Source organism: Oncorhynchus masou, chromosome 1 (assembly GCF_036934945.1).
Source record: "Oncorhynchus masou masou isolate Uvic2021 chromosome 1, UVic_Omas_1.1, whole genome shotgun sequence".
In the NCBI taxonomy this organism is placed as follows: Eukaryota; Metazoa; Chordata; class Actinopteri; order Salmoniformes; family Salmonidae; genus Oncorhynchus; species Oncorhynchus masou.
This window is the reverse complement of record NC_088212.1, coordinates 33,131,882-33,420,239: the sequence shown is the minus strand read 5'-3', so window position 1 is coordinate 33,420,239 and position 288,358 is coordinate 33,131,882. Positions and strand designations below refer to the sequence as shown.

General features: G+C 42.4%; 11 protein-coding genes and 2 pseudogenes across 24 annotated transcripts in view; 7 read left to right on the top strand and 6 right to left on the bottom strand.

Moving 5' to 3' along the window:
• LOC135542472 (pleckstrin homology domain-containing family A member 2-like) overlaps positions 1 to 2,373 on the top strand; it is a 28,842-nt gene extending 26,469 nt beyond the window's left edge. For all 4 annotated transcript variants that reach the window (XM_064969463.1, XM_064969454.1, XM_064969434.1 and 1 more), the window contains one exon: positions 64 to 2,373. In XM_064969463.1, coding sequence (XP_064825535.1) covers positions 64 to 540 — 477 coding nt within the window. In that variant the 3' untranslated portion in view covers positions 541 to 2,373. The remainder of the gene's footprint in view (positions 1 to 63) is intronic.
• A 6,211-nt stretch (positions 2,374 to 8,584) lies between these two features.
• Positions 8,585 to 29,768, top strand: LOC135542464 (T-box transcription factor TBX5-like; annotated as a pseudogene).
• A 45,025-nt stretch (positions 29,769 to 74,793) lies between these two features.
• LOC135542442 (two pore channel protein 1-like) lies at positions 74,794 to 95,034 on the top strand. 2 transcript variants are annotated; one of them, XM_064969390.1, is made up of 27 exons: positions 74,794 to 76,513; positions 76,741 to 76,877; positions 78,798 to 78,974; positions 79,097 to 79,210; positions 81,136 to 81,266; positions 81,380 to 81,468; positions 81,682 to 81,716; positions 81,834 to 81,892; positions 83,887 to 83,986; positions 84,065 to 84,181; positions 84,275 to 84,399; positions 84,486 to 84,534; positions 86,898 to 86,961; positions 87,068 to 87,112; positions 87,244 to 87,300; positions 87,478 to 87,531; positions 87,650 to 87,722; positions 87,836 to 87,943; positions 88,204 to 88,275; positions 89,398 to 89,487; positions 89,690 to 89,805; positions 89,922 to 89,968; positions 90,097 to 90,165; positions 90,242 to 90,338; positions 91,375 to 91,514; positions 91,645 to 91,725; positions 92,089 to 95,034. In XM_064969390.1, exons 1-27 carry the CDS (start codon positions 76,390 to 76,392, stop codon positions 92,224 to 92,226), a joined length of 2,508 nt encoding a protein of 835 aa, XP_064825462.1. In that variant the 5' UTR covers positions 74,794 to 76,389; the 3' UTR covers positions 92,227 to 95,034. The 2 variants fall into 2 exon arrangements, with proteins under 2 accessions (XP_064825462.1, XP_064825472.1); XM_064969400.1 differs by having other exon boundaries at positions 76,451 to 76,509; positions 92,089 to 95,033.
• Positions 95,035 to 95,274: 240 nt separating this feature from the next.
• On the bottom strand, positions 95,275 to 104,300 carry LOC135542451 (mitochondrial sodium/calcium exchanger protein-like). Of its 2 annotated transcripts, XM_064969418.1 has the most exons (15): positions 104,106 to 104,300; positions 103,387 to 103,539; positions 102,822 to 102,874; positions 102,199 to 102,256; positions 101,804 to 101,909; positions 101,547 to 101,714; positions 101,198 to 101,332; positions 100,785 to 100,850; positions 100,555 to 100,685; positions 100,213 to 100,354; positions 99,991 to 100,112; positions 99,743 to 99,896; positions 99,543 to 99,623; positions 99,223 to 99,287; positions 95,275 to 96,360 (listed from the first exon to the last, which is right to left on the bottom strand). In XM_064969418.1, the coding sequence occupies exons 1-15, from the start codon at positions 104,298 to 104,300 to the stop codon at positions 96,172 to 96,174; spliced, it is 1,818 nt and encodes a 605-aa protein (XP_064825490.1). In that variant the 3' UTR covers positions 95,275 to 96,171. The 2 variants fall into 2 exon arrangements, with proteins under 2 accessions (XP_064825490.1, XP_064825483.1); XM_064969411.1 differs by having other exon boundaries at positions 100,555 to 100,850.
• Positions 104,301 to 117,895: 13,595 nt separating this feature from the next.
• LOC135542412 (ATPase MORC2A-like) lies at positions 117,896 to 144,028 on the bottom strand. Its single transcript, XM_064969341.1, is given in 28 exon segments — positions 117,896 to 119,125; positions 119,234 to 119,422; positions 124,648 to 124,741; positions 124,853 to 125,026; positions 125,603 to 125,741; positions 125,851 to 125,908; positions 126,986 to 127,129; positions 127,452 to 127,679; positions 127,982 to 128,248; positions 128,400 to 128,619; positions 128,691 to 128,796; positions 128,906 to 129,034; positions 134,479 to 134,633; positions 134,743 to 134,883; positions 134,974 to 135,059; positions 135,156 to 135,238; positions 135,351 to 135,380; positions 135,383 to 135,429; positions 135,550 to 135,675; positions 135,818 to 135,929; positions 136,009 to 136,168; positions 136,403 to 136,511; positions 136,700 to 136,790; positions 136,909 to 136,977; positions 137,348 to 137,382; positions 137,673 to 137,726; positions 141,153 to 141,301; positions 143,742 to 144,028. Coding segments are annotated over 27 exon segments (3,183 nt in total). The 5' UTR covers positions 141,221 to 141,301; positions 143,742 to 144,028; the 3' UTR covers positions 117,896 to 119,056.
• Positions 144,029 to 144,431: 403 nt separating this feature from the next.
• On the bottom strand, positions 144,432 to 154,276 carry zgc:158398 (uncharacterized protein LOC568894 homolog). 4 transcript variants are annotated; one of them, XM_064969359.1, is made up of 7 exons: positions 153,811 to 154,276; positions 153,533 to 153,695; positions 151,055 to 151,319; positions 150,785 to 150,893; positions 150,449 to 150,599; positions 146,877 to 147,017; positions 144,432 to 146,735 (listed from the first exon to the last, which is right to left on the bottom strand). In XM_064969359.1, the coding sequence occupies exons 2-7, from the start codon at positions 153,686 to 153,688 to the stop codon at positions 146,715 to 146,717; spliced, it is 843 nt and encodes a 280-aa protein (XP_064825431.1). In that variant the 5' UTR covers positions 153,689 to 153,695; positions 153,811 to 154,276; the 3' UTR covers positions 144,432 to 146,714. The 4 variants fall into 4 exon arrangements, with proteins under 4 accessions (XP_064825431.1, XP_064825421.1, XP_064825441.1 ...); XM_064969349.1 differs by having other exon boundaries at positions 153,816 to 154,276; XM_064969369.1 differs by having other exon boundaries at positions 146,982 to 147,017; positions 153,816 to 154,276.
• Positions 154,277 to 159,017: 4,741 nt separating this feature from the next.
• LOC135514952 (putative phospholipase B-like 2) lies at positions 159,018 to 167,828 on the bottom strand (annotated as a pseudogene).
• A 53-nt stretch (positions 167,829 to 167,881) lies between these two features.
• LOC135514231 (probable RNA-binding protein 19) lies at positions 167,882 to 172,001 on the bottom strand. The gene is made up of 6 exons (XM_064937948.1): positions 171,984 to 172,001; positions 168,967 to 169,154; positions 168,628 to 168,802; positions 168,348 to 168,395; positions 168,107 to 168,257; positions 167,882 to 167,916 (listed from the first exon to the last, which is right to left on the bottom strand). The coding sequence occupies exons 1-6, from the start codon at positions 171,999 to 172,001 to the stop codon at positions 167,882 to 167,884; spliced, it is 615 nt and encodes a 204-aa protein (XP_064794020.1).
• A 77-nt stretch (positions 172,002 to 172,078) lies between these two features.
• Positions 172,079 to 176,588, top strand: gatc (glutamyl-tRNA amidotransferase subunit C). Of its 2 annotated transcripts, none has more exons than XM_064969338.1 (6): positions 172,079 to 172,474; positions 172,579 to 172,629; positions 172,751 to 172,920; positions 173,175 to 173,278; positions 173,398 to 173,464; positions 176,223 to 176,588. In XM_064969338.1, the coding sequence occupies exons 1-6, from the start codon at positions 172,277 to 172,279 to the stop codon at positions 176,254 to 176,256; spliced, it is 624 nt and encodes a 207-aa protein (XP_064825410.1). In that variant the 5' UTR covers positions 172,079 to 172,276; the 3' UTR covers positions 176,257 to 176,588. The 2 variants fall into 2 exon arrangements, with proteins under 2 accessions (XP_064825410.1, XP_064825402.1); XM_064969330.1 differs by lacking the exon at positions 176,223 to 176,588 and adding an exon at positions 173,602 to 173,937.
• On the bottom strand, positions 173,926 to 189,614 carry LOC135542375 (serine/arginine-rich splicing factor 9-like). 3 transcript variants are annotated; one of them, XM_064969310.1, is made up of 6 exons: positions 189,431 to 189,614; positions 188,593 to 188,714; positions 185,368 to 185,544; positions 175,012 to 175,217; positions 174,696 to 174,868; positions 173,926 to 174,613 (listed from the first exon to the last, which is right to left on the bottom strand). In XM_064969310.1, the coding sequence occupies exons 3-6, from the start codon at positions 185,523 to 185,525 to the stop codon at positions 174,374 to 174,376; spliced, it is 777 nt and encodes a 258-aa protein (XP_064825382.1). In that variant the 5' UTR covers positions 185,526 to 185,544; positions 188,593 to 188,714; positions 189,431 to 189,614; the 3' UTR covers positions 173,926 to 174,373. The 3 variants fall into 3 exon arrangements, with proteins under 3 accessions (XP_064825382.1, XP_064825390.1, XP_064825375.1); XM_064969318.1 differs by lacking the exon at positions 188,593 to 188,714 and having other exon boundaries at positions 189,427 to 189,614; XM_064969303.1 differs by lacking the exon at positions 188,593 to 188,714.
• A 2,492-nt stretch (positions 189,615 to 192,106) lies between these two features.
• Positions 192,107 to 193,408, top strand: LOC135542366 (polyubiquitin-like). The gene is made up of 2 exons (XM_064969293.1): positions 192,107 to 192,243; positions 192,705 to 193,408. The coding sequence occupies exon 2, from the start codon at positions 192,714 to 192,716 to the stop codon at positions 193,182 to 193,184; it is 471 nt and encodes a 156-aa protein (XP_064825365.1). The 5' UTR covers positions 192,107 to 192,243; positions 192,705 to 192,713; the 3' UTR covers positions 193,185 to 193,408.
• A 2,337-nt stretch (positions 193,409 to 195,745) lies between these two features.
• On the top strand, positions 195,746 to 215,849 carry LOC135551826 (synaptic vesicle 2-related protein-like). The gene is made up of 16 exons (XM_064983099.1): positions 195,746 to 195,925; positions 197,571 to 197,731; positions 198,268 to 198,353; positions 198,525 to 198,623; positions 198,978 to 199,049; positions 208,887 to 209,011; positions 209,844 to 209,907; positions 210,251 to 210,376; positions 211,033 to 211,161; positions 211,280 to 211,353; positions 211,567 to 211,643; positions 211,912 to 212,016; positions 212,184 to 212,295; positions 212,427 to 212,508; positions 212,865 to 212,954; positions 213,099 to 215,849. The coding sequence occupies exons 1-16, from the start codon at positions 195,891 to 195,893 to the stop codon at positions 213,333 to 213,335; spliced, it is 1,674 nt and encodes a 557-aa protein (XP_064839171.1). The 5' UTR covers positions 195,746 to 195,890; the 3' UTR covers positions 213,336 to 215,849.
• Positions 215,850 to 222,397: 6,548 nt separating this feature from the next.
• Positions 222,398 to 287,816, top strand: LOC135542353 (protein phosphatase Slingshot homolog 1-like). 3 transcript variants are annotated; one of them, XM_064969272.1, is made up of 15 exons: positions 222,398 to 222,815; positions 229,795 to 229,832; positions 262,371 to 262,471; positions 274,819 to 274,883; positions 275,713 to 275,834; positions 276,043 to 276,105; positions 276,441 to 276,506; positions 277,079 to 277,273; positions 277,459 to 277,552; positions 277,866 to 277,994; positions 278,387 to 278,433; positions 278,664 to 278,810; positions 279,264 to 279,464; positions 279,654 to 280,371; positions 280,527 to 287,816. In XM_064969272.1, the coding sequence occupies exons 1-15, from the start codon at positions 222,735 to 222,737 to the stop codon at positions 281,637 to 281,639; spliced, it is 3,180 nt and encodes a 1,059-aa protein (XP_064825344.1). In that variant the 5' UTR covers positions 222,398 to 222,734; the 3' UTR covers positions 281,640 to 287,816. The 3 variants fall into 3 exon arrangements, with proteins under 3 accessions (XP_064825344.1, XP_064825337.1, XP_064825352.1); XM_064969265.1 differs by having other exon boundaries at positions 276,037 to 276,105; XM_064969280.1 differs by having other exon boundaries at positions 222,498 to 222,515; positions 276,037 to 276,105.
• The last annotated feature ends 542 nt before the right edge of the window (positions 287,817 to 288,358 follow it).

Below are 288,358 nucleotides of genomic sequence, written 5' to 3'. Positions count from 1 at the left end.
CCAAATGCAAGTGTGATTCAGTGGGGGAATTGGAAAAATGGATTCTCTCTCTCTCTCTCTCAGGGTTCTGCATTTACGTTTGCCTCCTCACTGTATCGCCATGGTAACTCCTCCCACCCACCCTCTGTGTTCCGTGGTCGCCAGGGAGATGACAGGAGACCCCCACTAGTGAAGTCGTGTTCCGTGGCCCCAGGGTGGCAGCCCTGGACCCCCGTACCCCAAAGAGAGGCTCCCGCTCTGGGCACACTGGACAAGGACAGTCACTTTAGCAATCTGCCCTCCAGTCTTTCCTCTCGCTCCACCTCTTCCTCCACCTCCACCTCCTCATCTTCATCCTCCCCCTCCACTCCCACTCTCATCCCACAGGGGGTCCCAGCTCCAGCCCTAGCCAGTGGTGTGGGGGTCCCAGCCTGCCCTGGCCCCATAGCTCCAGACCCCTCCAGCAGCCGGAGGAGACACCGCTCTCAGCCTCAGCCCCCCAAAGACCGCAGCTTCCCTTTCAGCCTGGACGATGATGGCATCCGCACCACCGACGTCTAGAACCAACCACTTCTAGAATCAACAAAACTCTGGATCCAACAATATATAGAACCACCATCGAGAACCAATGTGTAGACAGACAAGCAATGACACTCGTTTGAGTGCTTTCTACCATTGAAAGACAACCTCCCTCCCCCACCCCCTTCTCCTCTGCTCTAAGAGTTTCACAGGCCTGCTGCTGAAGCTACGTCTGCTGTGGGTCTGTTTGCTGAGGTAGCCCTGGTGGGGGAGGGTAGTGATGTAAACTGGGGTTCCTGGATGCGTTCTCTCACTGAGGGGTGTGTCAGTAGTGGCTGTGGGCTTTTGGTATAGAGGGTGACTCAGAGAGAGCAGTCTTGGGCAGACTGGGAGGGGTTATCAGTATTAGAGTGTCTGGTGGAATGTGAAGGATATGTTATTTTATTGTACGATTTCCTCTTTAAACTTGAATGTAGTCCACCCAGGTACTGAGATGAAGGAAGGTGGATGCTGTGGTGGAGCCTGGTCTGTCTACCGAACACTCTCCACTAGTCTAAGTCAGCTGGTCTTTTGCTTGTATTAACCAAGGCTACATCCCAATTGGTACCCATTATGCGTCCTGGTCAAAAGTAGTACACTATATAATGAATATGGTGCCACTGCCAATTGGGACCAAACCCAAGGGTCCCATTCAATCAATACCCTGGTCATGGAACATGTTAGTGTCCGTGGCTCTGCCTGTAGACAGTCCTGTTCCCTTGTTAGATTGCATCCAATTGCGTCAAATCGCTGCATCAGCAGCACATTTTGTATATACGCTTTTAGCGTATTTCTGCACGTTGTTCCACAAGCCTGGATTCTCTTGCTCAAATGCAAATTATCTACTATGGTATTGTGTCATGTCACATGTTGTGTTTTGCCTGCCTGCACCTCACCGACCCAGGTCCATGTGTGCTTTTCCCTTCTCTTGAAACTTAACCTGTCATGTTTCTGATTCTTTACATAGACTCCTGTCACAAACATGAATATCTACTGTGTGTGTGTGTGTGTGTGTGTGTGTGTGTGTGTGTGTGTGTGTGTGTGTGTGTGTGTGTGTGTGTGTGTGTGTGTGTGTGTGTGTGTGTGTGTGTCAGACATCGGTTCAAATACTATTTAATGTATTTGAATTAATTTTCAATACATTTGAAACATGTATTCAGATAACCTTTATTTGAAAATATTCATGTAGTTGAATATTGGAATATTCAAGTAGTTGAATATTGGAATGTATTTGGACTTACACTTGGAAAATATTTGAAAATACTCAAATACACTCCCATACATTTAACCCAGTTATTTGAAATAAGTATTTGAATATACTTTTAAAATACAATTTGGTCGACTATTTGTTTTTTGTTTTGACAAATAACTCAAATAAAAGTACCTGTTTTGGGCTGTGTATTTGAAAACACTGAAAAAAGTATTTAAATAACAAATGCTCAAATACACATGTATTTGAACCCAGAGTGTGTGTGTATCTGTGTGTTGAGTTTATCATGGTTGACTGGCTGGTCAAACATATTAGAGAGAGGATAATGTTTGTTTTTAAGTTAAGGCATCTTTGATTTCTGTATATGCTCTTTTAGCATTTTGCAGTACTGTAATTCCGGAAAGAGAAAGGTTAAATGCTCATGTCTGCTATTTCTAATGCAATTTCATTTATTTTGCTCTTCTGGTTACTGTTTTTTCTGATTAATTCCTGTGGTACAGTATTTCAGATGTAATGGACTGCCTTCTACCTCGTACCTGGTGTCCACTCACCTACCTGATCATAATGGTGTTGTTGTTTTTTTACTTATAAGCAAGTGCATTAAATAATAAGACAAAAGCTTTTTAGTTCTGTTGTGAAGTTGTCTGATTTGAAACCAATCTAGTTTTGGCCAGTACTTTTGATGTGAAGTATGACCCACTCAGTCCTGCTATAATAGTAACTGTTTGTCATCCTGTGATCTGACAGTGTCACTGGTGTGCTGGATACAACCAACACAAAGAACTTAACAGATGGTGTGAGAAAAAGACAGACAGAAATACAAATTCTCTCTCCTATTGTATCTCCTCTTCTCTCTCCTCTTCTCTTATTCCTACCTCTCTCCTAGAGGTGAGATGAAGTGACCCTGGACCGTCCACCCTGGCCGGCCCCGCCAGAGGCTGTGTTAAGTGAAGTCTTTCACACGTCCAGTGCTGAAACCTGTGACCCAACGCTAACCCAGACCACCCCGCCTGGGGACATGCCTCCTGAGCTCTGTACCATGGTGGGGGAAGGTGTGAGCCACAGTAAAGGCCACATTAACACAGTAAAGGGCCTTAGAGCATCACAAATGTCAGCTGTGTTGACATGAGTTTTCAGCCTTTAAAGACTGACATCCCAGAAGTGATAAAGTATCCAACTGGAAGGAAGAGGCTTTTTAAAGGTAGCAGTTAAACAGGACTGACTGATGGAGGACGAGGAAGGTTGATGAGGAGATAATGATGTCTAGGAGAGGAGGGGGATAATAATGTCTAGGAGAGGAGGAGCTAATGATGTCTAGGAGAGGAGGAGGATAATGATATCTAGGAGAGGAGGAGGAGATAATGATGTCTAGGAGAGGAGGGGGATAATGTCTGGGAGAGGAGGAGATAATGATTTCTAGGAGAGGAGGAGGATAATTATCTAAGTGGGGAGGAGGATAATGATATCTAGGAGAGGAGGGGGAGATAATGTCTAGGAGAGGAGGAAATAATGATGTCTCGGAGAGGAGATAATGATGTCTAGGAGAGGAGGAGGATAATAATGTCTAGGAGAGGAGGAAATAATGATGTCTCGGAGAGGAGGAGATAATGATGTCTAGGAGAGGAGGGGGATAATGTCTAGGAGAGGAGGAAATAAGGATGTCTCGGAGAGGAGGAGATAATGATGTCTAGGAGAGGAGGATGATAATGATGTCTAAGTGGGAGGGAGGATAATGATGTCTAGGAGAGGAGGGGGATAATGATGTCTAGGTGGGGAGGAGGGTAATGATATCTAGGAGAGGAGGAAGATAATGTCTAGGAGAGGAGGAAGATAATGATATGTGAGGATGAGGATTATGGTGTCTAGGTGAGGAGGATAATGTCTAGGCCAGCAAGCAGTATATGGAAAATATGAGGTCTTAATGCATAAAGTAGTTAATCCTGTAGTAGTTCATTTCTGATGAAGCTCTAAGCCATTCTCTGTTGCTTGCTCTCTTTCTCTCCATCTCTCTCGTGTGGCCAATGGTCATCAGTGCGTAAAGAAGGTCACTTGTGTTTAGTAACACTTCAGAGTGACGCCTGTGAGTGAAATGTTCCTCACTGGACATACACGCAGGCACAGAGGCTGGTATCCTAAATGTTAATGTTACCACATGGACACCTCTGTGCCCCCCTCTCACCCTAACCCCAGGCCCTTTCTGTCCCCTCAAACTCGGCACCTGCGACTTTATTGGTGAAATGCCAGCGGATAAAATAATGGCCATTTTTCTGCAGAGAAACTCTGCCGTCTGTGTGTGTGAGACGCTGCCGTCTGTGTGTGTGAGCGTGTTTAGAAGAGTTTAGGAGTGTGTGACCTGATGGTTTGGAACTCAGAATTTGAGCGCCGTGTTTCTGTGTACTATTGTGATGTTAGTCCCTATTCTGCTGTGTCTGTCAGAGCAGAGGGCCAACACTAGAGGGCGATGGAGGGCCAGACACATCTCTAATCAGGACAGTGACCCTAGAAGAGACTAGCCCTGTCTGAGGAACACACTGCACACACAGACTAATAATACGAGTCATTTACAGTAGTGATGTTGTTTTATTGAACAATCGTGTAGTGTGGGCTAATAGACAGTAGAGTGTGCTAACAAAGTGTGTTTTGTAGCCTGGGATCTGGTGCCAGAAAACTATGTTCTGCATTCCAACCCCAATATAAAGTAATATCACAGTGAAACAACACTTCCTTGAGTCTCTGTGCCATTCGGCATCTCTCATTGGAATCCAATCAGGACAGCGTGTAGTTTATCATGTGAGGGTCCCTCTCTTTTCCACAAAATAGGACATGAGAGAGACCACCTGACCGAAGGGGGTGGGGGAGAGAGGGGGGCAGGAATGTGACTTACCCTGTGTGATGTGATTGTTTGCAGAGAAATGGGTTGACCTTGTCCATTGCTACCACACAGACATACACACAGTCACACACACGCTCATTCCCTTTGGTCTGGCTGTAGGTGTGTGGGACAAAGCTGGAAGTGCTGGAACACTTGGAACCACTTCCTCCATACAGACCTAGCGGTTAGGAGCGTTGGACCAGTTACTGGCGTAACCGAAAGGTAGCTGGTTCGAATCCCAGAGCAGACTACTTGAAAAATCGGTTGATGTGCCCTTGAGCAAGCCACTTAACCCCAATTGCTCCTTTAAGTCGCTCTGGATAGATAAGAGTGTCTGCAAAATGACTAAAACGTTTTTTTTTTTAATGACTTAGAGGAAATGTAGAAGTAAGGATGGGACAGTGGCCACAAAAAGGCGTGTATTTTACCTCTGTCTATGTCTCTCAGCTTCTTAGTTCTATAATGTTAGTTCTAACATGGAGAAGTTTGTTTGGTTACTCAGCTTCTATACTCTCACTGTTGGAGAGTTGAAAACATGCCTACTGGAGTGAAATGACAGGCCTTATCACATAGGCCTGACCTAACCTTCTATTTATCGACTGAGATGATGTTCTAGAAGTCTTAAGTAAAAGATCAATATGGCAAGTTCAAAACAACCAAATTCTGTTTGAGACAAATATTTGTGATAAAGTCAATAAATAATTTGAATTGATTCATTTGCCTTTTTTTTCAAACAATGTAGCCTTCAACTATTAGTGTACTTTATTCGATTTCTACACACAGAGACGAAATATAGGTTATATTATATGCAATTATAAATTCCTAAAATCTCATTAAAATCATAGTATTTTAGATGTTGCTTAAGACAATTAAATTGTACAAAACAGCACTTGATGAGTATTAGAAAAGTTTTTTCAAAAATGTTAAGTGGTATTCAAGTTAATAGGCTTTCTACATTTATGATTTGGTTATGGGATGTTTCACTCCCTGCCAGTCAGTTTAAGATTAAATAAATACATTGCATTAATATATACCTAAATCTAAAAATATAGCCTACCATTGAAAAAAAAAATAAGTTTAGGCTTAATTCCTAATCTGATTTTATTTAAGATACCTCTTTGAATTTAGTGATAGGCCCCTACATTCGTTTATAACAATCGGATATATTTGGTACATTGAAATTACAAAGAACAACAGTTTTCGAATTATGCCATTTATTTGTTTTATAAAACACAAATTATTAAAAAGATGAATTGGAAATGCGCGTCCCTCAAACCAACACGCATGTCAAACTACAGCCTACCAAAAAATATTCTCACAAACAGTTGCTGTTCGTAATGAATGTTTTTGTTCGAAATTAGATCAGAATGTGATTACACATGGAGGCCTACAATTATAGCTATGAAAGTAAATCATCGGTCTAGAAAGTACTGAGAAAGAATCAGACTGTATTTCATCTGAATCATACAAATCATACCCGTTCACAACTGCACATGCAACCGCAGCCAGAAAAGACGACGGACCATCACTTGACCCAACATGAAAAAGGCCTATTCTATAAATATACTTTGAGTGTAGGCCAACTATCTCGAAACGATTGTTTAACGGAATTCTAAATATTATACACAAAATATAAAATAAAAAAAATGTATATCACACTGAGGCTGATGTTTCTGATTCGCAGCGCAGGATTAGGATTGTAGATGTTAGTGGGTCTCTATCTTTTTCTCTCTTTCTCAGGGCCCAAGGCCCCAAATATAAAAGAAAACACGTACAAGTCAGAGGGCATGAGGGGCGAGACAGAGGCCTGAGTTCCACTGCACATTACGTTTAGAAACAGTTGTCGTCTGATATTCGCAGAACACTCTCACATCACCCGGTTATCAATAGAATGTTGATCTTTGTCCATCAGTCATTTCCATTCATTTCTCTGGCAGTTGAAATGCCACATACTGGTGGCAGTATAGTGTAGGCCTAATGTTGACTTTATATCTTTGTGATTATTCACAGTGGGGTCAGTTATGTGAGCAGTGACGTGTTTGGTGCACGCAGCGACGGAAATCAATGCCAACTCCACAAGAGCCACAATCTCAATGCCACTACACGACAGCACATGCTCTAGGCATATGTGCAAGCCCCGAAGCACATACGCATGGATTGCTTCATATGAGACCATTGAGGACTGTTGACACACTAGACCTCCGCTACTGACCGAATAGACAGTAAATGTCCCAGCGCGGAACTGCCACCTGAACACGGTAAAATACAACAATTGTTGAAATAACCTACTACTGATCTGTTTTGGAGACCATGCATCGACAGGCTATAGGTGTTTGTCTTTTTATTTAAAAAAAAAATAGTGTCAAGCCTTTTACGAATATGCCTAATATTGGCCTAAATCATATGCTAGGCTATCACTTTAGGAAATAATTGTTGGATTGAAGAAAACCTTGCGCTTTAGAGCACTCGGGACACTGCATGCGTAAAAGCCTAAATTCTGGTGACAATTCTGTAATAACGAGTTTATTGCTGTGACAAATGACCGTTTTGAGGAACAAGAGCATTATCGAAGCAGAATGTCAAGGCTACAGAGTCATCGTCGGTAACCTATGAGCCGTAGCCAAGAACATGTGTGAAAAGCAAATCATAATTAGTTATAATTAGGCTATGTTTACGCGATGTTGGCCTATTTTCTTACACCAACGAGTACAGGCTATAATTTCACACTAAAGTAATAGGCTGTATTGCTGCAAGCCTATCCTATTTCAGAGTGTGTGTGTGTGTGTGTGTGTGTGTGTGTGTGTGTGTGTGTGTGTGTGTGTGTGTGTGTGTGTGTGTGTGTGTGTGTGTGTGTGTGTGTGTGCTCGTGGATTGATTATTTTATTAAAATCAGAGTCAAGTATATTCCACCTAACGGAGAGAGCAGAGCTCAAACGAGCGCCTGTTTACCTCATGCTGACCCCTTCAACTCCGGTTGACTCTGCTCAAGAGCTGCACTGTAATGGATGCGACCGGTTGATTATCTCGATTCTTAATACAGACGCAGCGCCCTACAGTGAAATGCTGTGTGGAGGATGGTAGCCTTTGAGATAATATACATGTAGGTTATCCTAGCTATTATATAAGAATAGGGAAAGAGTATAATTAAGCAACAAGGCCCGAGGGGGTGTGGTATATGGCCATTATACCACGTTTAAGGGCTGTTCTTAACACACGACGCAAAGCGGAGTGCCTGGACACCGTGCTATATTGGCCATATACCATAATCTCCCGAGGTGCCTTATTGCTATTATAAACTGGTTACCAACGTAATTAGAGCAGGAAAACACATATTTTGTTATCTCAGTGGTATAGGTCTGATACCACAGCTGCCAGTCAATTAGTATTCAGGGTTCAAACCACACAGTTTATTATAGTATTTATATCCGGAGATCATGCATGCATGTATTTACAGAAATTGCTCCCCTCTTAAATAGGGATAATAGTACCTTCATGCTCTTTACATCAAACCAAATCCTCACAAACCGACCTCCATTTTCTTAAAATAATCCCTGACCATGCAGGAAATAAATTAATCTCTGTCCTCTCTCTCTCCGTCTCTCGGTCTGTCTCTCAGATTCATAGCATCTTTATTAGCATGAATGACAAGGCCACTGTTGCTAAAGCTCTCTGTCTCTCTCTCTCTCTCTCTCTCTCTCTCTCTCTCTCTCTCTCTCTCTCTCTGTCTCTCTCTCTGTCTCTCTCTATGTCTCTCTCTCTGTCTCTCTCTATCTTTCTTTCAGATTCAGATACCATAGCATCTTTATTAGCATGAATGACAAGGCCACTGCGCTCTCTGTGTCTGAGCGAAAGGGGAGTGGGGTGTGGGAGGGAGGGAGAGCAATCTTATAGGCCTACATTATTTCAGTAACTGGCTATGACGCGAGGGTATGATGGGGGGTGGGGGCTGAAAAACGTAGGGGGTGCCTTGAAATGGGTAATTCCTGATTTGAGGGTCAAACCGAGCTCCAGCTCCGCACACGATAGACAGCTGCACGGAGATAGAGGCAGAGGAGTCGGGAATGCGGGAAAAGACTGGGGGTCTCTGGTGGACCAGGCTGGCTTCGGCAACCGTTAACGGTTACAGTCAGACATAGGGCAATTCATTCAGACGCATGGTACAATCCAGTTTTAAAATACTAAACGTATACAGCCTAACCTTCGTCCAGTGTGATTATCCCCCATAATAATGCTTTACTGACGGAGGTCTGATGGAGTGTTCTATTTAATTCGGTGAACTCTGTGGGTCTGCGTGTTTGGAGAATTTCGGATAAGGTGACACAGCGACTCTGGACCCTGATCTAACAAACACACACACACCAGGATGACCGTGGAACTCTGGTCTCCAGGACCGAAACAGAACAGCGCATGAGGTACACAGACCCGAAGAGTGTGTGAGGAGTGTTTAAGTGAATGTGTGCGGCTGGATGAGGTGTTGTTTAGATTCAGCGGCTTGGCTGTAGACGGCTGTCTCTATGTCTTCAATATCCGGGTCCAGAGTTAATGTAGAGTGCAGACCTGTGTTCAAATTCTTTGAAAGTAATTGAAATAGCCTAAATACATTTCGAAGTAAGGATTTGGATCATTTTTATTTGAAAATATAAGTAGGCTAGTTGAATATTGGAATGTTTTTGGAAACACTTGGTAAGTTTTTGAAAATACACAAATACACAGACAAGTGTATTTTCAAATACAAATATTTAAATAACATTTTAACCAAGGTCCGTTTGGTCCAAGGGGTATTTGAAATAATGGAAACAAGTATCCTATTTCAAAATAGTGTAGTTTCGGCTATTTACATGAATTTACTTGCAAATACTTTCAAATAATTCCAATATAAGTAGCTAATTTGGCCACATTATTTGAAAATACTCAAATACAGGGAAAATAAGTATTTCAATGACAAATAGGCCTAGTAAATACGCATGTATTTGAGGCCAGGTCTGGTACAGTGAGGTGCAGTCCGGGATTTTACCAACAATAAGCCAAACTGGACCCCTCTTCGCTCGTCTCGAAACACTGTTTGGATTTAGTGTCACTGCAAATTTTATTGTCAATAATTTATAGAAAACAAAACAATGTTTTACCAGTGGGCCCTGATCATTCACAGCTTATAATAATAGCATCTTTATATAACCGTCTATCTATTAGCTTACTAATAGCACATTTAATCACTATTGTTACGCGTTATTAGTAACGATATGCTACATACATTATTATGATCACTAAGCCTATTCCTATTATTGTTATCTTATTATTAATTATGACTGTTATTCTATTATTATGATGATGATAATGATTATTACTATTGTTATTATTACACGTTGTTAAATATGCCCACGCTGTGATTTAGCCAAAACACATTTTAAATAATAGATGAATAATAGATACAGCCTTAGCCTACTGATATTTAACAAGACTACATGTTGCAGATGACTATCTAAATCAGAATTATATACATTTCATTGACTATCTAAATAGACATTTAAATGTTTGTTTCATTTGATTATCTAGACCATTTATGTATGAGCTTATTTCTTTAGGCCCAATATGTTTTCAAATGCACAACACAGCTTATTTTGTAATATAGTTTTAGTTTGAATTTTGTCATATTTTCTGTGAAATTAGACTGAGGATTATATTGAATTCAAATCATTATTATCATCTCTGTTATCCCAGGCCTGATAGGCCTAAATTACAGTATGTTAATACTTTATTATTAACCTATCAGATAATTGTGTGTGCGTTGTGTTGTGTTGTGTTGTGTCGTGTCTATCCCGTCAGTGTGTCCCTTGGTGTCAGGTACTGTAGAGAGTGTGATGGCTAACGGCGGGGACCCGTTCGCCATCCCAGAGCGCATGGACACAGACACCGAATCACCGAAAGAGAACAAACCCGAGAATCACACTAGCTCCAGCTCTCCACCGTCACCGGAGACCTCGTGCACACAGCAGGTAACTTCCCGTTTGTGAGTGTGTAAATGTAACATTTTTCAAAACATGAAAACGATGCACTTGTATCTTTTTTTAAATTGTGGGTGATCACGATTTATGCATGATTTTCTCTTCTAAAGCGAAGTGAAAGTAATTGTTGAAAATAATGTAATTAAGTTAATAGTCTATAGTAGGCCCATAGCCTATTGAAGAGAACAAATGAAAATACTCTGAATAATATAGGCCACTAATTTAAACGATTATTCCCCCCAATTTAAAAACTAAAGTCGACGAAGTAGCGCATTTCATTTCAAAGTAGAAACAAATAGCCAATTTTAGATACGCGGGGCTGAATATGACCTAGATTTGGTTTCTAAACAGTGGGTTGGTTACCTAGAACATGCCCAGAGCAACACTGACTGACTGACTCTCTGGTTAAATCTGTGTCAAACTCAGTTAGTGAAAATATCGGGCTTTTCTTATAAATGTGAAACCTTCAGTAGCCTATTTAACAGTGTAGGCCTATGCAGCGTCTAATAAATAGGCTTACAATAGTTATTGTTATTAATATTAATATGTGGCCAAACGTATTGTCATTATAATCAAACCGTTCCAACAGTTCAACAGTCTCATTAAGATAAAATACATTGTTATTGGTCAGTCTGTAAAGGCTTACGTGTGTTTGTTTTTTAAACTGTTTTTACAATGTTCAATTAAGTTTATGTAGGCCTATTGGTAGGATCGTCCTTCAAGGAGGGATCGGGACTTTGGTTGAAATATTTAGTATATATATCTCTTATCTTATCTGTTCTCTGTTCTCAGGGGATGGAGGGAATAAAAGTCTACTTGCACGAGCGCGAGCTGTGGGAGAAGTTCCATGAGGTCGGAACAGAGATGATTATCACTAAAGCGGGAAGGTAAATGAGTGCTATATGTGTTCTTGCATTATAGGAGAATGAACATTCGTGTCCATTATAGGCTACAATTAAGCCTATAAACTAGTACATATGGTTTTCTCTCTTCTATAGCTTAGGCTATAGGTTTTTTGAGCTTCCTTTAATTAACACTGAACATTTAGAGAAAATAAAAATGTGTCCACTAGGCCTAGAACTGTTAAACATGTAACATTTGTGTGATTAGGCCTACTGTTTGTAACGTTTTGTATTTATAATTAGGCCCATAACAAATAGGCTATTGGCCGGGTACACATTATCAAGTAATACAATTTTCTCATTAGCCTAATAAATGATTGGGGAAACCTCTTTCTCAAAGCTACGCCTCCAAATCACCTCCTGTACGTGTTATTCTACGCACACATTTTTTCTTGCTGCTCACACTTCACCCCCTTCACGTTTCTCTCTTTACTCACCTTCTTCTGATCGAACCATGATGATGTATCTTCCCACTGGACACAAACTGGTTGGTTGAATCAACGTAGCTAGTAACTTGTCAATGTTATTGTGACGTGGAATCTACGTGAAAATACATAGGATTTGAAAAAAAAGTAATCAACTGTTGTTTGGAAGGTGACATTTCAACCACAGGATTATGTCATCATTGTAACCAGTTTTCAACATAGACAAACTTGTATGAAATATGTTGAATTTGTACCTTTGAAACAACGTTATATCTTCAACACATAGACAAACCCTGTTTAAAATATGTTGAATATGTACCTTTGAAACAGCTTTGGAGCTTCAAGTTACAGTGAGCTCCAAAAGTATACAGCAATATAAATGGAATACATTTAACTCTGAAAGTGTTAAATGTACACTAATTTCAGTGAACATATGAGTCCCACTGAACTAGTGTTAAAATAACACCTTTGAAAGCGTTAAAGATTTTAACTCTTTTACAGTGTTCCCAATTTAACTCTTAAAGTGTTCAAATGAACTTGGTTGTGGTGTTTGCATAGCTCTACTGTAGAGTAATATGCAACACCTACAGCGTAAAACACTTCATTTAGAGTAAACTGGACTCACTTTGCTTAGCGCTGATGCTGTTAAACATTCTCAGTGTAAGAAATGAACACCTCTAGTGTTACAGTAGATACTTTTTAGGTGTTGTTTTAACACTACGGTGTAAAGCCTAATTTGCATATTTCTCAGGTGCCTTTTCTTTTCGAGTGAATTGTAGAGTTTCCACCCATGACTGTATGTGTTAGTGACAAAGACATGGTTATTTCATTATTTCATTTTAAAGGCCTGTGGCATTCACCAAGTGAGTACCTAGTCATATGTGACCATTAAAATTAAACTCTATGACAATGCAATACATATATCATAAGGCCTTACTTTGATGGCTTACCCGTACACAGTGGTGTTAGGATACTCCTGGTTTACAGGCCACATCAGGCCTGCAAGTCACATTATGCTGGCTTGCAAAGTGATGTGTAATTCCTATTGGAATCCAGTCAGAGTTAGGATATTCAACAGCTGGAATCTTTTTAATCACCTGCAACCTGCATTCAGAATGACTTTCAGGTTTAGGAAAGTTGATAAGAAGACTACCTAAACCATTTAAACTGGAACAACCATTTCAGTAACAGGTACAATAAATCTAACTAATTGATTGTATGTTATTTATTGTTGTGTAGCATAAGATTAATAAATCAATCAAAACCAAAACCAAAAACACAGATATGAAAAATCATCTTTAAAAATCTACCTGCAGTAGAGCATGCTTGGAGATATGATAATGATAAGCGGGGTTTTGGTGGGTTACTCTTCACACTGTACAAAATAACTCTGGTTATTAACACCAACGCTGGGGGTTCTATTACAACACTTAGGGTTCATTTCACTCCTACATAGTGAGTTTAAATCCTGAATCAACAGGAACATGTTTACACTGAAAAATCATAGTTGGTCAATATGCTATGTATTAGGACTGTGACAAATATTTGTTGTTTTGGCTCTGTGCTCTAACACTTTGGATTTGAAATGATATGATGACGATGAGGTTAAAGTGTAGACTGTCAGCTTTAATCTGAGGAAATGTTCATCCATATCGGGTGAACCATTCAGAAAGTACAGCACTTTTTGTACATAGTCACCCAATTTTAGGGGACCAAATGTTTGGGACAAATTCACTTATGTGTATTAAGGTAGTCAAAAGTTTAATATTTAGTCCCATATTCCTAGCACGCAATGATTCCATCAAGCCTGTCACTCTACAAACTTGTTTGATACATTTGCTGTTTGCTTTGGTTGTGTTTCAGATTATTTTGTGCCCAATAGAAATTAACAGTAAATAATGTATTGTCATTTTTTACTCACTTTTATTGTTAATAAGAATATGATTCAAAATACTTCTACATTAATGTGGATGCTACCATGATGACTGATCATCCTGAATGAATTGTGAATATTGATGAGTGAGAAAGTTACAGAGGCATGACTACTTTAATACACATACATATAAGTTCATTTGTCCCAGTACTTTTTGTCCCTTCTGGAGCTCACTGTATATCTGCCATCAGAAAAAAACAATAGGCTGAGCAGCACTTCCTACTGGAGAGTTGTTCTATCTAGAGCTATTCATTTGTTCTCCCATCCAGAGTTTTAACCAAGCCCTGCTTAGCTTTGATATTTATCACTGACTAATACCAATGTACTATCGTGAGAATGGTTATTGAGAGGTCTCTAAATAACAAAATTCACTATAGCTATCAAAGTCATTCCAAAGGTTTAACAGAGAAAATTAAATTTAACTGTATTTTAGGAGATCATCAATGATACTATTTAGGCCTATATCGCATTTGCAAAGTCATCTAGAGCTATGTTTCAATTCAACCCAGGGTTCAACAGAAAATTGACAATACATACAGTGCCCTCAAAGTATTAATTCCCCTCAACTTTTTCCTTATACAAAGTGTGATTAAATTGTCTTTTTTTTGTCAACGATCTACACAAAATAATCTAATGTCAAAGTGGACGTTTAAAAAAAAAACCACTAATATATTTTGATTAGATAAGTATTCAACCCCCTGAGTCAATACATGTTAGAATCACCTTTGGCAGCAATTACAGCTTGAAGTCTTTCTGGGTAAGTCTCTTAAGAGCTTTGCAAACCTGGATTGTACAATATTTGCCCATTATTTTTTTATTTATTCTTCAAGCTCTGTCAAGTTGGTTGTTGATTGTTCCTGGACAGCCATTTTCAAGTCTTGCCATATATCTTTCAGCCAATTTAAGTAAAAAATGTAACTAGGCTACTCGGGAACATTCAAAGCCATCTTGGTAAGTAACTCCAGTGTATATTTGGCCTTGTATTTTAGGTTATTTTCCTGCTAAAAAGTGGATTTGTCTCCCAGTGTCTGTTGGAAAGCAGACTAAACCTTTAGGACTTTGCCTGTGCTTAGCTCTGTTCCTTTTCTTTTTATCCTAAAAAACTCCCTAGTCCTTGCCGATGACAAGCATACCCATAACATGGTGCAGCCACCACTATGTTTGAAAATATAAAGAGTGGTTCTCAGTGATGTGTTGTATTTGCCCCAAACATAATGATTTGTATTTAGGACAAAGAGTGTATTTATTTTCCACATTTTGTGCAGTATTACTTTAGTGCCTTATTGCAAACAAGATGCATGATTGTAATATTTTTATATTCTAAAATACATGTAGGTTAATATTGTGGAGTAACTACGCTATCGGTGATCCATAGGAGTTTTCTCCTATCACAGCCATTTTACTCTGGCCTCATGGTGAAATCCTTGAGTGGTTTCATTCCTCTCCGTTAACTGAGTTAGGAAGGACACCTGTATTTTTGTAGTAGCTGGGTGTATTAATACACCATCCAAAGTGTGAAAAAAATTATATTAAACAACATTATTGCACACAGAGTTAGTTCATGCAACTTATCTGACTTAAGCATTTTTTTTCTCCTGAAGTTATTTTTGCTTGCCATAACAAAGGGGTTGAATACGTGTAACCGATGTAAAATGGCTTGGAAGTTAGCGTTGTGCGCGCTAATAGCATTTCAATTGGTGACGTCACTCGCTCTGAGACCTTGAAGTAGTTGTTTTTGTGGAGTGATGGGTAACGATGCTTCGTGGTAGGCAGCTGTTGATGTGTGCAAAGGGTTCCTGGTTCGAACCCAGGTAGGGGCGAGGAGAGGGACGGAAGCTATGCTGTTACATACGTATTGACTCAAGACATTTCAGCTGTTCATTTTATTTATTTGTAAAAATGTCTAAAAACGTAATTCCACTATGACCTTATGGGGTATTGTGTGTAGATCAGTGACATAACATCTAAAGAAAGGTTAATTCATTTTAAATACAGGCTGTAACACAACCAAATGTGGAAAAAGTAAAGGGGCGTGAATAAGGCACTGTATAGGCACTGTATAGGCACGGTATAGGCACTGTATAGGCACGGTATAGGCACAGTATAGGCACAGTATAGGCACAGTATAGGCACAGTATAGGCACGGTATAGGCACAGTATAGGCACAGTATAGGCACAGTATAGGCACGGTATAGGCACTGTATAGGCACGGTATAGGCACTGTATAGGCACTGTATAGGCACGGTATAGGCACGGTATAGGCACGGTATAGGCACTGTATAGGCACTGTATAGGCACGGTATAGGCACTGTATAGGCACAGTATAGGCACTGTATAGGCACTGTATAGGCACGGTATAGGCACTGTATAGGCACTGTATAGGCACAGTATAGGCACGGTATAGGCACTGTATAGGCACTGTATAGGCACTGTATAGGCACTGTATAGGCACGGTATAGGCACTGTATAGGCACTGTATAGGCACGGTATAGGCACTGTATAGGCACTGTATAGGCACGGTATAGGCACTGTATAGGCACAGTATAGGCACGGTATAGGCACGGTATAGGCACGGTATAGGCACAGTATAGGCACGGTATAGGCACAGTATAGGCACAGTATAGGCACAGTATAGGCACGGTATAGGCACAGTATAGGCACGGTATAGGCACGGTATAGGCCTAGGGTTTCAAGCTTTGGTTGATTTCAAATGTAATCTTCAAATGAATCATTGGATTCAAGTCTCCATCTTAACCAAAAATCAAGGCAAAAGAATAGGACTAAATCAAACTTTATTTAAAGTGTGTTTAAAGTTTGATTAGATTTAGTCCTATTATTTAACTTAGATTTTTGGTTGAGGTGAAGACGTCTATATCAATTATTCATTTGTAGACTATCTGGATATTGAATTGTGCCAACGTAACCAAATATCAACATTTGAAGGAGATGTATCGTCTGCTTGGATAGTTCCATCTGTGCCACTGACTAATTCCAGTTTGTCTACAAATTATTAATTGATATGTTGGATCGACTTCTGCATCTCAAACAAAAATCTAAGTTAAACAATAGTACTAAATCCAATCAAATTTGAAATACACTTTAAATAAAGTTAGATTTGATTTAGTCATGTTCTTTAACTTTGATTCTTTGTTGAGATGGAGACGTGAATCCAATTGATCAATTAATAATTTGTAGACAATACTGGAATTAAAACCAGTCTAAATCAGTGGCACAAAAGATTCAAATGTTGATATTTAGTTGCATTGACAACAAAACACAATTCAATATCACTTTTGTAATGCAATAAATAGCCTATTAACTTGTTGACAAGTTAACAAATGATCTTGAAGTTTGGATTCACATCTCCAACTAAACCAAAAATAAACTTCAAAGAATATAATTAAGGCTGTGGCTCAGATGAAACTATTCAATCATTCAATATCCTTTAAATATTGATATTTGGTTGCGTTGTCAATAGCCTAAAGCTAAAACTATTTTAGAAACTAAAGTAACAGTATTTTTTCTATCTTAAAATGGCCACATTTTGAGTTTAGCCTAACGTAACTATACATTTGTTTTTATGTAATCTTAGAAAGCGTGCATGATCAAGTTACATGCAAAGGTTTTAGGTCTGTGGAGATCTTTACAATTGCTATAATAGCCTGCGCAGAATCTCGGAACAGCATTGATCACTTGCACTATGTACTTTTAATCTAATCTCAACTACAATCCAGGTAATTTGGTTGTGCTATGAGATCCAAATACAAAATATCTGACATTGCATTCCCATTTGAACTTTGTTGTGTTTTAAATGGTTGAAAGTGCAGCGATAACACATGTAGATGATCACTAAACCAAAAATCTGACATTGTTTTTCCATTATAATTTGGCTGTGATTTCAGAAGTGTTGAAAGCATAGTGATGACACGTTGGCAATTCAACAAACTTCTGTCTGTCTTTTTGAGTGGGTGAATAAAGGTTGAAATCTCATTGATCAACACCTCAACCAAATATTATCCACATTTCCACATTGAAGTGACATGGTGTGCCCAGTGGGCTATGTATCTGCCTCATACTTCTGAACAGTTTAAAGAAAAACTCTACAGTGATTTATGAAGGCTGCCTACAACCATATCTGTCTGTTGTATTGGATATTGCACTTGCACAAGAGGGACGCAATCCCTACACATTGAATTGGAGAAAAAACAATCTGCATGTTGCGTGATGATGGAGGCTAATCTTTGTAGTTGTCATACGGAAGCCACTAGCCAGAGTTGCTGAAAAAAACACTGCTACTTTGACTGCCTGTCTGCTTCTTGCTTGGCCAAAGTTTACAATGATGATTGAAAATAACTTTAAATCGCTAATTGGACTGTGACTGTGTCTTGCTTGTGTTTGATATGCTGCCTAGATAGCTGCATGCAACTCCCCACTTGAGTTTGTACGAGCATGTTGATCATGTCTTTTGTGTTCAACATGTAAATAGCTGCATGTAGCTTAACTCCTCTCCGGAAAAAAGAACATGAAATCATGCTTATGCTTAATATCCTACTGAGGCATGGAATTCAATAGCGAGAACATGTCGACCATATCCTTTGTGTACAACATGAAGTTTGTAGGCTACACCAGACAGTCGTTCATTGCCGATTTAAGGAGGGGGAAGCGGCAGCAGCTACACATTTTTTTAGGAGGACAGAAATCTCATTATCTTTAGCCAGAACAAATTGGGCCTCCAGAAAATCTGGAACCGCAGCCACTCCGTAAATTGTTTCGATGTTTCTCGTTTAGTTTCGGGTTTTGCTCACAACTGCAGCAATGGCTGCTATGCCTCAGTGATAGGCTACTGATATTGCTATGATCACGACTGTCTGTGGTGTTGCTGTCTCGCCAGGCGGATGTTCCCCTGCTACAAGGTGAAGGTTACGGGCCTCAACCCTAAAGCCAAGTACATCCTCCTCATGGATATCGTGCCAGCGGATGACCACCGCTACAAGTTTGCAGATAATAAATGGTAAGCTAGCTATATATCAAAACTTTGTATATTTAAATAGCCTACGTTATGTGTTTTGAGCTGCTAAAAAGAAATAGTAAAACAATATATATTTTAACAGCATTATAGAGAGAGAAACATAACACAGAGCAGGGACGTGGATGTTTAGGCCTGCTTACCCACTGCCGTGACGTCACGGTCCCTCTCAGTGCCCTGTGCTCTGTGGCCTAGTTTCCTGTGTCAGCCTGCTGCCTGTGCATCACACCTCCTGCCCCTGACTGCCGGGCTCAGTCTCAGTACCATGGGTTCATGTGGCGGGCAGATTATAGGCTAGGTTTCACTGAGGTCAGCACCAGGCTGCAAGGGAGATGTGGGATACTCATAAACTCAGACATTTCCAACTTGCTTACTCGTTGTAGAAAGATCTTACCCGAGTTTCCCTCCTGGAAAGTATCGATAACAACCAATATTAAGCTTTATGCAAATAACTTACGCTCATTTCAACTAGGAGGTCCCAGATTTCCAACATGACTTGAATGCGGCATAAACCCTCTCGTGCTGCGTATGTCTCCTCTCCCTGGTCACACGATGGAGCCCCGTGGCACCCTTAAGGACATGTCATTCATCTGATACAATAGAAGATGGGCGCTCCATTTTCAGTCATATGTTTAGACAAGGGACTATGTTAATGCCTAATGTGAATGTTGTTATGCATGGGTAGATTATTTGTTTGTAAATATCAGCGGTGCTCTGTCATTTCCCTGCCATATTTGACAGAAGTGGAATAACTTCAGCGAACATGTTTGCCAGCTCGGTCCAGTTGTTGCCAGTTGGAGGGCATTCTTCTCTGACAGATTCCAACTTAAGGAGTCATACACACAACAACAACACGCACACAAGTCATAGGCTATTGTCATTAAAGTGGCAAGCTTGGGATCAATTAAATTAAACTCCAGTCAATTCAGGAAGTACACTGAAATTCCAATTGTCGTCAACGCTTTTCAATAAGGAAAATGTGGAATTGGAATTTGGTTTACTTTCTGATAAGCCCACCCACTGGGGAGCCAGGTTCAGCCAATCAGAATATGTTTTTCCCCACAAAAGGGCTGGTCTCAGACAATCCCGCAGGTGAAGAAGCCGAATGTGGAGGGCCTGGGGTGGAGTGGTTACACATGATATGCGGTTGTGAGGCTGTTATGGTAGAGAAATTAACATTAAATTCTCTGGCAACAGCTCTGGTGGACATTCCTGCAGTCAGCATGCCAATTACACGCTTCCTCAAAAATATGTGGCATTGTGTTGTATGACAAAACTTCACATTTTATAGTGTCATTTTATTGTCCCCAGCACAAGGTGCACCTGTGTAAGGATTATACTGTTTTATCAGCTTCTTGATATGCCACAACTGTCAGGTGGATGGTTTATCTTGGCAAAGGAGAAATACTCACTAACAGGGATGTAAACAAATTTCTGCACAAAATATGAGAGAAATAAGCTTTTTGTGCTTATGGAACATTTCTGGAATCTTTCAGCTCATGAAACATGGGACCAACACTTTACATGTTGCGTTTATATTTTTCCTACATGGACAATAGTTTTTGGAAATTTGCTTGTACCTCATTGCTCTGATTAACACCTGTATTGGTATTAACATATCCTGATGTAACAGACAGGGGCCAGCGGTGTCTCTGATGTTGGTCTAGTAATAATAATAGATACAGCCAGCGGCGCACCATGGCATGTCAGATCTATGTCTCTCCTGTGACAGCACGACAAACACAGTAAATAGCATGGCCACGTTAGTGTGTGTGTGTGTGTGTGTGTGTGTGTGTGTGTGTGTGTGTGTGTGTGTGTGTGTGTGTGTGTGTGTGTGTGTGTGTGTGTGTGTGTGTGTGTGTGTGTGTGTGTGTGTGTGTGTGTGTGTGTGTGTGTGTGTGTGTGTGAGAGAGAGAGAGCGAGACACACAGTACGAGGGCCAGGTAAAAGGGCAGGGCTGGGTCAGACTAGGGCCAACTGACTCTCACATTAGCATCCAATTGTGATTGATATTTGGTTGAGTTGTCAATGTGTGAATTTTGTGTGTATGTGTGTGTCAGGTCTGTGACGGGGAAGGCGGAGCCGGCCATGCCAGGGAGGTTGTACGTCCATCCTGACTCTCCGGCCACCGGAAGCCACTGGACACGTCAGCTTGTCTCCTTCCAGAAACTCAAACTCACCAACAACCATCTGGACCCCTTCGGACACGTTAGTCCTCAACCTCTCTACCCTGTGTGTGTGTGTGTGTGTGTGTGTGTGTGTGTGTGTGTGTGTGTGTGTGTGTGTGTGTGTGTGTGTGTGTGTGTGTGTGTGTGTGTGTGTGTGTGTGTGTGTGTGTGTGTGTGTGTGTGTGTGTGTGTGTGTGTGTGTGTGTGTGTGTGTGTGTGAAGGGATAGTGCTGCTGTCTGCTGTGGTTCTGTTAGAACAGTGGTAACCTCAATAATGATGTTAGGTACGTTAAGGGTCATTAGCTCATCCATGCCTGGTGGGACCGTCACAACAATTAGGATTAGGCCTCTCGATGAACGCACACGCACGCACACACACACACTATTATCTGCTTTCTGCTAGGCCTATTATCTGTTAATACTTTACTATTACACACGGAGCATGGCTACCAGAGAGGGAACAAAATCACTGACACGACAAACATATGCACAGTGCATTGGTACATAAAGACACACATTTGGAAATAAACTATTTAGCTTCAGCATAGCATGTGCCCAGACACAAGGGCACATTTATGGATAGGCCTATTGAATATATCCTTCTACAAGTGGGATGGAGTTAGAGCATTGGTTTAATGTATTAGTTTTTGTTGTATTGCAGATCATATTAAACTCCATGCATAAATACCAGCCCCGCCTCCATATCGTCAAAGCAGACGAATACAACAGGTTTGGTTCCAAGAACACTGCCTTCTGCACGCACGTGTTCTCAGAGACCGCCTTCATCGCCGTGACATCATACCAGAACCACAAGGTACCGAAACACTGAACACACAAAATAATTTATGATTAAAAAAATAATAATTTAAAGTCACATTTTTGTTCATCTTATTTGATCAGATATTTCTGGATTCTTTTGGCATAGATACAGTTAAATTGTCCAGGTCCTGTTGTACAGGCCAGAGTTATCTTATGGGTATATATAGATTTGTGTTAGCCATGTGAATCAGTGCATTTTCCCCTGCGATCACTGTTCTCAACTCAACATGTCCAGTTTGATTACATCCCAGTGTTTACGCATCACAGGGCAGCTCTGACCTGTTCCTTTCCTTTGATCATATATGTTATTGTTCCAGCGCCATAGTGAAATCACTCTCACACACATACAGGTAACTGCCAAAATAAAGGAAACACTTGAGTAAATGAGAGATACGAAGTATATTGAAAGCAGATGCTTTCACACAGGTGTGGTTCCTGAGTGAATTATGCAATTAACATCCCATTATGCTTAGAGTCATGTACCAAAATGCCCAGTTGCCCGTTATTTTGGCTACCCTGGCTAGAAGAAGAGATCTCAGTGACTATGAAAGAGGGGTCTCAAAGGAGCATAGGGGGTTTAAATGGTGTGTGTGTGTGTGTCTCAGTCACCAGATCTCAACCAAATTCAACACTTATGGCTGTTTATGGAGACAGCGTTTTCCACCACCATCAACAAAACACCAAATGATAGAATTGCTCATTAAAGAAAGGTGTTGCATCCTTCCAATAGAATTCCAGACACTTGTAGAATCTTCACCAAGATGCATTGAAGCTGTTCTGGCGGCTCGTGGTGGCCCAACGCCCTATTGAGACAGTTTATGTTGGTGTTTCCTTCACAGTGCATTCGGAAAGTATTTAGACCCCTTCACTTTTATTCACATTTTGTTACGTTACAACCTTATTCTAAAAATGAATTTATTCTAAAATGAAAAAATATATCATTAATCTACACACAATATCCCAAAATGACAAAGCAAAAAGAGGTTTTATATTTTTGGGGCAAATTTATTACAAATAAAAAAATGGAAATATCACATTTACATAAGTATTCAGACCCTTTACTTAGTACTTTGTTGAAGCACCTTTGGCAATGATTACAGACTAACGTCTTCTTGGGTATGACGTTACAAGCTTGGCACACCTGTATTTTGGGAGTTTCTCCCATTCTTCTCTGCAGATCCTCTCAAGCTCTGTCAAGTTGGATGGGGAGCGTCGCTGCACAGATATTTTCAGGTCTTTCTAGAGATGTTCGATTAGGTTCAAGTCTGGACTCTGGCTGGGCCACTCAAGGACATTCAGAGACTTGTCCCGAAGCCACTCCTGCGTTGTCTTGGCTGTGTGCTTAGGGTTGTTGTCCTGTTAGAAGGTGAACCTTCGCCCCAATCTGAGGTCCTGAGCACTCTGGAGCAGGTTTTCATCAAGGATCTCTCTGTACTTTGCTCTGTTCATCTTTCCCTCGATCCTGACTAGTTTCCTAGTCCCTGCCGCAGAAAAACATCTCCACAGCATGATGCTGCCACCACCATGCTTCACCGTAGGGATGGTGCCAGGTTTCCTCCAGACGTGACACTTGGCATTCAAGCCAAAGAGTTCAATCTTGGTTTCATCAGACCAGAGAATCTTGTTCTTTAGGTGCCTTTAGGCAAACTCCAAGTGGGCTGTCATGTGCCTTTTACTGAGGAGTGGCTTCAATGCTGCAGAAATGTTTTGGTACCCTTACCCAGATCTGTGCCTCGAGACAATCCTGTCTCTGAGTTCTACGGACAATTCCTTCAAACTCATAGCTTGGATTTTGCTCTGAAATGCACTATCAACTGTGTGACCTTATATAGACAGGCATGTGCCTTTCCAAATCCTGTCCAGTCAATTGAATTTACCACAGGTGGACTCCAATCAAGTTGTAGAAATATCTCAAGGAAACAGGATGCACCTGAGCTCAATTTCGAGTATCATAGCAAAGGGTCTGAATACTTGTATAAATACTTGTGTAAATAAGGTACTTCTGTTTTTTATTTTTTTTAAACGTGTTTTTTCTTTGTCCTTATGGGGTATTGTGTGTTGGTTAATGGGGACATTGTTTTACTTCATCCATTTTAGAATAAGGCTGTAATGTAACAGAATGTGGATAAAGAGAAGGGGTCCAAATACTTTCCGAATGCACACACACACGCACGCACGCACGCACGCACGCACGCACGCACGCACGCACGCACGCACGCACGCACGCACGCACGCACGCACGCACGCACGCACGCACGCACGCACGCACGCACGCACGCACGCACGCACGCACGCACACACACACACACACACACACACACACACACACACACACACACACACACACACACACACACACACACACACACACACACACACACACACACACACACACACACACACACACACACACACACACACACACACACACACACAGAATCACACACACACACACACACACACAGAATCACACACTGAAACACACACTGAAACACATGAAATACAAGTTCAAATTATGTGCAAGACAAAATTCTAAACTATTGAATGCAAATTGAATTCCTGACCACAAATTTAAAATTGTTTAATTCAGTTGCTGTTGGCATTTATATCGCTCCATAGTGAAAGCCCACGTGCGCTGTGATAAACACATCACCACGCCTAACAAGAAAAACACAAACCAACGGCAAGTTTCCCACCGTGTCATTGTCAATGAAAATACCTATTTTTCACCCCAAATGTCCCTAGGACAACTATATTGCACATAAGGACTTTAAAGCTGGAGTCCTTGGTGAAACTGCTACGTTCATTTGGGATATTACAACAACAAAGGAATTACAGCAAACAACTAACTTTGTTTAGTTCTTTTCCCCTCACCTCTGTTTTGTCCATAAAACAATAACAAAGGTGTTGGGGGTCAACAGCGGCGCTGTTTCTCCTAATGCGGATTCCATCTTTAAACCTGCCAACTGTTTAGGGAAACAGTTTACACTGCTATTCTGCTGGTTCAAAATGAATACTTTCAGAACATGGTCAGTGTCTGTGGAATTTCCATGTTGTGTTCCAGAATCCCAGATTCCAGCAACTGTTCAGGTCTAGATTCAACATTTAGTGTCTCATGGATCAGCACAGTGACACAAAGGGCTGGGCAGTGTTTGGTGATCTAAGGCAGTGTGTTGTGTCCCTGTCAGATCACCCAGCTGAAGATAGAGAACAACCCGTTCGCTAAGGGCTTCAGAGGCAGTGATGACATGGAGCTGCACCGCATGGCTAAGATACAGGGGTGAGTACAGATTCTCTCTCTCTCTCTCTCTCTCTCTCTCTCTCTCTCTCTCCTTCTCGCTCTCTCTCTCTGAAAAGGACAGTCTATTTTGTGCATATTGTGTGAGGCGGTTTGAGTAAGTGTCCTCTCAGAAATTGACTGTAAACTTAGGAGAAGGGAAGAGGGGGGGAGGAGAGGGGATGAGGAGGGAGGACTGGGGAGTCACTGTACTGCTCTAGGTGAAGACTGAGGGAGGTGAAAAGAAGAGAGGGAATGGACTGGGGTGTTAGAGAGACTGAGAGAGACGATGAGAGCAGAGAGAGAGATGAGGGAGAGTATCTGGAGTGGCATGCGGATGAGAGTTTATTTTTAGAGTAGCATTTTATCTTTCAGCACTGTGTGTGTGTGTGTGTCCCCTACATACCACTGAGGTCACAGAGAGGCCAGTGTTCAAGAGAGGGAGAGAGTAAAATTACATCATAACATGCAAATCTATAATAGAAAAATAATGATCAAACTGGGAGGGAGACTACAAAAAGAAAGGAATACTGAGTGTGTAAACTGGGAGGGAGACTACAAAAAGAAAGGAATACTGAGTGTGTAAACTGGGAGGGAGACTACAAAAAGAAAGGAATACTGAGTGTGTAAACTGGGAGGGAGACTACAAAAAGAAAGGAATACTGAGTGTGTAAACTGGGGGGGAGACTACAAAAAGAAAGGAATACTGAGTGTGTAAACTGGGAGGGAGACTACAAAAAAAAGAAAGGAATACTGAGTGTGTAAACTGGGACTGGGGGAGACTACAAAAAGAAAGGAATACTGAGTGTGTAAACTGGGAGGGAGACTACAAAAAGAAAGGAATACTGAGTGTGTAAACTGGGAGGGAGACTACAAAAAGAAAGGAATACTGAGTGTGTAAACTGGGAGGGAGACTACAAAAAGAAAGGAATACTGAGTGTGTAATTGAGGCTTTTGAATCACAAATATGGAAATATACAGTATATTGAAGAACGGGTGGAAGTAAATTATTGTGTAATATTTTAGCAAGCAGCTTAGACAATATTTTCAAATCTACGTTAATTAGACTGTTTCCCTAAAATATATTCATATATCTGCTCACTGGGCACACACTGGTTGAATCAACGTAGTTCCAACGTAATTTGTCAACGTATTGTGACGTGGAATCAATGTGGAAAATACATTGGATTTGAAAAAGTAATCAACCAGCACTGTTTTCATCTAATTTCAACCAGCATTATAAACATTGAAATTAGGGTAAAACTTCAACTTAAATACATTGACTTAACCTGACTAACAGACATCAATAAAAGTGTATTATTAATATTATGAATTTGGCATCCATGTGGGCTAATGATAACTACTTCTAAACTTTCAAAGATGTATCCGACATAAACGCAACCTCACTCAAATTTACTTTCACATACAGATTGAGTAAGAAAGGTTAGAGGTTAACTATTCAATGTTATTTAGGTAGTCTACGGAAATGACTATGGAAGCTGATTAATGTCGAAATGTGTTGAAATGATAGCTCATCTGAAACAAGCCCAGCTTGTTTCCAAAGCTAAGCAGGGTACATAGAGGTAGGCATCTGGATGGTAGACTTGTTATCAAGTGCATTTACCCCTCATATACCATTTAAAGAGTCACTGTTCAGACAGAAATCATTGGACTGTGACTTCACATTTTATTTCAATATACCTCTTTATTTAGGTTGATAGCTTAACCGTTGAAACAATGATGTTTATTGAAACATACCATTTTACTATCATTGAAACGAGATCAAAGGCAATTTAAATGTATACATATTTCTGATGATTATGTTGAAATTAGATTGATGTAACAACCTGTTAGTCAGGTTATGTCAATATATTTAAGTTGAAGTTTTACCCTAATTTCAATGTTTATAATGCTGGTTGAAATGAGATAAAGACAATACTGGTTGATGACTTCTTTCAAATCCAATGTATTTTCCACATTGATTCCACGTCATAATACATTGATAAATTACATTGAAGGTTAATTTAACCAGTGTGTGCCCAGTGGGTGGTGGTTTAGTTTTCTTAATACTGGAGGCCTGTCTCATTACTGTGCTTGGACTAAAAGATGATTTGAAAATATGTTGCAAATAGTATATATCTCTGCCTTTCTCCCCCCCCCTCTCTCTCTGTCTCTCTCTCGCCCTCTCTCTTTTCCTCTCTCTCTCAGTAAGGAGTATCCTGTGGTTCCTCGTAGCTCAGTGCGTCAGAGGGTGTGTCCTAGTGGGAGTCCGTTTGGGGGGGAGGCGAGGGGGTTGGGTTTGCACCCCTATTCCTGTGAGAATGGGGTGAGCAGCACCACCCAGGACCTCCTCATCCCCCTCCAGCCCCCTACACCCTCCCCCAACCAGACACACACGAACACATGCAGGTGTACCACTGCAACAAGAGAAAAGGTACGCTACGCTGCATTTGTACGATTACTGTCACTGTAAACACTGGAGCAGTTTGTATTGCCACTTAGTCTCTGGCGTGATTTGTTTCTATGATCGTCGTTGTTAGTGGAAGACCAGTCCCCTTTATAGTGTGTTACTCAATCTTACACCCCCCCCCCCCCTCTCTCCCCACAGCGGATGATAGCTGTCCTACAGCAGAGAATCACCAGTACAGGAAGCCCTACATCGTCAGTTCTCCCAGCAACGACGAGTCTTACTATCAGCCGTCTGCTTACCCTCATCCCCCTCTCCCTCCCTCCGTCCACCCCCCTCCCCCTGGTCTCTCTGACTCCCCATACAGGTCAGAGGCGGGGCAGCGGCAGGCGTGTATGTTTGCTGGCTCAGAGCCCAGACTGGACAACCTCAGCTGTACATCCTGGTCCTACAGCTGCCCATTGACTCCACCCATAGCCCCCATGACCCCTACTGACCCCTACACAACCTTCCCCCACCAGCCCTACTCCTCCAGTCCCCGGAACGCTCAGCTGAGCTCCATAGCCCACCAAGGCTCTCATCCTCTGGGGGACTCTCTCTCGCATGGCCAGACCCAGAGCTCCAGACCACACCAGACACCCCAACACCCCAGCCCACCCCTCACAGAGTACCACCGCTACCCCTCCTCCCCATCTCCTCCTCAGTACCACACCCTTCACACACATGTCAGGGGAGGGGTCTCCGAATGGAGCGAGGCCACCTGATTGGACCACAGGTGTAGGGGAAAGACTCTGATTGGTGGCTTGGGGTTATGTTTATGTGAGGTGTTCTCATTTTATGTGTGAAGAGATTTAATTGGCCAGTTGTGTGTTTCCCTGTGCCATGGGTGGAACGTTAGATTGTCTGTGTGTTACGTTTAAGTCCATCCTCCTCTGACTGGGACCTCTCTGGAAGGAACTGATGTTAGAGTAACTTGGTGGATATGCATTCAAACTAGAGGGACAGGAAGAAAGATGATGCCATCAACTAAAACGTTCCAAGCTTCATTCCTGAGACTGTTTTTAATACAGTATGTGACCTGTCTGTCACCCTGTCACCCTGTCCCCTGAAGATGTGAGACTGTCTCTCTATGGCCGTGGTTCCCAGTTGGTTTGTGACCCACCGAAATCCCTGTGATCCAACAGACGAAACCATATTTCTAATCTGTGTGTCAGCTCAGCTCAGGGCTGCTGTGAGTTAATGTCGGCTGAGAGGGGCAGCGGCGGCCACAGGCAGAGCAGAAGAGAGATAAACTGTTAGTTTACACCAGGCTGCAGGGAGGAAGACCTGCACACACACTGACAAACACAGAGAACTTGTTTAGAGGCTGCCGCATGGCAGAAGACCTGTACACACTCCCATTGCATTTTGGGTATATGCACATCTCATCATCATGCAGCTGTCACTGCTGGCCTCTCCTTTACCCCTGAACTGACCAAACAAAACTCTCGGTTTCTCTGAACTGACCAATCAACACTTTCCGTTTCTCTAAACTGACCTATCAATCAACACTGTCCTTTACCCCGAACTGACCAATAAACACTCGATCAACACTACATTTCTGTCTCTCTCTGCCCCTCTCTCTCTGTCTGTGTTTCTACCCCCCCCCCTTTCAAGCCAGTAGAAGGGAGTCATATAGTCACAGAAGGTTGTGTATAGTCACATTTTAAAACATATTTAGACATCATATGATTATTGTTCTTGTCTAGATATTGTTTTATTTTCCTTGAGAGTCAGTGGGTGCATTAGTTGGAACCAGGTGATGGCCTGGTGTTTTACACTAACACAGGAAGAGTTCGTATTGGTTCACAGAGGATCAGTACGTAAGCACTGTATGTGCAGAGTGAGAGTTGTGTGTGTGTGTGTGTGCGTGTGCGTGTGTGTGAAAGCAATACTTTAAAAAGAGACGTCCTGTGATCATTTGAGAAGTGTTTGTACTTTATTGTATTGTTGTTGTTTATAGTATTTATTGGCCTTGAGTTTTTGGCTGGTTTTGTTGTAAGATGGTGAAATTACAGTGTTGGTTGAATTGTTCAAGTTGTTTGTTTCCCATTGAAGTTTTTATTTTTTTGCTTTTCTCCCTCCCATCTCCTGTCATTTCCTTTTGAATACAATATTTAACATGGTTGTAATAAATGGCTTGTTACTTTTTCTGTTCTGATGTGTGTGTATATATACAAATGTATTTACAGAACTTAAAAACATTTGAAGACAATTTCAAATTACTCAATCTGATTACATGTTTATGTTCCTTCTGAAGAGACATGCATCACACACACACACACACACACACACACACACACACACACACACACACACACACACACACACACACACACACACACACACACACACACACACACACACACACACACACACACACACACACACACACACACACACACTAAGGCTGAGTAGGGAGTAACTCCTACATTGCAGGTTAAAGAACATTGAGCTGAGCTGTGTTGATAAAGGAAGTTAAACAGAGTAGTCTAGTTCGAGTGCAGCTGTGTGTGTGTGTTTTCTCTTATCTGACAGTTTGTTTGGCCTCTCCAGTCTCCTCCAGCTGTACCCCCTCACACAGATGACCTGCTGCCCAGAGAGGAGTGGGGTTGACTGGGCAGGAGTGGGCATCACCATGAGGACTGTTGGTGGTCCTCCATCTCACTCTCTGTCCCTCTCTCTTGCCTCCTGAAGTGATTCTCGTTAAGGTGTCGTGTTTCTGCTCCTCAGTGGGGTTAAGGACTCCTCACACCTGTCCACAGCTCATGGAAAGGATGAGACCGTTAGAGCACACACAAAGACACTCAGACACACACAGTGCATGGAAAGGATGAGACCGTTACAGCACACACAAAGACACTCAGACACACACAGTGCATGGGAGAGAAACGTGTATGTACGTGCGTGCATGCGCACTTGCGTGTGTGTCAGCTTGACTTTCCCCAGCTTTCTCTGCAAGACTTTGCCACAGCCAAAATGTAAACACACTCTTACTCTCTATGTCTCTCTCTCCCTCTTTCTCCCTCTCTCTCTTTCTCTCTCTGGGGTCGGGGTTAAGCACACAGCTCCTTTGAAGGTCCGTACCTCCTTAACCCTTCCTCTCCTGTGTTAGATGTTAGAGAGTGCTGAAAGGAGGAGCGGGGGAGTGGAGAGGCCCCTGATCCATCTGTTAAACAAACACAGTGGAGATGAATCACCCTACCACAAGCTCCTAGAGGAATGTTCAGTACACTACCGTAATAATACAACAGGGCTCTCCAGACAGAGATAAGAAACAACCAGATTATGAATGAGAAATGTCTCTCTGTAACTGTTGAGATCATCAAAGATTGTGTTGTGTGTGTGTGTGTGTGTGTGTGTGTGTGTGTGTGTGTGTGTGTGTGTGTGTGTGTGTGTGTGTGTGTGTGTGTGTGTGTGTGTGTGTATGCTTGTGTGCATGTGTATTTTATTAAAGCTGAATATTCAGTCTGGAGACTGTCTTATGATCAAAGAGCCTAAGTGGTGCTTATCGGTATCTCCAGCCAGGTCACCCATGATACAAATCAGTATTTGATGTTCATCCATGTCTGAGGATGTCGGGAGATGATGTGGAAACCAGCCACTAGGGGCAACAGTGAGCACTGTTACCTTCAAAAATATGTTCTATTGTGGATGGGGATGGTGGATGGGTGTAAGCATTTGCCTCTGATTCTGAAGGTTGCAAGTTGGAATCCAGCGATAGAAAGTTGGTTTTTAGATTTTGTTTTAAGCCTATCCCAAACCTTAACCCTTACCTTAAACATTCAGAGTTAATGACTAACCTTAAGATTTAGAAGTTAATGCCTAAACTTAACCCTAACCTTAAAAAATCTGAGTTAATGCCTAATCTGAACCTTAAACACTTCAAAATTTGACGTTTCCAACATCAAAATTTGACGTTTGAGAAGCATGGATGAAAGTCTAATTCTAACATGAGACTGAGAGCTAGTTGGTTATCTCTCCCTGCCTCTTCCCTCCCTTCCTCGCTCCCTCTTTATTCCCCTCTCCCTCTATACTCCCTTACTTCTTCCCTCTCTTTCTTCCCCTTTCCCCCTCTCCATTCCCCCTTCATCCCTCTCTCTCTTCCCCCTCTTCCCCTCTCTCCAGCCCTCTCTGTCTTCCCCTCTCCTCCTTCCTTCTCTTTCTTCCCCTCTACTTCCCCCTTTCCCTCCTTCCTTGGTTTTGGTTTTGCACAAGTATTAGATCTAATTATAATCTGACATCAATATCTTCAGTTTTACCCATCCTCTTTAAGAACACAGGCATTTGTGCGATGTTCAGCCCTTAATTAATGACATCATTTGGGGGAAATAAGTCATTAGAAATGGAGTGTAATTGAAAAAGCTGATTATGTTCCACTTACAGCAGTAGGTCCTAGGAGTCAGTCACTTACAGAAGTAGAGTGGTCTGGTGGTCATCTGGCTTTGTCGTCTAACTCAGGCTCTGTGTGTTAAAAACATAGAATTAGCATGGATAGAGCTTAAGAGAAACAGGTGTGCTACAGTAAGGCTGGAACAAAAGTGACTGCTCGTAAGTAAATTGTATCTGCCAACAGTTACCCAGGCTACATTAGCTAGCTAGTAGCTATACACATATTATACAGTTAGTCACTACAGCTGCTGCATGCAACAATGATATCCTACTTACAGTACCATGACCATGTCAGTTCCACATCATTCGACCCAACATTCCAAACGGTATGTATCAAATATGGTACACCCACCAGGCAAAGTTGATTAGAAGGATAATGTCTGTTCTATAAATTCTAATTCCATGGTTTAAAAGCCCTGAGAGTGGTAATGTCATTAAGCTGTTCATAGTAACGAGCCCCAGACTCAGGCTAATAACCCCAAATGAGACTTTATGGCTGAAATAGTCTTGGTTGTTCTGGAGTAGATCTTCATATGGATACAAAGCTGTCAGGGATAAGAGAGGGCAAAGAGCACAGGGGTGGGTGTACACAAAAGCAGTTGTCATTGGGCAAGCAGGCGTGCATGTGTATTGTAGCTGTACTGAGATATGACACAGGTGGACTGATGCACTGCGCCCTGGCAGGGAGACGGGACTTCATTTTCAGACTTTTAGCTCCATTACAAGATGCTCATACAGAAGCTCTCGTCTATTTGTGTTTCTGTGAGTAGGGTTAATGGGATTGTTCTGGATTTTGAAAATAAGGAAATCTACTTCCTTAGAGTCAGATAACTCGTGGATACCATTTTGCATCCAGTATGAAGGAAATTAGAGGTTGTTTTGCAAGGGAATGCTAACTAGTGTTAGCACAATGACTGGAAGTCTACAGGAACAGCTAGCATGCTAACTGTTCCCATAGACTTCCAGTTCCAATCATTGCGCTAACAGTAATTAGCAATTGCACTAACGCTATTTAGCAACTTCCTTTAAACTGAACACAGATACATAAAAATGTTATCCATGAGTTCATCTGACTCTGGGGAAGTAGAAGGGGCTTCATTGCCAAAATCCCAAACTACCCCTATAAGGATAAAGACGCACACAAACAGACAAAAACACAAAACATAGTGGGGGTGAGATCTGGTAAATTGTGCACAGCATAGATAAATACTGATCATCATTACGCTGAACTCATCATTAGTCCTCCCCCTCTCTCTCTCTCGCTCTCTCTCTCTCACACACACACACACACACACACTCTCTTTCTCTCTCACACACACAGACACATTGGCTCAGTCTGGCACACAAACACAACTCTGGAACTATGGCGGTGCTATATAAACTTGTAATCAATTTCTCTCTCTCTCTCTCTCTCACACACACACACACACACACACACACACACACACACACACACACACACACACACACACACACACACACACACACACACACACACACACACACACACACACACACACACACACACACACACTGTGTGAGCTGCAGCATGAAGACAATAGGAGGGGTTGCAGGTCAATCAGACAGGTCAGGGAGGTCAGACTAACTTCATTAGAGAATCTAGAAAGGCTGTTGTAATACCTCACCACTGGTCTAGTGCAGTGGTGGTCACTAAATACCCGGGCTGTGACGTGGTTGGAGTTGTCAAAAAAGCAGCATGACAGAAATCTGATGCCAAGTTTTAGAACTACCGGTAGTTTCTTTGGGAAGATATACACTGAGTGTACAAAACATTAGGTACACCTGCTCTTTCCATGACATAGACTGACCAGGTCAATCCAGGTGAAAGCCATGATCCTTTCTTGATATCACCTGTAAAATCCACTTCAATCAGTGTAGATGAAGGGGAGGAGACAGGTTAAATAATGATTTTTAAGCCTTGAGGCAATTGAGAAATTAATTGTGTATGTGTGCCATTCAGAAGGTGAATTGGCAAGAAAAAAAAGATTTAAGTGCCTTTGAACAGGATATGGTAGTAGGCGCACCGGTTTGCCAGGCGCACCGGTTTGAGTGTGTCATGAACTGGAACGCTGCTGGGTTTTTCACGCTCAACAGTTTCCTGCATGTATCAAGAATGGTCCACCACCCAAAGGACATCCAGCCAATTTAACATAACTGTGGGAAGCATTGGAGTCAACATGGGCCAGCATCCCTGTAGAGTCCAGGCCCCGACGAATTGAGGCTGTTCTGAAGGCAAAAGGGGGCGCAACTCCTAAAGTGTTCTTAACGTTTTATACACTCAGTGTATAATGCGATCTGGGCATTTGAACAACAGCATATTTCACTTTTGCATGTCAAAACCCGAATGACTACTGCGGCATATGCTGACACTGTTTTGAACAGATTAGATTATTCTATTTAGAATGAGCAGCCAGCTCACGAACAAACGAGTGCACGAAGGAGAACGCAACAAACATGCAGATACAATAATTGAAAACACATTATCTAACTGGGGATAGCTAGCTAACAAAATGTCACAAATCATGATGACCAAGCCAGCTAACTTTCCTTCTGAAATAACTTCATATGGCATAAGTTATTCAGATATTAGTTTAGAAAGACTTGAAATTGGCATGTGAGCTAACTAGCTAGCAAGCTGCCAGATAGCTATAGCTAGCTAGCTGCTTATCAAAAGGTAGATAACTGGTTCTAACATTTTGCAAACAATTTCTCAATGTTTCTCAAAATTACCGTAGCTGGCTAATTAATTGATCATGCTTTGTGATACACCTGGTTTTATGCTGTTTTAGTCCACACTATGTTTCCCTGTCACCTACAGTAGAACCTGATAAACAACATGGGGAGACACAATATAATTGGCCAGCCACCGTCATGTTTTTCTGTCCTACCAGATCCACAAAGGTTCCAGCTTTTGTATCCCTCTGTCTTTCAACTCTTGTTGGATGTAATGTCTGGTTTATCTAGATGTCTAGTTTATCAAGACCCAGGCTCCCATGACTGTTGTGATGATTAATTTACAAGTAAATTACAATTATCTTTTTGCTTTAGCGCCATCTGTACCTGATAGAGCAGATCTAGTCTCGTGTGCGGAAGGAAGTAAACCATCTGGCATGAGAGACTCATTTGGAGGGAGACTAGAGCAGACCCAAAAGTTCTGACTGAAAGCACATTTGAGCGTCCCAGGATGATCCATTTACTTTGTACTGCTATAATTTATGCTGTGAAATCCTGCGATTTCCTTGGGGCAGTTCCCACTCAGAGCAAATAGTTGGCAAAACAATCCAAGTAATGTTCTCACGGCCTATGCACCCCGGAGGCGGAGCTGCTGCAGCCAGTCACTGAAGAGCAGAATAGTTAGTAACTGAACAGCTTGTATTGAACAATATAGTTTTGAAAGAGGAAAAAGTAAACATTTACTGCACTTTTATGAGCATTTAAAACATAATCCATCAATTATATAATATTTCTTTTTTAAATATATGTGTACTTATTTTTACCAATCACAAGTGGGGCGCCACCCCTAAGGCCCTAATGGAGCAGGCCGCCACTGGTCAAGTGCTCTATATAGTCCATACAGTCTGCAGTATAAATGCATGTACGTATGTGTTAAACAACCCTAATCCTGCAGGTTTAGAGGGTCAAAGGCTGTTCAAGTGGTGGACTGAGATCCATCCTAATTTCCCATTTGTTTGCAGCATGGAGCTCTGTGAGGAGGCCCAGTGACCAGCCTGTATGTCTCCAGCGCAGCGCTCCATGAGGAGGCCCAGTGACCAGCCTGCATGTCTCTAGTATGGCGCTCCATGAGGAGGCCCAGTGACCAGCCTGCATGTCTCTAGTATGGCGCTCCATGAGGAGGCCCAGTGACCAGCCTGCATGTCTCCAGCGCGGCGCTCCATGAGGAGGCCCAGTGATCAGCCTGCATGTCTCCAGTGCGGCGCACCATGAGGAGATCCCCAAATGCACAAAAAGACAAACCACCTCTAATAGAGTCATGCTCTGTTCACCAGCCCAGAAACTCAAACAAACTACTATTAGACCCTAGAAACGTTCCTCGCATAAACACATTAATAGGCACAGACAGACAGACTGGCAGGCACACACACACACACACACACACACACACACACACACACACACACACACACACACACACACACACACACACACACACACACACACACACACACACACACACACACACACACACACACACAATACACACACACACACATATGAAAGCGAGGAAAGGGGAGTGGAGACGCACCCCCCAGTGAGTAGTTGGAGGGTTGGGGGTCGACGTGGAGCCAGTGTCCAGTCTCATTACAGAGAGGGGAGTTGAGAGGCATGCTAATCCACCCATCCCCCTCCACCCATACACCCATATACACACACATACACACAACCCTCTTTCACCATCTAGAAAACCAGCAAGTGCGACTTCAAATAATTGTATTTAATTATATTATTTATTATATTATAACGTCTCTTGTCAATCAACTTTAAAGCAACTGCAGATGAGACTGTAACGTCCAGGCCTCAGGCCCTACGTCAGCAGCCAGGCAGCACATGCCGCCAGCAGGCTACTTCCCCAGCATTCCCCCAGTGTTCCCTGGAGGTTTGTTGTTACCCATGTTCCATGATGTTGGCAAACAGCCCGACAAGACCCCTGCAGAGACACTAACACACAACAAAAACATCAATAAACAAACAAACGCATAAACACACCCCTACACACATCCCCCAATGCACACACACGCCTTCCCTATTTACCATCCCATTGTTGGCCATATTTTCCCCTACTCCCCCCTCCCCTCCCCAAACATACACACACATACACTCCATGCGTCCCTTAAATATGGTCTCTCATCACTAATCGATGAGCCCAAAGAGCATCATTACCATAAACACAGACTTCCTCTCAGGGACATACACGCTTTGTTTGGGCTGTCCTGTTGACCTTTAATAATGGATATCCAAAATGTTTATCACCTCCGCTCAGTGGGGGAGAGAGAGAGGAGGAGAGAGGGAAGCATCTTTAAGGAAGATCCACTTTGGTTTTTTAACATTTGTTGTCTTCACTTCTTGTTAGTTACTGCAGATTTAGGCTTTGTGTTCGTGCATCCATCAAAGTAGCTGGAGCTGAGATGTGTGATGAGGTGGAGAGGGACAAGCTTTGATAGGAAAAAGGGAAGGAAGGATATCTCTATCCTGCAATGTAATTGAATTTATTTTTGAGACTTGCAAACCTGCTTAAAATGAATAAGAGTTCTGGCCAAATTAGGAGAGGAGGTAAAGTCATTATTATTCCTTGTTTGCCATTATAGTTAAGATCCAATTATGGTTATTGGCAAGAGTGGAGATGGGTTCAATCTGAAGGATCAGGACAGGGCAGCTGTGAGGGCATCAAAAATTTCCCTGAAGTATGTGTGGTGCCTCCACTCATCTCACTTCGGTCTCTTGGTGGACCCACTCTCCACAAGTAGAGCCCCACCAGCCACTATACTTTAATTCAATTCACAAGGTATTACAAACTGACCACAGTATTTAAGTGGCAGTCTTTCTCCAATGTATTTACAATGACATCATCCACAGACATTGGTACATTAGGGAAGGAGTGGGAGCTTATTAAAAGCCCTAAAAGGGCATTGCGCCCTAAAGTACAAAGAAGTACTTGCATTTTGTTTTGTGTGTGTTCTCTGTTAAATGTTTGCTTAGCCTACATGTTCACATGTTTTATAAATGTAATGTACACAATAACTATGTATTCATACTTCAACTCTTCCATATCCATGCGATGTCCACCGCCCTCATATGACATGTCTGATCAAATGTTTTATCTGGTTCTTCAATGACAGACGAAACAGACAAGGTTTGATTCTAGACTTGGATTCTATACAAGTGAAGGCCAACAAAATCCAATTTATTATATTGAATGTGCACAGGCTTCATGATGCCAAAAAAAGGTTATTGAACATTTAAAGGGATTGTCAGCAGATGTGATTTTCCCGCAAGAGCTACACTTCAAACAATGAGAAATGTAATACTTAAAGAGGAGCTTGTTTGGAGGGGCCTTTGCAGCCACCTACTGTAGTAACAGAAGATGTTTAGGCATCCTGATAAATAAGAATACACCCTTTTCCCTTATATCCCAGCACATGGACCAAGGCCATTTTCAAATTTTGAATTGTACCTTACAAAAATGCAATTGATTTAATTGTATATCCCCCATGGGGCAAATCTGGTGTTTTAGATAGAATTTAAGCTATATTAGATCAGACCCACACTGGAACTATTAGTTTAGCAGGTGACCTAAATCAAGCATTCAGCAAGTTAGACAGAGCAATGAAAAAGGGAAATTCAAGAAGCCTCCAAAGAGGCTGACCAATTCCATCAATATACAATATGTTACATGACACCCGGAGATGATTATTCCCAACTACAAAAGGCTACTCCTTTTTTTCTCAAAGTAAGAAAAGCTATTCAAGAATCGACTACAATGTACTGGGTTACAAAATCCATTTCCCACTGTGACTATTACCCACTGTGATTATTAAAGCCTACCCTAACCAGAAACAGTGGATGGATGTCGGCATTCGCGCAAAACTGAAAGCGCGAACCACCGCATTTAACCATGAAAAGAGGTCTGGGAATATGGCTGAATATAAACCGTGTAGTTATTCCCTCCGGAAGGCAATCAAACAAGTGAACATGCCGGTACAGGGACAAAGTGGAGTCGCAATTCAATGGCTCAGACAGGAGACGTATGTGGCAGGGTCTACACAAAATCACGGATTGCAAAAAGAAAACCAGCCACGTCACGCTTCCAGACAAACGACACCGACGCCAAGCTTCCAGACAAACGACACCGACGTTACAAATCCAGACAAACGACACCGACGTCACGCTTCCAGACAAACGACACCGACGCCACGCTTCCAGACAAACGACACCGACGTCACGCTTCCAGAGAAAGGAAACACCTTCTTTGCCCGCTTTGAGGATAATACAGTGCCACCTTCGTGGCCCACTAACAAGGACTGCCCCCCTCCCCACCCCTTCTCTGTGTCTAAATGACACAAAAACGATTTTCTCTGTCACACACTCAGTCACAACACGTGCCTGGCTTCAAAAGTGCGTTGTGAGTGACTTCAGCAGCAGGCGCTCAGCTCGTGCACAGGCCAGCAGCAATTTCCTGCGCGCAGCACTCACTTCTGTCATTATGAAGTGCTTCGAGACCCACTTCAGTTTGCATACCGCCCCAACAGGTCCACAAACGATGCAATCGCCATCACACTGCACACTGCCCTATCCCATCTGAACAAGAGGAATACCTATGTGCTGTGAATGCTGTTCATTGACTACAGCTCAGCATTCAACACCACAGTACCCTCAAGCTCATCATCAAGCTGGAGGCCCTGGGTCTCAACCCCGCCCTGTGCAATTGGGTCCTGGACTTTCTGACGGGCAGTCCCCAGGTGGTGAAGGTAGGAAACAACATCCCCACTTCGCTGACCCTCAACTACAATGGTGAGTGCTCAGCCCCCTCCTGTACTCCCTGTTCACCCACGACTGCATGGCCATCAAATCAAATCATATCAAATGTATTTATAAATCCCTTCTTACATCAGCTGATGTCACAAAGTGCTGTACAGAAACCCAGCCTAAAACCCCAAACAGCAAGCATTGAAGGTGTAGAAGCACGGTGGCTAGAGAGAAACCAGGCTATGAGGGGTGGTCAGTCCTCTTCTGGCTGTGCCGGGTGGAGATTATAACAGAACATGGCCAAGATGTTCAAATGTTCATAGATGACCAGCAGGGTCAAATAATAATAATCACAGTGGTTGTCGAGGGTGCAACAAGTCAGCACCTCAGGAGTAAATGTCAGTTGGCTTTTCATAGCCGATCATTCAGAGTATCTCTACTGCTCCTGCTGTCTCTAGAGAGTTGAAAACAGCAGGTCTGGGACAGGTAGAATGCCTGTGAATGCCTCCAACTCAACCATCAAGTTTACAGACGACACAACAGTGGTAGGCTTGATTACCAACAACGGCGAGGCAGCCTACAGGGAGGAGGTGAGGGCCCTCGTAGTGTGGTGTCAGGAAAACAACCTCTCATTCAACGTCAACAAAACAAAGGAGATGATTGTGGACTTCAAGCAACAGCAGAGGGAGCACCCCCTATCCACATCGAAGGGACAGCAGTGGAGAAGGTGGAAAGTTTTAAGTTCCTCAGCGTACACATCACAGACACACTGAAATGGTCCACCCACACAGGCAGTGTGGTGAATAAGCCGCAACAACGCATCTTCAACCTCAGGAGGCTTAAGAAATTTGGCTTGTCACCCAAAACCCTGATAAACTTCTACAGATGCACAATCAAGAGCATCCTGTCCGGCTGTATCACAGCCTGGTACGGCAACTATACCACCTTCAACCGCATGGCTCTCCAGAGGGTTGTGTGGTCTGCACAACACATCGCCGGGGGCAAACTACCTGCCCTCCATGACACCTAGAGGGCCTGATGTCACAGGAAGGCCAAAAAGATCATCAAGGACAACAAACACCCAAGCCCCTGCCTGTTCACACCGGTACCATCCAGAAGGAGAGGTCAGTACAGGTGCATCAAAGCTGGGACCGATTGACTGAAAAACAGCTTCTCTCTCAAGGCAATCAGACTGTTAAACAGCCATCACTAACTCAGAGAGTCTGCTGCCTACATTGAGACCCAACCACTGGCCACTTTATTAAATTGATCACTAGTCACTTTCAACAATGCCTCTCTAAATAATGCCAGTTTAATAGTGTTTACATATCTTGCATTACTCATATCATATGTATATACTGTATTTTATACCATCTATTGCACCTTGCCTATGGCGCTCGGCCATCGCTCATCCATATATTTATGTACATATTCTCATTAGGTGGCTTTTACTAGCAAAATATATTAAAATGCACTAAAGACAAACAAAGGGTACAAATGGAAGATTTGCATGTTCATCCCCAGAATCTTTTCACTTGTCTGTTTTCAAAAGATGGAGCAAAGAACATGAACAACTTCATAGTAAAGAACACTATAACAACATGGAAGGAAATTAAACGCATTCTACAATAACTAATATCACTCCCTAAAAACACACCGCTTTGGAACAATCCTTGGATAGCTTTACAGAAATCACAGAAAAATTGGCCCACAGTACATCTTCAGAGTCACATCACGTGTAGAACTAACAATGAGTCAATGATTCCTGCTTTCTGGGAGTGCTATAAAGTCCAAAAGTTATGGACAGTTAGAAAGCTGGCTGTCAGAAGTTGAATAATGTAAATCTACTTTGAATCTGTCTATCTGCATATTTAAAGACATGTCATATGGGGATACAGTGAGATACCCAATGAGTCTAACAATATTATTTTTGTCACTTGTATTGAAGAAGCTATTATTTAAACACTGGAAGTCAAACGATACTCCAACGTTAAGTGAATGGAAGAATCACATTCTTTATTATTTCAATATCATTTGTAAATAATCTGGCTACAGACAGAAGCAACATAAAACAATTTGAAGTCATATGGGCCACAGTCCTACAAGCATTAGAAACAACATTGGGTGTGGTTACTGTGGGAACATGTGGGTCTGAGCAAGTGTGATGGCTTTAATGTTTGTGGAAATGTATGTATGTAAATGTTAAGTTGTCTATTATTTTTGACCATGTATTGTTAAAAAAAATATATAATAAGTTAAATAAAATATCATTTTTTAAAGGGATGTGTGATGTGTGTCTCTGAAGTGTGTGTATATTCATGGCTGGAGGTTGATGTGTGTGTGCTGGTGTCTGCCCCTCCTCTCCTCTCCCAAGGGACAGCAGAGTGACAGAGGGAGACCCAGGGATGAATGGAGCAGAAAACGGCAAACAATAACAGATGATCAGCCTGAGAGTCAGGAGGATGCCTTCAAATATTAATCAGCTGTTAAAAGGTCTGGTGGCGTTTACATGGGTGTAAGGTCCCCATCTCCTCAACCTCACACTGTCATCCCTGACAACACACTTTTATTTTAATAGCATCGCTACATTAGCATTAACAACTTTGTATGTATCATGTGTGTGTGTGTCCGTATGAGTGTGTGTGTGGCATCTCCATGCATGAGTGCCATGTGAGTGTGTATTTCATCAAAAATACATACAGCTGCGTCTCCCTATTCCCTCCATCGCTATATTGTTATTTTTTCCCTCCAATGGCTCTAGGTCACGAGAATATGCGCGCGTATGTGTGTGTGTGTGTGTGTGTCACGTTTGCGTTTGTAGATGCATTTTCCTGGTCCTGCTGCTCTCCTCTCATCTGTCTCACCATCTTTAACACAATATGATCAGTAGAGTTACAGTCAACTGGTAGGCATAACATCACACTGTATTTCCATTAGCTACATTAGATGATTGTTAGTCCCATCTGATACATTAGTCCCATCTGTCTCCTGTTATGTTGTAATGTAGTCTAACAAAGGTGACGACTGAGCTGTTTACTGTCTTCAGTCTGAAGATGACAATGCTCTTTGGATCACAGGTAGCAACTAGTCAGTGAAGATCAGTTATAGTCACTAAAAACGACTGGATGTATTAGCTGTGGCACAGTCCACAGAGAAATGTGTGATATCAGGTGTGAGACAGCTTGAAATCACGAGATTACACTTCTCTCGCTTTGTCAGCAGCCTTTGGTCAGATGGGGAAAATGCACACGCACACACACGCACGTCTGTGGCGATCTGAAAAGATTCTGTGTAGTGAGAAATAAACTCAGCAAAAAAGGAAATGTCCCCTTTCAGGACCCTGTCCTCCAAAGATAATTCGTAAACATCCAAATAACTTCACAGATCTTAATTATAAAGGGTTTAAACACTGTTTCCCATGCTTGTTCAATGAACCATAAACAGTTAATGTATATGCACATGTAGCACGGTCATTAAGACACTAACAGCTTACAGACGGTAGGCAATTAAGGTCACAGTTATGGAAACTTTGGACACTAAAGAGGCCTTTCTGAAAACACCAAAAGAAAGATGCTCAGGGTCCCTGCTCATCTGCGTGAACGTGCCTTAGGCATGCTGCAAGGACGCATGAGTACTGCAGATGTGGCCAGGGCAATGAATTGCAATGTCCGTACTGTGAGACGGCTAAGACAGCGCTACAGAGAGACAGGACGGATAGCTGATCATCCTCGCAGTGGCAGACCACGTGTAACAACACCTGCACAGGATCGGTACATCCGAACATCACACTTGCAGGACAGGTACAGGATGGCAACAACAACTGCCCGAGTTACACCAGGAACGCACAATCCCTCCATCAGTGCTCAGACTGTCAGCAATAGGCTGAGAGAGGCTGGACTGAGGGCTTGTAGGCCTATTGTAAGGCAGGTCCTCACCAGACATCACCGGCAACAACGTTGCCTATGGGCACAAACCCACCAATGCTGGACCAGACAGGACTAGCAAAAAGTGCTCTTCACTGACGAGTGGCGGTTTTGTCTCACCAGGGGTAATGGTCGAATTTGCATTTATCGTCAAAGGAATGAGCGTTACACGAAGCCTGTACTCTGGAGCGTGATCAATTTGGAGTTGGAGGGTCCGTCATGGTCTGGGGCGATGTGTCACAGCATCATCGGACTGAGCTTGTTGTCATTGCAGGCAATCTCAACGCTGTGCGTTACAGAGAAGACATCTTCCTCCTTCATGTGGTACCCTTTCTGCAGGCTCATCCTGACATGACCCTCCAGCATGACAATGCCACCAGCCATACTGCTCGTTCTGTGCGTGATTTCCTGCAAGACAGGAATGTCAGTGTTCTGCCATGGCCAGCGAAGAGCCCGGATCTCAATCCCACTGAGCACTTCTGGAACCTGTTGGATCTGAGGGTGAGGGCTAGGGCCATTCCCCCCAGAAATGTCTGGGAACTTGTAGGTGCCTTGGTGGAAGAGTGGGGTAACATCTCACAACAAGAACTGTCAAATCTGGTGCAGTCTATGAGGAGGAGATGCACTGCAGTACTTAATGCAGCTGGTGGCCACACCAGATACTGACTGTTACTTTTGATTTTGACCCCCCTTTGTTCAATGACACATTATACCATTTCTGTTAGTCACATGTCTGTGTAACTTGTTCAGTGTATGTCGGAGTTGTTGAATCTTGTCATGTTCATCCAAGTATTTACACATATTAAGTTTGCTGAAAATAAACCCAGTTGACAGTGAGAGGACGTTTCATTTTCTGCTGAGTTTATATAGGCTAAATATAGACCTTATAGATATGTAGGTAGGCTATAAATAGAAGTAGAGAGAGACACAGAGATACAGAATGGAAAACAGACCACATGCCTTATCAGACACACACACACACACACACACACACACACACACACACACACACACACACAGTAGTGGAGCTTCTATGTCAGTAGTTTGCCATTGGGGGCAACAGAGGCTTTGTCCATGTATTGCCATAGAGACAGGATAGTACAGCAGGGTAGAGGGCAGTCCGAAGGGAACGTTTCTCAAGTTTCTAACTACTGATCAGAAACTCCCACCAGATAAAATTACCTTGGATCAAGAGGATTATTTTCAGACTGTTGAGGAACAACTCTTAATGTGCATTTGTATGTGTTTGTATGTGTGTGTATGTGTTTGTATGTGTTTGTCTTTGTTTATCAAATAAATCAAAAATGTATTGGTCACATACACATGGTTTGCAGATGTTAATGTGTGTGCAGTGAAATGTTTGTGCCTCTAGTTCTGACAGTGCAGTAATATCTAACAAGTAATCTAACAATTCCACAACAACTACTTAATACACACAAATCTAAAGGGATGGAATAAGAGTATGTGCATATAAATATATGGATGAGCGATGACTAAGTGGCATAGGCAAGATGACATAGATGGTATAAAATATAGTATACACATATGAGATGAATATGTAAGATGTGTAAACATTATTAAAGTGGCATTATTAAAGTGGCCAATGATTTCAAGTCTGTATGTTGGCAGTAGCCTCTCAATGTTAGTGATGGCTGTTTAACAGTCTATGGCATTGAGATTGAAAAATAGCTTCTGTCGCTCAGTCCCAGTTTTGATGCACCTGTACTGACCTCCTGCCTTCTGGATAATGGCGAGGTGAACAGGCAGTGGCTTGGGTGGTTGTTGTCATTGATGATTTTTTTGGCTTTCCTGTGACATGCTGTAGGTGTCCTGGAGAGCAGGTAGTTTGCCCCCAGTGATGTGTTGTGCAGACCGCACCACCCTCTGGAGAGTCTTGGGGTTGTGGGTGGTGCAGTTGCCATACCCGACGGTGATACAGCCTGACAAGATGCTCTCAATTGTGCATCTGTAAAAGTTTGTGAGGGTTTAAATGTGACAAGCCAAATTTCTTCAGCTTCCTGAGGTTGAAGAGGCGCTGTTGCTGTTGTGCCTTCTTCACCGCACGGTCTGTGTGGATGGACCATTTCAGTTCGTCCGTGATGTGTACACCGAGGAACTTAAAACTTTCCACCGTCTCCACTGCTGTCCCGTTGATGTGAATAGGGGGGGTGCTCCCTCTGCTGTTTCCTGAAGCCCATGTTTATATTGGAAGTGTGTGTGTGTGTGTGTGTGTGTGTGTGTGTGTGTGTGTGTGTGTGTGTGTGTGTGTGTGTGTGTGTGTGTGAGACAAAGATCTGATGAGTGTATCACACAGATGATTGAGAAACAGACATAGATCAGAGAGGTGGATCAACAGCTCCAGATAATAATCATAGCATTCATAAAAACAAAGTGACAAAAATGTGACTATCGGAGTTAACATTTAAGATGGAGAGTTTGAAGAAAGGCAGAGAGATAAGGAGGAGAAACTGAAGGAGTCTGCTCAAATTTGACAAATTCCTCACATTGGGTGGCTAACACACACACAGACACTGGAAAACCCATCATAGTCACATTTGCCATCTTGCAGGAGAACAAGGGAAAGCGAGGCCATGTTGAGAAGAAGTCGGAAAGAGAGAGGGATGCTGTGCGTCAGAAAGAGGGAGGGAGAGACAGAGTGCGCTCCTGGAGGCTTGCAAACTGAGCAGTGCATGGTGGAGAAGATTGCCCTCTACTGGACCTTCATGGAACAGGTCCTCAGACTGATCAAGGTACCCAAGACTGGCACTCACTACGGCCTTTTCACACTTCTACTCTGACCAACTAAGCTGAGGATGCAGCGTCTGTGAGATTTTCGGGAAAGTTACCTGGGAAAATTACCTGGGAAATTACCTGTGTGTGAAAATGGATAATATCAGGATGTTCATTTGTGCCAATTTGAAGTTTGAAGTTTCTGGGAAAGTTACAGTTAATGACCTGAAAAGTTATAATGGCTAAACCTTCACAATTCACCCCTCCTGAGAAAAGTGTTTATCTATTAAACTTTTAGGTCTCTGGACATGCCGCTAACAATCTTAACTTTAAAAAAACACCCATATTTCTTGTGGGATTAGCGCACTTGCTTTCTCTTGGAAATGTGGGCTGATTAATCTACCAGCTCATGTTTGTTGAGAATGGAATTTCCACATTCTGGTTCAACCCAGATCCCAGCTTCAACCACAACCCTAACTTCATATCCACATCCTGGTTCAAACCTAATCCTCAACCACAACCCTAAACCTAGCTTCATGTTCAAATGTATAACGTGTGCATGTGTACAGTTGAAGGCGGAAGTTTACGTACACCTTAACCAAATACATTTAAACTCAGTTTTTCACAATTCCTGACAATTAATCCTAGTAAAAAGTCGCTGTCTTAGGTCAGTTAGGATCACCACTTTATTTTAAGAATGTGAAATGTCAGAATAATAGTAGAAATAATGATTTATTTCAGCTTTTATTTCTTTCATCACGTTCCCAGTGGGTCAGAAGTTTACATACACTCAATTAGTATTTGGTAGCATTGCCTTTAAATTGTTTAACTTTTGTCAAACATTTCGGCTAGCCTTCCACAAGCTTCCCACAGTAAATTGGGTGAATTTTGGCCCATTCCTCCTGACAGAGCTGGTGTAACTGAGTCAGATTTGTAGGCCTCTTGCTCGCGCATGCTTTTTCAGTTCTGCCCACAAATCTTCTATGGGATTGAGGTCAGGGCTTTGTGTTGGCAACACCTTGACTTTGTTGTCCTTAAGCCATTTTGCCACAACTTTGGAAGTATGCTTGGGGTCATGTGGAAGACCCATTTGTGACCAAGCTTTAACTTCCTGACTGATGTTTTGAGATGTTGCTTCAATATATCCACTAATTTTCCTGCCTCATGATGCCATATATTTTGTGAAGTGCACCAGTCCCCCCTGCAGCAAACCACCCCCACAACATGATGCTGCCACCCCCATGCTTCATGGTTGGGATGGTGTTCTTCGGCTTGCAAGCCTCCCCCTTTTACCTCCAAACATAACGATGGTCATTATGGCCAAACAGTTCTATTTTTGTTTCATCAGACCAGAGGACATTTCTCCAAAAATGTCACCATGTGCAGATGCAAACCGTAGTCTGTCTTTTTTATGGCTGTTTTGGAGCAGTGGTTTCTTCCTTGCTGGAGCGGCCTTTCAGGTTATGTCGATATAGGACTTGTTTTACTGTGGATAGAAATACTTTGGTACCTGTTTCCTCCAGCATCTTCACAAGGTCCTTTGCTGTTGTTCTGGGATTGATTTACACTTTTCGCACCAAAGTACGTTAATCTCCAGGAAACAGAACACCTCTCCTTCCTGAGCGGTATGACGGCTACGTGGTCCCAGGGTGTTTATACTTGCATACTGTTGTTTGTATAGATGAACGTGGTACCTTCAGGTGTTTGGAAATTGCTCCCAAGGATGAACCAGACTTGTGGAGGTCTAAAATTATTTTTCTGAGGTCTTGGCTGATTTCTTTTGATTTTCCCATGATGTCAATCAAAGAGGCACTGAGTTTGAAGGTAGTCCTTGAAATACATCCACAGGTACACCTCCAATTTACACAAATTATGTCAATTAGCCTATCAGAAGCTTCTAAAGCCATGACATAATTTTCTGAAATTTTCCAAGCTGTTTAAAGGCACAGTCAACTTATAGTATGTAAACTTCTGACCCACTGGAATTGTGATACAGTGAATGATGTGAAATGATCTGTCTGTAAAAAAATACTTGTAGATGTCCTAACCGACTTGCCAAAATGATAGTTTGTTAACAAGACATTTGTGGAGAGGTTGAAAAACTAGTTTTAATGACTCCAACCTAAGTGTATGTAAACTTCCGACTTCAACTGTATATTTAGTATGAAGAGATATGGCTGCTGCTGGGGAGGTTTGCCACGCTGCTATCCACCAGAGAGCAGTTGCAGCAGAGGGAAAGAAGCGAGGTGCGGGTGCAGGTGAGCACATGGTACCACATCCAAATCAAAGCAGCGAAGGAGACACTTCTATTGGGCCAAACCAAAGTGGTAACCTTTAATCTTTACCACATGATGGGTGGGACCGCAGGGTAGGAAGAGGGAGTAGCCATCGATGACACAGTGACACAGCTGGGGACAATTTGACAACAGCTGGAAAAGGTCAGTGATGTCACAGTGATGTTACAGATAGAGAAGGTTAGTGATGACAGCTAAAGGTCAGCTATTGCCACGTTAACTTGCTAGTCGGAACTAGGAAACTCTGGCATTTCTGACTTGCTAACTGGTTGTAGTTATACAAGTGCCACGGTCAACGAATCAGCAAATTGGAAATTTTAGAGTTTCTTAGCATATGAACATGGCATATGTCACGGTGATGTCAGAGCTGGAGAAGGTTAGTGATGTCACATTGATGTTACAGTTAGAGAAGGTTAGTGATGTCACAGTGATGTAGAGTAGAGGGCAAAATAATTTGCTTACAGTAAAATCTGAATGTATTTTGCTCTCCAGACCCAGCTCTTCATTCAGGATCAGTCTGCCATAGTTACAGTTCCTTGCGAAAGTATTCGGCCCCCTTGAACTTTGCGACCTTTTGCCACATTTCAGGCTTCAAACATAAAGATATAAAACTGTGTTTTTTTGTGAAGAATCAACAACAAGTGGGACACAATCATGAAGTGGAACGACATTTATTGGAAATTTCAAACTTTTTTAACAAATCAAAAACTGAAAAATTGGGCATGCAAAATTATTCAGCCCCTTTACTTTCAGTGCAGAAAACTCTCTCCAGAATTTCAGTGAGGATCTCTGAATGATCCAATGTTGACCTAAATGACTAATGATGATAAATACAATCCACCTGTGTGTAATCAAGTCTCCGTATAAATGCACCTGCACTGTGATAGTCTCAGAGGTCCGTTAAAAGCGCAGAGAGCATCATGAAGAACAAGGAACACACCAGGCAGGTCCGAGATACTGTTGTGAAGAAGTTTAAAGCTGGATTTGGATACAAAAAGATTTCCCAAGCTTTAAACATCCCAAGGAGCACTGTGCAAGCGATAATATTGAAATGGAAGGAGTATCAGACCACTGCAAATCTACCAAGACCTGGCCGTCCCTCTAAACTTTCAGCTCATACAAGGAGAAGACTGATCAGAGATGCAGCCAAGAGGCCCATGATCACTCTGGATGAACTGCAGAGATCTACAGCTGAGGTGGGAGACTCTGTCCATAGGACAACAATCAGTCGTATATTGCACAAATCTGGCCTTTATGGAAGAGTGGCAAGAAGAAAGCAATTTCTTAAAGATGTCCATAAAAAGTGTCGTTTAAAGTTTGCCACAAGCCACCTGGGAGACACACCAAACATGTGGAAGAAGGTGCTCTGGTCAGATGAAACCAAAATTGAACTTTTTGGCAACAATGCAAAACGTTATGTTTGGCGTAAAAGCAACACAGCTCATCACCCTGAACACACCATCCCCACTGTCAAACATGGTGGTGGCAGCATCATGGTTTGGGCCTGCTTTTCTTCAGCAGGGACAGGGAAGATGGTTAAAATTGATGGGAAGATGGATGGAGCCAAATACAGGACCATTCTGGAAGAAAACCTGATGGAGTCTGCAAAAGACCTGAGACGGGGTTGGAGATTTGTCTTCCAACAAGACAATGATCCAAAACATAAAGCAAAATCTACAATGGAATGGTCAAAAATAAACATATCCAGGTGTTAGAATGGCCAAGTCAAAGTCCAGACCTGAATCCAATCGTGAATCTGTGGAAAGAACTGAAAACTGCTGTTCACAAATGCTCTCCATCCAACCTCACTGAGCTCGAGCTGTTTTGCAAGGAGGAATGGGAAAAAATTTCAGTCTCTCGATGTGCAAAACTGATAGAGACATACCCCAAGCGACTTACAGCTGTAATCGCAGCAAAAGGTGGCGCTACAAAGTATTAACTTAAGGGGGCTTAAGTTTTTGATTTGTTAAAAAAGTTTGAAATATCCAATAAATGTCGTTCCACTTCATGATTGTGTCCCACTTGTTGTTGATTCTTCACAAAAAAATACAGTTTTATATCTTTATGTTTGAAGCCTGAAATGTGGCAAAAGGTTGCAAAGTTCAAGGGGGCCGAATACTTTCGCAAGGCACTGTATGTGCTATTTCATACTGTTCATGTCTTCACTATTATTCTACAATGTATAAAATAGTAAAAAATAAAGACAAATCCTTGAATGAGTAGGTGTGTCCAAACTTTTGACTGGTACTGTATATACGGTGCATTCTGAAAGTATTTAGCACCCTTGACTTTTTCCACATTTTGTTACGTTACCGCCTTATTCTAAATTGATAAAAATAAAAATAAAATAGTATTCCGATTTACAGCCATTAAACTCTGTAAGTGGTGAAATCCCTGGGTGGTTTCTTTCCTCTCCGGCAACTGAGTTAGAAAGGACGCCTGTATCTTTGTAGTGACTGGGTTTATTGATACACCATCCAAAGTGTAATTAATAACTTCACTTCACGATAACTGCTTTTTTGTTTTGTTTTTTAACATCTACCAACAGGTGCCCTTTGCGATGCATTGGAAAACCTCCCTGGTCTTTGTAGTTGAATCTGTGTTTGAAATTCACTGCTCGACTGAGGGACCTTACAGATAATTGTATGTGTAGGGTACAGAGATAAGGCAGTCATTCAAAAATCATGTTAAACACTATTATTGCACCCAGAGTGAGTCCATGCAACGTATTATCTTGTTAAAGCACATTTTTACTTCTGAATGTATTCAGACTTGCCATGACAAAGGGGTTGAGTACTCATTGACTCAAGACATTTCAACTTTTCATTTTAAATGTATGTAAAAAAAATCTGAATAACTAATTCCATTTTCACATTATGGGGTATTGTTTGTAGGCCATTGACAAAACATCTCAATTGAATCCATTTTAAATAACACGACAAAATGTGGAAAAAGTCAAGAGGGAGTTAATACTTTCTGAAGGCTCTGTACATATGAAGTGGGGTAAAACAGTATGCAAACATAATTAAAGTGACCAGTGTTCAATGACGATGGGACCAGCTCCGCCACCCTGCAGGGAGCCACTATTGGGAGGCATGAGGAGCTACTGCAGGACCTTTTGAATGGCTTCGTTCCCTGACGGAACTCCACAACCAAGGGTTCATGGCTATTATGGAGAAAATCAGTGAGTTAGCTCATAGACAGGCCGCCACCTCTGAGACCTCCAAACCACCCATTAACCTGTCTATTATTAGTGGTGGGTTTGTACAGCCGACCCTGGTTCCCCGATATTCTGGTTATACTGGAACCTGCCAGGGTTTTCTTTCTCAGTGCTCCCTTATTTTTGAGCTACAGCCATCTTCAGTCCCTTTGGACAGATCGAAGATAGCGTGTATTATTACGCTACTGTCGGGAGTTTGGGAGCAACAATCAGCCATTTGTCGTCATCTGGAGAGAATCATGGCAGAGGTAAGGAAGGTGTTCAATTCTCCGGTATCCGGAAGAGAGCCGGTCTGAAAATTACTTGAATTACGTCAAGACTCCCAAGTGTCAAGTTGGCAGCCTACACAGTAGATTTTCACACGTTGGCCACTGAGAGTGCCTGGAATTAATCTGCGGATATCTGGTAACCACATTGAGTCAATACAGCTTCTCCTCATTGAGTACCCTCATATCCCTGTTGTTTGGGATTTTCTTGGCTCCAGAAGCACAACCCCAATATTGACTGGACCATGGGTTCAATCCTGGGTTGGAGTCCGTTCTGCCATTCACACTGCCTTCCCCGGAACGTCTGCCTCCAGGATTAAGTACGGCCTCGGATCTCTCTGCCATTCCCGCAGAGTATCATGACCTCCTGGAGATTTCAGCAAGGCTCGTGCTACCTCCCTTCCACCACATCGTCCTTATGATTGTGCTATTGACCTCCTCCCAGGCACCACACCGCCTCGAGGCCAGCTATATTCCCTGTCTTGCCCTGAGACCAAGGTCATGGAGGAGTACATTGAGGACTCTCTGGCTGCTGGGAGCATTCACCCTTCTGCCTCTCATGCCGGCGCAGGGTTCTTCTTTGTGGGAAAGAAGGACAAGACCCTGCGTCCATGTATTGATTACCGGGGCCTCCATGACATCACGATCAAGAATCGGTACCCGCTACCACTCCTCTCCTTTCAAACCTCTCCAGGGGGCTACCATCTTTTCAGAGCTGGACCTCCGGAATACCTACCACCTTGTTCAGATATGCAAAGGAGATGAGTGGAAGACGGCTTTCAACACAGCCAGTGTTGAAAACTGGTCATGCCGTTTGGACTCACCAACGCACCTGCTGTCTTACAGGCCCTGGTCAACGATCTTGCCCGGGACATGTTGAATCGTTTTGCTTTTGTCTATCTCGATGACATCCTGATTTTCTCCCGTTCTGCCCAAGAACATGTTATTCATGTTCGACAAGTCCTTCAGCGCCTCCTGGAGAATCAGTTGTTTGTAAAAGCGGAGAAGTGCAAGTTCCAACGCTCCACTGTCTATTTTCTGGGATACATCATCACTGAAGGGAATGTTCAGATGGATCTGGAAAAAGTGAGAGCGTTGGTGGATTGGCCCATTTTTACCGCAGTTTCTTTCGGGGCTACAGCAACCTGGCAGCTCCCCTCTCTGCGCTCACACTCCCAAGGTATTGTTCACATGGTACCCAGCAGCGGACAAGGCTTTTGTGGATCTGGAGCAATGATTCACTATTGCCCCCATCCTCATCCATCCGGATCCGACCCATCAGTTTGTGGTGGAAGTTGACGCTTCCGACATGGGAGTAGGGGCCATCCTTTCCCAGCAAACCGTCCAGGACCAATAAGCTTCATCCCTGTGCCTTCATATCCCATTGTCTCAACTCAATGGAGAAGAACTATGACGTTGAGAACCGGGAACTCCTAGCAGTTAAGATGGCTCTGGAGGAGGGGAGGTAAATCAAATCAAATGTATTTATATAGTCCTTCGTACATCAGCTGATATCTCAAAGTGCTGTACAGAAACCCAGCCTAAAACCCCAAACATCAAGCAATGCAGGTGTAGAAGCACGGCCAAAACCTAGGAAGAAACCTAGAGAGGAACCAGGCTATGTGGGGTGGCCAGTCCTCTTCTGGCTGTGCCGGGTGGAGATTATAACAGAACATGGCCAAGATGTTCAAATGTTCATAAATGACCAGCATGGTCGAATAATAATAAGGCAGAACAGTTGAAACTGGAGCAGCAGCATGGCCAGGTGGACTGGGGAAAGCAAAGAGTCATCATGTCAGGTAGTCCTGGGGCATGGTCCTAGGGCTCAGGTCCTCAGAGCGAGAGAAAGAAAGAGAGAATTAGAGAGAGCACATGTGGGGTGGCCAGTCCTCTTCTGGCTGTGCCGGGTGGAGATTATAACAGAACAGGTACTGGCTGGATGGGGCGGAACATCCATTTTTGGTGTGCACTGGCCATAAGAATTTAGAATACCTCCGCACTGCCAATCGCCTTAACTCAAGGCAAGCCCGTGGGGCCCTGTTATTTACCAGTTTCAATTTCACCATCTCCTACTGCCCAGGGTCCAAAAAGCACGTCTTCCGGATCCATGGACTGCCCGTGGACATGGTCTCCGACCGGGGTCCACAGTTCTCGTCCAGGTTCTGGAAGGTATTCTGCACCCTCATTGGATCGTCGGCCAGCCTGTCCTCTGGATTCCACCCCCAGTCCAATGTCCAGTCGGAGCGAGCCAACCAGGACCTTGAGACTACTCCTGCCTGGTCTCAATGTATGGAGTAAAACGTACATGATTTTTTTATTTAGGAATGTAGTGAAGTAAAAGTAAAATTTGGCAAAAATATAATTTGTAAAGTAAAGTACAGATACCCCAAAACACTACTTAAGTAGTACTTTAAAGTATTTTTACTTAAGTACTCTACACCACTGAACCTCGAACACTTTGGAACTCTCCATCTTATCTCTATCAACCCACCTTACCTTCACCCATTTTCCCTATGCTACTTCCTTCACTTGTTCTTCTCCCAATTTGATCAAATGTGGACTCAATAACACATTTAAAGTGTTGTGGTGTCCTGTTTTTTTAAAACTATTTTTCACCTGTGTAATGCTGACCTGCTTATTCTGGTAATTAGTCTGAATGCAGTGTTAAATGTCCTTCTCACAATTGACGGCAGCAACATCGAATTATCTGTGTTTAGGCAGGGCTCCCTAGTTTTGAGTCTTTTGTGTGTTTAGTGTGTTGACCTAGTATTTTATATTTAACCTACTTTACACATCCAGTTGTTTCTCCGTTTGTAACTCACACATCAAAAATCTAAATATGCTGTTTTACATTGTGTTATTTGTGCTGGTCTAATTCCTAAAATGGAAAAGCAGAAGAATTGGGGCTCTCTCAGATAGTAATAACAGTTCATATGGTTCTCTTCAACGTCTCAAGTTTGTGGCATTGATTAATAAATCTCTTAACATATAAACATCTGACTTGAAGAAAAAGATTATGTATGAAAGGCATACAGTGGGGCAAAAAAGTATTTAGTCAGCCACCAATTGTGCAAGTTCTCCCACTTAAAAAGATGAGAGAGGACTGTAATTTTCATCATAGGTACACTTCAACTATGACAGACAAAATGAGAAGAAAAAAAATCTGCAAATGATGGTGGAAAATAAGTATTTGCTTAATAACAAAAGTTTATCTCAATACTTTGTTATATACCCTTTGTTGGCAATGACAGAGGTCAAACGTTTTCTGTAAGTCATCACAAGGTTTTCACACACTGTTGCTGGTATTTTGGCTCATTCCTCCATGCAGCTCTCCTCTAGAGCAGTGATGTTTTGGGGCTGTTGCTGGGCAACACGGACTTCCAACTCCTTCCAAAGATTTTCTATGGGGTGGAGATCTGGAGACTGGCTAGGCCACTCCAGGACCTTGAAATGCTTCTTACGAAGCCACTCCTTCGTTGCCCGGGCAGTGTGTTTGGGATCATTGTCATGCTGAAAGACCCAGCCACGTTTCATCTTCAATGCCCTTGCTGATGGAAGGAGGTTTTCACTCAAAATCTCACGATACATGGCCCCATTCATTCTTTCCTTTACACGGATCAGTCGTCCTGGTCCCTTTGCAGAAAAACAGCCCCAAAGCATGATGTTTCCACCCCCATGCTTTACAGTAGGTATGGTGTTCTTTGGATGCAACTCAGCATTCTTTGTCCTCCAAACTCGACGAGTTGAGTTTTTACCAAAAGTTCTATTTTGGTTTCATCTGACCATATGACATTCTCCCAATCTTCTTCTGGATCATCCAAATGCTCTCTAGCAAACTTCAGACGGGCCTGGACATGTACTGGCTTAAGCAGGGGGACACATCTGGCACTGCAGGATTTGAGTCTCTGGCGGCGTAGTGTGTTAACGATGGTAGGCTTTGTTACTTTGGTCCCAGCTCTCTGCAGGTCATTCACTAAGTCCCCCCGTGTGGTTCTGGGATTTTTGCTCAACGTTCTTGTGATCATTTTGACCCCACGGGGTGAGATCTTACGTGGAGCCCCAGATCGAGGGAGATTATCAGTGGTCTTGTATGTCTTCCATTTCCTAATAATTGCTCCCACAGTTGATTTCTTCAAACCAAGCTGCTTACCTATTGCAGATTCAGTCTTCCCAGCCTGGTGCAGGTCTACAATTTTGTTTCTGGTGTCCTTTGACAGCTCTTTGGTCTTGGCCATAGTGGAGTTTGGAGTGTAACTGTTTGAGGTTGTGGACAGATGTCTTTTATACTGATAACAAGTTCAAACAGGTGCCATTAATACAGGTAACGAGTGGAGGACAGAGGAGCCTCTTAAAGAATAAGTTACAGGTCTGTGAGAGACAGAAATCTTGATTGTTTGTAGGTGACCAAATACTTATTTTCCACCATAATTTGCAAATAAATTCATTAAAAGTCCTACAATGTGATTTTCTGGATTTTTTTCTCATTTTGTCTGTCATAGTTGAAGTGTACCTATGATGAAAATTACAGGCCTCTCTCATCTTTTTAAGTGGGAGAACTTGCACAATTTGCGGCTGACTAAATATTTTTTTGCCCCACTGTATGTATGCATTGTTTACATTGTTGGAGTTCAGGTGTTGATGTGATTGATGGGTGACTAGGTGCATTCTTGTCAAATATATATGCTAATTCATTTATGATTATGGATACATTCTGCAGAGTTCAGCTGGCTTTGAATCTGCAGTAGATAAGTTTGCTCTGAATTGATTTACACAGCAGTGAAAAATTGTTAAAATAGTTAATAAAAATGTTAAATTTATCTTTAGTTTTGGATCAAAGTAGCTAGTAGCTAGCTAGCTGACGAGATGAAGAGCAGGAGCTTGCAGGGATTTTTTGCCTTGCATGATATCTACTTTGATTCTAATTAGCATTTTCAAATCTGAGAGTAAATAGAGACAAATATATTGATAAAAGTCATCTTGTCCAAGAGAGGTTTACTCAGTTATCAAAATGTTATGCCAGGGAAAGCCTACAGGAAACACAGACCTTGTTTGAAGTAGTTCTACAATCCACTATGGGAAAAGTTAACGATTAAAAAAACGATTGGAACCATTTCCGTGTTTGACTGCTAGGTTTTATGGGTATTAAAACACATCCTCGAGCTCTCTCAGCTCCTCCTCTTCACAGAACCCTGTCATGTCCTCCAGGGGGACCAGACAACAGAGAGAGAGAGAGAGAGAGACAGAGAGAGAGACAGAGAGAGAGAGAGACAGAGAGAGACAGAGAGAGAGAGACACAGAGAGAGAGAGACAGAGAGAGAGAGGATTTACTGAGCATCACTCAAATCGTATTATTCACTGCCACTCAGCGCAAATGAAAGATATCTTGTGATTTTTTTAGGTTTAAGGCTGGCGCCTGTTTCTCTCCCATGTCAGCATCATGCTTCTGAATACACTCCTCTATTTCTGTCTCCACTTTGTTATTTTTCTGCCAGAAGGGGAGGAGAACAACAACATTGACTAAAGTTACATTTTCACAGTGCAGGATCTACTTCATGTATAGAGAACACCTACAAAAGTTTTAGATAAGGGGCAGGGGCTAAGTGTCTCCAACCTTGGTTCTCAGCAATCAGGGCCTGGTTTCCCAAAAGCATCTCAAGGCTAAATTCATCCTTAGAACCTTCATAGGAGCAATCTAGTGCCTTCCACAGACAACTCGCATAACAGCTTATATACTGAGGTCTCCGCTAAACATAGAATCACATGATTCATCCGTCTCTCTGTGACCGCCCATAACATCAGGATAAAGTTGACTACAAATCCAAAGTTGCCAATGTCTTTGCAATTGATACAAACAAGTGACATATAAAAAGTCGCTTTGAATGAAAACCAAGAGGACTGCATTAAAATGTAAACAGTAAGCTATAGGCCTATTTCAAACATTTAAATACATTTCATGTTCAATCAATTGACTTCTACTTTGCTACTTCTAGGCTACTGTTTGTAATTTTGTAAGCAGCCTAAAACTCACTCACTCTAAGCATATCCCAACATCATCACATACAGCCAACTAGTAACCGGAAGGTTGCAAGTTCCCCAGCTGACAATTGAACAGGCAGTTAACCCACTGTTCCCAGGCCGTCATTGAAAATAAGAAGCTTAACTGACTTGCCTGGTTAAATAAAGGTAAAATTAAAAATAATAATAATAATAATAATTTGCATAATATTGTGTGACAGGCTGAGAGACATTAAAATGTGTAAACACATTACATTATCCCCTTCTTAGACTGAAACACATCCTGTGTTTAATAACATGGATACATTTTTTTTGTTACAATTACTCATGGAATCTGTACAGTAACCATATACATTCAGAATGCATTGACAATACATTCATTACAGAATTCACAACACATTAAGTGTGTGCCCTCAGGGCCATACTCCACTACCACATATCTATAACACAAAATCCATGTGTTAGTGTGTGTATAGTGCGTATGTTATCATGAGTGTATATGCATGTGTCTGTGCCTATGTTTGTGTTGCCTCACAGTCCCCGCTGTTCCATAAGGTGATCCAAAGACTGTGGGCTCTCCTTCAACGTGACCGACGTGAGTAAAAGTGCTTTGAGAGACTAGTCAAGGATCCTATCACCTCCACCCTACCTGATAATCTAGACCCACTCCAATTTGCTTACCACCCCAATAGGTCCTGAGACGATGCAATTGCCACCACACTGCACACTGCCCTATCCCATCTGGACAAGAGGAATACCTATGTAAGAATGCTGTTCATTGACTACAGCTCAGCATTCAACACCACAGTACCCTCCAAACTCATCATTAAGCTTGAGACCCTGGGTCTTGACCCCGCCCTGTGCAACTGGGTCCTGGACTTTCTGATGGGCCACCCCCAGGTGGTGAAGGTAGGAAACCACATCTCCACCCTGCTGATCCTCAATACTGGGGCCCCACAAGGGTGCGTTCTCAGACCTCTGCTGTACTCCCTGTCCACACATGACTGCGTGGTCATGCATGACTCCAACTCAATCATCAAGTTTGCAGACGACACTACAGTGGTAGGCTTGTTTACCAACAATGACGAGACAGCCTACAGGGAGGAGGTGAGGGCCCTTGGAGTGTGGTGTCAGGAAAACAACCTCTTACTCAATATCAGCAAAACAAAGGAGATGATCGTGGACTTCAGGAAACAGCTAGGGAGCACCCCCTATCCACATTGACAGGACAGTAGTGGAGAAAGTGGAAAGTTTTAAGTTCCATGGCATACACATCACAGACAAACTGAAATGGTCCACCCACACAGACAGTGTGGTGAAGAAGGCGCAACAGCACCTCTTCAACCTCAGGAGGCTGAAGAAACTTGGCTTGTCACCTAAAACCCTCACAAACTTCTACAGTTGCACAATTGAGAGCATCCTGTCGGGCTGTATCACCGTCGGGTATGGCAACTGCACCGCCCACAACGGCAAGGCTCTCCAGAGGGTGGTGTGGTCTGCAGAGTACATCACCGGGGGCAAACTACCTGCTCTCCAGGACACCTACAGCACCCGATGTCACAGGAAAGCCAAAAAGATCATCAAGGACAACAACTACTCAAGCCACTGTCTGTCCACCCCGCTATCATCCAGAAGGCAGGAGGTCAGTGCATCAAAGCTGGGACCGAGAGACTGAAAAACAGCTTATATCTCAAGGCCATCAGACTGTTAAACAGCCATCACTAACATAGAGAGGCTGCTGCCAACATACCAACTCAAATCACTGGCCACTTTAATGAATGGATTTATTAATGGTATCACTAGTCCCTTTAAATAATGCCACTTTAATAATGTTTACTTATCCTACGTTACTCAACTCACATGACATGTGTATAGTGTATTTTATACTATTTATTGCATCTTGCATATGCCACACAGCCATCGCACATCCATATATTTATCTGGAGATATTCTTTTTCCATCCCCTTACATTTTGTGTATAACGTAGTCGTTGTTAATTTGTTAGATTACTTGTTAGATATTACTGCACTGTTGGAAATAGAAGCACAAGCATTTCGCTACACTCACATTAACATCTGCTGTGTATGTGACAATTAAAATTTGATTTGTATTTTTAACTGTCTTTTAAATCTGATTCTACTGCTTGCATCAGATACCTGATGTGAAATATAGTTCCATGTAGTCATGGCTCTATGTAGTACTGTGCACCTTCCATAGTCTGTTCTGGACTTAGGGTTTGTGAAGAGACCTCTGGTAGCATGTCTTGTGGGGTATGCATGGGTGTCTGAGCTGTGTACTAGTTGTTTAAACAGACAGCTCGGTGCTTTCAACATGTCAATAACTCTCATAAATACAAGTAGTGATGAAGTGGAGCGAACAGCACGTGCACACGTTGTGACAACTTTTTACAAGCTGTAGGTAGGCTATTTTGATTGCCATTATGCAGACACTTATTTCCAAACCATTTTCCATAAAAACATATTAATACTCTAGAAGTGATGCACATCAAGAAATAATGGAGACAAAGCACTGGAAAACAACTTGGCGCGCAGTAGAGCACATTACCCTTCTAACGTGACTAGCCCCAATACTCCTCCTCCCTCTTTTTCCCTGCCCCGCTACAAAGTTTCTCCTACAGGCTGTCACTGAGTCCAAGGTGCTAAAGAAGCTCCTTAAACTTGACCCCCAAAAAACAGCTCAGTCAGATGCTTTAGAGAAGACCCTTTTCTTCTTTAAGGTTGCTGCCCCTATCACCGCAAACCCTATCTCTGACCTTTTTAACCTGTCTCTCCTCTCTGGGGAGGTTCCCATTGCTTGGAAGGCAGCAACGGTGCATCCTTTATTTAAAGGGGAGATAAAGCTTATCCTAACTGTTATAGACCAATTTCTATTTTGCCCTGTTTATCAAAAGTGTTTTGAAAAACGTGTCAATAATCAACTGACTCGCTTTCTTGATGTCTATAGTATTCTCGCTGGTTTGCAATCTGGTTTCCGCTCAGGTTATGGATGTGCAACTACTGCAACCTTAAAGGTCTTAAATGATGTCACCATTGCTCTTGATTCTAAGCAATGTTGTGCTGCTATTTCTTTTGACTTGGCCAAAGCTTTTGATATGGTAGATAATTCCATTCTTGTGGGCCATCTAAGGAGTCTCTGAGGGGTCTTTAGCCTGATTTGCTAACTACCACTCTCAAAGAGTAAAATGTATAAAGTGCTTTACGCATGCTCAATTCTTGGGTCTCGGGGGCTGCCCAAGTGGAAATTTTAAGTGGACATTATGGAACTCCCTCGTCTGGTTCTTTTTATGGGGAAAAGTCCTCAATGAAACTGACATTAGGCTAAATGTGGAAAATTATACATTTGCCTCTGTTGGCCATCAATTAGCCTGTATATGCTATTGTAGGCCAACATTTGATACAATAAATATGTTGAAATTATGATATCAGTGGAGACAGGCAAACCAATTTAATAAATAGCATATAACTTCAGTTTATTGTTGTTGTAACCTTGTGTTATTGTGAACGCATTAGATTGGCCGTAACAGTAGTCAGATTAGGCTACTGGTAAAACAAATGCAATAAAATAAACACTGGCTGTTGTTGACAAGCATATTCAGTTGTTATACATATTATTAATATTTAATTTAGTGATTGAAATTATGACCCCATCCTCTGTAGTTCATTCCAGTGGGCTATTGGGAAAACAAGTACTTCTTGTTGCGAAATTGCCTTGCTATTCATGTTGAATAAATTAGTATGTTAATTTTTAACTAAGCAAACTGCTAAACCTTGCCTACATCTTGTCTAGGCTACTGTAGACAATCTGAAATAAGATGTAGGCCTACCAGGGTCTATAGGCTACCTATATTTATCTAAGAAACTATGGCAAAATGTAATTCTAATCATAAACCCTGTAGCCTATGCCTATTGAAATGACAAGTTAATCTCGCAAATGGGCCATTTATAACGGTTTGTAGTCTTAACATCTGGCACGTAACAGCACAATTGCTAGAAAATAGGATAGCATTTGTTTTTTTTATGTCCTTCCAATTGTTTCTTGCTCAGAGATTTCGAGATCCTCTGTCCAACTTCAGTCAAACTCTCCTGTCGGATTTATCTATAGTTATGCACATGCGCAAAGGGGATTTATTTACAATTATAAACCTGGTTCGAGCCCTGAATGCTGGTTGTCTGAAAGCTGTGGTATATCAGACCATATATGTTATGTACACCTCTAGGAAGAGGGAACGCAACACCCTGCTACAACTCAACTCCCCGTGGAGTGAAAGAGGTATGGGACTGTAGGTAACACCTTTGCTGATATTCGGGAGTTGATGCTGTTGGAGGATTTTAAAAGCAACCTCCCTGATAGAATTGTAGTTCATTTAAATTAACAGAAAGTGGCGACATTGGCCCAGAAATAGTCCCTGTCACCGTCCCCTAAAATGAAAAGTGTGGGTTTAGTCAAGTCTTTGGCTCCCTTTGGACCGAGTTATTGATTCAGCATTTGAGAAACCGGATCCTGTCTATGCTCTGTTTATCTCTGCTGGTTGTGTTTCCTTAACTGGAGATCAAGAGGATCAAAAGCCCATTCAAATATTACGAGACACCGGGGCGGCACAGTCAGTAATTGTTACTGATTCTTTACCCTAGTCTCCTGAAACGTATTGTGGCTCGCATGTCATATTACAGAGGATAGAGACAAAACAGTACCTGTACCATTACACTGGGTCCACTTAGTGTCAGACTTGGTATCAGGACGTTTCCATGTTAGTGTAGTGTCTACACTGCCAGTAAAAGGAGTCACATTGCTACTAGGGAATGGTAACCTCACTCCTGTGTTAGAGGTAGTAGACAACCCAGAAATCAAAACTACAGATGAGAAATTGGTTCAAGCATTTCCCCATGTTTTTCCTGCTTGTGTGTTAACGAGGGCACAATCTCGCAAGCTAGGAGATGTGGTGGATTTGTCTAATTCCATTTTTGAGAATGTTGAGGTAGAACACAGTGCACTGAGTATTCCTTCTGCAAGGCTGACAGTTTTTACCCCTGTAAAAACTAAGGCAGGGGAAAGCGAAATCGCGACCACATTACATGACATTCTTTTGTCTGTCACCCCCGAGAAGGTGATTGAATGTCAAAAAAGAGAAGGCGATTGAATGTCAAAAAAGGAGACAACAGTCTTCGCAAGTGTTTTGCTTCGGGAATTGTCATTGAGGAAGCTAAAACTAGAGAAACCGCTTACTTTATGGAAGCAGGAGTTTTGATGCGGAAATGGGCAGCTCATGACACCGTTAGTGACTGGTGAAGTGTGTCAAGTGGTTGTTCCTACACCGTTCTGACAGCAGGTGCTGTCACTCGCCCATGACCAGGCGTGGTCCGGACATTTGGGGATCTCAAAGACTCATAACCGAGTCCTTCAACATTTGTTTCTGGCCAGGTCTGAAGTCGGACGTGGTCCAATTCTGTAAAACATGTCATGTATGTCAACTCATTGGGAAAGTGACAAACAGTTCTTCTGCCCGATTCCTGTGGTGGGGGAACTGTTTGAAGGACTGATAATCGATTGGGTAGGTATGTTGCCGAAAACCAGGTCAGGTAACCAGTTCTTACGAACAATAAATGTGCAGTGCTACTCGATTCCCAGAGGCTATTCCTCTCCGTACTATAACGGCTAAGACTGTGGTGAAGGCACCTAGTGAAGTTCTTCTCTACGTTTGGACTCCCTAAAGTAATCGAAACTGATCAGGGATCCAACTTTATGTCAACTGTTCTCAAATGTGTTAAAGACACTGTGTATTTCCCATCAGGTCTCCAGTCCGTATCATCCAGAGAGTCAAGGGGCTCTCGAACGCTGGTATCAGATGCTGAAGGCGATGCTACGCAAGTATTGCATGGATACCAGTACCGATTGGGATGAGGGGGTGCCCTCTGTCCTATTTGCTATTAGGGAAACAATACAAGAGTCCTTAGGGTTCAGCCCTGCTGACCTTGTGTTTGGACACACCCCACAGGGTCCGCTAAAAGTTTTGAAGGAGCATATCTTATCTCCTACACCCAGTAGTGTCCATACAAATGTGTTGGATTATGGCAGTAAGATGCGGGAGAGACTGCACGCCGCATGTGTGTTCCCCAAAAGTCTCTCTCCTCGTCTCAAAAACGCATGAAGTTTCATTATGACAAAAAGGCTGTTGGCTGTTCTTTTGCACCAGGGGATCAAGTTTTAGTTTTGTTGCCAATCCCTGGCTCATCTCTGTCGGCACGTTTTTCTGGGCCATATCTTGTGGAAAAGAAACTCAGTGACACCAATTATGTGATAAAGACCCCAGATCGAAGGCATTCTTCCCGTGTGTGTCATGTTAACATGCTAAAAGCATATTATGTGCGTGATTCTCCCAACAGTTCCTCAGGTAAGCCGGTCCAGCCCACCGTCTCGTGTGGCTGCGGTGGTGCTAAAGCCTGGCTGGGACCTAGAGGAGGATAAGGAGGACGGTTTGGAGTTACGCTATATGTTACAGCAGTATGAACGCTTATGTAATTCAGAGATGCTGAAAAAGTTATCCTCTCAAATGGAACATTTGGACAACGATCAAACTAATGATCTTATCCTATTGATTGTTTTCTCAATGTGTTTCAGGACGCACTTCCAAGTCGCACGTCCATCTTGGAACATGACGTGGATGTGGGGAACGCTGCTCCTATATGTCAGCATCCGTACCGGGTTAATGCAAAGAAAAGAGGTAATGAAAACTGAGGTAGCTTATTTATTACAGAATGACATGGCAAAACCCAGTAACAGCTCCTAGAGTACTCCGTGTATTCTTGTTCCTAAGCCTGATGGTCCCGCTTATGTACAGACTATCGTTGCGTAAATGCCGTTACAAAGTCTGATTCTTTTCCTCTACCTCGCTTAGATGACTGCATTGATAGAATTGGCTCTGCTGCTTAAGTTAGTAAGTTAGATTTGCTAAACGGTTATTGGCAGGTGCCTCTGACCTCTCGAGCTTCAGAAATCTTGGCTTTCGTTATGCCAGATAACTTTGTACAATACACTGTGATGCCATTGTGTTCGTGGATGTGCCAAATTGTACTGCTTACCTTGATGATGTGGTGATTCATTCGTCTACTTGGTCAGGTCATCTCGCCACTTTGAAAAGTGTGTTTCAGCGGTTGGAGAATGAGTTAAATATTTCAAGGACTAAACTCGGGTGTAATAACAACAGTAGTATAATGATAACTGTATATATCGGCACCTTTGCATCTGTCTTCGATGGCGGCAGCGACCTCCGTCTCCAGTGTTGCAACCAGCTCCATTGTCACGTTCTGACCTTAGTTCTTTTGTAATGTCTTTGTTTTAGTATGGTCAGGGCGTGAGTTGGGTAAGTTGTCTATATTAGTTTTTCTATGATTAGCTATTTCTGTGTTTGGCCTGGTATGGTATGGTTCTCAATCAGAGGCAGCTGTCAATCGTTGTCCCTGATTGAGAACCATATTTAGGTAGCCTGTTTTCTATTGTGTTTCATGGGTGATTATTTTCTGTCTTTGAGTATGTCACCAGACAAGACTGTTTCGTTTCGTGTCATTCTCGTTTATCATTTTTGTTGTTATGTTCAAGTATTCATTTCATTAAAAGACATAATGAATACTTACCACGCTGCACCTTGGTCCTCCTCTCTTTCTCCCAACGACGAACGTTACATCCATGTTGGTGTCATGGCGAGGCTACACCTGCATGTAGCATGTTCTTTCACATTCCTCAGCCGGGCTGGTCATCAGTTTCTCTAACAATACCCCCTGCAACTCCAGCAGCCTCAATGCCAGCCCCTCATCAATCCTTTTTGGATTCAAGCTGTAAAACTACAACATTTGGAATAAGTCAAATGGTATGAATACTTACTGAAGGGACAAGGTTTTACAACACAGTTACGAAGAGGTGTGTGTGTGGGGGGGGGGGGTTAAATAATGGTCACGATCATGTTATTTAGGCTCATTAGATAGTTGTATTACATGACAAATAAAAAGGAAAATGCTGCACACTGCTGCTCATGCTCCCAGGTGATTTTATTATACGATTTCAACCCTTAGGTCTTCATCAGGCATCCATACCCCAGGTGGGGGTGAAAGGTTCTATAAATGGGGGGTACTAAGTGACATCACTTCCTGAGACAGGGGGTAAAAAAAAAAAAATAGGTTCACAATATCAACATGTAAATGCATAATTTTGCACGCCCAATTTTTCAGTTTTTGATTTGTTAAAAAAGTTTGAAATATCCAATAAATGTCGTTCCACTTCATGATTGTGTCCCACTTGTTGTTGATTCTTCACAAAAAAATACAGTTTTATATCTTTATGTTTGAAGCCTGAAATGTGGCAAAAGGTCGCAAAGTTCAAGGGGGCCGAATACTTTCGCAAGGCACCGTAGATACTTTTGTACCTGTTATCTCCAGCATCTTCACAAGGTCCTTTGCTGTTGTTCTGGGATTGATTTGCACTTTTCGCACCAAAGTACGTTCATCTCTCGGAGACAGAACACGTCTCCTTCCTGAGCGGTATGGCGGCTGCGTGGTCCCATGGTGTTTATCCTTGCGTGTTTGTACAGATGAACATGGTACCTTCAAGCGTTTGAACCAGACTTGTGGAGGTCTACAATCTTGGCTGATTTCTTTAGATCTTCCCATGATGTTAATAAACGAGGCACTGAGTTTGACAATAGGCCTTGAAATACATCCACAGGTACACCTCCAATTGACAATTATGTCAATTAGTCTCTAAAAAACTTTGAAGCTCTGACATCATTTTCTGGAATCTTCCAAGCTGTTTAAAGGCACAGTCAACTTTGTGTATTTAAACTTCTGACCCACTGGAATTGTGATACAGTGAATTATAAGTGAAATAATCTGTCTGTAAACAGTTGTTTGAAAAATTACTTGTGTCATGCACAACGTAGATGTCCTCACCGACTTGCCAAAACGATAGTTTGTTATCAAGAAATTTGTGAAGTGATTGAAAAACGTTTTAATGACTCCAACCTAAGTGTATGTAAACTTCGACTTCAACTATATATATACAGTGGGGCAAAAAAGTATTTAGTCAGCCAACAATTGTGTAAGTTCTCCCACTTAAAGATGAGAGAGGCCTGTAATTTTCATCATAGGTACACTTCAACTATGACAGACAAAATGAGAAGAAAAATCCAGAAAATCACATTGTAGGATTTTTAATGAATTTATTTGCAAATTATGGTGGAAAATAAGTATTTGGTCACCTACAAACAAAATTGTAGACCTGCACCAGGCTGGGAAGACTGAATTTGCAATAGGTAAGCAGCTTGGTTTGAAGAAATCAACTGTGGGAGCAAATTATTAGGAAATGGAAGACATATAAGACCACTGATAATCTCCATCGATCTGGTGCTCCACGCAAGATCTCACCCAGAGGGGTCAAAATGATCACAAGAATGGTGAGCAAAAATCCCAGAACCACACGGGGGGACCTAGTGAATGACCTGCAGAGAGCTTGGACCAAAGTAACAAAGCCTACCATCAGTAACACACTACGCCGCCAGGGACTCTAATCCTGCAGTGCCAGACGTGTCCCCCTGCTTAAGCCAGTACATGTCCAGGCCCGTCTGAAGTTTGCTAGAGAGCATTTGGATGATCCTGAAGAAGATTGGGAGAATGTCATATGGTCAGATGAAACCATGGCCCCATTCATTCTTTCCTTTACACGGATCAGTCGTCCTGGTCCCTTTGCAGAAAAACAGCCCCAAAGCATGATGTTTCCACCCCCATGCTTCACAGTCGGTATGGGGTTCTTTGGATGCAACTCAGCATTCTTTGTCCTCCAAACACGACGAGTTGAGTTTTTACCAAAAAGTTATATTTTGGTTTCATCTGACCATATGACATTCTCCCAATCTAATAAATGCTCCCACAGTTGATTTCTTCAAACCAAGCTGCTTACCTATTGCAGATTCAGTCTTCCCAGCCTGGTGCAGTTCTAAAATTTTGTTTCTGGTGTCCTTTGACAGCTGTTTGGTCTTGGCCATAGTGGAGTTGGAGTGTGACTGTTTGAGGTTGTGGATAGGTGTTTATACAGATAACAAGTTCAAACAGGTGCCATTAATACAGGTAACGAGTGGAATACAGAGGAGCTCTTAAAGAAGAAGTTACAGGTCTCTGAGAGCCAGACATCTTGCTTGTTTGTAGGTGACCAAATACTTATTTTCCACCATAATTTGCAAATACATTCATTAAAAATCCTTTTTTTTTTCTAATTTCGTCTGTCATAGTTGAAGTGTACCTATGATGAAAATTACAGGCCTCTCTCATCTTTTTAAGTGGGAGAACTTGCACAATTGGTGGCTGACTAAATACTTTTTGTCCCACTGTATATATTCAATTAGGGTAACAAACAAAAAAACATTATTATTAAAGTCAGGCTTATGGCAGCCAGTCTGATGGATAAACTTTAGAATTTCAAGCCACAACTCTCATTTTGAAAAACAAGGACTGCTGGTCGTCAGTGGCGTTGTAGTAAAATGTAAAGTGAATTGTACAGCCTACTGTGCAAGCTATTGAGTGCCACAGTATGAGTCATAATACCCATAAAACATAGCGGTCAAACACAGAAATGGTTCCAATCATTTTTCCACCATTAAATTTTCCCATAGAGGATTTTAGAAATACTTCAAATAAGGGCTGTGTTTCATGTAGGTTTACCCTGGCATGATGTTTTGATAACTGTGTAAATCTCTCAAGGACAAGGTGAATTTTATCAATATAATTGTCTGTATTTACCCCCCAAAAATGAAACGCTGATTAGCTGCTAATGTAGCTATCATAAAGAACTATAAATGCCATTATGATCTGGACGAGACTGTTGAATCGAGGCAAATGTAAGAATCTCTGGATTAACTATCTAATGTTAGCTAAATTTAGTAATGAATACATTTGGTAAATGTATTTAAATTGACAATTCTTTGAACCGACTTGTGCACGTTTTATATTTACACAATATCTGTTAGCAAAGGTGTAACTATAGATGACATGCAGGAACTTGCAGGGATTTGTAGTCTTACATGATGTCTACTTTGATGCTAATTAGCATTTTCGAATAGGAGAACTGAATATATTGATAAAAGTCACCTTGTTCGAGAGAGATTTATAAGGTAATCAGAACGTCCCGCCAGGGTAATTCTTCACGAAACACTGCCCTTATTTTAAGGGTTTGTAAAATTCCCTATGGAAAAAAATGAATGGGTGAAAAACGATTGGAACCATTTCCCTGTTTGACCGCTAGGTTGTATGGGTATTATGACACCTTCACTGTGGGGCTCTATTTGGATGGAGATACCGTTATTTGAAAATATCTCATTTATTTCGACTTTGGATACAAACCTTAGTTGATGGTGGTACCAACAAAATGCTTATGAGTCATGTTTTACAAAACTATTCTCAGTTTTTCCGCTAGCAAATATTTTTGTAGGCAGTTAATGCTGATGGACTGGACATCGAGGAGTTAGAATAGCATAGTTTACTGGTCAATGACAGATGTCAACTCGGGATAAATCAAGCAGCAGTATCTAGCCATTTGACTAATAGACGACTGTTAATGAAGATAAGCTCGTTTATCGGGTGCTTTTCGAGCACTCTTAGTTTAGTGGAGTCACGTGGAAAGTTAGCTAGTTATCCAGGTAGCAAGAGGTAGCTAATGTCATCTAGCTAGCACGATGCGTCGTTATGCTAGCTATGTCGTTTATGTTTTGACCATAGCATTAGCCAGTAGCTAAGGGCTAGTCTAGCTAGCAGGAATTATCAGCTAAAAACGCTAGCTTGCTTGTTTGGGGGGTACTACGTTGCTTTTACCTGTGGATTTCATCTTGCCAGTCCGGGAGAATGGAGGGTACCGTGACGACGTGCCCCTCATCCTGACCTGGGATGATGCTACCAGCGGTCTGTTGAGCGAGGAGACAGAGAGGGGAGACGAGAGTAAGTTTTTGTTGACATCCACATTTTACTGCGTTGCTAGCTGACTCAGCTAGCAAACGTTATATATCAAAGGTGGCTGCAACCCGTGACAAATCAAATTGCATTTAGCACAGCATATTCATAATGGCTTTCGTAATTTTTAGGACTTGTCTTTTGTAATCTGTTTGAACTTTTCTTGTCTCGTAATAATGATCATTAGCTTACTTGCTAGACGCTTAGCTTCAGTCTACTAATTCTATTATATTATTTATAATGTTCTTTAAGATTGGGCAGCAGGTAGCCTAGTGGTTAGATCGAATCCCCGAGCTGACAAGGTATATATCTGTCATTCTGCCCCTGAACAAGGCAGTTAACCCACTGTTCCTAGTCCGTCATTGTAAATAAGAATTTGTTCTTAACTGATTTGCCTAGTTACATTTTGTTTTTTTTCAATCGGATTATATGGAACAACTATGAACTGTTCAGAGCCTTATTGTTTTGGTGACCTGTCCTGTTTGGGGGTTGTTGGTTGATGATCAATTCAAATTTGTATTAGTCACATGCGCCGAATACAACAGCTGTAGGAGACCTTACAGTGAAATGCTTATTTACGAGCCCCTAACCAACAATGCAGTTAACAAAAAAACGGACAAGAAATAAAAGTAACAAGTACATAAAGAACAGCAGTAAAATAACAATAGCGAGACTATATACAGGTGGGTACCAGTACAGAGTCATGTAGGTAGAGTTGTTATAGTGACTATGCATAGATGATGACAACAGAGTATTCACCAATTTGTAAGTCGCTCTGGATAAGAGCGTCTGCTAAATGACTTAAATGTAAATGAGTAGCAGCTGTGTAAAAGAGGGGGGGGGGGGGGCAGGCAATGCAAATAGTCTGGGGAGCCATTTGATTAGATGTTCAGGAGTCTTATGGCTAGTAGAAGCTGTTTAGAAACCTCTTGGACCTAGACTTGGCGCTCTGGTACAGCTTGCCGAGAACAGTCTATGATTAGGGTGGCTGGAGTCTTTGACAATTTTTAGGGCCTTCCTCTGACACCGCCTGGTATAGAGGTCCTGGATGGCAGGAAGCTTGGCCCCAGTGATGTACTGGGCCGTTCGCACTACCCTCTGCAGTGCCTTGTGGTTGGAGGCCGAGCAGTTGCCATACCAGGCAGGGATGCAACCAGTCAGGATGTCTTTATCACGGAATAAGATAAATGGTTGAATTTGATGTAATTTGAAATCTTACAAACAAGGTTGTCAAACTAATAATATAATTTCTAGAATTTTTTTTTTTTTAACCTTTAATGTCTTTTATCGAAATGGGTAAACTCAGATTTTTTTCGTATTCATATATGTTGGCGTATAGATCCTATTTTACATAATCAAAGCTGTTTGTGTTGTGCCAACAATCAGTGAGACACAGCATGCTATTGAATACAGGGTGGGTGTCTTGTTTTTGCTGATGAATGTACTAAAGTTTTAATGTTCAAATGGTACCATAAAGATGGTTAGAGGTCCATGCATCAGAGAATGTTGGGAATATCCATTGTTTTAAATTGAATGGTGAATCTTCCATCGGAAACCTATTGAAATCATATGTGTTCTGAGTTCACAAGTACTACAGTTGCCATGGCACCCTAGTAGCAGCCTAAGCAGAGAGCTCCTGTAAATATGAACATATTTAATTATTTGTAAGTCTTTTTAATAGTGTGTTTTTTTATCAGCTGTTTTGTTTTTGACTGGCAGGTCAACTCTTTTTGGCTTGGCTTATCTTTATTTTTTTTCCAAATGATCAGGCTGGTTCCCAGAGTAGCCCTCTACAAGATCAACACCAGACTCCATCTTCATTAACCATCGCCCTGAGCACCTTCCTCTGATCAAGCCATGAACTGTCCCTCCATCTTTGGAGGATGCATGCACTCAACAACTTGGCATCTATTATTGGTTGACCTAACTATACAGTAGCTAGGCTACTCATGATTATGTATTGGTTGACCTAACTATACAGTAGCTAGGCTACTCATGATTATGTATTGGTTGACCTAACTATACAGTAGCTAGGCTACTCATGATTATGTATTGGTTGACCTAACTATACAGTAGCTAGGCTACTCATGATTATGTATTGGTTGACCTAACTATACAGTAGCTAGGCTACTCATGATTATGTATTGGTTGACCTAACAATTTTTAAAAAACCTTTATTTAACTAGGCAAGTCAGTTAAGAACAAATTCTTATTTACAATGATGGCCTAGGAACAGTGGGTTCCTAGGCCATTTGCCTTGTCAGCTCAGGGTTTCAATCTAGCAACCTTCTGATTACTAGTCCAATGCTCTAACCACTAGGCTACCTGCCACTGCTATACAGTAGCTAGGCTACTCATGATGATGCTTGTTTGTTTTTTGCTTTTGAATCGCTTTGATATTATGAAAAGCACGATTGAAATGTAATTTATTTTTATTATAGAAATACAGTGCATTCGGAAAGTATTCAGACCCCTTCCCCTTTTCCAAATTAAGCTACGTTATAGCATTATTCTAAAATAGATTTTAAAAGATTATAATAATGTCCTCATCAATCTACACACAGTACCCCATAATGACAAAGTGAAAACAGGTTTTTAGAAATGTTTGCGAATGTATTAAAAATAAAAAACAGAAACCTTATTTACCTAAGTATTCATATCCTTTGCCATGAGACTCGAAATTGAGCTCAAGTGCATCCTGTTTCCATTGATTATCCTTGATATGTTTCTACAACTTCATTGGTGTCCACCTGTGGTAAATTCAATTGATTGGGCATGATTTGGAAAGGCACACAACTGTCAGTAAAAGACACATGACAGCCCACTTGGAGTTTGCCAAAAGGCACCTAAAGGACTCTCAGACCATGACAAACAAGATTTTCTGGTCTGATTAAACTAAGATTGAACTATTTGGCCTGAATGCCAAGCGTCACATCTGTAGGAAACCTGGCACCATCCATCCCTACGGTGAAGCGTGGTGGCAGCATCATGCTGTGGGGCTGTTTTTCAGCGGCAGGGACTGGGAAACTAGTCAGGGTTGAGGCAAAAATGAACGGACCAGAGTACAGAGAGATCCTTGATGAAAACCTGCTCCAGAGCACTCAGGACCTCAGACTGGGGTGAAGGTTCACCATCCAACAGTACAATGACCCTAAGCACACAGCCAAGACAATGCAGGAGTTGCTTTGGGACAAGTCTCTGAATGTCCCCGAGTAGCCCAGCCAGAGCCCGGACTTGAACCCGACCGAACATCTCTGGAGAGGCCTGAAAAATAGCTGTGCAGCGACGCTCTCCATACAACCTGATCGATCCAACAAAATGTGGAAAAAGTCAAGGGGTCTGAATAATTTCCGAATGCACTGTATAGGTAATAGAATAGGCATTCCCATTCAATTTGTCATTCGACGGTGGGTTGACCGATCGGCCATCTTTCTAGTAGTAAATGGAAATTAAAATGTCAATTAATTTTCAATGGTGTACCAGCTAAATTGCAGTGGTCTGAAGGGATGGCAGGTAGCCCAGCAGTTAAGAGCATTGGGCCAGTAACTGAAAGGTCGCTGGTTTGAATCCCCAAGCCGACTGAAAAATCTGTTTGCCCTTGAGCAAGGCACTTAACCCTAATTGCTCCTGTAAGTTGCTGTGGATGAGAGCGTCTGCAAAATTACTCAAATGGGATAGGTCCATTTTATGAATTCTGTTTCTATGATTAAATTGACACCCACCCTGTATTTAAGAATATGCTGTGTCTCAACCGATAAGGGCACAAGAAAAACACCTCAGATGATCTAACATGTGAAAATAAGAACAATCTGAGTTTACGTGTTTTTAGGTAATTGCCATTAAAATGGCTATAAAATAAAAACATTTTGAAGAAATTATCAAATTGTTTGACAACCCTGTTTGTAAGCTTTCAAATGAATTCAAACTCAAACGTTTATCTTTTTCAGTGATGAAGACATGGATGTCTCATGGTAGGGTGGGGTATGCAAAATGGGTGTACTTTGAGCAAAATCTCTTTCTGACCACTATTACCATGGGCAAATATGTATGAAAGGATTCATTCATATATAAAGGTGTGCAGTAAGGAAGTGATTGAAATCATATGCAACAACCATGAACCAAAGAGTACATCCAAAGGCATCTACTTGAACAGCGACTGTAAATTATTTGAAGATAAAATATCATAACCCCTTCTAGGACACTCACCAGAGAGGCAGCTCCTCTGCAAGCTGAGGTTAGGTTTTGGCTGACGGCGGTACAGTTTGAGGGTACAGTAGTTTGGGAGGTTCTGCTGATTGTCATCAGAGCAGATAAACGCAGAGCTGGCTTGCTCCTCTGTCGCTTTAAATTAGAAGAGAGATGTGTCCCCCTGACCCAGAGATCGTGTTTGTGTGTGTCTCCACTTCAGTAATCCTGTAGCCTTTGTACCTCACACACACACACACACACACACACACACACACACACACACACACACACACACACACACACACACACACATACACATTGCAGACTGCCTCTCACATACACACTGGAAACAGCAGCATCAGCAAAGGCAGATACTTCTATGTGTGCCCCGCGCCCCCCCCACTCCACCCACCCACCCACCCACAGCGCACGCAGGGCAGTGTGTGTGTCTCCCTCTCTAGGGCCCCCCGGGCCTGTGTGTGTGTGTGTGTGTGTGTGTGTGTGTGTGTGTGTGTGAGCTCCTCTGGAAGTGGACAGGAAAAGGACTGGTGTTTTTCCAGGATATCTGGAGTGGGAGGAGGACTGACTACCCTGAGGCCTGGGAGGAGCAGATTGTTCCACAGGCAGTAGAGAGCAGGACACAGCAAAAAGAGGCCTGCTCTAAAACACACAGCCTTGAGCAGACCGTCACTCAGGCTCCGGCTCACGACAGGACATGATCCAGCTGCTGGCTTTGTTCTTGTGATTTAGCATAGTTAGAAAAGCCACTGTGGAGGAAAGAGTGGATTTCTGTACTATTTTCCTCTTAGCCCAGAGGACTGATCAGGACTGCCCTGTGTGTGTTTGTATGGGCCTGTAGAGCCACAGGCAGGCACGGGGCCTGACCTCAGTACGTTGTTGACGGGAGCTCTGAATGTTTTATTGTTCTGAAAAACAAACGAGTGGCTGGGACTTTACCCACAGACACAGTGCTACAGCAGATACTAGGCCACTTCATTATCACCACGTAGCCAGAGGCCTGAGAGAACAGGAGCCTCACCAGGATTATGATCACTCAACTGGAGTTTGATCCCTACACAGCAGCAGACTGAGCTCAGAACACGCTACTGTCACAGTACCTGAATTGGCTTCGGTGTGCAGGATCCGACTGGCTGACAGCTGGCTGGCATAATATCGATGACTCCTGCCTACTTGGCACTCAGATCCAGTGATCACAGATGTCTGTCTGTAATTCCTAAAGAGAGGAGGAGACATTACTGCTTGGTTTTATGAAGATTTGAAAATACAAATACAGATTTTTTTAGAGTCAATGGTTAGCTGGTTGTATATTATCTTTAGTAAGCATGACTTAAAGTTGGATTCAAATATGGGTTGGGTTGATTTGAAGGATTATTTATATCGTTGTGTCAGAGACTGAAGTCATATTGTAAGTACTTAGGGTAAGTTTAAGATGGTAGTTTAGATTCTCCTCAGCCTGCTCCAGACAGCCAAACCAGACATCGCACGGATCTAATCAGGACCTTCTTCATTCTCAGTCTGGTGTCTCTCACCATCAGGAGGTGACCCCACTTCCTGCCTATAACTTGAAGGACACTCCTCAATCTAACATCAGTGAAGAGCGGCGTTGTCGGTTATAAAAGTGAGCCATGTGCACAGAGAGCAGAACTGAGTTCAAAGGTGAAACTGCACTGAGCGGAGAGAGGGAGGAGCCCAGAGAGGGAGAGAGGAAGGGAAAGCGAGGTTAAGAGAAGTTGTAACTCCAGAGAGTGTGACTGCATTCTGGACTCCCCAGTCTCCCAGGCTGAGGTCGGCTGCTGACAGAGGCTGTGGGATCCTACCCTAGCCCTTTGACTGAAGACAGACACTCTGGATGGTTCATCTGTCCACCAGTTGTCATCGGACGCTCCAGCAACGTTTGTTTTTCATTTAATGGTTTGTTTGTTCCTGGGACAGAGGACATACCTGTCTCTAAGAACACAGGGTGAACCACCTGCTCTGCGCGTGTCTGGAACTCTGAGCTGTGGTGAACCTCTGTCTGGGGATCCCTGTGGGGGATCTGTTTTTACATTGTCTCTCTGACGTGTGTCCATGTGCAGTGGAATGTTAGCCCGTGCGTGTCCCTGGAGGCGCGAGGACGCTGGACCTGTGAACTGTGAATGACACACACAATGCTTTAGTGGACCACGTCCCCACACCCAAACACACTCAAACTCCTGGACCACTGGTAGCTAGCAGAGCCATGGAGTGTTCGGCAGTGCAGACGGAGACTCCTGGTATCCATGACAACAGTGTAGAGTTGACCCTGGAGGAGAGTCCGGTCCTCATCTCCTCATTCTGCACCGAGCTACAGCTAGATAGCGTGGGTATGTGTGGGTATGTGTGGGTGTGTTGTGTGTGCTTGCGTGTAGGATATGTTGTGAATATGCAGGATACAGTGCTGTTGAAGCTGTCCCACCAGTTTGTCTACTCTAGTGTGTATTAGCTCCGTAATAGTATAGGAAATGACTAAATATATCTGTCAGGTTTTGGAGGCTCTTTAATTATTTTGTATTAATGAATTTATAATGTTGTGGTTGTTTCTTCTGTGTAGATGGAGGAGGGGGGTATGACATAGTGAATAACCAGGTGATACCAACACCGGGGCCACCACCAAACTACAGTTCACACAATGCCTCACTTCAACAAAGCTGGGAGATTAACTACCAGGAAGCAGCCATCTATCTACAGGTACACACACACACACACACACACAGCCATTTTGGCATGTGGGCTAGCTAGACTATATTACTGTCTGCTTGGTATTTACTTTAAAAGTTAGATGGTAATGAGCTACATTGTAATGTTATGAGTTGTAAGCTGACTGTAAGAAAGCCTAGCTATGGTGGGACACATCAGCATCTTGTAACAGGTAGATCATGTGAGTTTGTGTGCTAAACTTTTTGTGTACTGTCATGTCTATGACTACCATTAAATGTGAAGACTATTTTATCAAATCAATTCTCTATGTGTAATTATTATTATGTGATTAAGCTAATCAGGTCATCTTTAATTAACTAGGAAGTCGGGGCACCACAGGAAATTGTTTAGAGTCTCCATTTCCCGAATCGACTCTTCAGATATTTGCGTATCTTATCAAAACAGTCGCTTATTAATTAATTATTATTACCTCATCAGTTCTCATTACTGAACATCGCAAACCCTTGGATATCTGCACGAACCCTAGCCTAAATGATGAATCAGTGATATACAAATTTGCTTAATTATTTATTTACTAACAAACTAAATAATTACAGAAATATATAACAAACAAAGAGTAGATATTTGGGTTACTACATGACACAAATAAAAAGTCCCTAGCGGACGAAGCTGATATGACAGCTTGTTAGACAAAGGGGTGGCGACTGAGAAAGAGCGGGAAAGACTAAATGGATTCACTCCACACAGTTGATAATTATAATATACATTGAAATGCTAATCCTTTGCACATGAACGGCCGCTCATTCGAGAATAATTGCAATGTATATATTTACACCCGTATGTTGTTGTGGTCTTCTCTGTTGTAATCACCGGTCCATCTGCTGGAGAGTCAGTTCATCAGAGTCTGGTTAACTTCTCCAGAAGTCACAATGTCCTTTGTGGTTGTAGCTTTCTCCGCGGCTCTGGATAGTGTCTGTTGTAATGGATACGTCAGGCCTACAGATGGTCGTTGCATAGTAAAGATGTTTCTGCGGTTGTCGGTATTCTCATACTAGACTTACGTCATTTCCAACTGCAGACTAGTAATTATACGTCTAGGATTTACTCTTATTCTGTAGTGATTGATAGTGTCAGAGCTTAACCATTTCCAGCCGTGTAGGCAAAACTACATCTGTATGGTCTCCGTGGCCTATAGCGTTGTAGTTCTTAACCATTTCAACATGTAGCGTCAGCTCCATATTTTCTGGTCAAATGTACATTTAGTCAGGAGTGGGTTTTATAAACTTCTGAGAAAAAGGCAGTCCATGATGCTGACGTAATGTCTATGCTCACATGGGCGTGGCCATTGATTTAATTAACTTTATATAAAAACCCATGTTTTCTCATTTAGAAGGTTAACATCACATTACATCTCTTCACAAATAGTTTCATGTTTAATCACATACGTTTCACAATATTTAGATGTAAACCTGATAGCTGGGAAATGTACACTAAGAGATACAGTTATGTGTGTTTCCTGTCTTCATGAGATCACCAAATGAAACACTCTTGTCATGACTCTCTTTTAAATGTCCACGGACCACTCCCACCTTCTCTCAAATATAAATATTATTTAATTACTCAAACTTTCGATGTCCAAGTGTCTCTGTGTTCCACAGTTTACATTCCAATCTCGAACACTACAGAGCATGGGGGCAGCGTATTTTATGACCGACCATAAAACAGCCAACTTCCCGCTCTCCCCCTCTACGAGAGAGTGCACGCTGTAGAGCGGACCCACTGTAATCTGATTCTTCAGATGGTCACAGGAGAGTTATGACAGTACATTTTATTTGTAGCTATAGGTATAGCTCAGGTGAATGGTAGAGAGCTGTAGAACAAATGTATTATTTTCACACTTGTATCATTGAGCAAAATTCAGATGCAAGTGTGTGTGTGGTCGGTCCATAGGAAGGAGAGAACAATGATAAGTTCTTCACACATCCTCGGAATCCAAAGGCGCTGGCAGCATACTTGTTTGCTCACAACCACCTGTTCTACATGATGGAGCTGCTAACAGGACTCCTACTGATGGTGCTCTCTCTCTCTGAGGCTCCCGCTGTACCATCACTACGCCTGGATGTTTATGTACGTACACTGCCACTGCCACACACACTTTCACGGGTCCACACCACTCTGGACCTGCTGGGTTAGGGTTAGAGGTCAGAGATTAGGGGTGAAAGGCTAAAGGATGTGTTCTGTCTCTGTAGGTCCACGCCACTCTGGAGTTATTGGCTCTGGTTATGGTGGCGTTTGAACTCTGCATGAAGCTGCGCTGGCTCGGCTTCCACACATTCATCAGACACAAGAGGACCATGGTGAAGGTACATACTAGAGGTCGACTGATTCATCGGAATGGCCGATTAATTAGGGCCGATTTCAAGTTTTCATAACAATCGGTAATCTGTATTTTTGGACACCAAATGTGGGCAACTTAAATATATATATATTTATTTATATATTTATTTGTACACCTTTTATTTAACTAGGCAAGTCAGTTAAAGAACACATTCTTATTTTCAATGACGGCCTCGGAACGGTGGGTTAACTGCCTTGTTCAGGGGCAGAACGACATATTTTTACCTTGTCAGCTCGGGGATTCGTTTTTGCAACCTTCCGGTTACTAGCCCAACGCTCTAACCACCTGCCTTACATTACACTCCACGAGGTGCCTGCGTTTTCAGGCTGACTACCTGTTACGTGAGGGCAGCAAGAAGCCAAAGTAAGTTGCTAGCTAGCATTAAACTTATCTTATAAAAAAACAATCAATCTTAACATAATCACTTGTTATGATGATATTACTAGTTTATCTAGCGTGTCCTGTGTTGCATATAATCGATGTGGTGCCTGTTAATTTCTCATCGAATCACAGCCTACTTCGCAAATGGGTGATGATTTAACAAGCGCTTTCGTGAAAAAAGCACTGTCGTTGCATCAATGTGTACCTAACCATAAACATCAATGCCTTTCTTTAAAATCAATACACAAGTATATATTTTTAAACCTGCATATTTAGTTAATATTGCCTGTTAACATGAATTTATTATAGCTAGGGAAATTGTGTCACTTCTCCTGCATTTCAGAATTTTACATAATTATGACATAACATTGAAGGTTGTACAACAACAGCAATATTTAGACTTAGGGATGCCATCCATTAGATAAAATACGAAACGGTTCCGAATTTCACGTTGCTTCGAGGGTGGCTGTTGTCGATGTGTTCCTGGTTCGAGCCCAGGTAGGGGCAAGGAGAGGGACAGAAGCTATACTGTTCCACTGGCAATACCAAAGTGCCTATAAGAACATCCAATAGTCAAAGCTATATGAAAATACAATTGGAATAGAGAGAAATAGTCCTATAATTCCTATAATAACTACAACCTAAAACTTCTTTCCTGGGAATATTGAAGACTCATGTTAAAAGGAACCACCAGCTTTCATATGTTCTCATGTTCTGAGCAAGGAACTTAAACGTTAGCTTTTTTACATGGCAGATATTGCACTTTTACTTTCTTCTCCAACACTTTGTTTTTGCATTGTTGAAACCTGTTCAAATTGGTTTAATCATTTATTTGAGGCTAAAATGATTTTATTGAGGTATTATATTAAGTTGAAATAAGTGTTCATTCAGTATTGTTGTAATTGTCATTATTACAAATACATTTTAAAAATCGGCCGATTTAATCGGTATAAGTTCCTTTTTTGGTCCTCCAATAATCGTTATCGGTTTCGGCGTTGAAAAATCAGAATCGGTCAACCTCTAGTACAGTGCCTTGCGAAAGTATTCGGCCCCCTTGAACTTTGCGACCTTTTGCCACATTTCAGGCTTCAAACATAAATCATTTTGCATGCCCAATTTTTCAGTTTTTGATTTGTTAAAAAAGTTTGAAATATCCAATAAATGTCATTCCACTTTATGATTGTGTCCCACTTGTTGTTGATTCTTCACAAAAAAAATACAGTTTTATATCTTTATGTTAGAAGCCTGAAATGTGGCAAAAGGTCGCAAAGTTCAAGGGGGCCGAATACTTTCGCAAGGCACTGTACATACACACAACTGTATAGGAGCATCCAAAGCAGTGCATATAGATTGCAAACAATAGTGGTCCCAGAATAGATCCCAGAGGGACCCCGTGAGACCCTATATACTCACAAGAGTGACACATTATTGCCTGTCAGTTAGATGGTTTACAAACAGTTATAGTTTCACCATTTTGTATGACTGACAGCTGGTCTCTCCTGTGTGTAGACGTGTGTGTTGCTGCTCCAGTTTGTGGAGGCCATAGTGGTTCTGATCCGGCAGACGTCACACTTGCGTGTGACCAGAGCTCTCAGACCCATTTTCCTGGTGGACTGCAGATACTGTGGTGCCGTTCGCAGGTACACACACACCGCAGATACATCACATACACACCTTTACCTGTATTACCTCGCACTGCTTTGTTGTTTCCAAAGTATGAATAACTGTTGATGTCACCCTCTTGTCCAATCAGAAACCTGCGTCAAATCTTCCAGTCCCTTCCCCCTTTTATAGATATCCTGCTGCTGCTGCTCTTCTTCATGGTCATCTTCGCCATCCTGGGTGAGACACACAAACACACACATCTTGGCTGTTCATCAAAGTTAATAATGACATTGATCCTAAATGACAATCCTCGAAGAGCCTCCAAAAACATTGGACAACAGTGTAAATTCTATGATCTTACAAACAACTACCTTGAAATCTAAGACAAAATCTAAATTCAATTATGTGCTATTATGCCTGTCTGAGTATGGATCTGTTCTCTCTTTACAGGCTTCTGTCTGTTCTCCCCTAACACTTCTGATCCAGTAAGTGAAACAGTTTGACTGACATTTTCAGTATGTTGTGCCTCTGAAGACTGCTAGTTGTGGTGCTAACTGAAGGGGACTGTCTCATACTGTTTTGTCTGGCTTTTCTCTTCTCAGTACTTCAACACTCTGGAGAACAGCATCGTTAGTCTTTTTGTACTACTGACCACCGCAAAGTAAGACTTGCTCATCTACCACACACCATAACTCCTACTTTATACACCTGTGTCTCTAATAGTCTGAAATGTTTCATGCTCTTTGACTGTTGTGATTGTAATGCTCTCTCAAGACAGAATAGTGACTGTTGTGATTGTAATGCTCTCTCAAGACAGCATAGTGACTGTTGTGATTGTGATGCTCTCTCAAGACAGCATAGTGACTGTTGTGATTGTAATGCTCTCTCAAGACATAATAGTGACTGTTGTGATTGTAATGCTCTCTCAAGACAGCATAGTGGCTGTTGTGATTGTAATGCTCTCTCAAGACAGCATAGTGACTGTTGAGATTGTAATACTCTCTCAAGACAGCATCAGTGGTGGAAAGAGTACCCAGTTGTCATACTTGAGTAAAAGTTAAGATACCTTAAAAGAAAATAAGTCACCCAGTAAAATACTACTTTAGTAGAAGTCTCAAAGTATTTGCTTTGAAATAAACGTCCTATATAGTATATAAATTTTCAAATTCCTTATTCCTCTTATTTTCTTAAGGGTTGGCCAGGGGCACACTCCAACACTCAGACATAATTTACAAACGAAGCATGTGTGCTTGTCTTTTTCTTGTGGTCAAATCCCTGCCCAAAGTCAGGTGACCTAAGCGCTTCCAGATATGGAGTAGCAGGTCTGCCATATCTGCCATGTTTGTGCATATCTCTCCTATATGCAAATCTTTATGGCAGTCATTTCACTGAAGGCCCTTGGAAATTACCTGACATAACATTGAAGTTTGTGCAATGCAACAGCAATATTTAGACTTAGGGATGCCACCCGTTAGATAATATACGGAACGGTTCCGTATTTCACTGAAATAAATAACGTTTTGTTTTCGAAATTATGGTTTCCGGATTCGACCAGATTAATGACCTAAGGCTCATATTTCTGTGTGTTGTTATGTTATAATTAAGTCTATGATTTGATATTTTATAGAGCAGTCTGACTAAGCGCTGGTAGGCAGCAGCAGGCTCATAAGCATTCATTCAAACAGCACTTTCGTGCTTTTTGCCAGCAGTTCTTCGCTGTGCTTCAAGCATTGCACTGTTTATGACTTCAAGCCTATCAACTCCCGAGATTAGGCTGATGTAACCGATGTGAAATACCCAGCTAGTTTAGCGAGGTGTGCGCTGATTGCGTTTCAAACGTCACTCGCTCTGAGACTTGGCGTAGTTGTTCCCCTTGCTCTGCAAGGACCGCAGCTTTTGTGGAGTGATGGGTAACGATGCTTCGAGGGTGGCTGTTGTCGATGTGTTCCTGGTTCGAGCCTAGGTTTGGAGCGAGGAGAGGGATGGAAGCTATACTTTCGAGGAAAATAGCCACGTTTCTCAACATATAGACTAACTTTTAGAAGGGATTGTGTGACGATGAGCTTAGCAACCGCGTGGCACAGCATGACAACGTGAGTGCGATTGGTCGACAGTCTACTGGTTGGGGCGTTATACGTTCCTTCAGCCATTCGATTCCTATCTTCTTTCTATAATATCTTTGGCAACGGCATCATGCAATGCATCCTGGACTTATGAGGCAGACAATTAGGAGAAATGTGCTAGACCCTCCATTAAATGACACATTTCTCGAGGTAGGAATATCACAAAAAATATGATCAATGGCTCATTCGAGAAAAGACATCCGAGTTATGACATCAGTCAGTATTGAAATCTGACATGTATGATAGACGTTTTTGCAATCTAAAAGTCATATTCCTATTAACTTCCAGTGTAGTGAGACTTAATCACGGTTCTACCTCATACCAGCCGGATTTCTGCCTGTTTGAACGCCAATAACTCAGATACTCATGAAAACATGAAATGACCCAGGGAATCGATAGAACATCACTCAAAATGGGTGAACCTTTCCTTTAAGTACTTTACACCACTGAACAGCATAGTGCTTGCTGAGATTGTATTACTCTCAAGACAGTATAGTACCTAATGAGATTGCTGGTGTCCTGTTTCCTCTAGCTTCCCAGATGTTATGATGCCAGCATACTCGAGGAACCGCTGGTCCTGTGTCTTCTTCATCGTCTACCTTTCCATTGAACTCTATTTCATCATGAACCTGGTACACATACACACACATGCTGTTGTTTCCTCCCTGTGTACCCTTTGGCCATGGTTTGATAGTGTGTTTGTGTTGCAGCTTCTGGCAGTGGTGTTCGATACGTTTAACGGTGTTGAGAAGATGAAGTTTAAATCTCTGATGCTCCACAAACGCTCCGCAATCGACCATGCCTTCCAACTGCTGGTCAGCAGACAGGTACACATACACACACCCACCCAGGTTGTGTCGGTAAGCTGTTGTAACTTATGTGTAACTGTTGCATTTCGTGCATGTGTGTTTGCTCCTTAGAGGCCAATGGGTCTGTCTCTGAAGCAGTTTGATGGTCTAATGCGTTTCTACAGACCCCGTATGTCTGCCAGGGATCGCTTCCTCACATACAAGGCCCTAAACACTGCAGGAGCACCCATGCTCAGGTAACACACACACACATAGTGTATGAGCACACACATACTAGTAAGTGTTGTTTTTTTAAAGAGGTGTGTGTGATGTTCTGTTGCAGCCTAGATGACTTCTATAAATTCTATGAAGTAATTGGCCTCAAATGGAAGGTAAGCCTAACACACACACACAAATACACAGTTCGCATATGTCTCTGTGTGGATTTACCTATATCTATTCTCCCCTATTTATTTGGACAGTGAAGTAAACATTTTTACATTTGACTTTATACTCCAGCATTTTGGATTTGAGATCAAATGTTTCAAATGAATTTCTCCTTTTATTCTGGGGTATTTTCATACATGCACTACATGACCAAAGGTACGTGGACACCTGCTCGTCAAATCTCATTCCAAAATCTTTGGCATTAATATGGAGTTGGTCCCCCCTTTGCTGCTATAACAGCCTCCACTCTTCTGGGAAGGCTTTCCACTAGATGTTGGAACATTGCTGCAGGGACTTGCGTCCGTTCAGCCATGAACATTAGTGAGGTCGGCACTGATTTTGGGTGATTTTGCCTGGCTCGCAGTCGGTGTTCCAATTCATCCTAAAGGTGTTCGATGGGGTTGAGGTCAGGGCTCAAACTCGTTTTTCAACCACTCCACAAATCTCTTGTTAACAAGCTATAGTTTTGTCAAGTTGGTTAGGACATCTACTTTGTGCTTGACACAAGTAATTTTTCCAAAAATTGTTTACAGACTGATTACGGGTACAAAAATATCTATATCCACAGTAAAATGTCCTATATCGACAACCTGAAAGGCCACTCAGCAAGGAAGAAGCCACTGCTCCAAAACCGCCATAAAAAAGCCAGACTACGGTTTGCAACTGCATATGGGGACAAAGATCATACTTTTTGGAGAAATGTCTTGTGGTCTGATGAAACAAAAATAGAACTGTTTGGCCATAATGACCATTGTTATATTTGGAGGAAAAAGGGGGAGGCTAGCAAGCCGAAGAACACCATGCCAACCATGAAGCACGGTGATGGCAGCATCATGTTGTGGGGGTGCTTTACTGCAGGAGGGACCGGTGCACTTCACAAAATAGATGGCATCATGAAGGAGGAAAGTTATGTGGATATATTGTAGCAACATCTCAAGACATCAGTCAGGAAGTTAAAGCTTGGTCACAAATGGGTCTTCCAAATGAACAATGACCCCAAGCATACTTCCAAAGTTGTGAGAAAATGGCTTAAGGACAACAAAGTAAAGGTGGAGTGGTCATCACAAAGCCCTGACCTCAATCCCATAGAAAATGTGTGGGCAGAACTGAAAAAGCTTGTGCGAGCAAGGAGGCCTCCTAACCTGACTCAGTTACACCAGCTCTGTCAGGTGGAATGGGCCAAAATTCACCCAACTTATTGTGGGAAGCTTGTGGAAGGCTCCCCGACACGTTTGACCCAAGTTAAACCATTTTAAAGTCAATGCTACCGACACTCATTGAGTGTATGTAAACTTCTGACCCACTGGGAATGTGATGAAAGAAATCAAAGCTGAAATAAATCATTCTCTCTACTATTATTCTGACATTTCACATTCTTAAAATAAAGTGGTGATCCTAACTCACCAAAGACAGGGAATTTTTACCAGGATTAAATGTCAGGAATTGTGAAAAACTGAGTTTAAATGTATTTGGCTAAGGTGTATGTAAACTTCCACCTCCAACTGTATGTACGAAACATTTGGTCTCCAATCCAAAATGCTGGAATATAGAGCCAAATGAAAAGTTTTTGCTCCATTGTCCAAATAAATAAATATATATATGTATATGTGTATATGTATACAGTGCCTTGCGAAAGTATTCGGCCCCCTTGAACTTTGCAACCTTTTGCCACATTTCAGGCTTCAAACAAAGATATAAAACTGTATTGTTTTGTGAAGAATCAACAACAAGTGCTCCTTGGGATGTTTAAAGCTTGGGAAATCTTTTTGTATCCAAATCCGGCTTTAAACTTCTTCACAACAGTATCTCGGACCTGCCTGGTGTGTTCCTTGTTCTTCATGATGCACTCTGCGCTTTTAACGGACCTCTGAGACTATCACAGTGCAGGTGCATTTATACAGAGACTTGATTACACACAGGTGGATTGTATTTGTCATCATTAGTCATTTAGGTCAACATTGGATCATTCAGAGATCCTCACTGAACTTCTGGAGAGAGTTTTCTGCACTGAAAGTAAAGGGGCTGAATAATTTTGCACGCCCAGTTTTTGATTTGTTAAAAAAGTTTGAAATATCCAATAAATGTCGTTCCACTTCATGATTGTGTCCCACTTGTTGTTGATTCTTCACAAAAAAATACAGTTTTATATCTTTATGTTTGAAGCCTGAAATGTGGCAAAAGGTCGCAAAGTTCAAGGGAGCGGAATACTTTCGCAAGGCACTGTATGTATATATGTATGTGTATGTATATGTATGTAAATATAGACCTCACTGATATGTGCCTGCGTGCGTGTGATTGTACTCTGTAGGCACGGCGGAGCGGGGAACACTGGTTTGATGATCTTCCACACACTACTTTTCTTATCTTCAAAGGTGACTTGTATTTTTCCCTTCTTTCTTCCATCGCATCCACTGCTGTGGTCCTCTTATCTGAGGTGACTCAGACTGACTGACATCCTTCTGTTAATGTCTCTACCAGGCATCAACCTGCTGGTCAAGTCTAAAGCCTTCCAGTACACCATGTGTAAGTGGACATCCATTATTAGTAGTATTAGCTATAGTACTATCATCTGGGTTGTAAACCTAGGACCAAATTTAACTCTTGGACAGGACTAACCCTAGGACACATTTAACTATCATCTCTTTCCTCTGTAGATGTGGTGGTGGCCGTCAACGGAGTGTGGATCCTTGTAGAAACCTACATGTTGAATAGTAACTAAACCTATTCCCAGACTATTAAGTACTTTTAATGCAGATTCCCTATTTTGCATGATTTTTAATTCAGGACTAGGCTTAATCTGGGTCCAGGAAATCGTCCCTAAGTGTCAAGTAGAGGCCAACAAGTTGAACAGTAAGGTTGTTTCTGATCTCTGTCCCCTCCCTCTGCAGGTGGATTCTCCTCGTCCAGAATAGTCCCCTGGAGCTACATTGTCTTCCTCACCAGTAAGATCACGCACATACAGATACACCGAGAGCCACATCCTTTTCGTCACTAGTGAGAACACACATTTTTACTCCGCTCGCTCTCTTTTTCTCTGTCTCGCTCTTTTTCAATCTCTAGTCTATGGGGTGGAGGTGTTGTTGAAGGTAACAGGCATGGGACCGTTGGCCTACTTCAGCTCCGGCTGGAACCTGTGAGTACTGACCATTAAACCCTTAATAAAGCCTTAACCCTAACCCTCAACTTGTCCAATGTGTTTATTCAGTAGCATAACAGCCATCAGTGTCTCTGTGTTCGCCTCACCAGGTTTGACTTCTTTGTGACGGTGTTTGCCTTTCTGGGCTTGATTGCTCTGGCCTTCGACATGGAGCCCTTCTACTTCATTGTGGTGCTCAGACCACTGCAGCTACTCAGGTGGGTTACCACGACAACACATACGTATGTTGTCAGCAGGGCAATTAGTTTGCGTGGGTATTTTGTTTAGGTGCATATATGTGTGTTACCGGTATGTAGATTCATAAATATTGTGTTGATCATCACGTGTGTGTGTGTGTGTGTGTGTGTGAGTGTGTGTGTGTGTGTGTGTGTGTGTGTGTGTGTGTGTGTGTGTGTGTGTGTGTGTGTGTGTGTGTGTGTGTGTGTGTGTGTGTGTGTGTGTGTGTACTCTCTCTTAGGTTGTTTAAGATAAAGCAGAGGTATCGTAACGTGTTGGACACCATGTTTGAACTCTTCCCGAGGATGGCAAGGTAACAACTTTTCCCCCTGAACCATAACCCACCATATTTACATACAACACATGTACAGTTGAAGTCGGAAGTTTACATACATTTAGGTTGGAGTCATTAAAACTCATTTTTCAACCACTCCATACATTTCTTGTTAACAAACTATAGTTTTGTCAAGTCGGTTAGGACATCTACTTTGTGCCTGACACAAGTAATATTTCCAACAATTGTTTACAAACAGATTATTTCACTTATAATTCACTGTATCACAATTCCAGTGGGTCAGAAGTTTACATACACTAAGTTGACTGTGCCTTTAAACAGCTTGGAAAATTCCAGAAAAGAATGTCATGGCTTTAGAAGCTTCTGATAGGCTAATTGACAACATTTGAGTCAATTGGAGGTGTACCTGTGGATGTATTTCAAGGCCTACCTTCAAACTCAGTGTCTCTTTGATTGACATCATGGGAAAATCAAAAGAAATCAGCCAAGACCTCAGGAAAAAAATTGTAGACCTCCACAAGTCTGGTTCAATTTCCAAACGCCTGAAGGTATGTTCATCTCTACAAACAATAGTATGCAAGTCTAAACACCATGGGACCACGCAGCCGTCATACCGCTCAGGAAGGAAGTTCCAAAGTTGTGGCAAAATGGCTTAAGTACAACAAAGTCAAGGTATTGGAGTGGCCATTACAAAGCCCTGACCTCCATCCTATAGAGAATGTGTGGGCAGAACTGAAAAAGCGTGTGCGAGCAAGGATGCCTAGAAACCTGACTAGGTTACACCAGCTCTGTCAGGAGGAATGGGCCAAAATTCACCCAACTTATTGTGGGAAGCTTGTGGAAGGCTACCCGAAACGTTTGACCCAAGTTAAACAATTTAAAGGCAATGCTTCCAAATACTAATTGAGTGTATGTAAACTTCTGACCCACTGATAATGTGATGAAATAAATAAAAGCTGAAATAAATCTTTCTCTCTACTAGTATTCTGACATTTCACATTCTTAAAATAAAGTGGTGATCCTAAAACAGGGAATTTTTACAAGGATTAAATGTCAGGAATTGTGTATGTGAACTTCCACCTTCAACTCTATGAACCTTGTGTAAGAACCTACTTAATAAGAACTTGTATGTGTTCTCAGCCTGGGGCTGACATTGATCATCTTCTACTACTCCTTTGCCATTGTGGGGATGGAGTTCTTTGCCGATGTAGTTTACCCTAACTGCTGCAAGTGAGTCACGCATATACTCTTACACCCAGTTCACTCACATACTAACCTGTCAGTCTAACCTGACACTTTGTTTGAAGCAGAGCCTACCACAGACTAAGAATACTAGAAAAGATATTTGTGCTCCAGTAATATGACGGCCACCTTGGTCAGGGTGGTTCACCTGGGTTTCAGTTTGTCTCTCTTCTATCTCTCGTACTCACAGTACCAGTACAGTTGCAGATTCATACAGGCAGATCAATGTAACCATAGGCAATAGGACGGTGCTGGATGAAGGTTACTACTATCTCAACAACTTCGACAACATTCTCAGCAGCTTTGGTAAAACACACACACAGTCGTCAATACTAGGCAGTTCCCTATATACTATTTTGTTATATAATAAACGGATAGATTTTGATGTGGGATTCAGCATCTCTCTCTCTCTCTCTCTGCAGTGACTCTGTTTGAGCTGACTGTGGTAAACAACTGGTACATCACCATGGTAAGACTCTTCCTTCTCACACTGTATGCTGCCTGTCACCTGTCTGATTAAACCGCTGCTGCTGCCTGACTGTCAAGCTTGTCCAAGTTACTGAGGTTGATTCACAGCTGCTGTCCCCTACCCAACAGGAAGGAGTGACCTCCATGACAACTCACTGGAGCCGCCTCTACTTCATGACCTTCTACATTGTCACCATGGTGAGAGTTGTGTGTGTGTGTGTGTGTGCGTGCGTGCGTGTGTGCGTGCCTGTGTGTAATTTTCTCTGTCCTCTAGGTGGTGATGACCATCATCGTTGCCTTCATCCTGGATGCGTTTGTGTTCCGTATGAACTACAGCCGGAAGAACAAAGAACCACTGTTAGATCCTGAGGGTAAGTGTGTGCATGCGTGCAATGAAAAATGTTAGTAAGATGAGAACGGTAGTGTTTGAGATTAACGATGGTGTTTGTGTGGTGTAGATGAGAACGGTAGTGTTTGAGATGTGTGTAACGATGTTGTGTTTGTGTGTTGTAGATGAGAACGGTAGTGTTTGAGATTAACGATGGTGTTTGTGTGTTGTACATGAGAACGGTAGTGTTTGAGATGTGTGTAACGATAGTGTTTGTGTGTTGTAGATGAGAGCGGTAGTGTTTGAGATGTGTGTAACGATGGTGTGTTTGTGTGTTGTAGATGAGAACGGTATAGTGTTTGAGATGTGTGTAATGATGGTGTGTTTTTGTGTTGTAGATGAGAACGGTATAGTGTTTGAGATGTGTGTAATGATGGTGTGTTTGTGTGTTGTAGATGAGAACGGTATAGTGTTTGAGATGTGTGTAATGGTGTGTTTGTGTGTTGTAGATGAGAACGGTATAGTGTTTGTGTGTTGTAGATGAGAACGGTATAGTGTTTGAGATGTGTGTAACAATGGTGTGTGTTTGTGTTGTAGATGAGAACAGTATAGTGTTTGAGATGTGTGTAACTATGTTGTGTTTGTGTGTTGTAGATGAGAACAGTATAGTGTTTGAGATGTGTGTTTATGTGTTGTAGATGAGAACGGTATAGTGTTTGAGATGTGTGTAATGGTGTGTTTGTGTGTTGTAGATGAGAACGGTATAGTGTTTGAGATGTGTGTAATGATGGTGTGTTTGTGTGTTGTAGATGAGAACGGTATAGTGTTTGAGATGTGTGTAACAATGGTGTGTGTTTGTGTTGTAGATGAGAACAGTATAGTGTTTGAGATGTGTGTCACAATGTTGTGTTTGTGTGTTGTAGATGAGAACGGTATGGTGTTTGAGATGTGTGTTTGTGTGTTGTAGATGAGAACGGTATAATGTTTGAGATGTGTGTAACTATGTTGTGTTTGTGTGTTGTAGATGAGAACGGTATAATGTTTGAGATGTGTGTAACTGTTGTGTTTGTGTGTTGTAGATGAGAACGGTATAGTGTTTGAGGCAGAGGTGAGTCGTGACGAGGCGTTGGCTACTCTGGAGCTTTATAAGCAGACCTGCCCTGGACTCTCCTCACTCAACTCTCTACAGGGAGTACTGGTGGCCATGGACCGCAGCGGGGTGAGAACACACACACAGACATACACTCACAAATAGACAGACACACACACTCGCTCACACAGCTTCACAAACCTTCCCCGTCCTACACTCTCAAAAATATAGACGTGTGTGTGTGTGTGTGTGTGTGTAGAGCTCGTTTCTGGTGTACCTGGGTCGGAGGTCGCGGACCAAGAGTGACCTCAGCATGAAGATGTATGAGGAAGAGATCCAGGTGAGCCTCATGCTGCCATGACAACCAGAATCCTGCTGACTGCTCAATGCTAGATTTGTCACTTTAAATAAGACTTTAGCTAACGTGACCTAGCTACAAAGGTGATGTTAATATTGCCTTTTCTATCAGAGGAGGTTGGTGGAACGATTACTAGGAAGACAGGCTCAGTGTAAAGACTGGAATGGAATGAATGGACCAGTATCAAACATATGCTTTGTTCCATTACAATGAGCAGGTCCACCTATAGCGCCTCCTACCAGCTTCTTCTGCTGTCTAGCCAATTGGATTACACATTTGTATATTTCTGATGTCAGCTGTGACAAGAAAAATTATATGATTAATGTGTTATTGGTGTGTGTACAGGAGTGGTATGCTGAGTACTCCAGAGAGAACCTACCCCAGTCAGACCGAAGCCTCGTAGAAAGAGAGCTGGAAATCCCTCCTCCCTGCCCTGACCCTGAACCTCAACCCAACTCACAAGGACCACTTAGTATTAACTAACACTCACTCACTGTTTCGCTCTCTCTCTCTTACACACACACACCTCTTTAACTTCAGTCATCATGTCACAGAGCACTCTGTGAACTTAATGATGATTGTCTTCCACAATGACAAGACCGAGAACCCCTCAAGTCTCTATGTCTGTCTCCTTCCCTTCTTCCCCCTCCTCCCATCCTGAGGAAGTGTACTCTAGCAGCTTGGTCGGACAGTTGTGATGTGGACAGATGTGATGGTGTCACTGAACTAGAGCCTGGATCCTGGACCTGTTGAGATGCAGCAGGGATTTATGTTGATATGAATCATGTTATCTATCTGAATGGATCTGTGTTCAAACAGGTTTAACAGCTTTATCTAACCCCAACCCTGACAGGACCTTAGTCTGCTGATGCATTGACAGTCGAAGCAGAGCATCGATTTAGGGGTTAACGGGCAGGGTTTTAAGGGTCAGAGTTAGGCCCTCTAGCTGTGAGACAGAGCTAATGTTCAAGGCCAACGCCGGAGTACGAGGAGCCACTAGAATTTGGAATTTCACACGGCTCTTCTTCACTGCTCTGACCACAGAGAGGACACACGTCTGGACAGTGAAAGGACACATGCCTGTAGGTGAATACCAGGTTGCCTGTAGATGCGTACAAACTCACACGATCCCGCTCCGTCTGCCAGCACTAGGCTAAGCCCCCTCAACAGCCACTATGCCCACCCCCCCCACCCAACACACACCTGCACATGTCCAGTAACCTACAGCTATATCTCCTAGCCAGCATTTGAACAAACCTAAGAGAAGACTTTACTTTTATAACTTGTTATTCTGTAAGTGTATTATAATGTATTTGGTGTATTAAATGAGGAATCATTTAAATACATTGTTCACTTAGCCAAGTGTATTTGTGTAGCAACCTTTGCTTTAAAGTGGCAGGGCTCAGACTAGCCCTGAGACATGGCTATAGACACCTATGGTATTTTAACCATCTTCTCTGTGTGGATGTTACAGGAAGGATTTTGGATGTTTTTATTTATATCTTAAACGGGTACAATACACAATAATTATAATCTCAGAACCTAGACATGAGTCTATGCATAAGTGCTTTTTACCCTGATATCACCTTCTTTAACGCATACGCACACAGCCCAGACAGCTTCAACAAGAGAATCCTTTACCAAAGGTGCTTTTTATATGCAACAATTTCACCTGCAAATATCTATCAGGGACGATAATGTACTACCTCTATAGCTATCGTACATCTGTAGTAGTAAAATAATACAATTCCTTGATAAAAATGTATAACATTGTTTGATGCAACTGCATAAAGTAGCTTGTTTAGGGCCATCTTCAAATTATTTAAATAGCTGTGCCTTGCTGTTTCACGATTGGTTCCCCTTCTCAGAAGTTGGAACTATATACAGTGGGGCAAAAAAGTTTTTAGTCAACCACTAATTGTGCAAGTTCTCCCACTTAAAAAGATGAGAGGTCTGTAATTTTCATCATAGGTAAGCTTCAACTATGACAGACAAAATGAGAGAAAAAAATCCAGAAAATGACATTGTAGGATTTTTAATTTATTTATTTGCAAATGATGGTGGAAAATAAGTATTTGGTTAATAACAAAAGTTTATCTCAATACTTTGTTATATACCCTTTGTTGGCAATGACAGAGGTCAAACGTTTTCTGTAAGTCTTCACAAGGTTTTCACACACTTGCTGGTATTTTGGCCCATTCCTCCATGCAGATCTCCTCTCGATCAGTGATGTTTTGGGGCTGTTGCTGGGCAACACGGACTTTCAACTCCCTCTAAAGATTTTCTATGGGGTTGAGATCTGGAGACTGGCTAGGCCACTCCAGGACCTTGAAATGCTTCTTACGAAGCCACTCCTTCGTTGCCCGGGCGGTGTGTTTGGGATCATTGTCATGCTGAAAGACCCAGCCACGTTTCATCTTCAATGCCCTTGCTGATGGAAGGTTTTCACTCAAATCTTACGATACATGGCCTCATTCATTCTTTCCTTTACACGGATCAGTCGTTCTGGTCCCTTTGCAGAAAAACAGCCCCAAAGCATGATGTTTCCACCCCCATGCTTTACAGTAGGTATGGTGTTCTTTGGATGCAACTCAGCATTCTTTGTCCTCCAAACACGACAGGTTGAGTTTTTACCAAAATGTTATATTTTGGTTTCATCTGACCATATGACATTCTCCCAATCTTCTTCTGGATCATCCAAATGCTCTCTAGCAAACTTCAGACGGGCCTGGACATGTACTGGCTTAAGCAGGGGGACATGTCTGGCACTGCAGGATTTGAGTCTCTGGCGGTGTAGTGTGTTACTGATGGTAGGCTTTGTTACTTTGGTCCCAGCTCTCTGCAGGTCATTCACTAGGTCCCGTATGGTTCTGGAATTTTTGCTCACCGGTCTTGTGATCATTTTGACCCCACGGGGTGAGATCTTGCGTGGAGCCCCAGATCGAGGGAGATTATCAGTGGTCTTATATGTCTTCCATTTCCTAATAATTGCTCCCACAGTTGATTTCTTCAAACCATGCTGCTTACCTATTGCAGAATCAGTCTTCCCAACCTGGTGCTGGTCTACAATTTTGTTTCTGATGTCCTTTGACAGCTCTTTGGTCTTGGCCAAAGTGGAGTTTGGAGTGTGACTGTTTGAGGTTGTAGACAGGTGTCTTTTATACTGATAACAAGTTCAAACAGGTGCCATTAATACAGGTAACGAGTGGAGGACAGAGGAACCTCTTAAAGAAGAAGTTACAGGTCTGTGAGAGCCAGAAATCTTGCTTGTTTGTAGGTGACCAAATACTTATTTTCCACCATAATTTGCAAATAAATTCATAAAAAATCCTACAATGTGATTTTCTGGAATTTTTTTTCTCTCATTTTTGTCATAGTTGAAGTGTACCTATGATGAAAATTACAGGCCTCTCATATTTTTAAGTGGGAGAACTTGCACAATTGGTGGCTGACTAAATATTTTTTTGCCCCACTGTATGTGTTTCTAAGCCATATTATTTAAATTCAGTAGGAAATCAAAATGATCGCTAATGTGTTGCAAATAGCATTTTATTAACAAATTTTAAAAAAAGTATATTTTCCCAACTGGTAGTTTAGTCTTGTCTCATCGCTGTAACTCCCGTACGGACTCAGGAGAGGCGAAGGTCGAGAACAGTGCGTCCCCCGAAACAATCCAACCAAACTGCACTGTTTCTTGACACAATGCCCACTTAACCCGGAAGCCAGCCACACCAATGTGCCAGAGGAAACACTGTACACCTGGGGACCTTCTCCGTGTGCACTGAGCCCGTCCTGCCACAGGAGTCACTGGTGCGCGGTGGGACAAGGACATCCCTGCCAATTGTGCGCCGCCCCATGGGTCTCTCGGGTTGTGGCCGACTGCGAAAGAAACTGGACTCGAACCCAGAATCGCTAGTGGCACAGGTAGCACTGCGATGCACCACTGTGTCACTCGGGAGGCCCACAAAAGAGCACATTTTATACAATTGACTCACATCAACCATTCCAGACAACAGTTTTTCTCACTACGAGACACTACATTCACATTGATTTAAAGGAGAAAATTCCCTTAAAGTGCTACTGCATCTTTTTTTCATTTTTTTCCCTCCTTGTCAGTACATGGGTTACTTTAAAACTGTGTGTTACTGTTATTTCTGTATATGTGTGTAATTGTTTTGTGTGGACCCCAGTAAGAGAAGCTGGTCCTTATGTAACAGCTAATGGCGATCTAAATATAAAAAATATAGTCAGTGTATACAGACAAAAGTTAAATCACAGTCTGATTGGTTCCAACTCCGTTAAGGCACAGTGTGATTGGCTGTGACTCCATCTCTCCCAGGAAGAGGAAAGTCTCTCAGGTCTCGAACCCGTCTGGTCAGTATTCACAGGTGGCTCTATCAGACTGGTCCAAACCATCTCGTACAAGCTTCAGGTGTGGATAAAGCCGAACTCTGTGAGCAGCGCAACCAGGAGGAAGACTGCATAGAAGAGCAGGAGGAAGATTCCATAGGCCCGGCCCAGGTGGAAACAACGCAGAGGAACTAGGATGAAGGAGAAGACCAGAGAGAGACCCAGAGAACCTGCTAGAACCCAGGTCAACAAACCCTCAGGTTCCAACTGGGTGGTGTAAAGGGGTGGGGGTTAGAGCGAGAGGGAGGGTGGAGAAAATTAAATTAGAAACTAACATTTGGCACATTTTAACACACAAATAAAATCAAGCTGTTGCAAGAGGGGAGTACCAGTCCAATTCAATTCTCTGGTCACTACCTCTACAAAATGCTTATTTCAGACAGTTACAAACAGCTTATATACAGTACCAGTCAAAAGTTTGGACACACCTACTCATTCAAGGGTTTTTCTTTGTTTGTATTTTCTACATCGTAGAATAATAGTGAATACATCAAAACTATGAAATAACACATGGAATTATGTAGTAACCAAAAAAAGTGTAAAACAAATCAAAATATATTTTATATTTGAGATTCTTCAAAGTAGACACCCTTTGCCTTGATGACAGCTTTGCACACTCTTGGCATTCTCTCAACCAGCTGCATGAGGTAGTCACCTGAAATGCATTTCAATTATCAGGTGTGCCTTGTTAAGAGTTAGTGGAATTTCTTACTTTCCTTAAGGCACTTGAGCCAAACAGTTGTGTTGTGACAAGGTAGAGGTGGTATACAGAAGATAGCACTATTTGGTAACACATTATTGCAAGAAAAAATCAAATAAGCAAAGAGAAACGACAGTCGATCATTACTTTAAGACATGAAGGTCAGACAATCTGGAAAATTTGAGGACAGCCACAGGAAAGGAAGACCCAGAGTTACCTCTGCTGCAGAGGACAAGTTCATTAGTTACCAGCCTCAGAAATTGCAGCCCAAATAAATGCTTCATAGTTCAAGTAACAGACACATCTCAACATCAACTGTTCAGAGGAGACTAGACAGGTGGAAATCTGTAATTTGGTCTGATGAGTACATATTTTAGATTTTAGGTTCGAAAGACTGTGTCTTTGAGAGACACAGTAGGTGAACGGATGATCTACGAATGTGTGGTTCCCACCGTGAAGCATGGAGGAGGTGTGAAGGTGTGGGGGTGCTTTGCTGGTGACACTGTCAGTGATTTATTTAGAATTCAAGGCACACTTAACCAGCATGGCTACCACAGCACTCTGCAGCGATACGCCATCCCATCTGGTTTGCGCTTAGTGGGACTATCATTTGTTTTTTAACAGGACAATGACCCAACACACCTACAGGCTTTGTTAGGGTTATTTGACCAAGGAGAATGATGGAGTGCTGCATCAGATGACCTGGCCTCCACAATCACCCTACCTCAACCCAAATTAAATGGTTTGGGATGAGTTGGACCGAAGAGTGAATGAAAAGCAGCCAACAACTGCTCAGCATATGTGGAAAATCCTTCTAGACTGTTGAAAAAGCATTCCAGGTGAAGCTGGTCGAGAAAATTCCAAGAGTGTGCAAAACTGTCATCAATGCAAAGGGTGGCTACTTTAAAGAATCTAAAATATATTTTGATTAGTTTAACACTTTTTTGGTTACAACATGATTCCATGTGTTATTTCATAGTTCTACAATATAGTAAATTGAAAGAAGACCCCTTAAATGGGTAGGTGTGTCCAAACCTTTGACTGGTACTGTGTATATATACACTGAACAAGAATATAACAAAAATAAAAGCAATATGTAATGTTTGTTCAATGTTTCATGAGCTGAACTAAAAGATCCCAACATTTTTTCATACGTACTAATTTTGCTCACATTTTTTTGCACAAATTTGTTTACATCCCTGTTACTGAACATTTCTTCTTTGCCAAGATAATCCATCCACCTGACAGGTGTGGTATATCATGAATCTGATTTAAACAGCATGATCATTACACAGTGCACCTTGTGCTGGGAACAATAAAAGGCCACTAAAATGTGCAGTTTTGTCACAAACCACAATGCCACAGATATTTCAAGTTTTGAGTGAGTGTGCAATTGGCATGCTGACTGCAGGAATGCCCACCAGAGCTGTTGCCAGAGACTTTAATGTTAATTTCTCTACTATAAGCTGCCTCTGACGTTGTTTTAGGGAATTTGGCCAACCGGCCTCAACCGCAGACCACGTGTATGGCGGCGTGTGGGCGAGCGGTTTGCTGATGTATACATTGTGAACAGGGTGCTCGATGGTGGGGTTATGGTATGGGCAGACAACGAACATAATTGCATTTTATTGATGGTCATTTGAATGCACAGAGATACTGTGACGAGATCCTGAGGCCCATTGCCATGCCATTCATCCGCCGCCATCACCTCATGTTCACAGGAGGTTCGTGGCACCTTAATTGGGGAATGGGCTCGTGGTAATGACTGGTGCGGAATCAGTGGAATGGTATCCATTTGCTCCCTTCTGGCCATTATTATGTGCCGTTCTCCCCTCAGCAGCCTCCACTGCTCATGTTTCAGCATGATAATACATGGCTCCATGTCACAAGGATCTGTACACAATTCCTAGAAGCTGAAAATGTCCCAGTTCTTCCATGGCTTGCATACTCAGACATGTCAGCCATTGAGCATGTTTGGGATGCTCTGGGTCGGCGTGTACGACAGCGTGTTCCAGTTCCTGCCAATATCCAGCAACTTCGCACAGCCATTGAATAGGAGTTGGACAACATTCCACAATCAACAGCCTGATCAACTCTACACGAATGAGATGTGTCGTGCTGCATGAGGCAAATGGTGATCACACCAGATACTGACTTTTTTTTTAAAGGTATCTGTGACCAACAGATGCATATCTGTATTCCCAGTCATGTGAAATCCATAGATTAGGGCCTAATTAATTTATTTCAATTTACTGATTTCCTTATATGAACTGTAAGAACTCAGTCAAATATTAGAAATTGTTGCATGTTGCATTTATATTTTTGTTCATATATGAGGTGAATGGTACTGAAGCGAAGAGCAGACGTACCGTCACCACTGGCTCATTGTTAAACATCTGTATCAGACAGCCAATGCCCACTCCAATCAGCATGTCTGAAGGGAACATGATCAAGGGCAGAAACATGATGCACAAATGACTGCATAGACCTACAAGTAGCAGACACACACGCACTCGCTTTTAACTTGCACAAACACACATCCAGCAGACACCCACACACTCGCTTTTAACTTGCACAAACACACATCCAGCAGACACCCACACACTCGCTTTTAACTTGCACAAACACACATCCAACAGACACACACACACTCGCTTTTAACTTGCACAGCAGACACACAAAAGGATACTAAAGATGATTCCCCCAAAGCAGGCTGATAATGCCATCCGTGGGTAGCCCTGGCGAGCGATGGTGATGTCAGAAAAACAATCTAGGAACCGAAACAAACAGATTCAACACCACAATAAGTAAGCAGTCTGTTTGTCTTTTGTATATCTTTTCTATATTTAGTAGGTGAGGGCAGCGGTAACCGCAGTGTGTGTGTCTCACCCCCAATGCTATTTCCCCAGGCCAGCAGTGTGAGACCCAGTAAATTGTTGGAAAGACTAAGGACCACACCGAGCATGTGCAGGATACTGACCACCTCCGAGGCCGCAGCACTGATCCACATCGCACTCACCACAAAGCCCAGCAGAGAGAACACCTATTGAAAAAAACACACACATTATACAAACACCACAACACCTAGCAGTAACAAAAACAGCGACAGAGTGAACGAATGAGTCTGTGTGTCTTACTAAGTGGTATGCCGGTGGCTGGTCGTTAGAAGTGGTGAGGAAGACTATGGCGGAGAGGAAGAGGCCAAAGAGCAACGTCAACGCCCAGACAGGAAACTGACCCTCGATCAGATACAAACCGTCTATAGAGAGAGAGAAGACCAGTCCAGTCAGTTAACACACTTCCTCTGGAGAGGAATAGAGATGAAGGTTCTTTGACCCCACACAGGCATGCAGACTCACACTCTCCGGAGCTGAAGGTGAGCACACAAACCAGCGGCGCAGTGACAAGGTGGAGGCAGTTTAATGGTCTTCTCCAGTTCCTGTCTTCTTTGTCAGGATCCACCACTGGAACAGTCAGCAGCAGCAGCAACTCCAGTGGCATCTATGGGGGAAACTGCAGCTCAGCAACCACTCGCACTCAAACACACAATGATGCTCCAGTCAAGCTCTAGCTCTGTTCCCAACCCTTGTCCATTCTCCTTACCCTTAACCTTAATTCCTACAGGTCTGCAAATGAAAAGTGCAAAGACACATTCAGACCTGCAACCAGCAAATCGCACACATACATTCATGCACACACACCTTCAGTATTTTCACAGTCCTCCAGCGCCAGGTCTTCCTCCTCCAGGTCCTGCTGTCCACCGGGTTTAGAGAATTCAGCAGGATGGAACTGGTCGACTCACAGTAGGGGAGCAGGGGACGGTACTCACTGTCTATACACGCACACACACACACACTCGACTGAATTGGTTCTCGTAGCACACCCCAGAGGTATAACTTAGTGGAATGTGCACAGTGACTGTGGTTGTTACCATAGCCCTCCTGGATGCTGCCATTAGATAACAGAGGAGCCTGGTCTGACTCAGACGTCTGGAGCTCTGCAGAGAGAATCAACTGTCAGACACACAGGGTGTAGGTGTGTGCATGTGTGTGTTAGTTCTGCTATACTTGTGGGGACCTAAAAATCCCCCAAAGTCCCCACAAGGTTAGTAAAACAAGGAAATTATCCCTCTGGGGAACATTTCCCATGTCCCCATGAGTACAAAGGCTATTTTAAGCTTATGGGATAGGTTAGGGTTAGGGCTACAGGTTAGGGTTAGCATTTGGGTTAGGGCTACAGTTATAAGGGTTAGGCTTAAGGGTTAGGGTAAATAGGATGTTGAATGGATAAGACAGTTTAGGTCCCCACGTGGACATAAGAACATAATATGTGTGTGTGTGTCACCTGGTACGTGTGTGTCAGCTGGTGCGTGTGTTGAGCTCTGGATGGAACTTCTAGTTGCTGAGTGTTTCTGATGACTATAGATGTAGGCACTCACAATGACTGTTACCACATACACCACATACAGCCCAAGGTACCCTGCAGAGAGAAACACAGACAAACACTTATTCCACCCCAACCATCAGCGTGACTAGTCCTCCTACCTTCGGAAGTACACGGAACACAGTGTCTATGAATCAAGAAACGTCTGGTGTTGTTTAGCTCCCAGGGTAATGTTGAATGTGGACTGTCTGTCTGTCTGTCTGTCTGTCTCTGTCTGTCTGTGTCTGTCTGTCTGTCTGTCTGTCTGTACCTAGTGTCTCTCCCAGTGATATAGTTCCTCTGTAGAGGATGATGAAGGTCCAGAAAACTGCAGCCATGTAGAAGATGACATCCCGCAGGAAGGGGCGGGACGCTACAGTGAAGGGTTTGACCAATGACACAGACCCGGCGACCACCGTGGTTACAAAGATACCCGCTCCTATGAATGAAGGGAGAGAGGGATTAAACTCTGTGTGTGTTTACGGAACAGTGCACCTATAGCCAGGCAGTGTGTGTGTGTGCATGTACCAAACAGTGCTCCTATAGCCAGGCCAGCGGTGTGTGGACGGGAGAAGGCCACAGTGGCACTGAAGACATCTGGAGCTCCATTTCCTAGCGCCAGGAACGTCACACCCTGACACACACATTTAGGGAAAACACTTATGGTACTGGAGTAGAGTTTGTCCATGAGTATGTGTGTCTGTGTGTAACAATGGTGATTATTTAAGCACATTTAAAGCAAACTGCATGGAAATATGTTGTGTGTGTGTGTGTGTGTGTGTGTGTGTGTGTGTGTGTGTGTGTGTGTGTGTGTGTGTGTGTGTGTGTGTGTGTGTGTGTGTGTGTGTGTGTGTGTGTGTGTGTGTGTGTGTGTGTGTGTGATAGAGAGTGAGAGTGAGAGAGAGAGGCCTGTAGAAGGATACAGCCACGTTGTGTGTGAGTCGAAGGCTGGAGGAGATGGCTGAGAGGTTGGGACAGAAGCTGCAGAGAGAATAAACACAAAGATACACCATCAACCAATCAATAGCTAACATAGAACACACCCTGACAGAGTCCAAACACTGTCCAAATATTTCTGTGCCGTTTACTTTCAATCAAACACTGCTCTGTTCATTGGTTGATACCACTGCTTCTGCTTTCACTGTTCAAACACAAAGAGCAGCTGCTTTGTCTGTGATACATGTGATGAATCACATGACCTGATCACAAATGTTAGAGGTGAACAGAAACACTGCAACTCTTATCTCCCTGAGAGGAAAACAAAAGACACACACACACCTTAACCATGACACACTTATCTCCAGTGGTCAAGTGACTACTGGGTGAACTGCTGGAGATACCACTGTTGTAACTGCAGTCAGCGGAACATACCACTGTTGTAACTGCAGTCAGCGGAACATAACACTGTTGTAACTGCAGTCAGCGGAACACAATTACAAACAATACCTATCTCTTTACAGCCAGTGTACAGGTAGCGAGAGAGAGTGTTACAAAACTCATGTCCAGTAAAGATATGTTGGAAACAGAACATGTGAGAGAAACTTACAACTTTGACGCAGTCAGTCCGAGAACTATGAACAAGATTAACAACCAGATAATCTGTAGAGAGGTGGGGAAAGAGATTAGTTAGATTAGTTTTCTGACATGGCTGAAATATCAGTGTTTATAAAATAACTTGCATATCGACAAGCAGGTACTGAGTCTCTTTCTCCCCCCAAAAATCACTAGTATATACGACTAGGTTTATGGGGTAAAAACAGTGTAAAGTGTGCAGTATTGAGCCTATGAGGTGAATACAGTATGGGCCTATGGGGAATAAGTAACCCAGACTAACTCAGCTCTGTGAGAAGAAGTCCTCAATTAAACCCTGACTCATGAGTTTTACTGCATGGCTCAGTTTGAGGAAGCTCTACTCAGAACAAGGGGAAGTGGCTGCTTTTATTTGTGTTCATGATACTAGCCCCGATTGAGGTTGCTTTAGATTCCTTTTTGAATACATGTAGGTAATTCTGATTAAGAACACTTGCTAATGACAAATTTGTGTATAATGCCTGTAATAACGCATGTAATAATGGTCTGCACGTGCGCACACATACACACAGTGTGCTTACGCAGAGTGTGATAGTGAGGGGTGTTAGGTTGGGTGGTAGTAGACAGAAGGCCATCTTGAGGTAGTTGATGAAGCTGTCTTCCATACTGCAGTCTGGAGTGGCCTTCACAAACGCACAGCGATCAGCAGCACTCAGGTTCATCACAATGTCACACTGAAAGACACACACACAAATACTTCATTACTACATCACACTGGAAGAGAGGGGAAGCTTTCAAATAAATACATCGTCATCAATGATCTACTGCACTGAGCGGAACACACTTGTACGGAGAAGAAAATAAAAAGTATAAAAAGACTGCACTCACTACTTACTGTAAATCGCTTTGGGTAAGCGCGTCTGCTAAATGACTAAAATATAAAATGTTAACGTAAAATATAACAATATGGTGGATGTCATGTGTTATTTCATTGCAGTGCAGATGAAGGAAATGAGAGAACGATTTAAAACACTCGAAAAATAATATCAAATTGAACTTAAAGCAATAAGGTTGCCCTCACAAACAACGGTCACGAGACCAGATACAACATGCGCATGCATGCCTACTTGAATAGTTGGCCAGTTGTGCAGCTATTGCTCAACACCACTAAACGTGGCAAATCAGATCAACAATATTTTTTTCTGACGAAAAAATAGCAATTTCAGGGTGCATCTGTCGGGAAAATTGAGTTACAAAGCTTGAGATTCAAGGTTGAAATCTAATTCGTTACCAGACTAACCTCGTCTGTGTTTCCCTGACGTAACATCGCGGAGTGTGTGTCCACCATGGTCCCTACAGAGAGCAGATCAGCACCGTCGGCGGATCGGTCTGGAGACGGAACTATCCCGGTCCCAGAATCACCGGAGCCCAAAACATGGCGACAGTGACACCACAACAGCAGCAACACGGATATAAATACAACCCGAGATGTCATATTTTACTCCGTCCAGGAAATACATCCATTCCGATTCCTTGCCACATCAGACTGGTGTGAGGTGGGTTTGGTGGTTTGGATTAGACCTGAGAATAGAATACTGGAGAATTGAAAGTGTTCCTTGTTGCTGTAAACTAAATGTTGCAATGACAGATTGAAGGCACCCTGATCAGCAATAATTAATAACAGAGCTTGCTTGACCAACCCTTTGTGACAGCCAACTCTTTATGTTGTAGGCTACTCGCTACAAATAAGCGCGAAAAGCTCGTTGTTTTCTAGTTGTTGACATTATATCAGTTCTAGTTTTCAGAAACGTCAGTGAACAATATGTACCAAAACGTCTGACTCGCGGTCACTCCTCCAAGGGTACGTCATCAGTTCGACTAAACTCTGACGTCCAAACATAAACACATCCCACTATTTTAATGAGGAGCCGTCCAGACAGACTCCTTCGTGTGTGTGTCTGTGTGTGTGTGAATGGGCGGACTTGGTGATTTGGAGGCCCCAGGTAGAGGCCAGTGAGACAACCACCCATGTAAAGCAATCATAGCTACTGAATGAAGAGCTGTTCGGAGCCAGGTCTTTTCTTTGATGAACAAAGAAGAATGAAAATGCTAACTGAAATGATCGCACTTGTAAAGGTATTTGCATTGGGGTGAGTCCCCTGTGGATCAGTTGGTAGAGCATGGCAATTGTAATGTCAGGGTTGTGGGTTTAGTTCCCACAAGGGACCAGTATGGGAAAAAGTACAAAAAGGCACTCACTCACTACTGAAAATTGCCCTAGGTAAGTGCATCTGCTAAAGTGTAAAAATACATAAATACAGTATATATATGTAATTTCGTCTTGAGGGCAACATTGGGATTTTAAAACTAAATGAAGAACTACACAGATTTCTTAGTCAAAAGTAATTTGCGAGCCAGAAAAGTTCAGTTGTTTTAAAATATATAGCCTTGTCCTAGGTTCATTATCATTTCTAGCCTGCATCTTTTCTATCCAATTTTACACTTTCAATGTAGGGATTCTGGGCCAATACAGGCCTTTATCTGATATTGTCTTTGCAATATCGACCAATACTAATATATTATTTCATTTTATGAACTTTTCAACCATTCTAGCACAGATACAAACTGCAACCAAGTTTCTATGTTCATAAGGCTAATAAAATATTTCAAATGACTTGAATATGGGAAAGGTGTAATTATTTTTTATTTGCATCAGAAAGGTATTGGAAAGTTTGGGAAAACATCAGGGAGAGAATTGTGTGCAGAAAAAAGATCTGCATCGTTTTCTATTGCAGTTTTGTCATAGCTTTCCGGCATGGGGTAATAACTAATAGACCCAACTGTTCAAAAACTAGAGACAAATTAGATTGGTTTGTCATCGGTGATGACTCACGAGTGGAGGAGGGCCTCAAGCAGAGGAGGTAGATAACAAAAACAATGAATTATTAAACAAAATGATGCCCAGTTCACAAGACACCCTTGTGTTATGAGGTCCCAGGCAATTGCATTAGTTGCCTAATGGTACTGTAAGTCCGACACCGTGTGTGTGTGTTTGCATGTGTGCTCTCACTGTCTGATAACCCACTGACAGCTACAGGTCAAACAGAAATGAGTCTGGGTGGTGATTCATCTCTTCATCAGAAAGTCTTTATTCTTCAACAGGTCAGGACATAGCATGCACTCATACATAATGACTAATTACAAGGTACAAATGCATAAAGACACTCGTATAAAAAAAACATTCACATACCACATTCTGAAATTGGCACAAAGACCCTGGCTGCATGGCAGACTTCCTTATTGAATTTTCGTAGGCTCAGTGTCCAGGGGCAAAGTCTCAGTGTTGTAATATCCTATGGCCCCCTTTACTGACCACAAGTCCTGCTCACAGCACACACAGTCACAGATATACACAGATTACAAATATGAAGTAACTGTAATCAGCCAGGATTGTAATTAGATTAAAGTTACATTCTTAAACAGTTGATTACATTTGGGATCAAATGAATCTAATATAAAGAGGAAGAACTGATATATCTTTGTCAGCATTGCTGTCATTTAGCTCACCCTCAAGTCCTCTCACATGCTCTCTAAGATGCTATTGTTCTGCTGATAGCCCATTAAGTGTGGATGGCTTCTTTTGTATTCAAACTGGTTGAACAAAAAGGTACAGCTTCCAAAACATTTACCCTTGGCCTTTTGGTATTCCACAGAGTTCCTGCTTGCTGCTTTGTAGCAGTACACTTTCACTCTCTTCTTTGTGTGCTCCATAGTAAAAAAAGAAGAAGAAGAAATGCTTTCTGATTGCACAATAAAAAACAAAATGCAACCAGGGGAAAAACACAGTCACATTATGTTAAAGGTTCCCAAAGCACACACATCCCTGGGTTGCTCGTATTTTCAGTTCGCTGCAACTAGCAACTGGAACAAGCTGCAACAAACACTCTAACTGAACAGTTTTATCTCAATCTCTTCATTGAAAGACTCAGTCATGGACACTTACTGACAGTTGTGGCTGCTTTGCGTGATGTATTGTTGTCTCTACCATCTTGCCCTTTGTGCTGTTGTCTGTGCCCAATAATGTTTGTATCATGTTTTGTGCTGCCGCCATGTTGTGCTGCTGCCATGTTGTGCTGCTGCCATGTTGTGTTGCTACACTGTTATTGTCATGTTGCTACCATGCTGTGTTGTCATGTGTTGCTGCCTTGCTATGTTGTTGTCATAGGTCTCTCTTTATGTAGTGCTGTGTTGTCTCTTTTGTCGTGATGTGTGTTTTGTCCTATATTTTTGTATTTTATTTATTTTTTAAATCCCAGTCCCCATAGGAGGCCTTTTGCCTTTTGGTAGGCCATCAGGCCATCATTGTGAATAAGAATTTGTTCTTAACTGACTTGCCTAGTTAAATAAAGGTTAAATCAAAATAAAAAAACACTGTCTTAAAACAACCACTATTTTACTGTAGTAGAGAAGAGGGTCTTTCTGTAGGTCTGAATTTGATTTATCAACAAATATTGAACAAAGGGCACTCACGTCAGGATTTCAATTCAAGGTGGGTGCATAGGACTTTAAATGTACTAATATTAATTACACGGCAAACTATCAGTAGCCTAAATATTAGAAATTAAAATAATCCAATAGTAATCAGATTATGTTACTTTTTTTCAGTAAATTATTACTTTACAGATGATTTTTCATGTAACTATAACAATCGGTAAAGGATTACATTTTTCAAGTAATCCGCCAAACACTGCACACACACAGTTACTGCTAGAACTATTAGCCTACAAGAAGTAAGGACGAGGGACTAGTGAGGACAGGTGTGTTTACATTTACATTTTAGTAATTTAGCAGATGCTTTTATCCAGGGTGACTTACGGTTAGTGCATTAATCTTGAGATAGTTAGGTGGAACAAGCGCATATCACTGTCCCAGTAAGTACACTTTTCCTCAATGAAGTAGCTATCAGCAAAGTCAGAGCTAGAAGGTGGTGGGGGGGGGTCAAGTGCAAGTGTTGGCCCAGGAAAGTTTTTGTTTTGTTTACCGGAGAGCAGCATAGATGTCAGAGTGAGAAGCTCCCTCCCATGAGGCATGGTCAATAAGCAGAGCCTATGAAACACACGCAGCAGGAGTCACAATAGATCCTCAGGGCAAGCTAACTGTGACAATGTTGTTGTTTTTTTACATTTATTTAACTAGGCAAGTCAGTTAAGAACAAATTCTTATTTTCAATGACGGCCTAGGAACAGTGGGTTAACTGCCTGTTCAGTGGCAGAACGACAGATTTGTACCTTGTCAGCTCGGGGGTTTGAACTTGCAACCTTCCGGTTACTAGTCCAACGCTCTAACCACTAGGCTACTTTTCCAGGTGATGGACTATAAGTGCTACTCCTGTTATGCCAATGCTCAGAAATGATCATGAATTGCTCTGCTGTGTGTATAGTACCCATTTAGATGTGTGCCAGGCTGTGTGGCCAGTCTCGTGATGCCAGCTCCAGGTAGCCAGGTGGTTTGAGAGCTGAGGCCTGCACAAACTTTCTCAGACCAGAGAAGGTGCGGTCTACTGATCTCACAGACAGGAAGGCTGCTGCCAAGAAGGTCTGGGGGGGCAGTTAGATGGAGAATGTCAGAATTTGTTTCGCAATTATATCAACAGAGGTTGTAATGGCATTTATAATTGTATTACTAGTAACAGTCTTTCCTGGCTACCATTCATTGTTGGTTCAAGGAAGACGATACTAGACAAAGGCTGCGGAAACTAACTTAATTATCCAAAATCTGATCTCAATGGTCATAGTCAGTTAACAACTAAACTCAGTAAACATGTATTTTAGATTGCTCTGAATGACTCTTTATCCCTTTAAGGGCCCCTAACCTGGATGTGTGTGACGTAGGCCTGCAGTACGAGGCCTGAGCTCAGAGAGACGCACATCCAAAGACAGAATATTAGTGGTCCCCTCCCAGATACTCAACACCTTGAGAGAGAGAGAAGGTACTCTTACACTAAAATTAACTATTGCCACTCTGTTGTTGTTGAGTAACAAAGAGTGAGAGGGGAAACAACTTCATCCATTAAGAGCAACATATTTACTCCATAACGTAAAACAGTAAGTCTGCCTTCAGACAGACAGATGTGTGTCATGTGATCACCTACCTGAGCACCTCTGAGAATTGCAGGTAGTCCGGTGTCCTCGATGTAGCCCTGCCCCACACACAGACAAGCTTATGAATCCCAATATCACAACCAAATCAATCGCATCACCTATTCCAACATGAGCAGTAATAATCAGTTCCATGAAAGTAAATTCAGACAGACAGACAAAAAGATACAGACACACACACACCTGTATAACCTTGGCAGCTCCATCAGTCATAGCCAGAGGACAGGCGTAGAGACCAGAGGAGGGAGAGTACAGGTACAGCTTACACATCTGGTATACACGACTGGAACAACATCATCATTAGTGTATGAATATGTAACTCTCTGCATGGAATTTTCATAATGCCATGTCACAAAATTCCAATGAGTAGCTTCTGAGATTACAGTTACTGTTTTTATATTCTCTGTGTTGGTGACCGTCAAGTGAGGGCAGCATTTCTTAATCCTTGTCCTGAGGACCCAAAGGGGTACGCATGTTTGTTTTTGTCCTAGCATTGCACACCTGATTCCATAAAGGTTTGATGATGAGTTGATAAGTGGAATCAGGTGTGTAACCTAAACCTAAATGTTCACCCCTTGGGGTCCGCAGGACAGGTTTGGGAAAAGATGGGTTAATAGGTGAGGTTTCAGGGTGTGTCAGGGTCAGGTGTCTCCCAACACCACTCCACGTATGTCCTCTCGTTTCTGATGGCGACCAGCCCCTCCTGTGCTGATAGGTCCTTCATGTGTAGCCAGGCGGGGGAGGTGACGATGCGTTCGACATGGCAACCCCAGGGATCATTGGTCCCCAACAGACCTCACTCCCGACCCAACCCAAGCACCAACTGCTCCCCAAACACACACAGGTCTGAACACACCACCATCACATTAGTGACTAACAGATAAAGCATCATCATAATGTTTTATCCATTCTGAGACATTAGTATGGGATACCCACACACCTCACTGGGCAGGTGTCTCCTCAGGTATCCCTGTAGCAGAGCGTCCTCCAGGAAGGGGTTCAAGTCTCTCCTGGAAGAACCCTCCTATCCAGGCCCAGGAGAACTCTGGCTGCCCCTTTGCTCAGTGACATCTTGGGGTGACCAAGCCAGGCCCTGCTGAACCAGCTTGCAGAATTGCTGCTTGACAGCAGCGAAACATTCTAATACACAGCCGGTAACAGCGTCTGGTGACCTGTCGGTGCAGCAGTGGGGTCGAAGCCATGGTCCAGGAGCTCAGACGTCACTGGCCTAAATATGACAAGTAAATGGATATTTTTTCAAAATCAGCAGCTGCATTTCTTTAGTTAAATTTAAAGGCCTACTCCTTGATTTGAAAAATAACAAAACGGCAGCCCTTCCACTTTATTTGCTATAAAGCTAGGTAGAGAAACGACACTCAAGTTTAAGGATCGACATTTATAAGAATCAATGAATATACACATGATTGTTTAAATGATAAAAAACGTCTGTAAGTATCACAGTGGGCCGTTAATAAGAAATCTTATGGATGTGCAGTAGTAGGAAACCTTAAGGATTTGCAGTAGGAAATCTTAATGCAAAAAAAATGAATTTATGTAACAGTCAACGCCTTTCATTTGTGTGGTCAAACAACTTCAACATTGGGTTTAGTAATGGTCCTAATATGCAAAGAATTGTTTAAATAAAACATTATGCAATGCCAACATTTGTGATCCAAACGTGTGTTAAAGTTCAGGCACTGTAGCAACAGAGCAATCTCTATGCTTCACGTTAGTCTGGCACTGGTTGTCAAAGAGTAACGTTTACAAATATCTGGTTTGGAAAGCGTAAAGGAAAACGTAGGTGTCTTAATCAACAATAACTTCTAGAATGTTGTTTTGTTTACTCAGCTAGTTCCGACTTCCAAATCCCCATACTTCGTCTTCAAAATAAAAGTCAGGAGTAAACACTGGCGTTAACATAAAAATCTAGATCGACCTTCAAAGTAAACGACTGGAACATCAGACTAGACACCAGCTTTGTCCTGACTACTTTTGGTCATAAAATACACAAAGCTTATGAAATAAAATAACAGTGACGGTCTACCCTAGTAAAGGGCCAGATCTCTCAGATGAAAATCAACATGTGGCACAGAATACCTATGACTTCTAGACTTTGTGTGGCTTGATGAATAACCATGCAGGTGGTGCACAGGGCCGGTTTCATGCAGGGGCTTACCGGGGCTGAAGCCCCTGGGTGACCCAAGAGGCAGCAAAAAAAAAACATATACAGTACCAGTCAAAAGCAGTAGTGGAAAAAGTACTCAATTGTCATACTTGAGTAAAAGTAAAGATATCTTAATAGAAAATGATAAGTAAAAGTGAAAGTCACCCAGTAAAATACTACTTGAGTAAAAGTCTAAACGTATTTGGTTTTAAATATACTTAAGTATCTAAAGTTAAGTACATTTTAGCAATTTTATTAAGTTGAAAAGTAAAAGTACAGGTATAAACCATTTAAAATTCCTTATATTAAGCAAACCAGACAGCCCAATTTTATTTTTCAATTTATTGGCAGATAGCCTGGGGCACACTCCAACACGGAGACATCATTTACAAACTAAGCATTTGTGTTTAGTGAGTCCACCAGATCAGGGATGTTCTCTTGATAAGTGTGTGAATTGGACCATTTTCCTGTCAAAATGTAACAAAAAAAAGTATGGAGTAAAAATAACATTTTTTTTCTTTAAGAATGTAGTGAAGTAAAAGTAAAAGTAATCAAAAATATAAATAGGAAAGGAAATTACAGATACCACAAAAAGCAACTTAAGGAGTACTTTAAATTATTTTTTCTTAAGTACTTTACACCACTGATCAAAAGTTTGGACACCTAATAATTCAAGGATTTTTCTTTATTTTTACTGTTTTCTACATTGTAGAATAATAGTGTCACGCCTTGGTCTTAGTATTTTGTGTTTTTAGTTAATTAGTTGGTCAGGCCAGGGTGTGACATGGGTTTTTGTTATTGTGTTGTCGTGTTGTTGTTTTTTTGTAGGCATTGGGATTGTGGTTGATTAGGGGTGTGTTTAGTTTAGGTTTGGCTGCCTGAGGCGGTTCTCAATCAGAGTCAGGTGATTCTTGTTGTCTCTGATGGGGAACCGTATTTAGGTAGCCTGGGTTTCACTGTGTATTTCGTGGGTGATTGTTCCTGTCTCTGTGTAGTGTTCACCAGATAGGTTTCACGTTCCTTTTGTTTTTTTGTATTTAGAAGTTATTTCATGTACCGCGATTCATTCATTAAAAAACATGAGTAACCAACACGCTGCATTTCGGTCCGACTCTCTTTCGACAAACGAAGAACATCGTTACAAATAGTGAATACATCAAACATATGAAATAACACATATGGAATCATGTAGTAACCAAAGTGATAAAAAAAAAAAAATCGGAATATTTTTTCTATTTGTGATTCTTCAAAGTAGCCACCCTTTACCTTGATGACAGCTTTGCAACACTCTTGGCAATCTCTCAACCAGCTTCATGAGGTAATCATCTGGAATGCATTTCAATTAACAGGTGTGCCTTGTTAAAAGTTAATTTGTGGAATTTCTTAACTTCAGTTGTGTTGTGACAAGTTATGGGCATTATACTGAATATAGCCCTATTTGGTAAAAGACCAAGTCCATATTATGGCAAGAACAGCTCAAATAAGCGAAGAAAACGACAGTCCATCATTATTTTAAGACATGGTCAGTCAAAGCGGAAAATGTCAATAACTTTGAAAGTGTTTTCAAATGCAGTCGCAGAAACCAAGCGCTGATGAAAATGGCTCTCATGAGGAGCGCCACAGGAAAGAGTTCTCTGCTGCAGAGGATAAGTTCATTAGAGTTACCAAACTCAGAAGTTGCAGCCCAAATAAATGCTTGACAAAGTTCAAGTAACAGATACATCTCGACATCAACTGTTCAGAGGAGACTGCGTGAATCAGGCATTCATGGTTGAATTGCTGCAAAGAAACCACTACTAAAAGGACACCAATAATAAGAAGACTTGTTTGGTACCTTCAGCCGTTTCCAGCTACAATAGACATTTACAACATTAACAATATCTACACTGTATTTCTGATCAATTTGTTATTATAAATGGACAAAAAAGTTATTTTCTTTCAAAAACAAGGACATTTAAGTGACCTCAAACTTCTGAACAGTATATATATATATCAATTACAATAAACTGTATAATAAATAAATGTGACTGGTCAATTGAGTCAAGGTATTTCCAAAACGTAGCAATGTTTAAGACATGGACTTCCTGTTTAAAAAAAATATATTTTACCTTTAACCAGGTAGGCCAGTTGAGAACAAGTTATCATTTACAATGTTAACAAATTGTAATGTTAACAAGGCATCCAAAAGTAGTTCAAATTAACATTTTCATTTTATTAGCTAAACAAAACTTGTTTAAACAGCAAAAGCAGAAATAAGCCTTGTTTGCATAGCGATGGTGAAAATAACGTAATTTAGGCTGTAATGATCTCAAATTCTAATCATTTGGTCATCACACCGTTGATATAGCAACGGATGCCAGTAGTTTAAATCCCATGACGACGTAGAAGGGCACACTATTTGGCTGGGGGACATTATTTGGCATGACAGTCCCAGGAGGCAAAAAAATATATATATAATTTATCCAAACCACAGGAGCCCGCTCTCAATGTTCAATAGTTTATAAAAAAATAACTGTGGATTAAGTTATCACAAGCACATACAGGTATCTGCCAAAATAAAATCAACACCAACATAAACTGTCTTAAAAGGGTGTTGCGCCACTACGAGTTGCAAGCACAGCATCAATGCACCTTATATTTTATATTATATATATTTTACAAGGATACCTAAACATGCCAGGAAAATGCACCCCACACCATAATATACAGTGCATTCGGAAAGTATTCAGACCCCTTGACTTTCCACACTTTTTACGTTACAGCCTTATTCTAAAATGGATTATCAAAAAAGTATCAATCTACACACAATACCCCATAATGACAATTTTTATATTTAAATAAATTCAGACCCTGTGCTATGAGATTCAAAATTGAGCTCAGGTGCATCTTGTTTCCATTCATCATCCTTGAGATGTTTCTACAACTTGATTGGATTCCACCTGTGGTAAATTCAATTGAAAGGACATGATTTAGAAAGGCACACACCTGTGTACACCATATAAAGTTCCCACAGCTTACAGTGCATGTCAGAGCATAAACCAAGCCATGAAGTCGAAGGAATTGTCTGTAGAGCCCCGAAACAGGATTGTGACGATGCACAGATCAGGGTAAGGGAACCACTTTTTTAGCATTGAAGGTCCCCAAGAACACAGTGGCCTCCATCATTCTTAAATGGAAGAAGTGTGTAACCACCAAGACTCTTCCTAGAGCTGGCCATCTGGCCAAACTGAGCAATCGGGGGAGAAGGGCCTTGGTCAGGGAGGTGACAAAGAACCCGATAGTCACTCTGACAAGAGCTCCTCTGTGGAGATGGGATAACCTTCCAGAGGGACAACCATCTCTGGAACACTCCACCAATCAGATCTTTATGGTAGAGTCTAGACGGAAGCTACTTCTCAGTAAAAGACACATAACAGGCCGCTTGGAATTGCCATACGGCACCTAAAGGACTCTGGTCTGATGAAACCAAGATTGAACTCGTTGGCCTGAATGCCAACCTTCACGTCTGGAGGAAACTTTGCACAGTGAAGCATGGTGGTGGTAGCATCATGCTGTGGGGATCATTTTCAGCAGCAGGGACTAGTCAAGATCAAGGGAAAGATGAACAGAGCAAAGTACAGAGATCCTCCATGAAAACCTACTCCAGTGCGCTCAGGATAGCTGTGCAGCAACGCTCCCCATCCAACCTGACAGAGCTGAAGAGGAGCTGCAGAGAAAGATTGGAGAAACTTACCAAATACAGGTTTGCCAAGCTTGTAGCATCATACCAAAAAAAACCTTGAGGCTGTAATTGCCACCAAATGTCCTTCAAAGTACTGCGTAAAGGGTCTGAATAGTTATATAAATGTGATATTTTACTCTTTTTTTATACATATACAAACATTTCTAAAATCATGTTTAAGTGTTATGGGGTAGTGTGTAGATTGATTAGGGGATTTAAAAAAATAATCCAGATTTAGAATAAGGCTGTAACGTAACAATGTGGAAAAAGTGTAGGGGTCTGAATACCTTCCAAATAAACTGTATACTTTGTATCCCTTGTTTCCTTTAATTTGCCAGTAACAGGTATGCCTAGAGTCAGGAAGGCCGCCATTTGGGCAGTATGCCTGCCAAATATAGCCTTCAGCTTATTGCATTGTGGCCAGGAAAAAGGCAGTTTGGAAAGCAAATGCCTACTGCTGAAAAAAGACTAATATGCTTGTAGCACCAATAGAAAAAAATCAAAAGTCCCCAGGGCCTATGATATCTTAATCCAGCTGTGCAGTTGTCTGGGAACCCAATTTGTTTCTCCATATAGACAGACAAAAAATGAGTACACACACCAGACAATAACATACACCATTTAATAAAACGTTTCCTTGACATGTTAAAAATACCCATTAGAAGAAACATGACCACTGAACTTTAGATAACTATAAACTCAATCACCTTTGAGACCAAAATGAAAACATTGAACTATCATGTCACAATGGCAAGAAGAAACAATAGGGACATAGTTGTATTGAGGAGACGTAACAGATAATCGTACTGATAAAACCCAGTAAGTACTTCAGTCTCCAGGGCGTTGGGAGGACCAAACACCCTCAATAGTCTGGCTGGTAAACCCCATGGCTATACTGTCAGAACAGGATGCATGTTGACGTTTACTGTCATGAAACTTGCCCTTGAGGCATAACTGAAAGATTTCTGCTTGATGGGCCAGCTGCAAAGTCAAAATGATCTAGATTGTAAAAATTCATGAAAACAAATTTGCTTTTTGGCTTTAATTTAAGGTTAGGAGTAAAATCAGATTTCATGACTTGGTGGCGGCTGTGCCAGCTAGTGACCACTCTACAGAGCTGCCTCTAGAACAAGATTCATGGTCAAACACGCTGAGGAGGCTAGGGTGAGAGAGAGAGAGAGCACGCTGAGGAGGCTAGGGTGAGAGAGAGAGAGAGAGAGAGAGAGAGAGAGAGAGAGAGAGAGAGAGAGAGAGAGAGAGAGAGAGAGAGAGAGAGAGAGGAGGCTAGGGGGGTGGGAGAGAGAGAGAGAGAGAGGAGGCTAGGGGTGAGAGAGAGAGAGAGAGAGAGGAGGCTGGGGGGTGGGAGAGAGAGAGAGAGAGAGAGAGGAGGAGGGTGGAGAGAGAGAGAGAGAGAGAGAGAGAGAGAGGAGGCTAGGGTGGGGAGAGAGAGAGAGAGAGAGGAGGCTAGGGTGAGGGGAGAGAGAGAGAGAGAGAGAGGAGGCTAGGGTGGAGGAGAGAGAGAGAGAGAGAGGAGGCTAGGGGTGGGGAGAGAGAGAGAGAGAGAGAGAGGCTAGGGTAGGCTAGGGTGGGGGGAGAGAGAGAGAGAGAGGAGGCTAGGGTGGGAGAGAGAGAGAGAGGGTGGGAGAGAGAGAGAGAGGAGGCTAGGGTGGAGAGAGAGGAGGAGGGTGGAGAGAGAGAGGAGGCTAGGGTGGGGGAGAGAGAGAGAGAGGAGGCTAGGGTGGGAGAGCTAGGGTGGGAGAGAGAGAGAGAGAGGAGGCTAGGGTGGGAGAGAGAGAGAGAGGAGGCTAGGGTGGGAGAGAGAGAGAGGAGGCTAGGGTGGGAGAGAGAGAGAGAGGGGCTAGGGTGGGAGAGAGAGAGAGGGGGCTAGGGTGGGAGAGAGAGAGAGAGAGAGGAGGCTAGGGTGGGAGAGAGAGGGTGGGAGAGAGAGAGAGAGGAGGGGCTAGGGTGGGAGGGAGAGAGAGAGAGAGAGAGAGGAGGCTAGGGTGAGGAGAGAGAGAGGGGGTGGGGAGAGAGAGAGAGAGGCTAGGGTGGGAGAGAGAGAGAGAGAGAGAGGAGGCTAGGGTGGGAGAGAGAGAGAGAGAGAGAGGAGGCTAGGGTGGGAGAGAGAGAGAGAGAGAGGAGGCTAGGGTGGAGAGAGAGAGAGAGAGGAGGCTAGGGTGGGAGGGGGCTAGGGTGGGAGAGGAGAGAGAGAGAGAGAGAGGAGGCTAGGGTGGGAGAGAGAGGGTGGGAGAGAGAGGAGGCTAGGGTGGGAGAGAGAGAGAGAGAGAGGAGGCTAGGGTGGGAGAGAGAGAGAGAGAGGAGGCTAGGGTGGGAGAGAGAGAGAGGGGGAGAGAGAGAGCTAGGGGCTAGGGTGGAGAGAGAGAGAGAGGGGGCTAGGGTGGGAGAGAGAGAGAGAGAGAGGAGGCTAGGGGGCTAGGGGGGAGAGAGAGAGAGAGGAGGCTAGGGGGGGAGGGAGAGAGAGAGAGAGAGAGGAGGCTGGGAGGGTGGGAGAGAGAGAGAGGAGGCTAGGGTGGGGAGGGTGGGAGAGAGAGAGAGAGGAGGCTAGGGTGGGAGAGAGAGAGAGAGAGAGAGGGGCTAGGGGGGAGAGAGAGAGAGAGGAGGCTAGGGTGGGGAGAGAGAGAGAGAGAGGAGGCTAGGGTGGGGAGAGAGAGAGAGAGGAGGCTAGGGTGGGAGGGTGGGAGCTAGGGTGGGAGAGAGAGAGAGAGGAGGCTAGGGGGGGAGAGAGAGAGAGAGGAGGCTAGGGGGCTGGGGAGAGGAGAGAGAGAGGGAGGCTGGGAGAGAGGGTGGGAGAGAGAGAGAGAGAGAGAGAGAGGAGGGGCTAGGGTGGGGAGAGAGAGAGAGAGAGAGAGGAGGCTAGGGTGGGAGAGAGAGAGAGGAGGCTAGGGTGGGAGGGGAGAGAGAGAGAGAGGAGGCTAGGGTGGGGAGAGAGAGAGAGAGAGGAGGCTAGGGTGGGAGAGAGAGAGGAGGCTAGGGTGGGAGGAGGGAGAGAGAGAGGGAGGGGGCTAGGGTGGGGAGAGAGAGAGAGAGGAGGCTAGGGTGGGAGAGAGAGAGGAGGCTAGGGTGGGAGAGAGAGAGAGGAGGCTAGGGTGGGAGAGAGAGAGAGAGGAGGCTAGGGTGGGAGAGAGAGAGAGAGGAGGCTAGGGTGGGAGAGAGAGAGAGGAGGCTAGGGTGGGAGAGAGAGAGAGAGGAGGCTAGGGTGGGAGAGAGAGGAGGCTAGGGTGGGAGAGAGAGGAGGCTAGGGTGGGAGAGAGAGGAGGCTAGGGTGGGGGGGAGAGAGGAGGCTAGGGTGGAGGGGAGAGAGAGGTTGGGGGTAGAGGTGGTTGAAAGCAGCTAAGCAACACTGATTCGTTTTTTTCAACACTGGGTTAAACATAACGCTTTAACACAAGGTAGAAAAGGCTTGACCATCTGATGGCAACTAAGATCAAATCTGGCACTCAACGGGACTGGATTTGCATCGGACTGTGACTGGTGGTAAAGGGGTTATGGGTCAGGACGCCATTATGGGTTTATGATTCATGTCATTTCTCTCCACCTGATCACAGATCAATATGGAGAATACATATGAATCTTAACAGTTCCATAGTTTTGTTACCATCAGACCCTCTTCTGAAATCACAGAATCGCCTGTCATCTACATCACAGGAACTTTGATCGGAGACGCTTGGTGCCGTACTTGGGACTGGCGTGCGTATGTATGCGTGTACACGGCACATGATCAGAACATAGCAACAAGAGCAGAATCTGATCCTCACCTACAGATTGAGAAGAGTTCAGTTCTGCAGTCAATCAGGACTGGTTGGTGTAACCTACAGTAGCTTAACAGAGCTTGTAAATAACATAATAGATTGTTGATATAAAAGGACTAAAAAGAGATGTCCGTTACGTGCTAATCTCAGAATGGACCATCCAAAACCAGAGCATGCTAATGTTAAATAAACAAGAACAGACAGAGAAACAGAAAACCATACTGCAGTTTTATAAAAACAAACTTGGGGACCAAACGGCAACAGCAGTAGGTCAGGCAGCAGCTGCCTCTCCTCTCCATCTGCAGAGCGGGGCGGGCAGGAGGGAGGGTTGTGGGTAAAGGGCGTCTGTAGAGGAGCTACAGAGCTACAGTACTTTGGGAAGTACAGACGGACCAATGTTCTGAGAGCAAGACAAGGTTCAGAGAGCCTGTCTCCTCACTAGTCCCCCTTGGTCAGCAGGTCTTCTATGTAGGCATCCAGTTCGTCATCGGTGTTTATGTCAATGTCCTGCAGGAGGAAAGGAGCGACATTCCTTTTCAGTTTGTCCGTGTGTGTGAGTGCATGTGGGTTATTGCATCTTCTCCGTAGCTAAGCTTAGATTTTGGTGCGTCTTACCTCCTGTACTTTCTGCAGCAGTTGTACGATGTTGGTTCGTAGTTTCTGTAGCTTCTCGTCTGCCTCCCTGAGTTTGGTCTCAGCGCTGGTACTCTTCTCCTCCACAGCTTTGGCTCTTGCGTCAGCTCTGCTCTGGTAAGAGTTACACAGAGACTGGAGACCCAGCTCATACTGCTGGAAATACTCCTTCTGCAGACACATGCATAGATATAGATCAGATTGATATATACACTACCGTTCAAAAGTTTGGGGTCACTTAAAAAAAAAAAAAAAAAACATTTCTAATGCAAAAAGACAGTCCATTAAAACAACATAAAATTGATTAGAAATGCAGTGTAGACATTGTTAATGTTGTAAATGCCTATTGTAGCTGGAAACGGCAGGTTGTTTATGGCCCATTATCAGCAACCATCACTCCTGTGTTCCAATGGCACGTTGTGTTAACTAATCCAAGTTTATCATTTTAAAAGGCCAATTGATCATTAGAAAACCCTTTTGCAATTATGTTAGCGCAGCTGAAAACGGTTGTTCTGATTAAAGAAGCAATAAAAATGCCCTTCTGTAGACTAGTTGAGTATCTGGAACATCAGCATTTGTGGGTTCAATTACAGGCTCAAAATGGCCAGAAACAAAGAACTTTCTTCTGAAACTCATGTCTATTCTTGTTCTGAGAAATGAAGGCTATTCCATGCGAGAAATTGCCAAGAAACTGAAGATCTCATACAACGCTGTGTACTACTCCCTTCAAAGTACAGTGCAAACTGGCACTAACCAGAATATAAAGAGGAATGGGAGGCCCCGGTGCACAACTGAGCAAGAGGACAAGTACATTAGAGTGCCTAGTTTGAGAAACAGACGCCTCACAAGTCCTCAACTGACAGCTTCATTAAATAGTACCCACAAAATACCAGTCTCAACGCCAACAGTGAAGAGGCGACTTTGGTATGCTGGCCTTCTAGGCAGCATGGGAAAGAAAAGGCCATATCTCAGACTGGCCAACAAAAATAAACAATTAAGATGGGAAAAAGAACAGACACTGGACAGAGAAACTCTGCCAAGAAGGCCAACCTCTTCACTGTTGACTTTGAGACTGGTGTTTTGTTGGTACTATTTAATGAAGCTGTCAGTTGAGGACTTGTGAGGCGTCTGCTTCTCAAACTAGACACTCTAATGTACTTGTCCTCATGCTCAGTTGTGCACCGGGGCCTCAAACTCTTTGTATTCTGGCTAGAGCCAGTTTGTGCTGTTCTGTGAAGGAATCAAATAAAATTTTATTTGTCACATACACATGGTTAACAGATGTTACAAATGAATTCACCTTCTGACATCCAGTGGAACAGCCACTTTACAATAGTGCATCTAAATCATTTAGGGGGGGGGGGGGGGTGAGAAGGAATGCTTAATATTCCTTGACAGATGTAAATGCGAGTGTAGCGAAATGCTTGTGCTTCTAGTTCCGACAATGCAGTAATAACCAACAAGTAATCTAGCTAACAATTCCAAAACTACTACCTTATAGACACAAGTGTAAGGGGATAAAGAATATGTACATAAAGATATGAATGAGTGATGGTACAGAGCGGCATAGGCAAGATACAGTAGATGGTATTGAGTACAGTATATACATATGAGATGAGTATGTAAACAAAGTGGCATAGTTAGTGGCTAGTGATACATGTATTACATAAAGATGCAGTAGATGATAGAGTACAGTATATACGTATACATATGAGATGAATAATGTAGGGTATGTAAACATATTAGGTAGCATTGTTTAAAGTGGCTAGTGATATATTTTACATCATTTCCCATCAATTCCCATTATTAAAGTGGCTGGAGTTGAGTCAGTGTGTTGGCAGCAGCCACTCAATGTTAGTGGTGGCTGTTTAACAGTCTGATGACCTTGAGATAGAAGCTGTTTTTCAGTCTCTCGGTCCCAGCTTTGATGCACCTGTACTGACCTCGCCTTCTGGATGATAGCAGGGTGAACAGGCAGTGGCTCGGGTGGTTGTTGTCCTTGATGATCTTTATGGCCTTCCTGTGACGTCGGGTGGTGTAGGTGTCCTGGAGGGCAGGTAGTTTGCCCCCGGTGATGCGTTGTGCAGACCTCACTACCCTCTGGAGAGCCTTACGGTTGTGGGCGGAGCAGTTGCCGTACCAGGCGGTGATACAGCCCGACAGGATGCTCTCGATTGTGCATCTGTAGAAGTTTGAGTGCTTTCGGTGACAAGCCAAATTTCTTCAGCCTCCTGAGGTTGAAGAGGTGCTGCTCCGCCTTCTTCACGATGCTGTGTGGGTGGACTAATTCAGTTTGTCTGTGATGTGTACGCCGAGGAACTTAAAACTTACTACCCTCTCCACTACTGTTCCATCGATGTGGATAGGGGGGTGTTCCCTCTGCTGTTTCCTGAAGTCCACAATCATCTCCTTAGTTTTGTTGACGTTGAGTGTGAGGTTATTTTCCTGACACCACACTCCGAGGGCCCTCACCTCCTCCCTGTAGGCCGTCTCGTCGTTGTTGGTAATCAAGCCTACCACTGTTGTGTCGTCCGCAAACTTGATGATTGAGTTGGAGGCGTGCGTGGCCACGCAGTCGTGGGTGAACAGGGAGTACAGGAGAGGGCTCAGAACTCACCCTTGTGGGGCCCCAGTGTTGAGGATCAGCGGGGTGGAGATGTTGTTGCCTACCCTCACCACCTGGGGGCGGCCCATCAGGAAGTCCAGTACCCAGTTGCACAGGGCGGGGTCGAGACCCAGGGTCTCGAGCTTGATGACGAGCTTGGAGGGCACTATGGTGTTAAATGCCGAGCTGTAGTCGATGAACAGCATTCTCACATAGGTATTCCTCTTGTCCAGATGGGTTAGGGCAGTGTGCAGTGTGGTTGAGATTGCATCGTCTGTGGACCTATTTGGGCGGTAAGCAAATTGGAGTGGGTCTAGGGTCTCAGGTAGGGTGGAGGTGATATGGTCCTTGACTAGTCTCTCAAAGCACTTCATGATGACGGAAGTAAGTGCTACGGGGCGGTAGTCGTTTAGCTCAGTTACCTTAGCTTTCTTGGGAACAGGAACAATGGTGGCCCTATTGAAGCATGTGGGAACAACAGACTGGGATAGGGATTGATTGAATATGTCCGTAAACACACCAGCCAGTTGGTCTGCGCATGCTCTGAGGGTGCGGCTGGGGATGCCGTCTGGGCCTGCAGCCTTGCGAGGGTTGACACGTTTAAATGTTTTCCTCACGTCGGCTACAGTGAAGGAGAGTCCGCATGTTTTGGTTGCGGGCCGTGTCAGTGGCACTGTATTGTCCTCAAAGCGGGCAAAAAAGTTATTTAGTCTGCCTGGGAGCAAGACATCCTGGTCCATGACGGGGCTGGTTTTCTTTTTGTAATCCGTGATTGACTGTAGACCCTGCCACATACCTCTTGTGTCTGAGCCGTTGAATTGAGATTCTACTTTGTCTCTATACTGACGTTTAGCTTGTTTGATTGCCTTGCGGATGGAATAGCTACACTGTTTGTATTTGGTCATGTTTCCGGTCACCTTGCCCTGATTAAAAGCAGTGGTTCGCGCTTTCAGTTTCACGCGAATGCTGCCATCAATCCACGGTTTCTGGTTTGGGAATGTTTTAATCGTTGCTATGGGAACGACATCGTCAACACAGGTTCTAATGAACTCGCTCACCGAATCAGCGTATTCGTCAATGTTGTTGTTTGATGCAATACGAAACATATCCCAGTCCACGTGATGGAAGCAGTCTTGGAGTGTGGAATCAAATTGGTCGGACCAGCGTTGAACAGACCTCAGCGCGGGAGCTTCTTGTTTTAGTTTCTGTCTGTAGGCAGGGATCAACAAAATGGAGTCGTGGTCAGCTTTTCCGAAAGGAGAGCGGGGAAGTTAGAATAGCAATGATCCAAGGTTTTTCCAGCCCTGGTTGCGCAATCGATATGCTGATACAATTTAGGGAGTCTTGTTTTCAGATTAGCCTTGTTAAAATCCCCAGCTACAATGAATGTAGCCTCGGGATATAAGGATTCCAGTTTGCAAAGAGTCAAATAAAGTTCGTTCAGAGCCATCGATGTGTCTGCTTGGGGGGGAATATATACGGCTGTGATTATAATGCGGTCGACATTTGATTGTCAGGAATTCTAAATCAGGTGAACAGAAGGACTTGAGTTCCTGTATGTTGTGGCCACACCACGTCTCGTTAAACATGAAGCATACGCCCCCGCCCCTCTTCTTACCAGAAAGATGTTTGTTTCTGTCGGCGCAATGCGTGGAGAAACCAGCTAGCTGCACCGACTCCAATAGCTTCTCTCCAGTGAACCATGTTTCCGTGAAGCAAAGAACGTTAGTCTCTGATGTCCCTCTGGAATGCTACCCTTGCTCGGATTTCATCAACCTTGTTGTCAAGAGACTGGACATTGGCGAGAAGAATGCTAGGGAGTGGTGCACGATGTGCCCGTCCCCGGAGTCTGACCAGAAGACCGCTTCGTTTCCCCCTTTTACGAAGTCGGATCCATTCCGTTGTCCTGGGTGAAAGGCAGAACACAAGATCCGCTTCGCGAAAGTCATATTCTTGGTCGTACTGATGGTGAGTTGACGCTGCTCTTATATTCAGTAGTTCTTCTCGACTGTATTTTTTTATTTTTTTTGTATGTAATGAAACCTAAGATGACCTGGGGTACCAATGTAAGAAATAACACGTAAAAAATAAACTGCATAGTTTCCTAGGAACGCGAAGCAAGGCGGCCATCTCTGTCGGCGCCGGAAGTACAGAAGTAGTACACAGCGTGGTACGAGATCTTCAGTTTCTCGCATGAAACGGCCTTCATTTCTCAGAACAAGAATAGACTGACGCGTTTCAGAAGAAAGTTATTAGTTTCTGGCCATTTTGAGCCTATATTTGAACCCACAAATGCGGATGCTCCAGATACTCAACTCGTCTAAAGGCCAAGTGTTATTGCTTCTTTAAACAGCACGACAGTTTTCAGCTGTGCTAACATACTTGCAAAAGGGTTTTCTAATGATCAATTTGCCTTTTAAAATGATAAATTTGGATTAGGTAACACAACGTGCCATTGGAACACAGGAGTGATGGTTGCTGATAATGGGCCTCTGTACGCCTATGTAGATATTCCATTAAAAATCAGCCATTTCCAGTTACAATAGTCATTTACAACATTAACAATGTCTACACTGCATTTCTGATCAATTTGATGTTATTTTAATGGATATTTTGTTTGCATTTAAAAAAGAGAAAAAAGACATATCTAAGTGACCACAAACTTTTGAACGGTAGTGTATATATACACACATGGTATGATTTACAATGATATGACTGCAGCAGACTCCTGGGCAGGTCTCTAGAAGACATGGGTTAAAGTTAGAGGTCAGGAGTTAAAGGTCAGTCTCACCATAGGGAAGGCCACTAGCTCTTCTGCGGTCATGCTGTTTACATCGTCCTTCGGGATCCGGAAATCAGGAGGGAAGAAATAACGCAGCAGCGTCCTAAAGAGAACACACACGAAATTAGATTTGTGACATCCACATTCCACTCTCCCTCTGAAAAAAGGCAATTGGAAGCCAAAAACCAACAGAGTATCGGGTAGTCATGGTTACCTCATCATGTTGACCAAATTGTCAGTCACCTCTCGACTGGTTCCTGGTTGGGTTGTGTCAGGTTCCATGGGGGCGGGCCCCTTTTCAGTCCCCTCCCCTTGCTGTGTGTCAGGGGTCTGGGAGAGGGGAGAGGGGGGTCGCATCAACCTCACCTCCTCACTGCCTTTGAAAACCCTAATAACAACAACCATAAATTATACCATCAACCTCACCTCCTCACTGCCCTTAACCACCAAAATAACAGCCCCTCAAAACTCCTGAGAACACTAACTGATCAAAACATATGGAAATTAAATAGAAACTGGCACATCATTGGCCACTGGTACAGCATAGTGATGGGGGGAAAAATCTATACAGTTCCATATTGCAATATTATTTTTTAGACGATACTGATATTTTACTCCAAGTACCGATTTAAATGAATAGAATAGCTATAACTTATTGTCTATCTTTAAAAAAAATAGTGAGCCAACAGGTTTTCAGCACTTATTTGCCTGACTGATCAAAACTTGTTTTCTCATGCCCCCTCTTGTCTCTCTGCAGCAGACATAGTTCGCAATGTAATAAAATAGCAGTATTTAATCACAATACATATTAAACCGTGAGAATCGCAATGCATATTGTATCGGCACCTAAGTATTGTGATAATATCGTATTGTGAGGTCCCTAGCAATTCCCAGCCCCAGTACAACACACACATATATAAATGTAAGACAACAAAGCACAAAGACGGTGAGTTGGTGAGCCTACCATCGGTCCTTGGGGGTGGATCTGGGGACGTAGTCAAACTTCACCTTCCAGCGAACGCTCTGCTTGCTGGTTTCCACAGCAACCACTTTGCCTGTGAACCATTCCTTATTCACACGTACCTCCACCAACATACCCTTATCTACAGGAGACAACACAGAGGAATTGTGAAGCTTTGTCCTGTCTATGTCATTGCTAATAGGAAATCGTCTCAGCAAATCAACTATCATCAAGAACATAATAAAAATCACCTTTCTGAGCATTCTTCGGTTCATTCTCTGGGTGCTCGTCCTCTGCGCTGCCTGTCACCTAAAAACATTACACACAGAAAACACACTGATCAAATTGTCTAGTAGTAAGTGTGTGAAGAAATCAAGAGTGGTGGGTTATTGAGAAAAGAGAGCAGGAGAAAAAGAAGAAGCAGGAGAGCAGAATATAAGCAACTATATATAGAATAGTTAAGAGATAGATGGGACCCAACACAAAGGTTCCCAGGTTTGCTTGTCAGTATTCCCACACCTCACACTAGACTACTGCAACACAGTTTCCCCTGCCAAAAACCCGCACTGCCACAACAGAGAGATGTGCAGATACATTGAAAAAACATGCAATTTTTGGATATTGATTAGAGATTGCCATGGATGCACACAAACTCCAAAATATTAGTTCAGATTATTTGGCTTGCAATATGTGATCTATAGGTCGAGAGCTTCGAAAGCTGTTTATTCAATTCTGGGATTTGAATAGTGACAATATTTGGTGAGAATCCCAATTTGGGGTGCAAAATCAATTCTAGCTCTTAAAGGGGCCGTAGCCTACATTAGCATTATTTAATCTGCAGTTATTCTTCTGTTACCAATAATACATCAATGTTAATATTATATTCATATTACAATGACATCTCTTAACTAAATGCAATCTATTAGCTTCCAAAATTTAAATAGATATATCTAGCTGTAGTATAACACATTCTGATGGAATGGCTTGTCCTGCACTTTGTAAAAAACCCACAGTGCATTGAGTGAATGTTGGAAAAAGATCTTGGTTCCTTTCTAATCATAGCAATGTGAATGTAGAGAGGAAAAATAAGTGAAGTGGCAAAAGAGTCGAGTCCTCATTCAAAGGCAAGATAAGAGTTTTTTTGTTTATCTTAACCCCAAAGTTCACTTTAACGAAGACTGAGATCAGTTATTTTAAAGAGGACTATATGCAAAAACAGCCTTAAGAGTAGAGTTAGGAGACAGACAGGACCCATTCCATTCAGAGTCGAATTATGAGAGAAGGGGAGGATCTATTCTATTATGATTAGAGTTAGGAGAGAGGGATAGGACAGATAACATTATGAGTAGAGAAGGTGTAGCCTTGTGCGCCGTGGCTGGTGGGTACCTTGGCTCTAGCCCCACCCGAGGGCTTAGGCGGGGCGGGGATGGGTTTGGCTGGTGGTGGTGTTGCAGGGGGCAGCCGTGTTGGTATGGTAGCACTCCTCTTCTCAGGCGGCAGGGGTTTGGTGCTGAGTGGGGGGGTGGGGACCTGTGGGGCCGATGACATCACATGACCTCTGAACTATGGGTGAACCTCTGACCTTATGGTCTGGTCTCCCCATGTGTCAGACTCTTTGTTCTTCCTCCAAAAGAGCTTTCCCCCTCTCCGTACCTAACATCACCTCTCTGTCCTCACTCGTCTTCAGGAAACATCCACCTGTCCTCTTCTTCCAAACATCCCTTCCCCTTTATCTTTCCGTTCCCTCTCCTCTTACACATGCAGTGCTTTCCTGTGTCTGTCTGATACATTGTATACATATATTCTATAGATTGACAGTCTGAGCAGTGAAAATGTATGTGTGAGAGAGTACCTCTGTCACTTTTCCCCGCTTGAGTGGAGCTTTCTCAACAGTTTTCCCACGATTCCCCACTGCAGCTGCCATCTTGGATTTCTTGGGCTGAGGCTCCTCCTCCTCCTCACTGTCCTCTTCTTCTTCTTCTTCTTCCTCCTCCTCCTCCTCACTCTCCTCCTCCATCACTCTCTTGCGCTGGCTGCTAGCAGCTGTGGTTGCTTTGGCAGGAGACGATTTGGCTTGAATCTGTAGAAACACCATAGATATTACTGATACTGGACCATAAAAAATTATTTTGGTATTTGGCAATTAACTCATGGATACCATTTTTATGTCTCTGCATCCAGTATGAAGGAAGTTAGTTAGTTTTGCGAGCAAATGCTAACATTTGCAAACATTTCTAAAAACCTGTTTTCAATAGTGCAATGACTAAGTCTACATCAGACTCTGGGGTAAGTAGATAAATGGCTTAATTGCCAAAGTCTTACACTATCCTTTTTACATAACCGTAATATATTTGATAAAGGACAACACACAAACATACTCACCCGTGAGCTGCGGCTTGGAGGGGTGGGTTTGGTGGGGATTTTGGCTGGGGCTTTGGGGGCGGACTTAGCTGGAGGGGGTGATGGCTTCGCTGCAGCTCTGGCTCTAGATTGGTCGACTCTGGAGGCTGGGGCAGCAGGCCGGGTGGTCGGTCGAGGGGAATTGGTGAGTTTGCGGTTGGGGGCTGGCGGCTGGCTGGGGGCGTTCTTGAGGAGGGCGGGGAGAGGGGGGGAGCGAGGGCGTGAAACACGCTCTGAAGACCTGGTTGCCTAGGAGACAGAGAGAACATGAAACATTATATTCAGAAATCAGGAGACAGTATGTGTTATTGTGTAAAACCAGTAGAGGGTAAGTATGTCTGTATACATGTAGTGTGTGTTTATCTGTAGATGGGGAGTATGTGACTGTGTGTGCGTGTACCTGGGAAGAACTGTCATTCATGGGTCTCATGCTGACGTCCAGAGGCAACTTCTTCACATCTGCTGCTGATTTGATGGTGCTGGTTTTCTGCAGAGCCTCTAGTTTCTCCTGCTGCTGTCTGATCTTCTCTGTCAGTTCTTTCTGTTTGTCCTCCGCTGTCTGTCTGTCCTTCTTCAGAACTCCACATGGAAGGTTCTGTTTCTGCTCCGCTGCATCACACCTACAACACACACAAACAACATTTGAGATACACTGTATGTGGTGTTCCTGCAGGTAGGTGTGTGTGTTTACCTGTCCTGAGTGCTGTCAGGGTTCATCAGACACACCCAGCTGTCTGGGTAACGTTTATCCACCGCATCCATCTGGAATGGCAGAGTCCTCCACTTCAGACATTTATCTACAGAGAGAGAGGGAGAGAAAGACAACTCTGAGCTTGTCTATTTATTTATTTGTGTGTGTGTGTGACTTGACACACTTTAAAGTGTCTCTGTATGTGTACAACTCACCACACTGTATGGTGAGGGGTATCTCCATGGCGCGGCGTCTCTTGTATCTCTGCTCACCCGAGGGGAGTGAGGACCAGCTGGCCGACAGGTACCCAAACTCATCCCAGAACTTCACTATGCCCTTCTGAGCTAAAAGTGGGAAAAGCAGAAACATGCTAGACATATGGATTAAGGCTGTTGCAGTAACTGTACAACCACATATAACTATGCACATTAACAGTAGTGTGTCTAACTAGAGCTATACACAGATTTAATAGTTACATTATTTTGCTACCGTTGATATGTATATTTAGCCTACTAAACATAAACAACCTGCCTGCATTCATTGTTGTCCCCCTCATGTTGCACCCTAGACAGGGCAAGGGGCGGGACATGGTAGACAGGGCAAGGGGGCAGGACATGGTAGACAGGGCAAGGGGGCAGGACATGGTAGACAGGGCAAGGGGGCAGGACATGATAGACAGGGCAAGACAGGACATGGTAGACAGGGCAAGGGGTATATTGTAGCGTACACTTGGGTAGGGAATTAACTGTATTCCTTTAAGAAGTTTTTGATATTCTTTCAATGCTTTAGCTTACAATGTTAGTTGTATACTGTAAAAAAAGTGGAGAAAGTCAACTTTAACGCTAGAACTACTCATTTAATGTAACCCTGAAGCTATATTTATTTATTTATTTATTATTTAACTAGGTATGTCAGTTAAGAACAAAATCTTATTTACAATGACGGCCTACCAAAAGGCCTCCTGCTGGGAGGGGAATAATTTATTTTATGAAAATATAGGACAAAATACACATCACGACAAGAGACACCATAACACCACAGAAAGAGAGACCTAAGACAACAACAACAGCATGGGAGCAAAACATGGAGGCAGCATAAAATATGATACAAACATTACTGGGCACAGACAACAGCACAAAGGACAAGATGGTAGAGACAACAATACATCACGCGAAGCAGCCACAACTGTCAGTAAGAATGTCCATGACTGAGTCTTTGAATGAAGAGATAAAAAGGTCCAGTTTAAGTGTTTTTTGCAGCTCCTTCCAGTAGCTAGCTGCAGCGAACTGAAAAGAGGAGCGACCCAGCGATATGTGTGCTTTGGGGACCTTTAACAGAATGTGCCTGGCAGAACAGGTGTTGTATATGGAGGATGAGGGGGATTGAGGCCTAAGAGGGTTTTTATAAATAAGCGACCTGTATACAGAGATGACCAGTTTATAGAGTGCAGTGATGTGTGCTATAAGGAGCATTGGTGGCAAAACTGATGGCCGAATGGTAAAGAAAATCTAGCCGCTCGTGAGAACCCTTACCTGCCGATCTATAAATTACATCTACATAATCTAGCATGGGTAGGACGGTCATCTGAATCAGGGTTAGTTTGGCAGCTGGAGTGAAAGACGAGCAATTACGATAGATGATGCCAAGCCTAGATGCAACCTTAGCCTGCAGCTTTGATATGTGCTGAGAGAAGGGCAGTGTACCGTCTAGTCATACTCCCAAGTACTTGTATGAGGTGAATACCTCAACCTCTAAACCCTCAGAGGTAGTAATCACACCGGTGGGGAGAGGGGCATTCTTCTTACCAGTCCACATAACCCTGTTCTGAACACCTCCAAAACAAAAGCTTGTTGAACATTAAGAAAGCTTTTTTTTAGAGCGTTTAACACAAAATCCGGGGACGGGCCAGCTGAGTATAAGAGTGTATCATCTGCAAATAAATAGATGAGAGCTTCCTACTACTTGAGCTATGTTGTTGATGTAAATTGATCAGAATGTGGGGCCTTGGATCGAGCCTTGGGGTACTCCCTTGGTAACAGGCAGTGGCTGAGACAGCAGATGTTCTGACTTTATACACTGTACTCTTTGAGAGAGGTAGTTAGCAAACAGGCCAAAGAGCCCTCCGAGACACCAATACTCCTTAGCTGGCCCACAAAAATCGAATGGTCTACTGTATCAAAAGCTTTAGCCAAGTCAATAAAAATAGCAGCACAACATTGCTTAGGATCAAGGGAAATTGTGACATCATTTAGGACCTTTAAGGTTGCAGTGACACATCCATAACCTGAGCAGAAACCAGATTGCATACCCGAGAGAATACTGTAGACATCAACAAAGCCAGTCAGTTGATTATTTACAACTTTTGCAAAACACTTTTGATAAGCAGGGCAAAATAGAAATTGGCCTATAACAGTTAGGATCAGCTTGATCTCCACCTTTAAATAAAGGACGCACCGTGGCTACCTTCCAAGCAATGGGAACCTCCCCCGGAGGAGAGACAGGTTAAAAAGGTCAGAGATGGGCTTGGCAAAGATAGGGGCAGCAACCATAAAGGGTCTACTCTAAACCATCTGACCCAGCTGTTTTTTAGGGGTCAAATTTAAAGGAGCTCCTTTAGCACCTCGGACCATGACTGCCTGAAGGGAGAAACTTTGTAGCAGGGCAGGGGAGAAAGAGGGAGGAGCATGGGGGATAGTCACATTCGAAGGGGTGGGAAATGAGGAAATCTTGAATGGGCAAGGAGGCAGCGTCTGACAAATCAGGACAGGTCGTTTCACTGAGCAGCCATTATGAACACAGGCTGTACAACAGCGATCACTAAGGTCATTACAGAAAACACCAGACAGATAACCATCAGGATTATTTGTAAGGATAACATTGAGGAGAGTAGCCTTTTCTGGGTGTTTGGAGTCATACCACCCTGCATACTGCTGGCTTGCTTCTAAAGCTAAGCAGGGTTGGTCCTGGTCAGTCCCTGGATGGGAGACCAGATGCTACTGGCAGTGGTGTTGGAGGGCCAGTAGGAGGCACTCTTTCCTCTGGTCTAAAAAATATCCCATTGGGATATTGATTGGGGACACTGCCCTGTGTTGGGTGCCGTCTTTCGGATGGGATGCTAAACGGGTGTCCTGACTCTGAGGTCATTAATTAAAGATCCCATGGCACTTATCGTAAGAGTAGGGGTGTTAACCCTGGTATCCTGGCTAAATTCCCAATCTGGCCCTCATACCGTCACCTAATAATAATAATCCCCAGTTTACAATTGGCTCATTCACCCCCCTCCTCTCCCCTGTAACTATTCCCCAGGTCGTTGCTGTTAATGAGAACGTGTTCTCAGTCAACTTACCTGGTAATATAACGGATAAATAAAAAAAATCAAATATAATATGGTAATAATCTGAGGAAGAGTTAGGGAGTCCCATTACTTTAGGATTTGGAGGGTGGTTTAAGCATGTCCCAGTTTATGTCACCTAGCAGGACAAATTCAGACTGTGTAAGGGACCAGGAGAGCGCTTAGGGCATTTAGGGTACAGGCCGGTGCTGATGGTGGCAGATAACACCCAACAACAGTCAACAAAGAGCTAATTGAAAGTTTACTGCTAAATACCAGCAAATCAAATTGTTTGGGGACAGACTTGGTGGAGATAACAGAGCACTGAAGGTGATCCTTGGTAAATATTGCCACCCCCTCACCTTTGGAAGATCTGTCTTGCCAAAAAAGGTTATAACCAGAAAGGTTAACATCAGTGTTCAAAACACTCTTTCTTAACCACGTCTCAGTAATAAATAAAGCTTTCAATTTATATTTTTTTGGTAACAAGCTTCTAGTGTTAACGTGCAGAAAACCCAGGCTTTTACGAGAGCAGAAATCAGTGAAGCAGATATCAGAGCACAAATCAGATTTGGGGCGAGCAACAGTAGATGGGCCAGGGTGTACATGCACATTTCCAGATATCATCAGCGGTAATACAATCAGGGCACAGTAGAGGACAGGGAGAGCTCTGCAGTGTTGATTTATAACATTTGAATGTGCATTCGATGGCAACAAGATCATATTGTAATGCAATTCCATCAGGTACCATGAATACAAAGCTGGCGAGAGGTGGTTAGAATAGGATGGAAAGTCAAGAGTCCGTGTAACCAATAGAGAGTCAGAGGAACAAACAGTCTGTCCCACAGTTGGGTAAACAAGCAAGTTCCTAGTCAACAAAGCACGCAGGAGTCATGAGGCAAATAGCACAAGAGAAAAATATAACTTGGGGCTAGCCATTGTAAATTCATTGTCACTTGCCCCAACAGTGTGTGTGTGCTGGAGGCGAACGAAAGCTCGGAAGAGAGGCATCAGAGGTATCTATACCAGACAGGAGGAGACAGGCCAGGGCGGACGGTGAACAGATCCAAGCAGCAGTGCAGCAGGCAACGGGCGTAGGTATCACACCTACGTGGGAGAAGCTTTTTTCGGGAGATAGATTCCTTGTAGAAATTCTAGCATGTTTCTGTCCACCTTCTTTTCCACGTGGAAAAGGAGGTTGTTTGCTGGCTATATATTTTCAGTTTCGGAAAATGATCCTTTACGACCTCCAAACAAAGTTGTCCTGAGGCTGTTGTATTTTGTGGATTCTGAGGGTATCTTCTGATGTGATCAAATCAAGAATATAGTTTCTTATTGAGGTCATTTACAATTGAAGTGTACTGGCTGCATCTCAGTTAAAAATAGAGATTAATCCAGGGGGTTCTGTATTTTAGTTACCTCTGCACAGATCGAAAGGGCTTCAAAGGCCTCTGCATTTGGGTGGGGAGGGGGGCTGTGAAACTCTGTCATTGTTAGGCTCAAGAGTTTTCACACCTTACTTCACACTTCAGTGCTAATTTTAGTCAGTTTCTTTCCTAGCAGCTTGGTAGCTTAGTAGCCTTATTTATTTAAACAATAAAGCCCGAAGGGGTGTGGTATCTGGCCAATATACCACGGCTAAGGGGTGTTCTTAAGCATGACGCAAAGTGGAGTGCCTGGTTACCAACGTAATTAGAGCAGGAAAAACAAGTTATTTGTCATACCCGTGGTATATGGTCTGTCAGCCAATCAGCATTCAGGGTTCAAATGAACCAGTTTATAATTAAGCAATAAGGCTGTTTTTAGGCGCATCTCAGAGTGCCTGGACACAAACCCGAGGTGCCTTATTGCTATTATAAATGAACCAGTTTATACGGTCTGATATACCACGGCAGTCAGCCAATCAGCATTCAGGGTTGGAACCACTAAGTTTATAATAAGCTTTAAACAACAAAATTACCTAGAGATGATTGTCTTTTCATTTTTAGCTTCAGAAGTAGGTTCAGATTGAACATTACTCACTCAGTTTTGTGTTAGATGATATTTCCATGTTCCGCTGTGTTTCTTCTGCAGGTTTTGGTTTGTTAGAAGTTTTGTTCTTGATAATCCTTGGTAGCAATAGTCCATTCGGGTAAATTTGTCCAAAATCAAGGATTTAGGTATGGAATTGTGATTTGGAATGAAGGTTTTGATGTTGAGGTTAGTGTCGTGTATAAATCCTTGCAAAACAATTAAAGTTAATCTACATTTATCCAACTGTAATTCTATCTTCTCGCAGAACTCAGGAACCAATGCTCTCTGTGTCTGTTTGTGCTCTCTCTCGTTAGCTACCCCCTCCTCCCCCCTGTAACTATTCTCCAGGTCGTTGCTGTAAATGAGAAAGTGTTCTCAGTCAACTGACCTGGTAAAATAAGGGTTAAATTCCACTATCATGGTTATATAGACGTTGTGTGTTACCTATGTTGCTGTCCTTCCAGTACTGGGCTAGGTGTTCTCCCATGGCTCTCAGAAGGTGTCTGTATTCTTTAGCGTCTGCAAAGTCCTGCTTGTTGTGAGTGGGCTCCAGAACCAGGTATGGAACATCTACTACCCCCACAACACCTCCACACGCCCTGCACACACACACACACACACTTGATTAGAAAGCATTTCTGGTCATCTCACTGGTCACTGACTAGCCAATAAGAGGACAATCGAAGGGAGTGTGTGTGTGTTACTCACATTCCTCCCTCCAGCTGAGGTCCAGTCTTCTCATACATCTTAATGAGGCGAGAGCAGTTATACACAAACATCCCATCCAGGTCTCTCTGCTCAATGTTCACCCCAAAGATAAAACTCAGTTCCTTAGGCTCCTTCAATGCTCTGGGGGAAGGAGAGGGAGCAGTGTTAACGTTTTATTGTTTGGTTTGACTTTCGTTTGTTTGTAAAGTTAACATTTTTATTTTGACTGACTTCTGTTTGGACTCCTGAATCATCTTTTTCACTTCCGCCTCCCGTCGAAGCATCATGGACCCCTCCTGAGCCTTACGCAACATGACCTGGAGCAGAGAGAAGAGGATTTGAATAAGGGAGAAAGAGGAGTCAGGCCATTGGGTCAAGATATTGCTAATCTTGCCATGTGTGTTGGTTCTTACCCGTGACTCTTTGGACAGGTCGTCTCCCAGTTTGGCCTCCAGAGACAGACTTTTGCTCTCCGCCTCACGAGCCTTCTCCTCAGCTGGAACACACACACACAGAGGGGAGCGGGTTCTAAAGGCAGAACTGGTTCTGTGCGTGTGTGTGTCTTATCCATCTTGGCCAGGTGATCTGTGTGTGTGTGGGCAACTCACCTATCTTAGCGAGGTGATCAGCCTTTTTACTTCCTGCTCAGCACGGGTTTTGAATCGAGTCGATGTGTATTTATATACCCTGAGAGACACACAGACTTAGCTGAACGGACACAAACAGGACTTAGGATTTTAGTCTTAGTGATGTCTTTAGACAGGAGAGTCTCTGGATGCAGTAGTGTGTGTATATATATAAATAAACCTGGGTTTGTAGAGGCAGCAGGACAGTCTCTTGGTCCTGACTTTGTGTCCCTGTATGAAGATCCTCATCCTGGGGTCGATGTAGAGGACAGCTGCGTATGCTCGGAACGACCGACGTTCTGGCTTCCTGTATGAGGGAAAGTAATATCATCAACATAAACACACAGTCCTAGGTAGTCTTCAAGTCACACGACAGATTATATATATATATTAAAAAAAATAAACGTCCTTACCCACACACGCAGACACACACAGACCCCCATACTTACACTCCCTCTGAAGGAGTCCCAGCCATCAGGATATCCTGGTGGTCTGTCTCTACATCCAGCTCTGGTTCTCTGGTGTCCATCAACTTCAGGTTATAGATGATCACCAGAGTACCTACACACACAGTTCAGATTATAGATTATCACCTCTCTACACACACACACACACACACACACACACACACACGTCTCACCGCTGCTGCCCTCCATCTTGTTAAACTGTTCCATCAGCTGCTGTTCGTTTTTAAAAGGAGAGTATTTGTAGATGAGCTCCGTCTCTATGGCGAACTTCTCAGGGTCGCCTGTGATTGGCTGTCTGGTCAGTAGGTCCCAGGTGGGCAGGGGTACGATCACCTGACAAGAGGAGACAAACAGACAACCTTAAAATATATACTGACACACTTCTCAAGAGGTGATGTTAGGTGTTGTTTCAAATACGTGGACATTGTCAATAAAGGCTCTTTCAGTAAATCAGAGTATAACACGACAGCCACAAAATAAAACACAATGTTTTAAGCTACTGGACATATCATCAGTGTGTCTGCTGGATGGGAGAGTGCCTGCTGCAGCTGACCCCTGATCCATTACCTCGTCAAGCCCCTCCTCCTCGTGGAACGTTCTAGACAGGAACAGGCAGGACAGAGTGTTGTCCTTCTTAGTGAACAGAACAAAGTCTTTCCCAATACGCATGGAGCCCCTAGAGAGAAACACACACACAAACGATGTGGCTCACATGGTGAGAGCGTGGCGCTAGAAACCCTAAGGCTGCATGTTCAATTACGGCGAGGACCACATACAACCACTATAAATGTATGAACTAAATGTATGCATGAAAGTGTCTGCAAAGGGGTATATATTTTGTGTGAGAGGATTAAAGAGTCTTACGATTTGAGACCATTTCCATACTGGCCGATGTGAGTAGAATCTGGTGTACGCTTAGTGGACTTCCCAAATTGGATCACATGGGTCGCCTCGTCTGAGAGATAGGAGGGAAATATAACCATCATATATGGAATTTCTTATAGCTCATATATAGATTTGTGGATCAACTTAATTACGGTCTACTTTAGTCATTTCATTTGAATGGAACTCACTGGGGTCCATTCCTGTGCCGTCGTCTAAGAAACATAGCATGTAGCCTCCACGCAAATCTGGTCTCTTCTCTGTTGGCCACGAGGGGAAGAGAGGTTAGACACATGTTACAACAGGAGGTGGATGAGATAGAAAGCCACACACAGGTTAGATACAAGAGGGGAAAAGAAAGCATAACACACAGAACTACTACTGAAATAGATGGCTTTTTCAATAGCTGAAACTAAGCTTTCTAAAAACCTAACTAGTCAAATTCTGGGTGTAGCTTATAATTATAAATCAGTCCGGTAACCATTGGCACTGTAGGTATTCTAGATTATTGATAGGCAGTGTGATCTGTATAGTAGTGTCAGAGGGGTGAGAGGTGAGCAATGTAAATGTTTCCATAGACACAAATCTATGTACTGGTGTATGTGAAGCAATATGTATGTGTGTGTTTACCTGTGTAGATGTCAATCCGGGTGGCATTTGCATCCCTGTAGGAGATGATTGGCAGGTGACAGACCAATCAGAAGGCAGATAAACCAGTGTGGTTAGATGCGGTTCCAATTAGAATGATTTTACCTTTTATTTCAGAATATAGAGAATAGTAACAAATACATTTCCCACTGGTTTAATCCTGAAACAGTTCAGTATAGTTTTGCTGCAATTGTGATTTACTAACACTTATGCATGATGTCCCACATAGATACAAACATTTTGGATGGGTAGAGATAGAAGAACAAAGAATTGTGAGTAAGAACAAAGAGAAGTGCATTGTTGGTACCTGGAGTTGTCCACCAGCTCAGCCAGAGCTCCAAACAGGAACTCATGTGTCGTTCTGGAAACAAACATCCAACCAATCAACCTACAGTTCTGGTCCTTAAAACAAGTTACATTTCTAAAACACTTTGCTGAGGTAAGGAGTGTGTGCCAGGAAGCACAATTTCAAGTCAGTGTAAACATCAGTGCGTTCAATGTGGGTGGGGGTTGGGCCCTGTGCAATCATCAGACCAGGGTTGGGTAACAATGGGAGTTGTGGGGTGTGGACGACCCATTGGTGAAAGTTGACAGCTGGGGTAATGGGGCAGAATGGAACCTGGCGTATATTTTAGGTGGGACACCATGTGATACTGGAGTCAACCAGCCCTAGCTAGTTGAATACAGTGGGGCAAAAAAGTATTTAGTCAGCCACCAATTGTGCAAGTTCTCCCACTTAAAAAGAGGAGAGATGCCTGTAATTTTCATCATAGGTACACTTCAACTATGACAGACAAAATGAGAAAAAAAATCCAGAAAATCACATTGTAGGATTTTTAATGAATTTATTTGCAATTGTATGGGTTTGGCCAGAGCCAGGGGTAAGGCGGCATTCTGAAAACGTGTCATTGACTTTGATACTCTGACTGGTTTGAAATGATCCAATCGCCGATGACTTTGTTTTGTACAACACCCCCCATTTTGAGATTACCACAAACTACTTCAATGATGGCAGTGTCAGACTGAAGTATATAGCGAACATAGAGCAGCGAAAGAATTCAGTATGTGTGACCAGGCCATGTGTAGCAGAGGTGTTCTGGTGAACTAAGTAACCTGAACACGCATGCCAGCTCCCAGAAAGAATGCCAAGGCTTTGGCACTGTGGGCCAACATGGTCGATCCAGGTTTGAATGCAGTTTGTATCCCTTTTCCACTTTAGCTGTTCCATTCATTCATCTCAGTAAAGGCAACACATTATCCTTTCCTTTTGTTGTTTGAAAGGAAATGCCACAGGAGAGGGTGGCGTGCATTAAGTATTAACCTCAGGCAGCAGGTATAAGAGGCTTAGGAAGCTAATAGTTCTTAACCTTATTTTTAGAATACCTTGTTATACCTGTTATGATCTCTATCCCCTCCAAACGTGAGAACATAAAAATGCCCCTGTGGGGATAGTATTCCTTGCCCTGGCAACCCATGAACATGGCGTTATCTACATGTGGCCAGAGTTCAACAGCACTCCGCATAAAGAAGTACAGTATGTGTGTGTGTGCAGGTGTTACAATTCTCACGTTCGCTGCATCATCATCAAGCATCACGCAGTTGGTCTCTGGTAATTTCATGAGTCCTACATAGTCGGGCTGTGCTTAGACTCATATCCAATATTATTGAATAATGCACATTTTATGTAAACAGGGCTTTATGTGTTGAAGCACACAGGTGAAATATCTTCACGTCTTAAGAGGAGAGCATTGATCTACAAGTTGCATCAGCTATTTATGGTGTGCGTCTCTCTCCTCTTGGCCTTAGTCTAAAGTGCATTGCTCCTATCCATAAATTACTTATGCCACTGGCCTTCTCTGAGCCCTTCGCGGTCAAACAGTAGTTGTTTATATAGTGTTTTCAGGGAGATCGCAAAAGTTCAGACACCCTGGACAGCTGTCATGCATCAGCTGGATCCATCAATGACTTGGTTATGTGGGAATTAGTAGCAGCCATTTTCAAATTTTTACTCATTTACTTTTTGCTCATGAAGGTCTTTCAACTGTACAATGCAGCAATATATTTTGCAGTGAAAAGGCATTTTAGCATAACCGTTCGTTTTTATGTAGTCTATTCAACCATCTTGTGAGATTTTTAAAAGGCACAATTTTAGTCCCTCATGTTGTTGACTGTCAGCGTCCAAGGAATGCAATGTCCTGCTCTATAGTGTGGTCAGTCTGTAAATCACTCTCTCACTTGCCAGCCACAATAACATTCCTCTCCTCTGTCCACATTGGAAAAACTTGAGTAATACTTTCATGTGTCTTTTGTAATTTGTGACCTCCGTGTGATGTGTGTAGCTGTGAGATATATATACACTGGGGCAAAAAAGTATTTAGTCAGCCACCAATTGTGCAAGTTCTCCCACTTAAAAAGATGAGGCCTATAATTTTCATCATAGGTACACTTCAACTATGACAGACAAAATGAGAGAAAAGAATCCAAAAAATCACATTGTAGGATTTTGACGAATTTATTTGCAAATTATGGTGGAAAATAAGTATTTGGTTAATAACAAAAGTTTTTCAATACTTTCTTATATACCCTTTGTTGGCAATGACAGAGGTCAAACATTTTCTGTAAGTCTTCACAAGGTTTTCACACACGGTTGCCGGTATTTTGGCCCATTCCTCCATGCAGATCTCCTCCAGAGCAGTGATGTTTTGGGGCTGTTGCTGGGCAACACGGACTTCCAACTCCTTCCAAAGATTTTCTATGGGGTTGAGATCTGGAGACTGGCTAGGCCACTCCAGGACCTTGAAATGCTTCTTACGAAGCCACTCCTTCGTTGCCCAAGCGGTGTGTTTGGGATCATTGTCATGCTGAAAGACCCAGCCACGTTTCATCTTCAATGCCCTTGCAGATGGAAGGAGGTTTTCACTCAAAATCTCACGATACATGGCCCCATTCATTCTTTCCTTTACACGGATCAGTCGTCCTGGTCCCTTTGCAGAAAAACAGCCCCAAAGCATGTTTCCACCCCAATGCTTCACAGTAGGTATGGTGTTCTTTGGATGCAACTCAGCATTCTTTGTCCTCCAAACACAACAAGTTGAGTTTTTACCAAAAAGTTATATTTTGGTTTCATCTGACCTTATGACATTCTCCCAATCTTCTTCTGGATCAGCCTTCAGACGGGCCTGGACATGTACTGGCTTAAGCAGGGGGACACGTCTGGCACTGCAGGATTTGAGTCCCTGGCGGCGTAGTGTGTTACTGATGGTAGGCTTTGTTACTTTGGTCCCAGCTCTCTGCAGGTCATTCACTAGGCCCCCCCGTGTGGTTCTGGGATTTTTGATCACCGTTCTTGTGATCATTTTGACCCCACGGGGTGAGATCTTGCATGGAGCCCCAGATCGAGGGAGATTATCAGTGGTCTTGTTTGTCTTATATTTCCTAATAATTGCTCCCACAGTTGATTTCTTCAAACCAAGCTGCTTACCTATTGCAGATTTCAGTCTTCCCAGCCTGGTACAGGTCTACAATTTTGTTTCTGGTGTCCTTTGACAGTTCTTTGGTCTTGGCCATAGTGCTTGTTTGTAGGTGACCAAATACTTATTTTCCACCATAATTTGCAAATAAATTCATTAAAAATCCTACAATGTGATTTTCTGGATTTTTTCCCTCATTTTGTCTGTCATAGTTGAAGTGTACCTATGATGAAAATTATAGGCCTCATCTTTTTAAGTGGGAGAACTAGGAATACTTTTTTGCCCCACTGTATATATTTACCACAGACGGTACTTACGAGTTGGTGTGCAGATACTCAAAGGTGAGCTGAGCCCTGTTCAGGGTGCTGTAGTTAGAATAGGCCATCGCCACTCGTTAAAAGCTACTTCCTGGTCTTCTTTCTGACTTCCTCTCAGTCCAGTGTGGCTTTTCAAGAGCTTCATGCACCTACAGAATCACAGCAGCAGTCAGCTCCAGTGGTCAAATGTATGCATAGTGTCAAGGATATTATGAATGTGTGAAATAACCACAGCCTGGAATATAATGAGCTTTCATAAAGATCAACGGGCAATTCCACAGTAACGGAATTACGCTGATAATTCTTTTCACTTTTAAAATGCATGACAAAAAAAAACATTGATTTCAAAGAACCATACAACCCTATGCACAATAACTACTTTGAACACAGTAAAAGTAGTCCTTTGAAATCAATGGTGTGTGTTTGGTATACTATACATCTTAAAGTTAATCTGAGTGTCAGCGCAATTCCATTACAATGGGATTTCCTAGAACAAATACCACCGGAGGAAAAGCCTCTAGATATCAGATACCTCATCTGAAGTAGATACTTCATCATTAATCAAATGGCCACCAGACTATTACATTGAAACCCCCCCACCATATGTTTTGTACACTGCTGCTACTACTCGCTGTTTATTATCTATGCAGTCACTTCACCCCTACCTACATGTACAAATTACCTCAACTAACCTGTACCCCGCACACTAACTTGGTACCGGTACCCCCTGTATATAGCCTCGTTATTGTTATGTTATTGTGTTACTTTAGTTATTTCGTGAATATTTACTTAACTCTTCTTGAACTGCACTGTTGGTTAAGGGCTTTGTAAGTAAGCATTTCACGTTAAGGTCTACACTTGTACTCAGTGCATGTGACAAATAAAGTTTGATTTGATCAGAGGGAATAAGTCCGGTTGAAAAGTATGCCTGTTCAAACTTGGAAATAAGTCCTGTGGTGGTTGGCAACCTCTGTCAATTCATGACTGGATTTGAGTGCTTTTTCTAGAGGCAAAGAGGTGGTATTGCGATAACAGTCTATCACACAAACAAGCCCCCACTCTCTCTGCTCCTGTCCTGTTTAGAGCTTGCCAGCTTGTAGTCCTAAAAAACAGAAACGAGTTCGTTCAGCCATTCCTATGGGGAAAATGAATGGGGAAAGAACCGAGTTTTGGGATAAACGCCCCAAAAAAGGTCTGACGCTACAGGCTTAGATCGTATACGTTTCGTTCTATGAGATAATATAATTCAGTTAACATGACCTTTATGAATGATGAAACCTTTGTGCTTTTTCTGATTACATAAGTGCTTCTTCAAAATTCACAAAAATGTTTACAAAAATATATATAAATTGTTAGTTTGATTAAGATCTCACAGAACAAAACGTAAAATATCTCCTCAGCCTTCGTTTGCCACAGACCTTATTTTGGGCGTTTATCAAAAAACCGTACAAAAACTCCATTCATTTTCCCATAGGCTTTGTCCAACGAATCAAGGCGGAGCTATTGCCTAGAAAAAGATGCCATTACTAATTTCTCTCTATAGACCACGCGCCAGGTAACACTCCACTTTCAAACTGGCGCGCCGAGAAGAGGACACTCACGTGGGAGGCCTGTTAATGCTGTGTATCTGGATCATTCCATAAGACTCATCGAGGATACATCTTGACGTTATTTTTATTATCGAGTATGGATGAGTAAAGAGACGAGGATATTGTCCAGTTGCAATGTCCAGTCACGCTTTAACAAATGGTTAGTCTACTGACCAAGTTAACTAGCAACCTATATTGGCTCTCACACCCACCATTTCTGGTAGCTACCCTCCCTATGCAACGTTAGCTAGCTAGTTAGTTAGTAAACACTTGTAAAGAGCACATTAGCATGTATATTTATCCAATATGCAAACCGTTTAGAGCGCCAGCAGCTTCAAATTGACTTTAGGTCCGTGTAAAACATCCGTCGAAGCGATAACTACGTTACATTTCTGAAACCAACTCTACAGGCCGCGAAAACCTCATCCTTTCTCCCCTCCCTCACAGTACTGCGCATAGAGGAGAGGAATGTCCGAAAGGTACGCCCGCCTCTGCCGTTCATCTGAACACCAATAGAAACACGTCATTTATTTACATTACTGTAATTTGTCAATCCTCATGCCACGTAAATGATCAGGAAGTAGAACGTCTCAATTCAAGAAATAAGCAAATATAATAACGATATTCAAAGACTGACGACATGTAATCAATATTTTATAATTTGAGCATTTTGCCTGTTAAATTTTTGTTTATTATTATTGTAATATGCGTAATGAAGCCCAGCACACACTAGTGATGAAAGCCCGTTAATACTAATTTCCCTAAGTATCTCTGTCTTCTCAAACTCAGCCTAGGCTAGCTCTAAAGTTTAACTCTGTTATTAGCCAAAACTAAACGGTTTATCTTTGTTTTGGACATGCAGTTCGACTTTGCTTTATTATCCCCATGGTAAGTTTGTTTAATTAGCAACGTTAGTCGCCAGCTAACTGCTAGTTAGTTGACAGTTTATACACCAGTAAAGAATACCCATTAGGTTTTTGCTAATGGAACAGGTTTTTACCTTATTTCCAGAATATTCCGTTTGAATCCTTTTGCTTGTTCATTTAGGACCTAGATTTAGCTGTGTGTTGTTGGTTACTACTTGACAGCCATGTTGAATGTCAAATTCTGAAATGGCTGCCAGTGTCTCCTTGTTTTGTGCAATAGTTAGTCGACCCATGCATGCTTGTACTTTTATTTAGGTGAGTACTACACCCATATCTGCACAACTGTCTATTTTAAGTAGGCTACTATGATAGTTTTGCTACTGGAAAATGTAAATTGTCAACTCCATAACACTTCATTCCAAACTTCCTTGATTGTAGGGGGAATTCAGACCTGAGTCACTCGCACTAAAATGCACTTTTCTCCCTACTGTATACTGACATCTAACTTAAGCATGGGGAAACGCATGTGCCAGCCAGGTATTCGTTTGGGGTGGAGATCACAGAAATAGAGTCAAAAGATATTCCTTATTCTGACCTTGACTTAATTCCCACACCAGAAAACCATGAATAAGGTCAAGTGAACCTGTCAGTTCCAAGTGGAAAAAACATACTGGGCATGTCCAAATACCCATACTTGCACCCTAAATAGTAGGTCGTTTGAGTATGCAAAAAATGTTTGGTTTATTAAGGTGATCAATTAGATATGGGGATGCGCTACTGTAATCAACAAATAGCGGGAAATCACGCATGACACATTCTCAGTATTCAAAACTAGAATGTTTAATATGCAAAAAGCATATCAACATGACAAGCATTTCCATCCCTTTCCCACAGTGAAGAATAAAATGTTGTGCCCTTGTGCATTTTTTATTTTTATTGTATGGCCTTTTACCTTGCAGTGATTAAACTTGGAGACGTAACAAAATGGGTACTGCAACCTAGAGCATGTGATGACGATGTAAAGCATTGCACAATGACAGTCACACCAAATGTAACTTTTGGGCACTCTCAAATGTTTTAATTATATGCCCCAACTTTCTCTGTTTCCTACTATGTCTGTCATGTTAAATATTAGCCACTCGTATTGACTGAAGTAGTTCAGGGCTGGTGAAAACTTCCCTAAACATACATTGTGAAATATCAGTGTTTTGAAAACTAAGCATGGGTTCTGAAAAGGAGATAAATATCCATACATTTGAATGGCTATCTTTCATTGATCTCCATTCTGAAAGCATTCTCCATAGGTTATTCTGTTGTGCCAATCAAATTGAAATTAAACAGGTACAAATTAAAGGGACTTGCTTTAGATAAATTAAAGAAAGTATTTAACTGATCAAGTTGATTGGCCACCCAGTGGGTGTGTTTTCTGGTATTGAATTATATTTATTCGGTGCATGCAAGAGAGCTACAACCACAAACTGTGCATGAGGTAAGTCTGAATACCAAATACTGAAGTGCATAAATCAAAATGTGTAAAAGGCATTCCTTCCCTAAGTCTGAATTGGCCCCTATGTGACTACCCTTGAAGAGCTAGGGTGAAAATAATGGTTCACCTCTACTGCTGGGATCCCATCCATGGATCAATAGCCACATGGTCAACAATATGATCAGGTTGGCAGGGTCTCAGTCCAGTACTACAGACCCATTAAGGTCATAATGTCTGTATAATGGAATCCTACATATTCCAGTATTCCATTGATATAAACCAACCATTTTGTGATAGATCTGCATCTACAGTGAGCTTCAAAAGTATTGGAACAGTGAATTATTTGTTTTGGCTATGTACTCAAACAGTTTGGAATTGAAATAATACAATGACTGAGGTTAAATGGCAGACTGTCAGCTTTAATTTGAGGGTATTCTCCTCCATATCAGGTGAACCGTTTGGAAATTACAGCACTTTGTGCATAGTCCCATTTTAGGGACCAAAAGTATTGGGTCAAATTCACTTACCGTATATGTGTATTAAAGTAGTCAAAAGTTGAGTATTTGGTCCCATATTCCTAGCACGCAATGATTATATCAAGCTTGTGACTCTAGAAACCTGTTGGATGCATTTGTGTTTGTGGTTTTTGTTGCATTTCAGATTATTTTGCGCACAAAATATCATACCCCCAAGACATTTTGTGCGCAAAATAATCTGAAATGCAACAAAACCACACATGCATCCAACAGGTTTATTGTTATTGTAATGGTGAGAGGTTAGCATGTTAGCATTTTTTGTGGGGGGTATGATATTCACTATTCATTCAAGACTATCCGTAATCATGGTAGCATCCACATTAATGTAGAAGTGTTTAGAAACATTCTATTCTTATTTACAATAAGTGACTCAAATGACAATACATGATTTACCATTGTTTTCTATTGGACATAAAATAACAAGCTTGATGTAATCATTGCATGCTAGGAATTTGGGACCAAATACTAAACTTGACTACTTTAGTACATAAGTGAATTTGTCCCAATACTTCTGGTCCCCTAAAATGGGGGGACTATGTACAAAAAGTGCTGTAATTCATTAAACTAATAAACTGCCAGATTCAACAAGTTTGCACCACAAGTGAACTTTATAGGAGAAGTGATAAGATGGGGAAGACAGTACTGGAATCAAGGTGCAGTATGAATAGATGTTTTTGCAGCCTGCTGCAGAAGATGGGCAGTGGTGGGGAGGACGCTCCAGAGAGAGGAGCTGGACTGGGATGAACAGCTGCAGGCGGCTCAGATGGATGGAAGTACCAAGAGGCCCGAGCAGATTAAAACCACCTTAGGATGTGGCAACGTGTTTAAATAAAATGTAAATATTTAATAACGTGCCCATTCACCCTGCAGTCATAACATGACAGAGTAGAACATCAGAAGTCTACCAGGCAATGTTTGTGGACAGAGCATGGGTTGAGATCAACAACAGCAGCTACGCAGTTTGAAATGAGATGCTCCATCAAACTCTGACCCCAACAGCAGAAGCAGCAGACTCAGAAAGAGTCCTTTATTCGAATCATCCTTCTTTCTTCCTTCTCTAGCTGCATGCTGTGGTGGAGACTGGTTCAGGAGTCAATCAGTGGCTCCTGTCATGGGGGGAAGCAGTGATAACGTCTTGAGTTAAATAACACTCACATAAACAACATGCAACTTAGATTGCAGAGCTGTAAATACTTCAACCCACTAACTGTATATTAGTTATATTATTATTAAATCAGAAACCTAACCCTTTGCAGTTCCAGGCCGTTGCTGTGGGAACGCCGTACGTGTGAGTGTGTGAGACTGGCGGAGAAGCATAGCAGCACACACACCCCCAGCAGACACACACTCACCTGGATCAGATGCCTACTCGCCAGACCCAGCTCCTTCTGCAGAGTTACACACAAGTTTAGAGGGACTGACCAAGGGCAGTGTGTGTGTGTACCTTTGACAGCATATGTTTGTATCTCAGGGATTATTGAAAGACAGAACCATCAACTTTTTCTTCAAATATTTTTCTTAATATTAACATTTGAAATATACATTTTTATACAACAAAGTATCAGCTATCACACCATGTAAAGGAACAACCCAATTACATTGTTTTTCTTCCATAAAATGCACCTAACTGGATTTATCAATTCCATCAGCCACCATAAAAGGCAATTTGTTATTTAATTGTGAAACGTGTTTTAAAGTCGTTGTTTGTTTCATTCTAACAGATTATTCAAATACACACCGAACACTTGTCGGTTTTCATCAATGATCTCTTTGTACTTTCCCTCAATCCTGACGAGTCTTCCAGTCCCTGCCCTATTCAAATACACACCGAACACTTGTCGGTTTTCATCAATGATCTCTTTGTACTTTCCCTCAATCCTGACGAGTCTTCCAGTCCCTGCCCTGAAAAACATTGCCACAGCGCGATGCTGTCACCACCATGCTTCACAGTAGGGATGGAACCAGGTTTCCTACAGATGTGACTCTTGGCATTCAGGCCAAAGAGTTCAATCTTCGTTTCATCAGGCCAGAGAATGTTGTTTCTCATGGTGCGAGAGTCCTTTGTGTCTTTTGGCAAACTCCAAGCAGGCTGTCATGTCTAACTGAGGAGTGGCTTCCGTCAGGCCACTCCACCATAAAGGCCTGATTGATAAGAGTGCTGCAGAGATGGTTGTCCCATCTCCACAGAGGAATTCTGGAGCCCTGTCAGAGTGACCATTGGGTTCTCGGTCACCTGACCACAGCCCTTCTTCCCCGATTGCTCAGTTTGGCTGGGCAGCCTGCTCTAGGAAGAGTCTTAGTGATTCTTAACTTCTTCCATTTAAGAATGATGGAGGCCACTGTGTTCTTGGGGACCTTCAATGCTGCAGACATTTTGTTGGTACCCTTCCCCAGATCTGTGCGTCGACACAATCCTGTCTCTGGGTTTTCTGAACAATTCCGTCGACCTCATGGCTTAGTTTTTTCTCTGACATGCATTGTTAACTGTGGGGCCTTATATAGACAGGTGTATGCCTTTCCAAATCATGTCCAATCAATTGAATTTACCACAAGTTGACTCCAATGAAGTTGTAGAAACATCAAGGATGATCATTGGAAACAGGATGCACCTGAGTTCAATTTCGGGTCTGAATACTTCTGTAAATAAGGTAGTTTTTTTTATATACATTTGCAAACATTTCTAAAAACCTGTTTTTTGGTTTGTCATTATGGGGTATTGTGTGTGTATATCGAGGGGGGAAAACTATTAAATACATTTTACAATAAGCCTGTAACGTGACAAAATGTGTAAAAAGTCCAGGGGTCTGAATACTTTCCGAATGCACCATATGCCCTCCCAAGCCCACCTATAGCTGCACCCCTGCCTAGTCATGTGAAATCCATAGATTAGGCCCCAATTTATTTATTTCAATTGACTGATTTCCTTATGCAGTGGCAAGAAAAAGTATGTGAACCCTTTGGAATTACCTGGACTTCTGAATAAATTGGTCATCAAATTTGATCTGATTTTCATCTAAGTCAACAAAAGACAAACAGTGTGTTTAAATAAATTATTGTATTTATCTTGTCTATATTGAATACATTATTTAAACATTTACAGTGTAGGCTGGGAAAAGTATGTGAACCCCTAGGCCAGGCATTCTCAAACTGGGGTACGTGCAATGCCGTCGGGGGTACGCCAAATAAAAATGTGATTCACATTTACATTTCTTTTCTCTTCCCATTTTCAAACAGTCCATTTGTATTTTCCAATGGGGCAATACATTTGGGTGAGGTTTTTTTTCATCGCCTGAGTAGCCTCGTTTCACTGCCAAAAATAAAAATGAAACCATCTAGTGTTCATTGAAATAATAACAATGTCAAATAATGAACGTCCAATCACATTAACCGTTACTCTATAGCGGGAATTCCACTAACGGTCCAAATGTAGCTGCTGCTCATGTTGGTATCTGTACTGATGGTGCAAAAGCCATGACAGAGAGACATAGTGGAGGTAACGCACGTGCAAGCAATTGCTCCCGATGGAGGCTCTTGGCTGCCAAAGGAATGCCTGACAGCTTGAAATACATTTTGGACAGTGAAAATGGCTAACTTTGTTAAAGCAAGGCCCCTGAACACTTGTGTATTTTCTGCGCTATGCAATATGGGCAGCGACCATGTAACGCTTTTACGACAGAAGTGCGCTGGTTATCTTAGGGGAAAGTTGACACTTTTTTTAAAATTGAGAGACGAGCTTAAAGTCCTCTTTACTGACCATAATAGTGTGTGTGTGGCAGGCTAACAATGATGGCAAAAAACAACACTTGAGTGCACTGATCCTGGTGCTAGAGGGGGTATGCAGCTGATGTTAACCATTCCTCGAACAAGAGATATCAGAAGATCTAAGACTAAGAATTGTTGACTTGCATAAAGCTGGAAAGGGTTGTAAAAATATCTCTAAAAGCCTTGATGTTCATCTGTCCACTAAGACAAATTGTCTATAAATGGAGAAAGTTCAGCACTGTTGCTTCTCTCCCTAGGAGTGGCCGTCCTGCAAAGATGACTGCAAGAGCACAGCGCAGAATGCTCAATGAGGTTAAGAAGAATCCTAGAGTGTTAGCTAAAGACTTACAGAAATCTCTGGAACATGCTAACATCTCTGACAAGTCTACGATACGCAAGACACTAAACATGAATGGTGTTCATGGGAGGACGTCATAGAAGAAGCTACTGCTGTCCCAAAAAAACCATGGCTGCACATCTGAAGTTTGCAAAAGTGCACCTGGATGTTCCACAGCTCTACTGGCAAAATATTCTTCTCCGAGACATTGGTGCGGCTGGCTTCTGGGTTAAGCGGGCATTGTGTCAAGAAACAGTGCAGCTATGCTGAGTTGTGTTTCGGAGGACGCAAATATAAAATAAATCATAATCCGGAGACATCATGCTTCTCATGGTATAGCTGGCCCTGCTAATTTTGGATTCATTTATGATTTTAGAAAAATCTGATGCTGATCCTGACAAATTTGATAGGAATCACAGTTTTGAGAGAAATATTCCTTAAAGTCAGAGGTGGCTATTGCAAGAAACTAGATGTGATAATTTCTCTGAAAATATGTGGAAATTTACAAAAACGAATCTTTCCATAATAAATTCCCCTATATGTATTTTTTAAGATCAAATGAGATTCATTTTTTCAACTATTAAAATTAAATTTCCCTGTCGGACAAAGACTGTCCTGACTTTCAAGAATCCCTGACCTGTAAGCATGGCGGTGTGTAGGTTGTGACTCAACTGAAATTTTAGAGCGTGGCTGTGAGTGTGGGGTCGTGTATACGTGTACCTGCGTTAGCATGGCGGTGAGTGTAGGATCAGGTGTGTACTGTAGACTGTAGCAAGACTGTGACGCTGAGGGCTTCTGGCTGCTTATCTCCATTGCAATCGCTCTGACAGGAGAGGATGTCCCTTCATTGGCAGGGCACACAGGTGGCAGCCTGGACATATACACACACACACACACGTTACAGAAGACACTAGACTTTACGCAGAAATACTCCAGAGGAGATAAGGCAGAAGTGCCATCTAGGCACTCTGTGCAGAGCTGTATGCAACAGGTGAATGAACCAGTATATGGAAGACTAGGTATGTGTGTGTGTGTGTGTGTGTGTGTGTGACTCACAGGACTGGAGGTAGGATGTGTGTAGGTGCGCTAACGCTAAGGCAGGCGTGCGAGTTGCCCCCCACAGATGGAGAGGAGAACATCAGTGTCACGTTTACAGCCTCGTTACCTGAGTAGACCGAGACAATTTCAACTTTTACTGCTGCTACTGTATAGTTATTTCACCATGGCACATAATTCTCATTTATGTATTATTAAGCCTGGTTTCATCATATAAAACCAATTAAGCATAACATGAAATGTGCACCATTTGCCTAGGGAAAAACTGACCTGCGAGTCCCAGCTGACTGGCCAATAACGTTCCATGGAAGCAAAGGTCGCTCAGGGATTGGATGTTTGAGCTGTCCATCACGGCCAGTGGCACCCAAAGGGACAACTGTGTGATGGATGGTGGGCTCTGGGTGGAGTTCAGCAATACTGTTCCACATACCTCCTCTTTCGCAAAGGGAGGAGAGGAAACCATCTCCATTGCTGTACCATTGGCTCTCGCACACAACTGGAGGTTGGCCAACGACGAGAGGAAGTGGTTCCAGTCCTTTAAAAGAAAATATGCATTTCCATTTCTCTGTACAACGAAAGTGGTCTGCACTCATCTAGCCCTTAAAGGATTTTTTTGGCCAACATGCCCAAGATGCATTGAGCAGACAGCTGAGCCAAAATCCAAAAGCCGTGCTCTGCAACACCTAGCAGTGTCACACTTTTGCTCCAGCTAACACAACTGACTCCAATAATCAACTAATCATGATCTTCAGTTTAGAATGCAATTCCTTTAAATCAGCTGTGTTTGCTAGGGATGGGGGGAAATTGTGACACCTATCAGGTCCACAAGGACTGGAATTGCCCAGGCCTGCTCTACTGTATGGACAAAAGTATAGGAACAACAAGGTAAAGGGGCAGTTCCCCAACCTCCGGCATAATGGTATAAGTTACCATGAATATTGTTCTTCGCCTATTGGTCTGTGTGTTGCATCTGTGGTTTGTCAAGGTTGGGCAAGCGGTGAGTGTGGCATAACTGTGTGTTGGAGTTGGGCACTTGGGCAGGCATTGGTATGCCTGTGTGGCTCAGTCGGTAGAGCATGGCGCTTGCAACGCCAAGCGTCGTGGGTTCGATTCCCACTGGGGCCACCCATATGTAAAAGTAGTGGCCCCAGCCGACTTGTAAGTCGCTTTGGACAAAAGCGTCTGCTAAATGGGATATATTATTATTATATATTATTGTGTGTAATGTGTAGGGCTGGGCAGTATACCATATTATTTTACTATAGACCGGTATTGATGCATTGACCAGCTTGGATTTTTACTTTACCTTTTAAAACAGCACTTCATTGTTTAGATTGTTAAATGTGATACGCAACTCTGGCGCATGTAATGTGTGTTTTTATAGTTTACTCTGTTTGCTACTTGCAAGTCGTCTCTCTCGCTTCCCACACCAAGCCCTGCCCACTGTCACTCAAGGAGAGCAGTTGTTGCCCGACCATGGAGTCACGAGCACTTCACTTGCCGTTCACTTTGCAGTCTGCATGGTCAGCCGCAAAAAGATGTTGGGTGACAATGAAGCTGCTTTCTATAATTACACTATTTGTTTGTGTATCTTAATGTATACAAACAGCTTTCTTTTCTTAGCAAGTTGTGGCTAAAACAAATCATGTTAGCCACTAATGTTAATCGCTAGCTAATTGCAAAGAGAGAATACTCATCATTGTATCTGTGACAGTGCCATTGAAGAAATCTCCATTTTGAAGTAGTCAATTTTCTTCTTCACGATTGGCTGATCCCTCCTGACGACCCGGTTGGACATATAGTTGGAGGTCCCACCCAGTTGACTACATTAAAATGGTGGATTCCCTCAATGGTGCTGCCCATGCTAATATGGCCTTTTGGCCACTGGAGGCCTCTATCATTCTCTATGGCTAAATGTAATCAGTCAGAGCAAACATAGCTTACTAATATACAGCCTGATACCAGTGCTGGGGTAGGCCTAGATCAATATGTTGTTTGTGCAACGGTATCTTCTAAATCAGTGAGGAATAGGCAAAGCATGAATATATTAGCTAACTACATGAAGTGAATATCATAGAGATAGATACAGACGAGTCCTTTATATCTATACCATTAGTCTGTGACAGCATGGGCAGCGCCATTGAGGCTACAACCCATAGGAATCCCTACCAGTTGACTACTTTAAAATGGTGGAAGCCCTCCATGGTGCCGCCCATGCTAAAATGGCCTGTTGGCCACGAGAGGCCTCTATCATTCTTGATGGAGAATACACATGTACTGTAACATCGTATAGGGTCCCCTAAGAAACACTGACAATCAATTTGGTTCCGACCCTGTCAAAATAATGACTCCCTGGCTTATTCCTTTGTTGTCATTTCAAACAGCAATGTATTCAAAATGCTGCCCACTTTATTCTAATTGTTGAACTACAACAATAATTTCCATGATTTCAACAGCACCAATAAACTGTTCTAAGGCCTAGATTTTTGGCCAATATCTATCATACAGCCCTACTTAGCATTACCTGACATAGTGTAGAAATGATAACAAAAGTGCAGGAAATGTATAAATCAAACAGAATGGTGAATGCCCCATTGAAAACACATAATTAATGTATTACCACTCTAGGGTCGTGAATATTTATCACTTTTATTATTCAAAAACATAACATCAAATGTGAAAAATATCATCATATGATATTTTGGCCATATCACCAAGCCCAAACTCTGTATGTAATGTATGTTGTACCTGCGTATCTGGATTTGGCAGGCGGTGTGTGTGCGTGTATGACCCGAGGCTTAGGAAGGTGAGGGCAAGGGTCAGCACACAGAGGAAGAAGGTAACCCCAGGAGGATGCTGGGAAACATAGTCCCTTAGATTAGCAACTGGCTGCCAGGAACCCATCACACACCTGTAACACACACAACAGAGTGCTGATATAAAAAGAACTGACGACAATACAGGATTCAGGCACACATTCCATAAGCGCATTGCATTCGCCACAAAACGATTTTGCAACAACATACGTTACCTGGCTTGTGGGATCATCACACAGACAGGTCCACAGGGGTGACTTAGGTTTAGTCCAACGTCGAGCCGTTCTCTGCAATGCTACCTCGCGTTGCTTGCCATGTCAAGACAACGGGATTTACCAGTCAAAGTACAACTTTTGTAGCTGTCGTTGCTTTTCTTAAAAGCAAAAGCCAAGCGCCTAGCTAGACATACAGTTCCGTACAATCTACAACTCGCTAACGTTACTATAGTTAAACCGAATCGGTAGAAAGTTAATCAGCTAGCAAGCCGCTTTTGTTTAATGCAAACTAAATCATTATTTTCCTAAGCTAGCTACATCCAAAGTATGCAGTTCACATGAGAAAACTAGCTAGTACAAACAAAGTAAGTTCGTTCGTTACATTTCTAACCTATGTCTGAGAATTTGGACCATATTGTTTTGAAAGACAAACTAGTATTCTGCCAGCAGCACAAACAATGACGTCAATTTGTATGGTAATAACGAATCCTTCAAAATAAAAATCCGCACATTATATTCTTCACATGCTTCGTAAACAAACAGGTTAAGATTAACAGTGAAATGCGTATTTACGGGCACTTCCCAACAATGCAGGGGGGGATGGGGGGAGAGAGAGAAAAAGAACAGTACAACACATAAAATAAATTACAATGACTTGGCTATATACATGGGGTACCAGTACAGAGTCGACGTGCAGGGGTAAGAGGTAATTGAGGTAGATCTATACACTGAACAAAAATATAAACGCAATATGCAACAATTTCAAAGATTTTACTTAATTCTAGTTCATGTAAGGAAATCAGTCAATTGAAATACATTCATTAGGCCCAAATCTATGGATTTCACATGCCTGGGAATACAGATATACATCTGTTGGTCACGGATACCTTAAAAAGGTATGTGATAGGATCAGAAAACCAGTCAGTTTCTGGTGTGATCACCATTTGCCTCATGCAGCGCGATTGTGGCCTGTGGTATGTTGTCCCACTTCTCTTCAATGGCTGTGCAAAATTTACTGGATATTGTCGGGAACTGGAACAGGCTGTCATACAAGTTGATCCAGAGCATCCCAAACATGCTCAATCGGTGACATGTCTGGTGAGTATGCAGGCCATGGAAGAACTGGGACATTTTCAGCTTCCAGGAATTGTGTACAGATCATTGCGACATGGGGCAGTGCGTTATCATGCTGGAACATGAAGCGATGGCGGGGGATGAATGGCATGACAATGGGCCTTAGGACCTCATCACGGTATCTCTGCATTCAAATTGCAAACGATAAAATGCAATTGTGTTCATTGTTCACTATGTTCACAACGTTGGTATCAGCAAACCGTTTGCCCACACGACGCCATTCATGCTGTCTGCCAGTGGTCATCGAAGGTGAGCATTTGCCCACTGAAGTCGGTTACGTGCCAAACTGCGGTCAGGTCAAGTACCTGGTGAGGATGACTAGCACGCAGATGAGCTTCATTGAAACGGTTTCTGACAGTTAGTGCAGCAATCCTTCGGTTGTGCAAACCCACAGTTTCATCAGCTGTCCGGGTGGCTGGTCTCAGACAATCCCACAGGTGAAGAAGCCAGATGTGGAGGTCCTGGGCTAAAGTGGTTACACGTGGCCTACGGTTGTGTGGCTGGTTGGATGTACTGCCAAATTCTCTAAAAATCTTAAAAAATCTGTGACATTGTGTTGTGTCCACAAAACTGCACATTTTAGAGTGGCTTTTTTATTCCAGGTGACTACCTCCTGAAGCTGGTTGAGAGAATGCCAACATTGTGCAAAGCTGTCATCAAGGCAAGGGGTGGCTATTTGAAGATTCTCAAATAAAACTTATTTTCATTTGCTTAACACTTTTTTTGGTTACTACATGACTCCATTTGTGTTATTTCATAGTTTTGATGTCTTCACTATTTTTCAACAATGTATAAAATAGTAAAAACAAAGAAAAGCCCTTGAATGAGTTGGTGTTCTAAAACTTTTGACCGGTAGTGTACATATAACTAGGAATAAAGTGACAGATAATAGCAGCAGCATATGTGATGCAATGTTGATAAATATTCTAAATATATTACATTTGAATCAATTACCATTTTTATTGTGCTCTTAAGAAAATTAAGGACTTTATGTAAATAATTGCAAATATGCTTCTATTTGGTTTTTTTAAGAGCACTATCAAAAATACAATGTTTAGATTGGTATGTTCACAACATTAGGCTGTATAGAAAAAAAATGATTTTATGTGCCAAGATAAAAGTGGAGTTGGCAATACTCAGTAGGGTCTCTAGAGAATCTATATATGGTGTTATGTCTTGGGGGACTGAGATCTAAATATCCAGCAGAACTTTCTACTCCAACCATTCCATTCACTGCAATGCAATACAATACAGTGAATGGATATGTGCCAAAGTAAAGGTGGGGTTGGAAATACTCAGTTGGGTGTGTAACACAGGAGGTTGGCAGTACCTTAATTGGGGAGAACGGACTTGTGTTAATGACCGGAGCGGAATAGGTGGAATGGTATCAAATACATGGTTTCCATGTGTTTGATGCCATTCTATTTGCCATTCCAGCCCTTATTATGAGCCATTCTCCCCTCAGTAGCCTCCTGTGGCCTGTAATCTATATATTGTGTTATTTTTTGAGGTCCTGAGGTGTAAATACCCAGAAGCACTTTCTACTCCACCCACTGCAATGCAATACACTACTACATGCCAAAAAAAATAATATTGGTTTATAGAGAAAAAATATTCTATGTGCTGAGGTAAAAGTGGGGTTGGGATTACTCATTATGTAAAGTCTGTAGAATCTTTATATGGTGTTATATTATGGAGAACTGTGGTCTAAATCCCCAGCAGCACTTTAATTCATTGCCCTATAAATACTACAATATTAAAAGTAAATTATTTATTTTTTTCAAAGGTGGTAGCAAATCTGTGAGAGTTGTACTGCACTAGTGATAACAGCAAACGATATTCCCAAAATGTTGCCCCTTTTTTGCAGTGGGACTCTTATTTTAAAATTTAAATAATCTGCGATCGAGTTGCCATCATAATATCCTGCTGCTAGGAGAACGGTAATAAGGCAGAAGAGCAAGAAGTACAGTTAAAGAGTTCTGATTGGAGGAAAGCAGAGCCACGTGCATTGTCATGGGATTTGATCATGTGATGACTATGTCCCTCCCCTTCTTTCAAATCAGTTGTGTTTCGCTTTCAGGAATGTTTTTAAAAAGTCTGGGCCATCAGTGACAACAGTGTACGACACCAAAAGACAGAACGCCAGCTTTGTATTTCTAAACAAGCTACACATGACATAGCTATAAAGTCAAGTTTAAAACAAAATTAATTCCAAAAACCATTGACCGTATTAAAGCAGATCTGTCAAATGCTAACAAATGTAATACATGTTTTTATGCAATTACTGTCTAATAGAGTCAATATGAATTGAACAAATTGACCAGTGTCATAGCAGCATTAATCAAATGGTAGAATACTTCAAGTAGGCACATAGGCTACACTAAACTGTTTGATTAAATATATATATATATATATTTTATCATTCTCTATTGGCCAAAGGAATGGTGCATTTTTCCCAGTACAATTTCCTACCTCTATATTGTCATTTGTGGAACTCCAGCCCATTTAAAGTTTTCCCATCTCACATCACATTCAATGACAGCCAGTATGAGCAAAACATAAAAAATAAAAAATTTAAACCCAGTTAAAACCCACTTCCTTATCTCAAGATTGTTCACACAACAGAGCAGTAAATATACATGCTAACCCTGAGCTTACTGTTGTACTGTATACCTAATACATTACATTACTTTTGTAATCATTTCACTTCTGAAATGAAACCCATCACCCCTTTTTTATTCTCTGACACGGAGGGGTCTGTGCGTGTAGGTTTAATGTAAGGGGTATATTTCAATTTTAGTCAGTTAGCAGAAGCTCTTATCCAGAGCGACTTACAGTTAGTGCATTCATCTTAAGATAGCAAGGTGGGACTATCACATATCACAGGCATAGAATGTACATTTTTTCTCAAGTAAATAAATCAGTAGTCAGAGCTAGAACGGGAGGTGGCAGAATGGAGTTCTCAGGTTGGGGTGTAGGATTTGAGCATATCCTGAAGGTAGGGAGGGGCAGTTCCTCTTGCTGTTCCGTCGGTAAGCACCATGGTCTTGAAGTGGATTTGAGCTTTGAGTGGAAGCCGGTGGAGTGTACGAAGGACTGGGGTGACAATAGAGAACTTGGGAAGGTTGAAAATCAGGTGCGCTGCAGTGTTCTGGATAAGTTGCAGGGGTTTGATGGCACAAGCGGGGTTTTCAACCTAGAACCAAGCCCTGGGGAACACCAGTAGTGAGAGTACGTGGTGCAGACACAGATCCTCTCCACGTCACCTGGTAGGAGCGGCCTGCCAGGTAGGATGCAATCCAAGAATGTGCAGAGACACCCAGCCCTGAGAGGGTTGAGAGGAGGATATGATGGTTCAGTGTCAAAGGCAGCGGATAGATCTAGGAGGATGAGAACAAAGGAGAGATAGTCAGCGTTGGCAGTGCGGAGAGCCTCCGCCACACAAAGAAGAGCAGTCTCGGTTGAGTGACCTGTCTTAAAGCCTGACCTGTTAGGGTCAACAAGATTGTTCTTAGAGAAATAACGAGAAAATTGATCAGAGACAGCACGCTGAAGTGTTTTGGAATGAAAAGAAAGAAGCGATACAGGTCTATAGTTTTTGAAGTCAGATGAGTCGAGTGTTGGTTTCTTGAGGTGGGGAGCGACTCGGGCCATTTTGAAGTCAGAGGGGACTCAGCCAGTAGTCAGGGATGAGTTGATGATGGATGTGAAGCACAGGAGAAGATCTCCAGAGATGGCCTGGAGAAGGGAGGAGGGGAACATGTCGAGTGTGCAGGTTGTTCTGCGGCCAGACCTTACTAGTCGCAGGATGTCATAGAGAGGAGAGAGGAGGGAGTGAAAGGATGATAGGTCCTCCTGAAGTTTAGTTTTCCTCCATTTTCGTTCAGCTGCCCGTAGGCCTGTTCTGTAAGCTCGCAATGCATCACTCAGGCCACGGCGCAGGAGAGGAGGGCCGAGCCAGCCGGGAGGAAAGGGGGATAGGGCAAGTCATAGGATGCGTAAAGGGAGGAGAGTAAGGTCAAAGAGGCAGAATCAGGAGACAGGAGGAATGCGGATTTACCAGAAGGGTTAGGTAGACCAGGTGACATTTACAGGTGCAAACGCCCAGGTGTCAGAGTGTCCTATGTGCATCAGGTCTGAGTAGGGGGAGGAACTCCACTGGAAGGCAGGTACCTGGTCCCAAGTGGGTCCACTCGCTGCCAGGAAGCCAAACTCACGCCACAGCCTGTAGGAGGTCACCTACACACACTCAAAGGTACACACCCAAAGGTACACACACAGCCAATTAGTGACACCTACAAGAAGCAGCTCATACCTAGAGAAATAGAAAGTAGAAGTGGAGGATGGCCTTACCTTCATATCCGTTCCTCCATGTGGTCTCTGCTTCAGCGCTCCGAAGGGATACGTTCCATTAGCCGGGTTCAGGTCGTACCGGGCTGAGATGGTGTTCTCTCCATTAGCAGGCGGGTCACAGCCCTCACACCAAGACAACGGGTCATTCTTAAAGTTATTATACCTACAAAAAAAGAGGGGGTAGGGAAGGGATATTCATACAGAGGCTATAAATGCACAGTGCATTCGGAAAGTATTCAGACCACTTGACTTTTTCCACATTTTGTTACGTTACAGACTTATTCTAAAATGGATTCTATATTTTTTCCCCTCCACCTTCACACAATACCCCATAATGACAAAGCGAAAACAGGTTTTTATAAATGTATACACATTTATTTAAAAAATATATATCACATTTACATAAGTATTCAGACTCTTCGCTATGAGACTCGGAATTGAGCTCAGGTGCATCCTCTTTCCATTGATCATCCTTGAGATGTTTCTACAACTTTATTGGAGTCCACCTGTGGTAAATTCAATTTATTGAACATGATTTGTAACGACACACACCTGTTTATATAAGGTCCCACAGTTGACATTGCATGTCGAGAGCAAAAAAACTTTTTTGCTTTGTCATTTTGGGGTAATGTGTGTAGATTGATAAGAGGAAAAAAACGTTGAATCAATTTTAGAATAAGGCTGTAACGTAACAAAATGTGGAAAAAGTCAAGGGGTCTGAACACTTTCCGAATACAGCTGTAGGTAAGGATACAGCTGTAGGTAAGGATACAGCTGTAGGTAAGGATACAGCTGTAGGTAAGAATACAGCTGTAGGTAAGAATACAGCTGTAGGTAAGAATACAGCTGTAGGTAAGGATACAGCTGTAGGAAAGGATACAGCTGTAGGTAAGGATACAGCTGTAGGTAAGAATACAGCTGTAGGTAAGGATACAGCTGTAGGTAAGAATACAGCTGTAGGTAAGAATACAGCTGTAGGTAAGGACACTCGTGTGTATATAGGCCTAAATGCAGGTCTGTCCCTCTCCCTCCTGTGACATCTGGTGTAGAATCCTCTGACTGGAAGTGCGTACCTCATGAGGCGGACCATGGAGTCCATGTCTGTGATGTGTGATTGGTTCCTTCTGAAGATCTGGGCTCGAGGGTTCATGTCCAGAGAGAACCATGAACCAAACTGTTTAATCAGTTCTCGACAGCCACTGGCATTAAACACCTCCTCATAGTACCTACACACACACACACAGTCAGAGAGTGTGTGTCACACATACACAGGTTATTTTTGTTGTTGTTGATGAGAACAAACCTGAGAGACAGACAGTCACCACCTATTAATAATATAGTCATTACTAGTGTGTGGTAGTTATATATTTGTTGTTATTGGTACTTACGGGATGTTATAACTGGACCAGTAACCTTTCTGCAGCAACTCCTGGGTTTTATCAGAGTGAACAACCAGCCCACTACAGAACAGAACCACACACACACACACACTTATTGCTGTTATTGATAAATAGCCCGCTCACCACAGCAGGAAGAACACACAAAACCTTTCTCCAATGTGTGTGTGTGCTTGGGTTGTCGCGATACCAGGATCGCAGTACTACGATACCGGATTTTCTTTTGGCAAAACAAATGTTACTTTATGGTCCTTTAAAACCCTACTTTGTGTAAAAATATATGTGTGATATAGCTTGCAAAATAAACAAATGCGACTCTGGATAACAACATGAGGACTGTTTTCATCAAGAAATGAATTAAGGTTTTGTTTCTTTTCATTCCTAGTACCTTAACACTGGTATCGTGACCACCCGTGTGTGTGTTGACTCTTACGGGAGCTGCACCAGTACAGTAAACAGCTGCTCCTTGGTCTCTGTCATCCCCGGAGTGAAATGCCTGTATTCCACTATCATCCACTGGTTATTATACCTAACACACGCACAGATACCTACAAGTGAGGGAATGCATTGATTCCAAAGGTAGACATTCTACGTGGTCTGGGGGTCTGTATTGAGGCCATTTGTGATGATTGATGAGACACTAGTTAGTATTTTAGGTTCCAGTGTAACTCCGCTCTGGTGAGTAACAGAGGCTGTTAACCGACAGACGATATACAGTGCCTTGCGAAAGTATTCGGCCCCCTTGAACTTTGCGACCTTTTGCCACATTTCAGGCTTCAAACATAAAGATATAAAACTGTATTTTTTTGTGAAGAATCAACAACAAGTGAGACACAATCATGAAGTGGAACGACATTTATTGGATATTTCAAACTTTTTTAACAAAGCAAAAACTGAAAAATTGGGCGTGCAAAATTATTCAGCCCCTTTACTTTCAGTGCAGCAAACTCTCTCCAGAAGTTCAGTGAGGATCTCTGAATGATCCAATGTTGACCTAAATGACTAATGATGATAAATACAATCCACCTGTGTGTAATAAAGTCTCCGTATAAATGCACCTGCACTGTGATAGTCTCAGAGGTCCGTTAAAAGCGCAGAGAGCATCATGAAGAACAAGGAACACACCAGGCAGGTCCGAGATACTGTTGTGAAGAAGTTTAAAGCCGGATTTGGATACAAAAAGATTTCCCAAGCTTTAAACATCCCAAGGAGCACTGTACAAGCGATAATATTGAAATGGAAGGAGTATCAGACCACTGCAAATCTACCAAGACCTGGCCGTCCCTCTAAACTTTCAGCTCATACAAGGAGAAGACTGATCAGAGATGCAGCCAAGAGGCCCATGATCACTCTGGATGAACTGCAGAGATCTACAGCTGAGGTGGGAGACTCTGTCCATAGGACAACAATCAGTCGTATATTGCACAAATCTGGCCTTTATGGAAGAGTGGCAAGAAGAAAGCCATTTCTTAAAGATATCCATAAAAAGTGTCGTTTAAAGTTTGCCACAAGCCACTTGGGAGACACACCAAACATGTGGAAGAAGGTGCTCTGGTCAGATGAAACCAAAATTGAACTTTTTGGCAACAATGCAAAACGTTATGTTTGGCGTAAAAGCAACACAGCTCATCACGCTGAACACACCATCCCCACTGTCAAACATGGTGGTGGCAGCATCATGGTTTGGGCCTGCTTTTCTTCAGCAGGGACAGGGAAGATGGTTAAAATTGATGGGAAGATGGATGGAGCCAAATACAGGACCATTCTGGAAGAAAACCTGATGGAGTCTGCAAAAGACCTGAGACTGGGACGGAGATTTGTCTTCCAACAAGACAATGATCCAAAACATAAAGCAAAATCTACAATGGAATGGTTAAAAAATAAACATATCCAGGTGTTAGAATCCATTCGAGAATCTGTGGAAAGAACTGAAAACTGCTGTTCACAAATGCTCTCCATCCAACCTCACTGAGCTCGAGCTGTTTTGCAAGGAAGAATGGGGAAAAATTTCAGTCTCTCGATGTGCAAAACTGATAGAGACATACCCCAAGCGACTTACAGCTGTAATCGCAGCAAAAGGTGGCACTACAAAGTATTAACTTAAGGGGGCTGAATAATTTTGCACGCCCAATTTTTCAGTTTTTGATTTGTTAAAAAAGTTTGAAATATCCAATAAATGTCGTTCCACTTCATGATTGTGTCCCACTTGTTGTTGATTCTTCACAAAAAAATACAGTTTTATATCTTTATGTTTGAAGCCTGAAATGTGGCAAAAGGTCGCAAAGTTCAAGGGGGCCGAATACTTTCGCAAGGCACTGTATAGATATGCTAGAGATTGGCTATAGAAGTAAAACATCCCAGAGACGGAGATAAGCTGTAGAAGACAGATTAAATAGCCCTAACTCTAACCCTACAAATCAACATTAGTAACCTTTGATTTCTGGGGACTTTGGCCTGAGTCGGCGTCACTGATAAGTTCCACTCCTGCCTTCCCAGCAGAGTTGGGGTCAATTCGAATGTAGGACTTGAATTCAATATATGAATTGGCCCCAACCCACGCCACAGAATGAAGAATTTTAATTGAGTTTGAATAGAAGAAAGTAGAATTTAATTAAAACCAATTTAACTCAGACGTGAAACATGAAAGGCTCATTCATTTGACATATGCCACTTATTCATGCAAAGAATACACAATTTCAAATGTTAGTTTGATTATAACTCAAAGATGTCAAACAATATTTTTCTTTGTCGTGAGATGATTTTTTTCTTCAAAAATATAAAAACATTAAGGGAATTATGATTATTATAGATAACCCACAACACAATCTTAGAATATTTCCAGACCAGTGTAATTATTTTAAATTGTTTTAGGAGAATGAGTTTTAAAAATTAAATGTTTCAACCTTATGCTACATGGTATTGGTAACCATACATTTTGTCAAAATAAACATTACTATTGTCACGTTCTGACCATAGTTCTTTTGTTTTTTCTTTGTTTTAGTGTTGGTCAGGTAGTGAGCTGAGTGGGCATTCTATGTTGTGTTTCTAGTTTTCCCATTTCTATGTTTGGCCTGATATGGTTCTCAATCAGAAGCAGGTGTTAGTCATTTGTCTCTGATTGGGAACCATATTTAGGTAGCCTGTTTTGTGTTAGGTTTTGTGGGTGGTTGTTTCCTGTCTTCTGTCTTTGTACCAGATAGGACTGTTTTGGTTTTTCACATTTGTTGTTTTGGTATGTCGTAGTGTTCACGTTTATGGTCTTTATTAAACATGTTTAACTCTAACCACGCTGCATTTTGGTCCTCCTCTCCTTCAACGAAAGAAAACCGTTACAACTATGATGATGTGTAGAATAAATAAGCCATTTTATTAAATTACACTTCCTTTAATTCAAGTTTAAATTAAATTCTGCTACCTTTGGGGGTGGCCAATTTCAAGAATTGAATTGGATATAAAGAGAAATTTGCAACTCAGTACAGAATTGACTTAACTCTGCTCCTCCCCGAAAAAAAAATCTCAGGTCACCTGACCACTCGTGATGTTATTTTTACTTTACTTAATTCTTTAAAGAGAGAGTTCCGTTCACTCTTCATCTCCTAGTGTCCTTTAAATGGACAGTTAAATATCTTGTTGAGGGTTTGTTTTTGGATCTCCAGCTCTGAACTGACAGGACTGGCGAGATAACCAACATGGTAGACATCCGTAGGTCAATGAGAGTCTACAGGAAGAAAAAGAAAATGTCGCCCAGATGGCCTGCAGAGAGACATGTCTACCTGTTGTGTTTGCTGAAAATCTCTGCCCACTCCTTGCCGGATGAAGCCGGCCTATTGGCTACGATGTTCCTCAGCCACTCCATCACTGCTCCGGTTGGTTGAACAAATTTCCAGAGGGCGGGGTTACTGTTGTCGATGCTTGTCTCCAAGGTAACCTGTGGAGGGACATCTTTAAAAAATAAATACTACACACACACATATATACTATGTACACATATATTACACAAAGCTCTCACCAGCCCGGTGCTAAGGATGTAGAAGTCATCTCCAGAGAAAATGGACCCTGGGTAGGAGGAGAAGGCCTGGGTTCCGCCAGGGATCGGATCACTGTCTGAGAACAACAGAACACAGAAATCAAACTCAGAACCATAAAATATAGAACTCTGAAACACATAACTTTCCCAGTGTTCACAAGCAGAGTTTCCAGGAGTGCTTCATTAAGAGTGTGTATGTTAGGGGGTAAAGGGGGGACATTAGGAGACACTGTAGGCAAAGTTAACTTATCCTTATGAGAGTTCTAGGGGTCAAAGGTTACCTGTAGGAGAGACACGGTAGGCGAACTGGTACTTCTTTAAGATGCACATCATGGCCTGGTAATTGTTCCAGGTATCATGAGACACCAGCAGATCCTTGTTGCCAGGCAATAGCTTGATGAGGGCGGAGCAGGAGCCAGAGCCCAGTGTCCGTGATTGGCTTGATTTGTTTAGGTCCCCCTCAAGATCCACCAGGCCTCCTCCCATCTGAAAAAGTCTGAATAGCCCACAGAGACGTGTGACAGCATGGGCAGTGCCATTGAGGCCATCTCCATTTTGAAGTAGTACATTTTCTTATTTGCTACGATTGGCTGATCGCTCCTGATGACCTGGTTGCACATGACTCCAGCAGCGTCACCAGGAGGGATCAGCCAATGAAGTTGGAAATCCCACTAAGTTGACTACATTAAAATGGGGGAAGCTCTCAATAGCTCTGGCCTTGCTAAAATGGTCTTTTGGCCACTAGATGCCTCTATCTTTCTCTATGGGATAGCCACAGGAAAATATAGGTTTTGGTCATAGCTGTATAGCAAGGTGCACTTGATTTAGCTCACCCTAAATAACATCCCCATTGGAACCCCTCACATTATTCCTGAGATGGGTACTCTTGGTGATTAATATCAGAGGTGCTTACAGAAACTCACTGCTGCGCTGATCTCATAGAGGACTCTTCTTTGTATCTGTCCAATTATGCAGTCTGTGAGTGGACGGGCAGGACCATTGAGGCCATTTCCATTTTGAAGTAGTCCATTTTCTTCTTCTACTACTTCTATGAGTTTGTAAACAAACTGAAAGGGTGCATGCCACTTGCAGTGTGTTGTTTGAACAGCTAAAGCTAAGATTGGCGATTTACTGCCACCTGCAGTTATGGAATGTTTGCTCACAAGTATTATTCATTGGCTGACCCCTCCTGATGACCTGGATGGAATTATGTGATGGAATTAAGTCCCACCCAGTTGACTACTTCAAGCGCTGCCCATGCTAAAATGGCTTTTGGGCACTAGAGTCCTCTATCATTTTCTATGGGGGAACTCTAACCCATCAGAGGTCACAGACCACACTTACAGGAAGCCTAAGGGGTTGAGAGTGAAAGGGCCTCTGGGAAATGACAGCTGATCATTATAGCCATCTTTCAGACCTTTCAGCTGCAGCAACACCAACCACACCTAAGCGAGAGAAAGTCTAAATACAAAACGTCCTCTACTAAGGCGTTCTTATTAGATCCCAAGTGTGTACTGAATGATCCACTCTAGTAAGTTATTTACTGTTTAGACACAGAGAAAAAGAGTAGATACTTGGTGATTTAGCACATTGGCTGACACAGACTCAGCAAATACCTGGTTTCAGTAGGGACAGTGTGGATGCTCCTCTATCTGCTGTCTGACCGGTTGGTGGTGATGTAATCCTTCAGTCTGTGACAGAATCCTGACTCAAATGTAAATGGACTGCAGTACCCCATAAGTGTGTTCGCACACTTATGGGGTACTGGCCACACTTAAACGCACTTAGTAGAAGACGTTTTGTATTTAGACTTTCTCTCGCTTAGGTGTGGTTGGTGTTGCTGGCCGCACTTAAACGTTGCGCTTGAATTGGAACGATACAAGTGCAACAGTCAACTACGGCCTTTTGAGCTGTCATGTGACCGAATGCTGCAGAGAACGCAATCACGGGTTACTAGGGAGGAGTTTCGGTCGACTCAAAAGGAATACCCTGCCATCTCCCTCAGAGCATTAAAACTCAAGGTAACCTTTGCCAGCTCATATCTGTGTGAAGCTGCGGTCAGCAGTGCTCGTCTGCATTTAAACCAAATATCAATCCATTCTCATCGACGGGGCTGTAGTGAAGCAGGTTGATAGCTTCAAGTTCCTTGGTGTCACCAACAAACTATGGTCCAAGCACACCAAGACAGTCGTGAAGATGGCACGACAAAACCTATTCACCCTCAGGAGAGTGAAAAGATTTGGTATGGGTCCTCAGATCCTCAAAAGGTTCTACAACTGCACCATCGAGAGCATCCTGACTGATTGCATCACATCAATCCCCCCTCCCCACACTATTTTACGTTGCTGCTACTCTCTGTTATTATCTATGCATAAGTCACTTTAATAACCTACATGTATAAATTACCTCAATTACCTCGATTAACCGGTGCCCCCACACATTGACTCTGTACCGGTACCCCCAATAGCCTTATTTTACTACTGGTCTTTACATTTTTGTTACTTTTATTTCTTATTTTTCTTTTGATATTTTTCTTAAAACTGCATTGTTAGTTAAGGGCTTGTAAGTAAGCATTTCACTGTAAGGTCTACCTACTACACCTGTATTCAGCTCATGTGATTTGATTTGATACAGTATATGTGTCACATCCTGACCTTAGTTCCTTTTTTATGTCTCTGTTTTAGTTTGGTCAGGGCGTGAGTTGGGGTGGGCATTCTATGTTTTTGTTCTATGTTTTCTATTTCTATGTGTTTGGCCTGGTATGGTTCCCAATCAGAGGCAGCTGGCAATCGTTGTCTCTGATTGAGAACCATACTTAGGCAGCCTGTTTTCCCACTATGGGTAGTTATTTTCTGTTTAGTGTTTTTGTTGCACCTGGCAGAACTGTTCGTTTGTCGGTTTGTTCGAGTATTCATCTTAATTACAATTATTATGAATACGTACCACGCTGCACTTTGGTCCTCTTCTACAGGCGACAATCGTTACAATATGTGCGTGTATGTACATACCATGCTTTGTGAAGAAGTCTTGGAGCTCCTCTTCTGTGCAGGTTTGGGGCAGGCTCCTTGTTAGGAGTCTTCCTGTCTTCTTCCTCCTCTTCATCTTCTTTCAGCTCCCTGGTGAATCTCCCTTTCTCCCACCTCTCCACCTGCCCGTCACACTTGTCCGAAACACCTCAATATAGAGCAACCTTTCGGACAAACACAAACAGTACACAACTTTTTATTCTCATTGAGGATTACGAACGTACACACACACACACACACACACACACACACACACACACACACACACACACACACACACACACACACACACACACACACACACACACACACACACACACACACACACACACACACACACAGTCTGATTCTCACCCATGTAGTCTTTGTTCTTCTTCAGAGACTTTTTCACCTCCTCTTCTGAGCGCAGATCCACATACATATACTCAGTTTTGTTGCCGGTGACATTCTTGATGATTCGAATGGCTGCAGGCTTCAAAGTAGTCATGAACTCTCGCACTTGTTGCTGTTTATATTACATAAACAACCAAAGATGTCACACATAAATAAACCCTTTACCCACCTCTGAACTCCACATCAAGCCACACACACTCACCTCTTTGATGTTGAAGGGACATTCTCGCAGTTTCACTGTGAATTCAGTCTATGGGGCACAGAGAGATAGGGACACACACACACATTACCAAAGGGGATATGGCTATGAAAACCCTCAACCCTAATTTCACTGTCAGAATGATACACAATATGCTGTTTTAAGTGCTACCCTCCATCAGTTCAATGAAGGTAGGATTTCAGTTTAAATCTACAGTCCCAAGGTTTGTGGATCAAGGGTGCAGGTCAAATGCTAGGTGTTAAAGGTTAGGCATTTGCACAACCTCCTGCTGTTTGACAGACTTGCTAAGTTTGCCCTGGCTTTTATTCAGTGAAGGGACTGGTGCTTTGGCCCTCTGGATACCATCTCTATCCCCACTCTCATAGGCACTGTCTGTCAGTTGCATAGGGGCAGGCTCATCTTCCTCATCATCATCTTCATCCTCCGCAGCACCCTGTCTCTGTGTCACAGGTACTCCATATCAGACAGGCCAGACTTCAGAGCCTCTTTATTAGCACCTGACAATGAAAGCACACTGTTTACACACACATTTACCAGCATCTGTCAAACAAAGGGTCTATGTAGGCATGTGTACCTAACCTGGTCTTCTTCCTCATCTTACTCCTCATCCTTCTTCTTCTCTTCTGACTCAAAGTTGAGGTAATAAAGCTTCTTCTTCTTCTCCTGACTCCTCCCCTGGCCAGTCTCGGGGGCTGCTGATTGGAGCAGAGAGTCATTGGCCCGGGTAGTCAACTGGCTGCGGTTATGATGCACCGACACAAACTCCTGGAAAGCCTCGTCACCCTCCAGCTAACACATACACACACAAGATAAAACAGAAACAAGATTAAACAGAACCTCAATGTCAAGGAAGACAAGAAAAAATTCAACACTGTGTATTTGAGCCATCTTACACTCGTATCGCCAGGCAGATATGGAGAGCACCATGGCGTGATCTGTCAGGCAAGTGAATCACAATTTATTAAATGTTGGTATAGAATCTGTGGTTGGCTATCTATCCATCTAATTGTACAAAGAAGTCTGGATGGCTAACTGTCTCAACGTTACTCTGGCCGTGTCCACAAATCTTTTATTGAAATGCTTCAGTGACTTGTCCGCATCTTCTTCAGTTTTGAAGCACACAAATCAGAATTTGTGAACTTGCCATCCTTAGTAAACTTCATGCTGCAGTGTTTCAACGTTCTGATTGGCCAAAGTGATCAAGCCTCTGACGGGCCTCCGCAGTGCACACCAATGACGTACATTATAAAAACCCTGTATTGCTTATGCTATGTATTGGCCATTGAGAGGCTTTGAAGCCACCGGTCGGCCATATTGGCACTCCCTAGAAGGAGCAGTCCTCCATAGGAATGAATAGATTGGAGTGAATCTATTGTAGCACAAAATAAAAATTCAATGATGTCATCATTTCCTCAAAGTTTGTACTGACCAATGAGGTATATAAACCCTGGATTACTGATGTATTGTATTGGCAAAGATTATGGATATACTGTACTGACAATATAGTTTGTTTGTGTTTTTAAAAACCAGGCAAGTCAGTTTTAAGAACAAATTCTTATTTACAATGAAGGCCTTCTCCGGCCAAACCTGGACAATGCTGGGCAAATTGTGTGCCACCCTATGCGACTCCCAATCATGGCCGGATGTGAAGCAGCCTGGATTCGAACCCTAATAATGGGAGTCGTTGTCCACAAAGAGGCACAGCGGGCTGTCTAGCTCCCGCCTATCCTTTCTTTGGATTGGTGGATACATCTCATTATTGTAATCCTTTTTTGAATATTCGATGAGGGTTAAAGATTTGTAATAATAATTGTAAGTGATGAGTAGGACTATAAGACATAGGCAACAGATCTTGGTTGTGTTATGTTAAGCGATTGGAGTGCCCTTCGTGTTGCTGAAAGGACAGCGCCAGGATCGTGCAATGATATTAAAGTTCAACCAACTTGTGGTGCTGAAGGATAGCTCTGCCATTCGGCCAGTTCAGGAACAAACAACATAGGCCTACGACTAAGTGGTTTTTGCCTTTAGATTTCGAGAAAATTAACAACTAAGGAAGAATATATACATTCTCCTATTGACTTGTCTAACCACAAACACAGTCTTGGTCTGCTTCGCAAGTGTTCCTGGAAGTCTTGTGATGTTGCACCTCTTTCTATTTAGAAACTCTGTGCTTCAGCCTCCAAAAAGTCCTTACCGAAAGATGTATGTTGTGCTGTGCATTCTCATTCATAGGTTGAATTCACATCATTGGCTGTCCGTGGGAAACTGTAGGCTAAATTACGAATATTTCATGCAACATACCATAACAAAATCAATAATCTATTGTTAAATTGGGAAAAGTCCAGCCCGAACAGGGACTTGAACCCTGGAACCTCAGATTAAAAAGCTGATGCTCTTCCACAGTTCTTCACCGATGTAAAATTATTTTTATATTCAACATTCAACAGACATTCGCGATATTATTTAAAATGCATATAATTCTATTATCTGCAATAACCTTTTCATGGATTGTTTTAGAGACATTAAACAAAATGCTAATTATTCGAAAAAGGCCCGCTTTCACAACCTTTGATTTGCATGAAAAGTAAAGTGTTGATTTGATAGAAATGCATCTAATCATAAAAAAATGTTTTTAAATATCTTGCTCCAATAACCTTTTCATAGATTGTCATAGAACATTAAACAAAATGCTAATTGCAAAATGCTAATGATTCATTACACCGATTCTAATGCAAAACGTTCCATCAGTTGCAAAACGTGACGTAAAAAATTGTAGGGTTCTTAAACGGAAGTTGTAGTTCATTTTAATTGTATGGTTTCCACTCGTTGCCATCGTTCTATAACAGCTCAATGGTTGCCATTCCAACTTGAATAGTCTACGAAGTGTTTGGCACAAACTGCACATCTAAAAAGTTGATTATTCTGTGGTCTAGTGGAGTGAAGTCCGCAGCGTTCCTTCAAACTTTTTCCTGCTGCTTTTCTTTTTTTTAAGAGACACGAGTGAACTATGACATCCGTTTAAAAAACTAAACGGAGCTCAACAGCGTTTGGAGTAAATGGTTTCTTTTGCTAAATGTTTTGCAACAGACGAATCGTTTGCAATATAATTGGTGTAATGACACCCCTGGCCTACTTAAACAACCCTTCATTTACATAAAAATGTGTGTTGATTTGATAGAAATACATCAAATAAAAAATAAAAATGCATTTAAATCTCTTGTTTGCAATAACTTTTTCATGGATTGCCATAGAAACATTAAACAAAATGCAAATTATTCTAAAAAGGTCTGGTTTACCTTTACAACCTTTTATTTGCATAAAAAAGTGTTGTTTTGAAAGAAATACTTCAAATGATAAAGAATGCATTTCAATGTCTTATAAAATATTTTATTCGAAATGTAATAGAAGCATCAAACAAAATGGAAGTGATTTTAAAAACATGTGGCCTTATTTCATAATGTTTGATTTGCATAAATAGTCGTGTTGATTTTGTCCGTGTAGAAAGCATCTTGTCTGTTTGATTGAGGTCAACCATGAAAGTAATTTTACAGTCAACAGAGAAGATCCTTGACAAAGAAAATTCTAGGGAGAATCTCAATTGAATCCTCCTCGCGTCACCTCCTTCTCAAAATCCATTGGACGAGAAAGCCAGAGGTCCCGTCCCTCTGACTTTCTCCTCCAATGGGTTTTGAGAAAAAGCCGGTAGTATGTAATTGATATTCTCCCCTACTAGACTCTGCTAGCAAGCTGTTGACTGATATTATTTTTGAGTTCCAGGAATCAACGGAGACGCTCATAAAATCTAGCTAACCATTGTTTAGTTTACTAAATTGACTAGCTAGCGACGCACAATTTCATTGTGATAGGAATTACATAAGCATTTGCAAGCTAGCTACATTAGCCAGCATAACATGTATGTCGTAGTGAATTATACACGAAGGTTACAGACCCTAGCATTTAATCTAGGGCCTTCGTGCTACCACCAAGGCGTCACAAGAGTTTCCATAACGTCACAGGACCGAAAATCCAAACAAAACTTCAGCTGCTTTCGTTGGACTCATCTGATAACTTTAGTACATCAATATAGTACCCGAATTAGCAACTCTAAGGTAGGCTAACTAGCTAGCTAATGTACAGTACAACATATCGTACACATGTGGACTGTGGTTGCAGTTTCTTGTTGTAATTTCCCATGTTAATTTTTCAATCCTAGGTGCCCAGGGTAGCAACATGGGAGCCTGTATTGGAGAACCAGCTACCCCCAGTTAGTATACTGTACTTTGTTAATGAAGTGATTTTTATTAGCTTGTAAATTAAGCCAGATCAAATGGCTAAGTGTTAGTGACATTGATAAGTTCTAACATCTAATAAGCATTTTCTTACAGCCTTGCCAAGTTCCCGTAGACCTTGTTGACAAATTGGAGCGACTAGCCCTGGTGGACTTCCGCAACCAGGAGGGGCTGGCCTGTCTGGAGAAAGCCATCCGATTTGCAGATCAGCTCCATGTTGTTGACACAGATGGGGTTGACCCGATGGATTCAGTTCTGGAGGAAAGGTTAGACTCGGGCCAGGCAGATCCTGAAGCAGCCCCTAGCACTTCAGTGTTTGATCTGAAGGAATTGGGTAGTGGTAAGCCATTGGAAGTGTTTAATGGAAGGTTTGGTGGAGCAATCACATTTTGCTTACTGCCCTATCCAATTGCTTCAAATCTACAAAAAGACTGGGTCATTTTTGGAGAGGGAACCAATAGTTACCTAACCTTAAGGTGACTTGTTTAGTCTCACAGATTGAGAACCCTCTATTCTGTAGGGCACTGTATCTGAGGGAGGATGCCGTGGCAGAGGGGGACTGTGCAGAGGAACTGCTCCAGCTCTCCAAAAACACAGTGGAGGAGTACTTTGTGGCACCGCCAGGTGAGTATCTCGGCTACTGTTTTATCAGCTCATGAATTAGTTAGTATCATTGTTCATTCTGAAGGCGGCAGTACCCCATTTTGTATATCATGAAACTTAAATGGCTCTTTTCTCTGCAGGTAACATTCCACTCCCGAGAGAGAGGAGAGAGCTGCCATGTTTAAGCACTCAGAGTTCTGATTCAAAGTATGTGCGCTAACTTTGCTGAGAGCTAAATTTGACTGTGGTTTTCCCACCCATGTATCTTAAGATGAATGCACTAAGGAGCTCTGGATAAGAGCTTTTTCTAAATTAATGACTGGATACTGTATTTCATTTGACAGACCTTTGCAAAGAAATGCATGGCTAAATGATAAAGATTGACCAACCATCAAGAGGGTCAGGGCTTGGCATGTATTAAGGCACCTTCAAACCAGACAAACTGAAGCTAAATCAAAGAAAGATCCAGTGTTGTTGATCTGTGTGTGTACTCCATGTATGCACTGCATTCTCTGAACAATATGTAGTGTCATTATGTTGAAAAAGCAGAACCATAACTCCCAATGGTACATACTTTGTGGGTGCTCTGCAAATGATTATCAAGTACTAAAGAGGCAACCAATGAATGTACAATTCATGCATTCAGGAACTAAAACAAATAAACATACTAAGAGTCCTCACTTTATTTGAAAAAAATAACACTTTTTACAAAGATTATTTTGAGAACGGGGCAGGAGAAAGAAATAATTTCATTCTCACGTAAAATAAAAAAAGAGGAACAAAATTGAGAACACTTGCGAGGCAACCATCTACAAGGCAGGGCAGGCTAGACAGGCTCTTACAGAAACATGATAAAAAATAAACTACATTAAAGAGCTGTATTATGCTGTATTCCTCTAGTATGCAGTCTCCTTCACAAATATCCCTAACCAGCCATATCCTAGGTCTGAGAATGAATCAATGAGAATGAGGCAAATGCAGATCTACCCATCCGCTCTGTCTACACCATTTAAAAAGTCCTCTGGAGACAGTCCTCATAGTGGAATGCACATGACATACTTAAAAAGCAACACAAAATAAAGTAATCGCCAGTCTTGGCGCCCTCCTGTAGGTAGACTATCGGTAGTGACGAGGGGGTGGGCTGCGGCTTGATGGGCTACGGTGTGCTGCAGAGGGGCGACGTGGAGGGGGGCTATGGCGAGACAATCTACGAGCAGGGGGCGACTGATAACGAGGGGGTGGAGAGCCGCGACCTTGATAAGCGGGTGAGTACCGTCCCCTGGATCTGGAACGGGACCGCGAGCGTCCTCTGCTGCCCCCCATCTCTCCATGGACTCGGATAGATGACGTCTCCCCCTGAAAGATGTCCATGTCAGAGAATGTCCCGAAAACACATTCTTAAACACTGTATAGCTGAAGGATCTGAGTGTTTGATTACCTGGTGTGATCTGAACTCTGTCCTGTCCAGGCGCCGCATGGCATACTCCATGTCCTCTCTGCGCAGGAACTCCACCACCCCTTCACCATCCCGCTGAACATCTGTGAAACAAACATCTCCAGCCTCCCTCATGTGATCTTTCAAGTCTTGCCAGCTCCCAGTCGGAGGCAGGCCTGTGGGAACAGAGACCAAAACATTGAGAACTTTGGCCTTTCTAGGCAACGCTCAACAATACCAGTGTACATCTAACCTGCTGTAAATGGAAGGAAGAGGAGCTTTGAATTAAAAAACAAAAGCACAGACTTTATCCACTTACCAGTCACAATAACTCTGAACTCTGATCTCCGAGTAGGAGGCCCAAACCTCCCTTTAGGACCACCGGGACCTCCGTCCCCACTCCCTCGACCACTACCACCCATAGAACCGTTGAATTTAGAGGAGGCAGAGCGAGGGTGCTCAACGCGAAGCTTGCAGTCTCCAAATCCATAACCATTCCTCCCATAGACTGCATCCTCGGCATCCCTGATACATAAGGACATGTCAATTTGATTAACACATTGCATATGTGAGTCAGTCTATTTATCTATCTTGGCATCCCACTGGTGGAACGAGCTTCTCCCTAACGTCAGGACAGCAGAGTCCTTGCTCATCTTCCAAAAATGTCTGAAACCCTACCTCTTCAAAAAGTATCTTCCATAAACTAGATAGACTTTTCCACCTCACAATAACAGCACTTAGTTGAACAGGGCAGCGAAGTCCCTGCAAGAGCAGCCCCGGTCAACTGTAAGTGCTGTTATTGTGAAGTGGAAACAATAGGTCCATCTATGAGTGGAAGGGGAGAGAGGGGTAGAGGTGTTTGTGGGGGAGGGATGGGGCGAATATGCATCTGTTGACTGACAAAAAAAACGCAGATTTTGCTTATTATTACGCACAATTCATCAACTGTGGGAATTAAGAGAGACACCTACTCATTCCAGGGTTTTCCTTTATTTTAACTATTTTCTACATTGTAGAATAATAGAAGACATCAAAACTATGAAATAACACATGGAATCATGTAGTAACCAAAATAGCGTTAAACAAATCAAAATATATTTTACATTTGAGATTCTTCAAAGTAGCCACCCTTTGCCTTGATGAATCATGCCTTCATGGTTGAATTGCTGCAAAGAAACCACTACTAAAAGAACACCAATAAGAAGAGACTTGCTTGGTCTAAGAAACACAAGCAATGGACATTAGACTGTTGGAAATGTGTAATTTGGTTGGATAAGTCCAAATTTGAATTTTTTGGCTCCAACCACTGTCTTTGAGATGCAGAGCAGGCAAAAGGATGATCTCTGCATGTGTGGTTCACACCGTGAAGCATGGAGGTGGTGGTGTGGCAGTGCTGTGCTGGTGACACAGTCAGTGATTTATTTTGAATTCAATGCACACTTAAACCGCATGGCTACCACAGCATTCTGCTGCGATACGCAATCCCATCTGGTTTGCACTTAGTGGGACTATCATTTGTTTTTCCAACAGGATAATGACCCAAACACACCTCCAGGCTGTGTAAGGGCTATTTGACCAAGGAGAGCAATGAGTGCTGCATCAGATGACCCGACCTCAACCCAATTGAGATGGTTTGGACCGCAGAGTGAAGGAAAAGCAGCCACCAAGAGCTCAACATATGTGGTAACTCCTTCAAGACAAAAAGCATTCCGGGTGAAGCTGGTTAAGAGAATGCCAAGAGTGTGCAAAACTGTCAAGGCAAAGGGTGGCTACTTTGAAGAAACTAATTTTGATTTAACACTTTTGGTTACTACATGATTCCATGTATATTATTTCATAGTTTTAAACGTCTTCGCTATTCTACAATGACAGTACAAATAAAGAACCCTTGAATTAGTTTTACTGCTATTTTATGTACATATACACATTGATAAAAAAATATAAACACAACATGTAAAGTGTTGGTCCCATGTGTCATGAGCTGAAATAAGATTTCAGAAATGTTCCATATGCGCAAAAAAGCTAATTTCTCTCAAATTATGTGCACAAATTTGTTTACATCCCTGTTAGAGAGCATTTCTCCTTTGCCAAGATAATCTATCCACCTGACAGGTGTGGCATATCAAGAAGCTGATTCAGCATGATCATTACATGGGTGGACCCTGTGCTGGGGAAGGTAAAAGGTTACTAAAATGTGCATTTGTCACAACAATGCCACAGATATGTCAAGTTTTGAGGGAGTGTGCAATTGGCATTCTGACTGCAGGAACGTCCACCAGAGAATTTAATGTTAATTTCTCTGCCATAAGCTGCCTCCAACAGTTTCAGAGAACTTGGCCGTATGTCCAACCGGCCTCACAACCACGCCAGCTCAGGACCTCCACATCCGGCTTCTTCACCAGCAGGATCGTCTGAGACCAGCCACCCGGACATCTAATGAAACGGAGGAGTATTTATTTCTGTAATAAAGCCCGTTTATGGGAGGGGAAATTAATTGGCTGGGCCTGGCACCCATGGCTGCGCCCCTGCCCAGTCATGTGAAATCCATAGATTTGGGCAGAATACATTTATTTTAATTAATCAATTTCCTTATATATCACCCTTTCCTATATAAACTAGAGTAAAATCATAGAATTTGTTGCATTCATATTTTTGTTATATATATATATATATATATCTCCAAAAAATAAAGGGAACACTTAAACAACACAATGTAACTCCAAGTCAATCACACTTCTGTGAAATCAAACTGTCCACTTAGGAAGCAACACTGATTGACAATAAATTTCACATGCTGTTGTGCAAATGGAATAGACAACAGGTGGAAATTATAGGCAATTACCAAGACACCCCCAATAAAGGAGTGGTTCTGCAGGTGGTGACCACAGACCACTTCTCAGTTCCTATGCTTCCTGGCTGATGGTTTGGTCACTTTTGAATGCTGGCGGTGCTTTCACTCTAGTGGTAGCATGAGACGGAGTCTACAACCCACACAAGTGGCTCAGGTAGTGCAGCTCATCCAGGATGGCACATCAATGCGAGCTGTGGCAAGAAGGTTTGCTGTGTGTCAGCGTAGTGTCCAGAGCATGGAGGCGCTACCAGGAGACAGGCCAGTACATCAGGAGACGTGGAGGAGGCCGTAGGAGAGCAACAACCCAGCAGCAGGACCGCTGCCTCCGCCGTTTTGCAAGCAGGAGGAGCACTGCCAGAGCCCTGCAAAATGACCACCAGCAGGCCACAAATGTGCATGTGTCTGCTCAAACGGTCAGAAACAGACTCCATGAGGGTGGTATGAGGGCCCGATGTCCACAGGTGGGGGTTGTGCTTACAGCCCAACACCGTGCAGGACGTTTGGCATTTGCCAGAGAACACCAAGATTGGCAAATTCGCCACTGGCGCCCTGTGCTCTTCACAGATGAAAGCAGGTTCACACTGAGCACATGTGACAGATGTGACAGTCTGGAGACGCCGTGGAGAACGTTCTGCTGCCTGTAACATCCTCCAGTATGACCGGTTTGGCGGTGGATCAGTCATGGTGTGGGGTGGCATTTCTTTGGGGGGCCGCACAGCCCTCCATGTGCTCGCCAGAGGTAGCCTGACTGCCATTACGTACCGAGATGAGATCCTCAGACCCCTTGTGAGACCATATGCTGGTGCGGTTGGCCCTGGGTTCCTCCTAATGCAAGACAATGCTAGACCTCATGTGGCTGGAGTGTGTCAGCAGTTCCTGCAAGAGGAAGGCATTGATGCTATGGACTGGCCCGCCCGTTCCCCAGACCTGAATCCAATCGAGCACATCTGGAACATCATGTCTCGCTCCATCCACCAACGCCACGTTGCACCAGACTGTCCAGGAGTTGGCGGATGCTTTAGTCCAGGTCTGGGAGGAGATCTCTCAGGAGACCATCCGCCACCTCATCAGGAGCTTGCCCAGTTGTTGTAGGGACGTCATACAGGCACGTGGAGGCCACACATACTACTGAGCCTCATTTTGACTTGTTTTAAGGACATTACATCAAAGTAGGATCAGCCTGTAGTGTGGTTTTCCACTTTAATTTTGAGCGTGACTCCAAATTCAGCACATTCAACTATGTAAAGAAAAAAGTATTTAATAAGAATATTTCATTCATTCAGATCTAGGATGTGTTATTTTAGTGTTCCCTTTATTTTTTTGAGCAGTGTATTTTTTAGTAACTTGATGCGGTACGAGGTAAAGGCATTAGAAATGTTGTTGGCTGTGATTCTGGGTTTAAAGGATAGGCCCCTCTCTCTTAAATACCCTAGGATCCATGCGTACAATGGTGGTTAGCCAGTAACTGGGACGACGACCCAACTTGGAATGGGGGAGGTTGTAGCGGATGGAGTATAGGAAGACAATTAGAGGCATACTTAGTTGCAGCTACAGTATGCTTAACAGTGCAAATATCATTGTATAGCTATATGGACACTCAATTATCATGGTACGTTTACAAACATTATTATGATAAGTATAATCAAAACCTGTATCTCATTATGGTAAGTGGTGAAAGGTATAGCTAGTAGTAATTGTAATGGCTTAGCAGATAAGAAAATAATCAGTATTTATCTGGATAAAAGGAGGAATGTAATATATTGTTTACAGGAAACTCATTCGACACCTTTAGATGAAGTTGTTTGGAAAAAGGACTAGGGGGAATATTTATCTCCCATGGGAAAATAATTTCAAAAGGAGTGATATGAATTAATAATTTTTATCAGAATGTGCAAACTGTTCAAACAGATCCTCAAGGAAGGTGGATCCTTCTAAATATGCTATTGGACCATTAACATACTTTGCTCATTAATCTATATGTTCTAAATAATGATCCAGGCTTCTTTGAAAATATATAACAATTTATCGAGTTAACAAGCAATACGACTCAGTTATTATGGTGGGAGATTAAAATACGGCTTTAGGTACCTCGATGGACCATAAAAAGGTAATCGCACTACTAATTATCACCCTCATGCACTTAAGGAAATCACAAATATTATGGATATATTGGAACTAGTCAATATATGGAGGCTTAAATATCCTGACCTAGTGAGATATACATGAAAGAGGCTCAATTAAGTTGGTTGTCTTGACTGTCATTTTCTCTGGCACCAAAAGTTTTAAAAAGTGTTGATGGGGAGAGAATGCGGTCAGACCGTCAAATAATTGGTGTGCAGATTAATCATACAGAATATCCACGAGAGTGGGGATATTTGAAATGTAATCAAAGGCTACTGGATGACAACTTGTTTCTAACCAAGAATTTATAACAGACTTTATTCTACAACATAGGCACTAGAGGTCGACTGATTATGATTTTTCAACGCCGATACCGATTGGAGAACAAAAATAAAATACATTTTTAAAAATCATCCGATTAATCTGTATGTAATAATGACAATTACAAGAATACTGAATGAACACTTATTTTAACTTAATAGAATACATCAATAAAATCAATTTTGCCTCAAATAAATAATGAAACATGTTCAATTTGGTTTAAATAATGCAAAAACAAAGTGTTGGAGAAGAAAGTAAAAGTGCAATGTGTGCCATGTAAGAAAGCTAACGTTTAAGTTCCTTGCTCAGAACATATGAAAGCTGGTGGTTCCTTTTAACATGAGTCTTCAATATTCCCAGGTAAGAAGTTTTAGGTTGTAGTTATTATGGGACTCTCTCTCTATACCATTTGTATTTCATTAACCTTTGACTATTGGGATGTTCTTATAGACACTTTAGTATTGCCAGTGTAACAGTACAGCTTCCATCCCTCTCCTCGCTCCTACCTGGGCTCGACCCAGGAACACATCGACAACAGCCACCCTCGAAGCAGCGTTACCCATGCAGAGCAAGGGGAACAACCACACCAAGTCTCAGAGCGAGTGACGTTTGAAACGCTATTAGCGCGCACCCCGCTAACTAGCTAGGCATTTCACAACGGTTACACCAGCCAAATCTCGGGAGTTGATAGGCTTGAAGTCATAAACAGCGCAATGCTTGAAGCATTGCAAAGAGCTGCTGGCAAAACGCACTAAAGTGCTGTTTGAATGAATGCTTACGATCCTGCTGGTGCCTACCACCGCTCAGTCAGACTGCTCTATCAAATTATAGACTTAGTTATAACATAATAACACACTGAAATACGAGCCTAAGGTAATATGGTCAAATTCGGAAACTATAAAGCTCAAAAAGACGTTTATTCTTTCAGTGAAATACGGAACCGTTCCGTATTTTATCTAACGGGTGGCATCCATAAGTCTAAATATTCCTGTTACATTGCACAACCTTCAATGTTATGTCATAATTACGTAAAATTCTGGCAAAATGTTACATATACACTGACTGTGTGCAATGAACGCAAGAGAAGTGATACAATTTCACCTGGTCAATATTGCCCGCTAACCTGGATTTTTTAGCTAAATATGCAGGTTTAAAAATATATAATTCTGTGTATTGATTTTAAGAAAGGCATTGATGTTCATGGTTAGGTACACATTGGAGCAACGACAGGCCTTTTTCGCGAATACGCATCAATTATATGCAACGCAGGACACGCTAGATAAACTAGTAATATCATCAACCATGTGTAGTTAACTAGTGATTATGATTGATTGATTGTTTTTTATAAGATAAGTTTAATGCAAGCTAGCAACTTACCTTTGCTTACTGCATTCGCTTAACAGGCAGGCTCATCGTGGCGATGGTTAGAGCGTTGGACTAGTTAATTGTAAGGTTGCAAGATTGAATCCCCGAGCTGTCGTTCTGCCCCTGAACAAGGCAGTTAACCCACCGTTCCTAGGCCATCATTGAAAATAAAAATGTGTTCTTAACTGACTTGCCTAGTTAAATAAAGTTTAAATAAAAGGTGTAAAATATTTTATTTTTTTAATAGGGCAAATCTGTGTCCAAAAATACAGATTTTCGTTTGTTATGAAAACTTGAAATCGGCCCTATTTCATCAGCCATTCCGATTAATCGGTCGACCTCTATTAGGTACAGAAGCGGCAGGGTAGCCTAGTGGTTAGAGTGTTGGACTAGTAACCGAAAGGTTGCAAGTTCGAATCCCCGAGCTGAAAAGGTACAAATCTGTCGTTCTGCCCCTAAACAGGCAGTTAACCCACTGTTCCTAGACCGTCATTGAAAATAAGAATTTGTTCTTAACTGACTTGCCTAGTAAAATAAAGGTAAAAAAAAGAAAAAGAAAAAAAGATCACCTTTAAGGTACGGTACACTTTTAAATGTGCCTTTAGGGGCCAGAATAAGTTAGAGGAAAAGAAATGGAGGAACTTATTCAAAAAAGGTCAAGTGTAATACATTATACAAACAAGGTGAACTGGATGGAATACGGGGAAAAATGCACCAACTAATTTTTTCATCGTCAACATAGAAATGCTACCAAAACTATTTACAGAAACGTGTAACAAATGATTTTCTGAAAGAGGCAAAATACTTTAAGCATGTTTTCATTTCAGGTTCCTCAATCTCCACCAACTGAAGTTAATTGTAAGGATTTGTTTCTATTAATAGTGTAAAAATGAATAGTATAGAAAGACTCACGTGAAGGAACTTCAAGATGCAATTAAAGCCTTCAAGTCAGGGAAAACATCAGGGTTGGTCCGTTAACATGATTGTGAAAGTCTGATTTCACAATTACTGAAACAGGACAACATGTGGCAAATATCCAGTCTACCTAAAAAAATGGAGACCCTTTACACTTCAGTGTTGTGATGCCAATATTCTAGCAAAATGTTTAGTGCTTAGAATTCAAAAGGTATTGTTGAATATTATGTATCCTAATCAGACAGGTTTTTACATGGGGGATACATTGGAGATAAATGACTGGAAACAATGGAACACTTATAAAATATATAGGAAACCAGGCCTGGTATTCATTGCAGATTTTGAAAAGGACTAGAATGCATTGTATAGGAGAATCTCCTATACAATGAGTTATGTATAGTAACCCTGGGTGTAAAATAGTAAATATGGCTGCTTCTCATAAACTATTCAACTGTCAAGAGGAGGAGAACAAAGCTGTCCATTATGGCCATAGAAACGTTAGCTATTAAAAAATCAGATCCAACAGCAGTATGAAGGGACTAGACATCCAGGGCTTAAAAACAAAGGGGTCATTGTACGCAGACGACTCATGTTTTCTTTTAAATCCACAATATGGATCCCTCCACAGCCTCAGAGGACCTAGATAATGTCTTTAACCCCTCTGGATAATAAGAAAACACATTACGTATTGGATCACTAAAAAAATACAACTTTCACATTACAGTGGAGTTTACCATTAAAATGGTCTGACGGTGAAGTGGACATAGTCTAATCATATTGCGAAATAAATCAATTCTATACATTTTCATAGAAAGTTAGCAAAAATAAACAAGATCTTGCTTCCATGGAAAGGTAAATACTTTCAGTACTTTCAGTACTACAGTACTTTCAGAAAGTATTCAGTCCCCTAGACTTTCCCCACATTTTATACCGTTACAGCCTTATTCTAAAATGGTTTAAAATACACTTTTTCCTCAAATCTACACACTACACCATTTAAGAATAATGGAGGCCACTGTGTTCTTGCGGACCTTCAGCGCTGCAGATATCGTTTGGTACCTTTCCCCAGACCTGTGCCTCGACACAATCATGCCTCAGAACTCTAAGGACAATTCCTTTGACTTGAATTTCATTTACTTTTTTGATTGAACCTTTATTTACCTAGGCAAGCCATTTAAGAACTAATTCTTATTTACAATGATGGCCTACCCTGGCCAAACCCTAACGACGCTGGGCCAGTTGTGCGCCGCCGTACAGGATACACCCAAGCTCAATTTCGAGTCTCATAGCAAAGGGTCTGAAAATGCGATTATTTATTTATTTATACATGCACATTTGCAAAATATTCTACAAACTTATTTTTGCTTTGTCATTATGGGGAATTGTGTGTAGATTGAGGGAAAACACATTTTAATCAATTTTAGAATAAGACTGTAATGTAACAAAATGTGAAAAAGTCAAGGGGTCTGAATAACTTTCTGAATGCCCAGTATTTGTGAGAAAAAAATAAAAATGAATTTTTTATTCATTTTTTAAATCCCAGCCCCGTCCCCGCATGAGGCCTTTTAGTAGGCCGTCATTGTAAATAAGAATGTGTTGTTGACTGACTTGCCTAGTTAAATAAAAATAAATGGCCCTGCCTACACTGGAATACTTTTTAAAATGTATTATATGAGGAAAACACATTCCACTTCATTTGGCAAGCCAGACAAAATGAATATATATTTGGAAGACTAAAATGATTTTATATTAAAGCATTGAACCTCTCACTAAAGGCTTAAAAAAAACACTTAAATCCAAACTGGTTCTCCAGTAGACTAGTAAGAAAGGCTGTTAAAAAATAGCATGTTCCTATTTATTCAGATAACACCCCATCACTTTCGGTCATTTGAAACTGAAATAATCTCCAAACTATCACTTTTTAAAACAAGCCATAGAAATCTGGTTGCAATTTCAGTTTAACCCACAAAAATCAAATAAACAGAACAAATATTTCAAATAATATTATGGTTAAACTCAAATACTAATTCATAAAATATTCTTTGAAATTGTGTGTTTTTTTTAAACAATATAATCTTTGTTAATTAATGATAGAAATGTTCAGAACTTGTGAAACATCCCACCACAGTTGAAAAATATTTGTCAAGTAGAAGTCAAGATGGGATGTTTTTTTAGAGATAGATGGGAGTGGTTAAGGGCAGCTGAAGGGCGGGATAAAAATAAAAAAAAGGTAAAAAATAGATAACTAATGTAAAATGTACCGTGTCTGTAAAATGTATATAGTATGTATAAACTCGAACTAGAAGCCTAAGTATTGCTGTCCTTTAGTTTAGGTAGGGTTAGGGGGAGAAAAAAAAATTAGTAAATTACGCAAACAATTATTTTGATAGAACCCAAAATATTTAAGCTAAAAAAATATTGAATAAAAGAGCAGTCCTATAGCATAACCTCTGCTTCTAATGACCATTTCACAATGGAGCAAGTCACAGGTACTTCCTGTTTGAGCTTCTGCTTGTAAACAGGAAGCAGGAGTAAGGAGCCATGATCTGATTTAACGAATGGAGGACGAGGGAGGGCCTTGTATCTTGTTTATGGGTAGAGTAACCACGGTCTTGGACTTTATTGCCCCTAGTTGTGAAGGAGACGTGCTGATGAAAGTTGGGAATCGTGTGTCTTAATGAAGCAGAATTAAAATTGCCGGCGACAAGAAAGGCAGCCGCTGTATGCAAGTTTTCCTGATTGTTTATAGCCTCATACAGTTCATTAAGTGGGAGCATGTTATATTTCATGATAACATCTAAAATATTTTGTGAAAATAAAGGAAACGCCAAAAGAATCACAAAATAACAAAGTCGGGTCAGAGTTCGCAAAACGGTGGCAATCCAGCGCGCTGCCATCTTTTCATTACTACCGAGTTCAGGGAAAGTGTACTTGTTATGACTATGATATGTGGTTGTCTCATCTAGCTATCTTAAGGTGAATGCACTAATTCAAGTCGCTCTAGATAAGAGCATCTGCTAAATTACTAAAATGTCAATGTAAATCTGGTCTTATTGGTCAACGAGTAAGAATGCCATTCATGGACATGGAAGTTTATCTTACCGTGGATCTTCAAAGCGCACAAAGGCAAAGGGAATAGTGCCTCTGTTGTTCTTCAACTCAATGTCTCTGATTTTGCCATATTTGAAGAATATATCCTCAATGTCCCTCTCTTGCACATCAGCTGGAAGGTTACCCACGTAGATCCTGCCATCTGCCATGATGTTAACAGAACTGATCCTGATGGAGAAAGAGAGCCTTATCAATACTGAACACTCCCTGAACTCAAATGTATGTTTTGACCCCTAATTTCTGCCATTCATAAATGTCCAAAAATAGATTACCATTACAAACAAGTACATGTTATCAAGACTGCAACATATACACAACTCAAATACAGAGCTAGCTATTAATCAAACACCAACCCACACCCAATGGTTCAACCACCAGGGCCCGGTTTCCCAAAAGCATCTTATGACGAAGTTCATCATTAGAACCTTCGTAGGAGCATAGTTAAATATCGAAGCTTCCACAAAACCATCGGTATTAACTTTGCACTTAAACGCTCGTAATCTAACGCCTGCCTCAGACCACTCGTAGAAACGCTAACTGCAGTGGGACAAAAAAGTATTTAGTCAGCCACCAATTGTGCAAGTTCTCCCACTAATTTTCAACTATGACAGACAAAATGAGAAAAACAATCCAGAAAATCACATTGTGGGATTTTTTATGAATTTGCAAAATTATGGTGGAAAATAAGAATTTGGTCACCTACAAACAAGCAAGATTTCTGGCTCTCACAGACCTGTAACTTCTTCTTTAAGAGGCTCCTCTGTCTTCCACTCGTTACCTGTATTAATGGCACCTGTTTGAACTTGTTATCAGTATAAAAGACACCTGTCCACAACCTCAAATAGTCACACTCCAAACTCCGCTATGGCCAAGACCAAAGAGTTGTCAAAGGACACCAGAAACAAAATTGTAGACCTGCACCAGGCTGGGAAGACTGAATCTGCAATAGGTAAGCAGCTTGGTTTGAAGAAATCAACTGTGGGAGCAATTATTAGGAAATGGAAGACATACAAGACCACTGATAATCTCCCTCAATCTGGGGCTCCACGCAAGATCTCAACCCATGGGGTCAAAATGATCACAAGAACAGTGAGCAAAACTCCCAGAACCACACGGGAGGACCTAGTGAATGACCTGCAGAGAGCTGGGACCAAAGTAACAAAGCCTACCATCAGTAACACACTATGCCGCCAGGGACTCAAATCCTGCAGTGCCAGACGTGTCCCCCCTGCTTAAGACAGTACATGTCCAGGCCCGTCTGAAGTTTGCTAGAGAGCATTTGGATGATCCAGAAGAAGATTGGGAAAATGTCATATGGTCAGATGAAACCAAAATATAACTTTTTGGTCAAAACTCACCTCATTGTGTTTGGAGGACAAAGAATGCTGAGTTGCATCCAAAGAACACCATACCTACTGTGAAGCATGGGGGTGGAAACATCATGCTTTGGGGCTGTTTTTCTGCAAAGGGACCAGGACGACTGATCCGTGTAAAGGAAAGAATGAACGGGGCCATGTATCGTGAGATTTTGAGTGAAAACCTCCTTCCATCAGCAAGGGCATTGAAGATGAAACGTGGCTGGGTCTTTCAGCATGACAATGATCCCAAACATACCGCCTGGGCAACAAGGGAGTGGCTTCGTAAGAAGCATTTCAAGGTCCTGGAGTGGCCTAGCCAGTCTCCAGATCTCAACCCATAGACAATATTTGGAGGGAGTTGAAAGTCTGTTGCCCAGAAACAGCCCTAAAACATCACTGCTCTAGAGGAGATCTGCATGGAGAATGGGCCAAAATACCAGCAGTGTGTGAAAACCGTGTGAAGACTTACAGAAAACGTTTGACCTCAGTCATTGACAACAAAGGGTAAAAAAACAAAGTATTGAGATAAACTTTTGTTATTGACCAAATACTTATTTTCCACCATCATTTGCAAATAAATTCATATAAAATCCTACAATGTGATATTGTGGATTTTTTCCCCTCATTTTGTTTGTCATAGTTAAGTGGACCTATGATGAAAATTACAGGCCTCTCCTTTTTAAGTGGGAGAACTTGCACAATTGATGGCTGACTAAATACTTTTTTTGCCCCACTGTACATGTTGTGTTAGGTGCGTCCGCCCGTAAACATAAAATCACATGGTTTACCCCTCTCTGTGATGGCTGATAACTTCAGAACAGAAGTTTACTACAATAACGAAGTTGCCAATGTCGTTGCAATTGATACAAACAAGCGAAGTATAAAAACATATTGGTTCATTTGAAGCATGACTGTTTTAAAATAAACAGTAGGCTATAGGTTTTTTTCAATCATATTGAAACGCACTTCATGTTAAATCAATTGAGTTTTATTTTGTTACATGTAGGCTGCCTAACGTATGCAATGTGCCACCAAAGCGGTGATTTGTCATTTTTATTGTGTAAGTGTTAGAATAAGCCGCCTTAATATTTGCAACCGTATGTGGTAATGTCTCTAGAAGCGAATCCGTCGTCAGTATTGAGAAATAACTATTATGTTTAGGAATGATTTGAATGGAGAAAGCTGATCTGAGAGCAGCGCTCACCATCTTTCGATCCTATCAGTATCAACAAATGCTTTAACGACGCACTAGGCGACCATTCTTTTTTACCACGCTAACTAGGTAAATCAGTGTGGTGCTTGAGAAACGGTTGTTACATTTTCGGCTGCTGTAGGAATGACGCAACGTTACGCCTAAATTCCATCGCTATCAGAAAACCGGGCCCTGTTGAGACGAAATCCTAGCCGGACAATGGTGTGATTGCTGCCCGCAATTCGAGGAGTTCTTGTATGTGGGCGTTCATTCATCTGCAGGAACGCCCCCCACTCTAGCATCCCATTGGTTCCGGCTTTAACAGGCTTCCCACTCCCTCGAGCACGCAATCTTCAAACTTGTGCGACACTTGATATTCTGGTTGTCTATTTGTGACCTACCTAGCTAGCTCGCGTTGTCGTCCCGGCCCCCTGCCTCTTGTGGAAGTGCGGGAAAGCATTGCCCAACAGGCGGAGGAAGGACACTGCCTACCAGTGTCCTCGACCAATAATGGACTAAAGAAGCCTAACGGGGTCTGTTTTTAAAGGATAATGGGCCTTTCAGCCAAATGTGGATACATTTTCAATTGCAGTACGGTTCTAAAAACTAATCTCTGCTTTCATTTCACATTAAAAAAAATGTAACAAAAGCTAAATATACACTTACTGTTTTAACACAGTTGCAGCAGACAGTATTTTTCAGTCACAACACGTTTGAGGCGTCTGTCTTCCATTTACACACCGGTGTTCCGAGACACAGAACTAGCACCAGTCTTCCATAAATAAGCGCTGTAACATGGAAATATGGCTGTGTGGGAACCCTAACCATATAAAAACGTATAGTAATTAAACATTTGTTATGATTTCTCGATAATATGAAAGTTCCTTATTTTTCTAAACCGTACAGTAAGAGATGTTTGGTAACGTTTACAGAAAGCGGGGAGTTCTTAACGAAACTACCCAGCCAGAAGATACGATCACCAATATATGGGCGCTAAAGGAAGTGTATGTGAATGGGCTACCGCCACCTAGTGTCTTGGAGCGCCCCCGTATGATGCCCATTTTTAAAAATGGACCAATAGAAGTTTAAAGAGGAGTTCCTGCATATCCAGGAACGCCCCGAATTGCGGGACGAAATTACACCCTTCTCGGCTCAGGTAGCTTGCTACGCTAAAGTTAGCCTAGCTATTCATGTGATGTTTCATTTAAAAAATGTTAACATGGCTGGGGGCGGGATACAGTGGTCAGCTAACTAGTTTCAATATTTCAAACATAACACGTTTCATATCGCCTCGTGGTAGTTACCTGCCTGGATTCCTAATCTGTACTCACATGTAAAACCCAGATTAGCCCATTCATTCATTACCAAGCGACAACAAATGGCTAGTAACTAATGTAACGTTAGCTTCAGTTGCAAGTTAGCATCAAGCTAGCTAACAAGTTAGCCTAGCTGACTCGTGTGCCATGTTTTGGGTTTGCAGAAGAGTACACGATAGCTCACCTACCTTGCTGTGTTGCTGACCAGACCTGCAACCCCCGTGGTTGCTGTGATTATTTTATAAAGCTCGTATAATGTTATTTCTCGTTTATCTCCAGAGATTGGTACCCTCAAACCTTTGTCGGAGGATCTCTGCGCTTCTTTTAGCTAGTTAGGCTAGCCAGTTCCATCCACTGACTTCCGGTTCCGTCAAAGACCACCTACCATATCCAGCAGGTGGTGCCCCAGCACACAAATTGCACTGTTTTTTGTCTGCATGTTTTCTTCTTCGTGTGGTTTTCCGGCAGACGAGACGCATGGTTGATTTTTGGTGCCTTTCACAGTTCGGAAAATGCATTGCACATTTGTTCACAAAAAAAGTGAAGTGGATGAAAAAAGAAAATGACCATTTTTTGATGCCAAAAAGGCATGGATCCACTTTGTCCATGAATCATGCTCCTACGGGGCAGAGTCATCTCAGGCAATTTTCTGATCAGGCTTGGTAGCCTTCACCTCACCTGTTGGTGCAGGCTTTTCCTCTTCACTTCTGTTAGGTTCAATTTGAGAGAGTTCACTCTCCGTCGAGTTTGGCATTATCTCTCCTGTACTTGACTCAAAGGAGAAAGTACTCTGCTTGTATTTCGCAGATGTTGGTTTGGGTTTGAACCTCGCACCCTTTTGTTTTGTGCCTCACATCACCTAGTCATTTGCCATCTTGCCTTCTTTCAGTTGTCAGTCTCAAAGGTTACATCCGTTTCCAAAACACTGCCTCCATCATCTACCGGCTGCATGTCATGTTTTGTATTTCAAATAGTACCAAACTAAAACTTGAGATATTTTGGTTTGTTTGTTTTTAGTTTTTGTTTCTTGAGGCCTGTCATGCAAATAGCGTCCACCTGAAAATTGTTGTCCCCCCCCCAGGCCCCTTAAAATGTCTCTGAGACCCCCTGAGGCTCCCTAGTTGAGAATCACTGTTGTAGTGTAAGTATGCAATACATTTTCTTTGGTATACCTTGCCAATCTGCATTAATAGATAAATTGGAGCATCTTACGCCATGACTGTAATGGCTGCTAAGTCATATGGCTAAAAATCTAAACACCCAAGCGTTCTCTGCTCTCATTGCTTATGACATAAATTAGAATGACCAAGAATTCTGCCTCAAGGCACATCTGTAATGTAAAATGACTTTGTATTTTACTAACAGGACATCAGCGGTGAAAGGTGTCCTCACATACTTAGTGAGAGAATAGGCTAAGCTTCATGGGTTGGCACAGGAAACAACAACAAACACTAAACACCTATACTTCTCAGAAGTCTACACCTGATTGAACTGCTTTTAACACCACTGACCTCAGTTGACATGGCAGACATCAGTTCTGACTCATTAGAATCACATCAGTCAAATGCACAGATGTCATTTCCCCCTGGAAATATCCATAGAGGCAGAAATGAAAGAGGAGAACGTAAGTTACTGGAGAATATAGAAGTTACTGTACATCCACTGGTTACTGTTTGTACTAGAGAACATACGGGTGAATAACGTTGGGTACAGTCTGACTAAGATGTGTAGTCTGAATGACATGATTCAACTACTGACAATATAAACATGTGTTGACATCATTTTGGGGAGGATGAGGCAGGGTATAGTCTCTTATTTGTATTGCTGTTAAAATTCTCTCTGCATTCACAAAGGTGTATGTTTGACGTATCACAAAATACCTGCAATTCCTCATCATTGCCAGTATCATCTGAGCCTGGGTTTTCCCAATGAGGTTGGGTTTCATTGATAATGACATTAGGTTTCTCTTTCCTTTCTGGTGTTTGACATATCTGTGTTGAAAAATAGGGAATTATATAGAATGATAGGGAATGATCTAGAACCTGGTTCAATGATAGGGAATGATCTAGAAAGGGGTTCGGCAAAAGGCGGACTGCGGGCCAAACCGGGCCACTATATATGTTTTTGGCTCCCCAAAGGTTTAGGTCAAAATAAGACTACAATCATCAGGAATTATGCAGAAATCTGTTCACCAAGTACTCCCACGAATAGAAAACAAGATGTGATCGTGTTTCAATGTAATCAAAGTATGAAATTATTTTTATTTGTAAATACAATCTAATTTTTGGCTTAGTTGTGGTCAATTTGTAGTGTACAAATTATTATAATTATGTCCTGACATCTGGATCACCCCCTCCGACAAAAATCGGCAGGCGGCTGAATCTATATAGTTGCCTACCCCGATTTAGAAAAATGAATTATATGGAATGGTCTTGAGCAGGGGTGTCAAACTCATTTTACCCCGAAGACCGCAATCGGTCTTCAACGACGTCTGGAGAGCTGCACTGACATAAAAAAAATATATATTTCCTTGCCTCAAAATTATGAATTGTCGAGCTTGACAGACAGTCAAGAAACTGTAGTTTCATTTTTAGTCCCCCCCCCCCCGAGCAAGAGTGATCTTTGTGAATTTCAGTGTGATATACATCAATTAAATCAATATTGGGCATACTTTGAATGGGGGCAAGTTGCCATTGGGCAATATCAAAGAAACAATTTATTGCAATCAACTTTCTGCAAACAGCAGCAGACTACACCATTATTTTATAATAGAAACCGAAAGCTGCGCGGCAGAGAGGGAAAAACGAATCTCAATTTGAGGGGCGGGGCGGGGCAGATGGTATATATATATATAGACTGCTCAGATGTACACTGACAGAACTATCACCATCTTTCATCGGATAAGTTTCAATTGTCAGCATACGGATTTACTAACAGTATTTCTTCAAACAAACTTGCAAGACTTCACAACAACAACTTCTCAACAATATCTACTGAACATGTAAGTCATTTTCCATTATTAAGCTACAACAGGCCTATTTTACAGAAATGTACTGGAGAAAAAAAGCTAAACAGCATATCAAGCAAATTATCTTAGAATTTGTTAGTTATTACAATGGGCTGAATAAATGGTAATGTTAAAGCCTGTAGGTAAATATAAAAGTTATAATGCATTGTACAGTGTAACTTGTCATGAGTGTGTACGACTCCCTTATGTCTTTCAATCCTCTCATAATGATTGTCATTATATACCAGCCATTTGAGTCAGCTGAAATGTTGGATAGAGACAAAACATGACATATTGTTAGCCTTATTATAAGGATCATACATGCTTTTAACAAGTTATAAAGCATTACACCTGTAGGCTTTAAGTAAAGTGTTACTAAACTAATTCATTCAAAACATTCAATTGAGCTATGCTAATGTAAGGCCAAATAAATAATACATGAAATCCTCTTTCAGATATCTATCATGGAACTCACTATAACGCTTTTGAACGGGAACTCACTTCCTCTGCCAGTTCCGCCACACACCACCGTGGGGTCTCTCAAGAGTTTGATTCAACAACACTTTGAAGTGGCCACAACAAAGCAGAGGCTGTTAGGCGTCAATGGGAACAACATCAGTCTCAGCGATGATTCAAAAACTTTGAGCGACTATGGCCTGCATTCCGGATCTAAAGTGATGGTGCTGATTACGGAGCCCGCTCCTATCCAGGTGTTCCTGAAAAACGAAAAGGGCCAGACACACACATATGATGTGGTGCCTGGTGAGACTGTAACCCAGTTCAAAGCCAAGGTACAAAACAAGGAGGCAGTCCCTGCCAACCAACAGAGGCTGATTCATGAGGGGAGGCAGCTCGAGGATGGCCAGAGGCTGGAGAACTACAACATCAGAAATCAAAGCACCATCTATCTGACGCTCCGTCTAAGGGGAGGCTGAAGAAACCCAGTATCGACCTGAAACCACCTGTCACATGAAGCCCTTAACTTATTATGCATTCCATGTCTATAGAGAAAAAGCAATCAATCTTGAACAAAAATTTGAATTGTTCTACATTTGTATTCATTTGTAAACTTTAAATTAAGCATGGCTGATATAGGCGTATATTAATGAGATTGTTATCGAGTAATAAACATGTATAAAACTAAAACTGTCAACCATCATTGTCATGGCTCCAACTCAAAAGAAAAGACAAAGCAACATAAGGTACTGGTCAGTTTCTTGTCCGTTGTGCTATTGCTCTCTTATTTGACATGATAGAGACAGAGCAGTAACATTTACAGTTGAGTTGACTCAAACTGAGACAAGGCAGTCCACATGAGGAAACTACAGGCCGGCCTTGTCAGCAATATACACAATGTTTCATGGTCTGATGAAAATCCTAAACGTTGCACATTCAGATGGTTTTAAATTAGTTTGATTCAAGGCCGAAACAGTTACTATTATTCATTTCCAACAGCACTTTTGCTTTGCTTCATCTTAAATTGTACAAATATTAATGTGTATCCATGAAGAATAGGTAACATGTATTTACCATTGCTCAAACCAAAATACACCTTGGCACAAAGGAAGCATACTCAAGTGTTTCAATTCATTCAATATTTTAAATAGCAGTAAGAATACAATTAAGATGTATTATTTCAGTTATAGGTTATTTTGCATGTGAGCAACACATTGAATGTGTTAGGATTTCATTAGTTTAGCTCCTTGTTTAGCATTTGACCGAAGTCCTAAACCGCCCCCGGTTAATTTGCCTGGTTGTACCAGCTTGCTGCACTTGCATTCACAGGCTGAAAAGACAGAGAGAAAAGTGGAAAGGTCTTGGCAAAGGACACATTTACCTTGATATAGTTTGCAAATCAAAGTAGCCCCATACTCTTAGGAGTCAACCACAAACAGGGTTGGGGTGTAATTGATTACATGTAAACTGAAAATACAGATATCTTTGAAAAACTAGATGATTTCTTCTCAGATTACTTTGAAATTCAGAAAGGACATTAGCAAAAAAATACATTATGAAACCTTTATTTTCTCAATGACATTCAATTTAATATTTAAAAAAGGTGCATGTGGGGCCTACTGAGTGGTGCAGTGGTCTATGGCACTGCATCGCAGTGTTGCGGCATCACTACAGCCTGGGATCGAACCCAGGCTGTGTCAATGCCGGATGTGACCATGGGCGGCGCACAATCGGCCCAGCGTCGTCTGGGTTAGGGGAGGGTTTGGCCGAGGGGGCTTTGCTTGGCTCATCGCGCTCTAGCGACTCATTGTGGTGGGCCTGGCGCCTGCAGGCTGACTTCAGTCATCAGTTGAATGGTGTTTCCTCCGACACATAGGTGCAGCTGGCTTCCGGGTTAAGCAGGCAGGTGTTAAGAAGCACGGCTTGGCGGGTCATGTTTCGGAAGCAAACACTCTACATCAAAACTCAGAAGGACAGACAGGGTCTCCTCAGTCTCGCGCTCCCCTCCTGGTCTGCGTCTTACCAAACAGCGTGCAAATTACAGATACTTTTGAAAAACTAGATGACTACTTCTCGGACTACTTTGAAATTCAGAAAGTACTTAGCAAAAAAATACATTATGAAACCTTTATTTTCTTTATTTTCTCAAAAAAAGATGCATGTTGGGCCTCCAACAGTTCTTATTGTACTAGTTCTTATTTCATCAACACTGTCAAGTACAAGTATATTAAGGTTATAATATTGTAGAGAACAATGTAATTATTAATTATATGTCATTTATAATGACCAAGGAGACAGAAAACTACGTTTTAACATTCATTTCGTAGCACACTCTTGATTGCCCCGTTTTTCGCTACGTCATTGATAAGCAGTGAACGCAATTTACTAGGCTGGCAGCTAACTACATTCATTGTCAAAGCACAATATTTGTTCAACAGTTGTGAAATGACAATTAGAACATCTATAAGAACAACAGTTAACTTGTTCACATGTATCACCATTTAATCTATGCTTAATAACATCAACAATGGTCTATCGTTTTGGAAACTAGCTAGCATACCCTGACATTTGCTTACATGCGTTGCTATGGTTACATAGTACCACAAGTTGTCTTGAGCAGCATGTTTCTCAAAATAGACCAAAAAGTAAATGTTCTCCCCAAATAATTTTGATACTTAAATATGAAATGTCATCCCACATCCCAGGCTTGCATTGGTGCTGGCTGTATCCCTATTTCGCAAATTGTGGCGTTGTTGACAAGTTGGCTATTTTAATGTGTTCGGACTATATTGTTTTTCCGTGATTCACTGCCATTATTAATCAAAGACCCGAAAGGAGGAGTAAAATAATTTGGCCCCGGTGGCTTAAAGGCTCTTATTGACATAAAGTGTCAGCTGTCCAGGTTTTCCATACGTCATTGTTCCCGGCCGGCACGAGTGACCCTGCCGCCATCACTTCACAGTACCTTTTGGCTGGCACACTGCTGTGACACGACACAGGAAGCTGAAATAGTGAATATCCAATGATATACATAATTCTGAATATCCCGTCCCTCATTGGCTCTCCGCTGAGAACCAGAACGGGTGGCTCTCCGCAAGCTTGTGGTGCTGAAATCTTGACTTGCTATGATAACGATGTAATGGCAATGAGACATTTCACTGTGGAACCCAATAAACACCACCAAAATGGACGATGATTTGTTCCAGTTAAGACAACTCCCGTGAGTGTATATATACAAAAACTTATTAATTTCTAATTTGATCGTAACTGGGTCATTTTGTTAAACCGACCCTTCGCCCACAGCCTTTCTTTCGTGATTGCTTGAATTGCAGCTGTTGGGTGACAATGATCTCTTGACATAATAATATGTGCAACATTGTATTCCTATTTTGTGCTCGTCAGAGTACTCTACACGAATACAATGTGGCATGTCGAGGAACTGACGGGCGTTTTGTTTGAAAGCAAAGCATCAATGACCGGTAAACAGTAACCCTGACCCAAATGCTCATATGGGTGCTACAACAATGTCGGCTAGTATTTGTATTTATTTTTTACTGGTAGTGACAGTGTGCATATTTCACAGGGGGTTCATTCACATCATTGCCTACTGTATATGCAGCTACTGCCTTGCCAACATCATTCGTCATGCCTTTGTTTTGGTCATGCATGAGTTGCACCAGTTTGTTAGAATGGGGTGGTTAACATCTAATATGTTACACAACATGTAGCTTATTTTAATTTTATTACAAATATTTATACTAGCAATGGCCACACATTTAGCCTAAAAATTACTGTAGGTATACTGTGGGTAACAGATATATATGTCAGCCTATTACTAATTATTTAGTAGCAGCAAATATAACCATGATTTGGAATGGTTTTAGAATATTCATACTATACAATTGTATCTCTTGTGCACGAAAATCTATTACGTTCATTTCTGTTTATTGACAAAAATACACACTTTTCACTGAAGCTGGTCGACCAGAGTTGTCCACACCTGGCTATCACCATCAATTTCCAACTATGTTTCTATTGAGACTCTCCTTTCTATTTACAATTGTTCCTATACCAATAAAGCAGTGACTTGGCAGTAGGCCCAGTTACTACCTAAAAATTGTAGAACTGAAATTGTGCAATGTGACTGTGGCAGCAAACTGTCTTTCTCCCCAGTGTGAACCTCAAAATAATATTTCCAAAAAGGATCCATAGATCTTATGCTATTATGATGGTTGAGGCAATTAGACCTCATTGCAACTTTCTTGCAGAAAGTGTAACGCCATCAACACAACGGTTTACAGAATCTGTCCATTGAGCAATGCCCTTCTCCAAGTCTATATGGGATAAATGTGGGATTGTTCTGTACAGAACTGAAAGAAACAGAACCACAGTAAGCAAGGCATGTTGATTTCTAGGCTCCTCACTGGGCGATCAGCTGTATTTCTTCTGCCCTTGGCAAATCTGTGTAGTAATCACTGTGATTAAGACATCACTGGGCTGCCTCCATGTTCCTTTTACAGTGTTCCACCCTCTATCAGCAGTCTGTCATCTTACAAAATGTGGAGTTTATGAGCTTGATGTACAGATAACATACAGGTGTTTAAGGTATTGTCTAAATTTGAGAATTTTATTTTTCTTAACATAAAATCTATTTGTGGTCTACACACAATTATTAGGTGGCACACAAGTTTGTCAGTTGTGAACAGCAGTGCATAACTTACCTCTGTTTGCCTGGGAGGAACAGCTCATATCACCTCGGCAACAACCTCTCATTCTCAGCTGCATTCAGCTGTGTTGGCACAAACTTCTTTACAGTAGGCTGGCAAATGGATCCAAGTTGATCTTCCTGGCTTTCTCTATTGCAGCGTGGTCAAGTTCCGTCGCACGGGTGAGAGCACACGCTCTGAGGATGACTGCTTGGGGAGAGACCAGGAAGTCCAGATCGATGGGAGGCAGGCTTACATGGAGTCTGTGGCACTTCACGATGGCACACTAGTACCCCGGGAGTTTGCCAACCCAACTGATGGTATGACTGGGTCCCTCCTTAGCCATCACTCTGACTGTCCCATCCAAATTCAAAATAACTTCCATATGCATAAAATTGCATTCCAAATCAAATCAAATCAGATGTATTTATATAGCCCTTCTTACATCAGCTGATATTTCAAAGTGCTGTACAGAAACCCAGCCTAAAACCCCAAACAGTAAGCAATGCAGGTGTAGAAGCACGGTGGCTAGGAAGAACATCCTAGAAAGGCCAAAACCTAGGAAGAAATCTAGAGAGGAACCAGGCTCTGAGGAGTGGCCAGTCCTCTTCTGGCTGTGCTGGGTGGAGATTATAACTTCCCCCTCTCTCCTTCCACCTACCCCCTCAGGGGACCACTGGGATCTTATAATGGCCTTTCTCTTTAATGAGATTGACTACAGTTACTCATTGCGTACACATTTATCATAGTAACTTGCAATCCATACTTGCAACTCATCATCTGTATCTTATGTAATTTCCTACTTGAGTTGGTATAAAATGTATTGTTAATTGGTTACACCTCTTATTCTCCTCAGACACTTTCATGGTGGAGGATGCTGTGGAAGCCATTGGTTTTGGGAAGTTCCAGTGGAAACTCTCCATCCTCACTGGTCTGTCCTGGGTGAGCAGCCATGCTTAAGACAGTCCGAGAGTAAAACATGACAGTTTCATACCATGCTGTGTATGTGCTGTATTTCAAACCTGTACACGTGAGTATAATGTATATGAGCGCAATTCACTGTGTCTTCATTGTTTCCTTTCCCACCGGTCCTTATGGCCGCTGTTTGTTCAGATGGCTGATGCTATGGAGATGATGATTCTAAGCATCCTGGCACCACAGCTTCACTGTGAATGGAGGCTTCCAAGCCTGTGGGTGGCGCTACTCACCTCGGTAATGCCGGTCTCATTCTTACATTGATTACCAGTAACACTAAATGATGACTGGTTTGGTGGGCTAACGGTAGTTAAAATCAAATGAAATGATTTCGTCACATACACAGTTTACAACAGGTATAAAAAGTGCAGTGCTATGCTTATGTGCTAGCTCCCTCAGCAATGCAGTACATTCATCAATAATAACAATGAGTTGTTGAGAAGGTGGTGCTGATTGTATGGACTAGTAGTGGTAGTGATGAGTGTAATAGCAGTAGCTGTTGATGTTAATGCAGTCTTACACTGTCACATTTCATTACTGACAAAGCCTCTACATATGTGATATCCATTTCCTCTGTTTTTTTAACTCAAGGCGGTGTTCATTGGAATGATGATCAGCTCTTCCATTTGGGGGAACATATCCGATAAGTATGGCAGAAAAACAGTGAGTTCAACGGCTGGGTTTATTGTGGTGGAGGTCTATATCGAGTTCTAATTGGCATTTCACAGCAGTTGGGTCATTCCACTTATTCGGTGCCTTTTTAAAAGTGTAACTTAGTCCCCAAATTTTTTTTGATTTCACCTACATTTTTACATTCTGTCTTAAAAAAGCACATGTTCAACTTGATAAAAAAGAGGTTAAATAAAAAAATAACTATAATAATTTAAGTTTTAATGTCACATGCACAAGTAGAGTGAAATGCTTTTTTTGCCAGCTCTAACCCAAACAATGCAGTTTTCAATAACAATGTAATGTAAAAATAAGAAGGTACAACAAAAACACAAAAGATATAGAAATAAGAAGAACACGATAAAGTAAGTAAACATACTATATACAGGGTCAGTTCCAGCACCATATTTACAATGTGCAGGGATATTGGATCGATAGAGGTATATATGTATAGGGGTAGGGTGACTTGGCATCAGGATATATCATAAACAGAGTAGCAGCAGCATATATGATGATTGTATGTGAGTGGGTGTGTGTAGACTCAGTATAATATGTGCATATTATTTTTGCAAAGAGGCAAAAATATGAATAAAATCTTAAGGTATGGGGATAGCAGTGCCTTTTAAGTTCCAAATAAAGTCACATGGTTGACCATAACAGGGTTGATGAGAGGAGAGGAGGAGCTTGAGTCTTAAGAGGGGTTCATGGCTCTGTTTAAATTAATTTTTGATCATCCTGCGGAGGGCAGAGAGGGAGGTGAGCGTCTGCTTCAGCTCCAGCGGGGGTATCAGCGGGGGTATCAGACGGCTGCTGAGTATGCGCTTACCTTCTGGACAGTAGCAGCTTCCAGTAGCAGCTTCCAGTGGATGGAATGAGCCGGCGCTCAGCACGTTATTTAGAAGAGGTCTGCGCGAGGAGGTCCAAATGGAACTGGCCTGCTGAGATGACAACCTCACCCTGGACAAAGCCATTGCGATGAGAGTATCTCTACCGCTCCTGCTGTCTCTAGAGAGTTGAAAACAGCAGGTTTGGGACAGGTAGCATGTCCGGTGAACGGTCATGGTTCCATAGCCGCAGGCAGAACAGTTGAAACTGGAGCAGCAACATGGCCAGGTGGACTGGGGACAGCAAGGAGTCATCAGGCCAGGTAGTCCTGAGGCATGGTCCTCGGGCTCAAGTCCTCAGAGAGAGAGAAAGAAAGATTTAGAGAGAGCATACTTAAATTCACACAGGACACCGAATAAGACAAGAGAAATACTCCAGATATTACAGACTGACCCTAGCCCCCCGACACATAAACTACTGCAGCATAAATACTGGAGGCTGAGACAGGAGGGGTCGGGAGACACTGTGGCCCCATCCGACGATACCCCAGGACAGGGCCAAACAGGCAGGATATAACCCCACCCACTTTGCCAAAGCACAGCCCCCACCCCACGAGAGGGATATCTTCAACCACCAACTTACCATTCTGAGACAAGGCCGAGTATAGCCCACAAAGATCTCCACCACGGCACAACCCAAGGGTGGGCGCCAACCCATACAGGAAGACCACGTCAGTGTCTCAACCCACTCAAGTGACGCATCCCTCCTAGGGATGGCATGGAAGAGCACCAGTAAGCCAGTGACTCAGCCCCTGTAATAGGGTTAGAGGTAGAGAATCCCAGTTCTCTCCCTCTTTCGGCAAGTTTTCGGGATCAGAGCCTGAACCCATGGAGGTAGGGGTAACGCCTTCCCGCGGCGGAACAACGGGCCGGGTTTCTGTACTGTGGCCATGGAGGGCACAAGTGCCAGCGGTGTCCGTTACTTCAGAATCTGGGATCCACTAGAGCAGAGGGACTGTTACGTGACATTACATCCCCTGGAACAGGAGTGAGTATTCCATCTACTGCTCTTCCTGTTAGACTCTTTTTAGTACCATCACTCTGGCTGACTGTCCCTCATGTCCTGTGTCTACAGCTTTAGGCGCCGTGGGGAACTTTATGGATCAGACCCTTGCCTGCTCTCTCAATATTACTACCTACCTGCTCTCCTCTCCTTTTCCGGTTCAAGGTCTTGACTGTCAGCCTCTAGGATCCGGAAGCATCACACACATCACCCAACCACTCACCCTCACCCGTGGAGCCCAATCACCAAGAAAACATCCCCTTCTTCATCACCAGTACACCCGTTCACACCCGTTCCTCGGCCTACTTTGGCTTCAGCGCCATAACACTACCATCTCATGGTCGAGGATGAGAATCACCGACTGGTCACCTGAATGCCGTAAGACCTGCTTTCCTGTCCCCTTTGGTTCCATGTTGGTTGAGAGTCTGGTTGCCCTCCAGCCCAACATCCCGGAGCAATATCAGGATCTAAGGGAGGTATTATCCAAGACTAATGCTACCTGTCTCCCTCCTCATCGCCCCTGAGACTGTGCCATTCACCTGTTTTCCGGTGCTACACCTCCGCACAGACACGTTTACCCTCTGTCAGTGGCTGAGACCCAGGCCATGAAGAACTACATTCAAGATGCGCTCCAACAGGGTTTAATCCGCAGGTCCACGTCCCCTGCGTCGGCTGGTTTCTTCTTTGTGGCCAAGGAGGGAGGATTATGCCCTTGTTTCGATTATTATGGACTCAATGGCATCACCACAACGTATCGGTACCCTCTCCCGCTGGTGCCATCAGTCATCGAGCAGCTCTGCGGGGCCAGGTTCTTCACCAAACTCATTCGCATTCGAGAGGGGGATGAGCGGAAGACTGCGTTCCACACAATGTCTGGTCACTAAGAGTACTTGGTTATGCCCTTTGGCTTAGTAACTGCTTCGTAAGTGTTCCAGGCATTCGTCAACGAGGTGTTCAGGGACATGCTCGGACATCAGGTGGTTGTGTACATCGATGACATCCTGATCTTCTCAACCAACCTGGAGTGTGGTGTCAGGAAAATAACCTCACACTCAACGTCAACAAAACTAAGGAGATGATTGTGGACTTCAGGAAACAGCAGAGGGAACACCCCCCTATCCACATCGATGAAACAGTAGTGGAGAGGGTAGTAAGTTTTAAGTTCCTCGGCGTACACATCACAGACAAACTGAATTGGTCCACCCACACAGACAGCATCGTGAAGAAGGCGCAGCAGCGCCTCTTCAACCTCAGGAGGCTGAAGAAATTCGGCTTGTCACCAAAAGCACTGACAAACTTCTACAGATGCACAATCGAGAGCATCCTGTCGGGCTGTATCACCGCCTGGTACGGCAACTGCTCCGCCCACAACCGTAAGGCTCTCCAGAGGGTAGTGAGGTCTACGCATCACCGGGGGCAAACTACCTGCCCTCCAGGACACCTACACCACCCGATGTCACAGGAAGGCCATAAAGATCATCAAGGACAACAACCACCCGAGCCACTGCCTGTTCACCCCGCTATCATCCAGAAGGCGAGGTCAGTACAGGTGCATCAAAGCTGGGACCGAGAGACTGAAAAACAGCTTCTATCTCAAGGCCATCAGACTGTTAAACAGCCACCACTAACATTGAGTGGCTGCTGCCAACACACTGACTCAACTCCAGCCACTTTAATAATGGGAATTGATGGGAATTGATGTATATTATATCACTAGCCACTTTAAACAATGCTACTTAATATAATGTTTACGTACCCTACATTATTTATCTCATATGTATGCGTATATACTGTACTCTATATCATCTACTGCATCTTTATGTAATACATGTATCACTAGCCACTTTAAACTATGCCACTTTGTTTACATACTCATCTCATATGTATATACTGTACTCAATACCATCTACTGCATCTTGCCTATGCCGCTCTGTACCATCACTCATTCATATATCTTTATGTACATATTCTTTATCCCTTTACACTTGTGTGTATAAGGTAGTAGTTTTGGAATTGTTAGTTAGATTACTCGTTGGTTATTACTGCATTGTCGGAACTAGAAGCACAAGCATTTCGGTACACTCGCATTAACATCTGCTAACCATGTGTATGTGACAAATAAAATTTGATTTGATTTGATTCGACATCACTCACGTTTGAGCAGTCCTGGAATGCGTCTTGGCTAACCACCTGTTTGCCAAGGCGGAGAAGTGCCAATTCCACCAGAGGGCTGTCTCCTTCTTGGGCTACCAAATCATCCCGCAGGGAGTGAGAATGGAGGACAAGAAGGTAGATGCCAGTCCCAACCACCATCAAGGGGTTTTTGGGGTTTGCCAACTTTTACCAACGCTTCATCAGGAACTTCAGCGCCGTCGGTGCCCCTCTCACCTCCCTCCTCAAGGGTGGGCCTAGTAGGTTGGTTTGGTCTCCAGCAGCTGACAAGGCCTTTCATCTCCTCAAGGGGTGTTTCACCCCCGCCCCCTTGCTAAAACACCCAGATCCTACGCTACCTTTTGTGGTTGAGATAGACGCATCAGAGGTGGGTGTAGGGGCAGTTTTGTCACAAAGACAGGGGGACTCACAAATTGTATCCTTGTGTTTTCTTCTCCAAGAAACTGTCCTCCGCAGAGAGGAATTATGACATCGGCGATCAGGAGCTCTTGGCAGTGAAGTTGGCATTAGAGGAGTGGAGACACTGGCTGGAGGGTGCCAAGGAACCATTTGTCATCCTCACTGACCATCGTAACCTCGAGTATATACAGACGGCGAGGAGACTGAATCTGCGCCAAGCCAGGTGGGCCCTCTTCTTCACAAGTTTCGACTTCACGCTGACCTATTGCCCAAGTTCTAAGAACATCTATGCCAATGCCTTTACCCATAACTACGATTCGGGAAAGGGCACCCATAATCCCATCCTCCCGAGTCGTGTCCTGTGGTTTGGGACGTAGATGTGGACATCCACCAGGCTCTAGAGAGGGAGCCCGTACCCCGGAATTGTCCTCCCGCACGCATCTAAGTTCCCACAGGGATAACAACTCCTGTTCCGTGTGTGCTCAAATCAAGTCCCCCGGAATGCTCTAGCAGGGAAGCTCCCCAATTCACATCCCGAGTATGGATGGCCTTCTTGGAGAAGCTCGGGGTCATGGTTAGCCTCACAATCGGGCATCGGCCTCAGTCTAACGGGCAGGTGGAGAGGGTGAATCAGGAGCGGGGGGGGGGTTCCTGAGGAGTCCTGGCACTCATCATTACGTGCAACCCACACCTGGACTCCATTACCTTCATCATTTCCTCCCCTTTATATGTCACTCTCCCAGGTTCACTAACCAGTTGTTCTTGTGTTCTTGGTTTTGTTGTTTTATTAAAAAGTTTCACCTGCTTCCAACTTACCGCATCATTACACTCACCTGCTTTTACACTATGATTTGACTATTAGCTGTTCAGTGTTTCTTTTGAAAACAATATGAAAAAGGAATAGTTTCACCATATTAAAATGTGAGTTCTGTTCACGTAACAGGATTTACCTTAAAATGAGGGACAGACTTAAATTAATCACGAATTTACCGAGGTTAGCTAGCCAGCTATTTGTCGTCCTTAACGTAGGAAATGCTGCTAGCTAGCTAGCCAACAGCTAGCCAACCTCTACCGAATTGAACTCCAACTACCCGGTCAACATTCCGCGTCGCTCCACAGGTAGTATCACATTTTCATTTCACTTCATTACAGTACAACGGTTTGATTTGTTTGATCGTAGCTAGCCAGCTACATAGCCGTCTGTATCTAAGACAATTGTGTAGTCTAGAGCGATTTTCTAGGTTAGCTGGCCAGCTATTGTCGTTCTTCTAACGTAGCTAGCCAGCTAGCCCCCGAATAGCAGCACTGTAGTAACTATTACAGTACAACGGTTTGTTTTGTTTGATCGTAGCTAGCTAGCTACATAGCCGTCTTTGTATCTAAGACAATTGTGTAGCCTAGAACGATTTTCTAGGTTAGCTGGCCAGCTATTGTCGTTCTTCTAACGTAGCTAGCCAGCTAGCCCCCGAATAGCAGCACTGTAGTAACTATTACAGTACAACGGTTTGTTTTGTTTGATCGTAGCTAGCTAGCTACATAGCCGTCTTTGTATCTAAGACAATTGTGTAGCCTAGAGCGATTCTCTAGGTTAGCCAGCCAGCTATTGTCGTTCTTTTAAAGTAACGGAACGCAATCAACCTTGCTAGCTAGCCAGCTAGCCCCGAATAGCAGCACTGTAGAAACTATTACACTCGGCGGAACGACTTGATTAGTGTAGTGTCAACATCGCAGCCACTACCAGCTAGCCTACTCCAGCAGTACTGTATCATTTCAATCATTTTAGTCAATAAGATTCTTGCTACGTAAGCTTAACTTTCTGAACATTCGAGACGTGTAGTCCACTTGTCATTCAATCTCCTTTGCATTAAGCCTCTTCTGTACCCTGTTAACTATGTGTCTATCTATCCCTGTTCTCTCCTCTCTGCACAGACCATACAAACGCTCCCACCGCGTGGCGTGGCCACCCTAAACCCACGTGGAGTTCCTGGTCTCCGGTAGCCTCTGGAACTGCCGATCTGCGGCCAACAAGGCAGAGTTCATCTCAGCCTATCCCTCCAGTCCTCGACTTCCTGGCACTGACGGAAACATGGATCACCACAGATAACACTGCTACTCCTACTGCTCTCTCTTCGTCCGCCCACGTGTTCTCGCACACCCCGAGAGCTTCTGGTCAGCGGGGTGGTGGCGGGATCCTCATCTCTCCCAAGTGGTCATTCTCTCTCTCTCCCCTTACCCATCTATCTATCGCCTCCTTTGAATTCCATGCTGTCACAGTTACCAGCCCTTTCAAGCTTAACATTCTTATCATTTATCGCCCTCCAGGTTCCCTCGGAGAGTTCATCAATGAGCTTGATGCCTTGATAAGCTCCTTTCCTGGGACGGCTCACCTCTCACAGTCCTGGGCGACTTTAACCTCCCCACGTCTACCTTTGACTCATTCCTCTCTGCCTCCTTCTTTCCACTCCTCTCCTCTTTTGACCTCACCCTCTCACCTTCCCCCCTACTCACAAGGCAGGGACCTCATCTTTACTAGATGCTGTTCTTCCACTAACCTCACTGCAACTCCCCTCCAAGTCTCCGACCACTACCTTGTATCCTTTTCCCTCTCGCTCTCATCCAACACTTCCCACACTGCCCCTACTCGGATGGTATCGCGCCGTCCCAACCTTCGCTCTCTCTCCCCCGCTACTCTTTCCTCTTCCATCCTATCATCTCTTCCCTCTGCTCATACCTTCTCCAACCTTTCTCCTGACTCTGCCTCCTCAACCCTCCTCTCTTCCCTTTCTGCATCCTTTGACTCTCTATGTCCCCTATCCTCCAGGCCGGCTCGGTCCTCCCCTCCCGCTCCGTGGCTCGATGACTCATTGCGAGCTCACAGAACAGAGCTCCGGGCAGCCGAGCGGAAATGGAGGAAAACTCGCCTCCCTGCGGACCTGGCATCCTTTCACTCCCTCCTCTCTACATTTTCCTCCTCTGTCTCTGCTGCTAAAGCCACTTTCTACCACTCTAAATTCCAAGCATCTGCCTCTAACCCTAGGAAGCTCTTTGCCACCTTCTCCTTCCTGAATCCTCCTCCCCCTCCCCCCTCCTCCCTCTCTGCAGATGACTCGTCAACCATTTTGAAAAGAAGGTCGACGACATCCGATCCTCGTTTGCTAAGTCAAGCGACACCGCTGGTTCTGCTCACACTGCCCTACCCTGTGCTCTGACCTCTTTCTCCCCTCTCTCTCCAGATGAAATCTCGCTTCTTGTGACGGCCGGCCGCCCAACAACCTGCCCGCTCGACCCTATCCCCTCCTCTCTCCTCCAGACCATTTCCGGGACCTTCTCCTTACCTCACCTCGCTCATCAACTCATCCCTGACCGCTGGCTACGTCCCTTCCGTCTTCAAGAGAGCGGAGTTGCACCCCTTCTGAAAAAACCTACACTCGATCCCTCCGATGTCAACAACTACAGACCAGTATCCCTTCTTTCTTTTCTCTCCAAAACTCTTGAACGTGCCGTCCTTGGCCAGCTCTCCCGCTATCTCTCTCAGAATGACCTTCTTGATCCAAATCAGTCAGGTTTCAAGACTAGTCATTCAACTGAGACTGCTCTTCTCTGCATCACGGAGGCGCTCCGCACTGCTAAAGCTAACTCTCTCTCCTCTGCTCTCATCCTTCTAGACCTATCGGCTGCCTTCGATACTGTGAACCATCAGATCCTCCTCTCCACCCTCTCCGAGTTGGGCATCTCCGGCGCGGCCCACGCTTGGATTGCGTCCTACCTGACAGGTCGCTCCTACCAGGTGGCGTGGCGAGAATCTGTCTCCTCGCCACGCGCTCTCACCACTGGTGTCCCCCAGGGCTCTGTTCTAGGCCCTCTCCTATTCTCGCTATACACCAAGTCACTTGGCTCTGTCATAACCTCACATGGTCTCTCCTATCATTGCTATGCAGACGACACACAATTAATCTTCTCCTTTCCCCCTTCTGATGACCAGGTATCGCATCTCTGCATGTCTGGCAGACATATCAGTGTGGATGACGGATCACCACCTCAAGCTGAACCTCGGCAAGACGGAGCTGCTCTTCCTCCCGGGGAAGGACTGCCCGTTCCATGATCTCGCCATCACGGTTGACAACTCCATTGTGTCCTCCTCCCAGAGCGCTAAGAACCTTGGCGTGATCCTGGACAACACCCTGTCGTTCTCAACCAACATCATGGCGGTGGCCCGTTCCTGTAGGTTCATGCTCTACAACATCCGCAGAGTACGACCCTGCCTCACACAGGAAGCGGCGCAGGTCCTAATCCAGGCACTTGTCATCTCCCGTCTGGATTACTGCAACTCGCTGTTGGCTGGGCTCCCTGCCTGTGCCATTAAACCCCTACAACTCATCCAGAACGCCGCAGCCCGTCTGGTGTTCAACCTTCCCAAGTTCTCTCACGTCACCCCGCTCCTCCGCTCTCTCCACTGGCTTCCAGTTGAAGCTGCATCCGCTACAAGACCATGGTGCTTGCCTACGGAGCTGTGAGGGGAACGGCACCGCAGTACCTCCAGGCTCTGATCAGGCCCTACACCCAAACAAGGACACTGCGTTCATCCACCTCTGGCCTGCTCGCCTCCCTACCATTGAGGAAGTACAGTTCCCGCTCAGCCCAGTCAAAACTGTTCGCTGCTCTGGCCCCCCAATGGTGGAACAAACTCCCTCACGACGCCAGGACAGCGGAGTCAATCACCACCTTCCGGAGACACCTGAAACCCCACCTCTTCAAGGAATACCTAGGATAGGATAAGTAATCCTTCTCACCCCCCCCCCCCTTAATGATTTAGATGCACTATTGTAAAGTGGCTGTTCCACTGGATGTCAGAAGGTGAATTCACCAATTTGTAAGTCGCTCTGGATAAGAGCGTCTGCTAAATGACTTAAATGTAAATGTAAATGAATCACATGAAATAAATAGGGCTTTACATTGATGATGAGAACTTGGAGAAGTGTTCTGGTTAAGTGGATTTAAAATCTTCCTAGAAGTCACCAGACGGCCCTCGGTGGAAAATTATGCATTTTAGCAAGTCTTCATTTATATAAAAATCTGATTGAATTCTCCATGTGGTCCATATTAAAGAGCACTTCATTTAATATAGGCTTTTAAAATTCAATATTGGTGCACAATTTATACTTAATCTCAAAGGGATGCAAAATACACTAATTTCGTGGAATGACCTAGTTATGCGCTTTGACAGGCTTTCATGAGACATCAGTTTTATATCAACGTCTTGGGCAGAGATGGGGAATAGGGATATCTATGACAGTGTGATATGTGGTAGAGATAGTTAGGGTATTTTGCTGTCTGTCAGAGCTCACAGTTGTGGGTGGGTGTGTGTGTACACAGGGTCTGAAGATGAGTGTGGCGTGGACCATGTTCTACGGTGTACTGAGCGCCTTTGCCCCCGTCTATGGCTGGATCCTCTTCCTCCGTGCCCTGGTGGGATTCGGCATCGGAGGAGCCCCACAGTCGTACGTATCCCTTACTGTTGGCATTATAGAAATAGCTACAGTATACTGTAGTAAGACACAGTAAAGGATTGGGTTATGTTATCTACCCAGTTATAAGTGGGCTACAGATTGACTCTATATTAATGACACACAATAATCATCTACAAGTCCATGCTAGGTAAAGCTCCGCCTTATCTCAGTTCACTGGTCACAATGGCAACACCCATCCGTAGCACGCGCTCCAGCAGGTGTATCTCACTGATCATCCCTAAAGCCAACACCTCATTTGGCCGCCTTTCGTTCCAGTACTCTGCTGCCTGTGACTGGAACGAATTGCAAAAATCCCTGAAGTTGGAGACTTTTATCTCCCTCACCAACTTCAAACATGTGCTATCTGAGCAGCTAACCGATCGCTGCAGCTGTACATAGTCTATTGGTAAATAGCCCACCCATTTTCACCTACCTCATCCCCATACTGTTTTTATTTATTTACTTTTCTGCTCTTTTGCACACCAATGTCTCTACCTGTACATGACCATCTGATCATTTATCACTCCAGTGCTAATCTGCAAAATTGTAATTATTCGCCTACCACCTCATGCCTTTCGCACACAATGTATATAGACTCCCCCTTTTTTTGTACTGTGTTATTGACTTGTTAATTGTTTACTCCATGTGTAACTCCGTGTTGTCTGTTCACACTGCTAAGCTTTATCTTGGCCAGGTCGCAGTTGCAAATGAGAACTTGTTCTCAACTAGCCTAGCTGGTTAAATAAAGGTGAAATAAAAAAATAAAAATAAAAATAATAGTTAATAGAAGTAGCATAATAGTCACATGTCCTTCTCCCTTCAGGGTGACACTGTATGCAGAGTTTCTCCCCATGAGGTCCAGAGCCACCTGCATCTTGCTAATCGAGGTATGACTTATCCTTTTCTATCACTTAGTAAGAGTTACACTCTAGTCTGTGGCCTGTCCAACTCAACTCCTCTCTCCTGTGCTTCTATCTCTGTGTCCAACTGTGCAGTCGTCCTGTGAGGTCCACTTTTAACTCTGTCAAGTTTGTCATTGATTTGAGACATTAGCAGGTCTTTGAGGTACAAATTGATCTACTTGTTTGTGAGTGATCCTCTTGATGCTACGTTTTTGGCCTTTCAGGAGCAGGATAGATCTCCACTGACCTGGATCAATGAAGCTGCTTCAATGTGCCAGGGAACTCATCATGCCAACCATTTGCTGTTCCTATTGCTGTGCCCCTGCAGATATTCTGGGCGCTGGGCACTGTGTTTGAGGTGCTGCTGGCCATCCTGGTGATGCCCACTCTGGGCTGGCGCTGGCTGCTCGGCCTCTCCACCATTCCGCTCTTCATCTTCGCTATCCTCTCTTTTGTGAGTATGCAGTACTGTAAAGTATTTATGTAAAAATACTTTAAAGTACTATTTAAGTAGTTTTTGAGGTATCTGTAATTTACTCTACTATTTTTGACAACTTTTACTTCACTACATTCTTAAAGAAAATAATCTACTATTTACTCCATACATTTTCCCTAACACCCAAAAGTACTTGTTATATTTTGAATGCTTAGCAGGACTGTAAAATGGTCCAATTCACGCACTTATCAAGAGAACATCCCTGGTCATCCCTACTGCCTTTGATCTGGCAGACTCACACATGCTTTGTTTGTAAATTATGTCCGAGTGTTGGAGTGTGCCCCCTGGCTTTCTGTAAATTAAAAAAACTATAATATGGCGCCATCTGGTTTGCTTAATATAAGGAATTTGAAAGTATTTGTACTTTTAGTTTTGATACTTAAGTATATTTTTGCAATTACATTTACTTTTGATACTTTAAAACCAAATACTTTTACTCAAGTAGTATTTTACTGGGTTACTTTCACTTTTACGTGAGTCATTTCCTACTAAGGTATCTTTATGAAATTGGGTACTTTTTCCACCACTGGTATGAAAGTAACAGCTACTACCAATTCACTTGAATTAATTTATTTTACACTATTAAACAACTGACCCTTTGGTTTTGGAAACAGTGGCTGCCAGAGAGTGCACGCTATGACGTGTTGACAGGGAACCAGGAGAAAGCTCTGACTACACTGAAGCGCATCGCCAAGGAGAACGGAGTCCCCATGCCCCTGGGAAAACTAATTGCTGCCAGACAGGTACAGCCCAGCACATTAAGATATAATGTATGGAATACGTACAGGGCATACTAAAGTAGTTTGGCTTGTTTCAGTTGTTTATCTGTCATATTGTGTTTCTTGACTGTTTGTCAATTAGGAGGACCGTGGGAAGTTCCAGGATCTTTTCTCACCGCATTTTCGCTGGACCACAATTCTGCTGTGGTTTATTTGGTAAATACATGACTTTACATTTCCTAATTTCTAGATACAGGTAATTAAAAGTTAGTAGATCACATCTGATGACTAATTTAAACTCTTACATACTTTGATTGAACATCTTCATACATTTTATTTATGTAACCTTTATTTAACATAAGAGTTGCATCTTTAATTATCCCAGTTTTCCTCATGGGAATCCTTTGATTGACTGTTTTATCTCTTAAGGTTCTCTAATGCATTCGCCTACTATGGCCTGGTCCTGCTCACCACTGAGCTCTTCCAGGAGGGGGGTGCCTGTGGGGGTGAGTTACTGCTCCTTCTCCTCTGACATCATCAGTAACACTCACACAAACACTCTTAAGGATAGTATTAACCTGCTGAGCCCAAACCATCTTATTCAACTAAAAATTTATATTTTTGTAAAGCTTTAACCATGAGTAACTCCAATTGACCGCAGGTTACATTAGCCTTTAAGTCTCAAGGTCATTTCAGGACCTTGTGATTCTGGAGGGTTGCAGTGAGCACTGCTAAGTGTGCATCACGTGTTTCTTGTGTTATGTCTCGCTCTAGAGTCAAAAGGTAGTAAGAGGGAGCCCAGGTGTAGCCTGGAGTGTAAATACCTGACCTCAGACGACTACAAGGATCTGCTGTGGACCACCCTGTCTGAATTCCCAGGTATACATCTTCGACCTCCTGCTTTCAACTAATAGTCATAATACTGTTAAACACAATTGCATGGGGAGCAGGGTACTGTGAAATAAAGTAGGTTGTAAATTGTTCTTATTGATTAAAAAGACTAGTAGAATATCTAAATAGATTGGTTGATGTATAATGTTGGGCAGGCTTGCTGGTGACTCTGTGGGCCATCGATCGGCTGGGAAGGAGAAAGACCATGGCACTGTGCTTCTTCGTCTTCTCTCTCTGCCTTGTGCCACTCTACGCGTGTGTAGGGAGGTAGACCATCCGATACAAAATTACAAAGTTATTACTTTTAGGATTCGCAATGCACTACTCTATGACAAACATAACACTGTGGTGGATCCGCAACTGACAACACAATAACAGTGTTGTTGTCTGTGCTTCAGGACGTGGCTGACAGTATTGATATTCATCGCCAGGGCCTTCATCGCAGGAGGTTTCCAGGCTGCTTATGTCTACACCCCTGAGGTGAGGTCATAGGCCATACAACCCCATGTACCCTGTGGCTACATTATCGACTCAATAGAATACCAGCTCTTACTTTAAAAACAAAGATTTTACTAAATCGTAGACGTCAGGTTTCTGTTCAGTTTAATTTCTTTGATAGATTTGTGACTAAACGAAGGGATAGTTATTTGGTTTGTACTCTTCTTCTCCATTGGTTTCAAATAAGTATTACAGTGTCAATATGGTACAAAGTAAATTACACTGTAAATAAAAATAATGCGTAAAACTTGACATTCCCTTTTGCGTAAACAGCATGAAGTGTCTGTCCTGAATGTTAATAAATGATGTATTCCCATGGTGTTCTCCTGACTCCTCAGGTATATCCAACAGCAACCAGAGCATTAGGTCTGGGCACTAGTAGTGGAATGGCTAGAGTGGGAGCCCTCATCACACCCTTCGTTGCACAGGTAAAATCGAAAAAAAGGTTACCACAACCAATATATAAAGAATATTTGTACATAATGTGTACTGAAAGACATTCACGCCATCACATAGAGAGTTATCCTACCTCGGCTGGTGATACGGTTTTCATTCCTCCCCCTGTTCTGCAGGTGATGTTGGAGTCTTCTGTGTACCTGACTCTGTCAGTGTATAGCATCTGCTGCCTGCTGGCTGCCATCGCCTCCTGTGCTCTGCCCATTGAGACCACTGGCCGGGGCCTCCAGGAGTCCAGCCACCGCGAGTGGGGCCAGGAAATGATGGGCCGGGCCCCTGCCAACAGCTCTGGGGGAATCCCACACTCCGACTCTGGGTCCCAGGAGGACGGAGCACATGCAAGAGGGTGGTGAAGGAGGGACGCTGGAGTGGAAGAGAGAGGCAATGAAGGAGAAGGAAGCTAGGCAAGCAGCCCTTGTCCATTCTCAGCTCAAATGTGTTATTACTGGTTTGTATATAGGCACCACAGTGACTTGAGAGAGAGCCTGCCACCAAAATGTTATTCAAAAACATTTCTCTCTCATTTTAATCTTCAACCACTACCACTGTCATGATTTTTGCCAATGTAGGATAACCACACTCTGAGTGAGACAGAGCTCAATCGATTATCCTGAGTATACACTGGGTGGTAGCAGGGAGAGAAACTGTTCAGGGTGGTTTTGTCATTCTTATATCTCAGTATTTGAATTTCATATTATGAGGGAGAAGAACAGCGAAATTTATAGTAACAGTGAGAGTGAGAGTGAAAGAGAGTGATAGAGGACATTGCTTTGTTGCATTGTTTCTATTAACCTGTTTATTTTAAGAGAGCCTTAAAACAATGGTTCTACTCAGGTCCTACCACTCAGTTTTGGATAAGGGACACATTGTGGGCTTTTGACAGAGATGTGACGTCAAGGGCCCCAAAAAATCCATTATATTTTGCAAAGCTATAATGAAAACAATGATATGTAATGAATTGCTATCTAATTATACAATAATTACCCATTCAACATAATCAAATCTGTGCATCTGGGGTTGTTTGCAGATTCTCATCACCACGTTAACCATCCGACATGATGCACTTCATAGAGGTGTGAAGTCACAAAGCTCAGTTACGCTTCAGTTTAGACACAATAAAAATACAAACGCAACATGTAAAGTGTTGGTTTCATGAGCTGAAATAAAATATCCCAGAAATGTTCCAAACGCAAAAAAAGCTAATTTCTCTCAAATTTTGTCCACAAATTTGTTTACATCCCCGTTGACATCTGGCTTCTTCACCTGCGGGATCGTCTGAGACCAGCCACTCCGACAACTGATGAAACTGTGGGTTTGCACAACCAAATAATTAATGCACAAACTGTCAGAAACCGTCTCGATGAAGCTCATATGCGTGCTCATCGTCTTGACCTGACTGCAGTTTGGCATCGTAACTGACTTCAGTGGGCAAATGTTCATCTTCAATGGCCACTGGCATGCTGGTGAAATGTACTCTTCACGGATGAATCCCGGGTTCAACTGTACCGGGCAGATGGCACCGTGTGTGCGAGCGGTTTGCTGATGTCAACATTGTGAACAGAGTGCCCCATGATGGCGGAGGGGTTATAGTATGGGCACTCAAATGCTACGAACAACCAACACAATTTAATTTTATCAATGGCAATTTGAATGCAAAGAGATAGCGTGACGAGACCCTGAGGCCCATTATCGTGCCATTCATCCGCCGCCATAACCTCATGTTTCAGCATGATAACGCACATCCCCATGTCGCAAGGATCTATACACAATTCCTGGAAGCTCAAAGTGTCAATGTTCTTCCATAACCTGCATACTCACCAGACATGTCACCCATTGAACATGTTTGGGACGCTCTGGATCGACATGTACGACAGTGTGTTCCATTTCCCGCCAATATCCAGCAACTTCGCACAGCCATTGAAGATGTGTGGGACAACATTCCACAGGCCACAATCAACAGCCTGATCAACTCTATGCGAAGGAGATGTGGCACACTGCATGAGGCAAATGGTGATCACACCAAATACTGACTGTTTTTCTGATCCATGCCCCAACCTTTTTTAAGGTATCTGTGACCAACAAATACATATCTGTATCCCCAGTCATGTGAAATCCTTAGATTAGGGCCTAATGCATTTATTTAAATTAACTGATTTCCATATATTAACTGTAACTCAGTAAAATCTTTGACATTTTCAGTGTAAATGAGGCAATCAAAATAATTATGTAAAGTCTCCTGCAGCTGGCATAAGCATTCATTAGCACTCATATTCTAGACCTGTCTTGAGAAGGTCATCACGATGACTATAGTTTATGTAAATTAGGAAAATTGCATATGAGTACTGATGAAAGTTCATGCCAGGGTTCATGCCAGGTGTTATAATGCTCATATATGCATTTTGAGGGTTTTATGTATATGCCATGAAACTGAAGTGCAATTGAAATATTTGAACTGTACTATACTTGATACTGTCACCTCTTAACGTAGTCACCCAAAGTTGTTAGTCTCGTACAGTAGTAATTACACTACATGGGTGAAATCATTCAAAGCAAACATAATCACATGGTTTTTCAGGGTACACCCCATGACAGCTTTTGCTTACTGGGCAAAAGTAATCTCTGTATATACTGTGCCAAAACCTGGGTTGGTTGTTGTTGTTTTTGTTTGTTGGTGCGGGGATGGTCTTTGTCCCCTTGTAAAAATAACATGTGAAACAAGGTGTTGTTAAAAATGTTAAAGAACCTTGGTCTCCTACATGCCTGCCTTTGCGATTTAGTGCTGCATTAAGTGTCTGTGAACAGATTCTTATCACTGGATGTAAATGTGTATGATACAATAATAAATTATGTTTCAAAGGAGAAAGAATGTTGAATTGTGGTGGCATTTATTTATTGATTCATTTTCAAACCTCATAACTTGTAGAACTTACGATAGTGTAATGTTTTATGCTAATAAGATTACTAATAATAACATTTTCGTTTGATATTGCAGTCCTATTCTTATGTCACATTTGTGAGATTTGCTTATTACATTTTTGGAAAACATTTTATTGGTTTTCGTATGTATATCAAAATATATATATACAGTACCAGTCAAAAGTTTGGACACACCTACTCATTCAAGGGTTTTTCTTTATGTTTACTATTTTCTACATTGTAGAATAATAGTGAAGGCATCAAAACAATGAAATAACACATATGGAATCATGTCGTAACCAAAAAAGTGTTAAACAAATCAAAATATATTTTATATTTGAGATTCTTCAAAGTAGACACCCTTTGCCTTGATGACAGCTTTGCGCACTCTTGACATTCTCTCAACCAGTCACCTGGAATGTATTTCAATTAACAGGTGTACCTTTTTACAAGTTAATTTGTAGAATTTCTTTCCTTCTTAATGGATTTGAGCCAATCATTTGTTTTGTGACAAGGTAGGGGTGGTATACAGAAGATTGCCCTATTTGGTAAAAGACCAAGTCCATGTTATGGCAAAAACAGCTAAAATAAGCAAAGAGAAACAACAGTCCATCATTACTTTAAAACATGAAGGTCAGTCAATCCATAAAATGTCAAGAACTTTTACATTTCTTTAAGTGCAGTTGCAAAAACCATCAAGCGCTATCATGAAACAGGCTCTCATGAGGAACGCCACAAGAAAGGAAGACCCAGAGTTACCTCTGCTGCAGAGGATAAGTTCATTAGAGTTACCAGCCTCAGAAATTGCAGCCCAAATAAATGCTTCAGAGTTCAAGTAACATACACATCTCAACATCAAATGTTCAGAGGAGACTGTGTGAATCAGGCCTTCATGATCAAATTGCTGCAAAGAAACCAATACTAATCAAATGGCCACCGTACTATTACATTGACCCCCGCCCTTCCCTCCATTTGTTTTATACACTGCTGCTACTCGCTGTTTATTATCTATGCATAGTCACTTCACCCCTACCTACATGTACAAATTACCTCAACTAACCTATTTTTACTTTAGTTTATTTGATAAATATTTTCTTAACGCTTCTTGAACTGCACTGTTGGTTAAGGGCTTGTAAGTAAGCCTTTCACGGTAAGGTCTACACTTGGTTGTATTAGGCGCATGTGACAAATAAAGTTTGATTTGATTTAAAGGACACCAATAAGAAGAAGAGACTTGCTTGTGCCAAGAAACACGAGCAATGGACATTACACCGGTGGAAATCTGTCCTTTGGTTCCAACCGCTGTGTCATTGTGAGATGCAGAGTAGATGAATGGATGATCTCCGCATGTGTGGTTCCCACCATGACGGATGGAGGAGGAGGTCTGATGGTGTGGGGCTGCTTTGCTGGTGACACTGTCTGTGATTTATTTATAATTCAAGGCAGACTTAACCAGCATGGCTACCAAAGCATTCTGCAGTGATACACCATCCCATCTGGTTTGCGCTTAGTGGGATTATCATTTGTTTTTCAACAGGACAATGACCCAAAACACACTTTGCATACACAAGGCTGTGTAAGGGCTTTGACCAAGAAGGAGAGTGTTGGAGTTATGCATGTGATGACCTGGCCTCCACAATCCCCGACCTCAATTCAATTGAGACGGTTTGGGATGAGTTGGACAGCAGAGTGAAATAAAAACAGCCAACAAGTGCTCAGCATATGTGGGAACTCCTTACAGACTGTTGGAAAGCATTCCAGGTGAAGCTGGTTGAGAGAATGCCACGAGTGTGCAAAGCTGTCACCAAGTTACTACATGATTCAATATGTCTCTTAATGATCGGCTATGAAAAGCCAACTGACATTTACTCCTGAGGTGCTGACTTGCTGCACCCTTGACAACTACTGTGATTATTATTATTTGACCATGCTGGTCATTTATGAACATTTGAACATCTTGGCCATGTTCTGTTATAATCTCCACCCGGCACAGCCAGAAGAGGACTGGCCACCCCTCATAGCCTGGTTCCTCTCTAGGTTTCTTCCTAGGTTTTGGCCTTTCTAGGGAGTTTTTCCTAGCCACCGTGCTTCGACACCTGCATTGCTTGCTGTTTGGGGTTTTAGGCTGGGTTTCTGTACAGCACTTTGAAATATCAGCTGATGTAAGAAGGGCTATATAAATACATTTGATTTGATGTGTTATTTCATAGTTTTGATGTCTTAACTATTATTCTACAATGTAGAAAATAGTCCATATAAAGAAAACCCTTGAATGAGTAGGTGTGTCCAAACTTTTGCTTGGTACTGTATCTATTTTTAACATCACTTAAACAAAAATATAAAATTGGAACTTCTCAAAATAGATTTCACCGATTACCTAATAGTTACAACATTCAATAAAAACTATCCTGATGGCTGGCATGTAACTATTTTAGGGCTGGCTGGTACTATTTGTGTTCTGAGTTAGTTGCTCTCGGGTTAATCAGGTACTTCACTATCTAAACTCTGATTTAGAGTTGTTCTCTTGCAAATATGAAATATCATCATTGTCGTCTGAAAGGCCCAGGAGTGTCCTCCTATTCGTGTTCCTCTGCAAACCGTTGTGATGTTAAAATGGTCTCATAAAGACATGTGAATGATGATGATGCCACTGCTGTTTAGATAAACCACTTGTTTACAAACAAGACCTTGGTCCCCCAGTCCTTCAGTTTCAATATCTCCCTGAAGATCCTCACTGCCTCCTAGGCACAGCCTCAGTGGATGGTCAATCCGAACCCTCCATGGCCATGGTTGTGGATCACCTGAAAACAGCACATTCATATCAGTGTTATGTCTATGTACTACTTATCTGGAGCCTACAGGGTGCCTAACACTAATAGCCAGATAATAAATATTGGTTACTGAAGAAGTAGTAACCAGTATATTCTTGTTGGCTCACCTCAAACGTGGATTGTCCAGACTGCATTGTCTCCCTCTCCAATCAAACTTTACTGTGAACAGACCTGAGCCCGGACTAGTCCTCCACTATCCGGGCATGCTGAGGAGACAGGGGAGGAGCCATGAATAAACAGGCAGGGAGGAGCTAATGTAGTTATTCTGTATCTGTACATTTATTTTGTCTACTCCATATCAACATAGGTGCTGGGATAACCCCTCTATTCAACATCTGTCAGAACAGGGATCAGGCTTGTTTCAGTGGTCTGTGACCTCTGACCTTGAGGCTGTGCTCCAGCTGGCACACCCCCTCCCAGACCTTCTCGTGGTCCTCAGAGTTGTTCCGCTTACTCCAGTTTCCCAGCTGGCAACACCCACCAACAACCACTGAACGACTCCTACAGAGACAAGGCATAAGTGCAGTAGCTGCTTGCTGTGCAGTAGCAGAGAGAACACTCTATGACTTGGAGTCTTTGACAATTTTTTGGGCTTTCCTCTGACACCGCCTAGTATATAGGTCCTGGATGTCAGGAAGCTTGGCCCCAGTGATGTACTGGGCCATACGTACTACCCTCTGTAGCACCTTATGGTCAGATGCTGAGCAGTTGCCATACCAGGCGGTGATGCAACCCGTCAGGATGCTGTAGAACTTTTTGAGGATCTGGGGACCCATGCTAAATCTTTCCAGTCTCCTGAGGGGGAAAATGTGTTGTCGTGCCCTCTTCACAAATGTCTTAGTGTGTTTGGACCATGATAGTTTGTTGGTGATGTGGACACCAAGGAACTTGAAACTCTCGACCCGCTCCACTACACTTCCCGTCGATGTTAATGGGGGCCTGTTCGAGCCTTTCTTTTCCTATAGTCCACAATCAGCTCTTTTATCTTGCTCACATCTTGCTTGTTGTCCTGGCACCACACTGCCAGGTCTCTGACCTCCTCCCTATAGACTGTCTCATCGTTGTCGGTGATCAGGCCTTCCACTGTGTCGTCAACAAACTCTAATGATGGTGTTGGAGTCGTGCTTGGCCACGCAGTCGTGGGTGAACAGGGAGTACAGGAGGGGACTAAGCATGCACCCCTGAGGGGCCCCAGTGTTGAGGATCAGCATGGCAGATGTGTTGTTGCCTACCCTTACCACATCGGGTTGGCCCGTCAGGGAGTCCAGGATCCAGTTGCAGAGGGAGGTGTTTAGTCCCAGGGTGAGTTCTGCCCACTCTCCGCAAGCTGAACTCAACAGGCAAGGAGGAAGAAAAGAAGAAACTTGGTTTAAAAAACAAATAAACACTCCTGATATTCATGAACAACAGGGGGCGGTGAAAGCCCAAGCTTTCCCTCTCTACTTTTTCTTGAATTTTAAGGCACTCCCATTGGGTAAGGAAAACACATGCGTGGATTAGATGGAAATTAAATAAGCATAGTGCAATTACTGTCATTTGGACAAAAGAGACCCAGAATTAGGGCCTCGGAATATACAGCACCATCTATCTTTATGCCCATTGTAAGGTGGGAGTCAAACTTACACTGTTCATTATATTAGTCAGAACTCTCACCTATTTTTACCTCTGGTAAAATGTCACCCCTCTTCTGTAACCTAGAAACAACACATCGACAGGTTGACTTGTATAAAGGTATATAGAAAATGAAGTAATACAGGGAACCCAAATTGCACCTCCTTTTATGGTGTATAGACATTGGGCTGGGACCCAGCCGCTGGGTGCCAAAAGATAACATTCACCTTGAGAGATGATGAAACCACCATAAGATATAAGTAGAATGTTCTCTTTTGCATCCCCTTCCCACCAGATAAACCAAGTTCATCCCACAGATTTGCCAATATACAGTTATTCTCAAAGAAATCATGTTTGAACATTTGAACAGCTGTCCCCAGGAGAACCCTTTTTGACATAAGGTGGAGACTTTTTTGGTTCCAGGTAGAACCCTTTTGGGTTCTTTAAAGGGTTATCCTATGGGGACAGCCAAAGAAACCTTTTTAGGTACTAGATAGCACCCTTTTTTCTAAGAGTGTAAGCTATCTAGAGTCCAGCACATTATTGTTAAAATAGGGATTGTGCAATAAAAGAGAGTGGATGTATTTGTTACTCATCTATTTTTATTACCTTCCTTTACTGTGTTGGTTTACAGTTGTGATGTAGTGATTTCATTAATTCGTTAGCCTTGTGACAGACAGAGGGGCCTCAGTGGCCATGTTTTTTAATAATTCCATTCACCTGTTTGTGGTGCTGGACAGTAGACTATTCAGATGGGCTGAGTGAATTCAGACTCTATTCAGAACATGTAAACTGAGCCAAGCCACTGCTACGATAGACCATTGCTACGCTGTTATGACACAGATGGAGGAACAGGAATTTTGTCTCAAGTTAATCTACTTCAGCAAAGGGATTATACAGTAGTAGTTGGACATTATAAACCAGGTAGTTTGGGTCCTGGATGATGATTGGCTTTTTATTTCAGCCGTGTGCCTATCAGACAATCTACCACGGGTATGACGCAAAAATGCTTGTTTACTGTTCTATTTATGTTGGTAACGAGTTCATAATAGCAATAAGGCACCTCGGGATTGTGGTATTTGACAAATTTACCATGATTAAGGGCTGTATCCAGGCAGTCTGCTTTGTGTTGTTCATAAGAACAGCCCTTAGTCGTAGTATATTGGCCATTATAAACTGGGTGGTTCGAGCCCTGAATGCTGATTGGCTGACAGCACGTTGCGTCGTGCCTAAGAACAGCGCTTAGCCATGGTATATTGTCCATATACCACACCCCCTCGGGCATTCTTGCTTAAATATACCACACCTCCTCGGGTCTTATTGCTTAATTACAGCGGCTTAAAATGCAAAACAACTAGACCTTGCCTCCATGTGAATGATGAGGCCTGAAGAAAGAAGAAAGCCCTCTCACGTTTTCTGGGAATTACCCTTGTTGTAGAGGTATGGCTGCCAGAATCCTGCAGGCCCATCGCTGGTGGACTGACTGACTGTAGAGTGGTATAGTGCTCATAGATGCTCTGAGCCGTGGACAGGCCACTGACCCCAGCTCTGATCACTGCCACGAGTTTGTCTTTTAAAAATCTGATTAGCCTCCATTCTGTGTGACTGGCTTGGTCCTGCTCAGAATCTGCTACCATTCCATATAACTTTGACAATGTAAACATTTCCATGTCCTTGAGTGTACCTGAACCTCTGACCCATCTAACTGTATGAAGTAACCAGAAATTGTAAATCGTGTAATGTGTAATAACCTGAAATGTAACAGTGACAAAAATACGAATGTAGATATATATTTAAAAAACAACAACAAAACAACATCACAGCAGTTGGCTTAAAAACACATTATGCAAAAGATTACTCACATTCTGTGGGTTGTGAGAGTTTGTGTAGTTGCATTACATGAACTGTAGCTAATATTATTTATATTTTTTAACCGACAGGCCAAGTGAAATACACAGTTTGAACTGGAAGAGATTCTGTCATGATGTAGGTATGTATTTGACATAATTGGTAACCTAGCTAGGCTACAACATCCATCGGATCAGAATGAACTCAGCATCACTGTGTGGTTGGCTGGCAGCAACTGACTAGCATAAGCTCGCATCCCCTGGTGGAAGCGGTTTTGTGCAGGCTAGTGAGAAAGCCGCAACATGGGGAACGATAAGTACATGCTCTGTACGTTCTTACTATGAAATTCGTCTATTTTTATTTGAGAAAATTTAAAAGGAACAACTGGCTTCCAGATTTTAGGACGATGGAAATTTAACGGCGATGAAATTCTCTGCTTCGACCGCTATAGACGTTGACACCAAGAAACAATTTCCTTAGGTTATTCACCCGGAATAAAGCTGTTCTCTGGACAGGCTACACCGGCCTGTGCAGACTCTCTCAGCCATGGCTCTGGTTACTTTGCAGCGCTCCCCTACCCCAAGCGCTGCATCCACAGCCAGCACAACCACCACCAACGTGGGGGAGGTAAGCTTGGAAATAGCTGGAGAGACGTTTTTAGAAACGTCAACAAAGCGCAAGAAAACACCTAGGATACGTGGGAGTGACATAGGCCTAGCCGTGTTAGCTAGATATGTAGCAATGGGATAAGCTAACTAGGTAATGTTAGTAGCTATTATTAGCCTCAACTCAATCGCTACCGAGCTAACGTTAGCTGGTGTCTAGAAAAGCTAGTAAGCAAAGTTGTCAGTAACACACTGATATAACGTAATGCTATTTATTGCCAGTTAGTAAAGTTATTCGCTTGCCAGCTAACGTTAGCTAGCGTACAACAAATATACAGTTAATCTAGTTAGCTAGCTTCTTGTTTGCCTTACTAGCTAGCTAATGAGCAGCGTAACTGCTGTGGCATTAGCTGGCTATTCATTTCCAATAGCATCGTTTGCCTGATTAGCTAGGTATCTGGTTATCTGCCAGGTAGTTTCATGTAAGTCATACCCTAATGTCCTGCTGCTGACTGCAGTAAGCTAGCTAGTCAGCTAAGAAATCACCAGTGTACTGCAGTGGTGCCATAAAATTTGGTACTCCCAAATGTTAACAGTTATCAAATTAGTTGCCTAATATATCAGTTATTACCAACTTATGTATTAGGCAAACTAGCTAGCTACTTGCTTATGTTAAAGTCAGTGTTATGGACAGCATGGGTTATTTTCTATGTTCTGAGATGTCTTCTAAAAGGGACCAGTCAATGAGGTGAAATGTGACATGTAACTTTATACAGTCATGAGGTAGAGTAGTGGTTCCCAACCAGAGATACTAGGACCCCTGGGGGTACTTGGTGTGTCCACAGGGGTATTTGAGAAGACTCGAGACTATATGCCTGCTGGTAAAATGCACATGAGGTACTTCATGGGTATGCTGGGCAGAGCTAAATTCATTTTGTGGTACAGTAACCGAAAAGGGTTGGGAATCACTGTGGTAAGAGGCCTAGTCATACTTTCCATAAGAGTAAAGATAGTATGCCAAAATCAAACTAGCATAAGTCAGGTGAGCTTTGAACACTTCTGTGATGGCAAAATAAACTCTTGGTACTGCTCCTTGTGCTTATTTGTTTATTCAGATTAACCAACAGCCAATGAATAAACCACAAGAACAATCCCATCTCAAAATGCAAATCAAACCAAAGTTTATTGGTCACGTACACAGATTTGCAGATGTTATCGCAGGTGCAGTGAAATGCTTATGCTTCTAGCTCCAACAGTGCAGTAATACCTAGCAATTAAAAAAAACAATACACACATAATATAGTTATATAGGTTGAGCCGTGACTAAAATACAGTATATACATAAAGTGGGTAAAACAGTATCTAAACATTATTAAAGTGACCACTGTTCAGTGACAATGTACATACTGCAGAAGTCTCTAAGGTGCAGGGCAGAGTACCTGGTGGTAGCTGGCTAGAACATTGATTAAGGTTCAGGGCAGGGTACTAGGCGGAGGCCGGCTAGTGGTGACTGTTTAACAGTCTGATGGCCTGGAGATAGAAGCTGTTTCTCCCTCTCTCGGTCCCAGCTTTGATGCACTTGTACTGTTTCCGCCTTCTAGATGGTACCGGGGTGAACAGGCCGTGGCAACAGTTTGGGGAAGGCCCTTTCCTGTTTCAGCATGACAATGCACACGTACACAAAGCGAGGTCCATATAGAAATGGTTTGTCGAGCTTGGTGTGTGGAAGAACTTGACTGGCCTGCACAGAGCACTGATCTCAACCCCTTCAAATACCTTTGGGATGAATTGGAACACCGACGTCGAGCCCAACCTCACTAATGCTCTTATGGCTGAATGAAAGCAAGTCACTGCAGCAATATTCCAACATCTAGTGGAAAGCCTTCCCAGAAGAGTGGAGGCTGTTAAAGCAGTAAAGGGGGGACCAACTCCGTATTAATGCCCATGATTTTGGAACGAGATGTTCGACAAGCAGGTGTCCACATACCTTTGGTCATGTAGTGTAACAGTTGGTGCCTACACATCACAGCGACATTTAGATGTCACTCATGAAAGATAGCTACAATCGAAGTACTGTTTTTGTGCACCTTCTCAACTAGTTGGAGGTGCTAACTGTTAATAGAAACAGGAGTCACGCTAAATACAACAAAGGCTCTAGCCTACAGCAGGTTTTCTCCACTCGCCCTTATTGGGTAGATTTGTCTTGAAGATGACAACAACCATGGTTAGGCCTGAATCAAGAACTGGTACTTGAGCATTAGCTGATCTTTCTTTTCATTTGTTAGGCTGCTGCTTTACTTTTTTAGCTACTGAGTCATTGGGCCTGACGCATTACACCTGCAATTTAAAAAATGAAACGTGTAAAAAGAAACACCTTTATCGTGAAGATGGTTGAGCTGGCCTGACTGAGGACCAGCCTTCCTTGTCACAGCCTGCCACTCATTTTCAATGTGGGATAGAATTGACTGGCTGCCTGGCTGCTTCCAGGGCTCTTTCCAGGGGCCTGTCTGATGAGGAGCAGCCAAGCCCCTCAGGAAGCTGCTGCAGCTATGATGTCATTCTCACATGGAGGGTGGGGGATGTGGAGGGAAAGCGATGAGTGGAGGATGATGGTGGGGTAACATTATGGTAGCTGTTGTGACGGTGTAAGGTAGGCTACATGATTTTGCCAACAATGGAGAGTTTCATTCTTACCCTACAAGGTGAACTTTGGCTATTGTCATGTGTCTCGCTGTGGGAGAATTATGGCTGGGATTTCACTTGTCGTGGCTGCAGGGCTGTTCAAGTCAATTATTGGATTACTCTCCCGGATGACCAACTGAAACCCATGTTAAACACAGCTTTTGACACGTCCCAGTTATGAGTATCACCCTGATGCCCGTCCCCTGGTTGAATGGGTAGAGGTAGAGACCAACCTCAGAGGCCTTACCTCACCTTATCTGCACCGTTTGTTTAGATGGGGGGAAAAATACTTTTTGTGTGTGTTTATAAAAATGTTAGGTTTGACAATGACGTATGTTCGCTGTTTTGAACCCATTCTGCTCATCACAAGTGTGATGCTCGCCCAATTTAGTTTGTTAGATACAGTAGTGGAAAGTGGCGTGTGTTTTTGGAGCTGAAATACAGTGTTGGATACATCTTGTCACAACATTTCCTCTTACTGCTGCAGTACCTAACCTTAGCAGGGACCTTGTGCTTCTCATTAGTAGTGCTTTGGTTGACAATCCCCAGGCTTTATTAGGTGAAACTTCTGGAGAATGGCCCACCTCCTCACAGTTACATGTCACCATGTTACTATAACCTGATACTCCCAGTCTATGATATCTTTCCTGGAACAATAACTGTTTTTAAGACTTTTACTGTGGTGAAACTATCATAAAGAATGGCCACATTCCCTCCATTTAGTGGCGTTCACCTCTCTCATAAAGCCAGGTGGGTCATTCTCACGAAACTGTGAATGAATACATTTTTCACTAAATTTCCTCTTGAAACACTGATATTAGGATCTGTACTAATCTGTACTATTGTATAATTATAGTTTTTTTGAATGAGATATTATGCATTTTAACAACATTTTCACAAAAGTCCAAAAAGTAGTGAACAAACCAATATTTATATTTTTAAATATATTTTTTTACATTGCTCCCCTAATGAAAATGAGTCAGTCACACTGAAAATATAAATATTTCAAATTAATGATACAATTATAAAGTTAATCAGACTTTTTCCTCAATTTGAGCTCTTTAGCCGTGTCGGTAATGAGAAGGACAAGTGGAGTAAAGGGGTGTTTAAGAATAATCATTCTGAAGGCATATAAGCAAATACATTAACTTGTGTTCATATAAGGACTACTCCTCTAGATGATGCATCATGGTTGAATACAACTTTACAGTACATTCGGAAAGTATTCTGACCCTTTGACTTTTTCTAAAATGGATTGAATCACCCCCCCCCCCCCCCAATCTACACACAATACCCCACAATGACAAAGCAAAAACAGGTTTTTAGAATAAAAAAATTAACTGATATCACATTTACATAAATATTCAGACCCTTTACGCAGTACTTTGTTGAGGAGATTACAGCATTGAGTCTTCTTGGGTATGACGTTACAAGCTTGGCACACATGTATTTGGGGAGTTTCTCCCATTCTTCTCTGCAGATCCTCTCAAGCTCTGTCAGATTGGATGGGGAGCGTCGCTGCACAGCTATTTTCTTTCCAGAGATGCTCAATTTGGTGTCCTTGGCCACTCAAGGACATTCCGAGACTTGTCCCAAAGCCACTCCTGCGTTGTCTTGGCAGTGTTCTTAGGGCCATTGTCCTGTTGGAAGGTGAACCTTCGCCCCAATCTGAGGTCCTGAGTGCTCTAGAGCAGGTTTACATCAATATGCTTTGCTCTGCTCATCTTTCCCTTGATCCTGACTAGTCTCCCAGTCCCTGCCGCTGACACACCTCCCCACGGCATGATGATAATGCTGCCACCACCACCTCTGGAGCTCTGTCAGAGTGACCATCGGGTTCTTGGTCACCTCTCTGACCAAGGCTCTTCTCCCCTGATTGCTCAGTTTGGCCGGGGGCGGCCAGGTCTAGGAAGAGTCTTGGTGGTTACACACTCTTCCATTTAAGAATGATGGAGGCCACTGTGTTCTTGGGAACCTTCAATGCTGCAGACATTTTTTGGTCCCCTTCCACAGGTCTGTGCCTCAACACAATCCTGTCTCGGAGCTCTACGGACAATTCCTTTCGACCTCATTGCTTGGTTTTTGCTCAGACATGCACTGTCAACTGTGGGACCTTTATATATAGACATGTGTGTGCCTTTTCAAATCATGTCCAATCAATTGAATTTACCACAGGTGGACTCCAATTAAGTTTTAGAAACATCTCAAGAATGATCAATGGAAACAGGATGCACTCGAGCTAAATTTTAAGTCTCATAGCAACGGCTCTGAATATGTAAATAAAGTATTTCTGTTTTTATTTGTAATACATTTGCAAAAAATTCAAAAAACCTATTTTCGCTTTGTCATTATGGGGTAGTGTGTAGATTGAGGACACTTTTATTTAATCACTTTTAGAATAAGGCTGTAATAAGGCTTTACCATTTTTTTTTACTTTCTGAATGCACTGTTTTAAAGTTTTGACAGGAACTTAAACTGTTATGGTAATGAGACCAACTACAGCAGTGTATTTGGTGTTTTATTCAAGTATGTTAGGTTTTTCTAAAGATTTAATATTTTATTAAAATAATTTAATCTTCCTTCTCACCCCCCCACATTTTTTTTTATCTGAACCTGCACTTGGTTTGACCCCCTCCACCCCTAGTTCTGACTCTACTAATAGCTACTTTAGTGAGGAAAAATGTACTTTCTATGCCTGTGATATGTGGTTGTCCCACCTTCATCTTAAAATGAATGCACTAACTGTAAGTCGCTCTGGATAAGAGCATCTGCTAAATTACTTAAATGTAAAAAAAAAAAGTCTAAATAAAAGTGCACGGTCTTTTTAAGACCTGATGTCGTTCAACACAAATTGAGAGCAACAGGAGAGACGTGACTGAGGAGAGGGAGACTAAGTTAATTAACACAGTTTTTTAGAAATGACTGGTTTTTGGTGACAATCCACTTTCAAATTAGTATATTTTGCATTATGGTTTTTATATTATCACAAACAAAGTACTAGAGTAGCGAACTGATGTTAGCTTCAGCTGTAAGCTTGAAGCTACAGGTATTTCCTTGCATTGTAAAGGGTTCTAGCCTGTAATGGACTTTTGTTTTGCGAACAGTAATTAAGTGTGTGAGTTCCCCACTCGTGCGGCACAGAAGTTAACATGATGCATCCCAGCCTCAGCCCATAGTACAGGGATTCCTTAGGACAAGCTAGTAATGAGTAAGTGGAGCAGGCATGGTGCCGGTGCTTTCACACTATATGGGGATGTCTGCTGCGCCGATAGACAGACTTGATCCTCTCTCAATCAGTACATGACACATTTAATAGAAGTACCGAAAGTAACAAATTCTATAACCTAAATGTTTTTTATGTTCAAGTAAAAAGTACAGAAGTTTTGGTATAATTAACAGTAGTGTTGATTTGTTGGGGCGTTGGTAGATTTGTCTGTTCCAAGGTTAGCCTAGGTTAAATACATTTATGTGAACATTGAAACCTCAACATTGTGTATTAGACTAGATACACACTGAGTGTACAAAACATTAGGAACACCTACTTTTTCCATGACATAGACTAACCAGGTGAAAGCCATGATCCCTTATTGATGTCACTTGTTAAATCCACTTCAGTGTAGATTGAGAGGAGACAGGTTAAAGAATGATTTTTAAGTCTAGAGACGATTGAGACATGGATTGTGTATGTGTGCCATTCAGAGGGTGAATTGGCAAGACAAAATATTTAAGTGCCTTGAATGGGGTATGGTCGTAGATGCCAGGCGCACCAGTTTGAGTGTGTCAAGAACTGCAACGCTGCAGTTTATTTCATGCTCAACAGTTTTCTGTGTTTATTAAGAATGGTGCACCACCCAAAGGACATCCAGCCAACTTTACACAACTGTGGGAAGCATTGGAGTCAACATGTGCCAGCATCCCTGTGGAACGCTTTCGACACCTTGCCCAATGAATTAAGCTGTTCTGAAGGCAAATGGTGGTGCAACTCAATATTAGGAAGGTGTTTAATGTTTTGTACACTCTGTTTATTTTGGGAAACATTTCTATAATAGTTTTATAAAATAATATTGACAATCTACCCCTGAATCCACTCAACTCTTCAATGAGTTGTGAGTAATGAGAATTAGGTTCCCCTCATTATATCCCTCTGTAGAATAGTAACCTACCTATCAGAGCTTATTATGAGGCAAAACATGTACTCTGAATTGTGGACAGATTAATGTCCATCTGATACTAATGGCTGCACTGTAGAGCTTCAATGTCTTGTAGTATCAGATTTGTAACTTGTGCTTATTTTTGCTCTGCCTTTTCTTGGTTTACAGGACTTTGGGAGTGATGATGAGCGCCGGCTAAATCAGAGGTAAGTGTTCTTAGTACTTACAGTACTAAAGATGGTCTTGCTAGGGTAGCTCAGAGCTGCTGCTCCTTTCTATCCATTATTTTGCATGGGGAAGCACGCTACAGCTACATACAGTGCCTTGCGAAAGTATTCGGCCCCCTTGAACTTTGCGACCTTTTGCGACATTTCAGGCTTCAAACATAAAGATATAAAACTGTATTTTTTTGTGAAGAATCAACAACAAGTGGGACACAATCATGAAGTGGAACGACATTTATTGGATATTTCAAACTTTTTTAACAACTCAAAAACTGAAAAATCGGGCGTGCAAAATTATTCAGCCCCTTTACTTTCAGTGCAGCAAACTCTCTCCAGAAGTTCAGTGAGGATCTCTGAATGATCCAATGTTGACCTAAATGACTAATGATGATAAATACAATCCACCTGTGTGTAATCAAGTCTCCGTACAAATGCACCTGCACTGTGATAGTCTCAGAGGTCCGTTAAAAGCGCAGAGAGCATCATGAAGAACAAGGAACACACCAGGCAGGTCCGAGATACTGTTGTGAAGAAGTTTAAAGCCGGATTTTGATACAAAAAGATTTCCCAAGCTTTAAACATCCCAAGGAGCACTGTGCAAGCGATAATATTGAAATGGAAGGAGTATCAGACCACTGCAAATCTACCAAGACCTGGCCGTCCCTCTAAACATTCAGCTCATACAAGGAGAAGACTGATCAGAGATGCAGCCAAGAGGCCCATGATCACTCTGGATGAACTGCAGAGATCTACAGCTGAGGTGGGAGACTCTGTCCATAGGACAACAATCAGTCGTATATTGCACAAATCTGGCCTTTATGGAAGAGTGGCAAGAAGAAAGCCATTTCTTAAAGATATCCATAAAAAGTTTGCCACAAACCACCTGGGAGACACACCAAACATGTGGAAGAAGGTGCTCTGGTCAGATGAAACCAAAATTGAACTTTTTGGCAACAATGCAAAACGTTATGTTTGGCGTAAAAGCAACACAGCTCATCACCCTGACCACACCATCCCCACTGTCAAACATGGTGATGGCAGCATCATGGTTTGGGCCTGCTTTTCTTCAGCAGGGACAGGGAAGATGGTTAAAATTGATGGGAAGATGGATGGAGCCAAATACAGGACCATTCTGGAAGAAAACCTGATGGAGTCTGCAAAAGACCTGAGACTGGGATGGAGATTTGTCTTCCAACAAGACAATGATCCAAAACATAAAGTAAAAATTTACAATGGAATGGTTCAAAAATAAACATATCCAGGTGTTAGAATGGCCAGGTCAAAGTCCAGACCTGAATCCAATCGAGAATCTGTAGAAAGAACTGAAAACTGCTGTTCACAAATGCTCTCCATCCAACCTCACTGAGCTCGAGCTGTTTTGCAAGGAGGAATGGGAAAAAAATTCAGTCTCTCGATGTGCAAAACTGATAGAGACATACCCCAAGCGACTTACAGCTGTAATCGCAGCAAAATGTGGCGCTACAAAGTATTAACTTAAGGGGGCTGAATAATTTTGCACGCTTATTTTTCAGTTTTTGATTTGTTAAAAAAGTTTGAAATATCCAATAAATGTCGTTCCACTTCATGATTGTGTCCCACTTGTTGTTGATTCTTCACAAAAAAATACAGTTTTATATCTTTATGTTTGAAGCCTGAAATGTGGCAAAAGATCGCAAAGTTCAATGGGGCCGAATACTTTCGCAAGGCACTGTATTATGCCAAATGGAGAGTAATAGGAGGATTTTTTTGTGATTTGCGTTTGTGGGTGGAGGTGTGGGGTATGCGTTCCAGATCAACTGATGCCTTACCTCTGGGTTTGTGTAGAGTTTGGAGATACTGTATGTCCGGTCTGGTCCCTCTCAATGACAGCCACCACCAGGGGTACAAGTAAGGCGGTACTGTCCGGTATGGTGTCCCGGCAAAATAAATAGTGGGTGTACCTGTACTGGTAAAACGTGAGCCTATCATAATTAATACAATATGGCCCCCCAAAATATAGGCTATTACAGCATTATTAGGAGCGATAGCGTAGCCTCGTGGTTGCAAGATGGAATCTCCAAGCTGACAAGGTGGTTCTGCCCCTGAACAATGCAATTAACCCACTGTTCCTAGGCCGCCATTGAAAATAAGAATGTGTTCTTAACTGACTTGCCTAGTTAAATAAAATAATTTAACATTACAGCATGTCAGCCTCATGAATAATTTGCTAATTGACTGGAAACCGGGTGGTATACGCTCCAAATTGCGTTGTGGTTTGAGGAGAACACTTACATTTTGTCAAGGTGGAGAAGTGGCTGAGACACTCCTTGGCAAGGCAGAGATGAGTGGCCGAGACCGAGGCACGTGCGGACAACAGTGGATTAATAATTTCGGGCTACAAGTGTAGGCCTATTGACAATCGCAGAATGTCATTACAATGCACATTTGTGTTTTGTAACATATGTCTCTTTCCATTCATCAAATTGTGGGTGCACAGTGCACTGTTGGGGTTTGGATGCTGAAATTATTTTGTGAGTGGACAAATGGGCGCGGATAGCCTACAGGGGCGCCTTTTGTTAAAAGTGATTGTTTGACAATCGGATGAAAACATCATGACTGTGTTTATGCCACATTAAGAGACAAAGGTGGCTTGTCTGTAAGGCTAGGGGACGCTAAGTTTTCCCTCAAGTGAATTGAATTGGCAAAATTATATAGCCTAATTAGCGTACTCCTGTCTATACAGAAATACATAAAATCATTCAAAATTGGCTACTACACCAGAAAGCAGGATTTGGCCACAGAGGCTCATTAGCTGCTTACTTAAAAACACGTTTTTATTGTATAGCCTACAATCGAAAGGGCCCGCAATTTGAGCAGCGCACTTTGCAAGTACCAAATAGATGATTGTTGAGTAGCGACTGTCAGTGAAAAGCAGAGTGACCCAGCCAGTCATATTGTAATATTTAAAAATAAAATAAGGGAAAAAATGTTGTAAAGAGATTACAATATAAATACCCCAATCTGTCTTTCAGTTATCAACATTTTTTTTATTTAATTGAGCGAACGGTAGCCTATCATATTGGCACTAGAGGAGAACATCGGAAATATCCCCGGTGAGTGTGCATATTCACTGTCTTTGTCATTGGGTCAGTGCCACTTTAGTTTGTTTTTGGACAATAATTTCTGAATTATTTGGGGTCTGAATACTTTCTGAATGCACTGTATTTTGGCTTGAAGTGACAAAATCCGAACTGCCCATTTTGTGTAAATCCGTGTGAATATGGTGTCTTTTCCTATAATACAGGGGTGCAACTTTCACTGGGGAACGGGGGTACAAATTTGATGATGTACCATTGTACCATTAACTAGCAGAGCTAGCCAAAAGTTGGTTATCCTATGCTAGCTAGCTGGCTAGCTCACTAAGTTTAACTACTATTTTTGCCTCAATCACACTAGACCTGAATCAAACGATGAAACTAGCTGCTAAACGATTGAAGACTGATATTCTGACATTTCTTCAGCACAATATGATTTTTTATTAGTCAGTATATCAATGTAACGTTATTGATCTGTCCTTTTCCCCAGCTAATTCCCTACTTTTCACACTGACACGGTATAAAGGGCTCTACAGGCTTCACTGTCATGGTGAACAGTCAGTACACAACACTATGCTCATCATGTCTTAGTAGGTTAGGATTGTGACAGGTCTCCATGCAGGGTCAGACAGCCAGGGAAGACCAGTCTACGGAGCTCAGATGAATTTTCTAGTATATTATAACAATCAGTGAATGGATACAAAGTTCCATCTGGAGTTGATGGGAAGGCTAGACTCTGGGAATAATGCAAGTGAAATTGAAAATCATGCGCACACAAATGTAGTTCTTCTGCTGGAGGTGTAAAACACAAAAGGGGACATATTTGCATATATTATGGTCTTGTGAAGGCTGGTTGAATTCTGGCAAAGAGTATGTAGACATGCTGAGATAAATGAACAGAGTCTCCCTTCTCCCTGTTGTTGTTTGCTTGGAAATGTTTATACTGGAGACATTTATCAGAAGAAATAAACTAGCATTTATAGCAGCTAAGAAATGTATTGCCATTAATTAGGTTGGAAGAAATGTCACATTATGTATCATGCAATTTGATTTATTACAAGATTAAGGGTATACTGTGCAACTTTCATAAGGTCTGGATACCTTATATGGAATACTGTTTGACAAAAAATGTCTGAATTAAAAACATGCCTATGTCAGGGGAGATATTTATTAAGGCACTCCCTAGCTGCTGGGCTGCTCAGTCCTGACCCTGGGGCTCTGCCATACTGTTGGTTATCTCTCTGGCCTTGGACTAACACATCTAAAACCAATAGTGAATGTTTCACTAAGATCCTGAAGCTGAGGTTGGTGTGTTGGGTTGGGGAGCTGCAGGGCATTGGACCCCTAGGGGCAGGATAGGGTGACGCAGCTATATTGTGTACAAGTAAAAAGAACTCTACAGTACAGTGATATGAATTTATGGAGGGTGTACAGTTTCTGTTTGTTATTGTGTAGGTGTATGTGTGTTTTTATAAAACTTTTGTTTTAATATGACATCAAAGTTATTTTTTGCTACAGGGCTGGGTTTTATTTGAATGTTACCAGCCACCAGCATGGCATTGTTTATTAATCAGAAACCGCTGCGAAGTTATTCCTCCTCGCGACTGAGATGCGCTAAACAGCCCTTGAGTAAATTAATTAGGGGGTGCAAATGTATATTTTTGCACCTCCACTTTTTTTTAAATAGAGTATTATCATAATCCATTGGATAATTTGTGTATGTTCACTTATTTTTTAGTTAGTCTGTATTAAAAATATACAGTACCATTCAAAAGTTTGGACACACCTACTCATTCAAGGGTTTTTCTTTATTTTCACTATTTTCACATCATAGAATAATATTAAAGACATCAAAACCATGAAATAACACACGGAATCATGTAACCAAAAAAGTGTTAAACAAATAAAAATATATTTTAGATTCTTCAAAAGTAGCCACCCTTTGCCTTGACAGTTTTGCACACTCTTGGAATTCTCTCAACCAGCTTCATGAGGTTAATGCGTTTGAGCCTATCAGTTGTGTTGTGACAAGGTAGTGGTGGTATACAGAAGATAGGCCTATTTGATAAAAGACCAAGTCCATATTATGGCAACAACAGCTAAAATAAGCAAAGAGAAACGACAGTCCATCATTACTTTAAGACATGAAGGTCAGTCAATGCGGAACATTTCAAGAACTTTGATAGTTTCTTCAAGTGCAGCCGCAAAAACCATCAAGAGCTATGATGAAACTGGCTCTCATGAGGACCGCCACAGGAAAGGAAGACCCAGAGTTTCCTATGCGGCAGAGAACAAGTTCATTCAGACTACCATCCTCAGAAATCGTCAATTAACTGCACCTAAGATTGCAGCCAAAATAATTGCTTCAGAGTTCAGGTAACATACACATCTCCACATCAACTGTTCAGAGGAGATTAAGTGAATCAGGCCTTCATGGTCAAATTGCTGCAAAGAAACCACAACTAAAGGACACCAATAAGAAAAAGAGGCTTGCTTGGGTCAAGAAACATGAGTAATGGACATTAGACCGGTGGAAATCTGTCCTTTGGTCTAATGAGTCTAAATTGGAGATTTTTGGTTCCAACCGCCGTGTCTTCTGGTGTGAGACAGAGTAGGTGAACGGATGATCTCCGCATGTGTGGTTCCCACTGTGAAGCATGGAGGATGAGGTGTAATGATTTGGGGGTGCTTTGATGGTGACACTGTCAGTGATTTTATTTAGAATTCAAGGCACACTTAACCAGCATGGCTACCACAGCATTCTGGAGAGATACACCATCCCATCTGGTTTGCGCTTAGTGGGACTATCATTTTGTTTTTCAGCGAGACAATGATCCAAAACACACTAACAGGCTGTGTAAGGGCTATTGTACCAAGAAGGAGAGTGATGGAGTGCTGCATCAGATGACCTGGCCTCCACAATCACCGACCTCAACTCAATTGAGATGGTTTGGGATGAGTTGGACAGCAGAGTGAAGGAAAAACAGCCAACAAGTGCTCAGCATATGTTGGAACTCCTTCAGACTGTTGGAAAAGCATTCCAGGTGACTACCTCATAAAGCTTGTTGAGATAATTTCAAGATTGTGCAAAGCTGTCATCCAGGCAAAGGGTGGCTACTTTGAAGAATCTCAAATATAAAATATATTTTGATTTGTTTAACACTTTTTTTGGTTACTACATGACTCCATATGTGTTATTTCATAGTTTTGATGTCTTCGCTATTATAGTAAAGAAAGTAAAATAGTAAAATAAAGAAAAACCCTTGAATGAGTTGGTGTCCAAACTTTTGACTGGTACTGTATTAGTAGCCTTTGTCATTCTTCAGAGGTGAAACCTAAACATGCATTTCCTCTAGGACAGGAAATTAGATTTAAATAGTGGCATCAACTTCCTCTGGGGGCCTTTTAAGGCTTTGTCTTTGTCTATCAGTTCACTGTAGTAATATGGATAAGAGATGAGTGTTTCTTTCAGGTATTACAGGACCGAGTGACTGAATCATGTCAGAACTTGGGGATGACATGTGGTGGTTGAGACGATTACAGGCAGAAGGCGATGAGCCTTTAAAGCGGAATCCTGCATTGAGCTTGTAAAGCTGAGTCTCCGGGGCTGGTTAAGAGAGAAAAGCTCAATGATGGATAGACTGATGAAATAGTATATATGCGTTGTTACTTTTTTAGCTTTATTATTCTTTCTATTAAAAACATTGAAGGTAAGAGCTTCTGCCGTTGAGACTTTAAAAGTGTCCCAAATATTGTCAAACATGGAATTATGGATCTACTCCTCCTAAACCTAGAATATGGATCATCACTACCACCAAGGCAGACACATTCATTTTTTTATCTCTGAAGTTAAAAGTTGTTCTTTTGTTGTGAATTTAGTCTTTAAGAAGCTTCATTAAAGTTGGATCTGTTTGGGGAGCTGTGCTCAGTTCTGATGTGTCCAGTGAAGCCTGCACTACCCATGATGTACCCTTCTGGATTGGGAGAACCACTGCCTCTTCAAATTGATGTCCTCTATCCACTATTTAGAAAATCTGCTATATTAGTTCATACAGTATATGGTCACCGTGTAAGTCATGGGTCACAGGTCAGACTTGCCTGCAGTCATTTCAAGGCAGCACACCACACCTCACCACTGCTAGCAATATCTCAGTTTCAATGGTCATGTGAGACCGTTTATAAAGGAGAAGGTAACTGAGAGTTGATTACCCCAAACAGACTCTGAAAAATAGCTGTTGGCTTTTCCTTTGATCTCAGGCTCAGACATATTAGTCAGGTATGTTTGTATCTATGTCCCATCTTTGTTCGCATCTGACTGACAAAGGAAGTCACAAATTAACTCTTGTTGGAGTTGCAAGGTTTATTCATTACAGAAGAGACTGGATCTTGAACATTTATTGGTTTGAGCAGTCAATTTCCATGTCTTTATTTCAATCAAAAACTCACTGAAAGGATTTTGCCTAGTGAGAACCATTTAAACAATGTGTGTCACTAAACCAAAGTTGTTTTCCCCTTGTGAAGTAATCAGAGTTTCTAGTTCTGATTGAGTGTGAAGGGCAAGATGCACCACGAACCTGGATTACTTAATTTGACAGATTTTATATGAATGTAGAATTGTATGTTTAACTGAAGAGGGCACGATAATGCCTATTCCCCCTCAGGAGACTGAAAAGATTTGGCATGGGTTCTCAGATCCTGAAAAAAATTCTACAGCTGTACCATCAAGAGCATCCTGACTGGTTGCATTACTGCCTGGTATGACAACTGCTCGGCCTCCGACCACAAGGCACTACAGAGAGTAGTGTGTATGACCCAGTACATCACTGGGCCCAAGCTTCCTGCCACCCAAGACTTTTATACCAGGCGGTGTCAGAGGAAGGCCCTAAAAATCGCCAAAGACTCCAGCCACCCTAGTCATAGACTGTTCTTTCTGCTACTGCATGGTAAGCGGTACCGGAGAGCCAAGTCTAGGTCCAAAAGGCTTCTACACAGCTTCTACTCCCAAGCCATAAGACTCCATGAACACCTTAGCAAATGGCTACCCAGACTATTTGCATTGACCCCCTGGTCGTGGACAGGCAAAAAGGTCAAAACCAGATCAGAGTGGCAGACAGGGTCTGGTCAGGCAGGCAGAATGGTCAGGCAGGCGGGTACAAAGTCCAGAAACAGGCAAGGGTCAAAACAGGGAGGACTAGAAAAAGGAAAATGCAAAAAGCAGGAGAACGGGAAAAACGCTGGTTGACTTGGAAATATACAAGACGAACTGGCACAGCACAAAGAGACAGGAAACATAGGGATAAATACACTGGGGAAAACAAGTGACACCTGGAGGGGGTGGAGACAGTAAGGAGGACAGGTGAAACTGATCAGGGTGTGACATCTTACTTTTTTTGTCCTCAATTCTTGTGCATGTGTGTCAGACATTAGTTTATTTTTTGTTTTAGCTGAAAACAGGATGCCTGAAAGAAGGCCATAGCTTCCTGTTCTACTGTGCCCCTTAACAAAGGGGGGAGCGTGGAGGAGTAGAGGCCGGCACCCGTCATACATAGTGAGAGATGTGGCTCTCTGGATCAACAGATCAATAATCTTGGTCATTCATCACAGGGAGATTTACTGTTTACTGCATGAGGGCATGGAGGCAGAACAATCTGATTCTGCTGTGAAGTTCTGCCTCCTGTCTCTCCCACTGGTTTATTAGCCCTCACCCCCCATTAGTGACAAAACATCTCAGACCTGGAAACTATCAAACAGACTGAACACTGAGTGCGAGATGGAACTACACTGAACAAAAATATAAACGCAGCATGCAGCAATTTAAAAGATTTTACTGAGTTTGAGTTCATATAAGGAAATCAATAAATTTAAATAAATTCATGACCCTAATCTATGGGTTTCACAGATTTCAAATGAAGCTTTGGGTAGCTGCAGGAATAGGGTTGAGGAGTGCATGCATAGGGTTGAGGAGCGCATGTATTTGGGCAAAATATCACCTGTCGCATAGCGAGAGCATGCTCCTCAAAAGTGGTTGACGTGTGAAATGAAATAAGTGTTGTATTTATTTCTCACAACTGATGTTGCCTCTCCGGTATCAATGAAAAACGGACAGGCATGAAAGTGCTGCCTTCATTTGCTATTTGAGTGCATATGGATCACATATTTTTTTCCCATGCCTCTGTTCCTGTCCATTTAATAATGGGCCATTCTAAATCTAAACTAATTTGACATAATTAGTAAAGATGAGATTACATTGAGAATAGTCTGATGGGTGAAAATATGATCGCTTGTTGAGAGAACAGCTTTTCAGCCTGAGACAAGGAATGGAGTGCAAGCTTTTTCTCTCTCGACTTTCTCAAATCATCAATAGCCTATAGCCATCATGCAGCCCAAATATGTTTTGATTTATAAGACATTCTAAGGTTTGTATCATTCACAACTGAAGTTGCCAAGTAACTCCAAATCTAGCGTATAGGACCTGTTTCAAATGTTCACTTTTGTGCTCAGCCAATTCATACAGCCCACTTGCTCCGGAATGGGAAAAATATCATTTTCAATTTTATTCAATTCTTCTTACTATAAAACCATATAATATAAAATAATGGCATGGGATTTATAAGCATATCTTGTAAGCTAAATGAACAAGCCTATGGCATGGAGCATAGCCAGATAACATACAGTAGGCCAACTCAAAATACATGTTATTCATATCATAATGTTTCTTTAGACCTGACTAAAATAAATAATGGATTTGTGATGGCGTATATTAAATAGATTTATTAGACTTTTTAAATGTACATGTTCCAAGCAGCTTGAATGCAGCTTGTATGCTTGGAGGCATGGAGATGCTAAACTTGTTTATGTTAATTAACAGTCAAATACCGTGAGACTGGCATACTTTTGCATGACAATAACCGTCTGACAAAATGTAATGACCACCACAGCTCCATACCACTTGTCAGGCATAGAGAACTGATGATGCGTACTTGTTGGGATTGGTGTGGGTGGGGTTCCGTGGGTGGCCTTTAACCATTTCTTACCATGTTTTACTCATTGTTAGAAAAAAGTTAGATATTAGGTACTATATCAGCGGTTTCCAAATTAGGGGTCGTGACCCCATGTTGGGTTGCCTGATATGAAAATGGGGTCGTGGAATATTTCCAAACTCCTGAGATTTTTAAAATATTTTTTATGAAACCACACACTATTGCAGAATCTTTTATATTACCTGCTGCAATTGATATGGTGAAAACAATGTATGGGGATGCAGAGGCACAGAAACTCACATCAATACTGTTGAACTAAGAATTTCTGCTATTGCTAGCAATCAAGAGGAAACTCTGACTGAACAACTCAAACTCTCCAGCATATGCTCTTCAAATGGATGTTAGCTGTGAGGGCTGAGATGCCCATGCATTGACTTTTGTTCGCAATACATGTCGGGGGATGCTATTCACGAGGACATATTGTTCTGTCTCACTATTCCCAAGTATGAATCAGCATATGGGATGTTCACTGTGCTGTGTGGCTATATTGACGAAAAACTGATTCTATATGGGATCGAATGGTGGGCTTTTGCACAGATGGCGCTCCGTCTGTCTGGGGACGGCGGGCTGGCTGATCGAGCTGCCATGTGACCGAATGCTGCAGACAACGCACTCACGGGTCACTGCGGAGGAGTTTTGGTTCCTTACTCAAAGTGAATACCCTGTCTTCCTTTGAGCATTACTGCCGCGTTTAAAACAACTGGAACTCGGAAATCTCCGACTTCAGTGCATTCAAAACAACAGGGAACTCTGAAAGAAATTAGCTCCGACTGGGGAAAAATGGTTTTGAACGGTCATCCAACTCGGAATTCCAACTCAGGAACTCGGGCCTCTTTCTAGACTTTAGGACCTGAAGATCACTGATGAGTTCTCAGTTGTCTTGAAAGCACCGTTATACTCATGGTAGGCTACTCTTCGCCAGCTCATATCTGTGTGAAGTTGGGTTCAGAGCTTTCGTCTGCATTAAAACCAAATATCGATTCAGGTTGGATGTAACAGCAGAGATGAGGTGTGCACTATCGACGATGCCCCCTGACTTTGAGAAGGTCTGATGTGACATGCATCATGCACACCCATCTCATTAGTGGGGGTGATATAAGATATATTATATCAGACTAATTTGCAATTGACTACCTCCATTAAAAGTGTGTGATTGTGAGTTGAGAACACTATCAGAGGTACTGTTATTTTTTTTTTGATAACCCCAAATAAAAAAGTAAACTTTGGCTGTTTTTCACATGGGTGGTGGGGTCATGAGAATTTTCAGATGTTAAAATGGGGTTGTTGGCCAAAAAAGTTTGGGAACGCCTGTACTATATATGTATTGAATATTTATATGAATCCTATAAATAAAAATGGCCAATTTGGGTGCAATCAATTTACTTAGTTTCTCAGAAATTTAATTATATCTCAACAAAGAATGTTGTAGGAATACTAATCTTATGTTTCTAACTGCAGAATGATTTCAGATATATCTTAGATGGTGGGTGTCATGTCTTGCTGAAATGACTGGTTATGCAATTTTCAATTTTGGCACTCAAAGTGATGCACATACTCAGGAATGACATCGGTGAGATATGAGTTAAGGCCTGTATAGCCTCCAGGTCTCATCGGTTCAGTATGGGACATAATACACTATATTACACAGCTTGAAGATATTCTCTGGTACTTTTGTATACAGTGCTTTCATAAGGTATTCAGACCCCTTGACTTTTTCCGCATTTTGTTACATTGCAGCCTTATTAAAAAATGGATTAAATAAAAACAATTATGCCCAATAATGACTAAACAAATACAGGTTTTTGCACATTTTTTTCCTTCTTCAGAAATACCTTATTTACATAAGTATTCAGACCTTTTGCAATGAGACTCGAAATTGAGCTCAGGTGTATCCTGTTTCCAATGATCATCCCTGAGATGTTTCTATAACTTGATTGGAGTCCACCTGTTGTAAATTCAATTGATTGGATATGATTTGGAAAGGCACACACCTGTCTATATAAGGTCCCACAATTGACAGAGCATGTCAGAGCAAAATCCAAGCCATGAGGGCAACAAAATTGTCCGTAGAGCTCCGAGACAGGATTGTGTCGAGGCACAGATCTGGGGAAGGGTACCAAAAACTGTCTGCAGCATTGAAGGTCCCAAGAACACAGTGGTCACTCTGACAGAGCTCTGGAGGTTCTCTGTGGAGATGGGAGAACCTTCCAGAAGGACAACCATCTCTGCAGCACTCCACCAACCAAGCCTCTATGATAGAGTGGTCAGACGGAAGCCACTCCTCAGTAAAAGACACATGATAGCTCGCTTGGAGTTTGCCAAAAGGCACCTAAAGACTCGGACTATGAGAAACAAGATTCTCTGGTCTGATGAAACCAAGTCTCAATGACATTAAGTGGCTTGGCCAGAGTCCGGACTTGAGCCCGATCGAACATCTCTGGAGAGACCTGAAAATAGCTGTGCAGCAACGCTCCCCATCCAACCTGAGGATCTGCAGAGAATGGGAGAAATTCTCCAAATACAGGTGTGCCAAGCTTGTAGTGTCATACCCAAGGCTGGAATCACTGCCAAAGAACTTCAACAAAGTACTGAGTAAAGGGTCTGAATACTTATGTAAATGAATACTGAATACTTATATATAAAACCCTGATTTTGCTTTGTCATTATGGGGTGTTGTGTGTCTGTTTAATAAATTATACAATGGGGCTGTAACGTGAAAACAAAATGTGGAAAAAGTCAAGGGGTCTGAATATTTTCCAAAGGCACTGTACTTTTTAACCAGTAGTTCTGAAAGTAGCACCGACGAGTCAAAGTGGTCCCCGAAAATTGCGTTCTACCTCACAAATGTGCAGGTGTGCACACGTCATTCTCTCTCTCGCTCTACTGTGTGTGCGTCTTGCTAGCTGTCACTCAAATGGTGAGGGACTGGAGCTCCATGGCTGAAACTCGAATTGCTAGGAAGCTGGCCCACATGGGGATAAATGTAGGGAAAATGGCTTCCAGAAACAGTCACTTTTAAGCTAGTGATTTCATGGCTAATTTACGTAAGAAAGTAATTCTGCTCATAGTATGAACTGCACATTGACACATTGACCCAAAGCGGGAGGTTTTAAAAAAAATACATTCTAGCCGCCAAATTACCGGAGCATGTCTTTAACTGCCAAAAAACCCTCTGCTTATGTAATGGTTAATACAATGTATTGAGTTTTATTAGGCAGGTGGAGACATTAAATATTTTATTTTACAACTCAATCCACCACCTGACCTGTGAACATGTTTTACATAAAACATCTGGTCATCTATGTTCCTGGCATCTTTGTGTCGGTTCTGTCTGCAGCATCCTAGAAGGGACCCAACAGAATCTTTGTGAAGTGTCCATGTTTCACAGTCTTTAACAAACAAACGGTGGGTTGTGGCCATTCCCTCTTGGGCTTGGTATTGTAGTTAGAACATGATGTTGTGTCTTTGATGGGCCACAACTCCTACAATGCCTTTAGAAAGAATTCACTGGCCATTTTGCTTAAGAAGTCACAAGTTTTATGGACTCACTTTTAACTTGTTTTTTGAATGACTACCTCATCTCTGTACCCCACACATACAATGATCTGTAAGGTCCCTCAGTAGAGCAGTGAAATTCAAACACAGATTCAACCACAAAGACCAAGGAGGTTTTCCAATACCTTGCAAAGAAGGGAACCTATTGGTAGATGGTAAAAAAAGCAGACATTTACATGTCCCTTAGAGCATGGCGAGTTTTTTTTAGCACTTTGGATGGTGTATCAATACATAGAGTCACTAGAAAGATACAGGCGTACCTTCCTAAATCAGTTGTCGGAGTGGATTGAAGCTACTCTGGGATTTCACCATGAGGCCAATGGTGACTTGAAAACAATTAGAGTTTAATGGCTGTGTTAGGAGAAAAACTTTGTCCACAATACTAATCCAATTGACAGACTGAAAAGAAGGAATCCTGTACAGAATCAATGTATTCCAATACATGCATCCTGTTTGCAACAAGGCACTAAAGTAATACTGCAAATAATGTGGCAAAGCAATACACTTTTTGTCCTGAATACATAGTATTATGTTTGGGGCAAATCCAATACAACACATTACTGAGTATCAATCTCCATATTTTCAAGCATAGTGGTGGTTACATCATGTTATCGTAATGCTTGTAATTGTTAAGGACTGGGGAGTTTTTCAGAATCAAAACAAAACACAATGGAGCTAAGCACAGGCAAAGTCCTAGAGGAAAACCTGGTTCAGTGTGCTTTCGTCCAGATACCGGGAGATTAATTCACCTTTTGGCAGGCCGATAACCTAAAATGGATGGCCAAATCTACACCGGAGTTGCTTACCAAGAAGATAGTGAATTTTCCTGAGTGGCCGAGTTGAAATTATGAGGGCGCCGGAGGGGATAACCAATTGTGCTATTTTGTTTGTTTTTTCGCATTGTTTGTAACTTATTTCTTACATAGTGTTGCTGCTACTGTCTCTTATGACCGAAAAGAGCTTCTGGACATCAGAACAGCAATTACTCACCCCGAATTGGATGAAGAATTTTATATCCTTCCCGTCCGACAATTTTTTTTGTAGGACGGGAAGGATATACTCCAAACACCCGAACAGGCCCTCATCACTGTCATTCGCTGGAGAAAGAAACTGAGATTTTGTGGAAAGAGATCGCGGTGCCTTGTGAGGATCAGGCGACGAATGGCTTATCTGGCTGATCTGCCATCAGTACTGTTAGCTAACATTAAATTGCTGGAAAATAAATGGGATGAACTGAAAGCACGTATATACTACCTACGGGACATTAAACACTGTAATATCTTATGTTTCACTGAGTCGTGGCTGAACGACGACATGAATAACATACAGCTGATGGGCTATACACTCTATCGGCAGGATAGAATAGCATCCTCTGGAAAGACACGGAGCGGGGGCCTATGCATATTTTTTAAACAGCTGGTGCACGATATCTAAGGAAGTCTCAAGGTTTTGCTCACCTGAGGTAGAGTATCTCATGATAAGCTGTAGACCACACTATCTACCTAGAGAGTTTTCATCTGTGTTATTCGTAGCTGTCTACCTACCACAACAGACCAAAGCTGGCACTAAAACCCCACTCAATGAGCCGTATACAGCCATAATCAAACATGAAACCACTCATCCAGAGGCGGCGCTCCTAGTGGCCATGGACTTTAATGCAGGAAAACTTAAATCAGTTTTACCTAATTTCTGTCAGCATAAATGTGCAACCAGAAGGGGGAAAACTCGAGACCACCTTTACTCCACACACAGAGATGCGTACAAAGCTCTCCCTCGCCCTCCATTTGGCAAATCTGACCACAATTCTATCCTCCTGATTCTCGCTTATGAGCAAAAATTAAAGCAGGAAGCACCAGTGACTCAGTCTATAAAAAAAGTGGTCAGATGAAGCAGATGCTAAACTACGAGACTGTTTTGCTAGCACAGACTGGAATATGTTCCGTGATTCTTTCGATGGCTTTGAGGAGTACATCACATCAGTCACTGGCTTCATCAATAAGTGCTTCAATGACGTCGTCCCCACAGTGACTGTACGTACATACCCCAACCAGAAGCCATGGATTACAGGCAACATTCGCACTAAGCTAAAGGGTAGAGCTGCCGCTTTCAAGGAGTGGGACTCTTAACCCGGATGCTTATAAGAGATCCCTCTATGCCCGCCGACGAAGCATCAAACCGGCAAAGCGTCAATACAGGACTAAGATCGAATCGTACTACACCGGCTTTGTCGCTCATCAGATGTGGCAGGGCTTGCAAACTATTACGGACTACAAAGGGAAGTACAGCCGAGAGCTGCCCAGTGACACGAGCCTACCAGACGAGCTAAATAACTTCCATGCTCGTGTCAAGGCAAGTAACACTGAAACATGCATGAGAGCATCAGCTGTTCCAGACAGCTGTGTGATCACACTGTCCGCAGCCGATGTGAGTAAGACCAACTGGTAAGTGTCTTCACTGACATTTTCAACCTCTCCCTGTCTTGAGTCTGTAATACCAACATGTTTCAAGCAGACCACCATAGTCCCTGTGCCAAAGAACACTAAGGTAACCTGCCTAAATGACTACTGACCCGTAGCATTCACGTCTGTAGCCATGAAATGCTTTGAAAGGCTGATCATGGCTCACATCAACACCATTATCCCGGAAACCCTAGACCCACTCCAATTTGCGTACCGCCCCAACAGATCCACATATGATGCAATCTGTATTGCTCTCCACACTGCCCTTTCACACCTGGACAAAGGGAACACTTATGTGAGAATGCTATTCATTGACTACAGCTCAGCGTTCAACACCATAGTGCCCTCATAGCTCATCGCTAAGCTAAGAACCCTGGGACTAAACACCTCCCTCTGCAACTGGATCCTGGACTTCCTAACGGGCCGCCCCAGGTGGTAAGGATAGGTAACTACACATCAACCACGCAGATCCTCACACGGGGGCCTCTCAGGGGTGCGTGCTCAGTCCCCTCCTGTATTCCCTGTTCACTCATGACTGCACGGCTAGGCACGACTCCAACACCATCATTAAGTTTGCCGATGACGCAACAGTGGTAGGCCTGATCACCGAAAACAATGAGACAGCCTGTAGGGAGGAGGTCAGAGACCTGACCGTGTGGCGCAAGGACAACAACCTCTCCCTCAATGTGATCAAGACGAAGAAGATGATTGTGGACTACAGAAAAAGGAGGACCGAGCACGCCCCATTCTCATCGACGGGGCCTCCGACCGCAAGACACTACAGAAGGTATAAGCTAGAGGTTGACCGATTATGATTTTTCCACGCCGATACCGATTATTGGAGGACCCAAAAAAAAGCCGATACCGATTATTGGAGGACCCAAAAAATAAGCTGATACCGATTTAATCGGCCAATTTTATTTATTTGTAATAATGAGAATTACAACAATACTGAATGAACACTTATTTTAACTTAATATAATACATCAATAAAAATCCATTTAGCCTCAAATAAATAATGAAACATTGTCAATTTGGTTTAAATAATGCAAGAACAAAGTGTTGGAGAAGTAAAAGTGCAATATGTGCCATGTAAAAAAAGCTAATGTTTGAGTTCCTTGCTCAGAACATGAGAACATATGAACGTTGGTGGTTCCTTTTAACATGAGACTTCAATATTCCAAGGTAAGGGGTTTTAGGTAGTTAATATAGTATTTATAGGACTCTTTCTCTCTGTACCATTTGTATTTCATATACCTTTGACTATTGAATGGTCTTATAGGCACTTTAATATTGCCAGTTTAACAGCATAGCTTCCGTCCCTCTCCTCGCCCCTACCTGGACTCAAACCAGGAACACATCGACAACAGCCACATTCGAAGCAGTGGCACTTGCAGAACACGGGGAATAACTACTCCAAGTCTCAGAGCGAGTGTCGTTTGAAACTCTATTAGCGCGCACCCCGCTAACTAGCTAGCCATTTCATACCAGTTATGCCAAAAATTAGGCTGATAGGCTTGAAGTCATAAACAGTGCTGTGCTTGCGAAGAGCATCTGGCAAAACGCACGAAAGTGCTGTTCGAATGAATGCTTACGAGCCTGCTTCTGCCTACCATCGCTCAGTCAGACTGCTCTATCAAATCAGACTTAATTATAACATAACACACAGAAATACGAGCCTTTGCTCATTAATATGGTCGAGTCCGGAAACTATCATTGCGAAAACAAACAAACAAACAAAACGTTTATTATTTCAGTGAAATACAGAACCGTTCTGTATTTTATCTAACGTGTGGCATCCCTAAGTCTAAATTTTCTTGTAACATTGCACAAACTTCAATGTTATGTCATAATTATGTAAAATTCTGGCAAATTAGTTCGCAATGAGCTAGGCTGCCCAAACTGTTGCATATACCCTGACTCTGCGTGCAATGAACGCAAGAGAAGTGACACAATTTCACCTGGTTAATATTGCCTGCTAACCTGGATTTCTTTTAGCTGTTCTTTTAGCTATTTTGCAGGTTTCAAAATATATACAGTGGGGCAAAAAAGTATTTAGTCAGCCACCAATTGTGCAAGTTCTCCCACTTAAAAAGATGAGAGAGGCCTGTAATTTTCATCATAGGTGCACTTAAACTATGACAGACAAAATGAGGGAAAAAAATCCAGAAAATCACATTGTAGGATTTTTAATGAATTTATTTGCAAATTTAAGAAAGGCTTTGGTGATAATGGTTAGGTAAAGTCGTCCAACGATTGTGCTTTTTTCGCAAATGCGCTTTTGTTTGCATATGCAACGCAGGACACGCTAGATAAACTAGTAATATCATCAACCATGTGTAGTTATAACTAGTGATTATGATTGATTGATTGTTTTTTATAAGATAAGTTTAATGCTAGCCAGCAACTTACCTTGGCTTCTACTGCATTCGCGTAACAGGCAGTCTCCCTGTGTTGTGCAACGAGAGGCAGGTGGTTATAGTGTTGGACTCGTTAACTGTAAGGTTGCAAGATTGGATCCCACGAGCTGACAAGGTGAAAATCTGTCGTTCTGCCCCTGAACAAGGCAGTTAACCCACCGTTCCTAGGCCGTCATTGAAAATAAGAATGTGTTCTTAAATGACTTGCCTAGTTAAATAAAGGATAAAAAATAAATAAATCGGCCCTAATTAATTGGCCATTCCGATTAATCGGTCGACCTCTAGTTTAGTATAAGTTATAAGTCATCTAATCAAAATGGCTAGACTATTTGCATTTCCCCCCTCCCTCCTCTCTTTTACACTGCTGCTTCTTTGTTATTATCTATGCATATTCACTTTAATAACTTTACCTACATGTACATACTACCGCAACACCGGTGACCCCTCACATTGACTCTGTACCGGTACACACTGTATATAGCCCCGCTATTGTTATTTACTGCTGCTCTTTAATTATTTGTTATTCCTATCGATTTCTGTTTTAATGCATTTTCTTAGAACTGCATTGTTTAAGGACTTGTAAGTAAGCATTTCACTGTAAGGTGTTGAATACCTGTTGTATTCAGCACATGTAACAAATACCCTTTGATTTGAGTTACAGTTTGACTTATATCTGCTTGAAAATCTATGGCAAGATTTGAAAATGGTTGTAAATATTGACAACTCAATGGACAGAGTTTGAAGAATTTTGAATAGAACAATGGCAAATATTGTACAATCCAGATGTGCAAAACTCTTAAACTTACCCAGAAAGACTCAAAACCGTAATCGCTGCCAAAGGTGATTCTTATGTAAATGTAATACCTATGTACATTTTATATATTTCTGTATTTCATTTTCAATAAATTAGCAAATATTTCTAAACATGTTTTCACTTTGTCATTATGGGGTATTGTGTGTAGATGGGTGAGAAAAAACTATTTAATCTATTTCGAATTCAGGCTATAGCGCAAAATAATTTGTAATAAGTCAAAGGGTATAAATAATTTCTGAAGGCATTGTACAAGATATTTGAATTGGGTTTAGGTTGGTCATAACAAAAAGTTTGGGAATCAAAACCACTGATGTCGGGCACCATTACTGCAGTTTTGCAATGGATGGGAGTGTATTAGCACTCGCTGCTCCCACCCTGCTGGACTTGATAAGGATGACAAGACCAGGCCAACATAAACACTGTAACATCCAGGTAGCAACGGCACTGTACCAACCAAAGATTTCACCAAACATACCAACAGGGTAGTAGAATGAGGCAAGAGCAAGTGTTTGAGGTTGAGAGGTGAGGTCTTCACTGGGAGAACATTTACTGAAATGTTGCACAAACGAGAGAGACAGTTTAATCTCACATACAGGAGAACTCCCGTCTGGCAAGTGTTATTTCACTCGGGTCTTGACTTGATGCAACATGCTGTGTTTGCTTAGTTAGAAAATACCCTTATCTAGAGTGGTTTATGCAATTCAAATAAGTCAGCAAGGCATTTAGTTTGTGAACTTTGGGATTGTGGGCTGGGGCCCTGTGGTGGTTGGTTTTGAGGTGTTTTTGTGTGCGTGTGTGTGTGCTGCCTATTAATAGACAGATGTCGTTGTTTCCTTTCCTTACAATCCATCTCCTCCAACTGACACCTGACTAGTTGAGGTGGTCCCCCTCCATACCCCCTACCCCTTCTGTGGTGTCAGCGGGAAAACACCAATATCGACTAGCCAGCCCTGAAAGGAGGCTTTACTTCCATTGTGCTGGTGTGTGCAGCAAGCCCTGGAGCCATGAATAACCCACCTGGCATGTAGTGACTCCCCCTCTGCAACCTCTCTGTGTGGAGAGTCCTCTTCAGAGTGTAAACACCTTGCAAATACCTGGTGATTCAGAGGAGATGATTACTGGGAGTTCAGACCGGTCCAACGTATCCTAGGCCCATCTGGCTGCATTAGTATTAATGCCCAGCAAAAAACAAATGTTCCGACAACTTTAGTGAACATTCCCTCGAGTGTCATTAGGTCATTAGCTAATGTTTTCATAGGAATGTTCCCATGATGTGCAAGGAATGTTTCGAAGAGACCGTTATTTTAATGTCAAATGGAACTTACCAAGAACGGGGTTACTATGTTCTCAGAACACAAGATATTAATGTTCTAGACACGTTAAATAAGAATGTTGCAAGAACATTCATGTGTCCAGTTTTATGTGGGTAAATAGAATATTCCATCAACTTTCAAACAAACATACACAGAATATGATCAATAAAACAATTTCTTCAGCGTACTTTTAACAGAGCTGAGAATGACTTCAAAGTGCGTTCACCATATTGCTTACGCCTATCAAGTTGTTTCAGATCTACACAAGTATCTACAGAGGTTTGTGGTTTCTTCTGGACAGGACCTAACTATATGGCTCAATAAGCACATGCTGTAAAGATACCCCTTATTGGGACAGTGGTTAGGGCGTTTGTCATTGGTGCTGGTGGCCTGGGTTCAAGATCCGCTAGGGGAGTCACCCTACTCTCACTTTCTTAGCAATATACACTGAGTGTACACATCATTAGGAACACCTTCCTAATATTGTGTTGTACCCCTTTTTGGGGCATGGACTTTACAAGAGGCAATGCATTCCACAGCTGAAGTTCCTAATGTTTTCAACACTCAGTGTAGACTAATGTCAATATTGCTGTTTGAATTGTATTTTTCTGATATTTTGTTTATATGTAAATTTCACTTGTAAATATTATTTATGCATCATAGTGTGTATACAGTCGTGGCCAAAAGTTTTGAGAATGACACAAATATTAATTTTCACAAAGTTTGCTGCTTCAGTGTCCTTAGATATTTTTGTCAGATGTTACTAATGGAATACTGAAGTATAATTACAAACATTTCATAAGTGTCAAAGGCTTTTATTGACAATTACATGAAGTCGATGCAAAGAGTTAATATTTGCAGTGTTGATCCTTCTTTTTCAAGACCTCTGCAATCCACCCTGGCATGCTGTCAATGAACTTCTGGGCCACATCCTGACTGACATAATCAATGCTTGGAGTTTGTTAGAATTTGTGGGGTTTTGTTTGTCCACCTGCCTCTTGACGATTGACCACAAATTCTCAATGGGATTAAGGTCTGGGGAGTTTCCTGGCCATGGACCCAAAATATTGATGTTTTGAGCCACTTCGTTATCACTTTTGACTTATGGCAAGGTGCTCCATCATGCTGGAAAATGCATTGTTCGTCACCAAACTGTTCCTGGATGGTTGGGAGAAGTTGCTCTCGGGAGGATGTGTTGGTACCATTCTTTATTCATGGCTGTGTTCTTAGGTCAAAATTGTGAGTGAGCCCACTTCTTTGGCTGAGAAGCAACCCCACACATGAATGGTCTTAGGATGCTTTACTGTTGGCATGACACAGGACTGATGGTAGCGCTCACCTTGTCTTTTCCGGACAAGCTTTTTTCCGGATGCCCCAAACAATCGGGAAGGGGATTCAGAGAAAATTACTTTACACCAGTTCAATCCCTGTACCTTTTGCAGAATAACAGTCTGTCCCTGAAGTTATTCCTGGAGAGAAGTTGCTTCTTTGCTGCCCTTCTTGACACCAGGCCATCCTCCAAAAGTCTTCGCCTCACTGTGCGTGCAGGTGCACTCATACCTGCCTACTGCCATTCCTGAGCAAGCTCTGTACTGGTGGTGCCCCGATCCCGCAGCTGAATCAACTTTAGGAGACGGTTCTAGCGCTTGCTGGACTTTCTTGGGCGACTTGAAGCCTTCTTCACAACAATTGAATCGCTGTCCTTGAAGTTATTGATGATCCGATAAATGGTTGATTTAGGTGCAATCTTACGGGCAGCAATATCCTTGCCTGTGAAGGCCTTTTTGTGCAAAGCAATGATGACAGCACGTGTTTCCTTGCAGGTAACCATGTTTGACAGAGGAAGAACAATGATTTCAAGCACCACCCTCCTTTTGAAGCTTCCAGTCTGTTATTTGAATTCAATCAGCATGACAGAGTGTCCTCGTCAACACTCACACCCGTGTTAACGAGAGAATCACTGACATGATGTCAGCTGGTTCTTTTGTGGCAGGGCTGAAATGCAGTGGAAATGTTTTTGGGGGATTCAGTTCATTTGCATGGCAAAGAGGCTCTGCAATTAATTGCAATTCATCTGATCACTCTTCATAACATTCTGGAGTATATGCAAATTTCCATCATACAAACTGAGGCAGCAGACTTTATGAAAAGTAATATTTGTGTCATTCTCAAAACTTTTGGCCACGACTGTAGATTTATCCTCCCTGAATTTCTGGAACTTTGGCTACCAGCTTTGTTTCTTTGTGCACAATCTCTAGATGCTTTTTCAGGTTTGTGTTTCTGGATGAAGAGATCAATGCAGCCTTTGCAGAATTTGCACTTGACAAAAATGTTGTTCTCTTTCTTCTCGATTAACAAACAATAATGGGAGCATTTCCACAAGGAAAATGATAAGCAGGGTAAAAACACTTTACGATAGCCTATTGGAAAGGGGTTAGCCTACAGCATGAATTCCGTTAACATGAGCTTTAAAAAATATATAACACGCTGATAGAGATGCTTCTGAAGGTAATATACACTTTGTCTAAACATCAGACCTTTACCATCGTTACTCTATAAATCGTCAGTCTGACCGAAGTCGCCCTAAGAAAGATGCAGTAGTCTCTACAAGCCAGAATGTTGAATAAAAAGTATTCAGACCCCTTGACTCTTTCCAAATTTTGTTACGTTACTGCCTTATTCTAAAATGGGTAAAATATTTTTCCCCCCTCATCGATCTACATGCAATACCCCATAATGACAAAGCCATAACAGGATTTACCAATTTATTTGCTAATGTATTAAAAACACAAAAACTGAAATATTGCATTTACATAAGTATTCAGACCCTTTACTCAGTACTTTGTTGAAGCACCTTTGGCAGCGATTACAGCCTCGAGTCTTCTTGGCTATGACGCTATAAGCTTGGCACACCTGTATTTGGGGAGTTTTTATCCCATTCTTCTCTGTAGATCCTCCTAAGGCTCTGTCAGGTTGGATTGGGAGCGTGCGTCGCTGCACAGCTATTTCTTAGCCTTTCCAGGCTGTCATGCACCTTTTACTGAGGAGTGGCTTCGATCTTGCCACTCTACCATAAAGGCCTTATTTGATGGAGTGCTGCAGAGATGATTGTCCTTCTAGAAGGTTCTCCCATCTCCACAGAGGAGCTCTGTCAGAGTGACTTTATATATGTGGGACCTTATATAGACAGGTGTGTGCCTTTCCAAATCATGTCCTGTTCATTTGAATTTACCACAGGTGGACTCCAATCAAGTTGTAGAAACATCTCAAGGATGATCAATGGAAACAGGATGCACCTGAGTTAAATGTCGAGTCTCATAGCAAGGGGTCTGAATACTTATGTAAATGTAATATTTCAGTTGTATATTTTTTGCATTTAAAAAAAAACCTGTTTTCACTTAGTCCTTATTGTGTGTAGATTAACATGTATTTTTTAAATCAATTTTAGAGTAAGGCGTAACACGTAACGAAGTGTGGAAAAAGTCAAGGGGTCTGATACTTTCCCAATGCACTGTGTACTAAAATCTGGGAAATCAATCAATCCGCCATCATTAACAAAATGGAAAAATCTAATTATTTTTTATTGAAATAGTATGGGCGGCGAGAAAACAAATGATTACAATTTAAGGCCAAGTGGCAAACAATAATGCAGGCACTAGGGTTGCGGTTGTGAGCATGTGGGTCTGGGCAGATGTAGTTATTGTTTGGGTCTGTAAGTTGTTCGTCTGTATAAGTTTGTATGTGGAGTAATAAATAAAAAAAGGGCGGAGGGAAAAAAAATTTAAGGAACAAATAAAGACACGGACACAGGAATGTTCTTGCAACATTCTGATGAAACGTGTCTGTAACGTCAATATGTTATATTCTGAGAACATTGCAATCGTGTTCTGTGTATGTTTGATGTGACGTTGATGGAATATTCTCCTAATTCGCAGAGAACTGGACACATTAATGTTCTTTCAGATTCCCATAAAACTTCTCCCTGTACTAAAGCTGTCCTCACTGGGCTGTTGACATCACCACCTTCGGCTAGTCCTTTCACTATTCCTGAAAATATCGATCACATGAGTTTTCCATGAGATTTGAAGAAGTTTTCCGACTAGAGGTCGGTTTACTAGCTAGTAACCTGTTGGCTAGGTATTTAAATTTAACCCAAAAAATGTAACCTTTATTTATCTAGGCAAGTCAGTTAACAACAAATTCTTATTTATAATGACTGCCTATTATCCTGGCCTAACCCGGTCAACGCTGGGCCAATTGTGCACTGCCCTATGGGACTCCCAATCACGGTCGGTTGTGATACAGCCTGGAATTGAACCAGGGTCTGTAGTGACACCTCTAGCACTGAGATGCAGTGCCTTAGACCGCTGCGCCACTCGGCAGCCAACAGAGCTCTTCCTGTTGACAAGGTGTTTTTTTTAATCTGTGTCCTAGAGCTCCTGCCTTTGTCGATGCCAGCAAATCCTCTCAGATGAGTTGAATGACGAGTGAGTGTGTGCGTATGTATGTGTGCGTCTGTGTGTGTTTTGGAGAAAAGAGGAGTCACACCATAACATAGGCCTAATACATACTCAACTCTTTCTAAAGTTTCCCTTCTTAACCCCCAGTTCCACCCTGATCCATATATGACGCAAGTGTGGAGTGACTAACAATAACACTGTGTGGGACAGATGGGAATGGAAGTGTGTGACAGGCGGCAGTGGCCAGTCTTAAAGGAGTGAGATGGGTTGGTCCCTCCCTTGAGGTTAATGGGATTTGTGCAGAGCTGTGTGTGCCAGGCTCGCTGCCCTCCCCGTCAATGCTTGGTCCAGCTGAGTTCCCTGGCAGCGCTGGCTTGGAGACAGTTGATTTGTTGGGTGGCATGCAACCTGCTAGCTAAGGAGATCAAGACATATATATTTATTTTTTGCAATTGAACAAGAAGCTTTGCTTGTCCCAGAGAAGGGAAGAAAGAAAGCCATTCTCTGAGGTCTTGGAGAGCAGGTTTCTGTTGGACAGTGGTATAAGATCCTGGATGAGGACCTTATTTTCCCTTGCTGAAGTGGAAACCTGTTGCTCTGCAGCAGAGAACTAGGACAGACACATGGTTTTTGTGGTCTTCTTAGAATTGAATTGATTAAATAATGATGGATTTCATGCCGGGGAAGAATTGATGCTGAGAAAAGAGGTAGTCCAACATCTGAAATCCTCTTGAGTCGTAAACACTTATGGCAATACAGTGTCCCGTTTATTTGTGCGTACGTTTGAGTCTGTGAGTTGGAATGTGTGTGAGAAATGAGGAGGTTTGATTGTGTGATAGTCTGAGTCTTTAAGAGAGTGCGTGAGAGAGGGCGAGCGCGAGAGATAGGAATTTGATTTTGTGATCGTGTGAGAGCGAGTGAAGGAGGCAGAAGGACACAAGCCTCTGCCTGCGGGTGGAGACAGTGCGCAGCAGCAAGTCTTCTTAGGCAGGAGCACTCTGACTTGGCTTGTCTTCACTGCTTTACTCAGTGCTACTACAGAGCAGCAGGCAGCCGCCTACCTACATCTCACAGAAGAGACCGGACTAAGTAAGTCTGTCACCCAGGGTTTGGGTCAGGCCGTCCGTGACGCGATCTCTCTCTTTACATGACTTTTCTCCAACTCTGTTTCTTGGATCAAAAGACAAGGGCTGCTTAGCAGACGGGAGAGGCTAGAGATTTCTCTGGCCGGTCAACAGAATGCGTCTGGTGGTGGAGTCCCCTCAGGAGGTTATGCTAAAGATGCTGCCTTATTTTGTTGAGAACGCCGTGCTGACCCAGAGCGAGATATGCTACATGTGAGTTTAGCAGAGTGCTTCTGTGTGGAGTGGGTGGGGACTTCTAAACCGTTCCCTCATAGATGTAGTGTGTGATCTACAAGAATAGAAATGCTATAAGATGAACTGTGTGCTTGTGTGGTTCTAAGACAGGAGTGCATCCAGTGCTTCTTAGTTGTGTAGAATGTATGGATGTGTACGACTGGTAACTCAGTGGTGTACAGATGCATTCGGAAGGCTACTGGGATGTTATTTTGTACTTACACAATCTGTCCTAAATAATCTGAACAATACCTGCTAACTTGCCCATCCATCTTAAATGTTAAACTCCCCTGTGTATGTATTTGGACCTAATGATTCCTACATCAAGCTTGTGACTCTACAAATGTGAATATTTTTACAGCTTGTTTTGGTTGTTTCGGATGATGTTTTTCCCAATAGGAAGTGAATGGTGAATAATGGATTGTGTAATATGAGTCATGTTTATTCTTTCTGAACACTTCTACAGTAATGTGGATGCTACCATGATTGTGAATAACCATGAATGAATTGTGAATGATGATGAGTGTGAAGGTTAAAGTGGAACAAAGATCATAAACCCCCCCTTGGTAATGTGAGGTTAGCATGTTTTGTTGTAGTCTCTATAACTTCCTCAATCATCTTTATTCAAGATGTTTTTCTTTTATAGTGCCATTACATTATCAGGATTCATTTAGAAGTGTTCAGAAACATCTTATATACTCACTTAGAAAGAAAATTACTCCAGTCATCATTCACCATTCGGTTCTTATTGGGCAAAACATAACCCAAAACAAACTGCAAATGGATCCAATGAGTTTGTAGAGTCACAAACTTGATGTAGTCATTGCGTGCAAGGAATATGGGACCAAATACTAAACTTTTGACGACTTTAATACTATGAATACATTTGTCCAAACACTTATGACTTCAAGTGAGGGGACTAGATATATAAAGTGTTTTAATTTATAAATGGTAAAACATATGTTTGAAAATACCATTACAAAAAGGTGACATTCTGTACTGTCGCCTCATATGAAACATTTCATCTGAATTCCAAAAATGCTGGAGTATAGATCCAATTGTAATGTTTTTGCTCCGCTGTCCAAGTACACACAGTGGTGAATGTATATAGTCTAGCTACTGGCTTGAAACTTCCCTAGATGAACGGAAGAGCAATCATGGGATCAAGTTAATGCGCATAACAAGCCTGATACTAAAAGTAGTCATACACTTGTGATTGTATGAATTCTGCTCATTCAGAGTGAAGAGCCTGTCTTCTTTTCTCTCCCAGAAGAATAGGTAGACCTACTCTATAATCATAAGGGATCATTGAGGCTATTTGGCAAGCCTCTCTATCGTTGTCTTTGTGTGCCGTGATAGCAGATATATTTTTAGTCCTGGTGTTAGTGGAGAGGCTGATAGCAGGGTGGGTGCCGGAGGACTTGAGACACCAGAGTAGAGCAGAACAGAAGCTAGTTAATTTGACTGTCTGAGTATAGATGCTGGTGATTTACATGGCAGGAAAGGAGAGGACGGTTCACATTCAACACATCCTCCGGTTGGTTTCTCACTGTGGTTTACGCATGCAGCATATTTCAATGGATCATACAGCATTGTATGTACTATGTGTAGATTAAACTTTTATTTTGTTTTCTAGTAGGAGAGAAATACTGTATGTTTTTAATTCTATAATAGATTGATGTCCTGCCGAGATATCACAGGTAATGCTGAAGGCAGCTCAAAGTGGTAAACTAGATGGAGGTGGAATTCATGGTTATTTGATGGGGATTATCTCTAGTGGCTTTCCCACAATGTAACTGCATATACAGAGTGACATGATGTTTGAAGGAGGTTCTCCATTTCTTCCTGTAGACTTGGCCAGCTGCAGTTCTACCTCATATTCATCATTCCCTGACAGGAGTCTCCACACCGCCCCATACATTTTAAAAACAGGGGAAAAATAGGAGAGAAACAAAAGTGAGTCCAAAGTGAAACAAAGGATCTTGTGATTAGTGGCCGGCCACCCCCATGGGCCTGTCACTGTGGAACTCTGTCTCTGTGGTCGGGGGGGGGGGGGGTAATTTTAGTGTGACGGCGGCACAAAGCAGAGCCTGTTGTTTTTGGCGTTATTGTATGCTTGGGCCAGGCCTCTTCCTCCTTTGGCCTGGACACAGGAAGTCCAGTCAGGGACAGACAATGAAGGAGGGGGGTGGTGGACTGACTCAGGGATGGTTCTTGACCCTCACAGGGCTTAAATATGTGACCCCTGAATGTTTAGGCTAACCCCCTTTTCAACCAGACTTTTGTCATCAGCACAACCTATGGCATTTATTGTCTCACCTGAAATACTGGTTTAGACATTTAATAGTAGTTAGGCTTTGGTGTTGTCTAGTTTTCCTGTTAGGTGTTTCTTTTGTTCCTCTCTCTCATCACACCTGTACTTTCCAATGACATGTTGGTTTGCTAGACTGCACAAACAGGGTACATTGGGTATGTGTTCCGCCCTTCTGTCAGGTGGATTTATGAGCCTGGAGAGAGACTCATTCTGAAAGCACAGTGAAAAGGATTAATTGGAGCTGGCATGGAGAACAGCTTCAGCCCCACTTTGTCTTTCACCATCACCATTCTATATTAATTGTCACCTGCAGATTTCTTAGGAAGTCAATGAGAGGTTTGACATATAGCCGAGACAGGTGAGACATATATAAATGCTGTGTGTAGCCCCCGAGGAATGCATTACAAAATACTGCAGCTAATTATTCAAGCTGTTTTGCATTTGTCTGGGCCAGCAGAGACCTGCCAGATCCCATCAGGATGCAGCAGCTTATGCAGGGGAAAAAGGCCAGATAAGCATTCAGGATCAAAGCTTGATTCATAGCTGCTGTAGGTTGAGGCTCCGGCTCCCTCTCAAACCTGTCTTACAGCTGGACTTTTCCTATTTGGTTTAGCGGCAGAAATAGTGGCAGCCAACACCCAAGATTTATCCTCATCTCAGTGCCTGTCTGTGCCTCCTGACCTGAAGCCAAATATTAAACACTCTCTGGTCCCAAATATGACTTACCTAATCTCTTTATCTTCATTCCCTCTAACATAGGGCTGTAAAATGTGTAAGGGTTCTGTTACAGAACTGGAACAGTTTGCACAGTGCTGAACTGTGAGTGACCATGTGGCTCAGTCTGCCCAGATTGTTGCTTGTATTTCATTAACCTTTGACTATTAGATGTTCTTATAGGCACTTTAGTATTGCCAGTGTAACAGTAAGGCTTCAGTCCCTCTCCTCGCTCCTCCCTGGGCTCGAACCAGCAACACAATGACAACAGCCACCATCAAAGCAGCGTTACCCATGCAGAGCAAGGGGAACAACTACTAGAAGGCTTCGAGCGAGTGATTTTTGAAACGCTATTAGCGCGCGCTAACTAGCTAGCCATTTCACTTCGGTTACACCAGCCCCATCTCGGGAGTTGATAGGCTTGAAGTCATAAACAGCGCAATGCTTGACGCACAACGAAGAGCTGCTGGCAAAACGCACAAAAGTGCTGTTTGAATGAATGTTTGCGCGCCTGCTTCTGCCTACCACCGCTCAGTTAGATACTTAGATACTTGTATGCTTGTATGCTCAGTCAGATTATATGCAACGCAGGACACGCTAGATAGTAATAATAGTAATAATCATCAAACATGTGTAGTTAACTAGTGATTATGATTGATTTGGTTTTTTATAAGATATGTTTAATGCTAGCTAGCAATTTACCTTGGCTTACTGCATTCGCGTAACAGGCAGGCTCCTTGTTGAGTGCAATGAGAGCTTTTTACCAAATTACCGTACAACAGACCATGTATTCACCCTGCACACCCTAATTGACAACCAAACAAACCAAAACAAAGGCAAAGTCTTCTCATGCTTTGTTGATTTCAAAAAAGTCTTCGACTCAATTTGGCATGAGGGTCTGCTATACAAACTGATGGAAAGTGGTTTTGGGGGTAAAACATACGACATTATAATATCCATGTACACAAACAACAAGTGTGCGGTTAAAATTGGCAAAAAACACACATTTCTTCACACAGGGTCGTGGGGTGAGACAGGGATGCAGCTTAAGCCTCACCCTCTTCAATATATATATCAACGAATTGGCGCGGGCTCTAGAAAAGTCTGCAGCACCCGGCCTCACCCTACTAGAATCCGAAGTCAAATGTCTGCTGTTTGCTGATGATCTGGTGCTTCTGTCACCAACCAAGGAGGGCCTACTGCAGCACCTAGATCTTATGCACAGATTCTGTCAGACCTGGGCCCTGACAGTAAATCTCATTAAGACCAAAATAATGGTGTTCAGAAAAAGATCCAGTCACCAGGACCACAAATACAAATTCCATCTAGACACTGTTGCCCTAGAGCACACAAAAAACTATACATACCTTGGCCTAAACATCAGCGCCACAGGTAACTTCCACAAAGCTGTGAACGATCTGAGAGACAAGGCAAGAAGGGCATTCTATACCATCAAAAGGAACATAAATTTCAACATACCAATTAGGATTTGGTTAAAAATACTTGAATCAGCCATAGAGCCCATTGCCCTTTATGGTTGTGAGGTCTGGGGTCCGCTCTCCAACCAAGACTTCACAAAATGGGACAAACACCAAATTGAGACTGCACGCAGAATTCTGCAAAAATAACCTCCGTGTACAACGTAGAACACCAAATAATGCATGCAGAGCAGAATTAGGCCGATACCCACTAATTATCAAAATCCAGAAAAGAGCCGTTAAATTCTATAACCACCTAAAAGGAAGGATTCCCAAACCTTCCATAACAAAGCCATCACCTACAGAGAGATGAACCTGGAGAAGAGTCCCCTAAGCAAGCTGGTCCTGGGGCTCTGTTCACAAACACACCCTACAGAGCCCCAGGACAGCAGCACAATTAGACCCAACCAAATCAAGAGAAAACAAAAAGATAATTACTTGACTCATTGGAAAGAATTAACAAAAAAACAGAGCAAACTAGAATGCTATTTGGCCCTACACAGAGAGTACACAGCGGCAGAATACCTGACCACTGTGACTGACCCAAAATTAAGGAAAGCTTTGACTATGAATAGACTCAGTGAGCATAGCCTTGCTATTGAGAAAGGCCGCCGTAGGCAGACATGGCTCTCAAGAGATGACAGGCTATGTGCTCACTGCCCACAAAATGAGGTGGAAACTGAGCTGCACTTCCTAACCTCCTGCCCAATGTATGACCATATTAGAGAGACATATCTCCCTCAGATTACACAGATACACAAAAATTCGAAAACAAATCCATTTTTGATAAACTCCCATACCTACTGGGTGAAATTCCCCAGTGTGCCATCACAGCAGCAAGATTTGTGACCTGTTGCCACAACAAAAGGGCAACCAATGAAGAACACACACCATTGTAAATACAACCCATATTTATGCTTATTTATTTTATCTTGTGTCCTTTAACCATTTGTACATTGTTAAAACACTGTATATAATATATATATATATATATATATATATATATATATATATATATATATGACATTTGTAATGTCTCTATTGTTTTGAAAATTCTGTATGTGTAATGTTTACTGTAAATTTTTATTGTTTATTTCACTTTATATATTATCTACCTCACTTGCTTTGGCAATGTTAACACATGTTTCCCATGCCAATAAAGCCCTTGAATTGAATTGAATTGAATTGAAAGGCAGGTCGTTATTGTGTTGGACTAGTTGACTGTAAGGTTGCAAGACTGGATCCCCCGAGCTGACAAGGTGAAAATCTGTCATTCTGCTCCTGAACAAGGCAGTTAACCCACCGTTCCTAGGCTGTCATTGAAAATAAGAATGTGTTCTTAACGGACTTGCCTAGTTAAATAAAGGTTAAAAAAATTCGTCAAATCGGCTCCCAAAAATACAGATTTCCAATTGTTGTGAAAACTCGAAATTGGCCCTAATTAATCGGCCATTCCGATTAATCGGTCGACCTCTAATCCAGAGATCCTAACTGCTCTCTTCATCTGTTGTGCTTTTGCAGCCTGAGCGAGAGCTTCTTCATGGTGAAGGGTGCCGCCCTCTTCCTGCAGCAGGGCAGCAGTCCTCAGGACCAGAAAGCACATCCCCACCACAAACATGCAGGTGAGTACCTACCACACAACCAAAGGACAGGACCCAATGGAAGTTTGGGCTGCCAGGCAAAGTGGGTAAATGGTCCCTAAACTCAGACTAATTAACTTCATTACCCTGTCCATCTTAGAGAGTGTTGTTATGGTTTTGTCTGGTTAGCCTATTTGTTGCTTTGTCTGATGAGTGTCTCTACAGTGTCTCTGTGTCTCTGTCCTGGAAAGCACATCAGATGAGTGAGTGCTCCCAGAGTTGAGGTGAAGGGACAGTGTCTGGCTGATTATTAGCATATTCCAGGCGTGTCGTGTGTAGCTTAGGCAGATTAGTGGTTAAGTAGGCCTACAGTATGTGTGGCTGCTGGTTGTGTTCATTAGTAGGCCTACAGTATGTGTGGCTGCTGGTTGTGCTCAGTAGTAGGCTACTTTTGTTCCATATCAATCAAAACAGGACACTGAGGATTTGGCAGTAGTGCTGTCCCCGACAACAACAAAAAATCTTGGTCGACCAAAAGTCATCTGTTCTTTCGACCAATCAATTTTTAAACATGTCGTTTTCCACACCCTATGTTTTGTAAATAAAAATGCTATATACAGTGGCAGTCAAAAGTTTGGACACACCTACTCATTCAAGGGTTTTTATTTATTTGTACTATTTTCTACATTGTAGAATAATATGAAATAACACATATGACATAACACATGGAATCATGTAGTAACCAAAAAAGTGTTAAATCAAAATACATTTTAGATTTTAGATTCTTCAAAAAATAGCTATACTTTGCTTTGATGACAACTTTGCACACTCTTGGCCTTCTCTCAACCGGAGTCATAAGGAATGGTTTTCCAACAGTCTTGAAGGAGTTCCTACATATGCTGAGCACTTGTTGGCTGCTTTTCCTTCACTCTGCGGTCCAACTCATCAAAAACCATCTCAATTGGGTTGAGGTCGGTGATTGTGGAGGCCAGGTCATCTGATGCAGCACTCCATCACTCTCCTTGGTCAAATAGCCCTGTCGCAGCCTTGATGTATGTTTTAGGTCATTGTCCTGTTGAAAAACAAATGATAGTCCCACTAAGCACAAACCAGATGGGATGGTGTATCACTGCAGAATGCTGTGGTAGCCATGCTGGTTAAGTGTACCTTGAGTTTGAAATAAATCACCAACAGTGGCATCAGCAAAGCACCATTACACCAACTCCTCCGTGCTTCACAGTGGGAACCACACATGCAGAGATCATCTGTTCACCTACTCTGCGTCTCACAAAGACACGGTGGTTGGAACCAAAAATCTCATCAGTCCAAAGGACAGATTTCCACCTGTAATGTCCATTGCTCGTGTTTCATGGCCCAAGCAAGACTCTTCTTCTTGGTGTCCTTTAGTAGTGGTTTCTTTGCAGCAATTCGACCATGAAGGCCTGATTCACGTAGTCTCCTCTGAACAGTTGATGTTGAGATGTGTATGTTACTTGAACTCTGTGAAGCATTTATTTGGGCTGCAATCTGAGGTGCAGTTAACTCTAATGAACTTATCCTCTGCAGCAGAGGTAACTCTGGGTCTTCCTTTCCTGTGGTTGTCCTCATGAGAGCCAGTTTGATGATAACGCTTGATGGTTTTTGCGACTGCACTTTCAAAGTTCTTGACATTTTCCGCATTGACTAACCTTCATGTCTTAAAGTAATGATGGACTCTTTGCTTATTTGAGCTTTTTTTGCCATAATATGGGGGCTATCTTCTGTATACCACAACTACCGTGTTATAACAAGAAGGAAAGATATTCCACAAATTAACTTTTAACAAGGCACACCTGTTAACTGAAATGCCTTCCAGGTGACTACCTTACGAAGCTGGTTGAGAGAATGCCAAGAGTGTGCCAAGCTGTCACCAAGGCAAAGTGTGTCTGCTTTGAAGAATCTCAAATATAAAATATATTTTGATTTGTTTAACTTTTTTTTTTACAAAATGATTTCATTGTTTTGTCTTCACTATTATTCTACAATGTAGAAAATAGTCAAAATAAAGAATTTCTTGAATGAGTAGGTGTGTCCAAACTTTTGACTGGTACTGTACATTTGTATTTATTATGGATCCCCATTAGCTGCTGCCAAAGCAGCAGCTACTCTTCCTGGGGTCCAGCAAAATTAAGGTAGTTTATACAATTTTAAAAACATTACAATACTTTCACAGATTTCACAACACACAGTGTGCCCTCTGGCCCCTACTCCACCACTACCAAATCCATGTGTATGTATAGTGTGTATGTTATTGTGTTTGTGTGTATGCATGTGTTGCATCACAGTCCCAGCTGTTCCAGCTGTATTTTTTGAATAATAAAAAAAATCAAATTCTACTGCTTGCGTCAGTTACATGATGTAGAATAGAGCTCCATGTAGTACTGTGTGCCTCCCATAGTCTGTTCTGGACTTGGACTGTGAAGAGACCTCTTGTGGGGTATGCATGGGTGTCTAAGCTGTGTGCCAGTAGTTTAGACAGACAGCTCGGTGCATTCAACATGTCAATACCTCTCATAAATAAAAGTAGTGATGAAGTCAGTCTCTCCTTCCCTTTCAGCCAGGAAAGTTTGACATGCATATTGTAGCAGGCTACACCAAGTTCAATAACAAAACAGGCACCAGTAGCACAATTAGAATGCAAATGGGAAGTTTATTAGGAGTTTTTGTACATGGGAATTCACCAGTCACCACACAGTCCACAAGCTGTGAACATTGTCTGTTCCATTTTCTGTTCCATTTTCCAGGGGTAGTCCTTACACTCGGGTTCTCTCTCTCTCTCTCTATACCTCTCTCTCTCTCTCTCTCTCTATACCTCTCTCTCTATACCTCTCTCTATATATATATACCTCTCTCTCTCTATATACCTCTCTCTCTCTCTCTCTCTCTCTCTCTCTCTCTTAAGTCCTTTTTTGATAGTGTTGTTAAGAAGACAGAACATTGCTTAATTATAGACAGACTTCTCCCCATCTTAGCTGCTACTGTGTCAATATGTTTTGACCATGACAGTTTACAATCTAGGGTTACTCCAAGCAGTTTAGTCATCTCAACTTGCTCAATTTCCACATGATTTGGTTTACTGAGGGTTTTGTTCCAAATACAATGCCTTTAGTTGTAGAAATATTTAGGGCGAACTTATTCCTTGCCACCCACTCTGAAACTAACTGCAGCTCTTTGTTGAGTGTTGCAGTCATTTCAGTCACTGTAGTAGCTGACGTGTATAGTGTTGAGTCATCCACATACATAGACACTCTGGCTTTACTCAGTCAGTGGCATGTCATTAGTAAACATTGAGCTCGTCTGATGCTTTAAGCGTACGGTTTGATATGTTAAGACAAATGTCTCAAGAGGGCGTCAGAGATCTTAACCTGACCCATCTATCCTCTTCCCGCTCCTGCTGGCTTTAGCAGATTTTGCCATTACTCTCCTGAAATTGCTGGTAATAGGAACAAGGAATCTGCAACCTTTCTCATGTTGAATGCCAATTGATCTTTTTTACATACATTGCAGAACTATTGTCATTCTTAATTGATGTAAAAACAGACTTTGCAATAGATTAGTTCACAGAGATGGGCGCAAATATATATACTGTATGTACAGTGCCTTCGGAAAGTATTCAGACCCATTGACTTTTTACACATTTTGTTACGTTACAGCCTTAGTCTAAAATGGATGAAATAAATACAAATCCTCAGCAATGTACACACAGTACTCCTTAATGACAGTGAGAACAGGTTTTTAGAACAAAGAAACCAGTTACCTTTATTTACATACTGTAAGTATTCAGACCCTTTGCTATGAGACTTGAAGTTGAGCTCAGGTGCATCCTGTTTCCATTGATCATCCTTGAGATGTTTCTACAACTTGATTGGAGTCCACCAGTGGTAAATTCAATTGCTTTGGACATGATTTGGAAAGGCACACACCTGTCGATATAAGGTCCCACAGTTGACAGTGCATGTCAGAGCAAAAACCAAGCCAGTATTGTGTCGAGGCACAGATCTGGGGAAGGGTACCAAAAAATGTCTGCAGCATTGAAGGTCCCCAAGAACACAGTGTCCACCATCATTCTTAAATGGAAGAAGTTTAGAACCACCGAGACTCTTCCTAGTGCTGGCCGCCCAGCCAAACTGAGCAATCATGGGAGAAGAGTCTTGGTCAGGGAGGTGACCAAGAACCCAATGCTCACACTGACAGAGCTCCAGAGTTCCTCTGTGGAGATGGGAGAACCTTCAGGCCAATTAGGCCTTTATGGTAGAGTGACCAGACGGAAGCCAATCCTCAGTAAAAGGCACAAGACAGCCTGCTTGGAGTTTGCTAAAAGGCACCTAAAGACTCTCAGACCATGAGAAACAAGATTCTCTGGTTTGATGAAATCCAGATTAAACTCTTTGGCCTGAATGTCAAGCATCACGTCTGTAGGAAACCTGGCACCATCCCTGTGGTGAAGCATGGTGGTGGCAGTATCATGCTGTGGGGATGTTTTTCAGCGGCAGGGACTGGGAGACTAGTCAGGATTGAGACAAAGATGAACAGAGCAAAGTACAGAGAGATCCTTGATGAAAATCTGTTCCGGAGCACTCAATACCTCAGACTGGGGCGAAGGTTCACCTTCCAACAGGACCACAACCCTAAGCACACAGCCAAGACAACACTGTGGTGGCTTCGGGACAAGTCTCTGAATGTCCTTGAGTGGCCCAGCCAGAGCCCAGACTTGAACCTGATCGAACATCTCTGGAGAGACCTAAAATAGTTGTGCAGCGACGCTCCCCATCCAAACTGACAGAGCTTGAGAGGATATGCAGAGAAGAATGGGAGAAACTCCCAAATACAGGTGTGCCAAGCTTGTAGCATCATACCCAAGAAGACTCAAGCCTGTAAGCGGTGCCAAAGGTGCTTCAACAAAGTACTGAGTAAAGGGTCTGAATACTTATGTAAATGTGATATTTCAGTTTTTTATTTCTAAAAACATGTTTTTATATTTGTCATTTTGGGTTATTGTGTGTAGATTGATGAGTAAAATAATATTTTAATACATTTTAGAATAAGGCTGTAACCCAACAATTTTGAAAAAGTCAAGGGGTCAGAATACTTTTTGAAGCCACTGTATATTTGTTACTTCTCGATTCTAACGATCTTGGTCAACCAACAGCCTAATGACCAAATAATCAACCAGTTGACAGTTGGGGTCAGCCCTATTTGGCAGTCATCTATTTTGTAACCTAGTCATCTATCTGCGAGTCTATTCAAAGCTTCAATGTCTTGCAAAGCCATATGGTAAACCATAGGACCTAGTATAAAAGGATATGAGTTTAAAAAAAAATTTTTTATTCCCCACCTTTATTTAACCAGGTAAGCTAGTTGAGAACAAGTTCTCATTTGCAACTGCGACCTGGCCAAGATAAAGCATAGCAATTCGACACATACAACACACGAGTTACACATGGAATAAACAAAACATACAGTCAATAATACAGTAGAACAAAAGAAAACAAAAAGTCTATATACAGTGAGTGCAAATGAGGTAGGTTAAGGCAATAAATAGGCCATGGTGGCAAAGTAATTACAATATAGAATTTAAACACTGGAATGGTAGATGTGCACAAGGTTCCAGTGTTTAGCCACCCGTATAATGTAAAGTACAATATTTCAAGTAAGATTCTAAGGCAAAGGTTTTAATTGATCCTGCAGCTGCTTGGGAGAGCTTAACATGCACTCTCAATATCACAGAGAACCAGTTTTTTTTTTCTCCCAATGCTGTTCTAGTTTTACTCTGTGAGCTAATATTTTGTTAATTTGATTTCAGTTGGTTTCTCATTTTTGGTTTCCTTGTTGAAGTGAATTCAAATGGAATTTGGAATAGTTTGCGTCACCAAGTGAATTGACTGAACTTGAGCACAATCAGGATTGGCTGCTTGCCCGCATTGAGTGATTGAGTTGATAGGCAGTTATTGGAGGATGCAGTCATGTGTTTCTTATAGAGAAAGTGCTGCATTTGGAAAGTGAACAGGCCATTTTTTTAAAGGTTGTTTGCTATAGGACAGAATGTTTTCAAACAGGATTGGATAATCTCCTTAGCCTGGCCTTTGGGAAATGTTTATCCTGTAGCCTACTGCCAGTGAACATTGCGCCTTGTAGTTAGAATACTTAGCGGTGCCCTCAGGTTGTGAGGTGACTGATTTCCGATCCATGAGCTGAGGCCACACTGTGCGGTTCCTTGTCATGACACACCACCCAGTGAAGAACTTGCAGAACTTCCAAAACAAAAAGAAAGATACCTGCGTGTCAACTGATGTGGGCCTCAACCAAACCAAGCATTTGTCTCGGTTGTGAGTCTGAGCTGAGCTGAGAACTCCGTAGCCCCTGGCCGTTAAGGCCCAGAACAGTTGCAGAGTAAAGTACCAACTTATTAATACATGTAAATGAATATATGTCTGAACGTGTCTTTATGAGGCGTCTATCTATGGATGCGCCATGAAGCAGGGGAACATGCCCAGAGCCAGCGTGGCGCCGACAGCTGTAATTAAAGCCGCCCAGGAGGAGAGGACATAGTTTGTTTGCCAGTCATCAGAATACCTTGACTGACACATGTTTGGCTGCCACACTTTACTGATCACTGTAGTGGTTAGGGTTGTCATTTAACGCCGCCATATCGAGTAGCCCTCCCTTTTTTGCTGTCTCTCTTAATGTCTCCCTCTCTACATAACTTAAAAGCATGCCTAATGTGTATTGGGATGCACAATCGTGGATTGATTTGAAAACCACTAGAAGAGTCTTAAAATTTATTCTGAAACTCACAGGCAGCCAGTGCAGAGACTTTAAAACCGGTGTAACGTGCTCTCCATCTGGTCTTGGTCAGTACACTTGCTGCAGCATTCTGTATGTTTTGCAGTTGACCAATGGCTTTCTTGGGTACACCAGTCAGAAGAGCATTGCAGCATTACGCCGCTGTCCGTTCTGAAGCTGCAACGTAATTTTGGCCATTCTGACTGAAATGTTCTGTTACCGAAATCCCTCATTTGTTTTATGAAAAACATTCCTTATTCCCTCAACCCTGTAAGCATCGTATGCACGTGACCAATAGGACCTGACCTGTAGTCTATCATAATCACATCAGTAAAATCCAAACACAGTAATGGCGACAGAAAAATGGATCCCGAGGATGTGAAAAAGAAAAACGGGCAAATGTTTGTTGGTTTCTCAGGAGGGAAAGTGAAAGTCAGATCTGTGGAAGACATTTGACTTATTTGTGGAAACTACTTGATATCAATAAAAAGGAGGGCATATGAGCAAGTGTTTTCTGAGTATTATGTGCCAAACAATTGCTGTTAGATTACAATATTATTTTTTTAAATGACCATTTAGAACAGTGTAAACAACACTAAATAAGTGTACCAGAAATAATGTTTAACGGGGAAATATATATATAAAGCCTTTATTACAGCAGACTAAAAACAGTTGCATTTGTGAATTGCGGTTTATTTATTGTTTAGACTAATTATTCAAAGCTCCCTTCATTTAATTTTAAAACTCAAATGCTTGACTGTATTTCACAGCATGAATGTCTCGTGTGATGGCATGAATTAATGAATGATTTATAATTTATATTCAAATTTATAATGAATTATAGGTCTAATGATAACTACGTTACTTATAATTATAAAGATGATCATAATAACAATTGTAATTATAACAATAAGAAGGAGATCAAGAAAAAGGAGGGAATAGGAGTGAGCTACTTGCATATTATGTGTGACAAACAGGTGCTGTTAGATTACAATATTATTTTTCTGCCTGTTTGTAACAGTGTAAACAACACCAAATAAATTATAAGTAATACCAATCTGTTCTAACATTTTTTAAAGCCTTTATTACAGCATAGCAAAGATTTAAAAACAGCCGAATCTGTGAAATTGCTTTATCCAACATTTTGCTGTTGCATGAGGCTTGGTGCTCACGGAAACAGTAGGCTATTAAACAAACACTCAAACAGGCAACATAATTAAGATCAGTCTTATTTATGTAGATATATGTGGATGATTTCTAAAGCCAGGCACATTTAAGAGTTAGGCTTTTTATTATAGACCTTATTAAATCTCCTTAATTTTCTTAGACAATTAGGCCAATGCAAGGGCTGTTTCCACATCTCTGCTGCCCCCGCCGCTTTGTTCTCAATCCCAATTTGCCGGTTAACTTTGCTATTATGCACATAAGAACATAGGGAAAGGCACCAATTCAAGGAAGATTATGGTTCAGAACCGCGGACAGCGACCGTATCCAACCCGGGAGAAAGCGTATTTGTTATAAAATAATATTTGATTGATTAGTGTTGCACCATTTATTTTTTGCATAATATAACCTTATACAACTTCAGTATCACATGTCTTAGAGTGATGGACTGCGCCATCCCTGTGGTCTCCGCAATGGATTAGTCCACTGAGATAGGCGCGAATCAGACAGGTGTCTTGTGCTCCTTGACAACAACAAAAAATATTTGCGACTGCTCGACCAAAAACATCTTGGTCGACCAACAGCCTATCGACCAAGCAATCGACCTGTCGACTAAATGGGTTCAGCCATTGTCAATGTTCTAGGTGAATGGAATAAGGCGGAGTCAGATGCAGGACACAGGTATGAGTAAAGCCACGATATTTACTCAAATTCAACAATAATCCAACAAGGCTAAACATAAACAATCCAGATCACGTACAAGGAACCACTTGACAAAAACAATCACGCACAAAACAACAGGGGAATCCAGAGGGTTAAATAAGGAACACTGATTATGGAATGGAAACCAGGTGAGTATAATGAAGACAAAACAAAACTAAAATGAAACATGGATCGGTGGTGACTAGAAAGCCGGTGACGCCGACCACCGAACGCCGCCCGAACAAGGAGAGGGACCAACTTCGACGGAAGTCGTGGCAGCCATAGTTGGCTCTAAAATCATTTAAAACTTTAACTAAGGCTGTCTCTGTGCTGTGGTGGGCACGGAAACCAGATTGGATTTTTAAAATAATTGGTACTTAAAAAATCATTGGTTTCAAAACCAATTTCTCCAGAATTTTGCTTAAGAATGGAAGGTTGGAGATGAAAGAGCTGAAGAATCTAGATGAATTTTCTTCAAAAGAGGTTTCACCATAGCAGTTTTAATGCATTGGGGAAAGTGCATAAACAGGGAGTGATTAACAATAGCTTGCACTTATTCAGATACGCAATTAAAAACTGTTTCAAAGACGTGGTGGGGATTAATTTTCCCTACATTTTTTAGGCACTGAGCAAATTTCAGGTCTGCTCAACACAAACTTGATTTGTGAAAATTCTGTGAACACTGAGGAGGCTTTTAACAGTGGCCATGTCGGCAACTGTGGCTATTTGATCATAATGTAGGCCTACCAGGGTGGCTTACAATAAAAAACAATGGAGAAAATGCATCACATAACATTTTAACATGGAAATAGCTGTTCTATCGTTCAGCCTACAGTAGCAGCCAATGTTTGGTGTTCAATGTCGGCCTACATTCCATGAGACTTTTGGAAGAAGAAGAAAAAAACATGCAGGGGCTTGACATTGACCCGTATATCCACTTGTCCTTCAGACAAGGAATTGACTGAACATGTTGTTGTGTTGTTTGATGCAAGAAACCACTTTACAAAATCAAATGTGCTATTATTACCATACCATTATTACAGAGAATCAGAAAAATGTTACTACCCTCTGCCTATTGCCCACTCAAAATATAAAACTGACCATTTAAGACAAAAAAATGCTCTTTACCTGACTCTCTTCAAAGATGCCAATACGTTTTGTGCTCTCTCACTTATGGCTGACTACAAATGATCTATAACTGGTGCTAATGACTCACAAACTAGCAACGGACAAAATGTGCACACATGGCTACATGCAGCTCTCGCTTTGATCTCAAAACAAGTGCATCTACTCACGACTGCTCATGCTGTTAACACAGTCCAGTTCAAAGTAAATGGTACAGATCAATGGTCTATTTGCTTCTAGACCTACTACAGCTTTGATTGTTTATGCCACACCGGTCTGTGTACAGTAGGGGCTAAGTAGTGCTTGTCTATGCAATAGAATCATACTCCGATGCGCTCTGCTTACAACAAAATCTCTTGCATAGTTAGATTTGTTTCGGTATGCTGCATTGAGAGTGGCTAATATTGTGTGGATTCAATATCAATTATCACAGTAAAGGGAAACATAGATAATGTTAACAGGGAAAACACTAGAACAGTGGTCACCAACCTTTTCTGAGTCAAGATTACTTTGAGTCAAAATGCAAGCCGAGATCTACCGCTCGTAAGCCCATGCAACATTAACCAATTAAAAATAGTACTTTAGCAATGAGGTTTGTGCAGTAAGCTATAGGCCCAATACATTATCACCGCATATTGGCTTAGCTTGAATTGCCCTACCAATGTATTGTTGTTTGAGCAATTAAAAAAAATTATATTTCAAAATTGAAGGTAGGCTATCTGATCACACCGGTAATAGATCCGTTGTTGTATTACTTGTGAAGCACAGCTGAGTGAGCGTACATTTAAATAATTAGCTTTTTATTTTATTGGGCTGATGGTCGCCTCTCAAAATCCCTCCGCTCTACATTTCCTCCAATGACACTGGCCAAAAAGGTACACCGTCTTCCAGCTGATGGCAAAACTCGAGTCTCGCCACATTATTTCTGCCTCAATGCCAAATTCATGTTGTTACTCCTATGAACAGAGAAAGTTAAATATTCCTTTATATTAAAAAAGAACCAAGCTGCTAATAATAACAACAAAGTAAAGCTATAGTTACACTTCCCTACTCATTCATTATTGCTGCAGTGCTTGTTGAGACACTGAGTGGAAATGGAAAAACGCGCATTTAATAACTTATAAAAGTGTTGAATACAAAGTGTTGACAGTGCTGAGTGAGAACTTAAACATGAACTCACTCATAAAAACAGCAACACTTTGCTGTATTTGTTGACAGTCTCTCTCTAGTCATGGTTTTAAACGTTTTGAAATCTCACAGTATCAACTTAGCTGTAGCTTTCTTTTATGCCTGCTATGTTACTGAGGACATGGTCATCTGAGCCATACGATCAGTCAGCGGTAGGTTTATAGTGCACCTGATATGCTCTCTGGGCCGCCGGGAAGGCAGAGTTTATACCTTCAGACACATGAAATGGTTCAAAATTGCATCACTATTTTTTTATATTTTTTTTATTTTTTTACAGAAATGTTCAAAGGCATGTGCAATGTCTGCTTTATTTGAATATTTACCCATCTACCAATAGGTGCCCATCTTTGTGTGGCATTAGAAAACCTCCCAGGTCTTTGTGGTTGAATCTGTGTTTGAAATTCACTGTCGGCTGATGGACCTTAAAAATAATTGTATGTGCGGGGTACAGAAATTAGGTTGTCATTCAAAAATCATGTTAAACACAAGTATTAAACACAGAGTGAGTCCATGCAACTTTTGACTTGTTAAGCAAATGTTTACTCAAAGGGGTTGAATACTTATTTACTTTTTTCATTTTTCATTAATTGGTAAACATTTCTAAAAACATAATCCACCTTTGACATTATGGGGTATTGTTTGTAGGCCAGTGACAAAAAAATCTTAATTTAATCCATTTTAAATTCAGGCTGTAACACAATAAAATGTAAAATGTCAAGGGGTGTGAATACTTTCTGAATGCACGGTATGTGGGTTTTTGGTAAAGGAATTACCAGGCACAAGGTAATATTTCTTAAAATTACAGAAGGTAAACAATTTCTCCAAAACGAAATATATGTTGATATTAGTTGGCAGGGGTCTTTACGTCAACATTATTGTGTTTTGATGTATTTCTGATACCTTTTTATTTTTCCTGATTCTTTCTGAATCCAGAAATCAAAGCCTTTACTTATGCCTAATTGTTAAGATGGACAATTTACAGAAAATTGTGGATATGCCTTCATTTCCCCAAAATATATGCTCTTAACTAATTGAATACCCAATTTGATATGCTCCTATGAACTTCACATGTTGGTGTTCATGGATCATTTTACATGGACATGCCCAATAACCAGTTCTGGAGGGCACTGTTCTCTGCTATGTAACCTTTCATGGCACTAGCAAATTGTGCCTGCAGTTGCTCACTCACTCAACGATAGAGTGCATTAAGTTGTCATTTATGTTCTCACTCGATATCCATTCCATGCCATGATGAGTGATGTTCAGTTTCCTAATGTCAAAGATTTATTTTATATGACTAAGATGTATTTATAATCACAATAAACCATGTTATCTGATGACACTAACCAACCAGGTCTGTATTTTTTCCTGTTCTTCTCTTTCAACAGGAGACTTACCTCAGCACCTGCAGGTGATGATCAACATTCTTCGCTCGGAGGACCGAATCAAACTGGTAAGAGACAACACACACACACGCGCACACACACACACACACACACACACACACACACACACACACACACACACACACACACACACACACACACACACACACACACACACACACACACACACACACACACACACACACACACACACACACACACACACACACACACACACACACACACACTTCTCCACAACCCTGGCCAGTGACTAACCACCTGGCACCATGACATAGTCAATCTGCCTGAATGCTTTTTATTGTGTACTAAATATTTCACCTCTGTGTACTAAAGACTTGTTTGCTCACTGTAATTATTAGATAATGAGAACATGTTTGAACTCACACAGAAGAGCATTACCAAGTGTTTCCTTGGTGTCTGTGAAATGGAGAGTTTATTAGTTTATCTACCACTATGTTCTCACACTCCATTGGAATGATGCCTCCCATGTATTAACAAACTGTTTTTGACTGTGAGAGATTGCTTTATAGGATTGGAGTGTGTGTGTGTGTGTGTGTGTGTGTGTGTGTGTGTGTGTGTGTGTGTGTGTGTGTGTGTGTGTGTGTGTGTGTGTGTGTGTGTGTGTGTGTGTGTGTGTGTGTGTGTGTTACGGTTTGACTGTGTGTGTGTTATGCCCATGTCTTGTGTGTGTGGAATTACATGATGCAGCAGCCCATGTGTCCCTGCAGTCAGACTGTGTGTACCCTCTATGTTCAGAGTCCGTTTGTATGACCTTTATATCAGATTCACATGTTGGGAGAGGTGCGTGGACAGGTAGGCAATGTAGCCTCGTTGTCTGTGAAAGAGTTGATGAAAGTCTCACGTCCCCTGCGACAGGCGGTGCGATTGGAGAGTGCCTGGTCAGACAGAGTGCGTTACATGGTGGTGGTGTACACCAGCGGACGACAGGACACAGAGGAGAACATCCTGCTGGGCATAGACTTCAGCGACAAGGACAGGTGTGTATGGGTCTGGGCCTGGGCCAGCGTGTGTGTGTACGTGTGTGTGTGTACGTGTGTGTGTGTGTCTCTTTCCTCACTTGCTATGGTCGTCCTTGATGCCAGCTGTTAGAACCTTGTTGTTGTTGTAGTAGCATCTCCATTTGAAGTCAAACCAGGTGTGTTGATCTGCTGGGAACGTGTCTTTTTGTGTTGTTCCCAGTAAAAGCTGCTCCGTTGGCATGGTGCTGCCCCTGTGGAGTGACACCAAGATCCATCTGGATGGAGACGGGTGAGCGAGTCCCCCATAGACATACAATTGTTCTGTATCTGTGACCCCTCTGTCAGACTACAGCCCCCTGCTGTACACTCTGGAGAGAAACAGCTCTGTTTGCGTAACTCTGTAATAACTGGAATACCTGTAACTGGAATACCAGTAACTGGACTAACTGGAATAAATATAACTGGAATATCGGTATAGAAAACATTGAGCTCAGCACAGGCTAATGTGCTAAAATGACTTTGACCTCCACATGTGTTTTGATAGAGAGTTATGTTTTAGTGGTTACTAGGTATGAATCAGTGTGTGATCAGGGAGAGTCATTGCCTGTCTTGTGTCTCCCTCAGGGGTTTCAGTGTGAACACAGTGAGCCGGAATCATGTCTTCAAACCTGTGTCTGTACAGGCCATGTGGTGAGTAGACACAGCCGTAGGAATGACTGCTTAATACATTGTTGTTAATGAAGCAATCCCACATCAATACATTGTTGTTAATGAAGCAATCCCACATCAATACATTGTTGTTAATGAAGCAATCCCACATCAATACATTGTTGTTAATGAAGCAATCCCACATCAATACATTGTTGTTAATGAAGCAATCCCACATCAATACATTGTTGTTAATGAAGCAATCCCACATCAATACATTGGCTGCTGAATTCATATCAGACCACACAGTTGAGGCATTTCAAAATACTCTGCCAAATACTGGTGTAGAGATGCAGGTGCATGCATCAATCAATCAATCAATCAAATGTATTTTATATTTCCCTTTTTACATCAGCAATTGTCACACAGTGCTTTACAGATACCCAGCCTAAAATGAATGCCATTTGTTCATGTGAATCAGCTCATTACCCATTAAAAGCCTATTGGTAGAAAATTATTATACTGCACCAAATTTCTCCCAGATTAACAAAGATGGTTGATTGAAGATAAATTGACCTACTTTGACCAGAGTCTCTTTCTAACCCCTGTCCCAGGTCGGCTCTGCAGATCCTCCACAAGGTGTGTGAGGTGTCCCGCAGGTACAACTACTTCCCCGGGGGCATGGCCCTCACCTGGATGGGTTACTATGAGAGCTGCATCGCCTCAGAGCAGAGCTGCATCAACGAGTGGAACGCCATGAGAGACCTGGAGACCTTGCGGCCTGACTCTCCCACCATGTTTGTCGACAAGTGAGTCTACAGAAATTGCAAATGGATATGAAATAACGTGAATAGTTTCACACAAATTCAAACATGTAGAACGAGATGGACAGTAGAGGAAACGTGTGATGGTCTGCTGGTCCTGACTGACCCATTGACTGAGAGTAGAGTAGTGTGCTGATGAAGCCTCTGTGTGTCTGTCTCTGCTGATGCAGGCCCACAGAAAGGGAGCGGACAGAGTGCCTTATCAAAGCCAAACTCCGTAGCATCATGATGTTCCAGGACCTGGAGAACGTCACCTCTAAACAGGTAAGCAGTGGGGAGGGATGAACTAAATGCACACATTAGCTGTGTGCCCTCCCTTTATAGTGCACTATTTTTGACCAGGCCAATAGGGCTCCTGGTCAAAAGAAGTGAACAAAATATGGAATAGGGTGCCATTTGGGACACGGTATTGAATACAAATATCTTTGCATTACAGCCTTACTGACTTGTAGTGTAGTCTTCAGTCAATTTCGACCGGACATTATTTGATGTATTTGAAACTGTAGTCAGGAATATTACAAGTACAAATGGTAGAATATCAAATGGTTGGGAGTTGATGAGTTTGCTGTCCCCTCAGATCCGGACGGAGCTGGAGCAGCATATGAGCTGTAACCTGATGCAGTACAAGGAGTTCATCGATAACGAGATGCTGCTGATCCTGGGCCAGATGGACAAGGCAACACTCATATTTGACCACCTCTATCTGGTTAGTCACCTGCAACAACTCCTTATCCAGAACTGCTTGGTACCGCTCAATCTCTAGCTTGGTCCCAGATCTGTCTCTGCTCTTCCCAACTCCATTGCTGTCATTGGCATTTTGGCATGCTAGCACAAACAGACTGGCACTCAGGCTACTCAATCTCTGCTTAATCTGATGAATCAAGTGCATTTTAGAGCTTTCTCATTGTTTGAGGTCAGATTATCTATTGTCTCAATGAGATCTGGCCTGCTGAAGCCGTGATATTTGGCTGATACTGCTAGAAAAAGTAGTACTCTGGAAGAGCCACACTTGGACAGCCGTAACTGTTCAGCATGTGGACGAATTGACTGTGTATTCATGTGCAGTTAAGTCTGACATTTTTCCACGTTTGTTTGCAGGGATCTGAATGGAATGCCTCCAATCTGGAAGAGCTTCAGGACACTGGGTAAGTACAGCCTTTTCCTCGCTTCCAAACATTTCTATTCCATAGAGTGAATCCATTATTGGCTATGATGTCTCCAACACTGTCAATGGACTTTTTCAGAGGCATTAAAGTTGTCATGAACACGATTAGTTGTCACGAAGGTTGCCTCATCGATTAGAACATAGATTAGTCATTGGTGTGAGTCCGAATATTGTGGGAGTATTATGGGCTAGTGTCTGTCTCTTCACCAGGGTGGGCTATATCCTCAACGTCACCAGGGAGATAGATAACTTCTTCCCAGGAACATTCTCCTACCACAACATACGGGTCTATGATGAGGAGACGACAGACCTGCTGGCCCACTGGAACGAGACATACAACTTCATAGTTAAAGCAAAGTAAGTCATGTTTGCCTCGAAACAGGTAAGAGGGATGGAAAGGACAGAGATATTGTGAGGGATAGAGTTGATAAAGCAAGCTATTCTTTACCATAACACACTCTTGTATAATCCTTTTTTTATTCATACGTTCATTTATTCTCTCTTGGTCAGAACCACGTTGGTAGTACATGTATCTTCCTGCTGTTTCACTTGAGGTACAGTAATAGTAGCTTACAGAGACCTGTGAGTGACTTGACTGGGGTGTAATTAGGGTAATTCGAGGCAGTGTAGGACCAAGTCTGTGACCAAAGTTGTCCTAGAGAAGGAAGCTGAAGATGGTTACCACTAGCAACACAAAGACTGTCATTATCTTTGCCACAGACAGAGAACAGTCATCTGAGTGACAGAACTGGCTTAGGATTCTAGTCTGATTCTCCTAACTATACATTCACGGTGTGTTAACCCTACCAGGAAGAACCACTCCAAGTGTCTGGTCCACTGTAAGATGGGTGTAAGCCGCTCGGCCTCCACCGTTATTGCTTACGCCATGAAGGAGTATGGTTGGTCACTGGAGAAGGCCTTCAACTTTGTCAAGCAGAAGAGAAGCATCACACGGCCCAACACAGGCTTCATGAGACAGCTGGCTGAGTACGAGGGCATCCTGGATGCCAGGTACAGTCACACTCCACTACACCACCTGTAATTACCATGGCCCAGATCAACTAGGGTAGCCCAACAAGGGATCAAAGCACTGAAATAGTGCCCTAGGTTATAGATTTTGCTGTATGTTCTATGTGTATTATTTGAGCATATCTCCCATGCTCCTCCTTGCCCCCCCCCACCTCTTTTGTCCACTTCCAGTAAGCAGCGTCACAACAAGCTGTGGCGTCCTGACCGCCCCGACCCAGACTGTGACCTCCATGAGGGACTGCAGGCCCAGTGCTGTGAGGTGGAGTACCCAGCGAACCGGACCCCTGAGCCGGGGATGTCCCCCTGCTATGAGGAGGCTCTTGAGGAGAAGGGGGCGGCATGTCCCCTTTCCCCCTGCAGGATGATCAGTCTGGAGGTGGACCCCGCCTACAACAACTACTACTTCCGCAGGCTGTCTGACTCGGCCCTGGACAGTGACCCCTCCACGCCGGTGCGCGCTCCGCCCCTCCTGGACATGGAGAGGGTCTTCATAGAGATTGAGGACGTGGAGCGTGACGCCCTGCTGGATGACGAGGCCTTTGAGGGGCGGGAGGGCCTGCCGCTGCCACACATTGGGCTGGCTGGGGTGGGGACGGCGGCCCAGACCTCTTGTAGAGGACCAGAGCCCCTGGAAGAGCTGCGCCTGCGTCTGGAGTTCAGCACTGTAGAGGAGGAGGATGAGGAGGATGTTCAGAAAGATGAAGCAGAGATGGAGGCGTTAGCACAGCCAGGAGGAAGAGTGGGGAGTGCAGGAGGAGGTGATGGTGATGGAGAGGTGGAGATGGTTCAGGAAGAGGAGGGAGAGAAGGAGGGCAATGGGCTGGACCTGGTAACCCTGAACCAGAACTCCAACAATAACAACCACTTTAATACGCTGTCCAGCTTCAATGTAAGTGGGAGCGGTTTTCATTATGGTGTCTTCTGTCTCTGTAATATACAACCAATTCATATGTATATATAATAGCTCATAATAAATAGATAACTACATTAGTAAAGAGTAATGATTATTCTTTGTTTCTGACTTCTTCTTTCCCCTCTGTTTAGGACACTGCTCCTTCCAAACCCGCTCACCCAGTCAAGCCTTCAGCCCTCTCGCGATCAGACAACAAGCCCAGCCATAACATTGATTCACTGACCCAGGATTCTGATCTCTGCCTTAACCCCACACACCTCCCCAGTGTGCCCAGTGGCTCTGTGGAGGTCCCAAGTGCCACTCTCCCTCTCCCACTTACCTCCCCCGACACACCCTGTTCCCCCAGCCTGCTGCACCCCTGTGGCCCTCTGTGTGACTGTGCCAACTGTGCTGCTCTGCCCTCTACACCTCTGCCTGATGCCCATGACTCCCCCTGCTCTCTGACATCTGAGGACATGGCTGGTGAGGCCAAGGGTGAGGAAGGGAAGCTTTTAGGGGTTTCTGAGCCTCTCCCTGTCCAAGAGCTGCTGGGACTGAGCCTGGAGGAGAAGAGGCCGGAGGTGGCCTGCTACGTGGCCCAGCAGCAGGAGACTCTAGTGCAGCTACAGAGGTCAGGGCTGGTCCGCCGAAGGGCAGAGAGGCTGGAGAGGCTGTCAGGTCTGTCCCAGGAGGGGCTTCATCCCTTGGAGCCTCTAGACAGCCCCCACTCAGGAGCCAGAGAGGGTCCCAGTCCTGTGGAGGTAGAGTTCTCAGCCTTCCCAGAAGACCTCCCCAAGTCCTCCACACCATGCCCAGTGCCCCTAGAGTTGCTGGTGGTTCCTCTGACTAACGAGGCCCTGCTGGGTGCAGTGGGGTCTGGGGGGCTGACGCCCAACTCTTCCCCCCATGGCTCCACACTGACACGTAGCTCCAGCAGTGACAGCATTCGCAGCGTCAGGGGCAAACCCGGCCTGGTGCGCCAGAGGGCTCAGGAGATCGAGACCCGCATGAGGCTGGCCGGCCTCACCGTGCCCTCAAGCCTCAAACGCTCCAACTCACTGGCCAAACTGGGCAGTCTCAACTTCTCGGCTGAAGACCTGTGCTCCGTCTGCTCCTCGGATGCAGGCACCCTCCTGCTCCTCTCTCTTTCCCCAGAGCCAGGCCTAGAATGGGAGTGCCCCTCCACCTCTTCCTCCGCCCAGCCCAGAGCACACAGGGACAAGACCACCCCAGAGAGAGCACTGTCCGGGGGTCCCAGGAGCTGACAGGAAGGATGGAGGGACACTCCTCCACCCATCCCTCCATCCCCCACTCTGTGCTGGGGAGGGTCACACAGATTTTGGAGAGGGGAGAGGGACAGTCTTAAAAAACAAATGTGTATATAGAATTATACATGTATAAATAAACATTTGAATAATATAAATATATATTAATATAAATCCACATCATATTTAAGGAAGAATTAACAGAATCCAAATATTATACCATAGTCCAGATGGTATCTTGGTTAAAGCCTGCTCGGTATCTTGGTTAAAGGCTGCTTGGTATCTTGGTTGAAGGCTGTTCTTGCATGCAGCGCAATGAATGTGTGTGCAAAGATGAACCTCATACAGAAGACCTGGCCTTCATCAGGACTTGAAGTGGTTTTCATGTCTGGTCCTCTGCCTTTCTAGCTGTCCAGAGATCAGAGTTACAGCTTTATCATCATCATAATCATTATCATATTATCATCATCATAATCATTATCATCACCATCATATACCCTGCCTTTCACAAGCAGATACATTTTGTTTTTTTATCACAGACTTTACCATCACAATTTGTTGTTTACTTTGCCATTGGTTAATGTTAATTGTGGTGTATTTTGATGAAGTGCTGCCTTAGCCAGAGTTGATCATCAGATGATATTGATTTTGCTCTATCATTGGGTATAGTGCTCCCGAAGTTTCACCATGTGCTGAAAACAAAGGGGAGAAGTGGGTGTAGTTGTCTGTGTTGTATTTGTCACTGCTGTCTTGGGTTCTGTAAGCAGTATGAGACGCACATTGACTGTAAACTTGTCATAACACAAACAGCACCATTAATTCGGTGTGCATCATGTATTTTGGAGAGATGTCGTGATAGGTCAAATGTATGTGACATCATCATATCGGGTATGCAAAAACGTTTTCTTCCTCTTGTCACCTCAGTGTTAATGACAATCCTTTACAGGTTAGAGGCTGTTACCAACGATGTGATATTAGAAATGTATTTAAAAAATCATACAAGCATAGAGTCTCGTTCCTCTGCTTCTGAGCCTGCATTGTATTTTGGTATTTGCATAAAAAAGTTGATTCATTTTGGATGAGCCAAATATATATCAGAAATCATTTTCAAACTATTCAGATCCCAAAACATAGAATACAAAAACAAAAAGACCATAGCCCCCTCCTGCAAGTACTGCAGTGTGATTCCACTTCTGTAAGAAAAGTACTTCCTTCATCATAGTCCCCTCCATTTCTGACGCTTTCATGGTATAATGTCCTCCAAGCTTCCAACATGTCCCTGTGTCAAAACATCCAGATATCATTCCAAGAATCTTCTGGGACCATTCAACCTCTGTGACACCACGGTGATGTGGTGTTTTTCATTTTGTTCAAGTAGTTCTACAGATCCCGCTCTTGTCAGGTGAGAAGTTCACATGCTTTGTCATAGAGATCCTACATCTCTACGGGCTGTATGTTGTATCTATATAGGATCTCTACGGGCTGTATGTTGTATCTATATAGGATCTCTATGAGCAATATGTTGTTTCTATATAGGATATCTACGGGCTGTATGTTGTATCTATATAGGATATCTACGGGCTGTATGTTGTATCTATATAGGATATCTACGGGCTGTATGTTGTATCTCTATTGGATCTCTACGGGCTGTATGTTGTATCTATATAGGATATCTACGGGCTGTATGTTGTATCTATATAGGATATCTACGGGCTGTATGTTGTATCTCTATTGGATCTCTACAGGCTGTATGTTGTATCTATATAGGATATCTACGGGCTGTATGTTGTATCTATATAGGATATCTACGGGCTGTATGTTGTATCTATATAGGATATCTACGGGCTGTATGTTGTATCTATATAGGATATCTACGGGCTGTATGTTGTATCTATATAGGATATCTACGGGCTGTATGTTGTATCTATATAGGATCTCTACGGGCTGTATGTTGTATCTATATAGGATATCTACGGGCTGTATGTTGTTTCTATATAGGATATCTACGGGCCATATGTTGTATCTATATAGGATATCTACGGGCTGTATGTTGTATCTATATAGGATATCTACGGGCCATATGTTGTATCTATATAGGATATCTACGGGCTGTATGTTGTATCTATATAGGATATCTACGGGCTGTATGTTGTATCTATATAGGATATCTACAGGCTGTATGTTGTGTCTATTTAGGATCTCTATGGGCAGTATGTTGTTTCTATATAGGATCTCTATGGGCTGTATGTTGTATGCAGGGTAGTCCGTAGTTGTCTGGTTTATAGTCTTAATAGGGTTGTCTCCTGAGCCCCCCATACTGTACCTGGGCTCTCACCTGAGATTCAACAACAGTAGAGTACATTGAGAATGATATGATGACACAGCCGAAGGGGCTGGAGAAAAGCCATTCCCTTTACAACATCTTGCAGCTCCTTTCTACCCTCCCTTCCCAACATGGATTAGCCTGTGTCTAGGCCTGGATTTACCCGGGGAGTTGTACAGGTCCTTTCTGAGACTGGCTACACTGAACGCTAATCTTATTAGGGGTTCAAGTATCGAAGCTGAGAGAAACCCTGTTGTATTTGTTGCCGTTCATTGTAATACCGGTTCTTTCCGCAAGGATAATGAACATGCAAATTCCTGTGTGATGGTAAGGCTGAGGAGGGTACAACTTGGCATGATGGGAAAAGCCCATAGTCCACACCGTCTCATGCAATGCCACGCCAAGGCCTCATGGTGGAGCTATATCAAGCGCTTAAAATGACACATTTTGAAAGGTCATGACCCTTATCGCATGTGACCTAGAGTACTGAAATTCAGTACACAGATTTCTCTCCTCACATGGACCAAATTTTCCTCAAGATCCCATAAGGTCCATTATGATGGATTTTCTGCCATTTAGAATTTTTTGAAAAACACTTAAATTAAATCTCCTCCGGAACCACTGGGCCGATCAGGTTGAAACTTGATTTATCGCATCTATTGACCAAGGTCTCTCAACGCAATATTTTCCTGGCTAGCACCTGAAAGAATACGGACCAATAAACATTCAAGTGGGTGTGACCTGGCACATAAATGTATAAAAATCTGACACGGTTATTCGTATTGTAACAACTTGCTATACATGTTCAAAACCCTGTCTGGACTTAACGTATGCAAGCACATTTAGATCGACCACATAGTGGCTATAATGGGCACATATTTATATCTCTTGATCTGTTTGACTTTGTCGTGAAATTAGGCACACATGCTCAGGGAGGCGAGTCAAGCTAACCTGTAGAGTATGGTTCTATTTGGCCGCACGGGGGCGCTGTTGGGCATGATAAATAATACATGCGAGCTCATTGGCTTAGCGGCCATATTGTTTGAGCTCAAGTCTTATTTGGAGACGTGTCTATAGATGCTAAATACCAAATTTGGTGCTGATCGGTCCAGCAGTTCTGGAGAAGGTGTTTAAAGTAGTCAACATTTGAAAAGGTCCAAAATACATCAAAAGCATGTTGCATGATCTGTTGGATTTTGAGTTCTGATATTTGGAAAGCGTGGGAAGGAATACAGAAGTGGCTCGCCCTAGTGTGACTTGTTTAATCTGCTCTGGGGCCATAGCTTGAACCCCGGCATGGCTGCTTGCAGCTATATGTTAAACTGCTCTCGGTCAGGTTTGTAATTTGAGCAGGGAACTCACAGGATTCCCCACCTCCGTAACTTATTTTTGATCCACGATCCTTTATTGCATCTGAGAACTGAGTTGTGCTGCATAATTGAATTTGTGAGCAGTTGCATTGGGAGTTGTACAAAGTCTTCTTCCGGTTCCAGAGAATGTTTTTCTCTGATCTTTTCTCTGAGGGTCACACCATTCCTTATGCATGAAGTCACAAGAGCCATGTGTCATTTCACTTCCATCATTCTTCTTTCTCTCCCTCTTTCTGTATCACTACAGCTGTACTGAAAGTGTCCCGCTGACTATTTCACATTCCATGTCACCCAATTCATTCCACTCAGCTTGTCTTCATCCATAAGTGAAAAGAATAGAGGTTCTTTATGCAACATCTTGCTACTTTGCCATATGTTTTTTTACAAAAATGTTGCAGTCAAATATTTTGTTTTGAAATTATTTTTTAAGTTCAGTATTTGTGTTTGTGCATGAGAGTGGTTACATGGTTACTGTGAACTATTTATGAGAAGTGAAAATAAACTTTAAAACACATGAATAGGTTCATATTGCACATGCATTTCTCCCACACGTATGAGAGCACATGAAGAATGTACTGTATGTTAATATGTATGTACAGTAGTTGATGATGTTGCAGAAGATACTGCTGTATAGTACTGTATGTATGTGTCTGGTAACATGGAGAGCACAGACTTAGTTCTTCCCAATGACTCCAGTTCCTGTGCGGACACACACACTGTTACTGCAAGCAGTGTCCTTCCAGTTTTAATCAGTTGTACTGTGTGTGTCTGTTTGTGTATGTATGTACATATGCTATTTTATTGAAACGCTGTGTCAGAGATGCCTGTTTATTTTTTTTATGGTTCTATTGGGCACAACCCATACAGCCACTTACCGCTGAAATCTTGAATTGAAAGTGTCCAATTAGCTGGCACATTGCCTCTGTCTACCCAGGGTTCTCCCCAAAGAATGTAATAGAGGCGCTGTGCCACCTTGTGGACTAGCTGCGCCACTATGTAATATTTAGTTTTTAAGTCAATTAAAAATAAACACAGTACTTTATTTGTTATCATATACGATTTTTTGGGGGGTCTAGATTGCAGTAAATGGCAGTTACAGGTGTTAAAAAATGCCAAAATTCCTGGGGCGAACCCTGCTACCATGATAACATTTATGATGCATTATCAAGGAAAAGATACTGTGTAAATGTGTGTGTTTGGTGTGGCACACAGAAACACTGATGTGCACATATACAGTACCTCTGTACTGTAGAGATGGCTCTGCAATGTGTCTCCCCAGTTTACACCCTTGCTGCTTTCATTACAAGATGAGGGTTTAGTTACCGTTTTTCCTTCTCCGCTGTACAGTAGATCTCAGAAGGCAGAACGATGGATTTGCTTCCCAGGTGCAAGGCCAACATCTCTGGACAGCAGGGCTGTCCTATGGTGTGTGTGAATGTGTGTGCAATAATGTAATATGCACACTGTTTAAAATGTGAGTGATAATCTGGTCCCTTTTAAAAATGTATGCCAACCTCTGTTGTGGGGTGTGTTCAGTTTGGCGTCTGATGCTGCACACAGTGCAGATGGCGGTCCTTAGTGGTATATGGGTGTGTGAGCCATTAGTCCACATCCATTTAGGTTTGATTTATGGACACACAAGTGCCTTAGCCGGGAGACCAGAGGTATAGAGCTGTGTGTGTATGTGTGTGTGTGTGTGTGTGTGTGGTGCTGCCAGTATTGCAGAGGGTTCAGATGGAAGGGTAGGGTAGATGCATGATGGGACACTCTGTGGCAAGACTTCCCTTTCGCTTTAGTAGAACAATGGCCCTGCATTTAGTCTCAGTTCTTTCATTGTTGTTATTTCTAGTAATAGACTTAGATGTGAAACAGGAATCTGAAACCTGGTGTTCCTTTTTTTTAACCTTCTGGTACATTCTTTGATTTGAAGAGGAAAAAAACTGAATCTCCTCTTCTCTTCCTTATCGCGTTCACATGTCCATCAGGGTTGCCGAGACGGGATCTTGACTCCAAACTTGTTTGTGCCCTTTAAATGTGGAAGAAAATCAAAGTTCTATCCATGGGTGTTGTCACTAAATAGAGACACCATTGAAGCTGTTAAAAGATACAAAATGAGAATCAGAATGTCTTATTTATGTGTGTCTGTGATCTCTGTTACATCTTATGTATTGCACTTTTGGGAGAAACAGAAGTGATACAGTGGAATCATCCGCATTGTGTCATACCGATAGATGAGTGTTCCTATCACTAATGGTTTATGAAGCTTCTCATAGGCTTAAAGTCAAACCAATTTGGCAAAGATCACAGTGATAGGTTGCTCCACAGATTTTTGTTAAAGTTTTATCTTTTTTTATATTGAAGTATGCAGTCATTTTTTTGTACTGTAATTTTGCTGTAGTTTGAATGCATATTGCACTTTTTTTTAAACATTTGTTAAAATAATGTACTGTATCTGTTTGTGAAATTAAATGTTTTTTCATGCTATCACAGTATTACATTTTTCTTCAATTTTTTTGTTGTTGTCATATCTCCAAACTACTACTGTTTGAGACATTAGATCCACAACATAGCCTTTGATTTGCTAATTCACAGACAAACAGTTATACAGCAGAGAGAGGAGGCATGTGGTATCACAATCCCTGTCTTAGGATATATTTAATGTGGATGTGGTAATAAATTGTCTCCCAGTGACGGAAGCCTGTCCTCTGATTGCTACAGACCCACTGTGAGTAATGAAATATTTCATAGAGGGGAGGGGTTGACGTTGCTAAATATTGCTAAGTGCTTGGGTCAAGACTGCACGATTGACTGTAGTGGCCCACATCCTGAAATGAAATTGCATAATGCCCCCATCTGTATACCTTGGCAGGAGAGTGGCGTTATAATAACCAGATTATGTAGCGCTTGGCTTGACAGTCCCAGTTTGAAGCACTTTTGCTGCCGGCTCAGGTTGCTCCTGGCCTGTATGGTAGTGTGCGTGATTAATGATGGACCGTTCTTCATGAAATGGCATGTGTGTGGGGAGG

Coding starts and splice junctions, on each gene's coding strand:
- LOC135542442 (XM_064969390.1), top strand. CDS start 76,390: ATGGAGTGTTCGGCAGTGCAGACGGAGACTCCTGGTATCCATGACAAC. Junction 83,987..84,064: donor TCTATTTCATCATGAACCTG/GTACACATACAC, acceptor TTTGTGTTGCAG/CTTCTGGCAGTGGTGTTCGA. Junction 86,962..87,067: donor TACTTTTCTTATCTTCAAAG/GTGACTTGTATT, acceptor TGTCTCTACCAG/GCATCAACCTGCTGGTCAAG.
- LOC135542375 (XM_064969318.1), bottom strand. CDS start 185,525: ATGGCAGATGGCAGGATCTACGTGGGTAACCTTCCAGCTGATGTGCAA. Junction 175,218..185,367: donor GTGCGCTTTGAAGATCCACG/GTAAGATAAACT, acceptor CTTATGTATCAG/GGATGCCGAGGATGCAGTCT. Junction 174,869..175,011: donor GTTCAGAGTTATTGTGACTG/GTAAGTGGATAA, acceptor CTGTTCCCACAG/GCCTGCCTCCGACTGGGAGC.
- LOC135551826 (XM_064983099.1), top strand. CDS start 195,891: ATGGACGATGATTTGTTCCAGTTAAGACAACTCCC. Junction 212,017..212,183: donor CACCCTGTCTGAATTCCCAG/GTATACATCTTC, acceptor AATGTTGGGCAG/GCTTGCTGGTGACTCTGTGG. Junction 212,296..212,426: donor CTCTACGCGTGTGTAGGGAG/GTAGACCATCCG, acceptor TCTGTGCTTCAG/GACGTGGCTGACAGTATTGA.
- LOC135542353 (XM_064969265.1), top strand. CDS start 222,735: ATGGCTCTGGTTACTTTGCAGCGCTCCCCTACCCCAAGCGCTGCATCC. Junction 276,106..276,440: donor ATCCATCTGGATGGAGACGG/GTGAGCGAGTCC, acceptor TGTCTCCCTCAG/GGGTTTCAGTGTGAACACAG. Junction 277,274..277,458: donor CCCACCATGTTTGTCGACAA/GTGAGTCTACAG, acceptor CTGCTGATGCAG/GCCCACAGAAAGGGAGCGGA.
- LOC135542366 (XM_064969293.1), top strand. CDS start 192,714: ATGGAACTCACTATAACGCTTTTGAACGGGAACTCACTTCCTCTGCCA.
- zgc:158398 (XM_064969349.1), bottom strand. Junction 150,894..151,054: donor CAGTCAGCTGGGACTCGCAG/GTCAGTTTTTCC, acceptor CGGTCTACTCAG/GTAACGAGGCTGTAAACGTG. Junction 147,018..150,448: donor TCACCGCCATGCTAACGCAG/GTACACGTATAC, acceptor GTAACTCTGCAG/AAGGAGCTGGGTCTGGCGAG.
- LOC135514231 (XM_064937948.1), bottom strand. Junction 168,803..168,966: donor GAGAAGAAGAAGGATGAGGA/GTAAGATGAGGA, acceptor TGTGACACAGAG/ACAGGGTGCTGCGGAGGATG. Junction 168,258..168,347: donor GTCCCTTCAACATCAAAGAG/GTGAGTGTGTGT, acceptor TAATATAAACAG/CAACAAGTGCGAGAGTTCAT.
- gatc (XM_064969330.1), top strand. CDS start 172,277: ATGTATGTCGTAGTGAATTATACACGAAGGTTACAGACCCTAGCATTT. Junction 172,921..173,174: donor GATTCAGTTCTGGAGGAAAG/GTTAGACTCGGG, acceptor TCTATTCTGTAG/GGCACTGTATCTGAGGGAGG. Junction 173,279..173,397: donor GTACTTTGTGGCACCGCCAG/GTGAGTATCTCG, acceptor TTTTCTCTGCAG/GTAACATTCCACTCCCGAGA.
- LOC135542451 (XM_064969411.1), bottom strand. CDS start 104,300: ATGACATCTCGGGTTGTATTTATATCCGTGTTGCTGCTGTTGTGGTGT. Junction 100,851..101,197: donor AGCTGACACACACGTACCAG/GTGACACACACA, acceptor TTCTCTCTGCAG/AGCTCCAGACGTCTGAGTCA. Junction 96,361..99,222: donor ACAATGAGCCAGTGGTGACG/GTACGTCTGCTC, acceptor TACACCACCCAG/TTGGAACCTGAGGGTTTGTT.